At 41.5% G+C, this 286979-nt stretch overlaps 1 protein-coding gene and 61 non-coding genes across 62 annotated transcripts; 61 read left to right on the top strand and 1 right to left on the bottom strand.

Moving 5' to 3' along the window:
- The first annotated feature begins 12926 nt into the window (after positions 1–12926).
- Positions 12927–13140, top strand: LOC143729929 (small nucleolar RNA U3). Its single transcript, XR_013200179.1, has one exon. It is a non-coding gene; the product is annotated as a small nucleolar RNA U3 (small nucleolar RNA).
- Positions 13141–13294: 154 nt separating this feature from the next.
- On the top strand, positions 13295–13506 carry LOC143730020 (small nucleolar RNA U3). The gene has a single exon (XR_013200259.1). It is a non-coding gene; the product is annotated as a small nucleolar RNA U3 (small nucleolar RNA).
- A 7355-nt stretch (positions 13507–20861) lies between these two features.
- On the top strand, positions 20862–21073 carry LOC143729906 (small nucleolar RNA U3). Its single transcript, XR_013200158.1, has one exon. It is a non-coding gene; the product is annotated as a small nucleolar RNA U3 (small nucleolar RNA).
- Positions 21074–26800: 5727 nt separating this feature from the next.
- On the top strand, positions 26801–27014 carry LOC143729911 (small nucleolar RNA U3). The gene has a single exon (XR_013200163.1). It is a non-coding gene; the product is annotated as a small nucleolar RNA U3 (small nucleolar RNA).
- Positions 27015–28470: 1456 nt separating this feature from the next.
- Positions 28471–28684, top strand: LOC143730326 (small nucleolar RNA U3). Its single transcript, XR_013200533.1, has one exon. It is a non-coding gene; the product is annotated as a small nucleolar RNA U3 (small nucleolar RNA).
- Positions 28685–30150: 1466 nt separating this feature from the next.
- LOC143729914 (small nucleolar RNA U3) lies at positions 30151–30364 on the top strand. The gene has a single exon (XR_013200165.1). It is a non-coding gene; the product is annotated as a small nucleolar RNA U3 (small nucleolar RNA).
- Positions 30365–31834: 1470 nt separating this feature from the next.
- Positions 31835–32048, top strand: LOC143729964 (small nucleolar RNA U3). Its single transcript, XR_013200210.1, has one exon. It is a non-coding gene; the product is annotated as a small nucleolar RNA U3 (small nucleolar RNA).
- A 978-nt stretch (positions 32049–33026) lies between these two features.
- On the top strand, positions 33027–33239 carry LOC143729995 (small nucleolar RNA U3). Its single transcript, XR_013200238.1, has one exon. It is a non-coding gene; the product is annotated as a small nucleolar RNA U3 (small nucleolar RNA).
- A 24845-nt stretch (positions 33240–58084) lies between these two features.
- On the top strand, positions 58085–58292 carry LOC143730039 (small nucleolar RNA U3). The gene has a single exon (XR_013200274.1). It is a non-coding gene; the product is annotated as a small nucleolar RNA U3 (small nucleolar RNA).
- A 12314-nt stretch (positions 58293–70606) lies between these two features.
- Positions 70607–70820, top strand: LOC143729886 (small nucleolar RNA U3). The gene has a single exon (XR_013200140.1). It is a non-coding gene; the product is annotated as a small nucleolar RNA U3 (small nucleolar RNA).
- Positions 70821–72286: 1466 nt separating this feature from the next.
- Positions 72287–72500, top strand: LOC143729885 (small nucleolar RNA U3). The gene has a single exon (XR_013200139.1). It is a non-coding gene; the product is annotated as a small nucleolar RNA U3 (small nucleolar RNA).
- Positions 72501–73967: 1467 nt separating this feature from the next.
- On the top strand, positions 73968–74181 carry LOC143729884 (small nucleolar RNA U3). Its single transcript, XR_013200138.1, has one exon. It is a non-coding gene; the product is annotated as a small nucleolar RNA U3 (small nucleolar RNA).
- A 1467-nt stretch (positions 74182–75648) lies between these two features.
- LOC143729883 (small nucleolar RNA U3) lies at positions 75649–75862 on the top strand. Its single transcript, XR_013200137.1, has one exon. It is a non-coding gene; the product is annotated as a small nucleolar RNA U3 (small nucleolar RNA).
- Positions 75863–77329: 1467 nt separating this feature from the next.
- On the top strand, positions 77330–77543 carry LOC143729882 (small nucleolar RNA U3). The gene has a single exon (XR_013200136.1). It is a non-coding gene; the product is annotated as a small nucleolar RNA U3 (small nucleolar RNA).
- A 1467-nt stretch (positions 77544–79010) lies between these two features.
- On the top strand, positions 79011–79224 carry LOC143729881 (small nucleolar RNA U3). Its single transcript, XR_013200135.1, has one exon. It is a non-coding gene; the product is annotated as a small nucleolar RNA U3 (small nucleolar RNA).
- A 1470-nt stretch (positions 79225–80694) lies between these two features.
- On the top strand, positions 80695–80908 carry LOC143729902 (small nucleolar RNA U3). Its single transcript, XR_013200154.1, has one exon. It is a non-coding gene; the product is annotated as a small nucleolar RNA U3 (small nucleolar RNA).
- Positions 80909–93459: 12551 nt separating this feature from the next.
- LOC143730144 (small nucleolar RNA U3) lies at positions 93460–93673 on the top strand. Its single transcript, XR_013200368.1, has one exon. It is a non-coding gene; the product is annotated as a small nucleolar RNA U3 (small nucleolar RNA).
- A 156-nt stretch (positions 93674–93829) lies between these two features.
- On the top strand, positions 93830–94039 carry LOC143730029 (small nucleolar RNA U3). The gene has a single exon (XR_013200267.1). It is a non-coding gene; the product is annotated as a small nucleolar RNA U3 (small nucleolar RNA).
- A 3853-nt stretch (positions 94040–97892) lies between these two features.
- Positions 97893–98104, top strand: LOC143729928 (small nucleolar RNA U3). The gene has a single exon (XR_013200178.1). It is a non-coding gene; the product is annotated as a small nucleolar RNA U3 (small nucleolar RNA).
- Positions 98105–106389: 8285 nt separating this feature from the next.
- On the top strand, positions 106390–106603 carry LOC143729932 (small nucleolar RNA U3). Its single transcript, XR_013200182.1, has one exon. It is a non-coding gene; the product is annotated as a small nucleolar RNA U3 (small nucleolar RNA).
- A 1464-nt stretch (positions 106604–108067) lies between these two features.
- Positions 108068–108281, top strand: LOC143729910 (small nucleolar RNA U3). The gene has a single exon (XR_013200162.1). It is a non-coding gene; the product is annotated as a small nucleolar RNA U3 (small nucleolar RNA).
- A 1471-nt stretch (positions 108282–109752) lies between these two features.
- Positions 109753–109966, top strand: LOC143729931 (small nucleolar RNA U3). The gene has a single exon (XR_013200181.1). It is a non-coding gene; the product is annotated as a small nucleolar RNA U3 (small nucleolar RNA).
- A 1470-nt stretch (positions 109967–111436) lies between these two features.
- LOC143729860 (small nucleolar RNA U3) lies at positions 111437–111650 on the top strand. The gene has a single exon (XR_013200116.1). It is a non-coding gene; the product is annotated as a small nucleolar RNA U3 (small nucleolar RNA).
- A 1465-nt stretch (positions 111651–113115) lies between these two features.
- On the top strand, positions 113116–113329 carry LOC143730059 (small nucleolar RNA U3). Its single transcript, XR_013200291.1, has one exon. It is a non-coding gene; the product is annotated as a small nucleolar RNA U3 (small nucleolar RNA).
- A 1474-nt stretch (positions 113330–114803) lies between these two features.
- On the top strand, positions 114804–115017 carry LOC143730314 (small nucleolar RNA U3). The gene has a single exon (XR_013200522.1). It is a non-coding gene; the product is annotated as a small nucleolar RNA U3 (small nucleolar RNA).
- A 1470-nt stretch (positions 115018–116487) lies between these two features.
- On the top strand, positions 116488–116701 carry LOC143730228 (small nucleolar RNA U3). The gene has a single exon (XR_013200445.1). It is a non-coding gene; the product is annotated as a small nucleolar RNA U3 (small nucleolar RNA).
- A 1469-nt stretch (positions 116702–118170) lies between these two features.
- On the top strand, positions 118171–118384 carry LOC143729937 (small nucleolar RNA U3). Its single transcript, XR_013200186.1, has one exon. It is a non-coding gene; the product is annotated as a small nucleolar RNA U3 (small nucleolar RNA).
- Positions 118385–126145: 7761 nt separating this feature from the next.
- Positions 126146–126359, top strand: LOC143730302 (small nucleolar RNA U3). The gene has a single exon (XR_013200511.1). It is a non-coding gene; the product is annotated as a small nucleolar RNA U3 (small nucleolar RNA).
- Positions 126360–127829: 1470 nt separating this feature from the next.
- On the top strand, positions 127830–128043 carry LOC143729848 (small nucleolar RNA U3). Its single transcript, XR_013200107.1, has one exon. It is a non-coding gene; the product is annotated as a small nucleolar RNA U3 (small nucleolar RNA).
- Positions 128044–129512: 1469 nt separating this feature from the next.
- LOC143729936 (small nucleolar RNA U3) lies at positions 129513–129726 on the top strand. Its single transcript, XR_013200185.1, has one exon. It is a non-coding gene; the product is annotated as a small nucleolar RNA U3 (small nucleolar RNA).
- Positions 129727–137487: 7761 nt separating this feature from the next.
- LOC143730290 (small nucleolar RNA U3) lies at positions 137488–137701 on the top strand. Its single transcript, XR_013200500.1, has one exon. It is a non-coding gene; the product is annotated as a small nucleolar RNA U3 (small nucleolar RNA).
- A 1470-nt stretch (positions 137702–139171) lies between these two features.
- LOC143729836 (small nucleolar RNA U3) lies at positions 139172–139385 on the top strand. Its single transcript, XR_013200096.1, has one exon. It is a non-coding gene; the product is annotated as a small nucleolar RNA U3 (small nucleolar RNA).
- Positions 139386–140850: 1465 nt separating this feature from the next.
- Positions 140851–141064, top strand: LOC143729899 (small nucleolar RNA U3). The gene has a single exon (XR_013200152.1). It is a non-coding gene; the product is annotated as a small nucleolar RNA U3 (small nucleolar RNA).
- Positions 141065–142538: 1474 nt separating this feature from the next.
- Positions 142539–142752, top strand: LOC143729918 (small nucleolar RNA U3). The gene has a single exon (XR_013200169.1). It is a non-coding gene; the product is annotated as a small nucleolar RNA U3 (small nucleolar RNA).
- A 1469-nt stretch (positions 142753–144221) lies between these two features.
- LOC143729935 (small nucleolar RNA U3) lies at positions 144222–144435 on the top strand. The gene has a single exon (XR_013200184.1). It is a non-coding gene; the product is annotated as a small nucleolar RNA U3 (small nucleolar RNA).
- Positions 144436–151998: 7563 nt separating this feature from the next.
- On the top strand, positions 151999–152212 carry LOC143730107 (small nucleolar RNA U3). The gene has a single exon (XR_013200335.1). It is a non-coding gene; the product is annotated as a small nucleolar RNA U3 (small nucleolar RNA).
- A 1465-nt stretch (positions 152213–153677) lies between these two features.
- On the top strand, positions 153678–153891 carry LOC143729870 (small nucleolar RNA U3). Its single transcript, XR_013200125.1, has one exon. It is a non-coding gene; the product is annotated as a small nucleolar RNA U3 (small nucleolar RNA).
- A 1824-nt stretch (positions 153892–155715) lies between these two features.
- On the bottom strand, positions 155716–158774 carry LOC143729376 (uncharacterized). The gene is made up of 6 exons (XM_077220607.1): positions 158293–158774; positions 157248–157531; positions 156807–157141; positions 156193–156612; positions 155924–156078; positions 155716–155800 (listed from the first exon to the last, which is right to left on the bottom strand). Exons 1-6 carry the CDS (start codon positions 158751–158753, stop codon positions 155716–155718), a joined length of 1740 nt encoding a protein of 579 aa, XP_077076722.1. The 5' UTR covers positions 158754–158774.
- Positions 158775–160386: 1612 nt separating this feature from the next.
- Positions 160387–160600, top strand: LOC143729895 (small nucleolar RNA U3). Its single transcript, XR_013200148.1, has one exon. It is a non-coding gene; the product is annotated as a small nucleolar RNA U3 (small nucleolar RNA).
- Positions 160601–162070: 1470 nt separating this feature from the next.
- On the top strand, positions 162071–162284 carry LOC143729953 (small nucleolar RNA U3). Its single transcript, XR_013200200.1, has one exon. It is a non-coding gene; the product is annotated as a small nucleolar RNA U3 (small nucleolar RNA).
- Positions 162285–163262: 978 nt separating this feature from the next.
- Positions 163263–163476, top strand: LOC143729917 (small nucleolar RNA U3). The gene has a single exon (XR_013200168.1). It is a non-coding gene; the product is annotated as a small nucleolar RNA U3 (small nucleolar RNA).
- A 1470-nt stretch (positions 163477–164946) lies between these two features.
- LOC143730278 (small nucleolar RNA U3) lies at positions 164947–165160 on the top strand. The gene has a single exon (XR_013200489.1). It is a non-coding gene; the product is annotated as a small nucleolar RNA U3 (small nucleolar RNA).
- Positions 165161–166630: 1470 nt separating this feature from the next.
- On the top strand, positions 166631–166844 carry LOC143729951 (small nucleolar RNA U3). The gene has a single exon (XR_013200198.1). It is a non-coding gene; the product is annotated as a small nucleolar RNA U3 (small nucleolar RNA).
- A 978-nt stretch (positions 166845–167822) lies between these two features.
- LOC143729990 (small nucleolar RNA U3) lies at positions 167823–168035 on the top strand. The gene has a single exon (XR_013200233.1). It is a non-coding gene; the product is annotated as a small nucleolar RNA U3 (small nucleolar RNA).
- A 23748-nt stretch (positions 168036–191783) lies between these two features.
- Positions 191784–191994, top strand: LOC143730002 (small nucleolar RNA U3). Its single transcript, XR_013200244.1, has one exon. It is a non-coding gene; the product is annotated as a small nucleolar RNA U3 (small nucleolar RNA).
- A 14113-nt stretch (positions 191995–206107) lies between these two features.
- Positions 206108–206321, top strand: LOC143730192 (small nucleolar RNA U3). The gene has a single exon (XR_013200412.1). It is a non-coding gene; the product is annotated as a small nucleolar RNA U3 (small nucleolar RNA).
- A 1465-nt stretch (positions 206322–207786) lies between these two features.
- Positions 207787–208000, top strand: LOC143729904 (small nucleolar RNA U3). Its single transcript, XR_013200156.1, has one exon. It is a non-coding gene; the product is annotated as a small nucleolar RNA U3 (small nucleolar RNA).
- Positions 208001–209471: 1471 nt separating this feature from the next.
- On the top strand, positions 209472–209685 carry LOC143730266 (small nucleolar RNA U3). Its single transcript, XR_013200478.1, has one exon. It is a non-coding gene; the product is annotated as a small nucleolar RNA U3 (small nucleolar RNA).
- Positions 209686–211763: 2078 nt separating this feature from the next.
- LOC143729973 (small nucleolar RNA U3) lies at positions 211764–211976 on the top strand. The gene has a single exon (XR_013200218.1). It is a non-coding gene; the product is annotated as a small nucleolar RNA U3 (small nucleolar RNA).
- Positions 211977–221469: 9493 nt separating this feature from the next.
- LOC143729983 (small nucleolar RNA U3) lies at positions 221470–221680 on the top strand. The gene has a single exon (XR_013200227.1). It is a non-coding gene; the product is annotated as a small nucleolar RNA U3 (small nucleolar RNA).
- Positions 221681–231995: 10315 nt separating this feature from the next.
- LOC143729947 (small nucleolar RNA U3) lies at positions 231996–232208 on the top strand. The gene has a single exon (XR_013200194.1). It is a non-coding gene; the product is annotated as a small nucleolar RNA U3 (small nucleolar RNA).
- A 959-nt stretch (positions 232209–233167) lies between these two features.
- Positions 233168–233379, top strand: LOC143729986 (small nucleolar RNA U3). The gene has a single exon (XR_013200230.1). It is a non-coding gene; the product is annotated as a small nucleolar RNA U3 (small nucleolar RNA).
- Positions 233380–234849: 1470 nt separating this feature from the next.
- On the top strand, positions 234850–235065 carry LOC143730032 (small nucleolar RNA U3). Its single transcript, XR_013200270.1, has one exon. It is a non-coding gene; the product is annotated as a small nucleolar RNA U3 (small nucleolar RNA).
- A 1320-nt stretch (positions 235066–236385) lies between these two features.
- On the top strand, positions 236386–236599 carry LOC143729874 (small nucleolar RNA U3). Its single transcript, XR_013200129.1, has one exon. It is a non-coding gene; the product is annotated as a small nucleolar RNA U3 (small nucleolar RNA).
- A 1469-nt stretch (positions 236600–238068) lies between these two features.
- On the top strand, positions 238069–238282 carry LOC143729926 (small nucleolar RNA U3). Its single transcript, XR_013200176.1, has one exon. It is a non-coding gene; the product is annotated as a small nucleolar RNA U3 (small nucleolar RNA).
- Positions 238283–239266: 984 nt separating this feature from the next.
- LOC143730004 (small nucleolar RNA U3) lies at positions 239267–239478 on the top strand. The gene has a single exon (XR_013200246.1). It is a non-coding gene; the product is annotated as a small nucleolar RNA U3 (small nucleolar RNA).
- Positions 239479–258875: 19397 nt separating this feature from the next.
- Positions 258876–259089, top strand: LOC143730131 (small nucleolar RNA U3). Its single transcript, XR_013200357.1, has one exon. It is a non-coding gene; the product is annotated as a small nucleolar RNA U3 (small nucleolar RNA).
- Positions 259090–259243: 154 nt separating this feature from the next.
- LOC143730015 (small nucleolar RNA U3) lies at positions 259244–259455 on the top strand. Its single transcript, XR_013200254.1, has one exon. It is a non-coding gene; the product is annotated as a small nucleolar RNA U3 (small nucleolar RNA).
- A 1486-nt stretch (positions 259456–260941) lies between these two features.
- LOC143729922 (small nucleolar RNA U3) lies at positions 260942–261155 on the top strand. The gene has a single exon (XR_013200173.1). It is a non-coding gene; the product is annotated as a small nucleolar RNA U3 (small nucleolar RNA).
- A 1470-nt stretch (positions 261156–262625) lies between these two features.
- LOC143730252 (small nucleolar RNA U3) lies at positions 262626–262839 on the top strand. The gene has a single exon (XR_013200467.1). It is a non-coding gene; the product is annotated as a small nucleolar RNA U3 (small nucleolar RNA).
- Positions 262840–264309: 1470 nt separating this feature from the next.
- On the top strand, positions 264310–264523 carry LOC143729924 (small nucleolar RNA U3). Its single transcript, XR_013200174.1, has one exon. It is a non-coding gene; the product is annotated as a small nucleolar RNA U3 (small nucleolar RNA).
- A 978-nt stretch (positions 264524–265501) lies between these two features.
- On the top strand, positions 265502–265714 carry LOC143729972 (small nucleolar RNA U3). Its single transcript, XR_013200217.1, has one exon. It is a non-coding gene; the product is annotated as a small nucleolar RNA U3 (small nucleolar RNA).
- The last annotated feature ends 21265 nt before the right edge of the window (positions 265715–286979 follow it).

Below are 286979 nucleotides of genomic sequence, written 5' to 3'. Positions count from 1 at the left end.
TGCAGCAAACTTTGTTGAAATGCGGAACTGTGTGTTGTCTATGACAGCAGTTGCAAAAAGTGGGTTTTAGAGTAAAGAGTGCTTTGGATACGTGCCCAGTTTGAGGTCAGCCATTGCAAGTTTTCTAAAAATGTAATCAACGTCAAGTTTCTGAAATGCCTAATTTAGCTTTTGTTGGTAGGTTTTTGACTTTTTCGTTGGACGTCAGCTCTGTGTCGTTGATGAAGTTTCTGTGTTGCTGTTGTCGATGTGGAAGAAAGGGGTATGATCTGAGCGTTGTTTGACATTTGTGCCTTTTGAGAAAGTGGATTGTTTTAGAAGCTTTTCTGGAACGCTTTGTGGCAGTCCAATATTGGAAAGAGGAGCCCAGGACCAATGGAGAAGCTCACGGCTAGGAAAAGACATCAATCATGAACATTTCCACCTACTCACACTCCAAACTTGGAACCACCCACAGCTGTAGGCAATGATGGCCTAATGGAGGTCACCATAAAATTGAGAACTCTGCTACACTCAAGGTTAGATGGTTTGAAGGACAGAATCCTTCAGTATGAGGTGCTGAAGCACACGTTGGCCAAGAGAGAAACCAGCTGAAGAGTAAGAAGACAGAGTTAGACTTGCTAAATCTTCTTTAATGATGTTGCCTTTCTTCAGTTCTGTCTTCCCCTTTTAAGGTGGCCTAGTGTTGTAACAGATGTGTGGAACAAAGCCCGGTTTGTTGATACAACAGCCCGGGAGGAACCTAAGTACCAGTTTAAATTCCTAAGTTCTTGGCTAAATAAAAGATAATTTCTGTTAACCCGGCTCCCGTCTCTCTTGTGGTTGTGTTTTGTGGCAGCTTAAACCTCTCCTCGTCTTGGGGCCCGTGTCACAGCATCCTTTGTATAAAGAAAACATTGTCTCATCCAAGATACAATACCACATCACTGCAAAAACTTGAAATGTTTCCAGCGATGTGGTATTGCATCTCGGATAAGACCGCAGATATGAAAATCAGGTGTTATTGAAAAAACGGGCCTGACACGGGTTCATTTCACATTTCGATGTCAGTCATAGCATGTTTTCTAAGTGCTCAAATGACGTCAGGTTTCTGAAATGTCTACATAAATAATTGTTAATGTTTGTGTTATTGAAATGGACTTTTTCTTTTTCTGCGCATGCGCGTGCGGTCTGTGTTTGTGTTTGGAGCTCCGTTGAATTGATTAATTAATCTCTGATTTTCTTCTTTACCACTCATTTATAAACAAGCACTTTCTATTTTTATATCATGTGAACTTATCCTCGACACTATTCCTTATAAAAAACAATCGGATTGCTTTGATATCGCTACTTAGATCCAACTTTCCGAATCTCGGCTACTAGCCTTTAGCCCGCTAGCATTTCACGCGTGGCCTTGCGCCTATCGACCCTCTCATTTTACACCCGTTTCACTGAAAGGATACGGGTTATATCCATCATTTCAGTCCTAAATTAGTAGTGATATTGGTACTATCACTACTAATTTACTGTTCATCTGTTATAATGGCGAACATATCGGATGTGTGTCTAACGTTACCTCTGAGTGCAGGTGAGGACACATTCGAGCTGTTTTCGGTACGATTGGAGCTGGAGCCGGTGGAGAAGCAGATCCGTGTTCTGCTGGTGAAGCAAGCCGAGCTGCGAGATCGGCGATCAGCGCTTGAAACATCACGCGCCGATGCTCACAAGTCAGTGGTTAGTAACTTTTGGACTCCGACTTCGTCTACTCCGTGCGTTTCTCTGCCCAGGAGGACGCGATCATCTCTGCCTTCACTCACTCCGGCACCGAGGCAACACCATGGACCCTGGGTGATCCCACAGCGGAAGACACGAGCCAGGACCAGACCAAGGACCTCCCCGCCCCTCCCGGTCTTCGAGATCTCCACCCGGAACCGCTTCTCCCCTCTTCGCGAGTCGGAACGTGACGCCGCCGTGATCATTGGCACTTCCATGGTAAGTCATGTCCGTGCTACCTCAGGTAAGCGTAAGGTGCGCACTCACTGCTTTCCTGGTGCTCGTGTTCTTGATGTCGCTGCACAGATTCCCGAGATCCTGAACGGTGACGAGCGCGTCGGTGCTGTGGTGCTACACGCGGGAACGAACGACATCAGGCTGCGGCAGACAGGAGTTTCTGAAGAAGGACTACAGAAGCCTGATCGAGACGGTACGCAGCACATCGCCTGAAGCAACGATCATCGTGTCTGGACCGCTTCCCACGTACCGACTAGGACAAGAAAGGTTCAGTAGATTATTTGCTCTAAATGAATGGTTAATGTCATGGTGTGATGAACAGAAACTGCTCTTTGTAAATAATTGGAATCTGTTCTGGGAGCGACCTAGGCTCTACCGTGCTGATGGCCTGCACCCCAGCAGAATCGGAGCGGCTGTTCTGTCAGACAACATCTCCAAGACGTTACACACCATATGACTAGTAAGTCAAAGTCCAAATCACAGTCTTTGCTGTCCCAACTTAATTGATATAAGTAGTGTTGAACATTATATAGAAACTGTGTCTATTCCTTGCTTAGTGAGGCCAAACAATAAATCTAGTGTAGGATCTAGCAAAAATCTTATTGTAATTAAACCAGAAAATCTAAATATCAGTGAACAAAAACAATTTCTAAAGCTAGGTCTTCTAAACATTAGATCGCTCACACCTAAGGCGGTCATTGTAAATGAAATGGTCACAGATAATAGTTTCGATGTACTTTGCCTTACTGAAACCTGGCTTAAACCAAATGACTATATTACAAGAACAGCCTTTGTCCACCTTAGAAACATTGCTAAGCTACGTAACATGCTATCTGTTTCTGATGCAGAAAAGTTAGTTCATGCATTCATGACCTCGAGACTAGATTACTGTAATGCTTTATTAGCTGGTTGTCCTGCATCCTCAATAAACACGCTACAGTTAGTGCAAAATGCAGCCGCTAGAGTTCTTACTAGATCAAGAAAATATGATCATATAACACCTATTTTATCATCTCTACACTGGTTACCTATTAAGTTACGTATCAATTACAAAGTATTCCTACTGACCCATAAAGCCCTAAATGGTTTAGCTCCTGTGTATTTAACAGACCTTCTATCGCCATACAATCCATCGCGCTCTTTAAGATCACTAAATTCGAGGCTTCTGGTCATTCCTAGGATATCTAAGTCCACTAAAGGAGGGAGGGCGTTCTCACATTTAGCTCCTAAACTCTGGAATAGCCTTCCTGATATTGTTCGAGACTCAGACTCGCTGTCCCAGTTTAAAACTAGATTAAAGACGCATCTCTTTAACCAAGCATTCACTTAATGCTTAACCTTTAATACTACTGCTGAATCAGTTCGAATGCATTAACATTATGAACATCAGCTATGCTAATTATTTCCCATCTGCCTTTCTGCTGTTATCTCGGGACGCTAGTCCCGAGGTAAATAGCGTTCGTCAGCTCCAGTTTGTATCCAGCCTCTCACGGAGACTTCAGATGCCCCAACGCCTGTGAAGAGACGACTCGACGCCTGTGAAGAGACGACTCAAAGCCGGCAATATGTTATGCCATAAATTACTACTTGATTAACTAACTGTATTTTCTATGTACATTTCCGAAATGCACTTTCTGTAAAGCTGCTTTGAGACAATGTGTATTGTGAAAAGCGCTATACAAATAAATTTGAATTGAATTGTGTGACTTCTGTAGCGACTGACCGAATCCTGTTTTCCTTTCACTACTGAACAAATATGAACACATATGTGACCTGATCCAGCAAAATGAGTCACAGTGACCAAGAACTCAAAATTGAGATATTGCTATCTTTGGAAAGATGAGAACATAAGCTTTAAAATGATGTATTGGTCAAAGTCCTATCTTAAATGGTTATGAAGTTACATTCATTTGAATTATGGCGTGGCAGCACCTTTTTCCAACTGAAAACCCGAGATAATCGCATTTAAAGTTTTCCGTCCGTTTTTTGATGACCTCTTCAGTAATCCTTGGCATCCAGAGCTGCATCCAGTCTTTTTACAACATGATTTTACTAAAGGCATTTAGATACTTAAAAAAAAACTATTAAATCAGACTGAAACATCAATTATTTAAAAATATTTATTACATATTATTCAATATTTATCAAATAATTCAATAATAATTTAAGGCGCTTTTTACAGAGATTCAATTCATTTAAATTCAATACAATTCAATTCAGCTGATTTGACAGACTCATGTCCAAAACCACAAAAGACAGAACAGATATATATATTAAAAAGGACAATAAAAACATAAGCAGATCAAATATCACATACAAACATACAGACATTTTAGCTACAGTAGTGTAGCTAAAATACACTAAAATACAGTATTCTGGATGTGTAACAGGAACATTGATGAATACCTCCAAAGATTTTACAAACATACAATATTTTCGCTTTCAAGCCTTTGAGACAGTGCCAAAATGTCAGTGTGTGTGTGTGTGTGTGTGTGTGTGTGTGTGTGTGTGTGTGTGTGTGTGTGTGTGTGTGTGCGTGCGTGTGTGTGTGTGTGTGTGTGTGTGTGTGTGTGTGAGAGAGAGAGAGAGAAAGGGAGACTGAGAGAAAGAGTGACTGAGAGAGAGTCCGTACAGACATACTAAATTTTTGCTTTAATGCCTTTGAGACAGTGGCAAAATGTCAGTGTGTGTGTGTGTGTGTGTGTGTGTGTGGCAGAGAGACGTTGACTATATATACATGTATCTACATAGAGAGAGAGAGAGAGGGAGACTGAGAGAGAGTCAGTACAGACATACTACATTTTTTCGCTTTAAAGCCTTTGAGAGAGTGGCAAAACGTCAGTGAGTGACTGTTCAGTGTGTGTGTGTGTGTGTGTGTGGCAGAGAGACATTGACTATATACATGTATCTACATAGAGAGAGAGAGAGAGAGAGAGGGAGACTGAGAGAGAGTCAGTGAGTTAGTGAGAGAGTGTGTGTGGCATAAACACAGACATCATATTTCTTTCTCAGTGAAACAGCTCACCTCCCGAGCTGGTTTTGGGCATGTAATGTCCTTTGTATTGTCAGTGCAAAACTCACGAATGTGTTGGTAAAGATAGTCCTGACGTTTCAAATCCAAACCAGGAGGCTTGACAGCAGGGGGTCTCTGCATTGGTGGTGCATCCTCTTTGAGCAGACATATTCCACGTTCCTCAGAATTGGCAAATTCCTTGTAGAACACCCAGCCAGGATAGTCTTTGCTCATTCTGAAAATACAGAAGATTGAGAAAAAAAAAGAGTAAATCCTCCATTCTTACAAACACACACACACACACACACACACACACACACACACACACGCACACACTTTAACAATTACCTACATATATCAGCACGTTATTGATGTAATCTACATACCTGTAATGCTGGTGTTTGGTTATACCAGGGAGAGGTCGGAAGAATGGCTTGAGGAATGACTTCCAGTCACGCTGATTCACAACGACTTTCCCATCTTCTCCCCCGGCAAGTTGTGCGATGTTGACTCCAGTCTGTGTGCTACTTCTAACAGCATCTACAATGTCATTCAGACAGGAAACCATCTTCCTGCGATACGTTTGTTTTACCAGCCCGAATGCCCAATCTGGTGCAAACTTTGTATGTCCTGCTATGAGAAAATTTAATGTGATTGTTTCATGCAAACCATGAAGCACTCTCCACAGCAGGTATTGCAGCACAGTGTTGTTCTTGTTTTGTCCTGTACAGTTGTCACAATGCAGCTCCACATCCTTTTCACCCATGCCATAATGCTTGAAAAAGTGGTCAATGAATGACACCACAGCATTCGCTCCTTTTGTGGTGCATACACATTCATCAATAAGGTAATTCACTTGTCTGGGAATGGCCTCACAGTTGATGCCAAACAAGCCACACTTGCGGGGTGTCAAAAAATACATGGGACCAGGCTGAAGAGGGTCAGAGGGATAATGCACCTGCTGTGCATAATCGAAGGAATAATGCATCGTGATGTCTTGGGAGCATGGATCACATGGGCAGAGTTCATGAATGGCATTGTTTTTCACGGTATCCCTAGCTTTCTGGACCATCTCTTGATAGAGTGAACGTTCTAGGGTGACTTTCACAAGGTGATCCTCCTGTTTTCTGCAGCGACTGGATTTCTCTGCCTCAGTCAGGTTAGCGGACTTGTAAATGATGGAGTTGTTCTTTTGGCATTGCCAACACAAGTCAGTCATTGGGTTTGTACGCACAATGTAGGGCACAAGGGTCTTCCACAGGCGTCGAAAGGTCACAAGACTCACCACACGATGTTCTGATAAAACAAAGTAGGGAAAGGCTTGCTTAATTTCTGTATCAATGCACTGTTTTCAACATCTCAGTTTTTTTTAATGCTGTTGTAATCAGTAAAGGTAGATCTACTTATGTTTTTTCAGCATAGGCTTATTTGCAGTGTAGGCTTATTTACATAATTTCAAATGCAACTATTAACATTGCCAAATCCCACTTGGATCCTGATTTAAGATTGAACCCGCTAAGTCCTGGAAACCATCAGACTATGATTAAGAGTAAGTTTACAAGTATACAGGCCTTACAGGATTAATATCACAGCAATAAGCTTCCATCATCAAACATGTTCTGCATGTCTTTTTAAACATCTGATTCTGCATAGCCTACTACATTTACCCCCCTCTTATTGTACCACTACGACATTGGACAACACCTACCTCTTGCCTTAATTGCGCTTTCATAAGCACGGAAAACTGTCGCCTTGGTGTGATGAGATGGCAGCAACTTCACATCGAAACGTTTATACCCTGGAATGCGACCAGGGAGAACCAATGCGTGAAGCTCTGCGAAGTTCACGATGAACGAAACAACACGGCAGATGTCGTCATGTGTGAGCAGTCTCTGATCTCTTCTCTGGCGACCTCCAGACATTTTAACTCGTGGGCTCAAGCCGTGTTCCTTGTAGTGTTTCAGCAGAGCTGTCAGTTTATTCTGGCTGATGCTGAAATTTAACGGGAACATCACGTAAGCTACTGTCAGTAAAATCAAGAACATACTTCTGGTCAGTCGCATAAGTGTAATGGTTGTAAAGCTAGGCCTACTTACCAATGTAGGAACTTGAATGTTTCACGGCAAATTCTTTTTCCATCCAAGTAATATTCCGACCTTTGATGTTGACGCTCTCGCTGGATTTTCTTCGTCGAACACGTGAATTTATCATTCTGGAAGTGACAGCTGATCTTCCCCAGAAGAATTAGGTCTTTCTCGTATTCAGAAAGAGACGCCATGGATAATCGAAGGTCGAAAACGAAGTCCTCCTCGAAAGATTTAAAACACTCTTGCCCATTGTTTAGTTTACAACCTTTGCAAGAAAACACACAAATTTTTGTGATCTCATCTTCTCGGTTTTCATTCACCGTACCCACACACACTGCTTCACAGGTGGACATAGCCCTCTCCACCTCGCCTATGTCAGTGACAGGCTGCTCGCTCGAGAAGTCCTCAATGTTGTCGTCGACGTCGTTGTCATCGCCAGTATGCTGCCGTGCAAAGGCAAAACACCGTAACTTCGTTTTAGGTCGAAAATGAGTTATTGATATTTTTGGCAAATTCAAGACCCCCTTTATCATGTGGATAAGTATCTTGCGTCAATTCTGTTGTTTTTTCTAAAAATGATGGGTTGTCTTAACAGTAACTTCCAAAAAGCAAAGGAGAAACCAAGGCAGAAGACCGTAACACCAGTTACCGCTGTTTGGCTTTGTTTTGGAATGCTCAAATTGAGTTACGGCACTCTGCCTTTGTATCGCCGCGCGTTAATATGAAGTTACTGTGCCGGCCAGGAGTTACGGTATTCTGCCTTTGTTTTACTGTCCATTAAAGTTTGCCGCGTTTATGTTACGGTGTAGCCTGTGTTACTGTCATACTGTCATTGAAGCACTTCTGACACACACAATACCTGAATAAAAGAGTGGGTAAAACAATATTGTTGAGTGGTTGTTTTATTATAGCGTAAGGATGGCCCATTACTCTCGAGGGAAAATGATGGTTGAGATGGCTTTGAAACGCAGACATCATTGTGAAGGTAAGAAATTGTGAAACACAAAATGTGCATTAGACAAACTTAAGATCGCGATTTACTTAATTTAACTAGCTAACAGCAGCCTAGCATAAGGCTAAAGTTAGTCAGTTATGAATAGGCTACCAAACTGCTCCATATAAGCACTGTAAACAAGCAGAGACTAAATAACTTACCAGCAATAAGTAATTTAACCGTATATAATCTCAAATAAATGTTTTTTTTTTCATAATGGTAATTCACTCAGAGCCAGCTAGCCTGTCAGTGACACGTACTGTCACGTTAGACAACAGACTAGTTGCACGACACGAGTGCGAGTCGAATGCAGTTAACGTTAGTGTATGATCACACATAAAACAGTATAGAAACAGATCCATATCCTACCTTTTCTTGTAACATGATAAAATCCATGGCAATGAACGTCATCAGAGATGTTTAATCCACAAGCATTCTGAGCATTATTCCATAGCTGGCGTTCACATCAATCCACAAGTCAGGCGATTAACATTCAATTAGATGTAAAGGCAATTCCTTTTACGTTGCAATAAATAATAATTGGTTGCAAAACTGTATCCACCCGCATGTACGGGCTATAGCTTTTTTGTCTGGTAGTCAGTTACGTCAGAAAAACAATATTCAAATCACTTCACGCATTTGAGATTAATCCACCAGTCAGCGAGCCAAACTTAACCCTTGATTAACCAGTTGCACTAACTTGTAGGCCTATGCCTGATACTTTGTTAAAGTAGACATTGATTAATCAAATAGCCTATTGGTAAAAACAAATGTTTGCTGGACCTACGTGTATTGAATATAAAATATTATTTCCTATTCAAATTTCCCTCCATGCCTTATTATTATTTTATTATTATCATTATTGTTATTATTATTTTTAGTATTATTAAATTTGCTCTATTCCTTTCAGTTCCTTGTGTTGATATTCCTTGTGGTCCGGATGCACCACAAACAAAAAAAATGATCGTTCTGGACAGTGGTAGGCATTTTCATAACATTGACATTAATTAATCAAATATTCTTCAAATATTTCATGTTCATGTTCCATATTTTTCCATGCATGTCTCCATTGTAAAATTGTTCTGTTCATTTCAGTTACTTATGGCGATATTGATTGTGATCCAGCACCCAAATCAAAAACATGGACAGTTCTTGGTAGTTGTTTGGATATTAGTTTCCCAGAGTTTGGTTCTGATGAGCTGTTCTGCAGCACACCTGACACCACGCTTGATGCTCTTATGGAGTTTCCCCTAGTCATGTCTAATTAATTAATAATGCCATCAGGATGCAACCAAATCAGATGATAGCAATAATGGCTAAGAGTAATTGTAAATCATCCAACATTATCAATCAATCAATCGTTTTATTTCTAAAGCACATTTTAAAACAAAAAAAGTTGATCAAAGTGCTTTACAGAACCAACCTTACATAACATATACACAAACAAACCATAAAACACAATACTGGTGTTACTATAAAGATTTTGTTAATGGTGATCAGCAACCAAATATTGATAATGTGTAAGTTACTGCCCTTTGCCTTGGCATGACTTCTCACGTTTTGCAGACAATACAAAGGCAGAGTACAGTAACTTCAAAATTGGGGTCAAAGGTCAAGTTTGAGATAAATAATTTTTTATGTAGATAATTTTCATTACTAAAACATTAAATTGCCAGATTTTCAGATTCCTACCTATAATTCATTTGGCTGGACAACTAAAAAACTTTAAAGTCATTTTTCTCAGTTCCACACTCTAGCGACTTAAGGTCTTTTGCCTTTGTAGGGCAGTATGGGTAGCAGGCTCCAAAGTCGGTTGTGAGTCAAAGTCACTGTCTTCACTCTCTTCATCGCTGTCAGTGTCATCAGATGGCACATCACTACATCCAAAGTAGTCATTCACCAGCTTTATCCAGTCTTTCTGGCCAGCAGCAGAGCGCAAATTGGAGGCGTCAACGGAGTTTAATGCTTTAGCTATTTCACTTTCTTTAGACGACATGACCCTAAACATTAAACACACGGTATGGCACACTACACTATAAAAATGACAAGGTTGAATACAAAGTATTAAGTGAAACGCAAACTTTTTAAGGAGATATTTTGGAGAAAATCTGACAGGATGGTAGGTGGACCAATCGCGTTGCACAAGGCTGTAAACAGGGCTTCCTATTGGCAACTGAGGAGACTCTGAACATTTTGATAGGTTAAGGGACTGACGTTTTCACATAATATTTGGATAACTGAGATCATGACGTTTCAGGGAATACCAAAACATAGGAAAATCCTTGTGCGAAATCCTCGGTTGAGGCGGCTGTTAAAACAGCGTTATTCGAGATATTCTTTGTGAGATTAAGAGTTGCAAGTCAACTTAAACAGCCATTTAAGTGCATTTTCGCAATTACTGTGGTGATGAAACTTTGGGAGATTCATTTTGAAGACCTTTTCTTTCATATAAGGTAAAAAAAAAAAAAATCTATATTTTCAATGTTAATAACTGTAAGCGGCCATATCTCAAAATAGAACGTAGCGACTTCCGACTCATTTCGCCAGAGCGGGTCACATATATGTTTAATTCACAAAACCTTGAATCATGTGAAATGGTGCCCCAATGTCTGCCAGCAGGTCATTGATTAACCATTAATGACGCATTGCGCAATCAAGAAACAGGTCCCCGTTGTTCTCGAAACCCTCACGTGGTGCACACCACGGATGGACAGTATACCTAAGGATACACACACACACACACACCACACATACCCGCACACAAACGTCCTTTGTGTGCAACTTAGGATAGGAATGTCCTTAATGTATATAACACAGTATTGTATCTGACCTTCCTGTATGCATGCATATCTAATTAGTTTTGTCTTATTCTATAGATGTAATTGGAGACTGGTCTGTAACTTCAAATCTTAAGTGTATTTCTAAAGAAAGATTACCTAACAGGATCATCTTCTGTAACTCTCCCTCTTGCTAGGTCATAAAACTTTATGACCCCCAAAAGGAATTCCAAGGGAATCACAGCTCCCACTTGAATTCTGATAAAGAAAGAGGAATAGACTCTGCAATTATATATTTTCTATAAGTATAACCACTTAAGAAATGTATAAACATGAATTTGATCTTTCCTAGGTCATGGTAGCCGGTATTATGGCTTTATAGTCATGTGAGTGAACATTAAATGTGTGTAATTCTGCATATGAATGTAACTTCATGTTTCTTCTACTCTTTCCGGCCATTCTTGGTACCTGTTTGACCGTCTTGTTCTGACTAAACAAGTCATACATAGGATATTACAGTAAAATGTATTGTTCTGTGTGTACAATCTTTCTGGCTAGAAATGACAAAATGTTATACCATCATAAATTATCCTGACAAGACAAAGAAGAACTTTTCCCGCTCGAGATGCTCTAAGATGATTGGTTCACATACGCGAAGCAGGCGTGAACCCCTCCTCTCTATAAGAGACTGACACAGAAGTTTCTCAGAGAGCACTTTCCCTGTGAGAGGTTTCCGGTCCCATGGCTCCTTAGGGAGCTTTACAACGCGTTTCTTTTCTTTTTCTTTCTTTACTAAGTTTTATTTTCATTTTTCGCCTCTCCCTCCCGAGGGAGATGAACTCTGAACTATTTCCTTGGTAACTTCACGTTCGGTGAACCTTTAAAACTTCCCGCAAGTCTGCTCGCCCCGGAAGACACGAGAGAACAAGCCTATAGCGCCGAAGGACAAACACGCATACGACTCTGCGTTCTTCAGCTCACACAAAGAGAACCATACGCAAGTATAGGTTATTGATTTGATTGCAGTGATTTCTTGTTGCCTCTCTAAGGGTTACGTTGTCTGTGATTTTTGCCATGCTGCGATCACCTGACCGTTAGTTTCACTTTCTCATCCTCTATCTCTCTCTCTCTATATATATATATATCTCTCTCTCTCTCTCTCTCGTTTTCTCTCCCTCTCTCATCGTATTGTAAATTCGTGTTTGTAATGTCTTCCGTTCTGTCTGCCCTGGTTGTATATACATATATATTATGTGTGAATTGTAGTTCAATGTATTATTATTCCAATTATTAAAACCATTATATTCTTGATTGCTTTCTGTCTAAAATGCTCATTTTTACAAAGTCAATGAAATGTTCGACCCTTTAGCTACAAAAGCTTTATTATTTACTACGTTGAGTAGGCTAGTTTAATTTTATAAACACAGGAAATTTAATGTTCACGGCCAGAAAATTAATATTTCTTGGAGTTTATAAGAAGTGATAACTTTTATTGGGAAGTTGATGAGTGAATCTTACGGCCGTTTGCTGGACAAACAGATTGTTCGATAACTAAATTAATTCCATTTAAGGTTATCTCATATAATCGATCTGTAATACGACTATTGATATATTAATGACGAACCATAACCCATTATGGTGATCATTCATATATACAATCGATCTATTTTCAGCTTCGATAATTTAACTGTAATGTGCAATATATTAATCATTCATGATTAATTATTAAATTCCCTATATATAATTTGAGCTAATTTAATGTAAGACTCATTGTCGCTACCCTTCTATTAAAAGATTTTCTAAATTTAGCTTCAACGAATGAACTACAAAGCATGAAACGGATAGCTATGCTGCAAAAAAGTATGACATTATGGATTGTTGTTTGTATTCCACATATCTTAACAGTCGGCTTCAAAGAGATTGTGGAAGTCCTTTCTGCTTTTGGCTCCGATGTGTGCGCTAAAATGTCACGTAAACTTTAGCGCCTACAAAATTCAACTACGCAAAACCATTTTAGAGGAGAAGCGCAGCAGAATGGAATGCCGATTGAGTTTTTATAAACCGATAAGACTATATTTTCAGGGATCATTTTTATAGTTCTTTGCTTGGAAATGTGTTTTGAAAGTGCTTGTCTCCCAACCCACGATGAAGAGTCATAATGCTCCTTTCTGAGCATGAATTGGGTACAGAGCAGTGACTTTGGTTGTGAGCTCTGTGTCGTTGATGAGCGTTTTTTATTGCTTTTTGCAATATTGAAGAAAGGAGTATGTTCTGAGTGGTGTTTGGTATTTAAGTCTCATTTTGGAATTGTTTTGTTTTTGCATCTGTATGTCCTATGCAGCAAACTTTGTTTCAACAAAATTCAACTACACAAAACCATTTTAGAGGAGAAGCGCAGCAGAATGGAATGCCAATTGATTTTCTATAAACTGTTAAGAGTATATTTTCAGGGATCATTTTTATTGTTCCTTGCTTGGAAATGTGTTCCGAAAGTGCTTGTCTCCCAACCTGTGAAGAAGAGTCATGATGCTCGTTTCTGAGCATGAATTGGGCGCAGAGCAGTGGCTTTGGTTGTGAGCTCTGTCGTTGATGAGTGTTCTGTATTGCTTTTTGCAATATTGAAGAAAGGAGTATGTTCCGAGTGGTGTTTGGTATTTAAGGTTCATTTTGGAATTGTTTTGTTTTTGCATCTGTAGGTCCTACACTCTCAGAAAAAAAGGTACGGAAGCTGTCACTGGGGCTGTACCTTTTCAAAAGGTACATTTTAGTACCTAAAGGTTGCATATTGGTACCTTAATGATACATATTAGCACCTGAAATCAGAGGTGGGTAATCTAGGGGTCAGAAAGTAAAAGTCCTGCCATATGTTTATTCCACCCATCAGCTGATTTCACTAATTAGTTCCATCTCCTGTATGAATTAGCAAATCCAGGTGATTGGAATAAAATTATAATACTACTTTACTTTCTAAACCTGGACTTTACACCTCTGCATAGCAATGCCACATGTCAGCCAAGAGCAAAGAAATAAACCAGAACTGGACCTTATCGTAGCCAAAACATATGTGTATATTAAATATGGAGTAATTTCAGCTACAGCCTCAGATGAAATCAACTGGAAGAGAAAAGAAGACATTAAATCTGTGAAGATCTCAGCAGAGGAGGATTAAACAACTACACAAACAGCATTACCAGCTTCCCTTATTACTAACCAGATTGACTTTATTTCTGTCAGACTTCTACAGAAGTTTTATTGAGAATTAACAGAGGTTTAACTCTGTTTCATTTGAAGTCACCATAACAGTGATTAGTGTTTCCATTAGTTGGGCTCTTAACTCTTATTATATATTTTGTCTTTTTTGGCTGCTGTGATAGTGTGTTTGTTAAACACATCTGCAACAGCTAAGGAAGCTAAAGTGAAATAAGATCAGGTGATGATGGTTACCTAGTGATGGTTTAATAATCATCATGAAGTAGACTGATTTACTGAGATTTTTATAATCTATCAATTATCTTGTTCCACTAATATAATCACATCACAAACCCTGTATTACTGCAGCAAGAGGTCCAGCAATGTAACAGTCAGTTTAGACATTTTACCAAAAATGAATTAAAAAAAATTTGGCTTACGCTGACACACACAGATATCAACAACCAGCACATGAATCTCAACAATGGTGACAGTCACAAATATTTAGATAAACAGATTAATTCAGAACATCACTGAAAAGCTACTAATTCACAACAAAAACAACAGAAAAAAATAATAGCAAATATTTAGAATCAAACAAAATTATAGGACAATTCAGCATTATTCATGTTGCAATGCATGCTGGGAGTTTTGTACTATGGTGGTATCCAGCACGCATTGCAGCATAGTACTTTTGATTGTCACCATTGTTGAGATTTATACGCTGATTGTTTATGTCTGTGTGTGTCATTATAAACTGACTTTTTTGTGCTCATGTTCGTTAAGGTCTTCTAACTTATTGTTATATTATTCATTGATCTCATGCTGCAGTAACACAAGGTATGTGATGTGAAAAAAATAATTGTTAGATTAAAATATCTCAGTGAATCAGTCTGTTTCATGAAGATTATAAAACCATCAACAGGTAACCATCATCACCTGATCTCATTTCACTTTTGCTTTCTTTGCTGCTCCAAATGTGTTTGACAAACACACTGTCACAGCAGCCAAAAAAAAACAAAATATACAATAAGAATTATGAGGCCAACTAATGGAAACACGAATCACTGTTATGGTGACTTCAAATGAAAAACAGAGTTAAACCTCTGTTAATTCTCAACAAAAAACTTGTGTAGACATCTGACAGAAATAAAGTCAGTCTGGTTAGTAATAAGTGAAGCTGGTAATGCTGTTTGTGGAGTTGTTTATTATTGGCTACGATAAGGTCCAGTTCTGGTTTATTTCTTTGCTCTTGGCTGACATGTGGCATTGCTATGCAGAGGTGTAAAGTCCAGGTTCAGAAAGTAAAAGTCCTCCTTAGTATTTTGTTCCAATCACTTGACCTGGATTTGCTAATTCAGACAGGAGATATAACTAATTAGTGAAATCAGCTGACTGAGTTCATGGGTGGAATAAACTATGGCAGGACTTTTACTTTCTGACCCCTGGATTACCCACCCCTGATTTCAGGTGCTAATATGTACCATTAAGATACCAATATGCACCCTTTAGGTACTAAAGTGTACCTTTTGAAAAGGTACAGCCCCAGTGACAGCTTTCGTACCTTTTTTTCTGAGAGTGTATGCAGTAAACTTTGTTGAAATGCAGAACTGTGTGTTGTCTAAGACAGCAGTTGCAAAAAGTGGGTTTTAGAGTAAAGAGAGCTTTGGATATGTCCCCAGTTCGAGGTCAGCCATCGCAAGTTTTTTAAGAATAAAATCAACGTCAAGTTTCTGAAATGCCTAAGTTAGAAATTGTTGGTAAGTTTTTGACTTTTTCGTTGGACGTCATCTCTGTGTCGTTGATGAAGTTTCTATGTTGCTGTTGTCGATGTTGAAGAAAGGGGTATGATCTGAGCGTTGTTTGACATTTGTGCCTTTTGAGAAAGTGGATTGTTTTAGAAGCTTTTCTGGAACGCTTTGTGGCAGTTCAAAATTGGAAAGAGGAGCCCAGGACCAATGGAAAAGCTCACGGCTAGGAAAAGACATCAATCATGAACATTTCCACCTACTCGCACTCCAAACTTGGAACCACCCACAGCTGTAGGCAATGATGGCCTAATGGAGGTCACCATAAAATTGAGAACTCTGCTACACTCAAGGTTAGATGGTTTGAAGGACAGAATCCTTCAGTATGAGGTGCTGAAGCACACGTTGGCCAAGAGAGAAACCAGCTGAAGAGTAAGAAGACAGAGTTAGACTTGCTAAATCTTCTTTAATGATGTTGCCTTTCTTCAGTTCTGTCTTCACCTTTTAAGGTGGCCTAGCGTTGTAACAGATATGTGGAACAAAGCCCGGTTTGTTGATACCACAGCCCGGGAGGAACCTAAGTACCAGTTTAAATTCCTAAGTTCTTGGCTAAATAAAATATCATTTCTGTTAACCCGGCTCCAGTCTCTCTTGTGGTTGTGTTTTGTGGCAGCTTAAACCTCTCCTCGTCTTGGGGCCCGTGTCACAGCGTCCTTTGTATAAAGCAAACGTTGTCTCATCCAAGATACAATACCAGATCACTGCAAAAACTTGAAATGTTTCCAGCGATGTGGTATTGCATCTCGGATAAGACAGCAGATATGAAAATCAGGTGTTATTGAAAAAACGGGCCTGACACGGGTTCATTTCACATTTCGATGTCAGCCATAGCATGTTTTCTAAGGCCGTGTGTCCACCAAAGCGTTTTTTCACGCTCCTGGCGTAAAATTCTAATTGTTTTCAATGGGAGCGCCGCGTTTTTTAAACGCCATGAGCGTAGCGAGGCGCTGAGCGAGTATTTAACGCTCAAGCGCTGAGCGTTCGGCGTTTTTTTCACGCTGAAGCGCTGAGCGCCCGGCGTTTTTACTGGTCGCCGAGAGTTGAAAAATGTTCAACTTTTGGATAAAACGCAGTGCTCATCACTGTCACTTTTAACCAACCGTCCAATCACAGTGGAGGAGGGGCGGGACTATTATCACACCGACCAACTGTCATTCAACATTCTTTGTGTACAAGGACATCAAACAGCAGAGCTGACCAAAATGGATGAAAAATTAATATTGCTGGTCTCCGAACATACGTCTTTATACCAGATGACATCCCCGGATTACCACAATGTGAATTTAAAAAACAATGCTTGGAGGAACATTTCATCGGCGATCGGTCTATCAGGTAAGCAGTCAGACAGCTGATCGGTGTTTACATTAGCGTAACGTTAGCTTGCAAACCGTCAAAGCTATTTTTTTTTTAGATACATTTCTATAAATAACGCCCGGTAATCGGAATATTCTAATTGTTTTAAGTTTCACAAAATCTCAAATCTTTTTGTTCATACAAATTTCAGTAGAACAATGTCGTAAAAAGTGGAAATACCTGAGGGACACTTTCAAAAGAGAGAAAAATGAAGAGAAAGAGAGAAAGAAGTCAGGTTCAGGGACAGCAGGAGGCAATCGGAGGTGGAAATAATATGTCCATCCTCAACTTCCTGGAACCATACATCACAAACAGGGACACCTCTAGCAATTTGAATACATCTTGTGATGAGGATATCAGTGTAGTGGCTCTCCTTGAGTCTATTGTAACACCAGTGGAGGTAGTGTAGCATACTACGTGAACCTCAATGTTATGTGCTGCTACATCTGTTTTAATTGTGTAGTAAGTGCTGCAATATCTGTATAAAGAATTATAGGATTTGTTATAAATGATGTTAAATGAAAGGCTCTTATTATTTATTTTAAAGGAAGGAATTATTATTTATGTCAAAGGAAGGAATTACTATTATTATTAGTAGTTGGCTATACACTTTATCTGTGTGTGTGTGTATATATATATATTTTTTAAATACATTTTCTGATTTGTCCCCCACAGACATCAGATGAGAGCACACAGTCCCTGACCCAAACCCAGGCCAATACCACACAGCCCGGATCTCCTGACTCCCCTAATGTGCCACCACTCTGCACACCTGAACTTTCTCGCCGTACTCTTGCTCCAAAGAGAAGGGCTGAGCAAGATATAACTGACTATCAGCGCTGTGTGCTGAACGCCATCAGTAACAAACCAGATGAGGAAGAGCATTTTCTTTTAAGTTTAGTTGGTGCTTTGAGACGCCTTCCTCTACGCAGTCGATCTGAAGTTAAAATCAAATTTCAACAAATATTACATGAAGCAGAATTTAACAATCAATAAAACACTACCATGCACACATAAACAAACATACAGACAAGACACACACAAACATGGCCTAATAGACTCACCAAATTACTACATGTAACAATCAATAATTTTATTTTTTATTTGGCAGTTTTATGCATTTATGAATCTGTACTACAAAGTGATCATTAAAATAATTATTAAAAGCATTCATCTTTTCCAGTCATTTATTTTCCTCTTTTGATTTTTAGACTACTATTTTATTTTATTCGTAATGTGTAGCTTGTTAGTGAAAGGAAATATGCTCATTTTCAAAGGTTATGGGTGGCTCTTAAAAGAGCCTTTTTTTTATTTTAAATTGGTGGTGGTCCTGGATGGTACTGATGGCAGTGGTCCTGATGGTGATGGGAGTAATTATGAGGCCTTAGATGACAGATTGCTGCCATGCAACTTCACCTGCTGGAGAGGAAAAGTAGGTGGTGTACCTTTGCCTTATTTCCAGTGCTTCCCTAGAGGCATTGTTGCTACCTGCTCGCTGGATGGGCTGCATGGCAAACTGTGGCTCTGATGGCAGGGGGACACAACTTCCTTCCTCTTCATCAGCATCCTCATAACGTAGGAAATTGTGAAGGATGCAAGTGGCCTTCACCACTGCATCTGCCACTTTTGGTGAGACACCAAGCACTCTGTGGTAGAGTCTCCATTGGGCAGCAAGTATCCCAAATGTACACTCCACCATCCGCCTTGCACGGGAAAGACGGTAATTAAACACACGCTTCTCTCTGTCGAGGTGTTTTCCTGGGTAGGGACGGAGAAGGTGCCTCTTCAGAGGAAAAGCCTCGTCACCCACAAACACATGTGGCACAGGCTGGAGGTCTTCTGCTCCTGGTAAAGGTGCATCCTCTGGCAGGTCGAGGGTTCCCTGGTGGAGGGCCTTGCCAAAGTTGGAGGCACAGAGGGTCCCACCGTCACTGCTTTTCCCGTATGCCCCCACATCCACCATCCGGAAAAGGTACCGGGCATCAACCACTGCTAGGAGGACGATGGAGAAGCTCCCTTTGTAGTTAAAATACATGGACCCTGTTGAAGATGGGGCCTGTATTGTAACATGCTTCCCATCGATTGCTCCTAGACAGTTGGGGAAGTTCCACAGCCTATGGAAGTCTTCAGCGATCCTCGTCCAGTGGTGTTGTTTAGGGAAGGGCATGTATTCCTGGACCATGAGAGACCATATTGCCTCACACACTTCTTTTACCACCCTTGCCACTGTGCAGTAACCCACCCTGTAGCTAAAAGCTATTGACCTGAACGAGTCTCCTGTTGACAGATACCTGAAATAAATACAGAAAAAGTTGCAAAGGGCCATTAGTTATAAGTTAAATAAAACATCTATTTAAATCATACTTTCATCAGGTATAAATGCAATAAGACATCTAGCCTATTTATATTATGCTTTAATTATATAAAAGTATATTAAATTATAAATGTGTTTAGATGTGTAAAATATCTTCAGTAGCTATCACTGAATCATAAATACCTTAAAATAAGGTAACAAAAAGTAAAATAAGCTACGTTGTACCTCATATGCAGTGATGAATGTAACTAAGTAGGCTACATGTAGCCTACTAGAATACAATTTTGAGGCACTTGTAACGTTGCTTTATTTGAGCTTTTTTTATTTTCTGACAACTTTATTTCTAATTCACTAAATGAAAGAGACATATACTGATTTTTTTTACTTCACTGCATTTACTTACAAAATACTTTGCATTTTCAACTTAATAACACAAAATATCACTTAAATAAATTCGGAATAGCCTACATTTACCAATGCACTATACCTCAGACAAATGCAGAGACGTTCTTCCGAGCTGATGGCCTCCCGGTAGTTTGTGTCTCTCTTCGAAATAGACGGTCCAATTCTACGGAACAACATTTCAAACTGTGTCCTGCTCATCCGAAAATACTCATTGAACCGACTACCGTCCAACTTTAGTTCTTGAACCAAACGATGGTACTCGCCGAGATGTTTTCTCGCTCTCAAAATCTCATGAACCCACATAGACCGGCGTGTCCGTCCTCTCCTTCTACGTGGTTCATCCAAAGCAAGGGCCAGAGCAAGTACTCTACTTTGTGTCGACATTTTAAGTGTGAAACAAATTATCCGTGAAATCAGTTACAAGTTAACTGTGCCGCGGATATTCTGTATCATAGCAACGAAGCGTCTCAACTGAAAAAAACGCTGCGCTGCCAAAACGCTCTCAAGCGCCCACAGCTGGGCGTTTTCAGCAGAGCGCCTAGCGTTTTTAGACGGCTGAAAACGCTTTGGTGGACACACGGCCTAAGTGCTCAAATGATGTCAGGTTTCTGAAATGTCTACATAAAGAATTTTTAATGTGTGTGTGACTTCTATTAAAAGATTTTCTAAATTTGGCTTCAACGAATGAACTACAAAGCATGAAACGGGTAGGTATGCTGCAAAAAAGTAAGACATAATGGATTGTTGTTTGGATTCCACATATCCTAACAGTAGGCTTCAAAGAGATTGTGGAAGTCCTTTCTGCTTTTGGCCTCGATGTGTCCGCTAAAATGTCACGTAAACTTTAGCGCCTACAAAATTCAACTACGCAAAACCATTTTAGAGGAGAAGCGCAGCAGAATGGAATGCCGATTGAGTTTCTATAAACTGTTAAGACTATATTTGCAGGGATCATTTCTATAGTTCTTTGCTTGGAAATGTGTTTCGAAAGTGCTTGTCTCCCAAACCACGATGAAGAGTCATGATGCTCCTTTCTGAGCATGAATTGGGCGCAGAGCAGTGGCTTTGGTTGTGAGCTCTGTCGTTGATGAGTGTTCTGTATTGCTTTTTGCAATATTGAAGAAAGGAGTATGTTCTGAGTGGTGTTTGGTATTTAAGTCTCATTTTGGTATTGTTTTGTTTTTGCATCTGTAGGTCCTATGCAGCAAACTTTGTCTAAGACAGCAGTTGCAAAAAGTGGGTTTTAGAGTAAAGAGAGCTTTGGATATGTCCCCAGTTCGAGGTCAGACATCGCAAGTTTTTTAAGAATGCAATCAACGTCAAGTTTCTGAAATGCCTAAGTTAGCAATTGTTGGTAGGTTTTTGACTTTTTTGTTGGACGTCAGCTCTGTGTCGTTGATGAAGTTTCTGTGTTGCTGTTGTCGATGTTGAAGAAAGGGGTATGATCTGAGCGTTGTTTGACATTTGTGCCTTTTGAGAAAGTGGATTGTTTTAGAAGCTTTTCTGGAACGCTTTGTGGCAGTCCAATATTGGAAAGAGGAGCCCAGAAGAATTGTAATACATAAAGAATTGTTAATGTGTGTGTGACTTATATTAACACTAGAACTACCAAGGCGGTCATTTTGACCGTTTTTGAATTGTACAGTGTAATAACTTTGTTAAAATAAAATACATGTGGCTGTATGACTCTGACTTTTCCTAAATATATGTATATTTTATTCTGACACTGTTATTTTATTAAAATCAGAAAACACAAAACAGTTCTGAGTATTTCTACCTAGAATGGCCATGGCGGTCACTTTGACCGCACGCATTAGATATCATAAACTTCCGCTACATTTCCCGCCTCTGTAATGAGTGTCCCCGTTGCATAGCAACGATTTGGCTTTTTTTGTTCACGCTATTCCGACGCTAATAAATATTATACAATTGAGCTAACAAAATGTCATCAAAAAGAACAATGACAGCCACAGAGGTTTAAGCCATGCTTAAAATGCTTGACGATGAGGAGTCGGATGGAGGAGCAGATACGGATAGGGACAGCGATGTCTCTTCAACGCATTCTCATCCTTTGGCGGCATATGTGACGCCATATGACAAAACGGCGAAATACTACGCACATGGCACCCTTTATCGTCAATATAACACGCACTGTGATGGGTAGGTTTAGGTGTGGGGTAGGGTCTGCGTCTCATATTCACGCTAAAGGATGCCAGTCAACTTTATGACGCCTTGGGTTCGCGTGTTATATTCACGCTAAAGGGTGCCATGTGCGTAGTATTTCGCCGTTTTGTCATATGGCGTCACATATGCCGCCAAAGGATGAGAACGGGCTCGTCTCTTGGTCCCTGGACAGTTCATCCAGCGCTGAGAGTGATTCAGATAATGAATTCATTCTCCGTCGAAAAAAGAGCCGGCTGGACATCTCTGATCCTGGAACTGACCTTGTTCCATCGGATAATATTCCAGGTATATTTCTCTTCGCTATCTTTTTATACTTTGCGAGGCAGACTAGCTCAATAATCGTTGTAACGTAACTTCAAAGTAAAGTTATCCATCTCTAACTACCTAATGTAGGCTATAGCTTTACCGATCGGATCGGTTATCATATTCATTTTCCCCTCACACACCCACCACTGTTACCAACGCAAACACGAAACTTTCCTGATGACCGATCCAGTCCAGCACACACCTCCACCAGCACACACACCTTTTCATTATTATTATTCTATTGCTATTATTATTTGTCAAGCTATTAGAAATCATATGGGCTAATTAGTCCTATCAAGATTATGATTTCATGAACTAAAAAATAATTAGTCTGTTCTGTTCTTTTTTTTTTTCTTTATCTTTTTTTTTTTGGCAATAGTGCAAAATCCTGATCCATCAAATGTGCCTTCTGTGCCAAGACAATGCAGTCCGCCACAAGATGACGAGCCTGGCCCAATAAACCCATTTTCAGCCCAAAGGCATGAAACGGCGAAAGACGGCACAGTGTGGACCTATGTAAAGTTGGGTGAAGACAGAGGAAGGCGACAATGCCAAAATGTAATAACAGAAGCGGCAGGCCCAACAGCGCACGCCAAGCGCAATATTGAAGGTGCCCTTACAGCCTTTTTGTGTTTGGTGGATGATGGCATGCTGAAACACATCAGGGACTGCACTGTGGCTAAGGCCCATCGAGTCAAGGAGGACAACCTATGGGACATGACAGTTGAAGAGCTAAAAGCCTTCATTAGTTTAATTTAGTTTTGTGGTGCGCAAGGTGAAAAAGGAATGGATTTGGCGACTTTTTGGTCAGCCGAGTGGGGCTGCGCTTTTTTCAAGGAGACCATGTCCTGAAACAGGTTTCAGGAAATAATGCAAATCCTTCGTTTCGACAGAAGGGAAACCCGACGCACACGCCTGCGAGACAACAAGTTTGCCCTTATGAGTGATGTTTGGGATAAATTTGTCCAAAACGGCATCGCCTGCTACAAGCCTGGTGCCGACATCACTGTGGATGAGCAGCTATTCCCTACAAAATCAAGGTGCAGTTTCAAACAGTATATTGCAAACAAACCGGACAAATTCGGAATCAAATTCTGGCTTGCTGCCGATGTCGACACCAAATATATGGTAAACGGTGCGCCTTATCTGGGCAAAGACAAGACGAGGAGGCCAGGTCAACGACTTGCAGACAGTGTGGTGCTGAAAATGGTCGAGCCATACCTGGAGAAGGGAAGAAACGTCACCACCGACAATTTTTTACTTCTTTTGAATTGGCAAAGGCACTTCAGGCCAAGAAAACCAGCTTGGTTGGCACGGTAAACAAGAGCAGACGAGAGCTCCCCCCGTGCATAAAGGCGCAAATGCCGCTGTTCAGCACAGAGGTGCTGAAAAGTGGCGATGCAACACTAACCGTGTATCAGGGCAAAAAAAAAGAATGTCTGCATCCTCAGCACTGTCCACACAGCTGTTGGCATCACAAGTGGCCAGAAAAGAAAGCCAGAGACGGTAACATACTACAACAAGACCAAGGTAGGAGTAGACATTGTAGATCAAATGGCTAGAAAATATTCAGTAAAAGCTCCCTCCCGTAGATGACCAGTAGCTGTTTTCTACAACATCCTCGACCTGGCTGCAATCAACGCACACATATTGTTCAAGTAGTGCACAAATGAGCAAGTTTCACGGAGGGACTTCATCATGCGACTGGCGAGCGAACTTCGCTCCGACCACATGGGATCAAAAACCTCACAACTGGTAGTGCGAGAGCCAGGACCCGGGCAGGAGCAGCAGCAGATGGAGAAAAGGCTGCAGTGCCAAGTAAGGAGGTACTGCAAACAAAATAAAACCAAAGAGACATGTGCCAAATGTCGCAAAGTGGTGTGTGGGAGCTGCACACGAAAGGCGGTGTTTACCTGTGTGGACTGTGCATAAGCGTCAGTGAATGATGCGGGGTGTTTGCGCCGTTCAAATGAGCTTTGGGGAAAACTTTTCAACCTGATTTTGTTCGTTAAGTTTTTTATTTATTTTTTTTGTTTACTGAAACTAATAGTTCTAAAGCAGTTTTCTTTTTTAGCGAATGTTCATTTTTTCTTAACCTGTTTTTGTGCACTGTATTGTGCTGCATACTGTCCATGAAAGTTTTTTACAGTGTTTTCAAATGTAGGTAGTGTTTTTGTTATTGTATATATGTTATAAGTTATTGTATCATAAGATTTGTTTTTATTGTACTAAGAAAATAAGAAAATATTTATCAATTAGGCTGGAAATTAAATGTTCACATTCATTTGAATTTAAATGTTGTGTCCTGATCTTTATTATTACCTATCGTAACATTGTAAATCCATTTAGTTTTAGATTTATTATTGATTATTGAACTTATTTACAAACAGGGCTGTACTAAACAGCTTTGACGTTTCCTAAATTTTTGCATGTCTACTCATGTGGTAAGTGCGGTGAAAAAAACATTTTTTGACGCAAAACATTCCTCACATAGAGAGGCAGCACGTGTCGGGACAATCTTTCTTTCGTGTTTGTTTTAAGCGGTTTTAATGGCGATGACGTCATAACATGATGACAGGAATTAAATGTTTCATCGTGTTGCAGAGTGGTGTGGGAGCGGCAGCTCTGTTCTATATGACATTGGGCGTAACAACAATTTATACCCACGCTCAATTCAGTTTATTATTTCCGACTACGCCACTTGGGGAATTTCGCCCCAAGAATTTAATATGACATCTAAGCTAAGGCACGCACGGATCCTAACCACAGTTGGAGTCAGAGACATAGGTGATTGAAAACATATATATTTTATTAATTGTTAAAAGACAGTTCTTTTCCTATAAAAGGCGTTGACCAGCAATCACTCTCTTCAATTCACTAGGTTCTAGAGTGGGCGACAGGGAAACCTGGGCATACCCTAGGGCAGTCTCGAGGTATCACATCTATGAAGAATATTCTATTCAGTGCACACACACCAGCACAGCACACACTCCACGACTCAGGTCAGAAAAGACCACGACACACAGTGAGGACCCTACCACCTAATTGCCCCCTCATCTGCCCCCGGATGCCCATGCCCTGACAACAAACAACAGAAAAAAAAGGACATTAAAGAGCAGTGTTATACAAAAAAATAACAAAAAATCACATACATTCAGCAATACAATTCAACCCCCAAAAAAATATAAAAATTCACTGATACAATCATTTTCAAAAATACTCGGTCTCGACTAGTTAATGAAATAAACCAAAAAAAAGAAACAAACTCAAAACATATCACAAATACAGAGTCATCCCTCGCTGAAAACCGTTCACTTGAAATGGCTCATTGATTGGCTCACTTAGAACGATTCACTTGAAATGGCTCACTTGAATGGCCCGCTTAGGACGGTTCACTTGAAATGGTTCACCTGAATGGTTCACTTGATCGGCCACTCGAGACGACTCACTCGCAACAAAACAACACACACAAAACAGAACCCAAACAGAACAGCAGTTGATGAGGCACAGCGCAAACAAAGTCGTATAGCGAAACACAGGGCAGATAATACTCATACAGAAAGTAGGTATCGTCCTTGTCGCATGCAACCAAGCACGCTGTCCCAGAATCACCATCCCCAGACTATGTGATAGATGGAGGCGAATGTCTCCGACATGCTCGTTGGCATGAAGCACCGATAAATCGTACACTGTCTCAAATGTCCACATTCAACCCTCCAACCAAGCCCATAGACCTGCCAACAGCACCGACAGTGGATAAACAGCTTTGGCAAATTTTACGAGCAGCACGTTACGCTGAACCCAGCAGAAAGCAGCAGGGCGCATAGATGATGTCACGACCCCGGATAATGACGCATGCCAAGGAACTAGTAGCTCATGCTCTTATACGCACCGGAACCCTGGCCATTGGTCAAACCTAAAACAAGTGGGAGGGGTGCTAACCCATCCTGCCACAAACGGAAAACTTAAAGAGAAGGTTCAAATGTAGTTGTGGCATGACGAAAATGACGTTTAGTACGGCAATATGAACGTCAAAGTATGAGCGGTCAGATTGACCGCAATGGTCGTTCTAGTAGTTATGGAATTCCGGTAGTTCTAGTGTTAAAAGATTTTCTAAATTTGGCTTCAACGAATGAATTACAAAGCATGAAACGGGTAGCTATGCTGCAAAAAAGTATGACATTATGGATTGTTGTTTGTATTCCACATATCTTAACAATATGGCTTCAAAGAGATTGTGGAAGCCCTTTCTGCTTTTGGCTCCGATGTGTGCGCTAAAATGTCACGTAAACTTTAGCGCCTACAAAATTAAACTACGCAAAACCATTATAGAGGAGAAGCGCAGCAGAATGGAATGGCGATTGAGTTTCTATAAACCCTTAAGACTATATTTTCAGGGATCATTTCTATAGTTCTTTGCTTGGAAATGTGCTTTGAAAGTGCTTGTCTCCCAACCCACGATGAAGAGACATGATGCTCCTTTCTGAGTATGAATTTGGTGCAGAGCAGTGACTTTGGTTGTGAGCTCTGTGTCGTTGATGAGCGTTCTGTATTGCTTTTCGCAATATGGAAGAAAGGAGTATGTTCTGAGTGGTGTTTGGTATTTAAGTCTCATTTTGGAATTGTTTTGTTTTTGCATCTGTAGGTCATATGCAGCAAATGTTATTGAAATGTGGAACTGTGTGTTGTCTAAGACAGAGGTTGTAAAAAGTGGATTTTAGAGTAAAGAGTGTTTCGGATATGTGCCCAGTTCGAGGTCAGCCTTTGCAAATTTTCTTTAAATACTATCAATGTCAAGTTTCTGAAATGCCCAAGTTAGCAATTGTTGGTAGGTTTGTGACTTTTTCGTTGGACGTCAGCTCTCTGCAGTTGAAGAAGTTTCTGTGTTGCTGTTGAAGAAAGGGGTATGATCTGAGCGTTGTTTGACATTTGTGCCTTTTGAGAAAGTGGATTGTTTTAGAAGCTTTTCTGGAATGCTTTCTGGCAATCCAATATTGGAAAGAGGAGCCCAGACCAATGGAGCAGCTCACGGCTAGGAAAAGACATCAATCATGAAAATTTCCACCTACTCACACTCCAAACATGGAACCACCCACAGCTGTAGGCAATGATGGCCTAATGGAGGTCACCATAAAATTGAGAACTCTGCTACACTCAAGGTTAGATGGTTCGAAGGACAGAATCCTTCAGAGGTGCTGAAGCACACGTTGGCCAAGAGAGAAACCAGCTGAAGAGTAAGAAGACAGAGTTAGGCTTGCAAAATCTTCTTTAATGATGTTGCCTTTCTTCAGTTCTGTCTTCCCCTTTTAAGGTGGCCTAGCGTTGTAAAAGATGTGTGGAACAAAGCCCGGTTTGTTGATACCGCAGCCCGGGAGGAACCTAAGTACCAGTTTAAATTCCTAAGTTCTTGGCTAAATAAAAGATCATTTCTGTTAACCCGGCTCCCGTCTCTCTTGTGGTTGTGTTTTGTTGCAGCTTAAACCTCTCCTCGTCTTGGGGCCCGTGTCACAGCATCCTTTGTATAAAGCAAACGTTGTCTCATCCAAGATACAATACAATATCACTGCAAAAACTTGAAATGTTTCCAGCGATGTGGTATTGCATCTCGGATAAGACAGCAGATATGAAAATCAGATGTTATTGAAAAAACGGGCCTGACACGGGTTCATTTCACATTTCGATGTCAGTCATAGCATGTTTTCTAAGTGCTCAAATGACGTCAGGTTTCTGAAATGTCTACATAAAGAATTGTTAATGTGTGTGTGACTTCTATTAAAAGATTTTCTAAATTTAGCTTCAACGAATGAACTACAAAGCATGAAACGGGTAGCTATGCTGCAAAGAAGTATGACATTATGGATTGTTGTTTGTATTCCACATATCTTAACAGTCGGCTTCAAAGAGATTTCGGAAGTCCTTTCTGCTTTTGGCTCCGATGTGTGCGCTAAAATGTCACATAAACTTTAGCGCCTACAAAATTCAACTACGCAAAACCATTTTAGAGGAGAAGCGCAGAAGAATGAAATGCCAATTGAGTTTCTATAAACCAACAAGACTATATTTTCAGGGATCATTTCTATAGTTCTTTGCTTGGAAATGTGTTTTGAAAGTGCTTGTCTCCCAACCCACGATGAAGAGTCATGATGCTCCTTTCTGAGCATGAATTGGGCACAGAGCAGTGACTTTGGTTGTGAGCTCTGTGTCGTTGATGAGCGTTCTTTATTGCTTTTTGCAATATTGAAGAAAGGAGTATGTTCTGAGTGGTGTTTGGTATTTAAGTCTAATTTTGTAATTGTTTTGTTTTGGCATCTGTAGGTCATATGCAGCAAACTTTGTTGAAATGCGGAACTGTGTGTTGTCTATGACAGCAGTTGCAAAAAGTGGGTTTTAGAGTAAAGAGTGCTTTGGATACGTGCCCAATTCAAGGTCAGCCATTGCAAGTTTTCTAAGAATGCAATCAATGTCAAGTTTCTGAAGTGCATAAGTTAGCAATTGTTGGTAGGTTTATGACTTTTTCGTTGGACGTCAGCTCTGTGTCGTTGATGAAGTTTCTGTGTTGCTGTTGTCGAAGTTGAAGAAAGGGGTATGATCTGATCGTTGTTTGACATTTGTGCCTTTTGAGAAAGTGGATTGTTTTAGAAGCTTTTCTGGAATGCTTTGTGGCAGTCCAATATTGGAAAGAGGAGCCCAGGACCAATGGAGAAGTTCACGGCTAGGAAAAGAAATCAATCATGAACATTTCCACCTACTCACACTCCAAACATGGAACCACCCACAGCTGTAGGCAATGATGGCCTAATGGAGGTCACCATAAAATTGAGAACTCTGCTACACTCAAGGTTAGATGGTTCGAAGGACAGAATCCTTCAGAGGTGCTGAAGCACACGTTGGCCAAGAGAGAAACCAGCTGAAGAGTAAGAAGACAGAGTTAGACTTGCAAAATCTTCTTTAATGATGTTGCCTTTCTTCAATTCTGTCTTCCCCTTTTAAGGTGGCCTAGCGTTGTAACAGATGTGTGGAACAAAGCCCGGTTTGTTGATACCGCAGCCCGTGAGGAACCTAAGTACCAGTTTAAATTCCTAAGTTCTTGGCTAAATAAAAGATCATTTCTGTTACCCCGGCTCCCGTCTCTCTTGTGGTTGTGTTTTGTTGCAGCTTAAACCTCTCCTCGTCTTGGGGCCCGTGTCACAGCATCCTTTGTATAAAGCAAACGTTGTCTCATCCAAGATACAATACAATATCACTGCAAAAACTTGAAATGTTTCCAGCGATGTGGTATTGCATCTCGGATAAGACAGCAGATATGAACATCAGATGTTATTGAAAAAACGGGCCTGACACGGGTTCATTTCACATTTCGATGTCAGTCATAGCATGTTTTCTAAGTGCTCAAATGACGTCAGGTTTCTGAAATGTCTACATAAAGAATTGTTAATGTGTGTGTGACTTCTATTAAAAGATTTTCTAAATGTAGCTTCAACGAATGAACTACAAAGCATGAAACGGGTAGCTATGCTGCAAAAAAGTATGACATTATGGATTGTTGTTTGTATTCCACATATCTTAACAGTCGGCTTCAAAGAGATTTCGGAAGTCCTTTCTGCTTTTGGCTCCGATGTGTGCGCTAAAATGTCACATAAACTTTAGCGCCTACAAAATTCAACTACGCAAAACCATTTGAGAGGAGAAGCGCAGCAGAATGGAATGCCAATTGAGTTTCTATAAACCAACAAGACTATATTTTCAGGGATCATTTCTATAGTTCTTTGCTTGGAAATGTGTTTTGAAAGTGCTTTTCTCCCAACCCACGATGAAGAGTCATGATGCTCCTTTCTGAGCATGAATTGGGCACAGAGCAGTGACTTTGGTTGTGAGCTCTGTGTCGTTGATGAGCGTTCTTTATTGCTTTTTGCAATATTGAAGAAAGGAGTATGTTCTGAGGGGTGTTTGGTATTTAAGTCTCATTTTGTAATTGTTTTGTTTTTGCATCTGTAGGTCCTATGCAGCAAACTTTGTTGAAATGCGGAACTGTGTGTTGTCTATGACAGCAGTTGCAAAAAGTGGGTTTTAGAGTAAAGAGTGCTTTGGATACGTGCCCAATTCAAGGTCAGCCATTGCAAGTTTTCTAAGAATGCAATCAATGTCAAGTTTCTGAAATGCTTAAGTTAGCAATTGTTGGTAGGTTTTTGACTTTTTCGTTGGACGTCAGCTCTGTGTCGTTGATGAAGTTTCTGTGTTGCTGTTGTCGATGTTGAAGAAATGGGTATGATCTGAGCGCTGTTTGACATTTGTGCCTTTTGAGAAAGTGGATTGTTTTAGAAGCTTTTCTGGAACGCTTTGTGGCAGTCCAATATTGGAAAGAGGAGCCCAGGACCAATGGAGAAGCTCACGGCTAGGAAAAGACATCAATCATGAACATTTCCACCTACTCACACTCCAAACTTGGAACCACCCACAGCTGTAGGCAATGATGGCCTAATGGAGGTCACCATAAAATTGAGAACTCTGCTACACTCAAGGTTAGATGGTTTGAAGGACAGAATTCTTCAGTATGAGGTGCTGAAGCACACGTTGGCCAAGAGAGAAACCAGCTGAAGAGTAAGAAGACAGAGTTAGACTTGCAAAATCTTCTTAAATGATGTTGCCTTTCTTCAGTTCTGTCTTCCCCTTTTAAAGTGGCCTAGCGTTGTAACAGATGTGTGGAACAAAGCCCGGTTTGTTCATACCACAGCCCGGGAGGAACCTAAGTACCAGTTTAAATTCCTAAGTTCTTGGCTAAATGAAAGATCATTTCTGTTAACCCGGCTCCCATCTCTCTTGTGGTTGTGTTTTGCGGCAGTTTAAACCTCTCCTCGTCTTGGGGCCCGAATCACATTATCCTTTGTATAAGGCATACGTTGTCTCATCCAAGATACAATACAATATCACTGCAAAAACTAGAAATGTTTCCAGCGATGTGGTATTGCATCTCGGATAAGACAGCAGATATGAAAATCAGGTGTTATTGAAAAAACGGGCCTGACACGGGTTCATTTCACATTTCGATGTCAGTCATAGCATGTTTTCTAAGTGCTCAAATTACGTCAGGTTTCTGAAATGTCTACATAAAGAATTGTTAATGTGTGTGTGACTTCTATTAAAAGATTTTCTAAATTTAGCTTCAACGAATGAACTACAAAGCATGAAACGGGTAGCTATGCTGCAAAAAAGTATGACATTATGGATTGTTGTTTGTATTCCACTTATCTTAACAGTCGGCTTCAAAGATATTGTGGAAGTCCTTTCTACTTTTGGCTCCGATGTGTGCGCTAAAATGTCACGTAAACTTTAGCGCCTACAAAATTCAACTACGCAAAACCATTTTAGAGGAGAAGCGCAGCAGAATGGAATACCAATTGAGTTTCTATAAACCGATAACATTATATTTTCAGGGATCATTTCTATAGTTCTTTGCATGGAAATGTGTTTCGAAAGTGTTTGTCTCCCAACCCACGATGAAGAGTCATGATGCTCCTTTCTGAACATGAATTGGGTGCAGAGCAGTGACTTTGGCTGTGAGCTCTGTGTCGTTGATGAGCGTTCGTTATTGCTTTTTGCAATATTGAAGAAAGGAGTATGTTCTGAGTGGTGTTTGGTATTTAAGTCTCATTTTGTAATTGTTTTGTTTTTGCATCTGTAGGTCCTATGTAGCAAACTTTGTTGAAATGCGGAACTGTGTGTTGTCTATGACAGCAGTTGCAAAAAGTGGGTTTTAGAGTAAAGAGTGCTTTGGATACGTGCCCAATTCAAGGTCAGCCATTGCAAGTTTTCTAAGAATGCAATCAATGTCAAGTTTCTGAAATGCATAAGTTAGCAATTGTTGGTAGGTTTTTGACTTTTTCGTTGGACGTCAGCTCTGTGTCGTTGATGAAGTTTCTGTGTTGCTGTTGTCGAAGTTGAAGAAAGGGGTATGATCTGAGCGTTGTTTGACATTTGTGCCTTTTGAGAAAGTGGATTGTTTTAGAAGCTTTTCTGGAATGCTTTGTGGCAGTCCAATATTGGAAAGAGGAGCCCAGGACCAATGGAGAAGCTCACGGCTAGGAAAAGAAATCAATCATGAACATTTCCACCTACTCACACTCCGAACCTGGAACCACCCACAGCTGTAGGCAATGATGGCCTAATGGAGGTCACCATAAAATTGAGAACTCTGCTACACTCAAGGTTAGATGGTTTGAAGGACAGAATTCTTCAGTATGAGGTGCTGAAGCACACGTTGGCCAAGAGAGAAACCAGCTGAAGAGTTAAATGTCTACATAAAGAATTGTTAATGTGTGTGTGTGACTTCTATTAAAGGTTTTCTAAATTTGGCTTCAACGAATGAACTACAAAGCATGAAACGGGTAGCTATGCTGCAAAAAAGTAAGACATTATGGATTGTTGTTTGTATTTCACATATCTTAACAGTCGGCTTCAAAGAGATTGTGGAAGTCCTTTCTGCTTTTGGCCTCGATGTGTCTGCTAAAATGTCATGTAAACTTTAGCGCCTACAAAATTCAACTATGCAAAACCATTTTAGAGGAGAAGCGCAGCAGAATGGAATGCCAATTGAGTTTCTATAAACTGTTAAGAGTATATTTTCAGGGATCATTTCTATAGTTCCTTGTTTGGAAATGTGTTCCGAAATGCTTGTCTCCCAACCTCTTAAGAAGAGTCATGATGCTCGTTTCTGAGCATGAATTGGGCACAAAGCAGTGACTTTGGTTGTGAGCTCTGTGTCGTTGATGAGTGTTCTGTATTGCTTTTTGCAATATTGAAGAAAGGAGTATGTTCTGAGTGGTGTTTGTGTAGCCGGTTCGGGCTTGCGTGTCTCTGCTATTACGACTCGGCTACCCCTCTGCGTTGTGTTGTGTTGTGTTGTGTGATGAATAAAGACTGAAGTCGAAACGCTGGTTCAGAGGTTCTTTATCTGCATGAATTGATAAATGCAGTAATTATTTGTTGCATTCAATGTAGTGTGGTTTTAATCAGCCTTCTCCTCGCTCCGCTCAGACCTCCCGCGGACTGAAGCGAGCTCACAATGTACAATCTCATTTACAGTAATAAAAAATATAAAGAAAATAGTAATAATTAATATAACATCAGGTGTATCAACAATATACTATATATATATATATATATATATATATATTTACATATATATATATATATATATATATATATATATATATATATATTTCTCTGAATATACATTGACACCAATCAAACTCATAAAATATACATCTTTAAATCACCCACATTCCAGCATTTTATATAACAATACGGTTGAACACAAAGAAATCACAAAAACAATTTATAACCATACCTGCATGAATTGAAAAATGCAGTAATTATTTGTTGCATTCAATGTAGTGTGGTTTTAATCAGCCTTCTCCTCTCAAACATTTGAACATAGAAAAGATATCAACAGACACGCTTCACAGGCCTACTTTCACACTAACATACTAACAACGTGATACTGCATTCACTGGGTTAAACTTTCACTCATGCAGGGAAAACAGCTTCAAAAGGGAAAATCACATACTTGTACATACTCCTTTACATTTTAAGAAAATCAAATCACTTAATTAGGGATTATTTTCACTTATAACACTCTTTTGAACAGGAGTGCACACATTACATACCTCGCTCCGCTCAGACATCCCGCGGACTGAAGCGAGAGCGCGCGCAACGCGACAATGACGTCACAACTGCGACGAACGCAAAACTCAGATATATATAGAAAATTAATTATTTTCTTCTCTTACATACATATGTAACAGGACAATTAGGATTTTGTGTGAATTTAAATTTAAAACACAAGTTATAATTAATACCTTGTAAAGACTCTGGGGCGGATCTAATCCGTGGGGAATTTGCATATCATAATTAATAATTGGTTAATTAATAATTATTCATACATGTTTGGATTAGATCAGTCTTACATGTTAATAAAACTCCCGATAAGGGATGATATGTCGTTTTACCTGCATGCATGTCTGTGTATCCTTGCACTTAACCACAAGTTGATTGCAATTAACTACACGGACCACGTCTTACAAAACAGGCTAAATTAATTAGCTTAATTGTCAGACTAATATTTGTGAGACTCCACAATATCATCTTACTTTATAGGATTTCAGGAAAAGCAATTCTGTGGCCACAAGAATTGGGTTTCCTGCCCTATAAACACATACTCTTTAAAGTATCTTTAATTTGTAAGCTTGTTGCTATAAGATCTTTTGGCACTTAAGGGACTTGAAAATGAGCAAAAAGGCAGTACATCAATCAGATGAATTTAATGAATTTAATAAGGCAGAACTACTTATGTATTTACTACGGTTACATGGGATATATGTATTTACAAACATAATAAACAACAATACACGATAAGGCATCGATGAACGAGAAATGCATAGAGTGTGGACAATGGAAACACGTGTGAGAGCGGAAGAGGAAGAGAGAGAGAGAGAGAGAGAGCATTGGCAACATTCCCCCTGACAGTCCCCTGTCTGTAACAACACGAAAACATCATCTTAATGCTTCTTAGAAGCTCTATAAAGAGATATACTTAAGTTTCTGGGTCTCTCTGTGTCGCGGCATTCCTGCGCGTGCGTGAGCGGAGTCCTTTAGGAAGCGTCACTGGGTGCTGAGTTTCCAAGTCTTTGGGGTGACATTACCAAAGGAAAATAGTTCGGCTAAGTTCGTTTCACTTTGTGGAAGTGAACAGAGTCAACTACGGAAAACAAAACTTTGACTAACAAAGAAAAGAAATAAAGATCTCTACGGGGAAATCACGCGGAGTTAACGTCACATCTTCGCATGGCTGGTGAAGAAGCGTGTGTGCGTCTCTCGCCACGTGGTCACGTGCGCGTGTTTCTCCTTCAAAACGAGCGCGCGCTCGTTTAAAGGTCCCTTGTAGATGGATTTGCTGAAGAGATATGTCATGCGGTGTTCTTTTCACTCGTCGATTGGAATTAAACACAGAGACTTATCTAAGACTGAAAAACACAAACTAAACTAGAAACAAATAAAAGAAAGGCGAAGAGCTCGCCCGGAGGCGAGACCTTACATTATGACACAAAGACAGGCGAAGTAACAGAGCGAGCGGAGGGGGGAAGCGTCATTTATCACCTTGGAGAAATCCGGCCTCTTCCTGTTGACTTGGCCAATTAGAGGGTTGGAATTTCACAGGCGGGACTTTGGTTTTTATTGCTCTTTGTCTAAGAGAGAGACATTTGAAACCGACGAAATTAGGGTGTTTAAGAGCAGAATCTTCACAATTCTTATAATACTAATGTGTCACAAGTTTAGCAAAATGTAATGTCAATTAACAAATGGGGAATGAAGATTGGAGTTTATCGAGACCAAACTTGCCACAAATGGATTTGGTTAAACATTAGTTGGCAAAGTTTAAAACATTATCGCATTAGAGTTGTCGAGAAACATAGACCAAACCACAAAAAGGCAACTCATGAAATAGGGAACTTAGATACATTGTTCATAAAATTCTCAAGTGGATATATAATAGCATATATATATATATGAATACAGGATTCATTTCTCCTCCTTGGTTAGAATTCAGAGAGGGCCACAGTTCTGTGAACATTCCTTTGGGTCGTAAACGCCGTTATCTAAGAACACCAGTGATGTTAGTTTTGGTCTCTTTTCCCTTCAAAGATGGAAAACATAGTAAACTATATTTTACTGGATATTACTGTACGTATTCTGATTGATCACACCGAAAGCATTCTGGAGGTGTCCAGAACTATGTGTACAAGTTATGGGAATAGACAGTTATATTTAAAATGATTAATGAAGGTATTTATAATTCACTTTAAGCTGCGATAAAATCATAGTCATTCCAATGTGACATGGGCAAATGGACACACATAAAAACACATTGAATATATCTGGTTAAATGTCTTTTAAAGAAAAGAAGTTTCTTTTCGCTTTGGAATCCACTTCCTTTGGGACATTCCGATCAGTCATAAAATGTCTTGTAATCGGACACCACGCTCTGTCCTGAGTGTGGTCTTCACTGGTGGGGGAATGTGTGTGTGTTTGTGTGTGTGTGCTTGGGTTAATTTACATTCAGAGATTTTTGGTCTTTAGCCGGATGTATTTAGTTATTCAGATTCACCCACTTAGCCCAGTCCTTACAGTCCCCCTTTTTGTCTGATGAAGTCCCTGTGTGGACTTAATCGGACAACAATCATCACAATGGACGGATGACAGGTGAATCATGATGATCGGGTAGCAGGTGCTCTCAGGCTGAGGCTGAGGGCTCAGCTTGATCAAGTTCGACGCAGCCTCCAGCGTGGTACCCTCTTCCTGAGGGTCCCGTGGGCTTGGCTGTAGATGTTCGCACCTCGTTGAGCCTCTTGCGCAGGATGACTGTCGAGCGTCTGGGTGTGGTTGATAGAGGTACCCAGCGTAGGGTCGGCCGCAATCCAGGATTGGACAGCAGGTGTGGTGGTTAAGTAGGGCAGTTGAGACCAAGCTTGGAGGGCTGTGTCGATAGGATACATGTCAATTCGCTGACATTGACAATGTTCTTGAGCCGGTAGATTCGGCTTGGCTCTATGATGGGTAAGTTCCGGAGCAAAACCCACTTCTCTCTGCTTGGGGTCGACGCAGAGTGGGCTGGCACTACCCAGCGAGTAGGCAAGGTGTATTTGTAGAGAGACAGCTGGCGTGGTGATGGCGGAAGCCAGCACGGTTTGCACAAGGCTTAAGGGTATCCGGTGCGGTGGAATTCTACCCATGGCTAGGCTGTCAGTGGAGGAGTTCACCTCCAGCAGCGTGTCTATTATCAGGGCTGTTACCAGCTGAGTTTGAGCAAAGTCATTCTGGAAGACAGTAAACAGCTGTTTCATGGAGTTCACTCTCTGGGTCAGCAGAACGCTGTGAGTGTTGAAAATTACCACAATCCCCTTTAGTGTCTTGTCGATGGTCTGCAGGGATGCACTCTGTGTTGCGAGTTGCTTTTTTATCTGTGGAATCTCTGTCTGGATTTCGGCTGCATGCCACCTCACGGTGGCTAGGTTCACTGTATTCACACTGGACATACAAGTGTTAAACAGAGTGGCGGCGGCTCCGGGCAAAGCTCCCCGGAACTGTTTGGAGCGGTGGTTGTGTCCACCTAACTCCGCTTGTGTGATAGTCATTTTCTCAAGTTCGTTGAGCATGTGCTCGACATCGGCCTCAGCGTGAGTGAGGGTGTCTTCTGTCCATCGGCCCCTACCCAGCTGTATTGTGTTCTGTAGGCGTTGCGAGGATCAGGTGGCACATACACTTTCTGAGTGCGGGTCCGGCAGAAAAGGAGTCCTGGTTGTTCCGTTAGGACGATGCCTGATGCCGGACCTGGTGAGATGTCTGATTGCGGCTGCCCTCTGGTTGGCTTGAGGCACAGCAGCATCCTGGTAAAAGTGAAAGGGAGAGAGAAAGAGAGGAAAAATTTCAGCGAGTGTCGTCCTTGGTTGGCTAGGACAGTCTTTCCGCTTTTGAGGACGCCGGTATGCCACTTGGTTCGGTGTCTTGCAAGTGTCTCTGGTGCTGCGGTGTGCAGCACATGGTGCGTCATGGTCATACATTGGCATGACCCCCCTTTTGCACTGTGGCACCACAAGCTGTGGCGCAGAGATGGCATCAGGTGCAGAACGCTGAATGTTGTCTTGTGCACGCAGCATGTGCCGGTTGACGTCGGTTGTCTGGGGCATTGGTTGTCGGTGGGTGCAGACGGCGTTCGTGGGTGGTTGGAGGGTTATGAGAGGTGGTTTCTCATAGTGTCCATTGTTTGTCATAGTCTTTGGTAAGCTGGAACGTTAAGGTCAGGTTAAGCAGAGGCTCTGTGACATTTTGTCGCACTTGTGGTGAGACTAATGCATGACCCTAAAAGTTCAGAACCAAGGTTTAATGGGTTCGCTAGGAATGTAGCATAAAGCTATGCGTTTCACGTGTATCTAGCTAGTGAAGTGTGTCTTGTATCCTTATCTTAGCTGTGGATGTTAGGAGGCTAAGACTTATGTTGGTTCCGATAGTATTTCCTGGAAAGGGCCTATCCGAGATTAAATAAATGACTTAAGATGGTTCTTATGACTAAATTATTTCTCTGGACTTTTGTAGTGGTTCACTACGGCTTGACGAAGTGAATGATAGGGGGAAAAAGGACAGCTTTCCTATTCAAATTATGCTTATTATCAATCCTCAGGACTATAGTTATGCCCTAGTAATCGTTGAAATTACTTGTGTTGCAGGGTCATAAAAATGAGTGCACTTGTTGAAAATAAACAAAATCACAAATAAAGGTGTCTCTGTTTCCTTTCTGGGCCCTATGGGAAATGGAACCACATTCCAACAAGAGAGGAAATGGAATTGGATCATATAGATGACCGAAAAGACAAGGTAATAGCTGACTGCTATTATTATTAAAGTAAAAATAAAAATAAAACGTAGGTGAGTGGTCAAAACAGCGGGAATGATCTGAATGTGAGAATAGTCAGTAGCACTAGTGACTAAACTTTGAATTCGCTTGGACCAACACTCCATGGTGGGTTACAGCGGTTGCGTGTTCACGACCACTCTGTGTGTCCCTTCAAAGGTTTAGTCAACATGCTGATGAAAATTCTCATTACTATACAGATTCTTCTTTAGCTACACATTTTACATGTACTTAAGCTTAAGTTTAATTGGCGATTTAGCCTACAGTGCTCAGCAAGGACTATGCCTAAACTAGTGAAGGTGAACTTTAACTGAGCAGAATTGAAAGTACGGAAAGTGAAGAATTACAAACCCTAACTGGGGTTAAAGAAAGTATTCTAGAATACTTTGGGCTGTATAAACAGCAGCTGTAATTAAGGCTTCAAGTAAATAATGCTAACTGCTAACTGTAGAAGTTATTATTTAGCTTAGCCTAAGCTGGATGGATGTTAGGTTAGGTTAGCCTAGCCTAAGCTAGATGGATCCTAGGTTAGGTTAGCTTAGCCTAAGCTGGATGGATGGATGCTAGGTTAGGTTAGCTTAGCCTAAGCTGGATGGACGCTAGGTTAGGTTAGCTTAGCCACCTAGGCTGGATTGTTTACAAAGTGACATCACGAGTTAGCACTTCCTGTGACAAGTCGTTGTCATGGGAACCAGAGCATGTCAGAACAATTCGACAGTACCTGAAGAATGTCTGCACCTTTTTAATGAGTTATGCATGTTTAAACGGGTTAAAAGGGGGCGCCTATACTTTAAGTCTTTCAAGAACTTGATGTTACATTTAGTAAAATGCAAATGTGTTTTGACATTTGCTAATTTTACTCATGGAACTCTTCTCTTTACTTTACACAACTTATTCTATTTGTTTACAGAGTAAGGAAATAGATTTGCTGTAAGTCAAAGCTTGTCTAAGCCTATGTAGTTACGTCCCTCATGCATAAACGCTGGCTCTTCAGCGAGTGAACAGTTTTGATCGCTAGGTAGCTCTCTGATTGTAGATGCAGCTAAAATTTTTAGGTGAATTACATCAATCTAACAATAATTTGTAAGGCCTTTACATTGTAGAAAGGGGAGCATCACCCAGGTCTACGTATATATAACACTGTCCTGAGCTTTCTTTGTCAGAAACAGGTTTAGCAATACTGCAATTTGGATTTCTTTAACCAAAGCAGGATAGATATCGGTACAGTTTACAAGCTGCTGAGATGAGAATTTTTTTTTTTGTCAAACAGACTTACGCTTTACTGCTGAACTTACTTATATTAGTTGGAAATCTAAGACTCTTTCACTTATAGTAGAGATGTCAATTCCAGCTATTGTTTTATCTGCATTTAGACAAGCCAGCAACCAGTGATCAAAATGCTTATCGCATGTTGTGTTCCGTTTGGATCGCAATGATCAAATGCACACCTGTAGGTTTACAGTAGTTTAAACTCAGGTGGTTTTCCTACACTATGGCGTCAAGGTGACGTATGCCTTATTTGGAGCTAGTGTTTCCTGTAACCTTTCATTGTCATGGAAATGTTTAGCAGTGCCAATTCAACCAGCATCTAGAAACTGTTTGTTTCAAAAGAGTCGTTCATAGTCTGTTGGCCGTTGAGATTTACACGTCCATTTAAGATTTTTAAATCAGTAAAATTCTAATTTTACGAATGCAGAGTTTTGCAACTCTTTGAGCACACATTTTCATCAACTTTTACAAGTTCTATGTTCTATGCTGATCAGGGACCCTTTTACAGAGTCTTGCATTGTGTTCATTCTGTGTGCCTTCTGGTTTTGCAGTTCGGAATCAATGGGATCTTAGGGACCCTTTCTGAGGAGGCCTTCTGTGTTAGAGGCCTTCTGTATTCAGTTCACGCATCGTTGAGCAGCATTTCTTGGTCTTTGGCGAGCTGGAAGGTGCAGGGTAGCGAACTTGAATCTTGACTTGGTGCTGAGGCTGTGTACCCATGGATGGCTGCTGGAGTTCCTGGGAACTCTGTGACCTTGGAGTCTGGCTGTACGACTGCACGTTCAGCTGTCACGTTTGGGGTATAAGAGTTCGATCTTTGCTCTTAGCTTTAGTGCCGAGTCTTTCAAAGGGCTGAGCTGACATTAAAGTGAGGTCTGAGCCGGTGTCTACCAGGGCTTCCAGGCTCACCTCATTTTCCAAAGTGATGGCTAGGTAGAGTTTCCGGGCCACCCCCCTTTTCGATCAGGTTCCCCAGGAGTCTTAGCGTAGGGGCTGGTGTGGTGATCGATGGGCGGTTAGGGCCGGTCTCATGTGGTTTGCTGCGGAGGCAGGTAGCCAAAACATGGGAACTTGTGCCGTCCTGCTCAGGCTGGGCAGCTGTCAGCTGTGGTGACTGGCTGATGGTGTCATTTTGTGATGTGACAGTTAGCTCTGTGCTCTGAGGCTGACGAGCAGTGTTCTGGTTGCCTGGTTCAGGTCTTACGCTTAGACATAGGATGTCCGTCTCGTCCCTCTTGTCTCCTTTGGAAAGTCTTTTGTGAAGAAGCTCTTTCAGCGACTTCAGGGTCTCAGCTGTCTCAGATGTGGCGGCACTTTTTTTTTCTGATGTGGGTTCAGACTTGTGCTTACCAGTGGCATGTCAAGAGGGGTTCCGCTCTGGGCTGTCTGGGCTTGATGGTCTGGTCGATGGGGCTCGGCTCTTTCTGGGCCATTGGTCGGTTTCCCATGTGGCTCCACCTTTTGGGTGGTCGGGTGGTTGTTGCAGGTCCCAGAATCTGTCAAAGCCCTCGCTCTGGTGTCTTGGACGAGCACCATCGCAGTAGTGCTGCCCTCTGTTGGCCTGGAACGGTCTTGACTCTCTGTAAACAGGGCTATGGTGTTGTGGGGCGCCCTCTAGAGGCAGCTCTGAGTAGGGCTCAGAGACAGAGTAGATTGTGGGGTTTTTCAAAGTCTTTTCGGACACAGTCTTTTGCTTTGTGTAAGCTTCTTTTAGCTGTTGAGTAGTCATGCTATGTGGTCAGGCCAGGATGTCTAGATGATGACTCACTGTGGGTTGCAGATTTCGGAGAGACAAAGTTCTGAAGTTGAAATCATCCTCCATGCCAGACTGATTGAGGTCCATGGCTGTGATAAGTCTTTGGTCTGATTCTGGATCAGAGAATTCTTTAGTGAAGGCCTGCCGCAGCGGCTGGTAGTCCGACTTGACTGTCTCTGGTTGACGGTCGAGGAAGCTGCGCGCATCACGACTGGACGTGATTCTGAGCAGGTACAATCTGTCCCACGCGGTGACGTTGGTAACAGTTTGTAAGTGAAAGTCAATGTCCTGCGGGTGCCGTGCACGTTGTTGCCTCCTGCATGGTTCGGAGTGGACATAGGGATGTTTCTGGCCAGCTTGTTAAGTCTTTTGGGAGCCATGCCGTGGTTAGTGGCCGGGGCTCTCCTGGAAATGCTCTTCCCCCCTCGCTGCTGACGGGGGTTCTTGTGGGCTGGCTGGTGATGTTTTGAACAGTGGGCTTTCACCCCCTTGTACAGCTCTGGGTTCTTGGCTGAAAGGTGCGGACTGGCTGGTCAGGGAAACTTTGTGGTGTGCGTTTCCCCTTCCCGGTCCTTCTGCAGTCTATAAGAGGGCTTCAACTCTGTGTGAACGGTGTCAAGTTCGTGTTCGAGATCTTGTCTCTGCTGAACGAGCTTGTGGATGGTAGCACGGGCCTCTTGCGAGTTTCTTTCGCAGGCCGTGGCTTTCGAGTCTCTTTAAGTTCAGTCTCTGCTCTTTGCAAGGGGCTTCACTTTTGTCGGAGTTTCTCGTTGAGTTCCTCTCTGGTTCTTTTCTCTGACTGCACTCTTTGGTCTATGTGCAGATGAAGATCAGATAGGGCAGTTTGAAGTCTTTCCACTTCCTTCTGTAGCTCGGGGTCGTTGTCATCCTCGGCTTGCATCCTTAGCGTTGCAACTTCGTGCTCCAGGGCGATGCGGCTCCTTTCGTGGAGACGTGCTTGTGCGATGAGCTGGCAAGTGAGGTTGACGTGTCTGACCGGTCTTTGTTGTGGGAGCTTTGGCTTGGTTTGTGCGCCATCAGCCTGTCCACGTCTGCGATGCTCTTGGCTCGGCGGCTCTGAGTCACTGGCGACCTTGGTCAGGAATGGAGGTGTCATGAATCTCAGCCATGTCTCCAGGTTGTCCCAGCGGGTTGTGGGACTGTAGGACCGGAACATACTGGCTTCACTGTGGGCGAGAGGAACACAACACACACACAGAGAGACAAATCCCAGTTCGTTCTACGTTTAACAAGCTATAATACGGGCTATGCCGCGTATGAAAATTTGGTTAACTGATGCCGACAGTTAAATCATTTGGTGGGACAATTTGGGTAGGTCAGCATGGGCCTGAATAAAGATTTTTAACGGGGCGGTAACTTAGGGGTCACCTGTTGATGCTAACGGCTTGGTTGTCAAACTATTATTCAGCGTTCCTTGTTGTCTCAGATAGGTTCTGTCTCTAGGTGAACTGAAAGGAACAGAGCACAACAGAAAACAGCAATGGCAAGATAGCAAAGTTTGAAGTAACATGCAACCATCCAAGATGGAAAGGTCTGTAATGAAATGGCGTTAATAGTACACAGGAAGTGTTACAGGGGAAGAGGAGGCCTAAGCCTGCGCTTTGTGGCTCGGAGAGTAGGAGGGAGCCAACACTTCAATGACCGGGGGAATCTCTAGATTCTGTGGCCAATACTAAGTGATGGATTTAATACCTTTTCTAGTTTCCCTGGGGTGAACTGAGGTCATTCGGGTTGGAGTCAGCATTGTGGTTGGTCTTTCTGTCGTCCCCAAACACTTGACAGCAGTGTCCCGGGCCCTTCCGCATATCTGTACTGATGTGTGCCCTCACGCAACCCAACCTTGAACGCAACCGGCAGTGCCAAATTGGTGATGTCGTGTTGCGGGCTGCACCAACGGAGAAATACAGGAAAGTCCGAGACTCGTGCTCAGTCAGCGCTGGTGACGCAGGTCAGACGAACCATTTTGCTGGACCCCAAGCAGAGATGACTGTCAAATCACCACAGCCCGAGAGAAATTTCTACCTACAAACACAAAACAGGATGAAGGACAAGTGAACCTCAACGTGAATTAAAGCTCTCTCTATCTAAATCAAATTGAGTGTCTATTTTTTGTCGAAAAATCAAAGGCAACGGCTTTACTAAAATTATGGTACAAACAAAAAGGGAATTATGACAATGTTAATTATCAGAACAACCTAGCCTCCATTCAGAGAAGAGATTAAGTGCAGCAGGAAGCCACTTCCCCTTAGTGGTCTTGGGCCACTTCCTCTTAGTGGTCAACCTGGCTGACAGAGAACTTGATTTAAATTGCATTCAAACTGGTTTAAATACAATTCAAATCAAGTGTATGCATAGATGTTAAGTAACTTCTAGAATAGTAAGGATACAGTTGTCATAACATATCAAATACAGTACGTAACGTATCAAATCAAAATTATTAAAAATAATTTGAAAAAGGAAATATAGAAATAAAGCCATAAAACCATTCCCAACAGGAAAGGAGACTTAATTCAAATTGATCTTGACATTTGTTTGTTTCAAACCAAATTTGAATAAGTGTAGGAAATTAAAGGTTGGCATTATGATGATGATCACGACTACAGTGAGGTATCAATGATAATAACCAAAATAAAACCAACTGGGAGAAAGCCACTTCAGAAAAGAATGATGTTAGGAACTAAGTGATGAGCTGACGTAGAGGGGGGAGGCCACAAGGGGCGCATTCCTCCTAAGTGGTCATCAGAAACTGCTACTGCTTACTTTTAAATTTTAAATTCAACTGTGGTTTGAACCAAATTCAAAATAAGTGTACACAGTCGGGAGTGAAATCATGTTAGTAAAACTGGAACCTACACATGCATTGAAAGTTAGAAACACAATTTCAGAAATTCACTGGAAAAATCTGAAATTTCGATGAGAGAGATTGTTTAGGAAAAGACGACCTCGTTACTAGTGTCCACGAGATGGCGCTATTTCGCTCATGGAGGGTAAAGTCAGGGGGCGGTGCGTAATTCGAGAACTGTCAAGCACTTAGGCCTAAGTGCTGCCCTCTAGTGTTTGTCAGCGGAATAACAACCAGCCTGCTTCCATGTGTGATTCAAATTTGAGCGTGCAGACGCTTTGTTTTTTGTAAGATCACACTTATCCAAAATAAAATCTCAGCGTTTTTTTTTTTTTTCGGCTATATTTCACAAAACGGCGTGGCAGGATTTTTTTTCTACACACACACATAGGGACAACAGGAATTAGGCATCGGTTTTTCGATTCCCACATACAACAATTAGCGCTATGATTCACACGTGTTCGCTTATGAATTTTAAACCTCGGCGGGTTTTTTCTATTCGACACACGTGTGCACGGAAGGATTTCTTCGCGTCCACACACTAATATGGACAACAGGAATTATACGTCTGTCGTTCGGATCCAAATAACATTTATCAAATAGCACTTATGATTAAAAATGTTTTTAGGTTTTGGATTTTTTTGGTGCTATATTTTAACAAGCACGTCTGTCGGGATTGCTTCGCTGCGTCGTGCAAAATAAAACAGGAAATATTCGTCTGTTTTTTCGACTCCCATGACATATTATCAAATAGCACTTATGATTAAATATGCTTTAGGTTTTTTATAATTGAGTAGCTACGTCAATGTTTAACCAGGAGTTTATCGTTAATCTAACGATTATAATATCAGGCCTTTCTTAAGAATAGTGAAAGAGCATCGTTTCACTAAATCTAGTCTTCACCCTGACAGAAGAATCTCGTTCGGACAGGGGAGTTTAACATTAAAATGTCACAATTCAAAAGAGGTTTCTTCGTCTTTTGTTGGACAAATTTAATACTATGAAACTGTAGTTTTACTTTTAGCTATTAACAATGGCAAAAGGAATGTTAGACATTATTTTGCAGCTGTTAATGTGCTGAAATGGACCTGGCTTTGTGCCTTTAATCAGTCAGCCAGTGAGTTCGCGTTGCGTTCTGAATTGCTCAAAAACAAGTTTAAAATGTGCCCGCATTATTCTCCACCAATTATGTAAAGACTCCGGGGCGGATCTAATCCGTGGGGAATTTGCATATCATAATTAATAATTGGTAATTAATAATTATTCATACATGTTTGGATTAGATCAGTCTTACATGTTAATAAAACTCCCGATAAGGGATGATATGTCATTTTACCTGCATGCATGTCTGTGTATCCTTGCACTTAACCACAAGTTGATTGCAATTAACTACACGGACCACGTCTTACAAAACAGGCTAAATTAATTAGCTCAATTGTCAGACTAATATTTGTGGGACTCCACAATATCATCTTACTTTATAGGATTTCAGGAAAAGCAATTCTGTGGCCGCAAGAATTGGGTTTCCTGCCCTATAAACACATACTCTTTAAAGTATCTTTAATTTGCAAGCTTGTTGCTATAAGATCTTTTGGCACTTAAGGGACTTGAAAATTAGCAAAAAAGCAGTACATCAATCAGATGAATATAATGAATTTAATAAGGCAGAACTACTTATGTATTTACTACGGTTACATGGGATATATGTATTTACAAACATAATAAACAACAATACACGATAAAGCATTGATGAACGAGAAATGCATAGAGTGTGGACAATGGAAACAAGTGTGAGAGGGGAAGAGGAAGAGAGAGAGAGAGAGAGAGAGAGAGAGAGAGCATTGGCAACATTGGCATTGGCAACATTCCCCCTGACAGTCCCCTGTCTGTAACAACACGAAAACATCATCTTAATGCTTCTTAGAAGCTCTATAAAGAGATATACTTAAGTTTCTGGGTCTCTCTGTGTAGCGGCATTCCTGCGCGTGCGTGAGCGGAGTCATTTAGGAAGCGTCACTGGGTGCTGCTTGGCGCGCGTGTTGAACGGAGTTTCCGAGTGTTTGGGGTAACATTACCAAAGGAAAATAGTTTGGCTAAGTTCGTTTCACTTTGTGGAAGTGAACAGAGTCGACTACGGAAAACAAACTTTGACTAACAAAGAAAAGAAATAAAGATCTCTACGGGGAAATCACGCGGAGTTAACGTCACATCTTCGCATGGCTGGTGAAGAAGCGTGTGTGCGTCTCTCGCCACGTGGTCACGTGCGCGTTTCTCCTTCAAAACGAGCGCGCGCTCGTTTAAAGGTCCCTTGTAGATGGATTTGCTGAAGAGATATGTCATGCGGTGTTCTTTTCACTCGTCGATTGGAATTAAACACGGAGACTTATCTAAGACTGAAAAATACAAACTAAACTAGAAACAAATAAAAGAAAGGCGAAGAGCTCGCCCGGAGGCGAGACCTTACATTATGACACAAAGACAGGCGAAGTAACAGAGCGAGCGGAGGGGGGAAGCGTCATTTATCACCTTGGAGAAATCCGGCCTCTTCCTGTTGACTTGGCCAATTAGAGGGTTGGAATTTCACAGGCGGGACTTTGGTTTTTATTGCTCTTTGTCTAATACCCCTTTTCCACCAAAGCGTTTTGAGAGCCGGTTCGGAGCCGGTGCCTGCGCGCAAACCAGTTCTTTGTGTTTCGACAGCCAAAGAACCGGTTCTCGACCAGGAAAACTGGTTCCAAAGCGGCACCAACTCTTTGCTGGACTAGAACCAGAGAACCGTTCTTTTAGCACGTCATGCTTACGTCGGGGGCTGGGGGCGGGTTTAGATGTGTCCTAAACATCTTTTCTGACCGCAAAGCCAGGAGAAATATTTGCAGAAACACGATGTAGTCCGCCATTGTAATTGTTATGCTTGAAGTTGGCGCAAGCGTTTCTAGCTTTTTTTAAAAAAAAATTATTGAAAACATTATGTAAGCAAAGAAGAAAACAGTCACAAAATAGAACAAATAAACGGAGAGAAAAAAAAGACAAGACAGTGTACATAACTATTCAGAAAAGATTACATATCAAAGGAAAAGATTAAAAGACTTACATATTTCAATTGTTTTTAAAGCCTTCTTGGTTCACGAGTTAGAGATAATCCCAAAGTAATGTTGTACTTGCAAGCGTTTCTAGCTGAGACGTAAAGTGACGTACACAGTGACGTAACGACGTCGTTCGCTGGGCGCTCTAGAAGTGGAAAAACAAACAGGTTCTGAGGAGGTTCGCAAGTTGAACCAACTCCGAACCAACTTTGAACCAGCACCAGTTCCGAACCCGTTCTTTTTTGGTGGAAAAGGGGTATAAGAGAGAGACATTTGAAACCGACGAAATTAGGGTGTTTAAGAGCAGAATCTTCACAATTCTTATAATACTTATGTGTCACAAGTTTAGCAAAATGTAATGTCAATTAACAAATGGGGAATGAAGATTGGAGTTTATCGAGACCAAACTTGCCACAAATGGATTTGGTTAAACATTAGTTGGCAAAGTTTAAAACATTATCGCATTAGAGTTGTCGAGAAACATAGACCAAAACACAAAAAGGCAACTCATGAAATAGGGAACTTAGATACATTGTTCATACAATTCTCAAGTGGATATATAATAGCATATATATATATATATATATGAATACAGGATTAATTTCTCCTCCTTGGTTAGAATTCAGAGAGGGCCACAGTTCTGTGAACATTCCTTTGGGTCGTAAACGCCGTTATCTAAGAACACCAGTGATGTTAGTTTTGGTCTCTTTTCACTCCAAAGATGGAAAACATAGTACACTATATTTTACTGGATATTACTGTACGTATTCTGATTGATCACACCGAAAGCATTCTGGAGGTGTCCAGAACTATGTGTACAAGTTATGGGAATAGACAGTTATATTTAAAATGCATAATGAAGGTATTTATAATTCACTTTAAGCTACGATAAAATCATAGTCATTCCAATGTGACATGGGCAAATGGACACACATAAAAACACATTGAATATATCTGGTTAAATGTCTTTTAAAGAAAAGAAGTTTCTTTTCGCTTTGGAATCCACTTCCTTTGGGACATTCCGATCAGTCATAAAATGTCTTGTAATCGGACACCACGCTCTGTCCTGAGTGTGGTCTTCACTGGTGGGGGAATGTGTGTGTGTTTGTGTGTGTGTGTGTTTGGGTTAATTTACATTCAGAGATTTTTGGTCTTTAGCCGGATGTATTTAGTTATTCAGATTCACCCACTTAGCCCAGTCCTTACAACCCATTACATTCTCCCCCTTCTGAATTCACCAAAATCCCAAAGACTCAACCAACTTCACTCATACACTTGACTGGGGTCTCCAAAATGTCTCTACCCATTTCAGCCTGAAAATGCTACCTTCTTAAAAGGTTGAGAGAAATTCAAGGGTGATCAGGCCTTAAAAAACTCCCAGAATAAAATGATGCCTTTTACACCATACCGGGTTTTAACAAACAAATCTTCAAGTCAAATGTATAACATCTATGTTACATCAATTTAATTGCTTTACAGCCACAAGGATAATGCTCAAGTGCATCAGAAAATATGAACTTAGACTATGGAATAACTCTTAAAACAAGGTAAGTAGTGACTGGGATTTTCTACCCAATGTGCTTGTAAGTGATTTAATCTTCAACTGTTTTTGTGCCATAGATTCAATAAGACGATTGACCTTCTTAACCACTCTTCCAGCACGTGTAACTCGTTCTTGAGGATTCTCTACACCCTGACTGTCTCGGTCTCTAGTCTCTGAACTAGGCTGTTCTGTATTGGGCATGTCCCTTTCCTCCACTATGGGATTGTCCCTTTCCTCCACTATGGGATTGTCTCTTTCCTCCACTATGAGATTGACTCCTTCCTCCACTACGGGATTGACTCTTTCCTCCACTGTGGGATTGACTCTTTCACAATCAAGACTAAAACAGTCCGTCTGATCATTAAAAGGCTCTGTAATATGATTGTCCGCATCACAGGACTTCTTAGAACAATAACCATCTTCACTCTGCTGTGCTCCCGCAGCATGGAACTGCACAGATCCAGTTTCGCTTTGTGAGCTTTGACCCAGGGAATGTTCTGTTTCGTCTAACACCCAGAGACTTGTTCGTCTCTCTGAACTTTCACTTTCCAACCAATCTGCAAAATCCTGGGGCTGCTGATGAAAACCTGACCCTCCATCATCACAGTCATCGAGAAATGGATTACTGACTCCTCCAAGTTCTGTCTGAACAGGTAAGAAACTGATGTTCAACAAGAGATTGCGATGTACAACCCTTTTAGATCCTTTTTCATCCTGCACTACATAGGTATGTGTCTGGGGATTCCGATTGATGACAACATAAACCGTTGACTCCCACTTGTCAGAAAGTTTTCTCTTCCCTCGCTCTCCCTTATTAGCAATCAGCACACGATCTCCAACGCTTAGGTGAGTGCCTTTAACTCTTTTGTTATATCCCCAAGCTTGTTTTTTCTGTTCTTTGACAGCATGCTGCTGCGCGATAGTTGCTGCTTCATGGAGATGAGAGAGTAGCATCTTGGCGTGACTACCATAATCAACCACCACAGGATCTCGGAGTACCTGTTTGAACATCACGTCTACTGGAAGTCGTGGTACACGGCCGAACATGAGATAAAACGGTGGGAAACCTGTTGTTTCATGCACAGTGGCATTATAAGCAAATGTAAGAGTCTGAATTTGTTGAGGCCACTGATGTTTAGCTTTGAGGGACAAGGAACGCAACATACCTCCTAAAGTCCTGTTAAATCGTTCAGTTCCTCCATTGCCCATTGGATGATAAGCTGTGGTATGTGACTTAGCAACTCCTGCCAATTTAAGTAGCTCTGCGATTAAACTACTCTCAAAATTAGCGCCCTGATCGGTGTGTATACGCTCAGGAAAGCCATAGACACAGAAAACGTGATCCCACAGCTTTCTGGCCACTTGCTTAGCCGTCTGATTTGCACATGGGAATGCATGAGCTAATTTTGTAAAATGGTCCGTGACCACCAGCACGTCAACAGAGTTCTGCCTAGAGTCTTCTGCACTCCAGAAATCCAAACATACCAATTCCATGGGCGCTGAAGTTCTGATACTCTCCAACGGGGCTCTAGCGGATGGCTCAGGCGTTTTAGCGAGGATGCATCTTTGACAACATTTAACATAAGACTTGATGTCTTGCTCCATCTTAGGCCAGTAAAATCGTTGCCTCGCTAAATGAAGCGTTCTTGCCTGCCCTTGATGTCCAGCAAGGTCATGAATACCACTCAACGATTTGGCTCTAAGACTCTGAGGGAGCACAAATTGATGTCTTCTGTGCTTACTCAACGGGTCTTTGCTCACTCGATAGAGTATGCCATCCAGGAAGGTAAGTCTCTCCCATTGTTTGCTGAGAGAAAGTGCACTTGGGTTGAGGTTTGCTTTGTCACGTCTGGAAGGTCTTCTCCCGCGAGTCACAAAAGGAACAACCACAGATATGTTAGGATCCTGTTCCTGTCTTTGTTGAAGTTCTAGTAGCGAGAGTTCAGGTAATGTGTCCAGACTTGATGGTACAAACTGCTGAACAGACTGGATCAACTGCACTGCCCTAGACTCCACTGCCAGCTCCCAGTTGTCATGAGCTTCACAAATGGCATGAATGTCGCCAACACAGCAAGTACCCGAGCTAGCCACTGGAAAGATCTCTCCTGTGTCAGTCTTCGACCCCTGCTGCTGACATTGAACTTTCAGTCGGAAAGTATCCTGGATCCCTTCCTCACTAAATCCCTCAGCTTCAGACAACAACCTCTCATACTGTTCATTTAGTAGCCTATGACCGATTGTCTTTGAAAAAGGGTCTCGACTAAGAGCATCAGCCACAATGTTCTTGTTGCCCGCTATGTGACTTATCTCAAAGGTATAAGGGGCTAACTTCGCGACCCAGCGTTGTTCGCAGGCATCAAGCTTCGGTTTAGTCATTATATAGGTTAAAGGATTATTATCCATCCAGACGGAGAATGTGTGTCCTTTAAGCCAATGACTAAACTTCTCGCAGACACTCCACTTTAGGGGACAGGAATTCTAGACGGTGAGCTGGATATCGCCTCTGTGAAGCACTAAGCGTTTTACTCGCAAAAGCGATGGGCCTTGCTTTGTCCTCTCCCAGAGGTATTTGAGACAATACCGCCCCTAAACCATCTAGAGAATCATCTATGGACAGAATCAAGGTTCTTGAAAAATCAGGATGCGCCAGGACTGCGCAGTTCAACAGCTTCTCCTTTAAAGCACTGAAACTTGCATCACACTCCACTGTCCAGTCAGAGGGCTTTAGTTTTCTGAAAGTACCAGCTTTCCTTGTGACATTTCCTCTTCCCTTCCTCTTCTGACCAGCAGTGAGGGCAAACAATGGTCTGGCAATGGCGGAACAACACGATATAAAATTTTGATAATAAAAGACCATCCCCAGAAAAGATTTAACTCTTTTTACTGAAGGAGTTACTCCGTCTTCCTCCATAAGATCATCTTTGGTCATGCGAGAAATCACACCCACCTTTTCTGGGTCTACAGCAACCCCACCCCCTTCGATGATATGGCCCAAAAATCTCACAGAGGTGCGCATAAGGTGACACTTTTTCGGACTCAGCTTCAAATTATGTTGGCGGAGTCTCTGGAATACCACGTCAAGCCTACTCATCGTCATTCGCATACATGAAGCCGGACTATTGCACAGACCTTGTGGCATAAGATTGTACTCATGTAATCCAAGTGGGGTGGTGAATGCTGTGTATTTTTTATCCTCCTCATGCATGGGAATGTTATAGAAGCCGGCGGTCAAGTCCATAGTGCTAAAATAGACATTTCTGCCCAGAGCTGCAAGACAATCTGATTGATGCGGGAGTGGGTGTGTGTCTTTTAGAGTCCTGGCATTAAGCAACCTAAAGTCAGTGCAAATTCTCAGACTGCCATCCTTTTTCCATACCATGACCAATGGTGATGCAAATTTACTGATGGATTTCCTTATTATGCCTTGATTCTCCATCTCCGTCAAGACCTGCCTCAGGTTTTGGTAATGAGCTGGTGGAACTCTCCGGTAAGGAAGGCGGAATGGTCGTTCATCCATCAGACGGATATGATGAGAGAAGCCCTTCGCCTCACCACAATCTAATGCATGTTTTGAAAAAACGTCATTATAGCTAACTAAAAGCTGAACTAACTCTCTTTTGGTAGAATGACTGATTGGGCACGAACTGAGGTCTATATCTTTCAAGCCAACTTCTGCAAGTTGCTTCCCAAAATCTCCACTGTCTGCTTCTAGATAACTGATTACTTGTTCACTAGCCTCAACATGACTGGAGTTCTGGAAAACTCTAAAATCCTCAGCAGCGATACAGGGCGACACATCAGCTAACTTGCAATTCCTCTTCAAAGTCACAGGGCGATCAGAAAGATTCACTATCTTCATGGGGACGTATCTGTCACCCCACATGGGTGTAACCACCCGACCAACCAGAATATTTCGCGGCACGGATCTTGAAGATGTAGGTTCAACAACCACTGTACTTCCGGGGGACATAGGGGTGTTGATCGGCAGTCTGCCCCATACAAGATGTTCATGTCTAGCCAAGAGTGTTACAGCTTGTGTCAACTTCACAGTCCCGATCTTGTTAGGAGTATCGACACCCTGCCATCTTGTCAACCCTGCCATCATATCAAGAAATTGAGAAGCATCAGGAGACAACGACATATCACAGGCCTGAGTGGTCACCTTCCAATAGTCGTCACTGCTCTTCATTTCATGCATGAGATACTTTATGACGTTAGATCCGAAAATGAGGTCATCTTTCTGCCCTGGGACCACAAGAATAGGAACGAAACACTGTACACCGTACACTTCTATCTCCACCTCATACACACATTTAGGGTGAGTCTGATGACCCCCACAGCCAATCAGAATGACTTGCTCCTTTAACTGCTTGCCTGTAGTGATTACATTTTCTTCAATAACCTTAGATACTGTTGCTTCGTTTACTGTACAAGCCATGGAGCCGGAGTCTAACATTCCCTTGACTCTGAATGTCTTATTCACGATTACTGGAGCATAGAATAATTCACTAAATAGTTAAATTCTTTGTGAATTCTGCAGAACTACTTGAATCCCTTCTGATTGAGATGTGTGCTCATACCATTGCTCCCAATCATCATCATATTTTTTGTTGAGGGTTTGATTTTGTTCACCCGCACATTCCCTCTTCCATATGCAGGCTTGTTAGTTTAACGGTGGTTGTTCCTGGCTTGAATGCATACCGGGACCACTGGCTCCAGATCCTGCCTTACGACACTCTCTCTTCCAATGTCCTGCTTTGAAGCAATACAAACACAACCCATCTCGCCTGCAATGCATGGTAGTAGAGTGGTCAGTCGCTTTGCAAACTTTGCATGGCTTTTGAAAGACTGGAATCCGCTTGACATGTATGGTGCCTTAAGTGCTGCTTGATGGTTCTGCTTTAACACACGATCAAGTTGAGCTATGAGACTCTGAATGCTGACATCATCAGACGATATGCCAACATCACTCACAGCGTCCATTTGGCTTTGTGGTCTCATTGAATCTCCCACCAGAGTTGATTCATCAATTGCAGCAGCCTGGACGTTTGCAGAAACATATCTCTCAGCACCTGAACGTTTCGGTCTGGCTCGCTGCTGCTGAATCTTCAGTTGTGTCTGGTGATCATCGAGGTGTTCCTGAATTTCACTAGCTTTCCACTTGTCAGCAGTTTTGAACTTGAGCACTGCAGAAACAGCTGGGTCAGGGCAGTGCTTAACGAACATCATGGTTACCTCTTTACTTGGATCTTCAAGGTTGCGTCCCTGCCTCTTCAAACACTCCTCTGCCACGTCAACAGCTTTATTCAAGCGAATCCAGTAATCCATCGCGTTTTCTCCCACTGTGGGTAGGGTGCTGTAGAAATCAGCGAGTGGCATTGAAGAATACGTCAGTTCACTAAAGTGTTGCTTTAGTATATCAATAATAAATCTTGGGTCTTCACCAGATTTTAATGATGGGTTACTGCGTAATGTGATTTTGATTATGTCTCTCGCTCTCGCTCCAAGTCTTGACATAATCTCCTGAGCATGTTCTCCTGTCGGCACACCTCTCTTTCTTAAATAGAGGTCAATCTGCTCTTCCCACTCGTGGATAGAAAGTTTATCTGTGCTATCGCCACGAAAGCTTGGTGGCTCTCTCACATCAGATTGCTTCACCAATTTTACACCAGTCATAGTTAGTGAATGAGGATCAGTAGAAAGTGGTTCTAAACCTACATTTTGGCTGCTAGTCATTCTCTCCTCATTCTCACTTCCCTTCTTTAACTGTGCTGAAATGGACTGTCCTATTTCATGTGCTAACTGTGTAATGAGGTTGCTTAAATCAGCGGAAGTTGTTTCTGGCTATGGAGCCTGTCTATCAGTTTGTATGCGTGTGGAGCAAAACACTGGAGAGTCAGCGATACCTGCAGCTCCAGGAGTGTGAGCCATATCCCTAAATAACTGCCCTCTCCCCCCACCAATGTATACTTCATCTTGCATATCTTCCACAACATAAGTATAAGACATTGTCACAAAAAAAAAAGAATTACAACAATATGACAGAAGTTTTTTTTTTTTTTTTTTTTCGGTGTATTATAATACTCAGTCTTTGTACCTCTCTCTCCAGCAGATTAGACCGGAAAAGAATTCAAACCAGTCCATAGAACAAAGTATGCGGTACTCATAAAACATCCGGCGGTCAATCTGACCTCGATCCTCCTGGATATCCGGGTCACGGCACCAATGTAGCCGGTTCGGGCTCGCGTGTCTCTGCTATTACGACTCGGCTACCCCTATGCGTTGTGTTGTGTTGTGTGATGAATAAAGACTGAAGTTGAAACGCTGGTTCAGAGGTTCTTTATCGGCATGAATTGAAAAATGCAGTAATTATTTGTTGCATTCAATATAGTGTGGTTTTAATCAGCCTTCTCCTCGCTCCGCTCAGACCTCCCGCGGACTGAAGCGAGCTCACAATGTACAATCTCATTTACAGTAATAAACAATATAAAGAAAATAGTAATAATTAATATAACATCAGGTGTATCAACAATATACAATATATATATATATATAAATATATATATATATATTTCTCTGAATATACATTGACACTAATCAAACTCATAAAATATACATCTTTAAATCACCCACATTCCAGCATTTTATATAACCAATACGGTTGAACACAAAGAAATCACAAAAACAATTTATAACCATACCTGCATGAATTGAAAAATGCAGTAATTATTTGTTGCATTCAATGTAGTGTGGTTTTAATCAGCCTTCTCCTGTCAAACATTTGAACATAGAAAAGATATCAACAGACACGCTTCACAGGCCTACTTTCACACTAACATACTAACAACGTGATACTGCATTCACTCGGTTAAACTTTCACTTATGCAGGGAAAACAGCTTCAAAAGGGAAAATCACATACTTGTACATACTCCTTTACATTTTAACAAAATCAAATCACTTAATTAGGGATTATTTTCACTTATAACACTCTTTTGAACAGGAGTGCACACATTACATACCTCGCTCCGCTCAGACCTCCCGCGGACTGAAGCGAGAGCGCGCGCAACGCGACAATGACGTCACAACTGCGACGAACGCAAAACTCAGATATGTATAGAAAATTAATTATTTTCTTCTCTTACATACATATGAAACAGGAAAATTAGGATTTTGTGTGAATTTAAATTTAAAACACAAGTTATAATTAATACCCGTTACATTTGGTATTTAAGTTTCATTTTGGAATTGTTTTGTTTTTGCATCTGTAGGTCCTATGCAGTAAACTTTGTTGAAATGCGGAACTGTGTGTTGTCTAAGACAGCAGTTGCAAATAGTGGGTTTTAGAGTAAAGAGAGCTTTCGATATGTCCCCAGTTTGAGGTCAGCCATCGCAAGTTTTCTAAGAATGCAATCAACGTCAAGTTTCTGAAATGCCTAAGTTAGCAATTGTTGGTAGGTTTTTGACTTTTTCGTTGGACGACAGCTCTGTGTCGTTGATGAAGTTTCTGTGTTGCTGTTGTCGATGTTGAAGAAAGGGGTATGATCTGAGCGTTGTTTGACATTTGTGCCTTTTGAGAAAGTGGATTGTTTTAGAAGCTTTTCTGGAACGCTTTGTGGCAGTCAAATATTGGAAAGAGGAGCCCAGGACCAATGGAGAAGCTCACGGCTAGGAAAAGACATCAATCATGAACATTTCCACCTACTCACACTCCAAACTTGGAACCACCCACAGCTGTAGGCAATGATGGCCTAATGGAGGTCACCATAAAATTGAGAACTCTGCTACACTCAAGGTTAGATGGTTTGAAGGACAGAATCCTTCAGTATGAGGTGCTGACGCACATGTTGGCCAAGAGAGAAACCAGCTGAAGAGTAAGAAAACAGAGTTAGACTTGCAAAATCTTCTTTAATGATGTTGGCTTGCTTCAGTTCTGTCTTCCCCTTTTAAGGTGGTCTAGCGTTGTAACAGATGTGTGGAAAAAACCCCGGTTTGTTGATACCACAGCCCGGGAGGAACCTAAGTACCAGTTTAAATTCTTAAGTTCTTGGCTAAATAAAAGATAATTTCTGTTAACCCGGCTCCCGTCTCTCTTGTGGTTGTGTTTTGTGGCAGCTTAAACCTCTCCTCGTCTTGGGGCCCGAGTCACAGCATCCTTTGTATAAAGCAAACGTTGTCTCATCCAAGATACAATACCACATCACTGCAAAAACTTGAAATGTTTCCAGCGATGTGGTATTGCATCTCGGATAAGACCGCAGATATGAAAATCAGGTGTTATTGAAAAAATGGGCCTGACACGGGTTCATTTCACATTTCGATGTCAGTCATAGCATGTTTTCTAAGTGCTCAAATGACGTCAGGTTTCTGAAATGTCTAGATAAATAATTGTTAATGTGTGTGTGACTTCTATTAAAAGATTTTCTAAATGTAGCTTCAACGAATGAACTACAAAGCATGAAACGGGTAGCTATGCTGCAAAAAAGTATGACATTATGGATTGTTGTTTGTATTCCACATATCTTAACAGTCGGCTTCAAAGAGATTGTTTAAGTCCTTTATGCTTTTGGCTCCGATGTGTGCGCTAAAATGTCACATAAACTTTAGCGCATACAAAATTCAACTATGCAAAACCATTTTAGAGGAGAAACGCAGCAGAATGGAATGCCGATTGAGTTTCTATTAACCGATAAGAATATATTTTCAGGGATCATTTCTATAGTTCTTTGCTTAGAAATGTGTTTCGAAAGTGCTTGTTTCCCAACCCATGATGAAGAGTTATGATGCTCCTTTCTGAGCATGAATTGGGCACAGAGCAGTGAGTGAGACCTGTGTCGTTGATGAGCGTTCTTTATTGCTTTTTGCAATATTGGAGTCAAGTCATCCTCATTTATATAGCGCTTTTAACAATGTAGATTGTTTCAAAGCAGCTTTACAGAGATAAACATATAATTTAACGTAACAGAGATTGGTTTGGTTTTATAGTGGCTCTTGAAAAATGTTTTTTCCAGCTAAAGTTAGTTTTGATTGATTCACTTCCGTCTAAATGATCATTTGTTATTAAATTAGGGGCCGCTAAGACGACACTGTTCTCTCTAAACAGACTTTAAACGTGAACCTGTGATAGACGCTGATGGCGTTCACATGCGCATTAAGAATTGATTCTATAGTTATGTGCGTTTGAATATATGTGCGCAGGTTTGTAATTCCTTACAAACCATGCCTAAACAAACTACTTGTCTATAAATTTTGATGCAGAATTTTTATTTTATCTTATCACTTTGGGTAGGTACGCGAACCGAAAAATTCCACAACGCTTTATCTGTAGAGTGGTATAGGGATCCTACATAGGGAGAGGCTAGTTGGCACTTCAGCAATGCATTGTCATCGGGTCCAGGCGAAAGTCCTTTGTCAGATCTGGATACGGCCTGGATCCAGCAGGCTGCGGGAAAACCTCGGGATAAACAAAGACACTAAAATTAGCGTAGATGCCATTCTTCTTATGATGTAACGAGTACATCAGGATATGAGGGAAGTGTTCCCAGTTCCGGCTGACTTAATCTAAGCAGCCTAATATTGAATTATGGAAGGCTATAGAGTGTTATGTGAATGCTAGGTCAAAGAGATGTGTTTTTAGTCTAGCTTTGAACTGACAGACTGTGTCTGCTTCCCGGACAATGTTAGGAAGATTGTTCCAAAGTTTTGGTGATAAATAGGAAAAGGATCTACCACCAGCAGTCGATTTATATATTCTAGGTATTATCAACTGGCCGGAGTTTTGAGATCGCAATAGACGTGAAGGACTATAATGCGTTAAGAGCTCGCTCAAGAACTGGGGAGCTAAACCATTTAGTGCTTTGTAAGTAATCAGCAATATTTTAAAATTTATACGATGTTTAATAGGGAGCCAATTCAGTGTTGACAGAACCGGGCTAATATGGTCGTACTTCCTGGTTCTGGTAAGAAATCTAGCGGCTGCGTTTTGAACTAGCTGTAGTTTGTTTATTAAGCGTGCAGGGCAACCACCCAGTAGAGCATTACAATAATCTAGCCTTGATGTCATGAACGCATGAACTAGTTGTTCCGCATTTGTCAATGAGAGCATATGACGTAATTTAGATATATTTTTAAGATGGAAAAATGCGGTTTTACAGACACTAGACACATGACTTTCAAATGAAAGATTGGTATCAAAGAGCACACCCAGGTTCCTAACTGACGACGAAGACTTAACAGAGCAGCCATCAAGTGTTAGACGGTATTCTAGGTTATTACGTGTGGAAGTTTTTTGTCCAATAATTAGAATCTCTGTTTTTTTCAGAATTTAGTAGTAGGAAATTACTAGTCATCCAATTTTTGATATCAACTATGCAGTCCGATAATTTTGTGAATTGGTGAGTTTCGTTAGGTTTGGAAGAAATATAGAGCTGAGTATCATCAGCATAACAGTGAAAGCTAATTCCATGTTTCCTAATGATATCTCCTAAAGGTAGCATGTACAGAGTGAACAGCAGCGGTCCTAGTACTGAGCCTTGTGGTACGCCATACTGAACTTGTGATCGATAAGACATCTCTTCATTTACTGCTACAAACTGATAGCGGTCAGATAAATATGATTTAAACCATGCTAATGCAATTCCACTAAGGACAACATAGTTTTCTAGTCTATTTAAGAGAATGTTGTGGTCAATGGTGTCAAATGCAGCACTAAGATCAAGTAACACTAATAGAGAGATACAACCACGATCGGATGATAAGAGCAAATCATTTGTGACTCTAATGAGAGCTGTCTCAGTTCTATGGTACTGTCTAAATCCGGACTGGAAATCCTCGCAGATACCATTTCTTTTAAGAAAGGAACACAGTTGTGAGGATACTGCCTTTTCTAGTATCTTTGACAGAAAAGGTAGATTTGAGATCGGCCTGTAATTTACTAATTCTGTAGGATCAAGTTGCGTTTTTTTAACAAGCGGTTTAATCATAGCCAGCTTAAAGGTTTTTGGTACGTATCCTAGAGACAAAGATGAATTAATGATGTTAAGAAGAGGATCTATGACTTCTGGAAGCATCTCTTTCAGTAGTTTAGTCGGTATAGGGTCTAACACATATGTTGTCGATTTAGATGAATTAACGAGTTTGCAAAATTCTTCCTCTCCTATGGCAGAAAATGAATCAAATTTTACCTCGGGGAGACTATAATGCACTCCCTGATGCGATACTGTAGTAGACGGTTGCATAGTTATAATTTTGTCCCTAATATTATCAATCTTATAAGTGAAGAAGTTGATAAAGTCATTACTGCTGTGTTTCTTGGAAACTTCTGGGCTTGAAGCTTTCTTTTACGTAAGTGTAGCCACTTTTTCAAATAAATACCTTGGATTATGTTTATTTTCTTTTAATAGGGTTGAAAAATAAGCAGATCTAGCAGCTTTTAAATCCTCTCTGTAAGCAATCGAGCTCTCCTTCCATGAAATCCGAAATACCTCTAGTTTTGTTTTCTTCCAGTTGCGCTCCATTTTTCTGGCTGCTCTCTTAAGGGCCCGGGTGTGCTCATTGTACCACGGTGTTGGACTATTTTCTTTAATCTTCTTTAAGCGCAACGGAGCAACTGTATCTAAAGTGCTGGAAAGGAGAGAGTTAAAAGTTTCTGTTGCAATATCAAGTTCTTCTAAGCTATCTGGGATGCTGAGACGATGAAACTGATTAGGAAGATTATTGATAAAGCAATCTTTAGTGGCAGAAGTGATAGGTCTATCATACTTGTAACACGGAGTTGGCTTTGCAGCCTTGGCTAAATGTAATTTACATGAGACTAGATAATGATCTGAGATGTCGTCGCTCTGCTGCAGAATTTCAACAGCATCAACATTGATTCCAAGTGATAATATTAGATCTAGAGTATGATTACGACAATGAATAGGTCCTGACACGTGTTGTCTAACTCCAATAGAGTTAAGAATGTCTTTAAAAGCCAATCCCAATCCATCTTTTCCATTATCTACATGTATATTAAAATCACCAATAATTAGGACTTTATCTGCAGGCAATACTAATTCTGATAGAAAGTCAGCAAATTCTTTGATAAAATCTTTATGGTGCCCTGGTGGCCTGTATACAGTTGCCAGCAGAATTCTCAAACTTGATTTATCGTTTACATTATATATTTTTACATTAAGCACCAAAACTTCAAAAGAAATATATTTTAAACTAGATTTTTAAGTGGTTTTGAAAATATTACTATAAATTACAGCAACACCTCCCCCTTTTCCTTTCAGGCGAGGTTCATGTTTATAACAGTAATCATGAGGGGTAAACTCATTTAAAGTAATGTAATTGTCTGGTTTTAGCCAGGTTTCTGTAATACACAGCACATCTAGGTTATAATCTGAAATCATATCATTAACTATGAGCGCTTTTGAAGTAAGGGATCGAATATTCAGCAACCAAAGCTTTATCGTTTGCTCATCTGTATTATATCTATTTTTTATTTGTTGAATATCAATTACATTTTTAACCTTAGATCGGTTTGGACGTTTTTTGGATTTCCAAATTCGGGGAACAGACACAGTCTCTATAATATAGAGACTGTGTCTGTTCCCCGAATTTGGAAATCTTATTAGAAATGATATCTAGGTGAAAGAGCCGCTATGTGATGGGATTTATCTGACCTTGGTGACACGAGGCCGCGAGGAAGAAAGGAGTATGTTCTGAGTGGTGTTTGGTATTTAAGTCTCATTTTGGAATTGTTTTGTTTTTGCATCTGTACGTCCTATGCAGCAAACTTTGTTGAAATGCGGAACTGTGTGTTGTCTATGACAGCAGTTGCAAAAAGTGGGTTTTAGAGTAAAGAATACTTTGGATACGTGCCCAGTTCGAGGTCAGCCATTGCAAGTTTTCTAAAAATGCAATCAACGTCAAGTTTCTGAAATGCCTAATTCAGCAATTGTTGGTAGGTTTTTGACTTTTCCGTTGGACGTCAGCTCTGTGTCGTTGATGAAGTTTCTGTGTTGCTGTTGTTGATGTTGAAGAAAGGGGTATGATCTGAGTGTTGTTTGACATTTGTGCCTTTTGAGAAAGTGGATTGTTTTAGAAGCTTTTCTGGAACGCTTTCTGGCAATCCAATATTGGAAAGAGGAGCCCAGGACCAATGGAGCAGCTCAAGGCTAGGAAAAGACATCAATCGTGAACATTTCCACCTACTCACAGTCCAAACTTGGAACCACCCACAGCTGTAGGCAATGTGGGTGCATATCCATATCCATATCCTTTTGGATATGGATATGTTAAGACAACAGTTGCAAAAAGTGAGTTTTATAGTAAAGAGAGCTTTGGATATGTTTAGGGCTGGGTATTGTTAGGAATTTCACAATTCGATTTGATTTCGATTCTTGAGGCTTCGATTCGATTTCGATTAGATATTGATTTATTAGCTTCGATATCGATTCAATAATCAGTAAATACACAAATAAATTAAGTACCTGAGTAGCCTATATTTTTAAAAAATGTGTGTAGTATTACCAATGTTTAATAACAAATTGACCCCAGCATGTTTCCTGTCGTGGTTTATTTAGCAGAACAAACTGTACAATATAGTACATGTGTTGAATACAAACCACAACTCTAACAAACAGGTGCTTTATTAACACCTCTAAAGTGCATGTAACTGTAATAGAAAGTATATTTCTTTCTTCCTATACATTCAAGTTATAAAAGAAATGTAAACAGAAGCACAAAATGTGCATACTCATAGAAAGAGTGGGGGTTCAATCTTCACCTGGCTGGCAGGAGCCGCCACTGGCATGTCACGTGACCTGTCATTGGCTGGCTGGCAGCTGCCAGTCTGATTCTAGCATGTCACATGACCTGTCAGTGGCTGGCTAGTTGCCTGGCAGTCTGCTGTAGCGACTGACCGAATCCTGTTTTCCTTTCACTACTGAACAAATATGAACACATATATGTTTAATTCACAAAACCTTGAATCATGTGAAATGGTGCCCCAATGTCTGCCAGCAGGTCATTGATTAACTCCATTTATGACGCATTGCGCAATCAAGAAACAGGTCCCCGTTGTTCTCTAAACCCTCACGTGGTGCACACCACGGATGGACAATATGCCCTAAGGATACACACACACACACCACACATACCCGCACACAAACGTCCTTTGTGTGCAACTTAGGATAGGAATGTCCTTAATGTATATAACACAGAATTGTATCTAACCTTCCTGTATGCATGCATATCTAATTAGTTTTGTCTTATTCTATAGATGTAATTGGAGACTGGTCTGTAACTTAAAATCTTAAGTGTATTTCTAAAGAAAGATTACCTAACAGTATCATCTTCTGTAAACTCTCCCTCTTGCTAGGTCATAAAACTTTATGACCCCCAAAAGAAATTCCAAGGGAATCACAGCTCCCACTTGAATTCTGATAAAGAAAGAGGAATAGACTCTGCAATTATATATTTTCTATAAGTATAACCACTTAAGAAATGTATAAACATGAATTTGATCTTTCCTAGGTCATGGTAGCCGGTATTATGGCTTTATAGTCGTGTGAGTGAACATTAAATGTGTGTAATTCTGCATATGAATGTAACTTCATGTTTCTTCTACTCTTTCCGGCCATTCTTGGTACCTGTTTGACCGTCTTGTTTTGACTAAACCAGTCATACATAGGATATTACAGTAAAATGTATTGTTCTGTGTGTACAATCTTTCTGGCTAGAAATGACAAAATTTTATAGCATCATCAATTATCCTGACAAGACAAAGAAGAACTTTTCCCGCTCGAGATGCTCTAAGATGATTGGTTCACATACGCGAAGCAGGCATGAACCCCTCCTCTCTATAAGAAACTGACACAGGAGTTTCTCAAAAAAAAAAGGAGAGCACTTTCCCTGTGAGAGGTGTCCGGTCCCATGGCTCCTTAGGGAGCATTACACCGCGTTTCTTTTCCTTTCTTTACTAAGTTTTATTTTCATTCTTCGCCTCTCCCTCCCGAGGGAGATGAACTCTGAACTATTTCCTTGGTAACTTCACGTTTGGTGAACCTTTAAAACTTCCCGCGAGTCTGCTCGCCCCGGAAGACACGAGAGAACAAGCCTATAGCGCCGAAGGACAAACACGCACACGACTCTGCGTTCTTCAGCTCACACAAAGAGAACCATATACGCAAGTATAGGTTATTGATTTGATTTGATTTGATTGATGTGATTTCTTGTTGCCTCTCTAAGGGTTATTGTCTGTGATTTTTGCCATGCTGCGATCACCCCGGTGATCTCTCTCATCCTGACCGTTAGTTTCACTTTCTCATCCTCTATCTCTCTCTCTCTCTCTCTCTCTCTCTCTATATATATATATATATATATATATATTTCACTCTCTCTCTCTCTCAATCAATCTCTCTCTCTCTCACTCCCGTTGTTATTCGTTTGTCTCGTTAGTTTTACTGTTTATTGTACATACATGTATCCCGGGTTTAAATGTAGAATTCTGTATCCGTAGTTTCATTTTATTAAAACCATTATATTCTTGATTGCTAATTGTCTAAAGTTCTCATTTTTACAAAGTCAATGAAGTGTTCGACCCTTTTGCTACAAAGCTTTACAATTTGTTACTATTTCAGTAACCTAAATTTTATAATAACAAGAAGGTGATTTTTCATGGCCAGAAAATAGCTTTTTGGAATTATAAGAAAGAGATAATTTTTGTTGAAAATTGATAAGTTAATCTTACGGCCGTTTGCTGGACAAACAGATTGTTCGATTACTAAATTAATTCCATTTAAGGTTATCTCATATAATCGATCTGTAATAAGACTATAGATATATTAATGACGAACCATAACCCATTATGGTGATCATTCATATATACAATCGATCTATTTTCAGCTTCGATAATTTAACTGTAATATGCAATATATTAACCTGTTAACCGTTTCCAGAGCGTCGGCGCACTGAAGCAGTTTTTTTTTTATTTATTTCAAATTTACTATCAGATTTAATGTTATACCTTGACAAACTATACATCATTAAAAAGATATAATACTCAAGATTCAGTATTTGACCACTATTGTATTCTGAGAAACTTATAGTGACAGTTATGTCTTAATTTGTGTCAGGAGTTATGAAATGAAAAAATGACTCGATACCTTTAATATGAATTATGAGCGTCAGCTGGTCCATTCATAAAAATACACTCCGTGCTGTCGTCATGACAGCGATTCACAAAACAACGTCCCTCAGGGCTTTAGCTCAAAAATGTGCAGACTTGGAGAAATATTGATATATTCTCATAGATTCACATCATATTTCTATAGACAGGAATAATATTTATTGAATTTATACCCAAATGCGTCGATGTAATCATTATGATCGCTTCTTACTGAGATGTGCTGTGTTTTCAATTCATACCAATAGCCTGAAGGCGCTATATGCACAATAACAGTCCATATATGGACCACGAAGAAGACCCATAGTCATGTGACATTCCAGGACGTCACTGATACAGAAAGTAGCTGACAGAGATCGCTGTAACATGCAGATAAAAGGCTTGTTCGACTTGAACCGGCGCTGCGCAGACCGATCGGTTGATGACATCAAAGTACCGCGAGAGCGATTCAAAAGCATAAGGAGCCGTCTGCTCTCTAATCGCTCTCGCGGTACTTTGATGTCATCAACCGATCGGTCTGTGCAGCGCCGGTTCAAGTCGAACAAGCCTAAAGATGTTTTGAAGACAATAAACATGATTGCAATGATATTTGAGTTACCTGTGTTCTTCAAGCCATGCCAGGTATTTCATAATAATAGATTATATTTATAATGTAATGCTAATCGATATAGATTTCATCATCGTGCAGAACACTATAAATAATAAATTTTCCGTCGGATTTTTTTTTTATCTGAAGCCAAATTAGATCACAGAAGATTATTTAAAACACTCGACTTGCGTTATAAAGTAAGTTTGGAGCACAAACATGGTTTTAATCTCATAAATGGTCGTGTATTGATGGTGTGCTAAGCTAACATGCTAGCTAGCCCAGGTGCACCTGCCACCAGCAGTTATTGTTTTATGATTTTTTTCTAAATAGGAATGCTTACTGAAATGTTTCAGTGCATTTGATACCAGTTTCAAATATTTAGTGAGAACTTTGATAAAAAAAAATTAGGGTTTGAAACCCTATGAATAGCCTGTGAATAGCCAGTCGTTAGTAGCTATAATGCAGACAAAAGAAATGCATATTTAGAGCCATAACCAGTCTGGAGAGGTGTAAATGTGTGCAGGGGGAGACTGACTCTGAATGGGGCTCGTTTACACCACAAAATAATAGAGACAATAGACTGAAAAGATGACTCAGAAGTTGACTAAACATCAGTTTGCATTTTAGAGTCTAATCAAAATAAAGTAATTTGACATGATCTTGAAAAACATTTAACTAAATACAGAGTTTTAGACTTATCATTTGCAGATTTTAAATATAAAATGGTCACACATATGGCTTTAGCTGCAGTGTATTTCTAGATTGCTCCAGGGCCAACTTCAATTTTATTTTTATGAAGATGTTTCATAAAAATAAATTTCTAATAACTTTACAAAACTTTGAAGCTATTTAAACATTTTTTTTTCATTATGACAATAATTATTTCTACATTTACAGTAAACTACTAGGTGTCAGCTTTCAAATGAGATCATACTTGTGCTTTTAGTGCAAAGGGTTCATGAACTGTATCTGTTTAAGTTTGGGTATGCCATTTCTGGGGATTTTTCAAAAGTGGCCTTGAAGGTTAACAGGTTAATCATTCATGATTAATTATTAAATTCCCTATATATAATTTGAGCTAATTTAATGTAAGACTCATTGTCCCTACACTGCCTTTGCCAAGTTTCAAATCCATTGGTTTTTAGCAGTTTTTGTTTTTTGTGTTCCTCCCTTTCTAGCTTATTTATTATGCAACTGTTAATATGATTATGTTCTTAAGTATGATTTATGTTTTGGGGACTGTTATCCCAATTAAACCAGTCAAATGGCCATGATCAGACTGGCAGCTTACTGACGCTTTGCTCGACGCTCATGAGTCAGTGTGGCTGATCAGCGAGTATAACGCGTTGCCTGACACTCTGGCTGCACGGAAATTAATTGTTTTCTTATTAAGCATATAATGTCATGCATCTATTCTTTAGTATAATTGATGTTTCGGGGACTGTTATCCCTATTAAAGCAGTCAAATGTGCCATGATCAGACTGGCAGCTACTGACGCTTTGCTCGAGTCGCTCGAGGCTCATGAGTCAGCCGCGGCTGATCAGTGAGTGTAACGCGTTGCCTGACACTCTTGCTGCACGGAAATTAATTGTTTTTTTATTAAGCATATAATGTCATGCATCTATTCTTTAGTATAATTGATGTTTTGGGGACTGTTATCCCTATTAAACCAGTCAAATGTGCCATGATCATACTGGCAGCTACTGACGCTTTGCATGAGTCGCTCGAGGCTCATGAGTCAGCCGCGGCTGATCAGCAAGTATAGCGCGTTGCCTGACACTCTCGCTGCACGGAAATTAATAGTTTTCTTATCAAGCATATAATGTCATGCATCTATTCTTTTGTATAATTGATGTTTTGGGGATTGTTATCCCTATTAAACCAGTCAAATGTGCCATGATCAGACTGGCAGCTACTGACGCTTTGCTCGAGTCGCCCGAGGCTCAGGGTACTGATCCGCTTTTGCGACATGACTGAAGCGTGGTGTCGCACGCCTCTCCACATTTGTAAGTTGATGGGCGTTCCTCAAGTTTACCGCTATGGGCGTGGTTTTGACCCAGCGGCCAGTCTAGAACAAAGGCCCCTCGAGAGACTACTTCTATTGGATAGACGCGTCGCGTTTGACGGATTAATTTGCATAATGGTGGGCATCGGCCAGCTTTTTGACGTGCAGCATTTTTCCAAATGAAGCGCCGCCTTCCCGGAATGCTTTGCAGGCGGTTTAAAGTCGTGTGACGTCACCCATAGGAATGACGGTACTGATCCACTTTTGAGACACGACTGAAGCGTGGTGTCGCACGTCTCTCCACATTTGTAAGTTGATGGGCGTTCCTCAAGTTTACCGCCATGGGCGTGGTTTTGACCCAGCGGCCAGTCTAGAACAAAGGCCCCTCGAGAGACTACTTCTATTAGATAGACGCGTCGCGTTTGACGCATTCATTTGCATAAAGATGGGCATCAGCCAGCTTTTTGACGCGCAGCATTTTTCCAAATGAAGCGCCGCCTGCCCGGAATGCTTTGCGGGTGCGTTAGAGTCGCGTGACGTCACCCATAGGAATAAAGCGGAGTGCGGCGCGACTGAAGTGTCGCACGGACAATTGGATCAGTACCGTAAAGCAGAGTGCGGCACGACTGGAGTGTCGCACGGACAAGTGGATCAGTACCGTCATGGGTCAGCCGCGGCTGACCAGTGAGTATAACGCATTGGCTGACACTCTTGCTGCACGTAAATTAACTGTTTTCTTATTAAGCATATAATGGCATGCATCTATTCTTTAGTATAATTGATGTTTTGGGGACTGTTATCCCTGTTAAATCAGTCAAATGTGCCATGATCAGACTGGCAGCTACTGACGCATTGCTCGAGTGCTCGAGGCTCATGAGTCAGCCGCGGCTGATCAGCGAGTATAATGCGTTGCCTGACACTATCGCTGCACGGAAATTAATTGTTTTCTTATTAAGAATAATCTCATGCATCTATTATTAGAATTTATGTTTTGGGGACTGTTATCCCAATTAAGCTGCGGCTGACTCCATGCGTCCAACAAAGCGTCAGTAAGCTGCCAGTCTGATCATGGCACATTTTACTGGTTTAATAGGGATAACAGTTCCCAAAACACCAATCATACAAAATAATAAATGCTTGAGATTATATTCATAATAAGAAAACAAATTATTTCCTTGCAGCAATTGTCAGGCAACGCGTTATACTCGCTGATCAGCCGCGGCTGACTCATGAGCCTCGAGCGACTCGAGCAAAGCGTCAGTAAGCTGCCAGTCTGATCATGGCACATTTTACTGGTTTAATAGGGATAACAGTCCCGAAAACATCAATCATACACAAGAATAAAGGCATGACATTATATTCATAATAAGAAAACAATTTATTTCCTTGTAGCGAGAGTGTCAGGCAACGCGTTATACTCGCAGTATCAGCCGCGGCTGACTGGATGAGCGTCCAGCAAGCTCTGTAAGATTCCAGTCTGATCACGGCCATTTGACTGGTTATATTGGGATAACAACAGTCCCCAAAACATCAATCATACTAAAGAACATAATCATATCAACAGATGCATAATAAATGAGCTAGAAAGGGAGGAACAGAAAACAAAAAAAAACTGTCAAAAATCAATGATTTCTGAAACTTGCCAAAGGCAGACTGCAAGGCAACTAGCCAGCCACTGACGGGTCACGTGACATGCTAGAATCAGACTTGCAGCTGCCAGCCAGCCACTGACAGGTCACGTGACATTCCAGACTCAGAATGGCAGCTGCCAGCCAGCCACTGACAGGTCGTGTGACATGCCAGTGGCGGCTCCTGCCAGCCAGCTGAAGATTGAACCCCTACTGTAAAAAAATGCACTTTGTGAGGCACACGCGCACACATTCGCACACACACGCCCGTGTCACAGCATCCTTTGTATACAGCAAACGTTGTCTCATCCTAGATACCATACCACATCACTGCAAAAACTTGAAATGTTTCCAGCGATGTGGTATTGCATCTCGGATAAGACAGCAGATATGAAAATCAGGTGTTATTGAAAAAACGGGCCTGACACAGGTTCATTTCACATTTCAATGTTAGTCATAGTATGTTTTCTAAGTGCTCAAATGACGTCAGGTTTCTTAAATGTCTACATAAAGAATTGTTAATGTGTGTGTGACTTCTATTAAAAGATTTTCTAAATTTAGCTTCAACGAATGAACTACAAAGCATGAAACGGGTAGCTATGCTGCAAAAAAGTATGACATTATGGATTGTTGTTTGTATTCCACATATCTTAACAGTCGGCTTCAAAGAGATTGTGGAAGTCCTTTCTGCTTTTGGCTCCGATGTGTACTAAAATGTCACGTAAAGTTTAGCGCCTACAAAATTCAACTACGCAAAACCATTTTAGAGGAGAAGCGCAGCAGAATGGAATGCCGATTGAGTTTCTATAAACCGATAAGACTATATTTTCAGGAATCATTTCTATAGTTCTTTGCTTGGAAATGTGTTTCGAAAGTGCTTGTCTCCCAACCCATGATGAAGAGTCATGATACTCCTTTCTGAGCATGAATTGGGCACAGAGCAGTGACTTTGGTTGTGAGCTCTGTGTTGTTGATGAGCGTTCTTTATTGCTTTTTGCAATATTGAAGAAAGGAGTATGTTCTGAGTGGTGTTTGGTATTTAAGTCTCATTTTGGAATTGTTTTGTTTTTGCATCTGTAGGTACTATGCAGCAAACTTTGTTGAAATGCAGAACTGTGTGTTGTCTATGACAGCAGTTGCAAAAATTGGGTTTTAGAGTAAAGAGTGCTTTGGATACGTGCCCAGTTTGAGGTCAGCCATTGCAAGTTTTCTAAAAATGAAATCAACGTCAAGTTTCTGAAATGCCTAATTTAGCTATTGTTGGTAGGTTTTTGACTTTTTCGTTAGACGTCAGCTCTGTGTCGTTGATGAAGTTTCTGTGTTGCTGTTGTCGATGTGGAAGAAAGGGGTATGATCTGAGCGTTGTTTGACATTTGTGCCTTTTGAGAAAGTGGATTGTTTTAGAAGCTTTTCTGGAACGCTTTGTGGCAGTCCAATATTGGAAAGAGGAGCCCAGGACCAATGGAGAAGCTCACGGCTAGGAAAAGACATCAATCATGAACATTTCCACCTACTCACACTCCAAACTTGGAACCACCCACAGCTGTAGGCAATGATGGCCTAATGGAGGTCACCATAAATTTGAGAACTCTGCTACACTCAAGGTTAGATGGTTTGAAGGACAGTATCCTTCAGTATGAGGTGCTGAAGCACACGTTGGCCAAGAGAGAAACCAGCTGAAGAGTAAGAAGACAGAGTCACACTTGCAAAATCTTCTTTAATGATGTTGCCTTTCTTCAGTTCTGTCTTCCCCTTTTAAGGTGGCCTAGCGTTGTAACAGATGTGTGGAACAAAGCCCGGTTTGTTGATACCACAGCCCGGAAGGAACCTAAGTGCCAGTTTAAATTCCTAGGTTCTTGGCTAAATAGAAGATCATTTCTGTTAACCCGGCTCGCGTCTCTCTTGTGGTTGTGTTTTGTGGCAGCTTAAACCTCTCCTCCTCTTGGGGCCCGAGTCAAATTATCCTTTGTATAAAGCAAACGTTGTCTCATCCAAGATACCATACCACATCACTGCAAAAACTTGAAATGTTTCCAGCGATGTGGTATTGCATCTCGGATAAGACAGCAGATATGAAAATCAGGTGTTATTGAAAAAACGGGCCTGACACAGGTTCATTTCACATTTCAATGTCAGTCATAGCATGTTTTCTAAGTGCTCAAATGACGTCAGGTTTCTGAATTGTCTACATAAAGAATTGTTAATGTGTGTGACTTCTATTAAAAGATTTTATAAATTTAGCTTCAACGAATGAACTACAAAGCATGAAACGGGTAGCTATGCTGCAAAAAAGTATGACATTATGGATTGTTGTTTGTATTCCACATATCTTAACAGTCGGCTTCAAAGAGATTGTGGAAGTCCTTTCTGCTTTTGGCTCCGATGTGTACTAAAATGTCACGTAAAGTTTAGCGCCTACAAAATTCAACTACGCAAAACCATTTTAGAGGAGAAGCGCAGCAGAATGGAATGCCGATTGAGTTTCTATAAACCGATAAGACTATATTTTCAGGAATCATTTCTATAGTTCTTTGCTTGGAAATGTGTTTCGAAAGTGCTTGTCTCCCAACCCATGATGAAGAGTCATGATACTCCTTTCTGAGCATGAATTGGGCACAGAGCAGTGACTTTGGTTGTGAGCTCTGTGTTGTTGATGAGCGTTCTTTATTGCTTTTTGCAATATTGAAGAAAGGAGTATGTTCTGAGTGGTGTTTGGTATTTAAGTCTCATTTTGGAATTGTTTTGTTTTTGCATCTGTAGGTACTATGCAGCAAACTTTGTTGAAATGCAGAACTGTGTGTTGTCTATGACAGCAGTTGCAAAAATTGGGTTTTAGAGTAAAGGGTGCTTTGGATACGTGCCCAGTTTGAGGTCAGCCATTGCAAGTTTTCTAAAAATGAAATCAACGTCAAGTTTCTGAAATGCCTAATTTAGCTATTGTTGGTAGGTTTTTGACTTTTTCGTTAGACGTCAGCTCTGTGTCGTTGATGAAGTTTCTGTGTTGCTGTTGTCAATGTGGAAGAAAGGGGTATGATCTGAGCGTTGTTTGACATTTGTGCCTTTTGAGAAAGTGGATTGTTTTAGAAGCTTTTCTGGAACGCTTTGTGGCAGTCCAATATTGGAAAGAGGAGCCCAGGACCAATGGAGAAGCTCACGGCTAGGAAAAGACATCAATCATGAACATTTCCACCTACTCACACTCCAAACTTGGAACCACCCACAGCTGTAGGCAATGATGGCCTAATGGAGGTCACCATAAATTTGAGAACTCTGCTACACTCAAGGTTAGATGGTTTGAAGGACAGTATCCTTCAGTATGAGGTGCTGAAGCACACGTTGGCCAAGAGAGAAACCAGCTGAAGAGTAAGAAGACAGAGTCACACTTGCAAAATCTTCTTTAATGATGTTGCCTTTCTTCAGTTCTGTCTTCCCCTTTTAAGGTGGCCTAGCGTTGTAACAGATGTGTGGAACAAAGCCCGGTTTGTTGATACCACAGCCCGGAAGGAACCTAAGTGCCAGTTTAAATTCCTAGGTTCTTGGCTAAATAGAAGATCATTTCTGTTAACCCGGCTCGCGTCTCTCTTGTGGTTGTGTTTTGTGGCAGCTTAAACCTCTCCTCCTCTTGGGGCCCGAGTCAAATTATCCTTTGTATAAAGCAAACGTTGTCTCATCCAAGATACCATACCACATCACTGCAAAAACTTGAAATGTTTCCAGCGATGTGGTATCGATCTCGGATAAGACAGCAGATATGAAAATCAGGTGTTATTGAAAAAACGGGCCTGACACAGGTTCATTTCACATTTCAATGTCAGTCATAGCATGTTTTCTAAGTGCTCAAATGACGTCAGGTTTCTGAATTGTCTACATAAAGAATTGTTAATGTGTGTGTGACTTCTATTAAAAGATTTTATAAATTTAGCTTCAACGAATGAACTACAAAGCATGAAACGGGTAGCTATGCTGCAAAAAAGTATGACATTATGGATTGTTGTTTGTATTCCACATATCTTAACAGTCGGCTTCAAAGAGATTGTGGAAGTCCTTTCTGCTTTTGGCTCCGATGTGTACTAAAATGTCACGTAAAGTTTAGCGCCTACAAAATTCAACTACGCAAAACCATTTTAGAGGAGAAGCGCAGCAGAATGGAATGCCGATTGAGTTTCTATAAACCGATAAGACTATATTTTCAGGAATCATTTCTATAGTTCTTTGCTTGGAAATGTGTTTCGAAAGTGCTTGTCTCCCAACCCATGATGAAGAGTCATGATACTCCTTTCTGAGCATGAATTGGGCACAGAGCAGTGACTTTGGTTGTGAGCTCTGTGTTGTTGATGAGCGTTCTTTATTGCTTTTTGCAATATTGAAGAAAGGAGTATGTTCTGAGTGGTGTTTGGTATTTAAGTCTCATTTTGGAATTGTTTTGTTTTTGCATCTGTAGGTACTATGCAGCAAACTTTGTTGAAATGCAGAACTGTGTGTTGTCTATGACAGCAGTTGCAAAAATTGGGTTTTAGAGTAAAGGGTGCTTTGGATACGTGCCCAGTTTGAGGTCAGCCATTGCAAGTTTTCTAAAAATGAAATCAACGTCAAGTTTCTGAAATGCCTAATTTAGCTATTGTTGGTAGGTTTTTGACTTTTTCGTTAGACGTCAGCTCTGTGTCGTTGATGAAGTTTCTGTGTTGCTGTTGTCAATGTGGAAGAAAGGGGTATGATCTGAGCGTTGTTTGACATTTGTGCCTTTTGAGAAAGTGGATTGTTTTAGAAGCTTTTCTGGAACGCTTTGTGGCAGTCCAATATTGGAAAGAGGAGCCCAGGACCAATGGAGAAGCTCACGGCTAGGAAAAGACATCAATCATGAACATTTCCACCTACTCACACTCCAAACTTGGAACCACCCACAGCTGTAGGCAATGATGGCCTAATGGAGGTCACCATAAATTTGAGAACTCTGCTACACTCAAGGTTAGATGGTTTGAAGGACAGTATCCTTCAGTATGAGGTGCTGAAGCACACGTTGGCCAAGAGAGAAACCAGCTGAAGAGTAAGAAGACAGAGTCACACTTGCAAAATCTTCTTTAATGATGTTGCCTTTCTTCAGTTCTGTCTTCCCCTTTTAAGGTGGCCTAGCGTTGTAACAGATGTGTGGAACAAAGCCCGGTTTGTTGATACCACAGCCCGGAAGGAACCTAAGTGCCAGTTTAAATTCCTAGGTTCTTGGCTAAATAGAAGATCATTTCTGTTAACCCGGCTCGCGTCTCTCTTGTGGTTGTGTTTTGTGGCAGCTTAAACCTCTCCTCCTCTTGGGGCCCGAGTCAAATTATCCTTTGTATAAAGCAAACGTTGTCTCATCCAAGATACCATACCACATCACTGCAAAAACTTGAAATGTTTCCAGCGATGTGGTATCGATCTCGGATAAGACAGCAGATATGAAAATCAGGTGTTATTGAAAAAACGGGCCTGACACAGGTTCATTTCACATTTCAATGTCAGTCATAGCATGTTTTCTAAGTGCTCAAATGACGTCAGGTTTCTGAATTGTCTACATAAAGAATTGTTAATGTGTGTGTGACTTCTATTAAAAGATTTTATAAATTTAGCTTCAACGAATGAACTACAAAGCATGAAACGGGTAGCTATGCTGCAAAAAAGTATGACATTATGGATTGTTGTTTGTATTCCACATATCTTAACAGTCGGCTTCAAAGAGATTGTGGAAGTCCTTTCTGCTTTTGGCTCCGATGTGTACTAAAATGTCACGTAAAGTTTAGCGCCTACAAAATTCAACTACGCAAAACCATTTTAGAGGAGAAGCGCAGCAGAATGGAATGCCGATTGAGTTTCTATAAACCGATAAGACTATATTTTCAGGAATCATTTCTATAGTTCTTTGCTTGGAAATGTGTTTCGAAAGTGCTTGTCTCCCAACCCATGATGAAGAGTCATGATACTCCTTTCTGAGCATGAATTGGGCACAGAGCAGTGACTTTGGTTGTGAGCTCTGTGTTGTTGATGAGCGTTCTTTATTGCTTTTTGCAATATTGAAGAAAGGAGTATGTTCTGAGTGGTGTTTGGTATTTAAGTCTCATTTTGGAATTGTTTTGTTTTTGCATCTGTAGGTACTATGCAGCAAACTTTGTTGAAATGCAGAACTGTGTGTTGTCTATGACAGCAGTTGCAAAAATTGGGTTTTAGAGTAAAGGGTGCTTTGGATACGTGCCCAGTTTGAGGTCAGCCATTGCAAGTTTTCTAAAAATGAAATCAACGTCAAGTTTCTGAAATGCCTAATTTAGCTATTGTTGGTAGGTTTTTGACTTTTTCGTTAGACGTCAGCTCTGTGTCGTTGATGAAGTTTCTGTGTTGCTGTTGTCAATGTGGAAGAAAGGGGTATGATCTGAGCGTTGTTTGACATTTGTGCCTTTTGAGAAAGTGGATTGTTTTAGAAGCTTTTCTGGAACGCTTTGTGGCAGTCCAATATTGGAAAGAGGAGCCCAGGACCAATGGAGAAGCTCACGGCTAGGAAAAGACATCAATCATGAACATTTCCACCTACTCACACTCCAAACTTGGAACCACCCACAGCTGTAGGCAATGATGGCCTAATGGAGGTCACCATAAATTTGAGAACTCTGCTACACTCAAGGTTAGATGGTTTGAAGGACAGTATCCTTCAGTATGAGGTGCTGAAGCACACGTTGGCCAAGAGAGAAACCAGCTGAAGAGTAAGAAGACAGAGTCACACTTGCAAAATCTTCTTTAATGATGTTGCCTTTCTTCAGTTCTGTCTTCCCCTTTTAAGGTGGCCTAGCGTTGTAACAGATGTGTGGAACAAAGCCCGGTTTGTTGATACCACAGCCCGGAAGGAACCTAAGTGCCAGTTTAAATTCCTAGGTTCTTGGCTAAATAGAAGATCATTTCTGTTAACCCGGCTCGCGTCTCTCTTGTGGTTGTGTTTTGTGGCAGCTTAAACCTCTCCTCCTCTTGGGGCCCGAGTCAAATTATCCTTTGTATAAAGCAAACGTTGTCTCATCCAAGATACCATACCACATCACTGCAAAAACTTGAAATGTTTCCAGCGATGTGGTATCGATCTCGGATAAGACAGCAGATATGAAAATCAGGTGTTATTGAAAAAACGGGCCTGACACAGGTTCATTTCACATTTCAATGTCAGTCATAGCATGTTTTCTAAGTGCTCAAATGACGTCAGGTTTCTGAATTGTCTACATAAAGAATTGTTAATGTGTGTGTGACTTCTATTAAAAGATTTTATAAATTTAGCTTCAACGAATGAACTACAAAGCATGAAACGGGTAGCTATGCTGCAAAAAAGTATGACATTATGGATTGTTGTTTGTATTCCACATATCTTAACAGTCGGCTTCAAAGAGATTGTGGAAGTCCTTTCTGCTTTTGGCTCCGATGTGTACTAAAATGTCACGTAAAGTTTAGCGCCTACAAAATTCAACTACGCAAAACCATTTTAGAGGAGAAGCGCAGCAGAATGGAATGCCGATTGAGTTTCTATAAACCGATAAGACTATATTTTCAGGAATCATTTCTATAGTTCTTTGCTTGGAAATGTGTTTCGAAAGTGCTTGTCTCCCAACCCATGATGAAGAGTCATGATACTCCTTTCTGAGCATGAATTGGGCACAGAGCAGTGACTTTGGTTGTGAGCTCTGTGTTGTTGATGAGCGTTCTTTATTGCTTTTTGCAATATTGAAGAAAGGAGTATGTTCTGAGTGGTGTTTGGTATTTAAGTCTCATTTTGGAATTGTTTTGTTTTTGCATCTGTAGGTACTATGCAGCAAACTTTGTTGAAATGCAGAACTGTGTGTTGTCTATGACAGCAGTTGCAAAAATTGGGTTTTAGAGTAAAGGGTGCTTTGGATACGTGCCCAGTTTGAGGTCAGCCATTGCAAGTTTTCTAAAAATGAAATCAACGTCAAGTTTCTGAAATGCCTAATTTAGCTATTGTTGGTAGGTTTTTGACTTTTTCGTTAGACGTCAGCTCTGTGTCGTTGATGAAGTTTCTGTGTTGCTGTTGTCAATGTGGAAGAAAGGGGTATGATCTGAGCGTTGTTTGACATTTGTGCCTTTTGAGAAAGTGGATTGTTTTAGAAGCTTTTCTGGAACGCTTTGTGGCAGTCCAATATTGGAAAGAGGAGCCCAGGACCAATGGAGAAGCTCACGGCTAGGAAAAGACATCAATCATGAACATTTCCACCTACTCACACTCCAAACTTGGAACCACCCACAGCTGTAGGCAATGATGGCCTAATGGAGGTCACCATAAATTTGAGAACTCTGCTACACTCAAGGTTAGATGGTTTGAAGGACAGTATCCTTCAGTATGAGGTGCTGAAGCACACGTTGGCCAAGAGAGAAACCAGCTGAAGAGTAAGAAGACAGAGTCACACTTGCAAAATCTTCTTTAATGATGTTGCCTTTCTTCAGTTCTGTCTTCCCCTTTTAAGGTGGCCTAGCGTTGTAACAGATGTGTGGAACAAAGCCCGGTTTGTTGATACCACAGCCCGGAAGGAACCTAAGTGCCAGTTTAAATTCCTAGGTTCTTGGCTAAATAGAAGATCATTTCTGTTAACCCGGCTCGCGTCTCTCTTGTGGTTGTGTTTTGTGGCAGCTTAAACCTCTCCTCCTCTTGGGGCCCGAGTCAAATTATCCTTTGTATAAAGCAAACGTTGTCTCATCCAAGATACCATACCACATCACTGCAAAAACTTGAAATGTTTCCAGCGATGTGGTATCGATCTCGGATAAGACAGCAGATATGAAAATCAGGTGTTATTGAAAAAACGGGCCTGACACAGGTTCATTTCACATTTCAATGTCAGTCATAGCATGTTTTCTAAGTGCTCAAATGACGTCAGGTTTCTGAATTGTCTACATAAAGAATTGTTAATGTGTGTGTGACTTCTATTAAAAGATTTTATAAATTTAGCTTCAACGAATGAACTACAAAGCATGAAACGGGTAGCTATGCTGCAAAAAAGTATGACATTATGGATTGTTGTTTGTATTCCACATATCTTAACAGTCGGCTTCAAAGAGATTGTGGAAGTCCTTTCTGCTTTTGGCTCCGATGTGTACTAAAATGTCACGTAAAGTTTAGCGCCTACAAAATTCAACTACGCAAAACCATTTTAGAGGAGAAGCGCAGCAGAATGGAATGCCGATTGAGTTTCTATAAACCGATAAGACTATATTTTCAGGAATCATTTCTATAGTTCTTTGCTTGGAAATGTGTTTCGAAAGTGCTTGTCTCCCAACCCATGATGAAGAGTCATGATACTCCTTTCTGAGCATGAATTGGGCACAGAGCAGTGACTTTGGTTGTGAGCTCTGTGTTGTTGATGAGCGTTCTTTATTGCTTTTTGCAATATTGAAGAAAGGAGTATGTTCTGAGTGGTGTTTGGTATTTAAGTCTCATTTTGGAATTGTTTTGTTTTTGCATCTGTAGGTACTATGCAGCAAACTTTGTTGAAATGCAGAACTGTGTGTTGTCTATGACAGCAGTTGCAAAAATTGGGTTTTAGAGTAAAGAGTGCTTTGGATACGTGCCCAGTTTGAGGTCAGCCATTGCAAGTTTTCTAAAAATGAAATCAACGTCAAGTTTCTGAAATGCCTAATTTAGCTATTGTTGGTAGGTTTTTGACTTTTTCGTTAGACGTCAGCTCTGTGTCGTTGATGAAGTTTCTGTGTTGCTGTTGTCGATGTGGAAGAAAGGGGTATGATCTGAGCGTTGTTTGACATTTGTGCCTTTTGAGAAAGTGGATTGTTTTAGAAGCTTGTCTGGAACGCTTTGTGGCAGTCCAATATTGGAAAGAGGAGCCCAGGACCAATGGAGAAGCTCACGGCTAGGAAAAGACATCAATCATGAACATTTCCACCTACTCACACTCCAAACTTGGAACCACCCACAGCTGTAGACAATGATGGCCTAATGGAGGTCACCATAAATTTGAGAACTCTGCTACACTCAAGGTTAGATGGTTTGAAGGACAGTATCCTTCAGTATGAGGTGCTGAAGCACACGTTGGCCAAGAGAGAAACCAGCTGAAGAGTAAGAAGACAGAGTCAGACTAGCAAAATCTTCTTTAATGATGTTGCCTTTCTTCAGTTCTGTCTTCCCCTTTTAAGGTGGCCTAGCGTTGTAACAGATGTGTGGAACAAAGCCCGGTTTGTTGATACCACAGCCCGGAAGGAACCTAAGTGCCAGTTTAAATTCCTAGGTTCTTGGCTAAATAGAAGATCATTTCTGTTAACCCGGCTCGCGTCTCTCTTGTGGTTGTGTTTTGTGGCAGCTTAAACCTCTCCTCCTCTTGGGGCCCGAGTCAAATTATCCTTTGTATAAAGCAAACGTTGTCTCATCCAAGATACCATACCACATCACTGCAAAAACTTGAAATGTTTCCAGCGATGTGGTATTGCATCTCAATTAAGACAGCAGATATGAAAATCAGATGTTATTGAAAAAACGGGCCTGACACGGGTTCATTTCACATTTCGATGTCAGTCATAGCATGTTTTCTAAGTGTTCAAATGACTTCAGGTTTCTGAATTGTCTACATAAAGAATTGTTAATGTGTGTGTGACTTCTATTAAAAGATTTTATAAATTTAGCTTCAACGAATGAACTACAAAGCATGAAACGGGTAGCTATGCTGCAAAAAAGTATGACATTATGGATTGTTGTTTGTATTCCACATATCTTAACAGTCGGCTTCAAAGAGATTGTGGAAGTCCTTTCTGCTTTTGGCTCCGATGTGTGCGCTAAAATGTCACGTAAACTTTAGCGCCTACAAAATTCAACTACGCAAAACCATTTTAGAGGAGAAGCGCAGCAGAATGGAATGCCGATTGAGTTTCTATAAACCGATAAGACTATATTTTCAGGAATCATTTCTATAGTGCTTTGCTTGGAAATGTGTTTTGAAATTGCTTGTCTCCCAACCCATGATGAAGAGTCATGATACTCCTTTCTGAGCATGAATTGGGCACAGAGCAGTGACGTTGGTTGTGAGCTCTGTGTTGTTGATGAGTGTTCTTTATTGCTTTTTGCAATACTGAAGAAAGGAGTATGTTCTGAGTGGTGTTTGGTATTCAAGTCTCATTTTGTAATTATTTGTTTTTGCATCTGTAGGTACTATGCAGCAAACTTTGTTGAAATGCGGAACTGTGTGTAGTCTATGACAGCAGTTGCAAAAAGTGGGTTTTAGAGTAAAGAGTGCTTTGGATACGTGCCCAGTTTGAGGTCAGCCATTGCAAGTTTTCTAAAAATGTAATCAACGTCAAGTTTCTGAAATGCCTAATTTAGCTTTTGTTGGTAGGTTTTTGACTTTTTCGTTGGACGTCAGCTCTGTGTCGTTGATGAAGTTTCTGTGTTGCTGTTGTCGATGTGGAAGAAAGGGGTATGATCTGAGCGTTGTTTGACATTTGTGCCTTTTGAGAAAGTGGATTGTTTTAGAAGCTTTTCTGGAACGCTTTGTGGCAGTCCAATATTGGAAAGAGGAGCCCAGGACCAATGGAGAAGCTCACGGCTAGGAAAAGACATCAATCATGAACATTTCCACCTACTCAAACTCCAAACTTGGAACCACCCACAGCTGTAGGCAATGATGGCCTAATGGAGGTCACCATAAAATTGAGAACTCTGCTACACTCAAGGTTAGATGGTTTGAAGGACAGAATCCTTCAGTATGAGGTGCTGAAGCATACGTTGGCCAAGAGAGAAACCAGCTGAAGAGTAAGAAGACAGAGTTAGACTTGCAAAATCTTCTTTAATGATGTTGCCTTTCTTCAGTTCTGTCTTCCCCTTTTAAGGTGGCCTAGCGTTGTAACAGATGTGTGGAACAAAGCCCGGTTTGTTGATACCACAGCCCGGAAGGAACCTAAGTGCCAGTTTAAATTCCTAGGTTCTTGGCTAAATAGAAGATCATTTCTGTTAACCCGGCTCCCGTCTCTCTTGTGGTTGTGTTTTGTGGCAGCTTAAACCTCTCCTCCTCTTGGGGCCCGAGTCAAATTATCCTTTGTATAAAGCAAACGTTGTCTCATCCAAGATACCATACAATATCACTGCAAAAACTTGAAATGTTTCCAGCGATGTGGTATTGCATCTTGGATAAGACAGCAGATATGAAAATCAGGTGTTATTGAAAAAACGGGCCTGACACGGGTTCATTTCACATTTCGATGTCAGTCACAGCATGTTTTCTAAGTGCTCAAATGACGTCAGGTTTCTGAAATGTCTACATAAATAATTGTTAATGTTTGTGTTACTGAAATGGACTTTTTCTTTTTCTGCGCATGCGCGTGCGGTCTGTGTTTGTGTTTGGAGCTCCGTTGAATTGATTCATTAATCTCTGATTTTCTTCTTTACCACTCATTTATAAACAAGCACTTTCTATTTTTATATCATGTGAACTTATCCTCGACACTATTCCTTATAAAAAACAATCGGATTGCTTTGATATCGCTACTTAGATCCAACTTTCCGAATCTCGGCTACTAGCCTTTAGCCCGCTAGCATTTCACGCGTGGCCTTGCGCCTATCGACCCTCTCATTTTACACCCGTTTCACTGAAAGGATACGGGTTATATCCATCATTTCAGTCCTAAATTAGTAGTGATATTGGTACTATCACTACTAATTTACTGTTCATCTGTTATAATGGCGAACATATCGGATGTGTGTCTAACGTTACCTCTGAGTGCAGGTGAGGACACATTCGAGCTGTTTTCGGTACGATTGGAGCTGGAGCCGGTGGAGAAGCAGATTCGTGTTCTGCTGGTGAAGCAAGCCGAGCTGCGAGATCGGCGATCAGCGCTTGAAACATCACGCGCCGATGCTCACAAGTCAGTGGTTAGTAACTTTTGGACTCCGATTTCGTCTACTCCGTGCGTTTCTCTGCCCAGGAGGACGCGATCATCTCTGCCTTCACTCACTCCGGCACGGAGGCAACACCATGGACCCTGGGTGATCCCACAGCGGAAGACACGAGCCAGGACCAGACCAAGGACCTCCCCGCCCCTCCCGGTCTTCGAGATCTCCACCCGGAACCGCTTCTCCCCTCTTCGCGAGTCGGAACGTGATGCCGCCGTGATCATTGGCACTTCCATGGTCAGTCATGTCCGTGCTACCTCAGGTAAGCGTAAGGTGCGCACTCACTGCTTTCCTGGTGCTCGTGTTCTTGATGTCGCTGCACAGATTCCCGAGATCCTGAACGGTGACGAGCGCGTCGGTGCTGTGGTGCTACACGCGGGAACGAACGACATCAGGCTGCGGCAGACAGGAGGTTCTGAAGAAGGACTACAGAAGCCTGATCGAGACGGTTCGCAGCACATCGCCTGAAGCAACGATCATCGTGTCTGGACCGCTTCCCACGTACCGACTAGGACAAGAAAGGTTCAGTAGATTATTTGCTCTAAATGAATGGTTAATGTCATGGTGTGATGAACAGAAACTGCTCTTTGTAAATAATTGGAATCTTTTCTGGGAGCGACCTAGGCTCTACCGTGCTGATGGCCTGCACCCCAGCAGAATCGGAGCGGCTGTTCTGTCGGACAACATCTCCAAGACGTTACACACCATATGACTAGTAAGTCAAAGTCCAAATCACAGTCTTTGCTGTCCCAACTTAATTGATATAAGTAGTGTTGAACATTATATAGAAACTGTGTCTATTCCTTGCTTAGTGAGGCCAAACAATAAATCTAGTGTAGGATCTAGCAAAAATCTTATTGTAATTAAACCAGAAACAAAACCACTAAACCAGTGAACAAAAACAATTTCTAAAGCTAGGTCTTCTAAACATTAGATCGCTCACACCTAAGGCGGTCATTGTAAATGAAATGGTCACAGATAATAGTTTCGATGTACTTTGCCTTACTGAAACCTGGCTTAAACCAAATGATTATTTCGGTCTAAATGAGTCTACTCCACCAGGATACTGTTACAAGCATGAGCCCCGTCTGATCGGTCGTGGCGGCGGTGTTGCAACAATCTATAGAGATATTCTTAATCTTACTCAGAAAACAGGTCACAGGTTTAATTCATTTGAAGTACTTGTGCTAAATGTTACGCTCTTAGATGTAAGAAACAAATCCATATTATCTCTAGCCTTGGCTACCCTATATAGACCTCCAGGGCCCTATGCTGACTTCCTAAAAGAGTTTGCATACTTTCTCTCAGATCTATTGGTCAATGTCGATAAAGCAATAATTGTTGGAGACTTTAACATACACGTAGATAATACAAATGATGCGTTAGGGGCTGCGGTTACAGATTTATTAAACTCCTTTGGGGTCACGCAAAACGTCAGTGGTCCCACTCATCGTCTGAATCATACACTAGATTTAATTATATCATATGGAACCAATCCAACTGATATAAATATTATACCGCAAAGTGACGATCTCACTGATCATTACATGGTATCTTGCGTAATACGTACTGCTGAAATTTGTAATGTTGCGCCACGTTATCGACCAGGCAGAACAATCCTTCCAACCACTATAGATAGATTCTCAAATAGCTTACCTGATCTATCTCAGCTGCTCAGTGCACCCAAACAAACAGATGAACTAGAGGAAATGACTAGCAGTTTGAGCACCATGTTCTCTAGTACACTAGATATTGTTGCACCAATTAGATTAAAAAAGGTTAGAGAGAAAACTAAAGCACCATGGTACAACAATGCTACGCATGCAATCAAGAGAGAAACTCGTAACTTAGAGCGTAAATGGAAACAAACTAATTTAGAGGTCTTTAGAATCGCGTGGAAAGACAGTATGTCACGTTATAAAAAGGCTCTAAAAGCAGCCAGGGCTGAGCATCTCCGCAAACTAATAGAAAATAACCAAAATAATCCAAGGTTTTTATTCAACACCGTGGCTAGACTAACAAATAAACAAACATCACCAGAGCAAAATATTCCGTTACAATATAGTAGTAATGATTTTATGAATTACTTCAATGAGAAAATAGAAAGCATCCGAAACACAATTGTAAATATACAATCCTCTATGATGTCTTATGATTCAGCCTCAAATATGGCCCCTCTAGAACAACTACACCGCTTTACAAATATAGGACAGGAAGAGCTTAATAAACTTATCATTGCATCTAAACCAACAACATGTTTATTAGATCCAATACCCACTAAACTACTGAAAGAAGTGTTACCTGTAGTGGAAGAGCCTCTTCTTAATATTATTAACTCATCTTTATTTTTAGGTCATGTTCCAAAAATATTCAAGCTGGCGGTAATAAAACCTCTCATTAAGAAACCGCAATTAGATCCAAATAACTTAGCAAATTACAGACCCATCTCAAATCATCAATTTATGTCTAAAATACTAGAAAAAGTTGTGTCCGCTCAATTGTGTTCTTTCTTGCAAGAAAATGATATCTATGAAAAATTCCAGTCGGGATTCAGACCGCATCATAGCACAGAAACTGCGCTAGTTAAAATTACAAATGATTTACTTTTAGCTTCTGACCAAGGCTGTATCTCAATACTAGTTCTACTCGATCTTAGCGCTGCGTTCGACACTATAGATCATAAAATACTCTTGGGTCGACTACAAAACTACACTGGTGTTCAGGGACAGGCATTAAGCTGGTTTAGATCGTACTTATCAGACCGTTACCATTTTGTCTGTTTAAATGGGGAAAAATCAAAGATAACGTCAGTAGACTATGGAGTGCCGCAAGGATCGGTGTTAGGCCCTCTGGTATTCTCAATATACATGCTGCCACTTGGTAATATTATAAGAAAACATGGAATTAATTTCCGCTGTTATGCTGATGACACTCAATTATATATCTCATCACGACCAGATGAAAACACTAACTTATCTAAATTGACAGAGTGTCTAAATGATATAAAATGCTGGATGACGTGTAATGTCCTGCTATTAAATTCAGATAAAACGGAGGTACTACTTATTGGTCCAAAAAACTACCCACAAAATCCCTTACAATACAACTTTAATTTAGAAGGATGTCCTGTTACTTTATCCACTACAGTAAAAGACCTGGGTGTTATACTAGAGCGGAACTTGACTTTCTAAAATCATATTTCATATATTACAAGAACAGCCTTTGTCCACCTTAGAAACATTGCTAAGCTACGTAACATGCTATCTGTTTCTGATGCAGAAAAGTTAGTTCATGCATTCATGACCTCGAGACTAGATTACTGTAATGCTTTATTAGCTGGTTGTCCTGCATCCTCAATAAACACGCTACAGTTATGCAAAATGCAGCCGCTAGAGTTCTTACTAGATCAAGAAAATATGATCATATAACACCTATTTTATCATCTCTACACTGGTTACCTATTAAGTTACGTATCAATTACAAAGTATTCCTACTGACCCATAAAGCCCTAAATGGTTTAGCTCCTGTGTATTTAACAGACCTTCTATCGCCATACAATCCATCGCGCTCTTTAAGATCACTAAATTCGAGGCTTCTGGTCATTCCTAGGATATCTAAGTCCACTAAAGGAGGGAGGGCGTTCTCACATTTAGCTCCTAAACTCTGGAATAGCCTTCCTGATATTGTTCGAGACTCAGACTCGCTGTCCCAGTTTAAAACTAGATTAAAGACGCATCTCTTTAACCAAGCATTCACTTAATGCTTAACCTTTAATACTACTGCTGAATCAGTTCGAATGCATTAACATTATGAACATCAGCTATGCTAATTATTTCCCATCTGCCTTTCTGCTGTTATCTCGGGACGCTAGTCCCGAGGTAAATAGCGTTCGTCAGCTCCAGTTTGTATCCAGCCTCTCACGGAGACTTCAGATGCCCCAACGCCTGTGAAGAGACGACTCGACGCCTGTGAAGAGACGACTCAAAGCCGGCAATATGTTATGCCATAAATTACTACTTGATTAACTAACTGTATTTTCTATGTACATTTCCGAAATGCACTTTCTGTAAAGCTGCTTTGAGACAATGTGTATTGTGAAAAGCGCTATACAAATAAATTTGAATTGAATTGAATTGAATTGTGTGACTTCTGTAGCGACTGACCAAATCCTGTTTTCCTTTCACTACTGAACAAATATGAACACATATGTGACCTGATCCAGCAAAATGAGTCACAGTGACCAAGAACTCAAAATTGAGATATTGCTATCTTTGGAAAGATGAGAACATAAGCTTTAAAATGATGTATTGGTCAAAGTCCTATCTTAAATGGTTATGAAGTTACATTCATTTGAATTATGGCGTGGCAGCACCTTTTTCCAACTGAAAACCCGAGATAATCGCATTTAAAGTTTTCCGTCCGTTTTTTGATGACCTCTTCAGTAATCCTTGGCATCCAGAGCTGCATCCAGTCTTTTTACAACATGATTTTACTAAAGGCATTTAGATACTTAAAAAAAACTATTAAATCAGACTGAAACATCAATTATTTAAAAATATTTATTACATATTATTCAATATTTATCAAATAATTCAATAATAATTTAAGGCGCTTTTTACAGAGATTCAATTCATTTAAATTCAATACAATTCAATTCAGCTGATTTGACAGACTCATGTCCGAAACCACAAAAGACAGAACAGATATATATATTAAAAAGGACAATAAAAACATAAGCAGATCAAATATCACATACAGACATTTTAGCTACAGTAGTGTAGCTAAAATACACTAAAATACAGTATTCTGGATGTGTAACAGGAACATTGATGAATACCTCCAAAGATTTTACAAACATACAATATTTTCGCTTTCAAGCCTTTGAGACAGTGCCAAAATGTCAGTGTGTGTGTGTGTGTGTGTGTGTGTGTGTGTGCGTGTGTGTGTGTGTGTGTGTGTGTGTGTGTGTGTGTGTGTGTGTGTGTGTGTGTGTGTGTGTGTGTGTGTGTGTGAGAGAGAGAGAGAAAGGGAGACTGAGAGAAAGAGTGACTGAGAGAGAGTCCGTACAGACATACTAAATTTTTGCTTTAAAGCCTTTGAGACAGTGGCAAAATGTCAGTGTGTGTGTGTGTGTGTGTGTGTGTGTGTGTGTGTGGCAGAGAGACGTTGACTATATATACATGTATCTACATAGAGAGAGAGAGAGAGGGAGACTGAGAGAGAGTCAGTACAGACATACTACATTTTTTCGCTTTAAAGCCTTTGAGAGAGTGGCAAAACGTCAGTGAATGACTGTTCAGTGTGTGTGTGTGTGTGTGTGTGTGTGTGTCTGTGTGTGTGTGTGTGGCAGAGAGACATTGACTATATACATGTATCTACATAGAGAGAGAAAGAGAGAGAGAGGGAGACTGAGAGAGAGTCAGTGAGTTAGTGAGAGAGTGTGTGTGGCATAAACACAGAAATCATATTTCTTTCTCAGTGAAACAGCTCACCTCCCGAGCTGGTTTTGGGCATGTAATGTCCTTTGTATTGTCAGTGCAAAACTCACGAATGTGTTGGTAAAGATAGTCCTGACGTTTCAAATCCAAACCAGGAGGCTTGACAGCAGGGGGTCTCTGCATTGGTGGTGCATCCTCTTTGAGCAGACATATTCCACGTTCCTCAGAATTGGCAAATTCCTTGTAGAACACCCAGCCAGGATAGTCTTTGCTCATTCTGAAAATACAGAAGATTGAGAAAAAAAAAAGAGTAAATCCTCCATTCTTACAAACACACACACGCACACACTTTAACAATTACCTACATATATCAGCACGTTATTGATGTAATCTACATACCTGTAATCTGGTGTTTGGTTATACCAGGGAGAGGTCGGAAGAATGGCTTGAGGAATGACTTCCAGTCACGCTGATTCACAACGACTTTCCCATCTTCTCCCCCGGCAAGTTGTGCGATGTTGACTCCAGTCTGTGTGCTACTTCTAACAGCATCTACAATGTCATTCAGACAGGAAACCATCTTCCTGCGATACGTTTGTTTTACCAGCCCGAATGCCCAATCTGGTGCAAACTTTGTATGTCCTGCTATGAGAAAATTTAATGTGATTGTTTCATGCAAACCATGAAGCACTCTCCACAGCAGGTATTGCAGCACAGTGTTGTTCTTGTTTTGTCCTGTACAGTTGTCACAATGCAGCTCCACATCCTTTTCACCCATGCCATAATGCTTGAAAAAGTGGTCAATGAATGACACCACAGCATTCGCTCCTTTTGTGGTGCATACACATTCATCAATAAGGTAATTCACTTGTCTGGGAATGGCCTCACAGTTGATGCCAAACAAGCCACACTTGCGGGGTGTCAAAAAATACATGGGACCAGGCTGAAGAGGGTCAGAGGGATAATGCACCTGCTGTGCATAATCGAAGGAATAATGCATCGTGATGTCTTGGGAGCATGGATCACATGGGCAGAGTTCATGAATGGCATTGTTTTTCACGGTATCCCTAGCTTTCTGGACCATCTCTTGATAGAGTGAACGTTCTAGGGTGACTTTCACAAGGTGATCCTCCTGTTTTCTGCAGCGACTGGATTTCTCTGCCTCAGTCAGGTTAGCGGACTTGTAAATGATGGAGTTGTTCTTTTGGCATTGCCAACACAAGTCAGTCATTGGCTTTGTACGCACAATGTAGGGCACAAGGGTCTTCCACAGGCGTCGAAAGGTCACAAGACTCACCACACGATGTTCTGATGAAACAAAGTAGGGAAAGGCTTGCTTAATTTCTGTATCAATGCACTGTTTTCAACATCTCAGTTTTTTTTAATGCTGTTGTAATCAGGAAAGGTAGATCTACTTATGTTTTTTCAGCATAGGCTTATTTGCAGTGTAGGCTTATTTACATAATTTCAAATGCAACTATTAACATTGCCAAATCCCACTTGGATCCTGATTTAAGATTGAACCCGCTAAGTCCTGGAAACCATCAGACTATGATTAAGAGTAAGTTTACAAGTATACAGGCCTTACAGGATTAATATCACAGCAATAAGCTTCCATCATCAAACATGTTCTGCATGTCTTTTTAAACATCTGATTCTGCATAGCCTACTACATTTACCCCCCTCTTATTGTACCACTACGACATTGGACAACACCTACCTCTTGCCTTAATTGCGCTTTCATAAGCACGGAAAACTGTCGCCTTGGTGTGATGAGATGGCAGCAACTTCACATCGAAACGTTTATACCCGGGAATGCGACCAGGGAGAACCAATGCGTGAAGCTCTGCGAAGTTCACGATGAACGAAACAACACGGCAGATGTCGTCATGTGTGAGCAGTCTCTGATCTCTTCTCTGGCGACCTCCAGACATTTTAACTCGTGGGCTCAAGCCGTGTTCCTTGTAGTGTTTCAGCAGAGCTGTCAGTTTATTCTGGCTGATGCTGAAATTTAACGGGAACATCACGTAAGCTACTGTCAGTAAAATCAAGAACATACTTCTGGTCAGTCGCATAAGTGTAATGGTTGTAAAGCTAGGCCTACTTACCAATGTAGGAACTTGAATGTTTCACGGCAAATTCTTTTTCCATCCAAGTAATATTCCGACCTTTGATGTTGACGCTCTCGCTGGATTTTCTTCGTCGAACACGTGAATTTATCATTCTGGAAGTGACAGCTGATCTTCCCCAGAAGAATTAGGTCTTTCTCGTTTTCAGAAAGAGACGCCATGGATAATCGAAGGTCGAAAACGAAGTCCTCCTCGAAAGATTTAAAACACTCTTGCCCATTGTTTAGTTTACAACCTTTGCAAGAAAACGCACAAATTTTTGTGATCTCATCTTCTCGGTTTTCATTCACCGTACCCACACACACTGCTTCACAGGTGGACATAGCCCTCTCCACCTCGCCTATGTCAGTGACAGGCTGCTCGCTCGAGAAGTCCTCAATGTTGTCGTCGACGTCGTTGTCATCGCCAGTATGGGTAGCAGGCTCCAAAGTTGGTTGTGAGTCAAAGTCACTGTCTTCACTGTCTTCATCGCTGTCAGTGTCATCAGATGGCACATCACTACATCCAAAGTAGTCATTCACCAGCTTTATCCAGTCTTTCTGGCCAGCAGCAGAGCGCAAATTGGAGGCGTCAACGGAGTTTAATGCTTTAGCTATTTCACTTTCTTTAGACGACATTACCCTAAACATTAAACACACGGTATGGCACACTACACTATAAAAATGACAAGGTTGAATACAAAGTATTAAGTGAAACGCAAACTTTTTAAGGAGATATTTTGGAGAAAATCTGACAGGATGGTAGATGGACCAATCGCGTTGCACAAGGCTGTAAACAGGGCTTCCTATTGGCAACTGAGGAGACTCTGAAAATTTTGATAGGTTAAGGGACTGACGTTTTCACATAATATTTGGATAACTGAGATCATGACGTCTCAGGGAATACCAAAACATAGGAAAATCCTTGTGCGAAATCCTCGGTTGAGCCGGCTGTTAAAACAGCGTTATTCGAGATATTCTTTGTGAGATTAAGAGTTGCAAGTCAACTTAAACAGCCATTTAAGTGCATTTTTGCAATTACTGTGGTGATGAAACTTTGGGAGATTCATTTTGAAGACCTTTTCTTTCATATAAGGTAAAAAAAAAAAAAATCTATATTTTCAATGTTAATAACTGTAAGTGGCCATATCTCAAAATAGAACGTAGCGACTTCCGACTCATTTCGCCAGAGCGGGTCACATATATGTTTAATTCACAAAACCTTGAATCATGTGAAATGGTGCCCCAATGTCTGCCAGCAGGTCATTGATTAACCATTAATGACGCATTGCGCAATCAAGAAACAGGTCCCCGTTGTTCTCGAAACCCTCACGTGGTGCACACCACGGATGGACAGTATACCTAAGGATACACACACACACACACACCACACATACCCGCACACAAACGTCCTTTGTGTGCAACTTAGGATAGGAATGTCCTTAATGTATATAACACAGTATTGTATCTGACCTTCCTGTATGCATGCATATCTAATTAGTTTTGTCTTATTCTATAGATGTAATTGGAGACTGGTCTGTAACTTCAAATCTTAAGTGTATTTCTAAAGAAAGATTACCTAACAGGATCATCTTCTGTAACTCTCCCTCTTGCTAGGTCATAAAACTTTATGACCCCCAAAAGGAATTCCAAGGGAATCACAGCTCCCACTTGAATTCTGATAAAGAAAGAGGAATATACTCTGCAATTATATATTTTCTATAAGTATAACCACTTAAGAAATGTATAAACATGAATTTGATCTTTCCTAGGTCATGGTAGCCGGTATTATGGCTTTATAGTCATGTGAGTGAACATTAAATGTGTGTAATTCTGCATATGAATGTAACTTCATGTTTCTTCTACTCTTTCCGGCCATTCTTGGTACCTGTTTGACCGTCTTGTTTTGACTAAACAAGTCATACATAGGATATTACAGTAAAATGTATTGTTCTGTGTGTACAATCTTTCTGGCTAGAAATGACAAAATGTTATACCATCATAAATTATCCTGACAAGACAAAGAAGAACTTTTCCCGCTCGAGCTGCTCTAAGATGATTGGTTCACATACGCGAAGCAGGCGTGAACCCCTCCTCTCAATAAGAGACTGACACAGAAGTTTCTCAGAGAGCACTTTCCCTGTGAGAGGTTTCCGGTCCCATGGCTCCTTAGGGAGCTTTACAACGCGTTTCTTTTCTTTTTCTTTCTTTACTAAGTTTTATTTTCATTTTTCGCCTCTCCCTCCCGAGGGAGATGAACTCTGAACTATTTCCTTGGTAACTTCACGTTCGGTATCTCTCTCTCTCTCTCTCTCGTTTTCTCTCCCTCTCTCATCCTATTGTAAATTCGTGTTTGTAATGTCTTCCGTTCTGTCTGCCCTGGTTGTATATACATATATATTATGTGTGAATTGTAGTTCAATGTATTATTATTCCAATTATTAAAACCATTATATTCTTGATTGCTTTCGGTCTAAAATGCTCATTTTTACAAAGTCAATGAAATGTTCGACCCTTTAGCTACAAAAGCTTTATTATTTACTACGTTGAGTAGGCTAGTTTAATTTTATAAACACAGGAAATTTAATGTTCACGGCCAGAAAATTAATATTTCTTGGAGTTTATAAGAAGTGATAACTTTTATTGGGAAGTTGATGAGTGAATCTTACGGCCGTTTGCTGGACAAACAGATTGTTCGATAACTAAATTAATTCCATTTAAGGTTATCTCATATAATCGATCTGTAATACGACTATTGATATATTAATGACGAACCATAACCCATTATGGTGATCATTCATATATACAATCGATCTATTTTCAGCTTCGATAATTTAACTGTAATGTGCAATATATTAATCATTCATGATTAATTATTAAATTCCCTATATATAATTTGAGCTAATTTAATGTAAGACTCATTGTCGCTACCCTTCTATTAAAAGATTTTCTAAATTTAGCTTCAACGAATGAACTACAAAGCATGAAACGGATAGCTATGCTGCAAAAAAGTATGACATTATGGATTGTTGTTTGTATTCCACATATCTTAACAGTCGGCTTCAAAGAGATTGTGGAAGTCCTTTCTGCTTTTGGCTCCGATGTGTGCGCTAAAATGTCACGTAAACTTTAGCGCCTACAAAATTCAACTACGCAAAACCATTTTAGAGGAGAAGCGCAGCAGAATGGAATGCCGATTGAGTTTCTATAAACCGATAAGACTATATTTTCAGGGATCATTTCTATAGTTCTTTGCTTGGAAATGTGTTTTGAAAGTGCTTGTCTCCCAACCCACGATGAAGAGTCATGATGCTCCTTTCTGAGCATGAATTGGGCACAGAGCAGTGACTTTGGTTGTGAGCTCTGTGTCGTTGATGAGCGTTTTTTATTGCTTTTTGCAATATTGAAGAAAGGAGTATGTTCTGAGTGGTGTTTGGTATTTAAGTCTCATTTTGGAATTGTTTTGTTTTTGCATCTCTATGTCCTATGCAGCAAACTTTGTTTCAACAAAATTCAACTACACAAAACCATTTTAGAGGAGAAGCGCAGCAGAATGGAATGCCAATTGATTTTCTATAAACTGTTAATAGTATATTTTCAGGGATCATTTTTATTGTTCCTTGCTTGGAAATGTGTTCCGAAAGTGCTTGTCTCCCAACCTGTGAAGAAGAGTCATGATGCTCGTTTCTGAGCATGAATTGGGCGCAGAGCAGTGGCTTTGGTTGTGAGCTCTGTCGTTGATGAGTGTTCTGTATTGCTTTCTGCAATATTGAAGAAAGGAGTATGTTCCGAGTGGTGTTTGGTATTTAAGTCTCATTTTGGAATTGTTTTGTTTTTGCATCTGTAGGTCCTACACTCTCAGAAAAAAAGGTACGGAAGCTGTCACTGGGGCTGTACCTTTTCAAAAGGTACATTTTAGTACCTAAAGGGTGCATATTGGTACCTTAATGGTACATATTAGCACCTGAAATCAGAGGTGGGTAATCCCGGGGTCAGAAAGTAAAAGTCCTGCCATATGTTTATTCCACCCATCAGCTGATTTCACTAATTAGTTCCATCTCCTGTATGAATTAGCAAATCCAGGTGATTGGAATAAAATTATAATACTACTTTACTTTCTAAACCTGGACTTTACACCTCTGCATAGCAATGCCACATGTCAGCCAAGAGCAAAGAAATAAACCAGAACTGGACCTTATCGTAGCCAAAACATATGTGTATATTAAATATGGAGTAATTTCAGCTACAGCCTCAGATGAAATCAACTGGAAGAGAAAAGAAGACATTAAATCTGTGAAGATCTCAGCAGAGGAGGATTAAACAACTACACAAACAGCATTACCAGCTTCCCTTATTACTAACCAGATTGACTTTATTTCTGTCAGACTTCTACAGAAGTTTTATTGAGAATTAACAGAGGTTTAACTCTGTTTCATTTGAAGTCACCATAACAGTGATTAGTGTTTCCATTAGTTGGGCTCTTAACTCTTATTATATATTTTGTCTTTTTTGGCTGCTATGATAGTGTGTTTGTTATAGGGGCAGTCATGGCCTAATGGTAACAGAGTTGGACTGGTGACTCAAAGGTTGCTGGTTCGATTCCAGTACCGGCAGGAATATGACTGAGGTGTCCTTGAGCAAGGCATCTAACCCCCAATCGCTCCCCGGGCGCCACTCAAGGCTGCCCGCTGCTCCGGGTGTGTGTATCCACGTTTGCAGTGTGTGTGTGTTCACTACTCACTACTCTGCTCCTAATGTGTGTGCACTTACTTGGATGGGTTAAATGCAGAGGTCAAATTCCAAGTATGGGTTACTATACTTGGCCATCACGTGTCACTTTCACTTTCACTTAAAAATACACATCTGCAACAGCTAAGGAAGCTAAAGTGAAATAAGATCAGGTTATGATGGTTACCTAGTGATGGTTTAATAATCATCATGCAGTAGACTGATTTACTGAGATTTTTATAATCTATCAATTATCTTGTTCCACTAATATAATCACATCACAAACCCTGTATTACTGCAGCAAGAGGTCCAGCAATGTAACAGTCAGTTTAGACATTTTACCAAAAATGAATTAAAAAAAATTTGGCTTACGCTGACACACACAGATATCAACAACCAGCACATGAATCTCAACAATGGTGACAGTCACAAATATTTAGATAAACAGATTAATTCAGAACATCACTGAAAAGCTACTAATTCACAACAAAAACAACAGAAAAAAATAATAGCAAATATTTAGAATCAAACAAAATTCATGCATTATTCATGTTGCAATGCATGCTGGGAATTTTGTACTATGGTGGTATCCAGCACGCATTGCAGCATAGTACTTTTGATTGTCACCATTGTTGAGATTTATATGCTGATTTTTTATGTCTGTGTGTTTCATTATAAACTGACTTTTTTGTGCTCATGTTCGTTAAGGTCTTCTAACTTATTGTTATATTATTCATTGATCTCATGCTGCAGTAACACAAGGTATGTGATGTGAAAAAAATAATTGTTAGATTAAAATATCTCAGTGAATCAGTCTGTTTCATGAAGATTATAAAACCATCAACAGGTAACCATCATCACCTGATCTCATTTCACTTTTGCTTTCTTTGCTGCTCCAAATGTGTTTGACAAACGCACTGTCACAGCAGCCAAAAAAAAACAAAATATACAATAAGAATTATGAGGCCAACTAATGGAAACACGAATCACTGTTATGGTGACTTCAAATGAAAAACAGTGTTAAACCTCTGTTAATTCTCAACAAAAAACTTGTGTAGACATCTGACAGAAATAAAGTCAGTCTGGTTAGTAATAAGTGAAGCTGGTAATGCTGTTTGTGGAGTTGTTTATTATTGGCTACGATAAGGTCCAGTTCTGGTTTATTTCTTTGCTCTTGGCTGACATGTGGCATTGCTATGCAGAGGTGTAAAGTCCAGGTTCAGAAAGTAAAAGTCCTCCTTAGTATTTTGTTCCAATCACTTGACCTGGATTTGCTAATTCAGACAGGAGATATAACTAATTAGTGAAATCAGCTGACTGAGTTCATGGGTGGAATAAACTATGGCAGGACTTTTACTTTCTGACCCCTGGATTACCCACCTCTGATTTCAGGTGCTAATATGTACCATTAAGGTACCAATATGCACCCTTTAGGTACTAAAGTGTACCTTTTGAAAAGGTACAGCCCCAGTGACAGCTTTCGTACCTTTTTTTCTGAGAGTGTATGCAGCAAACTTTGTTGAAATGCAGAACTGTGTGTTGTCTAAGACAGCAGTTGCAAAAAGTGGGTTTTAGAGTAAAGAGAGCTTTGGATATGTCCCCAGTTCGAGGTCAGCCATCGCAAGTTTTTTAAGAATAAAATCAACGTCAAGTTTCTGAAATGCCTAAGTTAGAAATTGTTGGTAAGTTTTTGACTTTTTCGTTGGACGTCATCTCTGTGTCGTTGATGAAGTTTCTGTGTTGCTGTTGTCGATGTTGAAGAAAGGGGTATGATCTGAGCGTTGTTTGACATTTGTGCCTTTTGAGAAAGTGGATTGTTTTAGAAGCTTTTCTGGAACGCTTTGTGGCAGTTCAAAATTGGAAAGAGGAGCCCAGGACCAATGGAAAAGTTCACGGCTAGGAAAAGACATCAATCATGAACATTTCCACCTACTCGCACTCCAAACTTGGAACCACCCACAGCTGTAGGCAATGATGGCCTAATGGAGGTCACCATAAAATTGAGAACTCTGCTACACTCAAGGTTAGATGGTTTGAAGGACAGAATCCTTCAGTATGAGGTGCTGAAGAAGCACATGTTGGCCAAGAGAGAAATTGGCTGACGAGTAAGAAGACAGAGTTAGACTTGCAAAATCTTTTTTAATGATGTTGCCTTTCTTCAGTTCTGTCTTCACCTTTTAAGGTGGCCTAGCGTTGTAACAGATATGTGGAACAAAGCACGGTTTGTTGATACCACAGCCCGGGAGGAACCTAAGTACCAGTTTAAATTCCTAAGTTCTTGGCTAAATAAAATATCATTTATGTTAACCCGGCTCCAGTCTCTCTTGTGGTTGTGTTTTGTGGCAGCTTAAACCTCTCCTCGTCTTGGGGCCCGTGTCACAGCGTCCTTTGTATAAAGCAAACGTTGTCTCATCCAAGATACAATACCAGATCACTGCAAAAACTTGAAATGTTTCCAGCGATGTGGTATTGCATCTCGGATAAGACAGCAGATATGAAAATCAGGTGTTATTGAAAAAACGGGCCTGACACGGGTTCATTTCACATTTCGATGTCAGCCATAGCATGTTTTCTAAGTGCTCAAATGATGTCAGGTTTCTGAAATGTCTACATAAAGAATTTTTAATGTGTGTGTGACTTCTATTAAAAGATTTTCTAAATTTGGCTTCAACGAATGAACTACAAAGCATGAAACGGGTAGGTATGCTGCAAAAAAGTAAGACATAATGGATTGTTGTTTGTATTCCACATATCCTAACAGTAGGCTTCAAAGAGATTGTGGAAGTCCTTTCTGCTTTTGGCCTCGATGTGTCCGCTAAAATGTCACGTAAACTTTAGCGCCTACAAAATTCAACTACGCAAAACCATTTTAGAGGAGAAGCACAGCAGAATGGAATGCCGATTGAGTTTCTATAAACTGTTAAGACTATATTTTCAGGGATCATTTCTATAGTTCTTTGCTTGGAAATGTGTTTTGAAAGTGCTTGTCTCCCAAACCACGATGAAGAGTCATGATGCTCCTTTCTGAACATGAATTGGGCGCAGAGCAGTGGCTTTGGTTGTGAGCTCTGTCGTTGATGAGTGTTCTGTATTGCTTTTTGCAATTTTGAAGAAAGGAGTATGTTCTGAGTGGTGTTTGGTATTTAAGTCTCATTTTGGTATTGTTTTGTTTTTGCATCTGTATGTCCTATGCAGCAAACTTTGTCTAAGACAGCAGTTGCAAAAAGTGGGTTTTAGAGTAAAGAGAGCTTTGGATATGTCCCCAGTTTGAGGTCAGACATTGCAAGTTTTTTAAGAATGCAATCAACGTCAAGTTTCTGAAATGCCTAAGTTAGCAATTGTTGGTAGGTTTTTGACTTTTTTGTTGGACGTCAGCTCTGTGTCGTTGATGAAGTTTCTGTGTTGCTGTTGTCGATGTTGAAGAAAGGGGTATGATCTGAGCGTTGTTTGACATTTGTGCCTTTTGAGAAAGTGGATTGTTTTAGAAGCTTTTCTGGAACGCTTTGTGGCAGTCCAATATTGGAAAGAGGAGCCCAGAAGAATTGTAATACATAAAGAATTGTTAATGTGTGTGTGACTTATATTAACACTAGAACTACCAAGGCGGTCATTTTGACCGTTTTTGAATTGTACAGTGTAATAACTTTGTTAAAATAAAATACATGTGGCTGTATGACTCTGACTTTTCCTAAATATATGTATATTTTATTCTGACACTGTTATTTTATTAAAATCAGAAAACACAAAACAGTTCTGAGTATTTCTACCTAGAATGGACATGGCGGTCACTTTGACCGCACGCATTAGATATCATAAAACTTCCGCTACATTTCCCGCCTCTGTAATGAGTGTCCCCGTTGCATAGCAACGATTTGGCTTTTTTTGTTCACGCTATTCCGACGCTAATAAATATTATACAATTGAGCTAACAAAATGTCATCAAAAAGAACAATGACAGCCACAGTGGTTTAAGCCATGCTTAAAATGCTTGACGATGAGGAGTCGGATGGAGGAGCAGATACAGATAGGGACAGCGATGTCTCTTCAACGCATTCTCATCCTTTGGCGGCATATGTGACGCCATATGACAAAACGGCGAAATACTACGCACATGGCACCCTTTATCGTCAATATAACACGCACTGTGATGGGTAGGTTTAGGTGTGGGGTAGGGTCTGCGTCTCATATTCACGCTAAAGGATGCCAGTCAACTTTATGACGCCTTGGGTTCGCGTGTTATATTCACGCTAAAGGGTGCCATGTGCGTAGTATTTCGCCGTTTTGTCATATGGCGTCACATATGCCGCCAAAGGATGAGAACGGGCTCGTCTCTTGGTCCCTGGACAGTTCATCCAGCGCTGAGAGTGATTCAGATAATGAATTCATTCTCCGTCGAAAAAAGAGCCGGCTGGACATCTCTGATCCTGGAACTGACCTTGTTCCATCGGATAATATTCCAGGTATATTTCTCTTCGCTATCTTTTTATACTTTGCGAGGCAGACTAGCTCAATAATCGTTGTAACGTAACTTCAAAGTAAAGTTATCCATCTCTAACTACCTAATGTAGGCTATAGCTTTACCGATCGGATCGGTTATCATATTCATTTTCCCCTCACACACCCACCACTGTTACCAACGCAAACACGAAACTTTCCTGATGACCGATCCAGTCATTCACATTTTTACGTCAGCCACACACCTCCACCAGCACACACACCTTTTCATTATTATTATTCTATTGCTATTATTATTTGTCAAGCTATTAGAAATCATATGGGCTAATTAGTCCTATCAAGATTATGATTTCATGAACTAAAAAATAATTAGTCTGTTCTGTTCTTTTTTTTTTTCTTTATCTTTTTTTTTTTGGCAATAGTGCAAAATCCTGATCCATCAAATGTGCCTTCTGTGCCAAGACAATGCAGTCCGCCACAAGATGACGAGCCTGGCCCAATAAACCCATTTTCAGCCCAAAGGCATGAAACGGCGAAAGACGGCACAGTGTGGACCTATGTAAAGTTGGGTGAAGACAGAGGAAGGCGACAATGCCAAAATGTAATAACAGAAGCGGCAGGCCCCACAGCGCACGCCAAGCGCAATATTGAAGATGCCCTTACAGCCTTTTTGTGTTTGGTGGATGATGGCATGCTGAAACACATCAGGGACTGCACTGTGGCTGAGGCCCATCGAGTCAAGGAGGACAACCTATGGGACATGACAGTTGAAGAGCTAAAAGCCTTCATTAGTTTAATTTAGTTTTGTGGTGCGCAAGGTGAAAAAGGAATGGATCTGGCGACTTTTTGGTCAGCCGAGTGGGGCTGCGCTTTTTTCAAGGAGACCATGTCCTGAAACAGGTTTCAGGAAATAATGCAAATCCTTCGTTTCGACAGAAGGGAAACCCGACGCACACGCCTGCGAGACAACAAGTTTGCCCTTATGAGTGATGTTTGGGATAAATTTGTCCAAAACGGCATCGCCTGCTACAAGCCTGGTGCCGACATCACTGTGGATGAGCAGCTATTCCCTACAAAATCAAGGTGCAGTTTCATACAGTATATTGCAAACAAACCGGACAAATTCGGAATCAAATTCTGGCTTGCTGCCGATGTCGACACCAAATATATGGTAAACGGTGCGCCTTATCTGGGCAAAGACGAGACGAGGAGGCCAGGTCAACGACTTGCAGACAGTGTGGTGCTGAAAATGGTCGAGCCATACCTGGGGAAGGGAAGAAACGTCACCACCGACAATTTTTTACTTCTTTTGAATTGGCAAAGGCACTTCAGGCCAAGAAAACCAGCTTGGTTGGCACGGTAAACAAGAGCAGACGAGAGCTCCCCCCGTGCATAAAGGCGCAAATGCCGCTGTTCAGCACAGAGGTGCTGAAAAGTGGCGATGCAACACTAACCGTGTATCAGGGAAAAAAAAAAAGAATGTTTGCATCCTCAGCACTGTCCACACAGCTGTTGGCATCACAAGTGGCCAGAAAAGAAAGCCAGAGACGGTAACATACTACAACAAGACCAAGGTAGGAGTAGACATTGTAGATCAAATGGCTAGAAAATATTCAGTAAAAGCTCCCTCCCGTAGATGACCAGTAGCTGTTTTCTACAACATCCTCGACCTGGCTGCAATCAACGCACACATATTGTTCAAGTAGTGCACAAATGAGCAAGTTTCACGGAGGGACTTCATCATGCGACTGGCGAGCGAACTTCGCTCCGACCACATGGGATCAAAAACCTCACAACTGGTAGTGCGAGAGCCAGGACCCGGGCAGGAGCAGCAGCAGATGGAGAAAAGGCGTCAGTGCCAAGTAAGGAGGTACTGCAAACAAAATAAAACCAAAGAGACATGTGCCAAATGTCGTAAAGTGGTGTGTGGGAGCTGCACACGAAAGGCGGTGTTTACCTGTGTGGACTGTGCATAAGCGTCAGTGAATGATGCGGGGTGTTTGCGCCGTTCAAATGAGCTTTGGGGAAAACTTTTCAACCTGATTTTGTTCGTTAAGTTTTTTTTTTTTTTTTTTTTTTACTGAAACTAATAGTTCTAAAGCAGTTTTCTTTTTTAGCTAATGTTCATTTTTTCTTAACCTGTTTTTGTGTACTGTATTGTGCTGCATACTGTCCATGAAAGTTTTTTACAGTGTTTTCAAATGTAGGTAGTGTTTTTGTTATTGTATATATGTTATAAGTTATTGTATCATAAGATTTGTTTTTATTGTACTAAGAAAATAAGAAAATATTTATCAATTAGGCTAGAAATTAAATGTTCACAATCATTTGAATTTAAATGTTGTGTCCTGATCTTTATTATTACCAATCGTAACATTGTAAATCCATTTATTTTTAGATTTATTATTGATTATTGAACTTATTTACAAACAGGGCTGTACTAAACAGCTTTGACGTTTCCTAAATTTTTGCATGTCTACTCATGTGGTAAGTGCGGTGAAAAAAACTTTTTTTGACGCAAAACATTCCTCACATAGAGAGGCAGCACGTGTCGGGACAATCTTTCTTTCGTGTTTGTTTTAAGCGGTTTTAATGGCGATGACGTCATAACATGATGACAGGAATTAAATGTTTCATCGTGTTGCAGAGTGGTGTGGGAGCGGCAGCTCTGTTCTATATGACATTGGGCGTAACAACAATTTATACCCACGCTCAATTCAGTTTATTATTTCCGACTACGCCACTTGGGGAATTTCGCCCCAAGAATTTAATATGACATCTAAGCTAAGGCACGCACGGATCCTAACCACAGTTGGAGTCAGAGACATAGGTGATTGAAAACATATATATTTTATTAATTGTTAAAAGACAGTTCTTTTCCTATAAAAGGCGTTGACCAGCAATCACTCTCTTCAATTCACTAGGTTCTAGAGTGGGCGACAGGGAAACCTGGGCATACCCTAGGGCAGTCTCGAGGTATCACATCTATGAAGAATATTCTATTCAGTGCACACACACCAGCACAGCACACACTCCACGACTCAGGTCAGAAAAGACCACGACACACAGTGAGGACCCTACCACCTAATTGCCCCCTCATCTGCCCCCGGATGCCCATGCCCTGCCAACAAACAACAGAAAAAAAAGGACATTAAAGAGCAGTGTTATACAAAAAAATAACAAAAAATCACATAAATTCAGCAATACAATTCAACCCCAAAAAAATATATAAAAATTCACTGATACAATAATTTTAAAAAATACTCGGTCTCGACTAGTTAAAGAAATAAACCAAAAAAAAGAAACAAACTCAAAACATATCACAAATACAGAGTCATCCCTCGCTGAAAACCGTTCACTTGAAATGGCTCATTGATTGGCTCACTTAGAACGATTCACTTGAAATGGCTCACTTGAATGGCCCGCTTAGGACGGTTCACTTGAAATGGTTCACCTGTATGGTTCACTTGATCGGCCACTCGAGACGACTCACTCGCAACAAAACAACACACACAAAACAGAACCCAAACAGAACAGCAGTTGATGAGGCACAGCGCAAACAAAGTCGTATAGCAAAACACAGGGCAGATAATACTCATTCAGAAGGTAGGTATCGTCTTTGTCGCATGCAACCAAGCACGCTGTCCCAGAATCACCATCCCCAGACTATGCGATAGATGGAGGCGAATGTCTCCGACATGCTCGTTGGTGTGAAGCACCGATAAATCGTACACTGTCTCAAATGTCCACATTCAACCCTCCAACCAAGCCCATAGACCCGCCAACAGCACCGCCAGTGGATAAACAGCTTCGGCAAATTTTACGAGCAACACGTTACGCTGAACCCAGCAGAAAGCAGCAGGGCACATAGATGACATCACGACCCCGGATAATGACGCATGCCAAGGAACTGGTAGCTCATGCTCTTATACGCACCGGAACCCTGGCTATTGGTCAAACCTAAAACAAGTGGGAGGGGTGCTAACCCATCCTGCCACAATCTTCCCCTCCCTTTTTGTATCGGCGCCCCGACGATGGACTCAAGCCGGAGCCACCAACATCACTCATGACCAAGGCCTAAACAAGATATCACACAGTGGTTAACTCAGAGCCGACTGCGAACCTACTTCCCATCTCTCCTACAGTCCGGGGAGGATGGTGCACGTTTGGATGCCGACCAGCTCCAACTCGGCCTATTCGCCGAGGGCGACAATCCTACTACCCTGGGAGCTAGAAGGCACCGCAGATTTCCTCGCCACGGGTCCCCTGCCATGACGGCTACACGAGAAACACATGAGAATCTGTTACCAGTCCTCTGCCATGATGGCTATACAAGAAACACACGAGAACCTATTACCAGTCCTCTGCCATAACGGCTATACGAGAAACACACAAGAACCTATTACCAGTCCTCTGCCATGATGGCTATACAAGAAACACACGAGAACCTATTACCAGTCCTCTGCCATGATGGCTATACAAGAAACACACGAGAACCTATTACTAGTCCTCTGCCATAACGGCTACACGAGAAACACATGAGAACCTATTACCAGTCCTCTGCCATAACGGCTGCACGAGAAACACACGAGAACATATTACCAGTCCTCTGCCATAACGGCTACACGAGAAACACGCGAGGACCTATAGCCAGTCCCCTGCCTCAGGACGATATCGAATCTCCTCTCGGGCCTCCCCCTGCAGGTGGTCAAATACAATGAAAGCTTGTTCAGTGATCCCCATATGTCGTGCCTCTTGCAAGCCCGCGTCTCTTCGACCCATACATCGATACTCATACCGGATTTACCGCTAAATTTTGGGCATCGACGCTCTCGAGGCACAAAAACCAATCATTCCGATGCACTAGCACCAGAAGATTGGGGCCCTACAGGTGGAACAGTCGAAGTACCAGCCCCAGGCACCTGTAGCTGCTGCATCCTAACCTTATCAGCCTTTAACTGGGCTACTAACTCCCGCCACTCCTGTAATTCTTCCTCCATTTCGGATGACAATTAAGTAAACTTACCACCCCGGAGAGGCGCCACCTGTTCCTTACACCAAGCTGCTGTTCTGTTTCCAAAAAAATATTAAAAAAAACATAAAGACAATACAAACACAACCAAAACCTATTATCTCTGACCCAATCCGGTGATAATCCTGCCGACTACACGCCAAAATTTGGCAGGGTGGTGCGGGAGCGGCAGCTCTATTCTATACGACATTGGGCGTAACAACAATTTATACCCACGCTCAATTCAGTTTATTATTTCCGACTACGCCACTTGGGGAATTTCGCCCCAAGAATTTAATATGACATCTAAGCTAAGGCACGCACAGATCCTAACCACAGTTGGAGTCAGAGACATAGGTGATTGAAAACATATATATATTTTATTAATTGTTAAAAGACAGTTATTTTTCTATAAAAGGCGTTGACCAGCAATCACTCTCTTCAATTCACTAGGTTCTAGAGTGGGCGCCAGGGAAACCTGGGCATACCCAAGGGCAGTCTCGAGGTATCACATCTATGAAGAATACTCTATTCAGTGCACACACACCAGCACAGCACACACTCCACGACTCAGGTCAGAAAAGACCACGACACACAGTGAGGACCCTACCACCTAATTGCCCCCTCATCTGCCCCCGGATGCCCAGGCCCTTCCAACAAACAACAGAAAAAAAGGACATTAAAGAGCAGTGTTATACAAAAAAATAACAACAAATCACATAAATTCAGCAATACAATTCAACCACAAAAAAAAATATATAAATTCACTAATACAATAATTTTCAAAAATACTCGGTCTCGACTAGTTAAAGAAATAAACAAAAAAAAAGAAACAAACTCAAAACATATCACAAATACAGAGTCATCCCTCGCTGAAAACCGTTCACTTGAAATGGCTCATTGATTGGCTCACTTAGAACGATTCACTTGAAATGGCTCACTTGAATGGCCCGCTTAGGACGGTTCACTTGAAATGGTTCACCTGAACGGTTCACTTGAACGGGCACTCGAGACGACTCACTCGCAACAAAACAACACACACAAAACAGAACCCAAACAGAACAGCAGTTGATGAGGCACAGCGCAAACAAAGTCGTATAGCGAAACACAGGGCAGATAATACTCATACAGAAAGTACGTATCATCCTTGTCGCATGCAACCAAGCACGCTGTCCCAAAATCACCATCCCCAGACTATGTGATAGATGGAGGCGAATGTCTCCGACATGCTCGTTGGCATGAAGCACCGATAAATCGTACACTGTCTCAAATGTCCACATTCAACCCTCCAAACAAGCCCATAGACCCGCCAACAGCACCGACAGTGGATAAACAGCTTTGGCAAATTTTACGAGCAGCATGTTACGCTGAACCCAGCAGAAAGCAGCAGGGCGCATAGATGATGTCACGACCCCGGATAATGACGCATGCCAAGGAACTAGTAGCTCATGCTCTTATACGCACCGGAACCCTGGCCATTGGTCAAACCTAAAACAAGTGGGAGGGGTGCTAACCCATCCTGCCACAAACGGAAAACTTAAAGAGAAGGTTCAAATGTAGTTGTGGCATGACGAAAATGACGTTTAGTACGGCAATATGAACGTCAAAGTATGAGCGGCCAGAATGACCGCAATGGTCGTTCTAGTAGTTATGGAATTCCGGTAGTTCTAGTGTTAAAAGATTTTCTAAATTTGGCTTCAACGAATGAATTACAAAGCATGAAACGGGTAGCTATGCTGCAAAAAAGTATGACATTATGGATTGTTGTTTGTATTCCACATATCTTAACAATATGGCTTCAAAGAGATTGTGGAAGTCCTTTCTGCTTTTGGCTCCGATGTGTGCGCTAAAATGTCACGTAAACTTTAGCGCCTACAAAATTAAACTACGCAAAACCATTTTAGAGGAGAAGCGCAGCAGAATGGAATGGCGATTGAGTTTCTATAAACCCTTAAGACTATATTTTCAGGGATCATTTCTATAGTTCTTTGCTTGGAAATGTGTTTTGAAAGTGCTTGTCTCCCAACCCACGATGAAGAGTCATGATGCTCCTATCTGAGCATGAAATGGGCACAGAGCAGTGACTTTGTTTGTGAGCTCTGTGTCGTTGATGAGCGTTCTGTATTGCTTTTCACAATATGGAAGAAAGGAGTATGTTCTGAGTGGTGTTTGGTATTTAAGTCTCATTTTGGAATTGTTTTGTTTTTGCATCTGTAGGTCATATGCAGCAAACGTTATTGAAATGTGGAACTGTGTGTTGTCTAAGACAGAGGTTGCAAAAAGTGGATTTTAGAGTAAAGAGTGCTTTGGATATGTGCCCAGTTCGAGGTCAGCCTTTGCAAATTTTCTTTAAATACTATCAATGTCAAGTTTCTGAAATGCCTAAGTTAGCAATTGTTGGTAGGTTTGTGACTTTTTCGTTGGACGTCAGCTCTCTGCAGTTGAAGAAGTTTCTGTGTTGCTGTTGTCGATGTTGAAGAAAGGGGTATGATCTGAGTGTTGTTTGACATTTGTGCCTTTTGAGAAAGTGGATTGTTTTAGAAGCTTTTCTGGAACGCTTTCTGGCAATCCAATATTGGAAAGAGGAGCCCAGACCAATGGAGCAGCTCACGGCTAGGAAAAGACATCAATCATGAAAATTTCCACCTACTCACACTCCAAACATGGAACCACCCACAGCTGTAGGCAATGATGGCCTAATGGAGGTCACCATAAAATTGAGAACTCTGCTACACTCAAGGTTAGATGGTTCGAAGGACAGAATCCTTCAGAGGTGCTGAAGCACACGTTGGACAAGAGAGAAACCAGCTGAAGAGTAAGAAGACAGAGTTAGACTTGCAAAATCTTCTTTAATGATGTTGCCTTTCTTCAGTTCTGTCTTCCCCTTTAAGGTGGCCTAGCGTTGTAACAGATGTGTGGAACAAAGCCCGGTTTGTTGATACCGCAGCCCGGGATGAACCTAAGTACCAGTTTAAATTCCTAAGTTCTTGGTTAAATAAAAGATCATTTCTGTTAACCCGGCTCCCGTCTCTCTTGTGGTTGTGTTTTGTTGCAGCTTAAACCTCTCCTCGTCTTGGGGCCCGTGTTACAGCATCCTTTGTATAAAGCAAACGTTGTCTCATCCAAGATACAATACAATATCACTGCAAAAACTTGAAATGTTTCCAGCGATGTGGTATTGCATCTCGGATAAGACAGCAGATATGAAAATCAGATGTTATTGAAAAAACGGGCCTGACACGGGTTCATTTCACATTTCGATGTCAGTCATAGCATGTTTTCTAAGTGCTCAAATGACGTCAGGTTTCTGAAATGTCTACATAAAGAATTGTTAATGTGTGTGTGACTTCTATTAAAAGATTTTCTAAATTTAGCTTCAACGAATGAACTACAAAGCATGAAGCGGGTAGCTATGCTGCAAAAAAGTATGACATTATGGATTGTTGTTTGTATTCCACATATCTTAACAGTCGGCTTCAAAGAGATTTCGGAAGTCCTTTCTGCTTTTGGCTCCGATGTGTGCGCTAAAATGTCACATAAACTTTAGCGCCTACAAAATTCAACTACGCAAAACCATTTTAGAGGAGAAGCGCAGCAGAATGGAATGCCAATTGAGTTTCTATAAACCAACAAGACTATATTTTCAGGGATCATTTCTATAGTTCTTTGCTTGGAAATGTGTTTTGAAAGTGCTTGTCTCCCAACCCACGATGAAGAGTCATGATGCTCCTTTCTGAGCATGAATTGGGCACAGAGCAGTGACTTTGGTTGTGAGCTCTGTGTCATTGATGTGCGTTCTTTATTGCTTTTTTCAATATTGAAGAAAGGAGTATGTTCTGAGTGGTGTTTGGTATTTAAGTCTCATTTTGTAATTGTTTTGTTTTTGCATCTGTAGGTCCTATGCAGCAAACTTTGTTGAAATGCGGAACTGTGTGTTGTCTATGACAGCAGTTGCAAAAAGTGGGTTTTAGAGTAAAGAGTGCTTTGGATACGTGCCCAATTCAAGGTCAGCCATTGCAAGTTTTTTAAGAATGCAATCAATGTCAAGTTTCTGAAATGCTTTAAGTTAGCAATTGTTGGTAGGTTTTTGACTTTTTCGTTGGACGTCAGCTCTGTGTCGTTGATGAAGTTTCTGTGTTGCTGTTGTCGAAGTTGAAGAAAGGGGTATGATCTGAGCGTAGTTTGACATTTGTGCCTTTTGAGAAAGTGGATTGTTTTAGAAGCTTTTCTGGAATGCTTTGTGGCAGTCCAATATTGGAAAGAGGAGCCCAGGACCAATGGAGAAGCTCACGGCTAGGAAAAGAAATCAATCATGAACATTTCCACCTACTCACACTCCAAACCTGGAACCACCCACAGCTGTAGGCAATGATGGCCTAATGGAGGTCACCATAAAATTGAGAACTCTGCTACACTCAAGGTTAGATGGTTTGAAGGACAGAATTCTTCAGTATGAGGTGCTGAAGCACACGTTGGCCAAGAGAGAAACCAGCTGAAGAGTAAGAAGACAGAGTTAGACTTGCAAAATCTTCTTTAATGATGTTGCCTTTCTTCAGTTCTGTCTTCCCCTTTTAAAGTGGCCTAGCATTGTAACAGATGTGTGGAACAAAGCCCGGTTTGTTCATACCACAGCCCGGGAGGAACCTAAGTACCAGTTTAAATTCCTAAGTTCTTGGCTAAATAAAAGATCATTTCTGTTAACCCGGCTCCCATCTCTCTTGTGGTTGTGTTTTGCGGCAGTTTAAACCTCTCCTCGTCTTGGGGCCCGAATCACATTATCCTTTGTATAAAGCATACGTTGTCTCATCCAAGATACAATACAATATCACTGCAAAAACTTGAAATGTTTCCAGCGATGTGGTATTGCATCTCGAATAAGACAGCAGATATGAAAATCAGGTGTTATTGAAAAAACGGGCCTGACACGGGTTCATTTCACATTTCGATGTCAGTCATAGCATGTTTTCTAAGTGCTCAAATGACGTCAGGTTTCTGAAATGTCTACATAAAGAATTGTTAATGTGTGTGTGACTTCTATTAAAAGATTTTCTAAATTTAGCTTCAACGAATGAACTACAAAGCATGAAACGGGTAGCTATGCTGCAAAAAAGTATGACATTATGGATTGTTGTTTGTATTCCACATATCTTAACAGTTGGCTTCAAAGAGATTTCGGAAGTCCTTTCTGCTTTTGGCTCCGATGTGTGCGCTAAAATGTCACATAAACTTTAGCGCCTACAAAATTCAACTACGCAAAACCATTTTAGAGGAGAAGCGCAGCAGAATGGAATGCCAATTGAGTTTCTATAAACCAACAAGACTATATTTTCAGGGATCATTTCTATAGTTCTTTGCTTGGAAATGTGTTTCGAAAGTGCTTGTCTCCCAACCGACGATGAAGAGTCATGATGCTCCTTTCTGAGCATGAATTGGGCACAGAGCAGTGACTTTGGTTGTGAGCTCTGTGTCGTTGATGAGCGTTCTTTATTGCTTTTTGCAATATTGAAGAAAGGAGTATGTTCTGAGTGGTGTTTGGTATTTAAGTCTCATTTTGTAATTGTTTTGTTTTTGCATCTGAAGGTCCTATGCAGCAAACTTTGTTGAAATGCGGAACTGTGTGTTGTCTATGACAGCAGTTGCAAAAAGTGGGTTTTAGAGTAAAGAGTGCTTTGGATACGTGCCCAATTCAAGGTCAGCCATTGCAAGTTTTCTAAGAATGCAATCAATGTCAAGTTTCTGAAGTGCATAAGTTAGCAATTGTTGGTAGGTTTTTGACTTTTTCGTTGGACGTCAGCTCTGTGTCGTTGATGAAGTTTCTGTGTTGCTGTTGTCGAAGTTGAAGAAAGGGGTATGATCTGAGCGTTGTTTGACATTTGTGCCTTTTGAGAAAGTGTATTGTTTTAGAAGCTTTTCTGGAATGCTTTGTGGCAGTCCAATATTGGAAAGAGGAGCCCAGGACCAATGGAGAAGCTCACGGCTAGGAAAAGAAATCAATCATGAACATTTCCACCTACTCACACTCCAAACCTGGAACCACCCACAGCTGTAGGCAATGATGGCCTAATGGAGGTCACCATAAAATTGAGAACTCTGCTACACTCAAGGTTAGATGGTTTGAAGGACAGAATTCTTCAGTATGAGGTGCTGAAGCACACGTTGGCCAAGAGAGAAACCAGCTGAAGAGTAAGAAGACAGAGTTAGACTTGCAAAATCTTCTTTAATGATGTTGCCTTTCTTCAGTTCTGTCTTCCCCTTTTAAAGTGGCCTAGCATTGTAACAGATGTGTGGAACAAAGCCCGGTTTGTTCATACCACAGCCCGGGAGGAACCTAAGTACCAGTTTAAATTCCTAAGTTCTTGGCTAAATAAAAGATCATTTCTGTTAACCCGGCTCCCATCTCTCTTGTGGTTGTGTTTTGCGGCAGTTTAAACCTCTCCCCGTCTTGGGGCCCGAATCACATTATCCTTTGTATAAAGCATACGTTGTCTCATCCAAGATACAATACAATATCACTGCAAAAACTTGAAATGTTTCCAGCGATGTGGTATTGCATCTCGAATAAGACAGCAGATATGAAAATCAGGTGTTATTGAAAAAACGGGCCTGACACGGGTTCATTTCACATTTCGATGTCAGTCATAGCATGTTTTCTAAGTGCTCAAATTACGTCAGGTTTCTGAAATGTCTACATAAAGAATTGTTAATGTGTGTGTGACTTCTATTAAAAGATTTTCTAAATTTAGCTTCAACGAATGAACTACAAAGCATGAAACGGGTAGCTATGCTGCAAAAAAGTATGACATTATGGATTGTTGTTTGTATTCCACATATCTTAACAGTCGGCTTCAAAGAGATTGTGGAAGTCCTTTCTACTTTTGGCTCCGATGTGTGCGCTAAAATTTCACGTAAACTTTAGCGCCTACAAAATTAAACTACGCAAAACCATTTTAGAGGAGAAGCGCAGCAGAATGGAATGGCGATTGAGTTTCTATAAACCCTTAAGACTATATTTTCAGGGATCATTTCTATAGTTCTTTGCTTGGAAATGTGTTTTGAAAGTGCTTGTCTCCCAACCCACGATGAAGAGTCATGATGCTCCTTTCTGAGCATGAATTGGGCACAGAGCAGTGACTTTGGTTGTGAGCTCTGTGTCGTTGATGAGCGTTCTGTATTGCTTTTCACAATATGGAAGAAAGGAGTATGTTCTGAGTGGTGTTTGGTATTTAAGTCTCATTTTGGAATTGTTTTGTTTTTGCATCTGTAGGTCATATGCAGCAAACGTTATTGAAATGTGGAACTGTGTGTTGTCTAAGACAGAGGTTGCAAAAAGTGGATTTTAGAGTAAAGAGTGCTTTGGATATGTGCCCAGTTCGAGGTCAGCCTTTGCAAATTTTCTTTAAATACTATCAATGTCAAGTTTCTGAAATGCCTAAGTTAGCAATTGTTGGTAGGTTTGTGACTTTTTCGTTGGACGTCAGCTCTCTGCAGTTGAAGAAGTTTCTGTGTTGCTGTTGTCGATGTTGAAGAAAGGGGTATGATCTGAGCGTTGTTTGACATTTGTGCCTTTTGAGAAAGTGGATTGTTTTAGAAGCTTTTCTGGAACGCTTTCTGGCAATCCAATATTGGAAAGAGGAGCCCAGACCAATGGAGCAGCTCACGGCTAGGAAAAGACATCAATCATGACAATTTCCACCTACTCACACTCCAAACATGGAACCACCCACAGCTGTAGGCAATGATGGCCTAATGGAGGTCACCATAAAATTGAGAACTCTGCTACACTCAAGGTTAGATGGTTCGAAGGACAGAATCCTTCAGAGGTGCTGAAGCACACGTTGGCCAAGAGAGAAACCAGCTGAAGAGTAAGAAGACAGAGTTAGACTTGCAAAATCTTCTTTAATGATGTTGCCTTTCTTCAGTTCTGTCTTCCCCTTTTAAGGTGGCCTAGCGTTGTAACAGATGTGTGGAACAAAGCCCGGTTTGTTGATACCGCAGCCCGGGAGGAACCTAAGTACCAGTTTAAATTCCTAAGTTCTTGGTTAAATAAAAGATCATTTCTGTTAACCCGGCTCCCGTCTCTCTTGTGGTTGTGTTTTGTTGCAGCTTAAACCTCTCCTCGTCTTGGGGCCCGTGTCACAGCATCCTTTGTATAAAGCAAACGTTGTCTCATCCAAGATACAATACAATATCACTGCAAAAACTTGAAATGTTTCCAGTGATGTGGTATTGCATCTCGGATAAGACAGCAGATATGAAAATCAGATGTTATTGAAAAAACGGGCCTGACACGGGTTCATTTCACATTTCGATGTCAGTCATAGCATGTTTTCTAAGTGCTCAAATGACGTCAGGTTTCTGAAATGTCTACATAAAGAATTGTTAATGTGTGTGTGACTTCTATTAAAAGATTTTCTAAATTTAGCTTCAACGAATGAACTACAAAGCATGAAACGGGTAGCTATGCTGCAAAAAAGTATGACATTATGGATTGTTGTTTGTATTCCACATATCTTAACAGTCGGCTTCAAAGACATTTCGGAAGTCCTTTCTGCTTTTGGCTCCGATGTGTGCGCTAAAATGTCACATAAACTTTAGCGCCTACAAAATTCAACTACGCAAAACCATTTTAGAGGAGAAGCGCAGCAGAATGGAATGCCAATTGAGTTTCTATAAACCAACAAGACTATATTTTCAGGGATCATTTCTATAGTTCTTTGCTTGGAAATGTGTTTTGAAAGTGCTTGTCTCCCAACCCACGATGAAGAGTCATGATGCTCCTTTCTGAGCATGAATTGGGCACAGAGCAGTGACTTTGGTTGTGAGCTCTGTGTCATTGATGAGCGTTCTTTATTGCTTTTTGCAATATTGAAGAAAGGAGTATGTTCTGAGTGGTGTTTGGTATTTAAGTCTCATTTTGGAATTGTTTTGTTTTTGCATCTGTAGGTCCTATGCAGCAAACTTTGTTGAAATGCGGAACTGTGTGTTTTCTATGACAGCAGTTGCAAAAAGTGGGTTTTAGAGTAAAGAGTGCTTTGGATACGTGCCCAATTCAAGGTCAGCCATTGCAAGTTTTTTAAGAATGCAATCAATGTCAAGTTTCTGAAATGCTTTAAGTTAGCAATTGTTGGTAGGTTTTTGACTTTTTCGTTGGACGTCAGCTCTGTGTCGTTGATGATGAAGTTTCTGTGTTGCTGTTGTCGATGTTGAAGAAATGGGTATGATCTGAGCGCTGTTTGACATTTATGCCTTTTGAGAAAGTGGATTGTTTTAGAAGCTTTTCTGGAATGCTTTGTGGCAGTCCAATATTGGAAAGAGGAGGCCAGGACCAATGGAGAAGCTCACGGCTAGGAAAATACATCAATCATGGACATTTCCACCTACTCACACTCCAAACTTGGAACCACCCACAGCTGTAGGCAATGATGGCCTAATGGAGGTCACCATAAAATTGAGAACTCTGCTACACTCAAGGTTAGATGGTTTGAAGGACAGAATTCTTCAGTATGAGGTGCTGAAGCACACGTTGGCCAAGAGAGAAACCAGCTGAAGAGTAAGAAGACAGAGTTAGACTTGCAAAATCTTCTTTAATGATGTTGCCTTTCTTCAGTTCTGTCTTCCCCTTTTAAAGTGGCCTAGCGTTGTAACAGATGTGTGGAACAAAGCCCGGTTTTTTCATACCACAGCCCGGGAAGAACCTAAGTACCAGTTTAAATTCCTAAGTTCTTGGCTAAATAAAAGATCATTTCTGTTAACCCGGCTTCCATCTCTCTTGTGGTTGTGTTTTGCGGCAGTTTAAACCTCTCCTCGTCTTGGGGCCCGAATCACATTATCCTTTGTATAAAGCATACGTTGTCTCATCCAAGATACAATACAATATCACTGCAAAAACTTGAAATGTTTCCAGCGATGTGGTATTGCATCTCGAATAAGACAGCAGATATGAAAATCAGGTGTTATTGAAAAAACGGGCCTGACACGGGTTCATTTCACATTTCGATGTCAGTCATAGCATGTTTTCTAAGTGCTCAAATGACGTCAGGTTTCTGAAATGTCTACATAAAGAATTGTTAATGTGTGTGTGACTTCTATTAAAAGATTTTCTAAATTTAGCTTCAACGAATGAACTACAAAGCATGAAACGGGTAGCTATGCTGCAAAAAAGTATGACATTATGGATTGTTGTTTGTATTCCACATATCTTAACAGTCGGCTTCAAAGAGATTTCGGAAGTCCTTTCTGCTTTTGGCTCCGATGTGTGCGCTAAAATGTCACATAAACTTTAGCGCCTACAAAATTCAACTACGCAAAACCATTTTAGAGGAGAAGCGCAGCAGAATGGAATGCCAATTGAGTTTCTATAAACCAACAAGACTATATTTTCAGGGATCATTTCTATAGTTCTTTGCTTGGAAATGTGTTTTGAAAGTGCTTGTCTCCCAACCCACGATGAAGAGTCATGATGCTCCTTTCTGAGCATGAATTGGGCACAGAGCAGTGACTTTGGTTGTGAGCTCTGTGTCGTTGATGAGCGTTCTTTATTGCTTTTTGCAATATTGAAGAAAGGAGTATGTTCTGAGTGGTGTTTGGTATTTAAGTCTCATTTTGTAATTGTTTTGTTTTTGCATCTGAAGGTCCTATGCAGCAAACTTTGTTGAAATGCGGAACTGTGTGTTGTCTATGACAGCAGTTGCAAAAAGTGGGTTTTAGAGTAAAGAGTGCTTTGGATACGTGCCCAATTCAAGGTCAGCCATTGCAAGTTTTCTAAGAATGCAATCAATGTCAAGTTTCTGAAGTGCATAAGTTAGCAATTGTTGGTAGGTTTTTGACTTTTTCGTTGGACGTCAGCTCTGTGTCGTTGATGAAGTTTCTGTGTTGCTGTTGTCGAAGTTGAAGAAAGGGGTATGATCTGAGCGTTGTTTGACATTTGTGCCTTTTGAGAAAGTGTATTGTTTTAGAAGCTTTTCTGGAATGCTTTGTGGCAGTCCAATATTGGAAAGAGGAGCCCAGGACCAATGGAGAAGCTCACGGCTAGGAAAAGAAATCAATCGTGAACATTTCCACCTACTCACACTCCAAACCTGGAACCACCCACAGCTGTAGGCAATGATGGCCTAATGGAGGTCACCATAAAATTGAGAACTCTGCTACACTCAAGGTTAGATGGTTTGAAGGACAGAATTCTTCAGTATGAGGTGCTGAAGCACACGTTGGCCAAGAGAGAAACCAGCTGAAGAGTAAGAAGACAGAGTTAGACTTGCAAAATCTTCTTTAATGATGTTGCCTTTCTTCAGTTCTGTCTTCCCCTTTTAAAGTGGCCTAGCATTGTAACAGATGTGTGGAACAAAGCCCGGTTTGTTCATACCACAGCCCGGGAGGAACCTAAGTACCAGTTTAAATTCCTAAGTTCTTGGCTAAATAAAAGATCATTTCTGTTAACCCGGCTCCCATCTCTCTTGTGGTTGTGTTTTGCGGCAGTTTAAACCTCTCCCCGTCTTGGGGCCCGAATCACATTATCCTTTGTATAAAGCATACGTTGTCTCATCCAAGATACAATACAATATCACTGCAAAAACTTGAAATGTTTCCAGCGATGTGGTATTGCATCTCGAATAAGACAGCAGATATGAAAATCAGGTGTTATTGAAAAAACGGGCCTGACACGGGTTCATTTCACATTTCGATGTCAGTCATAGCATGTTTTCTAAGTGCTCAAATTACGTCAGGTTTCTGAAATGTCTACATAAAGAATTGTTAATGTGTGTGTGACTTCTATTAAAAGATTTTCTAAATTTAGCTTCAACGAATGAACTACAAAGCATGAAACGGGTAGCTATGCTGCAAAAAAGTATGACATTATGGATTGTTGTTTGTATTCCACATATCTTAACAGTCGGCTTCAAAGAGATTGTGGAAGTCCTTTCTACTTTTGGCTCCGATGTGTGCGCTAAAATTTCACGTAAACTTTAGCGCCTACAAAATTAAACTACGCAAAACCATTTTAGAGGAGAAGCGCAGCAGAATGGAATGGCGATTGAGTTTCTATAAACCCTTAAGACTATATTTTCAGGGATCATTTCTATAGTTCTTTGCTTGGAAATGTGTTTTGAAAGTGCTTGTCTCCCAACCCACGATGAAGAGTCATGATGCTCCTTTCTGAGCATGAATTGGGCACAGAGCAGTGACTTTGGTTGTGAGCTCTGTGTCGTTGATGAGCGTTCTGTATTGTTTTTCACAATATGGAAGAAAGGAGTATGTTCTGAGTGGTGTTTGGTATTAAAGTCTCATTTTGGAATTGTTTTGTTTTTGCATCTGTAGGTCATATGCAGCAAACGTTATTGAAATGTGGAACTGTGTGTTGTCTAAGACAGAGGTTGCAAAAAGTGGATTTTAGAGTAAAGAGTGCTTTGGATATGTGCCCAGTTCGAGGTCAGCCTTTGCAAATTTTCTTTAAATACTATCAATGTCAAGTTTCTGAAATGCCTAAGTTAGCAATTGTTGGTAGGTTTGTGACTTTTTCGTTGGACGTCAGCTCTCTGCAGTTGAAGAAGTTTCTGTGTTGCTGTTGTCGATGTTGAAGAAAGGGGTATGATCTGAGCGTTGTTTGACATTTGTGCCTTTTGAGAAAGTGGATTGTTTTAGAAGCTTTTCTGGAACGCTTTCTGGCAATCCAATATTGGAAAGAGGAGCCCAGACCAATGGAGCAGCTCACGGCTAGGAAAAGACATCAATCATGAAAATTTCCACCTACTCACACTCCAAACATGGAACCACCCACAGCTGTAGGCAATGATGGCCTAATGGAGGTCACCATAAAATTGAGAACTCTGCTACACTCAAGGTTAGATGGTTTGAAGGACAGAATTCTTCAGTATGAGGTGCTGAAGCACACGTTGGCCAAGAGAGAAACCAGCTGAAGAGTAAGAAGACAGAGTTAGACTTGCAAAATCTTCTTTAATGATGTTGCCTTTCTTCAGTTCTGTCTTCCCCTTTTAAAGTGGCCTAGCGTTGTAACAGATGTGTGGAACAAAGCCCGGTTTGTTCATACCACAGCCCGGGAGGAACCTAAGTACCAGTTTAAATTCCTAAGTTCTTGGCTAAATAAAAGATCATTTCTGTTAACCCGGCTCCCATCTCTCTTGTGGTTGTGTTTTGCGGCAGTTTAAACCTCTCCTCGTCTTGGGGCCCGAATCACATTATCCTTTGTATAAAGCATACGTTGTCTCATCCAAGATACAATACAATATCACTGCAAAAACTTGAAATGTTTCCAGCGATGTGGTATTGCATCTCGGATAAGACAGCAGATATGAAAATCAGGTGTTATTGAAAAAACGGGCCTGACACGGGTTCATTTCACATTTCGATGTCAGTCATAGCATGTTTTCTAAGTGCTCAAATTACGTCAGGTTTCTGAAATGTCTACATAAAGAATTGTTAATGTGTGTGTGACTTCTATTAAAAGATTTTCTAAATTTAGCTTCAACGAATGAACTACAAAGCATGAAACGGGTAGCTATGCTGCAAAAAAGTATGACATTATGGATTGTTGTTTGTATTCCACATATCTTAACAGTCGGCTTCAAAGAGATTGTGGAAGTCCTTTCTACTTTTGGCTCCGATGTGTGCGCTAAAATTTCACGTAAACTTTAGCGCCTACAAAATTAAACTACGCAAAACCATTTTAGAGGAGAAGCGCAGCAGAATGGAATGCCAATTGAGTTTCTATAAACCAATAAGACTATATTTTCAGGGATCATTTCTATAGTTCTTTGCATGGAAATGTGTTTCGAAAGTGCTTGTCTCCCAACCCACGATGAAGAGTCATGATGCGCCTTTCTGAACATGAATTGGGCACAGAGCAGTGACTTTGGTTGTGAGCTCTGTGTCGTTGATGAGCGTTCTTTATTGCTTTTTGCAATATTGAAGAAAGGAGTATGTTCTGAGTGGTGTTTGGTATTTAAGTCTCATTTTGTATTTGTTTTGTTTTTGCATCTGTAGGTCCTATGCAGCAAACTTTGTTGAAATGTGGAACTGGGTGTTGTCTATGACAGCAGTTGCAAAAAGTGGGTTTTAGAGTAAAGAGTGCTTTGGATACGTGCCCCATTCAAGGTCAGCCATTGCAAGTTTTCTAAGAATACAATCAATGTCAAGTTTCTGAAGTGCATAAGTTAGCAATTGTTGGTAGGTTTTTGACTTTTTCGTTGGACGTCAGCTCTGTGTCGTTGATGAAGTTTCTGTGTTGCTGTTGTCGATGTTGAAGAAAGGGGTATGATCTGAGCGTTGTTTGACATTTGTGCCTTTTGAGAAAGTGGATTGTTTTAGAAGCTTTTCTGGAACGCTTTGTGGCAGTCCAATATTGGAAAGAGGAGCCCAGAAGAATTGTTATACATAAAGAATTGTTAATGTGTGTGTGACTTATATTAACACTAGAACTACCAAGGCGGTCATTTTGACCGTTTTTGAATTGTACAGTGTAATAACTTTGTTCAAATAAAATACATGTGGCTGTATGACTCTGACTTTTCCTAAATATATGTATATTTTATTCTGACACTGTTATTTTATTAAAATCAGAAAACACAAAACAGTTCTGAGTATTTCTACCTAGAATGGCCATGGCGGTCACTTTGACCGCACGCATTAGATATCATAAAACTTCCGCTACATTTCCCGCCTCTGTAATGAGTGTCCCCGTTGCATAGCAACGATTTGGCTTTTTTTGTTCACGCTATTCCGACGCTAATAAATATTATACAATTGAGCTAACAAAATGTCATCAAAAAGAACAATGACAGCCACAGAGGTTTAAGCCATGCTTAAAATGCTTGACCATGAGGAGTCGGATGGAGGAGCAGATACAGATAGGGACAGCGATGTCTCTTCAACGCATTCTCATCCTTTGGCGGCATATGTGAAGCCATATGACAAAACGGCGAAATACTACGCACATGGCACCCTTTATCGTCAATATAACACGCACTGTGATGGGTAGGTTTAGGTGTGGGGTAGGGTCTGCGTCTCATATTCACGCTAAAGGATGCCAGTCAACTTTATGACGCCTTGGGTTCGCGTGTTATATTCACGCTAAAGGGTGCCATGTGCGTAGTATTTCGCCGTTTTGTCATATGGCGTCACATATGCCGCCAAAGGATGAGAACGGGCTCGTCTCTTGGTCCCTGGACAGTTCATCCAGCGCTGAGAGTGATTCAGATAATGAATTCATTCTCCGTCGAAAAAAGAGCCGGCTGGACATCTCTGATCCTGGAACTGACCTTGTTCCATCGGATAATATTCCAGGTATATTTCTCTTCGCTATCTTTTTATACTTTGCGAGGCAGACTAGCTCAATAATCGTTGTAACGTAACTTCAAAGTAAAGTTATCCATCTCTAACTACCTAATGTAGGCTATAGCTTTACCGATCGGATCGGTTATCATATTCATTTTCCCCTCACACACCCACCACTGTTACCAACGCAAACACGAAACTTTCCTGATGACCGATCCAGTCATTCACATTTTTACGTCAGGCACACACCTCCACCAGCACACACACCTTTTCATTATTATTATTCTATTGCTATTATTATTTGTGAAGCTATTAGAAATAATATGGGCTAATTAGTCCTATCAAGATTATGATTTCATGAACTAAAAAATAATTAGTCTGTTCTGTTCTTTTTTTTTTTTCTTTATCTTTTTTTTTTTTGGCAATAGTGCAAAATCCTGATCCATCAAATGTGCCTTCTGTGCCAAGACAATGCAGTCCGCCACAAGATGACGAGCCTGGCCCAATAAACCCATTTTCAGCCCAAAGGCATGAAACGGCGAAAGACGGCACAGTGTGGACCTATGTAAAGTTGGGTGAAGACAGAGGAAGGCGACAATGCCAAAATGTAATAACAGAAGCGGCAGGCCCCACAGCGCACGCCAAGCGCAATATTGAAGATGCCCTTACAGCCTTTTTGTGTTTGGTGGATGATGGCATGCTGAAACACATCAGGGACTGCACTGTGGCTGAGGCCCATCGAGTCAAGGAGGACAACCTATGGGACAAGACAGTTGAAGAGCTAAAAGCCTTCATTAGTTTAATTTAGTTTTGTGGTGCGCAAGGTGAAAAAGGAATGGATCTGGCGACTTTTTGGTCAGCCGAGTGGGGCTGCGCTTTTTTCAAGGAGACCATGTCCTGAAACAGGTTTCAGGAAATAATGCAAATCCTTCGTTTCGACAGAAGGGAAACCCGACGCACACGCCTGCGAGACAACAAGTTTGCCCTTATGAGTGATGTTTGGGATAAATTTGTCCAAAACGGCATCGCCTGCTACAAGCCTGGTGCCGACATCACTGTGGATGAGCAGCTATTCCCTACAAAATCAAGGTGCAGTTTCATACAGTATATTGCAAACAAACCGGACAAATTCGGAATCAAATTCTGGCTTGCTGCCGATGTCGACACCAAATATATGGTAAACGGTGCGCCTTATCTGGGCAAAGACGAGGAGGCCAGGTCAACGACTTGCAGACAGTGTGGTGCTGAAAATGGTCGAGCCATACCTGGGGAAGGGAAGAAACGTCACCACCGACAATTTTTTACTTCTTTTGAATTGGCAAAGGCACTTCAGGCCAAGAAAACCAGCTTGGTTGGCACGGTAAACAAGAGCAGACGAGAGCTCCCCCCGTGCATAAAGGCGCAAATGCCGCTGTTCAGCACAGAGGTGCTGAAAAGTGGCGATGCAACACTAACCGTGTATCAGGGAAAAAAAAAGAATGTTTGCATCCTCAGCACTGTCCACACAGGTGTTGGCATCACAAGTGGCCAGAAAAGAAAGCCAGAGACGGTAACATACTACAACAAGACCAAGGTAGGAGTAGACATTGTAGATCAAATGGCTAGAAAATATTCAGTAAAAGCTCCCTCCCGTAGATGACCAGTAGCTGTTTTCTACAACATCCTCGACCTGGCTGCAATCAACGCACACATATTGTTCAAGTAGTGCACAAATGAGCAAGTTTCACGGAGGGACTTCATCATGCGACTGGCGAGCGAACTTCGCTCCGACCACATGGGATCAAAAACCTCACAACTGGTACTGCGAGAGCCAGGACCCGGGCAGGAGCAGCAGCAGATGGAGAAAAGGCGTCAGTGCCAAGTAAGGAGGTACTGCAAACAAAATAAAACCAAAGAGACATGTGCCAAATGTCGTAAAGTGGTGTGTGGGAGCTGCACACGAAAGGCGGTGTTTACCTGTGTGGACTGTGCATAAGCGTCAGTGAATGATGCGGGGTGTTTGCGCCGTTCAAATGAGCTTTGGGGAAAACTTTTCAACCTGATTTTGTTCGTTAAGTTTTTTTTTTTTTTTTTTTTTTTACTGAAACTAATAGTTCTAAAGCAGTTTTCTTTTTTAGCTAATGTTCATTTTTTCTTAACCTGTTTTTGTGTACTGTATTGTGCTGCATACTGTCCATGAAAGTTTTTTACAGTGTTTTCAAATGTAGGTAGTGTTTTTGTTATTGTATATATGTTATTTTCCTATAAAAGGCGTTGACCAGCAATCACTCTCTTCAATTCACTAGGTTCTAGAGTGGGCGACAGGGAAACCTGGGCATACCCTAGGGCAGTCTCGAGGTATCACATCTATGAAGAATATTCTATTCAGTGCACACACACCAGCACAGCACACACTCCACGACTCAGGTCAGAAAAGACCACGACACACAGTGAGGACCCTACCACCTAATTGCCCCCTCATCTGCCCCCGGATGCCCATGCCCTGCCAACAAACAACAGAAAAAAAAGGACATTAAAGAGCAGTGTTATACAAAAAAATAACAAAAAATCACATAAATTCAGCAATACAATTCAACCCCAAAAAAATATATAAAAATTCACTGATACAATAATTTTAAAAAATACTCGGTCTCGACTAGTTAAAGAAATAAACCAAAAAAAAGAAACAAACTCAAAACATATCACAAATACAGAGTCATCCCTCGCTGAAAACCGTTCACTTGAAATGGCTCATTGATTGGCTCACTTAGAACGATTCACTTGAAATGGCTCACTTGAATGGCCCGCTTAGGACGGTTCACTTGAAATGGTTCACCTGAATGGTTCACTTGATCGGCCACTCGAGACGACTCACTCGCAACAAAACAACACACACAAAACAGAACCCAAACAGAACAGCAGTTGATGAGGCACAGCGCAAACAAAGTCGTATAGCAAAACACAGGGCAGATAATACTCATTCAGAAGGTAGGTATCGTCTTTGTCGCATGCAACCAAGCACGCTGTCCCAGAATCACCATCCCCAGACTATGCGATAGATGGAGGCGAATGTCTCCGACATGCTCGTTGGCATGAAGCACCGATAAATCGTACACTGTCTCAAATGTCCACATTCAACCCTCCAACCAAGCCCATAGACCCGCCAACAGCACCGCCAGTGGATAAACAGCTTCGGCAAATTTTACGAGCAACACGTTACGCTGAACCCAGCAGAAAGCAGCAGGGCACATAGATGACATCACAACCCCGGATAATGACGCATGCCAAGGAACTGGTAGCTCATGCTCTTATACGCACCGGAACCCTGGCTATTGGTCAAACCTAAAACAAGTGGGAGGGGTGCTAACCCATCCTGCCACAATCTTCCCCTCCCTTTTTGTATCGGCGCCCCGACGATGGACTCAAGCCGGAGCCACCAACATCACTCATGACCAAGGCCTAAACAAGATATCACACAGTGGTTAACTCAGAGCCGACTGCGAACCTACTTCCCATCTCTCCTACAGTCCGGGGAGGATGGTGCACATTTGGATGCCGACCAGCTCCAACTCGGCCTATTCGCCGAGGGCGACAATCCTACTACCCTGGGAGCTAGAAGGCACCGCAGATTTCCTCGCCACGGGTCCCCTGCCATGACGGCTACACGAGAAACACATGAGAATCTGTTACCAGTCCTCTGCCATGATGGCTATACAAGAAACACACGAGAACCTATTACCAGTCCTCTGCCATAACGGCTATACGAAAAACACACAAGAACCTATTACCAGTCCTCTGCCATGATGGCTATACAAGAAACACACGAGAACCTATTACCAGTCCTCTGCCATGATGGCTATACAAGAAACACACGAGAACCTATTACTAGTCCTCTGCCATAACGGCTACACGAGAAACACATGAGAACCTATTACCAGTCCTCTGCCATAACGGCTGCACGAGAAACACACGAGAACCTATTACCAGTCCTCTGCCATAACGGCTGCACGAGAAACACACGAGAACCTATTACCAGTCCTCTGCCATAACTGCTACACGAGAAACACGCGAGGACCTATTACCAGTCCTCTGCCATAACGGCTACACGAGAAACACGCGAGGACCTATAACCAGTCCCCTGCCTCAGGACGATATCGAATCTCCTCTCGGGCCTCCCCCTGCAGGTGGTCAAATACAATGAAAGCTTGTTCAGTGATCCCCATATGTCGTGCCTCTTGCAAGCCCGCGTCTCTTCGACCCATACATCGATACTCATACCGGATTTACCGCTAAATTTTGGGCATCGACGCTCTCGAGGCACAAAAACCAATCATTCCGATGCACTAGCACCAGAAGATTGGGGCCCTACAGGTGGAACAGTCGAAGTACCAGCCCCAGGCACCTGTAGCTGCTGCATCCTAACCTTATCAGCCTTTAACTGGGCTACTAACTCCCGCCACTCCTGTAATTCTTCCTCCATTTCGGATGACAATTAAGTAAACTTACCACCCCGGAGAGGCGCCACCTGTTCCTTACACCAAGCTGCTGTTCTGTTTCCAAAAAAATATAAAAAAAAACATAAAGACAATACAAACACAACAAAAACCTATTATCTCTGACCCAATCCGGTGATAATCCTGCCGACTACACGCCAAAATTTGGCAGGGTGGTGCGGGAGCGGCAGCTCTATTCTATACGACATTGGGTGTAACAACAATTTATACCCACGCTCAAATCAGTTTATTATTTCCGACTACGCCACTTGGGGAATTTCGCCCCAAGAATTTAATATGACATCTAAGCTAAGGCACGCACAGATCCTAACCACAGTTGGAGTCAGAGACATAGGTGATTGAAAACATATATATTTTATTAATTGTTAAAAGACAGTTCTTTTTCTATAAAAGGCGTTGACCAGCAATCACTCTCTTCAATTCACTAGGTTCTAGAGTGGGCGACAGGGAAACCTGGGCATACCCAAGGGCAGTCTCGAGGTATCACATCTATGAAGAATACTCTATTCAGTGCACACACACCAGCACAGCACACACTCCACGACTCAGGTCAGAAAAGACCACGACACACAGTGAGGACCCTACCACCTAATTGCCCCCTCATCTGCCCCCGGATGCCCAGGCCCTTCCAACAAACAACAGAAAAAAAGGACATTAAAGAGCAGTGTTATACAAAAAAATAACAAAAAATCACATAAATTCAGCAATACAATTCAACCACAAAAAAAAAAATATAAATTCACTAATACAATAATTTTCAAAAATACTCGGTCTCGACTAGTTAAAGAAATAAACCAAAAAAAAGAAACAAACTCAAAACATATCACAAATACAGAGTCATCCCTCGCTGAAAACCGTTCACTTGAAATGACTCATTGATTGGCTCACTTAGAACGATTCACTTGAAATGGCTCACTTGAATGGCCCGCTTAGGACGGTTCACTTGAAATGGTTCACCTGAACGGTTCACTTGAACGGGCACTCGAGACGACTCACTCGCAACAAAACAACACACACAAAACAGAACCCAAACAGAACAGCAGTTGATGAGGCACAGCGCAAACAAAGTCGTATAGCGAAACACAGGGCAGATAATACTCATACAGAAAGTAGGTATCGTCCTTGTCGCATGCAACCAAGCACGCTGTCCCAAAATCACCATCCCCAGACTATGTGATAGATGGAGGCGAATGTCTCCGACATGCTCGTTGGCATGAAGCACCGATAAATCGTACACTGTCTCAAATGTCCACATTCAACCCTCCAACCAAGCCCATAGACCCGCCAACAGCACCGACAGTGGATAAACAGCTTTGGCAAATTTTACGAGCAGCATGTTACGCTGAACCCAGCAGAAAGCAGCAGGGCGCATAGATGATGTCACGACCCCGGATAATGACGCATGCCAAGGAACTAGTAGCTCATGCTCTTATACGCACCGGAACCCTGGCCATTGGTCAAACCTAAAACAAGTGGGAGGGGTGCTAACCCATCCTGCCACAAACGGAAAACTTAAAGAGAAGGTTCAAATGTAGTTGTGGCATGACGAAAATGACGTTTAGTACGGCAATATGAACGTCAAAGTATGAGCGGTCAGAATGACCGCAATGGTCGTTCTAGTAGTTATGGAATTCCGGTAGTTCTAGTGTTAAAAGATTTTCTAAATTTGGCTTCAACGAATGAATTACAAAGCATGAAACGGGTAGCTATGCTGCAAAAAAGTATGACATTATGGATTGTTGTTTGTATTCCACATATCTTAACAATATGGCTTCAAAGAGATTGTGGAAGTCCTTTCTGCTTTTGGCTCCGATGTGTGCGCTAAAATGTCACGTAAACTTTAGCGCCTACAAAATTAAACTACGCAAAACCATTTTAGAGGAGAAGCGCAGCAGAATGGAATGGCGATTGAGTTTCTATAAACCCTTAAGACTATATTTTCAGGGATCATTTCTATAGTTCTTTGCTTGGAAATGTGTTTTGAAAGTGCTTGTCTCCCAACCCACGATGAAGAGTCATGATGCTCCTTTCTGAGCATGAATTGGGCACAGAGCAGTGACTTTGGTTGTGAGCTCTGTGTCGTTGATGAGCGTTCTTTATTGCTTTTTGCAATATTGAAGAAAGGAGTATGTTCTGAGTGGTGTTTGGTATTTAAGTCTCATTTTGTAATTGTTTTGTTTTTGCATCTGAAGGTCCTATGCAGCAAACTTTGTTGAAATGCGGAACTGTGTGTTGTCTATGACAGCAGTTGCAAAAAGTGGGTTTTAGAGTAAAGAGTGCTTTGGATACGTGCCCAATTTAAGGTCAGCCATTGCAAGTTTTCTAAGAATGCAATCAATGTCAAGTTTCTGAAGTGCATAAGTTAGCAATTGTTGGTAGGTTTTTGACTTTTTCGTTGGACGTCAGCTCTGTGTCGTTGATGAAGTTTCTGTGTTGCTGTTGTCGAAGTTGAAGAAAGGGGTATGATCTGAGCGTTGTTTGACATTTGTGCCTTTTGAGAAAGTGTATTGTTTTAGAAGCTTTTCTGGAATGCTTTGTGGCAGTCCAATATTGGAAAGAGGAGCCCAGGACCAATGGAGAAGCTCACGGCTAGGAAAAGAAATCAATCGTGAACATTTCCACCTACTCACACTCCAAACCTGGAACCACCCACAGCTGTAGGCAATGATGGCCTAATGGAGGTCACCATAAAATTGAGAACTCTGCTACACTCAAGGTTAGATGGTTTGAAGGACAGAATTCTTCAGTATGAGGTGCTGAAGCACACGTTGGCCAAGAGAGAAACCAGCTGAAGAGTAAGAAGACAGAGTTAGACTTGCAAAATCTTCTTTAATGATGTTGCCTTTCTTCAGTTCTGTCTTCCCCTTTTAAAGTGGCCTAGCATTGTAACAGATGTGTGGAACAAAGCCCGGTTTGTTCATACCACAGCCCGGGAGGAACCTAAGTACCAGTTTAAATTCCTAAGTTCTTGGCTAAATAAAAGATCATTTCTGTTAACCCGGCTCCCATCTCTCTTGTGGTTGTGTTTTGCGGCAGTTTAAACCTCTCCCCGTCTTTGGGCCCGAATCACATTATCCTTTGTATAAAGCATACGTTGTCTCATCCAAGATACAATACAATATCACTGCAAAAACTTGAAATGTTTCCAGCGATGTGGTATTGCATCTCGAATAAGACAGCAGATATGAAAATCAGGTGTTATTGAAAAAACGGGCCTGACACGGGTTCATTTCACATTTCGATGTCAGTCATAGCATGTTTTCTAAGTGCTCAAATTACGTCAGGTTTCTGAAATGTCTACATAAAGAATTGTTAATGTGTGTGTGACTTCTATTAAAAGATTTTCTAAATTTAACTTCAACGAATGAACTACAAAGCATGAAACGGGTAGCTATGCTGCAAAAAAGTATGACATTATGGATTGTTGTTTGTATTCCACATATCTTAACAGTCGGCTTCAAAGAGATTGTGGAAGTCCTTTCTACTTTTGGCTCCGATGTGTGCGCTAAAATTTCACGTAAACTTTAGCGCCTACAAAATTAAACTACGCAAAACCATTTTAGAGGAGAAGCGCAGCAGAATGGAATGGCGATTGAGTTTCTATAAACCCTTAAGACTATATTTTCAGGGATCATTTCTATAGTTCTTTGCTTGGAAATGTGTTTTGAAAGTGCTTGTCTCCCAACCCACGATGAAGAGTCATGATGCTCCTTTCTGAGCATGAATTGGGCACAGAGCAGTGACTTTGGTTGTGAGCTCTGTGTCGTTGATGAGCGTTCTGTATTGCTTTTCACAATATGGAAGAAAGGAGTATGTTCTGAGTGGTGTTTGGTATTAAAGTCTCATTTTGGAATTGTTTTGTTTTTGCATCTGTAGGTCATATGCAGCAAACGTTATTGAAATGTGGAACTGTGTGTTGTCTAAGACAGAGGTTGCAAAAAGTGGATTTTAGAGTAAAGAGTGCTTTGGATATGTGCCCAGTTCGAGGTCAGCCTTTGCAAATTTTCTTTAAATACTATCAATGTCAAGTTTCTGAAATGCCTAAGTTAGCAATTGTTGGTAGGTTTGTGACTTTTTCGTTGGACGTCAGCTCTCTGCAGTTGAAGAAGTTTCTGTGTTGCTGTTGTCGATGTTGAAGAAAGGGGTATGATCTGAGCGTTGTTTGACATTTGTGCCTTTTGAGAAAGTGGATTGTTTTAGAAGCTTTTCTGGAACGCTTTCTGGCAATCCAATATTGGAAAGAGGAGCCCAGACCAATGGAGCAGCTCACGGCTAGGAAAAGACATCAATCATGAAAATTTCCACCTACTCACACTCCAAACATGGAACCACCCACAGCTGTAGGCAATGATGGCCTAATGGAGGTCACCATAAAATTGAGAACTCTGCTACACTCAAGGTTAGATGGTTTGAAGGACAGAATTCTTCAGTATGAGGTGCTGAAGCACACGTTGGCCAAGAGAGAAACCAGCTGAAGAGTAAGAAGACAGAGTTAGACTTGCAAAATCTTCTTTAATGATGTTGCCTTTCTTCAGTTCTGTCTTCCCCTTTTAAAGTGGCCTAGCGTTGTAACAGATGTGTGGAACAAAGCCCGGTTTGTTCATACCACAGCCCGGGAGGAACCTAAGTACCAGTTTAAATTCCTAAGTTCTTGGCTAAATAAAAGATCATTTCTGTTAACCCGGCTCCCATCTCTCTTGTGGTTGTGTTTTGCGGCAGTTTAAACCTCTCCTCGTCTTGGGGCCCGAATCACATTATCCTTTGTATAAAGCATACGTTGTCTCATCCAAGATACAATACAATATCACTGCAAAAACTTGAAATGTTTCCAGCGATGTGGTATTGCATCTCGGATAAGACAGCAGATATGAAAATCAGGTGTTATTGAAAAAACGGGCCTGACACGGGTTCATTTCACATTTCGATGTCAGTCATAGCATGTTTTCTAAGTGCTCAAATTACGTCAGGTTTCTGAAATGTCTACATAAAGAATTGTTAATGTGTGTGTGACTTCTATTAAAAGATTTTCTAAATTTAGCTTCAACGAATGAACTACAAAGCATGAAACGGGTAGCTATGCTGCAAAAAAGTATGACATTATGGATTGTTGTTTGTATTCCACATATCTTAACAGTCGGCTTCAAAGAGATTGTGGAAGTCCTTTCTACTTTTGGCTCCGATGTGTGCGCTAAAATTTCACGTAAACTTTAGCGCCTACAAAATTAAACTACGCAAAACCATTTTAGAGGAGAAGCGCAGCAGAATGGAATGCCAATTGAGTTTCTATAAACCAATAAGACTATATTTTCAGGGATCATTTCTATAGTTCTTTGCATGGAAATGTGTTTCGAAAGTGCTTGTCTCCCAACCCACGATGAAGAGTCATGATGCGCCTTTCTGAACATGAATTGGGCACAGAGCAGTGACTTTGGTTGTGAGCTCTGTGTCGTTGATGAGCGTTCTTTATTGCTTTTTGCAATATTGAAGAAAGGAGTATGTTCTGAGTGGTGTTTGGTATTTAAGTCTCATTTTGTATTTGTTTTGTTTTTGCATCTGTAGGTCCTATGCAGCAAACTTTGTTGAAATGTGGAACTGGGTGTTGTCTATGACAGCAGTTGCAAAAAGTGGGTTTTAGAGTAAAGAGTGCTTTGGATACGTGCCCCATTCAAGGTCAGCCATTGCAAGTTTTCTAAGAATACAATCAATGTCAAGTTTCTGAAGTGCATAAGTTAGCAATTGTTGGTAGGTTTTTGACTTTTTCGTTGGACGTCAGCTCTGTGTCGTTGATGAAGTTTCTGTGTTGCTGTTGTCGATGTTGAAGAAAGGGGTATGATCTGAGCGTTGTTTGACATTTGTGCCTTTTGAGAAAGTGGATTGTTTTAGAAGCTTTTCTGGAACGCTTTGTGGCAGTCCAATATTGGAAAGAGGAGCCCAGAAGAATTGTTATACATAAAGAATTGTTAATGTGTGTGTGACTTATATTAACACTAGAACTACCAAGGCGGTCATTTTGACCGTTTTTGAATTGTACAGTGTAATAACTTTGTTCAAATAAAATACATGTGGCTGTATGACTCTGACTTTTCCTAAATATATGTATATTTTATTCTGACACTGTTATTTTATTAAAATCAGAAAACACAAAACAGTTCTGAGTATTTCTACCTAGAATGGCCATGGCGGTCACTTTGACCGCACGCATTAGATATCATAAAACTTCCGCTACATTTCCCGCCTCTGTAATGAGTGTCCCCGTTGCATAGCAACGATTTGGCTTTTTTTGTTCACGCTATTCCGACGCTAATAAATATTATACAATTGAGCTAACAAAATGTCATCAAAAAGAACAATGACAGCCACAGAGGTTTAAGCCATGCTTAAAATGCTTGACCATGAGGAGTCGGATGGAGGAGCAGATACAGATAGGGACAGCGATGTCTCTTCAACGCATTCTCATCCTTTGGCGGCATATGTGAAGCCATATGACAAAACGGCGAAATACTACGCACATGGCACCCTTTATCGTCAATATAACACGCACTGTGATGGGTAGGTTTAGGTGTGGGGTAGGGTCTGCGTCTCATATTCACGCTAAAGGATGCCAGTCAACTTTATGACGCCTTGGGTTCGCGTGTTATATTCACGCTAAAGGGTGCCATGTGCGTAGTATTTCGCCGTTTTGTCATATGGCGTCACATATGCCGCCAAAGGATGAGAACGGGCTCGTCTCTTGGTCCCTGGACAGTTCATCCAGCGCTGAGAGTGATTCAGATAATGAATTCATTCTCCGTCGAAAAAAGAGCCGGCTGGACATCTCTGATCCTGGAACTGACCTTGTTCCATCGGATAATATTCCAGGTATATTTCTCTTCGCTATCTTTTTATACTTTGCGAGGCAGACTAGCTCAATAATCGTTGTAACGTAACTTCAAAGTAAAGTTATCCATCTCTAACTACCTAATGTAGGCTATAGCTTTACCGATCGGATCGGTTATCATATTCATTTTCCCCTCACACACCCACCACTGTTACCAACGCAAACACGAAACTTTCCTGATGACCGATCCAGTCATTCACATTTTTACGTCAGGCACACACCTCCACCAGCACACACACCTTTTCATTATTATTATTCTATTGCTATTATTATTTGTGAAGCTATTAGAAATAATATGGGCTAATTAGTCCTATCAAGATTATGATTTCATGAACTAAAAAATAATTAGTCTGTTCTGTTCTTTTTTTTTTTCTTTATCTTTTTTTTTTTTGGCAATAGTGCAAAATCCTGATCCATCAAATGTGCCTTCTGTGCCAAGACAATGCAGTCCGCCACAAGATGACGAGCCTGGCCCAATAAACCCATTTTCAGCCCAAAGGCATGAAACGGCGAAAGACGGCACAGTGTGGACCTATGTAAAGTTGGGTGAAGACAGAGGAAGGCGACAATGCCAAAATGTAATAACAGAAGCGGCAGGCCCCACAGCGCACGCCAAGCGCAATATTGAAGATGCCCTTACAGCCTTTTTGTGTTTGGTGGATGATGGCATGCTGAAACACATCAGGGACTGCACTGTGGCTGAGGCCCATCGAGTCAAGGAGGACAACCTATGGGACAAGACAGTTGAAGAGCTAAAAGCCTTCATTAGTTTAATTTAGTTTTGTGGTGCGCAAGGTGAAAAAGGAATGGATCTGGCGACTTTTTGGTCAGCCGAGTGGGGCTGCGCTTTTTTCAAGGAGACCATGTCCTGAAACAGGTTTCAGGAAATAATGCAAATCCTTCGTTTCGACAGAAGGGAAACCCGACGCACACGCCTGCGAGACAACAAGTTTGCCCTTATGAGTGATGTTTGGGATAAATTTGTCCAAAACGGCATCGCCTGCTACAAGCCTGGTGCCGACATCACTGTGGATGAGCAGCTATTCCCTACAAAATCAAGGTGCAGTTTCATACAGTATATTGCAAACAAACCGGACAAATTCGGAATCAAATTCTGGCTTGCTGCCGATGTCGACACCAAATATATGGTAAACGGTGCGCCTTATCTGGGCAAAGACGAGGAGGCCAGGTCAACGACTTGCAGACAGTGTGGTGCTGAAAATGGTCGAGCCATACCTGGGGAAGGGAAGAAACGTCACCACCGACAATTTTTTACTTCTTTTGAATTGGCAAAGGCACTTCAGGCCAAGAAAACCAGCTTGGTTGGCACGGTAAACAAGAGCAGACGAGAGCTCCCCCCGTGCATAAAGGCGCAAATGCCGCTGTTCAGCACAGAGGTGCTGAAAAGTGGCGATGCAACACTAACCGTGTATCAGGGAAAAAAAAAGAATGTTTGCATCCTCAGCACTGTCCACACAGGTGTTGGCATCACAAGTGGCCAGAAAAGAAAGCCAGAGACGGTAACATACTACAACAAGACCAAGGTAGGAGTAGACATTGTAGATCAAATGGCTAGAAAATATTCAGTAAAAGCTCCCTCCCGTAGATGACCAGTAGCTGTTTTCTACAACATCCTCGACCTGGCTGCAATCAACGCACACATATTGTTCAAGTAGTGCACAAATGAGCAAGTTTCACGGAGGGACTTCATCATGCGACTGGCGAGCGAACTTCGCTCCGACCACATGGGATCAAAAACCTCACAACTGGTACTGCGAGAGCCAGGACCCGGGCAGGAGCAGCAGCAGATGGAGAAAAGGCGTCAGTGCCAAGTAAGGAGGTACTGCAAACAAAATAAAACCAAAGAGACATGTGCCAAATGTCGTAAAGTGGTGTGTGGGAGCTGCACACGAAAGGCGGTGTTTACCTGTGTGGACTGTGCATAAGCGTCAGTGAATGATGCGGGGTGTTTGCGCCGTTCAAATGAGCTTTGGGGAAAACTTTTCAACCTGATTTTGTTCGTTAAGTTTTTTTTTTTTTTTTTTTTTTTACTGAAACTAATAGTTCTAAAGCAGTTTTCTTTTTTAGCTAATGTTCATTTTTTCTTAACCTGTTTTTGTGTACTGTATTGTGCTGCATACTGTCCATGAAAGTTTTTTACAGTGTTTTCAAATGTAGGTAGTGTTTTTGTTATTGTATATATGTTATTTTCCTATAAAAGGCGTTGACCAGCAATCACTCTCTTCAATTCACTAGGTTCTAGAGTGGGCGACAGGGAAACCTGGGCATACCCTAGGGCAGTCTCGAGGTATCACATCTATGAAGAATATTCTATTCAGTGCACACACACCAGCACAGCACACACTCCACGACTCAGGTCAGAAAAGACCACGACACACAGTGAGGACCCTACCACCTAATTGCCCCCTCATCTGCCCCCGGATGCCCATGCCCTGCCAACAAACAACAGAAAAAAAAGGACATTAAAGAGCAGTGTTATACAAAAAAATAACAAAAAATCACATAAATTCAGCAATACAATTCAACCCCAAAAAAATATATAAAAATTCACTGATACAATAATTTTAAAAAATACTCGGTCTCGACTAGTTAAAGAAATAAACCAAAAAAAAGAAACAAACTCAAAACATATCACAAATACAGAGTCATCCCTCGCTGAAAACCGTTCACTTGAAATGGCTCATTGATTGGCTCACTTAGAACGATTCACTTGAAATGGCTCACTTGAATGGCCCGCTTAGGACGGTTCACTTGAAATGGTTCACCTGAATGGTTCACTTGATCGGCCACTCGAGACGACTCACTCGCAACAAAACAACACACACAAAACAGAACCCAAACAGAACAGCAGTTGATGAGGCACAGCGCAAACAAAGTCGTATAGCAAAACACAGGGCAGATAATACTCATTCAGAAGGTAGGTATCGTCTTTGTCGCATGCAACCAAGCACGCTGTCCCAGAATCACCATCCCCAGACTATGCGATAGATGGAGGCGAATGTCTCCGACATGCTCGTTGGCATGAAGCACCGATAAATCGTACACTGTCTCAAATGTCCACATTCAACCCTCCAACCAAGCCCATAGACCCGCCAACAGCACCGCCAGTGGATAAACAGCTTCGGCAAATTTTACGAGCAACACGTTACGCTGAACCCAGCAGAAAGCAGCAGGGCACATAGATGACATCACAACCCCGGATAATGACGCATGCCAAGGAACTGGTAGCTCATGCTCTTATACGCACCGGAACCCTGGCTATTGGTCAAACCTAAAACAAGTGGGAGGGGTGCTAACCCATCCTGCCACAATCTTCCCCTCCCTTTTTGTATCGGCGCCCCGACGATGGACTCAAGCCGGAGCCACCAACATCACTCATGACCAAGGCCTAAACAAGATATCACACAGTGGTTAACTCAGAGCCGACTGCGAACCTACTTCCCATCTCTCCTACAGTCCGGGGAGGATGGTGCACATTTGGATGCCGACCAGCTCCAACTCGGCCTATTCGCCGAGGGCGACAATCCTACTACCCTGGGAGCTAGAAGGCACCGCAGATTTCCTCGCCACGGGTCCCCTGCCATGACGGCTACACGAGAAACACATGAGAATCTGTTACCAGTCCTCTGCCATGATGGCTATACAAGAAACACACGAGAACCTATTACCAGTCCTCTGCCATAACGGCTATACGAAAAACACACAAGAACCTATTACCAGTCCTCTGCCATGATGGCTATACAAGAAACACACGAGAACCTATTACCAGTCCTCTGCCATGATGGCTATACAAGAAACACACGAGAACCTATTACTAGTCCTCTGCCATAACGGCTACACGAGAAACACATGAGAACCTATTACCAGTCCTCTGCCATAACGGCTGCACGAGAAACACACGAGAACCTATTACCAGTCCTCTGCCATAACGGCTGCACGAGAAACACACGAGAACCTATTACCAGTCCTCTGCCATAACTGCTACACGAGAAACACGCGAGGACCTATTACCAGTCCTCTGCCATAACGGCTACACGAGAAACACGCGAGGACCTATAACCAGTCCCCTGCCTCAGGACGATATCGAATCTCCTCTCGGGCCTCCCCCTGCAGGTGGTCAAATACAATGAAAGCTTGTTCAGTGATCCCCATATGTCGTGCCTCTTGCAAGCCCGCGTCTCTTCGACCCATACATCGATACTCATACCGGATTTACCGCTAAATTTTGGGCATCGACGCTCTCGAGGCACAAAAACCAATCATTCCGATGCACTAGCACCAGAAGATTGGGGCCCTACAGGTGGAACAGTCGAAGTACCAGCCCCAGGCACCTGTAGCTGCTGCATCCTAACCTTATCAGCCTTTAACTGGGCTACTAACTCCCGCCACTCCTGTAATTCTTCCTCCATTTCGGATGACAATTAAGTAAACTTACCACCCCGGAGAGGCGCCACCTGTTCCTTACACCAAGCTGCTGTTCTGTTTCCAAAAAAATATAAAAAAAAACATAAAGACAATACAAACACAACAAAAACCTATTATCTCTGACCCAATCCGGTGATAATCCTGCCGACTACACGCCAAAATTTGGCAGGGTGGTGCGGGAGCGGCAGCTCTATTCTATACGACATTGGGTGTAACAACAATTTATACCCACGCTCAAATCAGTTTATTATTTCCGACTACGCCACTTGGGGAATTTCGCCCCAAGAATTTAATATGACATCTAAGCTAAGGCACGCACAGATCCTAACCACAGTTGGAGTCAGAGACATAGGTGATTGAAAACATATATATTTTATTAATTGTTAAAAGACAGTTCTTTTTCTATAAAAGGCGTTGACCAGCAATCACTCTCTTCAATTCACTAGGTTCTAGAGTGGGCGACAGGGAAACCTGGGCATACCCAAGGGCAGTCTCGAGGTATCACATCTATGAAGAATACTCTATTCAGTGCACACACACCAGCACAGCACACACTCCACGACTCAGGTCAGAAAAGACCACGACACACAGTGAGGACCCTACCACCTAATTGCCCCCTCATCTGCCCCCGGATGCCCAGGCCCTTCCAACAAACAACAGAAAAAAAGGACATTAAAGAGCAGTGTTATACAAAAAAAATAACAAAAAATCACATAAATTCAGCAATACAATTCAACCACAAAAAAAAAAATATAAATTCACTAATACAATAATTTTCAAAAATACTCGGTCTCGACTAGTTAAAGAAATAAACCAAAAAAAAGAAACAAACTCAAAACATATCACAAATACAGAGTCATCCCTCGCTGAAAACCGTTCACTTGAAATGACTCATTGATTGGCTCACTTAGAACGATTCACTTGAAATGGCTCACTTGAATGGCCCGCTTAGGACGGTTCACTTGAAATGGTTCACCTGAACGGTTCACTTGAACGGGCACTCGAGACGACTCACTCGCAACAAAACAACACACACAAAACAGAACCCAAACAGAACAGCAGTTGATGAGGCACAGCGCAAACAAAGTCGTATAGCGAAACACAGGGCAGATAATACTCATACAGAAAGTAGGTATCGTCCTTGTCGCATGCAACCAAGCACGCTGTCCCAAAATCACCATCCCCAGACTATGTGATAGATGGAGGCGAATGTCTCCGACATGCTCGTTGGCATGAAGCACCGATAAATCGTACACTGTCTCAAATGTCCACATTCAACCCTCCAACCAAGCCCATAGACCCGCCAACAGCACCGACAGTGGATAAACAGCTTTGGCAAATTTTACGAGCAGCATGTTACGCTGAACCCAGCAGAAAGCAGCAGGGCGCATAGATGATGTCACGACCCCGGATAATGACGCATGCCAAGGAACTAGTAGCTCATGCTCTTATACGCACCGGAACCCTGGCCATTGGTCAAACCTAAAACAAGTGGGAGGGGTGCTAACCCATCCTGCCACAAACGGAAAACTTAAAGAGAAGGTTCAAATGTAGTTGTGGCATGACGAAAATGACGTTTAGTACGGCAATATGAACGTCAAAGTATGAGCGGTCAGAATGACCGCAATGGTCGTTCTAGTAGTTATGGAATTCCGGTAGTTCTAGTGTTAAAAGATTTTCTAAATTTGGCTTCAACGAATGAATTACAAAGCATGAAACGGGTAGCTATGCTGCAAAAAAGTATGACATTATGGATTGTTGTTTGTATTCCACATATCTTAACAATATGGCTTCAAAGAGATTGTGGAAGTCCTTTCTGCTTTTGGCTCCGATGTGTGCGCTAAAATGTCACGTAAACTTTAGCGCCTACAAAATTAAACTACGCAAAACCATTTTAGAGGAGAAGCGCAGCAGAATGGAATGGCGATTGAGTTTCTATAAACCCTTAAGACTATATTTTCAGGGATCATTTCTATAGTTCTTTGCTTGGAAATGTGTTTTGAAAGTGCTTGTCTCCCAACCCACGATGAAGAGTCATGATGCTCCTTTCTGAGCATGAATTGGGCACAGAGCAGTGACTTTGGTTGTGAGCTCTGTGTCGTTGATGAGCGTTCTTTATTGCTTTTTGCAATATTGAAGAAAGGAGTATGTTCTGAGTGGTGTTTGGTATTTAAGTCTCATTTTGTAATTGTTTTGTTTTTGCATCTGAAGGTCCTATGCAGCAAACTTTGTTGAAATGCGGAACTGTGTGTTGTCTATGACAGCAGTTGCAAAAAGTGGGTTTTAGAGTAAAGAGTGCTTTGGATACGTGCCCAATTTAAGGTCAGCCATTGCAAGTTTTCTAAGAATGCAATCAATGTCAAGTTTCTGAAGTGCATAAGTTAGCAATTGTTGGTAGGTTTTTGACTTTTTCGTTGGACGTCAGCTCTGTGTCGTTGATGAAGTTTCTGTGTTGCTGTTGTCGAAGTTGAAGAAAGGGGTATGATCTGAGCGTTGTTTGACATTTGTGCCTTTTGAGAAAGTGGATTGTTTTAGAAGCTTTTCTGGAATGCTTTGTGGCAGTCCAATATTGGAAAGAGGAGCCCAGGACCAATGGAGAAGCTCACGTTTAGGAAAAGAAATCAATCATGAACATTTCCACCTACTCACACTCCAAACCTGGAACCACCCACAGCTGTAGGCAATGATGGCCTAATGGAGGTCACCATAAAATTGAGAACTCTGCTACACTCAAGGTTAGATGGTTTGAAGGACAGAATTCTTCAGTATGAGGTGCTGAAGCACACGTTGGCCAAGAGAGAAACCAGCTGAAGAGTAAGAAGACAGAGTTAGACTTGCAAAATCTTCTTTAATGATGTTGCCTTTCTTCAGTTCTGTCTTCCCCTTTTAAAGTGGCCTAGCATTGTAACAGATGTGTGGAACAAAGCCCGGTTTGTTCATACCACAGCCCGGGAGGAACCTAAGTACCAGTTTAAATTCCTAAGTTCTTGGCTAAATAAAAGATCATTTCTGTTAACCCGGCTCCCATCTCTCTTGTGGTTGTGTTTTGCGGCAGTTTAAACCTCTCCCCGTCTTGGGGCCCGAATCACATTATCCTTTGTATAAAGCATACGTTGTCTCATCCAAGATACAATACAATATCACTGCAAAAACTTGAAATGTTTCCAGCGATGTGGTATTGCATCTCGAATAAGACAGCAGATATGAAAATCAGGTGTTATTGAAAAAACGGGCCTGACACGGGTTCATTTCACATTTCGATGTCAGTCATAGCATGTTTTCTAAGTGCTCAAATTACGTCAGGTTTCTGAAATGTCTACATAAAGAATTGTTAATGTGTGTGTGACTTCTATTAAAAGATTTTCTAAATTTAGCTTCAACGAATGAACTACAAAGCATGAAACGGGTAGCTATGCTGCAAAAAAGTATGACATTATGGATTGTTGTTTGTATTCCACATATCTTAACAGTCGGCTTCAAAGAGATTGTGGAAGTCCTTTCTACTTTTGGCTCCGATGTGTGCGCTAAAATTTCACGTAAACTTTAGCGCCTACAAAATTAAACTACGCAAAACCATTTTAGAGGAGAAGCGCAGCAGAATGGAATGGCGATTGAGTTTCTATAAACCCTTAAGACTATATTTTCAGGGATCATTTCTATAGTTCTTTGCTTGGAAATGTGTTTTGAAAGTGCTTGTCTCCCAACCCACGATGAAGAGTCATGATGCTCCTTTCTGAGCATGAATTGGGCACAGAGCAGTGACTTTGGTTGTGAGCTCTGTGTCGTTGATGAGCGTTCTGTATTGCTTTTCACAATATGGAAGAAAGGAGTATGTTCTGAGTGGTGTTTGGTATTTAAGTCTCATTTTGGAATTGTTTTGTTTTTGCATCTGTAGGTCATATGCAGCAAACGTTATTGAAATGTGGAACTGTGTGTTGTCTAAGACAGAGGTTGCAAAAAGTGGATTTTAGAGTAAAGAGTGCTTTGGATATGTGCCCAGTTCGAGGTCAGCCTTTGCAAATTTTCTTTAAATACTATCAATGTCAAGTTTCTGAAATGCCTAAGTTAGCAATTGTTGGTAGGTTTGTGACTTTTTCGTTGGACGTCAGCTCTCTGCAGTTGAAGAAGTTTCTGTGTTGCTGTTGTCGATGTTGAAGAAAGGGGTATGATCTGAGCGTTGTTTGACATTTGTGCCTTTTGAGAAAGTGGATTGTTTTAGAAGCTTTTCTGGAATGCTTTCTGGCAATCCAATATTGGAAAGAGGAGCCCAGACCAATGGAGCAGCTCACGGCTAGGAAAAGACATCAATCATGAAAATTTCCACCTACTCACACTCCAAACATGGAACCACCCACAGCTGTAGGCAATGATGGCCTAATGGAGGTCACCATAAAATTGAGAACTCTGCTACACTCAAGGTTAGATGGTTCGAAGGACAGAATCCTTCAGAGGTGCTGAAGCACACGTTGGCCAAGAGAGAAACCAGCTGAAGAGTAAGAAGACAGAGTTAGACTTGCAAAATCTTCTTTAATGATGTTGCCTTTCTTCAGTTCTGTCTTCCCCTTTTAAGGTGGCCTGGCGTTGTAACAGATGTGTGGAACAAAGCCCGGTTTGTTGATACCGCAGCCCGTGAGGAACCTAAGTACCAGTTTAAATTCCTAAGTTCTTGGTTAAATAAAAGATCATTTCTGTTAACCCGGCTCCCGTCTCTCTTGTGGTTGTGTTTTGTTGCAGCTTAAACCTCTCCTCGTCTTGGGGCCCGTGTCACAGCATCCTTTGTATAAAGCAAACGTTGTCTCATCCAAGATACAATACAATATCACTGCAAAAACTTGAAATGTTTCCAGCGATGTGGTATTGCATCTCGGATAAGACAGCAGATATGAAAATCAGATGTTATTGAAAAAACGGGCCTGACACGGGTTCATTTCACATTTCGATGTCAGTCATAGCATGTTTTCTAAGTGCTCAAATGACGTCAGGTTTCTGAAATGTCTACATAAAGAATTGTTAATGTGTGTGTGACTTCTATTAAAAGATTTTCTAAATGTAGCTTCAACGAATGAACTACAAAGCATGAAACGGGTAGCTATGCTGCAAAAAAGTATGACATTATGGATTGTTGTTTGTATTCCACATATCTTAACAGTCGGCTTCAAAGAGATTTCGGAAGTCCTTTCTGCTTTTGGCTCCGATGTGTGCGCTAAAATGTCACATAAACTTTAGCGCCTACAAAATTCAACTACGCAAAACCATTTTAGAGGAGAAGCGCAGCAGAATGGAATGCCAATTGAGTTTCTATAAACCAACAAGACTATATTTTCAGGGATCATTTTTATAGTTCTTTGCTTGGAAATGTGTTTTGAAAGTGCTTGTCTCCCAACCCACGATGAAGAGTCATGATGCTCCTTTCTGAGCATGAATTGGGCACAGAGCAGTGACTTTGGTTGTGAGCTCTGTGTCATTGATGAGCGTTCTTTATTGCTTTTTGCAATATTGAAGAAAGGAGTATGTTCTGAGTGGTGTTTGGTATTTAAGTCTCATTTTGTAATTGTTTTGTTTTTGCATCTGTAGGTCCTATGCAGCAAACTTTGTTGAAATGCGGAACTGTGTGTTGTCTATGACAGCAGTTGCAAAAAGTGGGTTTTAGAGTAAAGAGTGCTTTGGATACGTGCCCAATTCAAGGTCAGCCATTGCAAGTTTTTTAAGAATGCAATCAATGTCAAGTTTCTGAAATGCTTTAAGTTAGCAATTGTTGGTAGGTTTTTGACTTTTTCGTTGGACGTCAGCTCTGTGTCGTTGATGATGAAGTTTCTGTGTTGCTGTTGTCGATGTTGAAGAAATGGGTATGATCTGAGCGCTGTTTGACATTTATGCCTTTTGAGAAAGTGGATTGTTTTAGAAGCTTTTCTGGAACGCTTTGTGGCAGTCCAATATTGGAAAGAGGAGGCCAGGACCAATGGAGAAGCTCAAGGCTAGGAAAAGACATCAATCATGGACATTTCCACCTACTCACACTCCAAACTTGGAACCACCCACAGCTGTAGGCAATGATGGCCTAATGGAGGTCACCATAAAATTGAGAACTCTGCTACACTCAAGGTTAGATGGTTTGAAGGACAGAATTCTTCAGTATGAGGTGCTGAACCACACGTTGGCCAAGAGAGAAACCAGCTGAAGAGTAAGAAGACAGAGTTAGACTTGCAAAATCTTCTTTAATGATGTTGCCTTTCTTCAGTTCTGTCTTCCCCTTTTAAAGTGGCCTAGCGTTGTAACAGATGTGTGGAACAAAGCCCGGTTTGTTCATACCACAGCCCGGGAGGAACCTAAGTACCAGTTTAAATTCCTAAGTTCTTGGCTAAATAAAAGATCATTTCTGTTAACCCGGCTCCCATCTCTCTTGTGGTTGTGTTTTGCGGCAGTTTAAACCTCTCCTCGTCTTGGGGCCCGAATCACATTATCCTTTGTATAAAGCATACGTTGTCTCATCCAAGATACAATACAATATCACTGCAAAAACTTGAAATGTTTCCAGCGATGTGGTATTGCATCTCGGATAAGACAGCAGATATGAAAATCAGGTGTTATTGAAAAAACGGGCCTGACACGGGTTCATTTCACATTTCGATGTCAGTCATAGCATGTTTTCTAAGTGCTCAAATTACGTCAGGTTTCTGAAATGTCTACATAAAGAATTGTTAATGTGTGTGTGACTTCTATTAAAAGATTTTCTAAATTTAGCTTCAACGAATGAACTACAAAGCATGAAACGGGTAGCTATGCTGCAAAAAAGTATGACATTATGGATTGTTGTTTGTATTCCACTTATCTTAACAGTCGGCTTCAAAGATATTGTGGAAGTCCTTTCTACTTTTGGCTCCGATGTGTGCGCTAAAATGTCACGTAAACTTTAGCGCCTACAAAATTCAACTACGCAAAACCATTTTAGAGGAGAAGCGCAGCAGAATGGAATACCAATTGAGTTTCTATAAACCGATAAGACTATATTTTCAGGGATCATTTCTATAGTTCTTTGCATGGAAATGTGTTTCGAAAGTGCTTGTCTCCCAACCCACGATGAAGAGTCATGATGCTCCTTTCTGAACATGAATTGGGCGCAGAGCAGTGACTTTGGTTGTGAGCTCTGTGTCGTTGATGAGCGTTCTTTATTGCTTTTTGCAATATTGAAGAAAGGAGTATGTTCTGAGTGGTGTTTGGTATTTAAGTCTCATTTTGTAATTGTTTTGTTTTTGCATCTGTAGGTCCTATGCAGCAAACTTTGTTGAAATGCGGAACTGTGTGTTGTCTATGACAGCAGTTGCAAAAAGTGGGTTTTAGAGTAAAGAGTGCTTTGGATACGTGCCCAATTCAAGGTCAGCCATTGCAAGTTTTCTAAGAATGCAATCAATGTCAAGTTTCTGAAGTGCATAAGTTAGCAATTGTTGGTAGGTTTTTGACTTTTTCGTTGGACGTCAGCTCTGTGTCGTTGATGAAGTTTCTGTGTTGCTGTTGTCGAAGTTGAAGAAAGGGGTATGATCTGAGCGTCGTTTGACATTTGTGCCTTTTGAGAAAGTGGATTGTTTTAGAAGCTTTTCTGGAATGCTTTGTGGCAGTCCAATATTGGAAAGAGGAGCCCAGGACCAATGGAGAAGCTCACGGCTAGGAAAAGAAATCAATCATGAACATTTCCACCTACTCACACTCCAAACCTGGAACCACCCACAGCTGTAGGCAATGATGGCCTAATGGAGGTCACCATAAAATTGAGAACTCTGCTACACTCAAGGTTAGATGGTTTGAAGGACAGAATTCTTCAGTATGAGGTGCTGAAGCACACGTTGGCCAAGAGAGAAACCAGCTGAAGAGTAAGAAGACAGAGTTAGACTTGCAAAATCTTCTTTAATGATGTTGCCTTTCTTCAGTTCTGTCTTCCCCTTTTAAAGTGGCCTAGCATTGTACCAGATGTGTGGAACAAAGCCCGGTTTGTTCATACCACAGCCCGGGAGGAACCTAAGTACCAGTTTAAATTCCTAAGTTCTTGGCTAAATAAAAGATCATTTCTGTTAACCCGGCTCCCATCTCTCTTGTGGTTGTGTTTTGCGGCAGTTTAAACCTCTCCTCGTCTTGGGGCCCGAATCACATTATCCTTTGTATAAAGCATACGTTGTCTCATCCAAGATACAATACAATATCACTGCAAAAACTTGAAATGTTTCCAGCGATGTGGTATTGCATCTCGAATAAGACAGCAGATATGAAAATCAGGTGTTATTGAAAAAACGGGCCTGACACGGGTTCATTTCACATTTCGATGTCAGTCATAGCATGTTTTCTAAGTGCTCAAATGACGTCAGGTTTCTGAAATGTCTACATAAAGAATTGTTAATGTGTGTGTGACTTCTATTAAAAGATTTTCTAAATTTAGCTTCAACTATGAACTACAAAGCATGAAACGGGTAGCTATGCTGCAAAAAAGTATGACATTATGGATTGTTGTTTGTATTCCACATATCTTAACAGTCGGCTTCAAAGAGATTGTGGAAGTCCTTTCTACTTTTGGCTCCGATGTGTGCGCTAAAATTTCACGTAAACTTTAGCGCCTACAAAATTAAACTACGCAAAACCATTTTAGAGGAGAAGCGCAGCAGAATGGAATGCCAATTGAGTTTCTATAAACCAATAAGACTATATTTTCAGGGATCATTTCTATAGTTCTTTGCATGGAAATGTGTTTCGAAAGTGCTTGTCTCCCAACCCACGATGAAGAGTCATGATGCGCCTTTCTGAACATGAATTGGGCACAGAGCAGTGACTTTGGTTGTGAGCTCTGTGTCGTTGATGAGCGTTCTTTATTGCTTTTTGCAATATTGAAGAAAGGAGTATGTTCTGAGTGGTGTTTGGTATTTAAGTCTCATTTTGTATTTGTTTTGTTTTTGCATCTGTAGGTCCTATGCAGCAAACTTTGTTGAAATGTGGAACTGGGTGTTGTCTATGACAGCAGTTGCAAAAAGTGGGTTTTAGAGTAAAGAGTGCTTTGGATACGTGCCCCATTCAAGGTCAGCCATTGCAAGTTTTCTAAGAATACAATCAATGTCAAGTTTCTGAAGTGCATAAGTTAGCAATTGTTGGTAGGTTTTTGACTTTTTCGTTGGACGTCAGCTCTGTGTCGTTGATGAAGTTTCTGTGTTGCTGTTGTCGATGTTGAAGAAAGGGGTATGATCTGAGCGTTGTTTGACATTTGTGCCTTTTGAGAAAGTGGATTGTTTTAGAAGCTTTTCTGGAACGCTTTGTGGCAGTCCAATATTGGAAAGAGGAGCCCAGAAGAATTGTTATACATAAAGAATTGTTAATGTGTGTGTGACTTATATTAACACTAGAACTACCAAGGCGGTCATTTTGACCGTTTTTGAATTGTACAGTGTAATAACTTTGTTCAAATAAAATACATGTGGCTGTATGACTCTGACTTTTCCTAAATATATGTATATTTTATTCTGACACTGTTATTTTATTAAAATCAGAAAACACAAAACAGTTCTGAGTATTTCTACCTAGAATGGCCATGGCGGTCACTTTGACCGCACGCATTAGATATCATAAAACTTCCGCTACATTTCCCGCCTCTGTAATGAGTGTCCCCGTTGCATAGCAACGATTTGGCTTTTTTTGTTCACGCTATTCCGACGCTAATAAATATTATACAATTGAGCTAACAAAATGTCATCAAAAAGAACAATGACAGCCACAGAGGTTTAAGCCATGCTTAAAATGCTTGACGATGAGGAGTCGGATGGAGGAGCAGATACAGATAGGGACAGCGATGTCTCTTCAACGCATTCTCATCCTTTGGCGGCATATGTGAAGCCATATGACAAAACGGCGAAATACTACGCACATGGCACCCTTTATCGTCAATATAACACGCACTGTGATGGGTAGGTTTAGGTGTGGGGTAGGGTCTGCGTCTCATATTCACGCTAAAGGATGCCAGTCAACTTTATGACGCCTTGGGTTCGCGTGTTATATTCACGCTAAAGGGTGCCATGTGCGTAGTATTTCGCCATTTTGTCATATGGCGTCACATATGCCGCCAAAGGATGAGAACGGGCTCGTCTCTTGGTCCCTGGACAGTTCATCCAGCGCTGAGAGTGATTCAGATAATGAATTCATTCTCCGTCGAAAAAAGAGCCGGCTGGACATCTCTGATCCTGGAACTGACCTTGTTCCATCGGATAATATTCCAGGTATATTTCTCTTCGCTTATACTTTGCGAGGCAGACTAGCTCAATAATCGTTGTAACGTAACTTCAAAGTAAAGTTATCCATCTCTAACTACCTAATGTAGGCTATAGCTTTACCGATCGGATCGGTTATCATATTCATTTTCCCCTCACACACCCACCACTGTTACCAACGCAAACACGAAACTTTCCTGATGACCGATCCAGTCATTCACATTTTTACGTCAGGCACACACCTCCACCAGCACACACACCTTTTCATTATTATTATTCTATTGCTATTATTATTTGTCAAGCTATTAGAAATCATATGGGCTAATTAGTCCTATCAAGATTATGATTTCATGAACTAAAAAATAATTAGTCTGTTCTGTTCTTTTTTTTTTTCTTTATCTTTTTTTTTTTTTGGCAATAGTGCAAAATCCTGATCCATCAAATGTGCCTTCTGTGCCAAGACAATGCAGTCCGCCACAAGATGACGAGCCTGGCCCAATAAACCCATTTTCAGCCCAAAGGCATGAAACGGCGAAAGACGGCACAGTGTGGACCTATGTAAAGTTGGGTGAAGACAGAGGAAGGCGACAATGCCAAAATGTAATAACAGAAGCGGCAGGCCCCACAGCGCACGCCAAGCGCAATATTGAAGATGCCCTTACAGCCTTTTTGTGTTTGGTGGATGATGGCATGCTGAAACACATCAGGGACTGCACTGTGGCTGAGGCCCATCGAGTCAAGGAGGACAACCTATGGGACATGACAGTTGAAGAGCTAAAAGCCTTCATTAGTTTAATTTAGTTTTGTGGTGCGCAAGGTGAAAAAGGAATGGATCTGGCGACTTTTTGGTCAACCGAGTGGGGCTGCGCTTTTTTCAGGGAGACCATGTCCTGAAACAGGTTTCAGGAAATAATGCAAATCCTTCGTTTCGACAGAAGGGAAACCCGACGCACACGCCTGCGAGACAACAAGTTTGCCCTTATGAGTGATGTTTGGGATAAATTTGTCCAAAACGGCATCGCCTGCTACAAGCCTGGTGCCGACATCACTGTGGATGAGCAGCTATTCCCTACAAAATCAAGGTGCAGTTTCATACAGTATATTGCAAACAAACCGGACAAATTCGGAATCAAATTCTGGCTTGCTGCCGATGTCGACACCAAATATATGGTAAACGGTGCGCCTTATCTGGGCAAAGACGAGGAGGCCAGGTCAACGACTTGCAGACAGTGTGGTGCTGAAAATGGTCGAGCCATACCTGGGGAAGGGAAGAAACGTCACCACCGACAATTTTTTACTTCTTTTGAATTGGCAAAGGCACTTCAGGCCAAGAAAACCAGCTTGGTTGGCACGGTAAACAAGAGCAGACGAGAGCTCCCCCCGTGCATAAAGGCGCAAATGCCGCTGTTCAGCACAGAGGTGCTGAAAAGTGGCGATGCAACACTAACCGTGTATCAGGGAAAAAAAAAAGAATGTTTGCATCCTCAGCACTGTCCACACAGGTGTTGGCATCACAAGTGGCCAGAAAAGAAAGCCAGAGACGGTAACATACTACAACAAGACCAAGGTAGGAGTAGACATTGTAGATCAAATGGCTAGAAAATATTCAGTAAAAGCTCCCTCCCGTAGATGACCAGTAGCTGTTTTCTACAACATCCTCGACCTGGCTGCAATCAACGCACACATATTGTTCAAGTAGTGCACAAATGAGCAAGTTTCACGGAGGGACTTCATCATGCGACTGGCGAGCGAACTTCGCTCCGACCACATGGGATCAAAAACCTCACAACTGGTAGTGCGAGAGCCAGGACCCGGGCAGGAGCAGCAGCAGATGGAGAAAAGGCGTCAGTGCCAAGTAAGGAGGTACTGCAAACAAAATAAAACCAAAGAGACATGTGCCAAATGTCGTAAAGTGGTGTGTGGGAGCTGCACACGAAAGGCGGTGTTTACCTGTGTGGACTGTGCATAAGCGTCAGTGAATGATGCGGGGTGTTTGCGCCGTTCAAATGAGCTTTGGGGAAAACTTTTCAACCTGATTTTGTTCGTTAAGTTTTTTTTTTTTTTTTTTTTTTTACTGAAACTAATAGTTCTAAAGCAGTTTTCTTTTTTAGCTAATGTTCATTTTTTCTTAACCTGTTTTTGTGTACTGTATTGTGCTGCATACTGTCCATGAAAGTTTTTTACAGTGTTTTCAAATGTAGGTAGTGTTTTTGTTATTGTATATATGTTATAAGTTATTGTATCATAAGATTTGTTTTTATTGTACTAAGAAAATAAGAAAATATTTATCAATTAGGCTGGAAATTAAATGTTCACATTCATTTGAATTTAAATGTTGTGTCCTGATCTTTATTATTACCAATCGTAACATTGTAAATCCATTTATTTTTAGATTTATTATTGATTATTGAACTTATTTACAAACAGGGCTGTACTAAACAGCTTTGACGTTTCCTAAATTTTTGCATGTCTACTCATGTGGTAAGTGCGGTGAAAAAAACTTTTTTTGACGCAAAACATTCCTCACATAGAGAGGCAGCACGTGTCGGGACAATCTTTCTTTTGTGTTTGTTTTAAGCGGTTTTAATGGCGATGACGTCATAACATGATGACAGGAATTAAATGTTTCATCGTGTTGCAGAGTGGTGTGGGAGCGGCAGCTCTGTTCTATATGACATTGGGCGTAACAACAATTTATACCCACGCTCAATTCAGTTTATTATTTCCGACTACGCCACTTGGGGAATTTCGCCCCAAGAATTTAATATGACATCTAAGCTAAGGCACGCACGGATCCTAACCACAGTTGGAGTCAGAGACATAGGTGATTGAAAACATATATATTTTATTAATTGTTAAAAGACAGTTCTTTTCCTATAAAAGGCGTTGACCAGCAATCACTCTCTTCAATTCACTAGGTTCTAGAGTGGGCGACAGGGAAACCTGGGCATACCCTAGGGCAGTCTCGAGGTATCACATCTATGAAGAATATTCTATTCAGTGCACACACACCAGCACAGCACACACTCCACGACTCAGGTCAGAAAAGACCACGACACACAGTGAGGACCCTACCACCTAATTGCCCCCTCATCTGCCCCCGGATGCCCATGCCCTGCCAACAAACAACAGAAAAAAAAGGACATTAAAGAGCAGTGTTATACAAAAAAATAACAAAAAATCACATAAATTCAGCAATACAATTCAACCCCAAAAAAATATATAAAAATTCACTGATACAATAATTTTAAAAAATACTCGGTCTCGACTAGTTAAAGAAATAAACCAAAAAAAAGAAACAAACTCAAAACATATCACAAATACAGAGTCATCCCTCGCTGAAAACCGTTCACTTGAAATGGCTCATTGATTGGCTCACTTAGAACGATTCACTTGAAATGGCTCACTTGAATGGCCCGCTTAGGACGGTTCACTTGAAATGGTTCACCTGAATGGTTCACTTGATCGGCCACTCGAGACGACTCACTCGCAACAAAACAACACACACAAAACAGAACCCAAACAGAACAGCAGTTGATGAGGCACAGCGCAAACAAAGTCGTATAGCAAAACACAGGGCAGATAATACTCATTCAGAAGGTAGGTATCGTCTTTGTCGCATGCAACCAAGCACGCTGTCCCAGAATCACCATCCCCAGACTATGCGATAGATGGAGGCGAATGTCTCCGACATGCTCGTTGGCATGAAGCACCGATAAATCGTACACTGTCTCAAATGTCCACATTCAACCCTCCAACCAAGCCCATAGACCCGCCAACAGCACCGCCAGTGGATAAACAGCTTCGGCAAATTTTACGAGCAACACGTTACGCTGAACCCAGCAGAAAGCAGCAGGGCACATAGATGACATCACGACCCCGGATAATGACGCATGCCAAGGAACTGGTAGCTCATGCTCTTATACGCACCGGAACCCTGGCTATTGGTCAAACCTAAAACAAGTGGGAGGGGTGCTAACCCATCCTGCCACAATCTTCCCCTCCCTTTTTGTATCGGCGCCCCGACGATGGACTCAAGCCGGAGCCACCAACATCACTCATGACCAAGGCCTAAACAAGATATCACACAGTGGTTAACTCAGAGCCGACTGCGAACCTACTTCCCATCTCTCCTACAGTCCGGGGAGGATGGTGCACGTTTGGATGCCGACCAGCTCCAACTCGGCCTATTCGCCGAGGGCGACAATCCTACTACCCTGGGAGCTAGAAGGCACCGCAGATTTCCTCGCCACGGGTCCCCTGCCATGACGGCTACACGAAAAACACATGAGAATCTGTTACCAGTCCTCTGCCATGATGGCTATACAAGAAACACACGAGAACCTATTACCAGTCCTCTGCCATAACGGCTATATGAAAAACACACAAGAACCTATTACCAGTCCTCTGCCATGATGGCTATACAAGAAACACACGAGAACCTATTACCAGTCCTCTGCCATGATGGCTATACAAGAAACACACGAGAACCTATTACTAGTCCTCTGCCATAACGGCTACACGAGAAACACATGAGAACCTATTACCAGTCCTCTGCCATAACGGCTGCACGAGAAACACACGAGAACCTATTACCAGTCCTCTGCCATAACGGCTGCACGAGAAACACACGAGAACCTATTACCAGTCCTCTGCCATAACGGCTACACGAGAAACACGCGAGGACCTATTACCAGTCCTCTGCCATAACGGCTACACGAGAAACACGCGAGGACCTATAACCAGTCCCCTGCCTCAGGACGATATCGAATCTCCTCTCGGGCCTCCCCCTGCAGGTGGTCAAATACAATGAAAGCTTGTTCAGTGATCCCCATATGTCGTGCCTCTTGCAAGCCCGCGTCTCTTCGACCCATACATCGATACTCATACCGGATTTACCGCTAAATTTTGGGCATCGACGCTCTCGAGGCACAAAAACCAATCATTCCGATGCACTAGCACCAGAAGATTGGGGCCCTACAGGTGGAACAGTCGAAGTACCAGCCCCAGGCACCTGTAGCTGCTGCATCCTAACCTTATCAGCCTTTAACTGGGCTACTAACTCCCGCCACTCCTGTAATTCTTCCTCCATTTCGGATGACAATTAAGTAAACTTACCACCCCGGAGAGGCGCCACCTGTTCCTTACACCAAGCTGCTGTTCTGTTTCCAAAAAAATATTTAAAAAAACATAAAGACAATACAAACACAACCAAAACCTATTATCTCTGACCCAATCCGGTGATAATCCTGCCGACTACACGCCAAAATTTGGCAGGGTGGTGCGGGAGCGGCACCTCTATTCTATACGACATTGGGCGTAACAACAATTTATACCCACGCTCAAATCAGTTTATTATTTCCGACTACGCCACTTGGGGAATTTCGCCCCAAGAATTTAATATGACATCTAAGCTAAGGCACGCACAGATCCTAACCACAGTTGGAGTCAGAGACATAGGTGATTGAAAACATATATATTTTATTAATTGTTAAAAGACAGTTATTTTTCTATAAAAGGCGTTGACCAGCAATCACTCTCTTCAATTCACTAGGTTCTAGAGCAAGCCCATAGACCCGCCAACAGCACCGACAGTGGATAAACAGCTTTGGCAAATTTTACGAGCAGCATGTTACGCTGAACCCAGCAGAAAGCAGCAGGGCGCATAGATGATGTCACGACCCCGGATAATGACGCATGCCAAGGAACTAGTAGCTCATGCTCTTATACGCACCGGAACCCTGGCCATTGGTCAAACCTAAAACAAGTGGGAGGGGTGCTAACCCATCCTGCCACAAACGGAAAACTTAAAGAGAAGGTTCAAATGTAGTTGTGGCATGACGAAAATGACGTTTAGTACGGCAATATGAACGTCAAAGTATGAGCGGTCAGAATGACCGCAATGGTCGTTCTAGTAGTTATGGAATTCCGGTAGTTCTAGTGTTAAAAGATTTTCTTAATTTGGCTTCAACGAATGAATTACAAAGCATGAAACGGGTAGCTATGCTGCAAAAAAGTATGACATTATGGATTGTTGTTTGTATTCCACATATCTTAACAATATGGCTTCAAAGAGATTGTGGAAGTCCTTTCTGCTTTTGGCTCCGATGTGTGCGCTAAAATGTCACGTAAACTTTAGCGCCTACAAAATTAAACTACGCAAAACCATTTTAGAGGAGAAGCGCAGCAGAATGGAATGGCGATTGAGTTTCTATAAACCCTTAAGACTATATTTTCAGGGATCATTTCTATAGTTCTTTGCTTGGAAATGTGTTTTGAAAGTGCTTGTCTCCCAACCCACGATGAAGAGTCATGATGCTCCTTTCTGAGCATGAATTGGGCACAGAGCAGTGACTTTGGTTGTGAGCTCTGTGTCGTTGATGAGCGTTCTGTATTGCTTTTTGCAATATGGAAGAAAGGAGTATGTTCTGAGTGGTGTTTGGTATTTAAGTCTCATTTTGGAATTGTTTTGATTTTGCATCTGTAGGTCATATGCAGCAAACGTTATTGAAATGTGGAACTGTGTGTTGTCTAAGACAGAGGTTGCAAAAAGTGGATTTTAGAGTAAAGAGTGCTTTGGATATGTGCCCAGTTCGAGGTCAGCCTTTGCAAATTTTCTTTAAATACTATCAATGTCAAGTTTCTGAAATGCCTAAGTTAGCAATTGTTGGTAGGTTTGTGACTTTTTCGTTGGACGTCAGCTCTCTGCAGTTGAAGAAGTTTCTGTGTTGCTGTTGTCGATGTTGAAGAAAGGGGTATGATCTGAGTGTTGTTTGACATTTGTGCCTTTTGAGAAAGTGGATTGTTTTAGAAGCTTTTCTGGAACGCTTTCTGGCAATCCAATATTGGAGAGAGGAGCCCAGACCAATGGAGCAGCTCACGGCTAGGAAAAGACATCAATCATGAAAATTTCCACCTACTCACACTCCAAACATGGAACCACCCACAGCTATAGGCAATGATGGCCTAATGGAGGTCACCATAAAATTGAGAACTCTGCTACACTCAAGGTTAGATGGTTCGAAGGACAGAATCCTTCAGAGGTGCTGAAGCACACGTTGGCCAAGAGAGAAACCAGCTGAAGAGTAAGAAGACAGAGTTAGACTTGCAAAATCTTCTTTAATGATGTTGCCTTTCTTCAGTTCTGTCTTCCCCTTTTAAGGTGGCCTAGCGTTTTAACAGATGTGTGGAACAAAGCCCGGTTTGTTGATACCGCAGCCCGGGAGGAACCTAAGTACCAGTTTAAATTCCTAAGTTCTTGGCTAAATAAAAGATCATTTCTGTTAACCCGGCTCCCGTCTCTCTTGTGGTTGTGTTTTGTTGCAGCTTAAACCTCTCCTCGTCTTGGGGCCCGTGTCACAGCATCCTTTGTATAAAGCAAACGTTGTCTCATCCAAGATACAATACAATATCACTGCAAAAACTTGAAATGTTTCCAGCGATGTGGTATTGCATCTCGGATAAGACAGCAGATATGAAAATCAGATGTTATTGAAAAAACGGGCCTGACACGGGTTCATTTCACATTTCGATGTCAGTCATAGCATGTTTTCTTAGTGCTCAAATGACGTCAGGTTTCTGAAATGTCTACATAAAGAATTGTTAATGTGTGTGTGACTTCTATTAAAAGATTTTCTAAATTTAGCTTCAACGAATGAACTACAAAGCATGAAACGGGTAGCTATGCTGCAAAAAAGTATGACATTATGGATTGTTGTTTGTATTCCACATATCTTAACAGTCGGCTTCAAAGAGATTTCGGAAGTCCTTTCTGCTTTTGGCTCCGATGTGTGCGCTAAAATGTCACATAAACTTTAGCGCCTACAAAATTCAACTACGCAAAACCATTTTAGAGGAGAAGCGCAGCGAAATGGAATGCCAATTGAGTTTCTATAAACCAACACGACTATATTTTCAGGGATCATTTCTATAGTTCTTTGCTTGGAAATGTGTTTTGAAAGTGCTTGTCTCCCAACCCACGATGAAGAGTCATGATGCTCCTTTCTGAGCATGAATTGGGCACAGAGCAGTGACTTTGGTTGTGAGCTCTGTGTCATTGATGAGCGTTCTTTATTGCTTTTTGCAATATTGAAGAAAGGAGTATGTTCTGAGTGGTGTTTGGTATTTAAGTCTCATTTTGTAATTGTTTTGTTTTTGCATCTGTAGGTCCTATGCAGCAAACTTTGTTGAAATGCGGAACTGTGTGTTGTCTATGACAGCAGTTGCAAAAAGTGGGTTTTAGAGTAAAGAGTGCTTTGGATACGTGCCCAATTCAAGGTCAGCCATTGCAAGTTTTTTAAGAATGCAATCAATGTCAAGTTTCTGAAATGCTTTAAGTTAGCAATTGTTGGTAGGTTTTTGACTTTTTCGTTGGACGTCAGCTCTGTGTCGTTGATGAAGTTTCTGTGTTGCTGTTGTCGATGTTGAAGAAATGGGTATGATCTGAGCGCTGTTTGACATTTGTGACCGATCACGGAAAGTAGGGACACAAGTCGGTTTTGGGGCATTTTGAGTTATTCACAGATTCTGAAAGTGTAGTCTCAAAGCTTTCCAACGATGTTTAACACATGGAAATCTGATAATATTTGGAGATGTTGTGGCCATTTGAAGGTAGGCACACAAAAAAGCTAAAAGGGGAGAAAACAGCCTCAAAAGATTGTGCAGTTCTCACCTCTCTCTGCTGCTGGGAGTGACAATAGGGCTCATTTACATCTCATTTAGATAAGCCATACCCCCTGTAAAGCTCCCCCCTGTAAAGCTGTAAAGCACAGGGGGGAGCAAAAAGGTCAGGAAAATGTGCCATCAAAGAAAAAAAAAAGTTTGCAAACAGGTAATAAATAAATGTCTCTTAGCATCTACCGATAAAACTGTATAGGCAACTCTTATGTACACTGAATAAAAAATAAGATAAACTCTAGAGAATGTTAAAATCAGAAACAGGATGAGCTATGTGATTTTATATATATATATATATATATATATATATATATATATATATATATATATATATATATATATATATATATATATATATATATGCTGGGCAGTAGCTAATATTAAGAAATATGTTGTGCTTTTACTTTTAAAAATGTTGGTAACGTTACAGTTAATGCTTACAAACATTGAAGATTTTGAATACAGAAGTTACATTTGTAATGGTGTATTTTCATTTAGATGTGGTATTATTATTTGTGCAGTAGCTAAGATTAATTACTGCATAAATTAATTAAGATTATTAAGTAATAAATTCATTTTAAGACAGCATGGAATAGATTGTAGAATATGCTGTTAGCTATAATTTGGATGGTATAGTACCATGAGCCACAATTAAAGTCTTGTGACACTCATGGCAGGCGTTATTGTTGTTGTTGTCGAGTTTCTGCGCGCCGATTGCTTTGGGCCGGGCCTAGTCAAAGTCCAGGGCTGTTTTTTAGTCCCCGTCCGTCCCTACATACAGTATAGGAGTATGCATCAGAATAGATTTTATTGCCATTGTCAATGAAAGGTTTTACAGACTAGGAATTTTCTTCGGTGTACTCATGCAACATGAAACACAAACTTTTGCTAATGATAAAAAATAAGCAATAAACTGGTTGATTGATATATTCTTTTTTTATTTTCCATAAGCAAATCAATCAAACATTGTTTAGAGTGCTTTTCATACAAGAATGTAAAACTAAATTCAGGTGGTTGGTTGATAAAGTGACATTGCAGGTGTTGTAAACAAGAAAAAAGGTCTTTGTGACACAGTCCAAAGAAATTACATTTGCATCCTCTTCTGTGGACTCTTCTGTGTTGTGACCCTTGGCGCTGGGCATGTGATGTCTCTTGCCTCGTCAGCACAGAATGGCCTGATTTTTTCATATAGATAGTTCTGCCTGTCAATTTTCAGTCCAGGTGGGGCCAGGACAGGAAGACCGTCGACAGGGGGCAGATCTGCTCAGTCGCGCAGTAGCTGATATTCGACAGGTTGTGCATCACGGTGACTTTTTGCAAGCACCACACCTGGTCTCTTGGCTTCAAAGCTGTGACAGAAAAAGCACATAAGACATTTTAAACATGGCAAAGTATTTTCTTATAAAAAAACTGTCATGTGTATGTTGTTGCTATGTTATATTGTATGTACACAATGTGAAAGTTTCAATTACCTGAAGTGCTGATAACTCTTGATCTGTGGGAGTCTACGGAAGTGGCGAGTCAGATGCTGCTGCCAGTCGAAGGTCTGGACTAAAACTTTGCCCTCTGCCGTTCCAACAAGCTGTGGGATATTGAGGCGACTCACAGGAGAGCTGTTTTCCACAACCTGATGACAAAAAAGAGAAGAGAGGAAGAAAAAAAAAATCTTCAGTTAAATGTTTCATTGAAGCAGAACAGAAAACAGCACTGAAGTCATTAAAGCAAAGTAAAGTTAAAGTACCTCAGCGATGTCTGCCAAAGTGTTGACTCTTGTCTTCATGTAGGCTTGCTTGATGAGTCCAAAGCCACAGTCAGGGGAAAACTTGGTGTGGCCAGCAATAAGGAAGTGGATTTCAATTTTATCGTGAAGCTTGTGTCCAACCCGCCAGGCAAGGTACCAGAGCATGAAGTTGTTCTTGTTCTGCCCACTGCAGTTGTCACAATGAAGATCCACCTCTGTTTCTCCAACTCCAAAGTTGCAGAAGAAATGATGCATGTAGCTGATGACTTCATTGCTTCCCTTAGTAGATGACATGCCTTCATCAATCAGGTAATTCACCTGTTTCTGCAGCCCTTCACATGAAACACCAAATAGGCCACATTTCCGTGGGGTCAGGAAGTACATTGGTCCTGGCTGGAGAGGGTTTGAGGGAAAGTGTAACTGTAGGAGACAGAGGGAGAGAGGGAACTTGGATTAGATTAAATTAAATTTGCATCTATTCATAATTGTCTAATAAAGATAAACCTTACTATATTGATGCTATTCTGCATTTGCACTATTTATTCTCATGCACCAAATCGCCCTTTAAGGGACATTAATGAAGTAAAGTGAAGTAAATGTGTGTGAAATATTACCTGCTGAGCAAAATCAAAACTGTAATGCATCCTAATCTTCTTGCTTGCTGGTAGGGATGGTCCAAAAGACAGGTTAGAGCCAGAGCAAATCTTTCTGCAGGCAGCAGTCATGTCGTTGTACACAGCCCTCTCTTTCTGCACAAGGGAAAGATGATCTTGTTGCTTCTTTACTGCTTCAGACTTTCTATCATCTGGGAGGTTTGCACTTCGTATCAGCTGCTCGTTATTGCTTTGGCACTGCCAGCAGAGATCTGTGCGTGGCCGGCAACTTTTGATGTGTGGGAGAAGTCGGTTCCACAGTGCTTTGAAGCTGGTTTTACAAACTGCACGCTCACCTGAAAAACAGATATTGCTTATGGTTAATTGTATTGTAATTGCTAATAGTGCTCCGCATTATTTCACTTTATAAGCACTCAATTTTAAATCAATGTTTACACATACCAAGCTCCTTAGCAGACTTCACGTAGAGACGCCACACTGAGGCCTTGGACACATGAGTTGGCAGCAACTTCACATGCCAATCCTTATGCCCAGGCTGTCGGCCAGGCAGCATGATGGCATTGTCTTCTGCATAGTTTTTTATGAAGTCCACAACTCTGTTGATATCCTCAGGGCTGATGAACCTGGCTGGTGGACGTGGCAGTGAGTGCTTCTTCCTCAAACGTGGTCTTGCCCCATTCTCCTCATAGTGTTTGACTATATCAGCCAGGGTGTCTCTGCCAATGCTGAAAAAAGGGGGGAAAAAAGAAAAAACGTTTAACATCATGGTCTTGCTAACAGGCATCTTGTCACCTATATCAAAATGTATTGTACAAATTATAGGTACTTTTACTTTACTGAAGTAAATTTTATGATGAATACTTTTTACTTTTACTTACTTTAGAGCTTGTATCTGTACTTCCTGGTTTAGTCTTGTTTTAGTCCTGGTTTAGACCTCACAGTTAGTGGTTAGACCTGGTTCGAGTCAAAGGATTAAAAAAATCCTGTACATTAAACTCTTCATAAATACTTTTACTTTTGACTTATAATGCACATTTTACGGCTACGTATACTTTATACTTTTACTTAAGTAGGAATTTAATCTGATACATTTACGATTACGTTAGTAAATCCTTGGTAAGAATATTAAGTAGTACTTCCTCCACCACTGGCTAAAATTATTAGCATCACAATCAATTCAAGAATGCTAACAGGCAGGTTTACCTCGGATAAGTTAAGTCATTAACACCAGTCAATTCAAGCAATTGAAGCATTATTCAAATTAATAGCAGAAGCTCACATTACCATCTTAAAGCTCATTATAGTAATGGGGGTTTTGGCAAGTGATATGGTGCTAACGATTAGCAGCTAACGTTACAACTAAAACGACAGTCGTGAGCTAGCTAAAAACAATAGGTAGGTATTGGAAGGTCTAAACATGGACTAAACATGAGCTGAACTTAGAATGAACTTAAAACGACAAACTTTGATGTTTATGGAAACTCACCCCATAAGAAACAGAAAAGTATTCTTGCAGATCTCGTTGCCTCCAATGAAATAAGTCGTTCGGGCACACTTTCTCTTTGTCGGGGTCTTCTTTGTGGATGTAACCATCTCCGAAGTTTGCACTGTGCGTCTGTTTGCCTCTAAATGTCCAATAATTCGCATGTCCTGCCACTCTTTTTCCGCAGCTAAAGAATCCAGCCGTATGTTGTACATAATGTCTGGAGAAAGCTTCTGGCTACAAGACTGTCTCCCATGCAGAGAGTTCTCTTTTCTCCTCGTGTAACATTTACAGTCAAAGTTACGGATTTTCCCCATTTCTCTATCTATATCCCCATCAAATGTTACTATCGATATAGCCTCTGATATCTTACGGTCCAACTCGTCTGACGCCAGTCCGATACATTCTTCCTCGTCTTCATCTTCGCTCAGTTGTAGATTAGGGATATTATTCAGTCTTATCATGCCACTTTCATCGTCGCTCAGATCGTCTTCAGAATCAGTGAACGCTTGTTCATAAGCATCCGGCTTGTCGAAGAAGTACTTCAAAACATTTTCATTGTAACGGCCACGGTTCAGCTCGTCTGTGACATTCTTTGCGGCGTCCATCTTCATTGAATTTTGATATCAGATAGAGCCGGCTAGAGCGCTGCATAATTAAGTAGCCACGCTGTTGGGGGGCGGGGGCAAAAGCGCCGGCGGCTATTCAGTATGGAAATACACACAGACAATGACACGCCCCTACTGCATGCTAGAATCTCCGAAAAACAAGCCGATTTCAACCTCAAAATGTACGCTTTTGAATATACCAATACTGTTATCTCAAACATGGAGAGGCTTCTTCATGATCTCAACTAACAGATTCTGCAAAAAAGCGGAAATCACCAATTTTGGAAAAAAACGCTTGTTTCTCATTTTGCTCGCAAGTTGTGCTGCCGACTTGTGTCACTGCTTTCCGTGACGGGTCACATTTATGCCTTTTGAGAAAGTGGATTGTTTTAGAAGCTTTTCTGGAACGCTTTGTGGCAGTCCAATATTGGAAAGAGGAGGCCAGGACCAATGGAGAAGCTCACGGCTAGGAAAAGACATCAATCATGGACATTTCCACCTACTCACACTCCAAACTTGGAACCACCCACAGCTGTAGGCAATGATGGCCTAATGGAGGTCACCATAAAATTGAGAACTCTGCTACACTCAAGGTTAGATGGTTTGAAGGACAGAATTCTTCAGTATGAGGTGCTGAAGCACACGTTGGCCAAGAGAGAAACCAGCTGAAGAGTAAGAAGACAGAGTTAGACTTGCAAAATCTTCTTTAATGATGTTGCCTTTCTTCAGTTCTGTCTTCCCCTTTTAAAGTGGCCTAGCATTGTAACAGATGTGTGGAACAAAGCCCGGTTTGTTCATACCACAGCCCGGGAGGAACCTAAGTACCAGTTTAAATTCCTAAGTTCTTGGCTAAATAAAAGATCATTTCTGTTAACCCGGCTCCCATCTCTCTTGTGGTTGTGTTTTGCGGCAGTTTAAACCTCTCCTCGTCTTGGGGCCCGAATCACATTATCCTTTGTATAAAGCATACGTTGTCTCATCCAAGATACAATACAATATCACTGCAAAAACTTGAAATGTTTCCAGCGATGTGGTATTGCATCTCGAATAAGACAGCAGATATGAAAATCAGGTGTTATTGAAAAAACGGGCCTGACACGGGTTCATTTCACATTTCGATGTCAGTCATAGCATGTTTTCTAAGTGCTCAAATGACGTCAGGTTTCTGAAATGTCTACATAAAGAATTGTTAATGTGTGTGTGACTTCTATTAAAAGATTTTCTAAATTTAGCTTCAACGAATGAACTACAAAGCATGAAACGGGTAGCTATGCTGCAAAAAAGTATGACATTATGGATTGTTGTTTGTATTCCACATATCTTAACAGTCGGCTTCAAAGAGATTTCGGAAGTCCTTTCTGCTTTTGGCTCCGATGTGTGCGCTAAAATGTCACATAAACTTTAGCGCCTACAAAATTAAACTACGCAAAACCATTTTAGAGGAGAAGCGCAGCAGAATGGAATGCCAATTGAGTTTCTATAAACCAACAAGACTATATTTTCAGGGATCATTTCTATAGTTCTTTGCTTGGAAATGTGTTTTGAAAGTGCTTGTCTCCCAACCCACGATGAAGAGTCATGATGCCCCTTTCTGAGCATGAATTGGGCACAGAGCAGTGACTTTGGTTGTGAGCTCTGTGTCGTTGATGAGCGTTCTTTATTGCTTTTTGCAATATTGAAGAAAGGAGTATGTTCTGAGTGGTGTTTGGTATTTAAGTCTCATTTTGTAATTGTTTTGTTTTTGCATCTGTAGGTCCTATGCAGCAAACTTTGTTGAAATGCTGAACTGTGTGTTGTCTATTACAGCAGTTGCAAAAAGTGGGTTTTAGAGTAAAGAGTGCTTTGGATACGTGCCCAATTCAAGGTCAACCATTGCAAGTTTTCTAAGAATGCAATCAATGTCAAGTTTCTGAAGTGCATAAGTTAGCAATTGTTGGTAGGTTTTTGACTTTTTCGTTGGACGTCAGCTCTGTGTCGTTGATGAAGTTTCTGTGTTGCTGTTGTCGAAGTTGAAGAAAGGGGTATGATCTGAGCGTTGTTTGACATTTGTGCCTTTTGAGAAAGTGGATTGTTTTAGAAGCTTTTCTGGAATGCTTTGTGGCAGTCCAATATTGGAAAGAGGAGCCCAGGACCAATGGAGAAGCTCACGGCTAGGAAAAGAAATCAATCATGAACATTTCCACCTACTCACACTCCAAACCTGGAACCACCCACAGCTGTAGGCAATGATGGCCTAATGGAGGTCACCATAAAATTGAGAACTCTGCTACACTCAAGGTTAGATGGTTTGAAGGACAGAATTCTTCAGTATGAGGTGCTGAAGCACACGTTGGCCAAGAGAGAAACCAGCTGAAGAGTAAGAAGACAGAGTTAGACTTGCAAAATCTTCTTTAATGATGTTGCCTTTCTTCAGTTCTGTCTTCCCCTTTTAAAGTGGCCTAGCATTGTAACAGATGTGTGGAACAAAGCCCGGTTTGTTCATACCACAGCCCGGGAGGAACCTAAGTACCAGTTTAAATTCCTAAGTTCTTGGCTAAATAAAAGATCATTTCTGTTAACCCGGCTCCCATCTCTCTTGTGGTTGTGTTTTGCGGCAGTTTAAACCTCTCCTCGTCTTGGGGCCCGAATCACATTATCCTTTGTATAAAGCATACGTTGTCTCATCCAAGATACAATACAATATCACTGCAAAAACTTGAAATGTTTCCAGCGATGTGGTATTGCATCTCGAATAAGACAGCAGATATGAAAATCAGGTGTTATTGAAAAAACGGGCCTGACACGGGTTCATTTCACATTTCGATGTCAGTCATAGCATGTTTTCTAAGTGCTCAAATTACGTCAGGTTTCTGAAATGTCTACATAAAGAATTGTTAATGTGTGTGTGACTTCTATTAAAAGATTTTCTAAATTTAGCTTCAACGAATGAACTACAAAGCATGAAACGGGTAGCTATGCTGCAAAAAAGTATGACATTATGGATTGTTGTTTGTATTCCACATATCTTAACAGTCGGCTTCAAAGAGATTGTGGAAGTCCTTTCTACTTTTGGCTCCGATGTGTGCGCTAAAATTTCACGTAAACTTTAGCGCCTACAAAATTAAACTACGCAAAACCATTTTAGAGGAGAAGCACAGCAGAATGGAATGCCAATTGAGTTTCTATAAACCGATAAGACTATATTTTCATGGATCATTTCTATAGTTTTTTGCATGGAAATGTGTTTCGAAAGTGCTTGTCTCCCAACCCACGATGAAGAGTCATGATGCGCCTTTCTGAACATGAATTGGGCGCAGAGCAGTGACTTTGGTTGTGAGCTCTGTGTTGTTGATGAGTGTTCTTTATTGCTTTTTGCAATATTGAAGAAAGGAGTATGTTCTGAGTGGTGTTTGGTATTTAAGTCTCATTTTGTAATTGTTTTGTTTTTGCATCTGTAGGTCCTATGCAGCAAACTTTGTTGAAATGTGGAACTGGGTGTTGTCTATGACAGCAGTTGCAAAAAGTGGGTTTTAGAGTAAAGAGTGCTTTGGATACGTGCCCCATTCAAGGTCAGCCATTGCAAGTTTTCTAAGAATACAATCAATGTCAAGTTTCTGAAGTGCATAAGTTAGCAATTGTTGGTAGGTTTTTTACTTTTTCGTTGGACGTCAGCTCTGTGTCGTTGATGAAGTTTCTGTGTTGCTGTTGTCGATGTTGAAGAAAGGGGTATGATCTGAGCGTTGTTTGACATTTGTGCCTTTTGAGAAAGTGGATTGTTTTAGAAGCTTTTCTGGAACGCTTTGTGGCAGTCCAATATTGGAAAGAGGAGCCCAGGACCAATGGAGAAGCTCACGGCTAGGAAAAGAAATCAATCATGAACATTTCCACCTACTCACACTCCAAACCTGGAACCACCCACAGCTGTAGGCAATGATGGCCTAATGGAGGTCACCATAAAATTGAGAACTCTGCTACACTCAAGGTTAGATGGTTTGAAGGACAGAATTCTTCAGTATGAGGTGCTGAAGCATACGTTGGCCAAGAGAGAAACCAGCTGAAGAGTTAAATGTCTACATAAAGAATTGTTAATGTGTGTGTGTGACTTCTATTAAAGGTTTTCTAAATTTGGCTTCAACGAATGAACTACAAAGCATGAAACGGGTAGCTATGCTGCAAAAAAGTAAGACATTATGGATTGTTGTTTGTATTTCACATATCTTAACAGTCGGCTTCAAAGAGATTGTGGAAGTCCTTTCTACTTTTGGCTCCGATGTGTGCGCTAAAATGTCACGTAAACTTTAGCGCCTAAAAAATTCAACTACGCAAAACCATTTTAGAGGAGAAGCGCAGCAGAATGGAATACCAATTGAGTTTCTATAAACCGATAAGACTATATTTTCAGGGATCATTTCTATAGTTCTTTGCATGGAAATGTGTTTCGAAAGTGCTTGTCTCCCAACCCACGATGAAGAGTCATGATGCTCCTTTCTGAACATGAATTGGGCGCAGAGCAGTGACTTTGGTTGTGAGCTCTGTGTCGTTGATGAGCGTTCTTTATTGCTTTTTGCAATATTGAAGAAAGGAGTATGTTCTGAGTGGTGTTTGGTATTTAAGTCTCATTTTGTAATTGTTTTGTTTTTGCATCTGTAGGTCCTATGCAGCAAACTTTGTTGAAATGCGGAACTGTGTGTTGTCTATGACAGCAGTTGCAAAAAGTGGGTTTTAGAGTAGAGAGTGCTTTGGATACGTGCCCAATTCAAGGTCAGCCATTGCAAGTTTTCTAAGAATGCAATCAATGTCAAGTTTCTGAAGTGCATAAGTTAGCAATTGTTGGTAGGTTTTTGACTTTTTCGTTGGACGTCAGCTCTGTGTCGTTGATGAAGTTTCTGTGTTGCTGTTGTCGAAGTTGAAGAAAGGGGTATGATCTGAGCGTCGTTTGACATTTGTGCCTTTTGAGAAAGTGGATTGTTTTAGAAGCTTTTCTGGAATGCTTTGTGGCAGTCCAATATTGGAAAGAGGAGCCCAGGACCAATGGAGAAGCTCACGGCTAGGAAAAGAAATCAATCATGAACATTTCCACCTACTCACACTCCAAACCTGGAACCACCCACAGCTGTAGGCAATGATGGCCTAATGGAGGTCACCATAAAATTGAGAACTCTGCTACACTCAAGGTTAGATGGTTTGAAGGACAGAATTCTTCAGTATGAGGTGCTGAAGCACACGTTGGCCAAGAGAGAAACCAGCTGAAGAGTAAGAAGACAGAGTTAGACTTGCAAAATCTTCTTTAATGATGTTGCCTTTCTTCAGTTCTGTCTTCCCCTTTTAAAGTGGCCTAGCATTGTAACAGATGTGTGGAACAAAGCCCGGTTTGTTCATACCACAGCCCGGGAGGAACCTAAGTACCAGTTTAAATTCCTAAGTTCTTGGCTAAATAAAAGATCATTTCTGTTAACCCGGCTCCCATCTCTCTTGTGGTTGTGTTTTGCGGCAGTTTAAACCTCTCCTCGTCTTGGGGCCCGAATCACATTATCCTTTGTATAAAGCATACGTTGTCTCATCCAAGATACAATACAATATCACTGCAAAAACTTGAAATGTTTCCAGCGATGTGGTATTGCATCTCGAATAAGACAGCAGATATGAAAATCAGGTGTTATTGAAAAAACGGGCCTGACACGGGTTCATTTCACATTTCGATGTCAGTCATAGCATGTTTTCTAAGTGCTCAAATGACGTCAGGTTTCTGAAATGTCTACATAAAGAATTGTTAATGTGTGTGTGACTTCTATTAAAAGATTTTCTAAATTTAGCTTCAACGAATGAACTACAAAGCATGAAACGGGTAGCTATGCTGCAAAAAAGTATGACATTATGGATTGTTGTTTGTATTCCACATATCTTAACAGTCGGCTTCAAAGAGATTTCGGAAGTCCTTTCTGCTTTTGGCTCCGATGTGTGCGCTAAAATGTCACATAAACTTTAGCGCCTACAAAATTCAACTACGCAAAACCATTTTAGAGGAGAAGCGCAGCAGAATGGAATGCCAATTGAGTTTCTATAAACCAACAAGACTATATTTTCAGGGATCATTTCTATAGTTCTTTGCTTGGAAATGTGTTTTGAAAGTGCTTGTCTCCCAACCCACGATGAAGAGTCATGATGCTCCTTTCTGAGCATGAATTGGGCACAGAGCAGTGACTTTGGTTGTGAGCTCTGTGTCGTTGATGAGCGTTCTTTATTGCTTTTTGCAATATTGAAGAAAGGAGTATGTTCTGAGTGGTGTTTGGTATTTAAGTCTCATTTTGTAATTGTTTTGTTTTTGCATCTGTAGGTCCTATGCAGCAAACTTTGTTGAAATGCTGAACTGTGTGTTGTCTATTACAGCAGTTGCAAAAAGTGGGTTTTAGAGTAAAGAGTGCTTTGGATACGTGCCCAATTCAAGGTCAACCATTGCAAGTTTTCTAAGAATGCAATCAATGTCAAGTTTCTGAAGTGCATAAGTTAGCAATTGTTGGTAGGTTTTTGACTTTTTCGTTGGACGTCAGCTCTGTGTCGTTGATGAAGTTTCTGTGTTGCTGTTGTCGAAGTTGAAGAAAGGGGTATGATCTGAGCGTTGTTTGACATTTGTGCCTTTTGAGAAAGTGGATTGTTTTAGAAGCTTTTCTGGAATGCTTTGTGGCAGTCCAATATTGGAAAGAGGAGCCCAGGACCAATGGAGAAGCTCACGGCTAGGAAAAGAAATCAATCATGAACATTTCCACCTACTCACACTCCAAACCTGGAACCACCCACAGCTGTAGGCAATGATGGCCTAATGGAGGTCACCATAAAATTGAGAACTCTGCTACACTCAAGGTTAGATGGTTTGAAGGACAGAATTCTTCAGTATGAGGTGCTGAAGCACACGTTGGCCAAGAGAGAAACCAGCTGAAGAGTAAGAAGACAGAGTTAGACTTGCAAAATCTTCTTTAATGATGTTGCCTTTCTTCAGTTCTGTCTTCCCCTTTTAAAGTGGCCTAGCATTGTAACAGATGTGTGGAACAAAGCCCGGTTTGTTCATACCACAGCCCGGGAGGAACCTAAGTACCAGTTTAAATTCCTAAGTTCTTGGCTAAATAAAAGATCATTTCTGTTAACCCGGCTCCCATCTCTCTTGTGGTTGTGTTTTGCGGCAGTTTAAACCTCTCCTCGTCTTGTGGCCCGAATCACATTATCCTTTGTATAAAGCATACGTTGTCTCATCCAAGATACAATACAATATCACTGCAAAAACTTGAAATGTTTCCAGCGATGTGGTATTGCATCTCGAATAAGACAGCAGATATGAAAATCAGGTGTTATTGAAAAAACGGGCCTGACACGGGTTCATTTCACATTTCGATGTCAGTCATAGCATGTTTTCTAAGTGCTCAAATTACGTCAGGTTTCTGAAATGTCTACATAAAGAATTGTTAATGTGTGTGTGACTTCTATTAAAAGATTTTCTAAATTTAGCTTCAACGAATGAACTACAAAGCATGAAACGGGTAGCTATGCTGCAAAAAAGTATGACAATATGGATTGTTGTTTGTATTCCACATATCTTAACAGTCGGCTTCAAAGAGATTGTGGAAGTCCTTTCTACTTTTGGCTCCGATGTGTGCGCTAAAATTTCACGTAAACTTTAGCGCCTACAAAATTAAACTACGCAAAACTATTTTAGAGGAGAACCGCAGCAGAATGGAATGCCAATTGAGTTTCTATAAACCGATAAGACTATATTTTCAGGGATCATTTCTATAGTTCTTTGCATGGAAATGTGTTTCGAAAGTGCTTGTCTCCCAACCCACGATGAAGAGTCATGATGCGCCTTTCTGAACATGAATTGGGCGCAGAGCAGTGACTTTGGTTGTGAGCTCTGTGTTGTTGATGAGCGTTCTTTATTGCTTTTTGCAATATTGAAGAAAGGAGTATGTTCTGAGTGGTGTTTGGTATTTAAGTCTCATTTTGTAATTGTTTTGTTTTTGCATCTGTAGGTCCTATGCAGCAAACTTTGTTGAAATGTGGAACTGGGTGTTGTCTATGACAGCAGTTGCAAAAAGTGGGTTTTAGAGTAAAGAGTGCTTTGGATACGTGCCCCATTCAAGGTCAGCCATTGCAAGTTTTCTAAGAATACAATCAATGTCAAGTTTCTGAAGTGCATAAGTTAGCAATTGTTGGTAGGTTTTTTACTTTTTCGTTGGACGTCAGCTCTGTGTCGTTGATGAAGTTTCTGTGTTGCTGTTGTCGATGTTGAAGAAAGGGGTATGATCTGAGCGTTGTTTGACATTTGTGCCTTTTGAGAAAGTGGATTGTTTTAGAAGCTTTTCTGGAACGCTTTGTGGCAGTCCAATATTGGAAAGAGGAGCCCAGGACCAATGGAGAAGCTCACGGCTAGGAAAAGAAATCAATCATGAACATTTCCACCTACTCACACTCCAAACCTGGAACCACCCACAGCTGTAGGCAATGATGGCCTAATGGAGGTCACCATAAAATTGAGAACTCTGCTACACTCAAGGTTAGATGGTTTGAAGGACAGAATTCTTCAGTATGAGGTGCTGAAGCATACGTTGGCCAAGAGAGAAACCAGCTGAAGAGTTAAATGTCTACATAAAGAATTGTTAATGTGTGTGTGTGACTTCTATTAAAGGTTTTCTAAATTTGGCTTCAACGAATGAACTACAAAGCATGAAACGGGTAGCTATGCTGCAAAAAAGTAAGACATTATGGATTGTTGTTTGTATTTCACATATCTTAACAGTCGGCTTCAAAGAGATTGTGGAAGTCCTTTCTGCTTTTGGCCTCGATGTGTCTGCTAAAATGTCATGTAAACTTTAGCGCCTACAAAATTCAACTACGCAAAACCATTTTAGAGGAGAAGCGCAGCAGAATGGAATGCCAATTGAGTTTCTATAAACTGTTAAGAGTATATTTTCAGGGATCATTTCTATAGTTCCTTGTTTGGAAATGTGTTCCGAAATGCTTGTCTCCCAACCTCTGAAGAAGAGTCATGATGCTCGTTTCTTAGCATGAATTGGGCACAAAGCAGTGACTTTGGTTGTGAGCTCTGTGTCGTTGATGAGTGTTCTGTATTGCTTTTTGCAATATTGAAGAAAGGAGTATGTTCTGAGTGGTGTTTGTGTAGCCGGTTCGGGCTTGCGTGTCTCTGCTATTACGACTCGGCTACCCCTCTGCGTTGTGTTGTGTTGTGTGATGAATAAAGACTGAAGTCGAAACGCTGGTTCAGAGGTTCTTTATCTGCATGAATTGAAAAATGCAGTAATTATTTGTTGCATTCAATGTAGTGTGGTTTTAATCAGCCTTCTCCTCGCTCCGCTCAGACCTCCCGCGGACTGAAGCGAGCTCACAATGTACAATCTCATTTACAGTAATAAAAAATATAAAGAAAATAGTAATAATTAATATAACATCAGGTGTATCAACAATATACTATATATATATATATATATATATATATATATATATATATATATATATATATATTTACATATATATTTATATATATATATATTTCTCTGAATATACATTGACACCTATCAAACTCATAAAATATACATCTTTAAATCACCCACATTCCAGCATTTTATATAACAATACGGTTGAACACAAAGAAATCACAAAAACAATTTATAACCATACCTGCATGAATTGAAAAATGCAGTAATTATTTGTTGCATTCAATGTAGTGTGGTTTTAATCAGCCTTCTCCTCTCAAACATTTGAACATAGAAAAGATATCAACAGACACGCTTCACAGGCCTACTTTCACACTAACATACTAACAACGTGATACTGCATTCACTCGGTTAAACTTTCACTCATTCAGGGAAAACAGCTTCAAAAGGGAAAATCACATACTTGTACATACTCCTTTACATTTTAACAAAATCAGATCACTTAATTAAGGATTATTTTCACTTATAACACTCTTTAGAACAGGAGTGCACACATTACATATTTCGCTCCGCTCAGACATCCCGCGGACTGAAGCGAGAGCGCGCACAACGCGACAATGACGTCACAACTGCGACGAACGCAAAACTCAGATATATATAGAAAATTAATTATTTTCTTCTCTTACATACATATGTAACAGGACAATTAGGATTTTGTGTGAATTTAAATTTAAAACACAAGTTATAATTAATACCCTGTAAAGACTCTGGGGCGGATCTAATCCGTGGGGAATTTGCATATCATAATTAATAATTGGTAATTAATAATTATTCATAAATTTTTGGATTAGATCAGTCTTACATGTTAATAAAACTCCCGATAAGGGATGATATGTCATTTTACCTGCATGCATGTCTGTGTATCCTTGCACTTAACCACAAGTTGATTGCAATTAACTACACGGACCACGTCTTACAAAACAGGCTAAATTAATTAGCTCAATTGTCAGACTAATATTTGTGAGACTCCACAATATCATCTTACTTTATAGGATTTCAGGAAAAGCAATTCTGTGGCCACAAGAATTGGGTTTCCTGCCCTATAAACACATACTCTTTAAAGTATCTTTAATTTGTAAGCTTGTTGCTATAAGATCTTTTGGCACTTAAGGGACTTGAAAATGAGCAAAAAGGCAGTACATCAATCAGATGAATATAATGAATTTAATAAGGCAGAACTACTTATGTATTTACTACGGTTACATGGGATATATGTATTTACAAACATAATAAACAACAATACACGATAAGGCATCGATGAACGAGAAATGCATAGAGTGTGGACAATGGAAACACGTGTGAGAGGGGAAGAGGAAGAGAGAGAGAGAGAGAGAGAGCATTGGCAACATTCCCCCTGACAGTCCCCTGTCTGTAACAACACGAAAACATCATCTTAATGCTTCTTAAAAGCTCTATAAAGAGATATACTTAAGTTTCTGGGTCTCTCTGTGTCGCGGCATTCCTGCGCGTGCGTGAGCGGAGTCCTTTAGGAAGCGTCACTGGGTGCTGAGTTTCCAAGTCTTTGGGGTAACATTACCAAAGGAAAATAGTTCGGCTAAGTTCGTTTCACTTTGTGGAAGTGAACAGAGTCGACTACGGAAAACAAAACTTTGACTAACAAAGAAAAGAAATAAAGATCTCTACGGGGAAATCACGCTGAGTTAACGTCACATCTTCGCATGGCTGGTGAAGAAGCGTGTGTGCGTCTCTCGCCACGTGGTCACGTGCGCGTGTTTCTCCTTCAAAACGAGCGCGCGCTCGTTTAAAGGTCCCTTGTAGATGGATTTGCTGAAGAGATATGTCACGCGGTGTTCTTTTCACTCGTCGATTGGAATTAAACACGGAGACTTATCTAAGACTGAAAAACACAAACTAAACTAGAAACAAATAAAAGAAAGGCGAAGAGCTCGCCCGGAGGCGAGACCTTACATTATGACACAAAGACAGGCGAAGTAACAGAGCGAGCGGAGGGGGGAAGCGTCATTTATCACCTTAGAGAAATCCGGCCTCTTCCTGTTGACTTGGCCAATTAGAGGGTTGGAATTTCACAGGCGGGACTTTGGTTTTTATTGCTCTTTGTCTAAGAGAGAGACATTTGAAACCGACGAAATTAGGGTGTTTAAGAGCAGAATCTTCACAATTCTTATAATACTAATGTGTCACAAGTTTAGCAAAATGTAATGTCAATTAACAAATGGGGAATGAAGATTGGAGTTTATCGAGACCAAACTTGCCACAAATGGATTTGGTTAAACATTAGTTGGCAAAGTTTAAAACATTATCGCATTAGAGTTGTCGAGAAACATAGACCAAACCACAAAAAGGCAACTCATGAAATAGGGAACTTAGATACATTGTTCATACAATTCTCAAGTGGATATATAATAGCATATATATATATATATATATATATATATATATATATATATATATATATATATGAATACAGGATTCATTTCTCCTCCTTGGTTAGAATTCAGAGAGGGCCACAGTTCTGTGAACATTCCTTTGGGTCGTAAATGCCGTTATCTTAGAACACCAGTGATGTTAGTTTTGGTCTCTTTTCCCTTCAAAGATGGAAAACATAGTAAACTATATTTTACTGGATATTACTGTACGTATTCTGATTGATCACACCGAAAGCATTCTGGAGGTGTCCAGAACTATGTGTACAAGTTATGGGAATAGACAGTTATATTTAAAATGATTAATGAAGGTATTTATAATTCACTTTAAGCTACGATAAAATCATAGTCATTCCAATGTGACATGGGCAAATGGACACACATAAAAACACATTGAATATATCTGGTTAAATGTCTTTTAAAGAAAAGAAGTTTCTTTTCGCTTTGGAATCCACTTCCTTTGGGACATTCCGATCAGTCATAAAATGTCTTGTAATCGGACACCACGCTCTGTCCTGAGTGTGGTCTTCACTGGTGGGGGAATGTGTGTGTGTTTGTGTGTGTGTGTTTGGGTTAATTTACATTCAGAGATTTTTGGTCTTTAGCCGGATGTATTTAGTTATTCAGATTCACCCACTTAACCCAGTCCTTACAGTCCCCCTTTTTGTCTGATGAAGTCCCTGTGTGGACTTAATCGGACAACAATCATCACAATGGACGGATGACAGGTGAATCATGATGATCGGGTAGCAGGTGCTCTCAGGCTGAGGCTGAGGGCTCAGCTTGATCAAGTTCGACGCAGCCTCCAGCGTGGTACCCTCTTCCTGAGGGTCCCGTGGGCTTGGCTGTAGATGTTCGCACCTCGTTGAGCCTCTTGCGCAGGATGACTGTCGAGCGTCTGGGTGTGGTTGATGGAGGTACCCAGCGTAGGGTCGGCCGCAATCCAAGATTGGACAGCAGGTGTGGTGGTTAAGTAGGGCAGTTGAGACAAAGCTTGGAGGGCTGTGTCGATAGGATACATGTCAATTCGCTGACATTGACAATGTTCTTGAGCCGGTAGATTCGGCTTGGCTCTATGATGGGTAAGTTCCGGAGCAAAACCCACTTCTCTCTGCTTGGGGTCGACGCAGAGTGGGCTGGCACTACCCAGCGAGTAGGCAAGGTGTATTTGTAGAGAGACAGCTGGCGTGGTGATGGCGGAAGCCAGCACGGTTTGCACAAGGCTTAAGGGTATCCGGTGCGGTGGAATTCTACCCATGGCTAGGCTGTCAATGGAGGAGTTCACCTCCAGCAGCGTGTCTATTATCAGGGCTGTTACCAGCTGAGTTTGAGCAAAGTCATTCTGGAAGACAGTAAACAGCTGTTTCATGGAGTTCACTCTCTGGGTCAGCAGAACGCTGTGAGTGTTGAAAATGACCACAATCCCCTTTAGTGTCTTGTCGATGGTCTGCAGGGATGCACTCTGTGTTGCGAGTTGCTCTTTTATCTGTGGAATCTCTGTCTGGATTTCGGCTGCATGCCGCCTCACGGTGGCTAGGTTCACTGTATTCACACTGGACATACAAGTGTTAAACAGAGTGGCGGCGGCTCCGGGCAAAGCTCCCCGGAACTGTTTGGAGCGGTGGTTGTGTCCACCTAACTCCGCTTGTGTGATAGTCATTTTCTCAAGTTCGTTGAGCATGTGCTCGACATCGGCCTCAGCGTGAGTGAGGGTGTCTTCTGTCCATCGGCCCCTACCCAGCTGTATTGTGTTCTGTAGGCGTTGCGAGGATCAGGTGGCACATACACTTTCTGAGTGCGGGTCCGGCAGAAAAGGAGTCCTGGTTGTTCCGCTAGGACGATGCCTGATGCCGGACCTGGTGAGATGTCCGATTGCGGCTGCCCTCTGGTTGGCTGGAGGCACAGCAGCATCCTGGTAAAAGTGAAAGGGAGAGAGAAAGAGAGGAAAAATTTCAGCGAGTGTCGTCCTTGCTTGGCTAGGACAGTCTTTCCGCTTTTGAGGACGCCGGTATGCCACTTGGTTCTGTGTCTTGCAAGTGTCTCTGGTGCTGCGGTGTGCAGCACATGGTGCGTCATGGTCATACATTGGCATGACCCCCCTTTTGCACTGTGGCACCACAAGCTGTGGCGCAGAGATGGCATCAGGTGCAGAACGCTGAATGTTGTCTTGTGCACGCAGCATGTGCCGGTTGACGTCGGTTGTCTGGGGCATTGGTTGTCGGTGGGTGCAGACGGCGTTCGTGGGTGGTTGGAGGGGTATGAGAGGTGGTTTCTCATAGTGTCCATTGTTTGTCATAGTCTTTGGTAAGCTGGAACGTTAAGGTCAGGTTAAGCAGAGGCTCTGTGACATTTTGTCGCACTTGTGGTGAGACTAATGCATGACCCTAAAAGTTCAGAACCAAGGTTTAATGGGTTCGCTAGGAATGTAGCATAAAGCTATGCGTTTCACGTGTATCTAGCTAGTGAAGTGTGTCTTGTATCCTTATCTTAGCTGTGGATGTTAGGAGGCTAAGACTTATGTTGGTTCCGATAGTATTTCCTGGAAAGGGCCTATCCGAGATTAAATAAATGACTTAAGATGGTTCTTATGACTAAATTATTTCTCTGGACTTTTGTAGTGGTTCACTACGGCTTGACGAAGTGAATGATAGGGGGAAAAAGGACAGCTTTCCTATTCAAATTATGCTTATTATCAATCCTCAGGACTATAGTTATGCCCTAGTAATCGTTGAAATTACTTGTGTTGCAGGGTCATAAAAATGAGTGCACTTGTTGAAAATAAACAAAATCACAAATAAAGGTGTCTCTGTTTCCTTTCTGGGCCCTATGGGAAATGGAACCACATTCCAACAAGAGAGGAAATGGAATTGGATCATATAGATGACCGAAAAGACAAGGTAATAGCTGACTGCTATTATTATTAAAGTAAAAATAAAAATAAAACGTAGGTGAGTGGTCAAAACAGCGGGAATGATCTGAATGTGAGAATAGTCAGTAGCACTAGTGACTAAACTTTGAATTCGCTTGGACCAACACTCCATGGTGGGTTACAGCGGTTGCATGTTCACGACCACTCTGTGTGTCCCTTCAAAGGTTTAGTCAACATGCTGATGAAAATTCTCATTACTATACAGATTCTTCTTTAGCTACACATTTTACATGTACTTAAGCTTAAGTTTAATTGGCGATTTAGCCTACAGTGCTCAGCAAGGACTATGCCTAAACAAGTGAAGGTGAACTTTAGCTGAGCAGAATTGAAAGTACGGAAAGTGAAGAATTACAAACCCTAACTGGGGTTAAAGAAAGTATTCTAGAATACTTTGGGCTGTATAAACAGCAGCTGTAATTAAGGCTTCAAGTAAATTATGCTAACTGCTAACTGTAGAAGTTATTATTTAGCTTAGCCTAAGCTGGATGGATGTTAGGTTAGGTTAGCCTAGCCTAAGCTAGATGGATCCTAGGTTAGGTTAGCTTAGCCTAAGCTGGATGGATGGATGCTAGGTTAGGTTAGCTTAGCCTAAGCTGGATGGACGCTAGGTTAGGTTAGCTTAGCCACCTAGGCTGGATTGTTTACAAAGTGACATCACGAGTTAGCACTTCCTGTGACAAGTCGTTGTCATGGGAACCAGAGCATGTCAGAACAATTCGACAGTACCTGAAGAATGTCTGCACCTTTTTAATGAGTTATGCATGTTTAAACGGGTTAAAAGGGGGCGCCTATACTTTAAGTCTTTCAAGAACTTGATGTTACATTTAGTAAAATGCAAATGTGTTTTGGCATTTGCTAATTTTACTCATGGAACTCTTCTCTTTACTTTACACAACTTATTCTATTTGTTTACAGAGTAAGGAAATAGATTTGCTGTAAGTCAAAGCTTGTCTAAGCCTATGTAGTTACGTCCCTCATGCATAAACGCTGGCTCTTCAGCGAGTGAACAGTTTTGATCGCTAGGTAGCTCTCTGATTGTAGATGCAGCTAAAATTTTTAGGTGAATTACATCAATCTAACAATAATTTGTAAGGCCTTTACATTGTAGAAAGGGGAGCATCACCCAGGTCTACGTATATATAACACTGTCCTGAGCTTTCTTTGTCAGAAACAGGTTTAGCAATACTGCAATTTGGATTTCTTTAACCAAAGCAGGATAGATATCGGTACAGTTTACAAGCTGCTGAGATGAGATTTTTTTTTTTTGTCAAACAGACTTACGCTTTACTGCTGAACTTACTTATATTAGTTGGAAATCTAAGACTCTTTCACTTACAGTAGAGATGTCAATTCCAGCTATTGTTTTATCTGCATTTAGACAAGCCAGCAACCAGTGATCAAAATGCTTATCGCATGTTGTGTTCCGTTTGGATCGCAATGATCAAATGCACACCTGTAGGTTTACAGTAGTTTAAACTCAGGTGGTTTTCCTACACTATGGCGTCAAGGTGACGTATGCCTTATTTGGAGCTAGTGTTTCCTGTAACCTTTCATTGTCATGGAAATGTTTAGCAGTGCCAATTCAACCAGCATCTAGAAACTGTTTGTTTCAAAAGAGTCGTTCATAGTCTGTTGGCCGTTGAGATTTACACGTCCATTTAAGATTTTTAAATCAGTAAAATTCTAATTTTACGAATGCAGAGTTTTGCAACTCTTTGAGCACACATTTTCATCAACTTTTACAAGTTCTATGTTCTATGCTGATCAGGGACCCTTTTACAGAGTCTTGCATTGTGTTCATTCTGTGTGCCTTCTGGTTTTGCAGTTCGGAATCAATGGGATCTTAGGGACCCTTTCTGAGGAGGCCTTCTGTGTTAGAGGCCTTCTGTATTCAGTTCACGCATCGTTGAGCAGCATTTCTTGGTCTTTGGCGAGCTGGAAGGTGCAGGGTAGCGAACTTGAATCTTGACTTGGTGCTGAGGCTGTGTACCCATGGATGGCTGCTGGAGTTCCTGGGAACTCTGTGACCTTGGAGTCTGGCTGTACGACTGCACGTTCAGCTGTCACGTTTGGGGTATAAGAGTTCGATCTTTGCTCTTAGCTTTAGTGCCGAGTCTTTCAAAGGGCTGAGCTGACATTAAAGTGAGGTCTGAGCCGGTGTCTACCAGGGCTTCCAGGCTCACCTCATTTTCCAAAGTGATGGCTAGGTAGAGTTTCCGGGCCACCCCCCTTTTCGATCAGGTTCCCCAGGAGTCTTAGCGTAGGGGCTGGTGTGGTGATCGATGGGCGGTTAGGGCCGGTCTCATGTGGTTTGCTGCGGAGGCAGGTAGCCAAAACATGGGAACTTGTGCCGTCCTGCTCAGGCTGGGCAGCTGTCAGCTGTGGTGACTGGCTGATGGTGTCATTTTGTGATGTGACAGTTAGCTCTGTGCTCTGAGGCTGACGAGCAGTGTTCTGGTTGCCTGGTTCAGGTCTTACGCTTAGACATAGGATGTCCGTCTCGTCCCTCTTGTCTCCTTTGGAAAGTCTTTTGTGAAGAAGCTCTTTCAGCGACTTCAGGGTCTCAGCTGTCTCAGATGTGGCGGCACTTTTTTTTTTCTGATGTGGGTTCAGACTTGTGCTTACCAGTGGCATGTCAAGAGGGGTTCCGCTCTGGGCTGTCTGGGCTTGATGGTCTGGTCGATGGGGCTCGGCTCTTTCTGGGCCATTGGTCGGTTTCCCATGTGGCTCCACCTTTTGGGTGGTCGGGTGGTTGTTGCAGGTCCCAGAATCTGTCAAAGCCCTCGCTCTGGTGTCTTGGACGAGCACCATCGCAGTAGTGCTGCCCTCTGTTGGCCTGGAACGGTCTTGACTCTCTGTAAACTGGGCTATGGTGTTGTGGGGCACCCTCTAGAGGCAGCTCTGAGTAGGGCTCAGAGACAGAGTAGATTGTGGGGTTTTTCAAAGTCTTTTCGGACACAGTCTTTTGCTTTGTGTAAGCTTCTTTTAACTGTTGAGTAGTCATGCTATGTGGTCAGGCCAGGATGTCTAGATGATGACTCACTGTGGGGTGCAGATTTCGGAGAGACAAAGTTCTGAAGTTGAAATCATCCTCCATGCCAGACTGATTGAGGTCCATGGCTGTGATTAGTCTTTGGTCTGATTCTGGATCAGAGAATTCTTTAGTGAAGGCCTGCCGCAGCGGCTGGTAGTCCGACTTGACTGTCTCTGGTTGACGGTCGAGGAAGCTGCGCGCATCACGACTGGACGTGATTCTGAGCAGGTACAATCTGTCCCACGCGGTGACGTTGGTAACAGTTTGTAAGTGAAAGTCAATGTCCTGCGGGTGCCGTGCACGTTGTTGCCTCCTGCATGGTTCGGAGTGGACATAGGGATGTTTCTGGCCAGCTTGTTAAGTCTTTTGGGAGCCATGCCGTGGTTAGTGGCCGGGGCTCTCCTGGAAATGCTCTTCCCCCCTCGCTGCTGACGGGGGTTCTTGTGGGCTGGCTGGTGATGTTTTGAACAGTGGGCTTTCACCCCCTTGTACAGCTCTGGGTTCTTGGCTGAAAGGTGCGGACTGGCTGGTCAGGGAAACTTTGTGGTGTGCGTTTCCCCATCCCGGTCCTTCTGTAGTCTATAAGAGGGCTTCAACTCTGTGTGAACACTGTCAAGTTCGTGTTCGAGATCTTGTCTCTGCTGAACGAGCTTGTGGATGGTAGCACGGGCCTCTTGCGAGTTTCTTTCGCAGGCCGTGGCTTTCGAGTCTCTTTAAGTTCAGTCTCTGCTCTTTGCAAGGGGCTTCACTTTTGTCGGAGTTTCTCGTTGAGTTCCTCTCTGGTTCTTTTCTCTGACTGCACTCTTTGGTCTATGTGCAGATGAAGATCAGATAGGGCAGTTTGAAGTCTTTCCACTTCCTTCTGTAGCTCGGGGTCGTTGTCATCCTCGGCTTGCTTCCTTAGCGTTGCAACTTCGTGCTCCAGGGCGATGCGGCTCCTTTCGTGGAGACGTGCTTGTGCGATGAGCTGGCAAGTGAGGTTGACGTGTCTGACCGGTCTTTGTTGTGGGAGCTTTGGCTTGGTTTGTGCGCCATCAGCCTGTCCACGTCTGCGATGCTCTTGGCTCGGGGGCTCTGAGTCACTGGCGACCTTGGTCAGGAATGGAGGTGTCATGAATCTCAGCCATGTCTCCAGGTTGTCCCAGCGGGTTGTGGGACTGTAGGACCGGAACATTCTGGCTTCACTGTGGGCGAGAGGAACACAACACACACACAGAGAGACAAATCCCAGTTCGTTCTACGTTTAACAAGCTATAATACGGGCTATGCCGCGTATGAAAATTTGGTTAACTGATGCCGACAGTTAAATCATTTGGTGGGACAATTTGGGTAGGTCAGCATGGGCCTGAATAAAGATTTTTAACGGGGCGGTAACTTAGGGGTCACCTGTTGATGCTAACGGCTTGGTTGTCAAACTATTATTCAGCGTTCCTTGTTGTCTCAGATAGGTTCTGTCTCTAGGTGAACTGAAAGGAACAGAGCACAACAGAAAACAGCAATGGCAAGATAGCAAAGTTTGAAGTAACATGCAACCATCCAAGATGGAAAGGTCTGTAATGAAATGGCGTTAATAGTACACAGGAAGTGTTACAGGGGAAGAGGAGGCCTAAGCCTGCGCTTTGTGGCTCGGAGAGTAGGAGGGAGCCAACACTTCAATGACCGGGGGAATCTCTAGATTCTGTGGCCAATACTAAGTGATGGATTTAATACCTTTTCTAGTTTCCCTGGGGTGAACTGAGGTCATTCGGGTTGGAGTCAGCATTGTGGTTGGTCTTTCTGTCGTCCCCAAACACTTGACAGCAGTGTCCCGGGCCCTTCCGCATATCTGTACTGATGTGTGCCCTCACGCAACCCAACCTTGAACGCAACCGGCAGTGCCAAATTGGTGATGTCGTGTTGCGGGCTGCACCAACGGAGAAATACAGGAAAGTCCGAGACTCGTGCTCAGTCAGCGCTGGTGACGCAGGTCAGACGAACCATCTTGCTGGACCCCAAGCAGAGATGACTGTCAAATCACCACAGCCCGAGAGAAATTTCTACCTACAAACACAAAACAGGATGAAGGACAAGTGAACCTCAACGTGAATTAAAGCTCTCTCTATCTAAATCAAATTGAGTGTCTATTTTTTGTCGAAAAATCAAAGGCAACGGCTTTACTAAAATTATGGTACAAACAAAAAGGGAATTATGACAATGTTAATTATCAGAACAACCTAGCCTCCATTCAGAGAAGAGATTAAGTGCAGCAGGAAGCCACTTCCCCTTAGTGGTCTTGGGCCACTTCCTCTTAGTGGTCAACCTGGCTGACAGAGAACTTGATTTAAATTGCATTCAAACTGGTTTAAATACAATTCAAATCAAGTGTATGCATAGATGTTAAGTAACTTCTAGAATAGTAAGGATACAGTTGTCATAACATATCAAATACAGTACGTAACGTATCAAATCAAAATTATTAAAAATAATTTGAAAAAGGAAATATAGAAATAAAGCCATAAAACCATTCCCAACAGGAAAGGAGACTTAATTCAAATTGATCTTGACATTTGTTTGTTTCAAACCAAATTTGAATAAGTGTAGGAAATTAAAGGTTGGCATTATATTTGATGATGATCACGACTACAGTGAGGTATCAATGATAATAACCAAAATAAAACCAACTGGGAGAAAGCCACTTCAGAAAAGAATGATGTTAGGAACTAAGTGATGAGCTGACGTAGAGGGGGGAGGCCACAAGGGGCGCATAACTCCTAAGTGGTCATCAGAAACTGCTACTGCTTACTTTTAAATTTTAAATTCAACTGTGGTTTGAACCAAATTCAAAATAAGTGTACACAGTCGGGAGTGAAATCATGTTAGTAAAACTGGAACTTGCACATGCATTGAAAGTTAGAAACACAATTTCAGAAATTCACTGGAAAAATCTGAAATTTCGATGAGAGAGATTGTTTAGGAAAAGACGACCTCGTTACTAGTGTCCACGAGATGGCGCTATTTCGCTCATGGAGGGTAAAGTCAGGGGGCGGTGCGTAATTCGAGAACTGTCAAGCACTTAGGCCTAAGTGCTGCCCTCTAGTGTTTGTCAGCGGAATAACAACCAGCCTGCTTCCATGTGTGATTCAAATTTGAGCGTGCAGACGCTTTGTTTTTTGTAAGATCACACTTATCCAAAATAAAATCTCAGCGGGTTTTTTTTTTTCCGGCTATATTTCACAAAACGGCGTGGCAGGATTTTTTTTCTACACACACACATAGGGACAACAGGAATTAGGCATCGGTTTTTCGATTCCCACATACAACAATTAGCGCTATGATTCACACGTGTTCGCTTATGAATTTTAAACCTCGGCGGGTTTTTTCTATTCGACACACGTGTGCACGGAAGGATTTCTTCGCGTCCACACACTAATATGGACAACAGGAATTATACGTCTGTCGTTCGGATCCAAATAACATTTATCAAATAGCACTTGTGATTAAAAATGTTTTTAGGTTTTGGATTTTTTTGGTGCTATATTTTAACAAGCACATCTGTCGGGATTGCTTCGCTGCGTCGTGCAAAATAAAACAGGAAATATTCGTCTGTTTTTTCGACTCCCATGACATATTATCAAATAGCACTTATGATTAAATATGCTTTAGGTTTTTTATAATTGAGTAGCTACGTCAATGTTTAACCAGGAGTTTATCGTTAATCTAACGATTATAATATCAGGTCTTTCTTAAGAATAGTGAAAGAGCATCGTTTCACTAAATCTAGTCTTCACCCTGACAGAAGAATCTCGTTCGGACAGGGGAGTTTAACATTAAAATGTCACAATTCAAAAGAGGTTTCTTCGTCTTTTGTTGGACAAATTTAATACTATGAAACTGTAGTTTTACTTTTAGCTATTAACAATGGCAAAAGGAATGTTAGACATTATTTTGCAGCTGTTAATGTGCTGAAATGGACCTGGCTTTGTGCCTTTAATCAGTCAGCCAGTGAGTTCGCGTTGCGTTCGCTCACTCGAGGCGCGCGTACAATATTAAATCACAATATAGACATCGATTGAAACTGAATTGCTCAAAAACAAGTTTAAAATGTGCCCGCATTATTCTCCACCAATTATGTAAAGACTCTGGGGCGGATCTAATCAGTGGGGAATTTGCATATCATAATTAATAATTGGTAATTAATAATTATTCATACATGTTTGGATTAGATCAGTCTTACATGTTAATAAAACTCCCGATAAGGGATGATATGTCATTTTACCTGCATGCATGTCTGTGTATCCTTGCACTTAACCACAAGTTGATTGCAATTAACTACACGGACCACGTCTTACAAAACAGGCTAAATTAATTAGCTCAATTGTCAGACTAATATTTGTGGGACTCCACAATATCATCTTACTTTATAGGATTTCAGGAAAAGCAATTCTGTGGCCACAAGAATTGGGTTTCCTGCCCTATAAACACATACTCTTTAAAGTATCTTTAATTTGTAAGCTTGTTGCTATAAGATCTTTTGGCACTTAAGGGACTTGAAAATGAGCAAAAAGGCAGTACATCAATCAGATGAATATAATGAATTTAATAAGGCAGAACTACTTATGTATTTACTACGGTTACATGGGATATATGTATTTACAAACATAATAAACAACAATACACGATGAGGCATCGATGAACGAGAAATGCATAGAGTGTGGACAATGGAAACACGTGTGAGAGGGGAAGAGGAAGAGAGAGAGAGAGAGAGAGAGCATTGGCAACATTCCCCCTGACAGTCCCCTGTCTGTAACAACACGAAAACATCATCTTAATGCTTCTTAGAAGCTCTATAAAGAGATATACTTAAGTTTCTGGGTCTCTCTGTGTAGCGGCATTCCTGCGCGTGCGTGAGCGGAGTCCTTTAGGAAGCGTCACTGGGTGCTGCTTGGCGCGCGTGTTGAACGGAGTTTCCGAGTCTTTGGGGTAACATTACCAAAGGAAAATAGTTTGGCTAAGTTCGTTTCACTTTGTGGAAGTGAACAGAGTCGACTACGGAAAACAAAACTTTGACTAACAAAGAAAAGAAATAAAGATCTCTACGGGGAAATCACGCGGAGTTAACGTCACATCTTCGCATGGCTGGTGAAGAAGCGTGTGTGCGTCTCTCGCCACGTGGTCACGTGCGCGTTTCTCCTTCAAAACGAGCACGCGCTCGTTTAAAGGTCCCTTGTAGATGGATTTGCTGAAGAGATATGTCACGCGGTGTTCTTTTCACTCGTCGATTGGAATTAAACACGGAGACTTATCTAAGACTGAAAAATACAAACTAAACTAGAAACAAATAAAAGAAAGGCGAAGAGCTCGCCCGGAGGCGAGACCTTACATTATGACACAAAGACAGGCGAAGTAACAGAGCGAGCGGAGGGGGGAAGCGTCATTTATCACCTTGGAGAAATCCGGCCTCTTCCTGTTGACTTGGCCAATTAGAGGGTTGGAATTTCACAGGCGGGACTTTGGTTTTTATTGCTCTTTGTCTAAGAGAGAGACATTTGAAACCGACGAAATTAGGGTGTTTAAGAGCAGAATCTTCACAATTCTTATAATACTAATGTGTCACAAGTTTAGCAAAATGTAATGTCAATTAACAAATGGGGAATGAAGATTGGAGTTATCGAGACCAAACTTGCCACAAATGGATTTGGTTAAACATTAGTTGGCAAAGTTTAAAACATTATCGCATTAGAGTTGTCGAGAAACATAGACCAAACCACAAAAAGGCAACTCATGAAATAGGGAACTTAGATACATTGTTCATACAATTCTCAAGTGGATATATAATAGCATATATATATATATATATATATATATATATATATATATATGAATACAGGATTCATTTCTCCTCCTTGGTTAGAATTCAGAGAGGGCCACAGTTCTGTGAACATTCCTTTGGGTCGTAAACGCCGTTATCTAAGAACACCAGTGATGTTAGTTTTGGTCTCTTTTCACTCCAAAGATGGAAAACATAGTAAACTATATTTTACTGGATATTACTGTACGTATTCTGATTGATCACACCGAAAGCATTCTGGAGGTGTCCAGAACTATGTGTACAAGTTATGGGAATAGACAGTTATATTTAAAATGCATAATGAAGGTATTTATAATTCACTTTAAGCTACGATAAAATCATAGTCATTCCAATGTGACATGGGCAAATGGACACACATAAAAACACATTGAATATATCTGGTTAAATGTCTTTTAAAGAAAAGAAGTTTCTTTTCGCTTTGGAATCCACTTCCTTTGGGACATTCCGATCAGTCATAAAATGTCTTGTAATCGGACACCACGCTCTGTCCTGAGTGTGGTCTTCACTGGTGGGGGAATGTGTGTGTGTTTGTGTGTGTTTGGGTTAATTTACATTCAGAGATTTTTGGTCTTTAGCCGGATGTATTTAGTTATTCAGATTCACCCACTTAGCCCAGTCCTTACAACCCATTACATTCTCCCCCTTCTGAATTCACCAAAATCCCAAAGACTCAACCAACTTCACTCATACACTTGACTGGGGTCTCCAAAATGTCTCTACCCATTTCAGCCTGAAAATGCTACCTTCTTAAAAGGTTGAGAGAAATTCAAGGGTGATCAGGCCTTAAAAAACTCCCAGAATAAAATGATGCCTTTTACACCATACCGGGTTTTAACAAACAAATCTTCAAGTCAAATGTATAACATCTATGTTACATCAAATTAATTGATTTACAGCCACAAGGATAATGCTCAAGTGCATCAGAAAATATGAACTTAGACTATGGAATAACTCTTAAAACAAGGTAAGTAGTGACTGGGATTTTCTACCCAATGTGCTTGTAAGTGATTTAATCTTCAACTGTTTTTGTGCCATAGATTCAATAAGACGATTGACCTTCTTAACCACTCTTCCAGCACGTGTAACTCGTTCTTGAGGATTCTCTACACCCTGACTGTCTCGGTCTCTAGTCTCTGAACTAGGCTGTTCTGTATTGGGCAAGTCCCTTTCCTCCACTATGGGATTGTCCCTTTCCTCCACTATGGGATTGTCTCTTTCCTCCACTATGAGATTGACTCCTTCCTCCACTACGGGATTGACTCTTTCCTCCACTATGGGATTGACTCTTTCACAATCAAGACTAAAACAGTCCGTCTGATCATTAAAAGGCTCTGTAATATGATTGTCCGCATCACAGGACTTCTTAGAACAATCACCATCTTCACTCTGCTGTTCTCCCGCAGCATGGAACTGCACAGATCCAGTTTCGCTTTGTGAGCTTTGACCCAGGGAATGTTCTGTTTCGTCTAACACCCAGAGACTTGTTCGTCTCTCTGAACTTTCACTTTCCAACCAATCTGCAAAATCCTGGGGCTGCTGATGAAAACCTGACCCTCCATCATCACAGTCATCGAGAAATGGATTACTGACTCCTCCAAGTTCTGTCTGAACAGGTAAGAAACTGATGTTCAACAAGAGATTGCGATGTACAACCCTTTTAGATCCTTTTTCATCCTGCACTACATAGGTATGTGTCGGGGGATTCCGATTGATGACAACATAAACCGTTGACTCCCACTTGTCAGAAAGTTTTCTCTTCCCTCGCTCTCCCTTATTAGCAATCAGCACACGATCTCCAACGCTTAGGTGAGTGCCTTTAACTCTTTTGTTATATCCCCAAGCTTTTTTTTTTTCTGTTCTTTGACAGCATGCTGCTGCGCGATAGTTGCTGCTTCATGGAGATGAGAGAGTAGCATCTTGGCGTGACTACCATAATCAACCACCACAGGATCTCGGAGTAACTGTTTGAACATCACGTCTACCTGAAGTCGTGGTACACGGCCGAACATGAGATAAAACGGTGGGAAACCTGTTGTTTCATGCACAGTGGCATTATAAGCAAATGTAAGAGTCTGAATTTGTTGAGGCCACTGATGTTTAGCTTTGAGGGGCAAGGAACGCAACATACCTCCTAAAGTCCTGTTAAATCGTTCAGTTCCTCCATTGCCCATTGGATGATAAGCTGTGGTATGTGACTTAGCAACTCCTGCCAATTTAAGTAGCTCTGCGATTAAACCACTCTCAAAATTAGCGCCCTGATCGGTGTGTATACGCTCAGGAAAGCCATAGACACAGAAAACGTGATCCCACAGCTTTCTGGCCACTTGCTTAGCCGTCTGATTTGCACATGGGAATGCATGAGCTAATTTTGTAAAATGGTCCGTGACCACCAGCACGTCAACAGAGTTCTGCCTAGAGTCTTCTGCACTCCAGAAATCCAAACATACCAATTCCATGGGCGCTGAAGTTCTGATACTCTCCAACGGGGCTCTAGCGGATGGCTCAGGCGTTTTAGCGAGGATGCATCTTTGACAACATTTAACATAAGACTTGATGTCTTGCTCCATCTTAGGCCAGTAAAATCGTTGCCTCGCTAAATGAAGCGTTCTTGCCTGCCCTTGATGTCCAGCAAGGTCATGAATACCACTCAACGATTTGGCTCTAAGACTCTGAGGGAGCACAAATTGATGTCTTCTGTGCTTACTCAACGGGTCTTTGCTCACTCGATAGAGTATGCCATCCAGGAAGGTAAGTCTCTCCCATTGTTTGCTGAGAGAAAGTGCACTTGGGTTGAGGTTTGCTTTCTCACGTCTGGAAGGTCTTCTCCCGCGAGTCACAAAAGGAACAACCACAGATATGTTAGGATCCTGTTCCTGTCTTTGTTGAAGTTCTAGTAGCGAGAGTTCAGGTAATGTGTCCAGACTTGATGGTACAAACTGCTGAACAGACTGGATCAACTGCACTGCCCTAGACTCCACTGCCAGCTCCCAGTTGTCATGAGCTTCACAAATGGCATGAATGTCGCCAACACAGCAAGTACCCGAGCTAGCCACTGGAAAGATCTCTCCTGTGTCAGTCTTCGACCCCTGCTGCTGACATTGAACTTTCAGTCGGAAAGTATCCTGGATCCCTTCCTGACTAAATCCCTCAGCTTCAGACAGCAACCTCTCATACTGTTCATTTAGTAGCCTATGACCGATTGTCTTTGAAAAAGGGTCTCGACTAAGAGCATCAGCCACAATGTTCTTGTTGCCCGCTATGTGACGTATCTCAAAGGTATAAGGGGCTAACTTCGCGACCCAGCGTTGTTCGCAGGCATCAAGCTTCGGTTTAGTCATTATATAGGTTAAAGGATTATTATCCATCCAGACGGAGAATGTGTGTCCTTTAAGCCAATGACTAAACTTCTCGCAGACACTCCACTTTAGGGGACAGGAATTCTAGACGGTGAGCTGGATATCGCCTCTGTGAAGCACTAAGCGTTTTACTCGCAAAAGCGATGGGCCTTGCTTTGTCCTCGCCCAGAGGTATTTGAGACAATACCGCCCCTAAACCATCTAGAGAATCATCTATGGACAGAATCAAGGGTCTTGAAAAATCAGGATGCGCCAGGACTGCGCAGTTCAACAGCTTCTCCTTTAAAGCACTGAAACTTGCATCACACTCCACTGTCCAGTCAGAGGGCTTTAGTTTTCTGAAAGTACCAGCTTTCCTTGTGACATTTCCTCTTCCCTTCCTCTTCTGACCAGCAGTGAGGGCAAACAATGGTCTGGCAATGGCGGAACAACACGATATAAAATTTTGATAATAAAAGACCATCCCCAGAAAAGATTTAACTCTTTTTACTGAAGGAGTTACTCCGTCTTCCTCCATAAGATCATCTTTGGTCATGCGAGAAATCACACCCACCTTTTCTGGGTCTACAGCAACCCCACCCCCTTCGATGATATGGCCCAAAAATCTCACAGAGGTGCGCATTAGGTGACACTTTTTCGGACTCAGCTTCAAATTATGTTGGCGGAGTCTCTGGAATACCACGTCAAGCCTACTCATCGTCATTCGCATAAATGAAGCCGGACTATTGCACAGACCTTGTGGCATAAGATTGTACTAGTGTAATCCAAGTGGGGTGGTGAATGCTGTGTATTTTTTATCCTCCTCATGCATGGGAATGTTATAGAAGCCGGAGGTCAAGTCCATAGTGCTAAAATAGACATTTCCGCCCAGAGCTGCAAGACAATCTGATTGATGCGGGAGTGGGTGTGCGTCTTTTAGAGTCCTGGCATTAAGCAACCTAAAGTCAGTACAAATTCTCAGACTGCCATCCTTTTTCCATACCATGACCAATGGTGATGCAAATTTACTGATGGATTTCCTTATTATGCCTTGATTCTCCATCTCCGTCAAGACCTGCCTCAGGTTTGGTAATGAGCTGGTGGAACTCTCCGGTAAGGAAGGCGGAATGGTCGTTCATCCATCAGACGGATATGATGAGAGAAGCCCTTCGCCTCACCACAATCTAATGCATGTTTTGAAAAAACGTCATTATAGCTAACTAAAAGCTGAACTAACTCTCTTTTGGTAGAATGACTGATTGGGCACGAACTGAGGTCTATATCTTTCAAGCCAACTTCTGCAAGTTGCTTCCCAAAATCTTCACTGTCTGCTTCTAGATAACTGATTACTTGTTCACTAGCCTCAACATGACTGGAGTTCTGGAAAACTCTAAAATCCTCAGCAGCGATACAGGGCGACACATCAGCTAACTTGCAATTCCTCTTCAAAGTCACAGGGCGATCAGAAAGATTCACTATCTTCATGGGGACGTATCTGTCACCCCACATGGGTGTAACCACCCGACCAACCAGAATATTTCGCGGCACGGATCTTGAAGATGTAGGTTCAACAACCACTGTACTTCCGGGGGACATAGGGGTGTTGATCGGCAGTCTGCCCCATACAAGATGTTCATGTCTAGCCAAGAGTGTTACAGCTTGTGTCAACTTCACAGTCCCGATCTTGTTAGGAGTATCGACACCCTGCCATCTTGTCAACCCTGCCATCATATCAAGAAATTGAGAAGCGTCAGGAGACAACGACATATCACAGGCCTGAGTGGTCACCTTCCAATAGTCATCACTGCTCTTCATTTCATGCATGAGATACTTTATGACGTTAGATCCGAGAATGAGGTCATCTTTCTGCCCTGGGACCACAAGAATAGGAACGAAACACTGTACACCGTACACTTCTATCTCCACCTCATACACACATTTAGGGTGAGTCTGATGACCCCCACAGCCAATCAGAATGACTTGCTCCTTTAACTGCTTGCCTGTAGTGATTACATTTTCTTCAATAACCTTAGATACTGTTGCTTCGTTTACTGTACAAGCCATGGAGCCGGAGTCTAACATTCCCTTGACTCTGAATGTCTTATTCACGATTACTGGAGCATAGAATAATTCACTAAATAGTTAAATTCTTTGTGAATTCTGCAGAACTACTTGAATCCCTTCTGATTGAGATGTGTGCTCATACCATTGCTCCCAATCATCATCATATTTTTTGTTGAGGGTTTGATTTTGTTCACCCGCACATTCCCTCTTCCATATGCAGGCTTGTTAGTTTAACGGTGGTTGTTCCTGGCTTGAATGCATACCGGGACCACTGGCTCCAGATCCTGCCTTACGACACTCTCTCTTCCAATGTCCTGCTTTGAAGCAATACAAACACAACCCATCTCGCCTGCAATGCATGGTAGTAGAGTGGTCAGTCGCTTTGCAAACTTTGCATGGCTTTCGAAAGACTGGAATCCGCTTGACATGTATGGTGCCTTAAGTGCTGCTTGATGGTTCTGCTTTAACACACGATCAAGTTGAGCTATGAGACTCTGAATGCTGACATCATCAGACGATATGCCAACATCACTCACAGCGTCCATTTGGCTTTGTGGTCTCATTGAATCTCCCACCAGAGTTGATTCATCAATTGCAGCAGCCTGGACGTTTGCAGAAACATATCTCTCAGCACCTGAACGTTTCGATCTGGCTCGCTGCTGCTGAATCTTCAGTTGTGTCTGGTGATCATCGAGGCGTTCCTGAATTTCACTAGCTTTCCACTTGTCAGCAGTTTTGAACTTGAGCACTGCAGAAAGAGCTGGGTCAGGGCAGTGCTTAACGAACATCATGGTTACCTCTTTACTTGGATCTTCAAGGTTGCGTCCCTGCCTCTTCAAACACTCCTCTGCCACGTCAACAGCTTTATTCAAGCGAATTCAGTAATCCATCGCGTTTTCTCCCACTGTGGGTAGGGTGCTGTAGAAATCAGCGAGTGGCATTGAAGAATACGTCAGTTCACTAAAGTGTTGCTTTAGTATATCAATAATAAATCTTGGGTCTTCACCAGATTTTAATGATGGGTTACTGCGTAATGTGATTTTGATTATGTCTCTCGCTCTCGCTCCAAGTCTTGACATAATCTCCTGAGCCTGTTCTCCTGTCGGCACACCTCTCTTTCTTAAATAGAGGTCAATCTGCTCTTCCCACTCGTGGATAGAAAGTTTATCTGTGCTATCGCCACGAAAGCTTGGTGGCTCTCTCACATCAGATTGCTTCACCAATTTTACACCAGTCATAGTTAGTGAATGAGGATCAGTAGAAAGTGGTTCTAAACCTACATTTTGGCTGCTAGTCATTCTCTCCTCATTCTCACTTCCCTTCTTTAACTGTGCTGAAATGGACTGTCCTATTTCATGTGCTAACTCTGTAATGAGGTTGCTTAAATCAGCGGAAGTTGTTTCTGGCTATGGAGCCTGTCTATCAGTTTGTATGCGTGTGGAGCAAAACACTGGAGAGTCAGCGATACCTGCAGCTCCAGGAGTGTGAGCCATATCCCTAAAGAACTGCCCTCTCCCCCCACCAATGTATACTTCATCTTGCATATCTTCCACAACATAAGTATAAGACATTGTCACAAAAAAAAAAGAATTACAACAATATGACAGAAGTTTTTTTTTTTTTTTTTTTTTCGGTGTATTATAATACTCAGTCTTTGTACCTCTCTCTCCAGCAGATTAGACCGGAAAAGAATTCAAACCAGTCCATAGAACAAAGTATGCGGTACTCATAAAACATCCGGCTGTCAATCTGACCTCGATCCTCCTGGATATCCGGGTCACGGCACCAATGTAGCCGGTTCGGGCTCGCGTGTCTCTGCTATTACGACTCGGCTACCCCTATGCGTTGTGTTGTGTTGTGTGATGAATAAAGACTGAAGTCGAATCGCTGGTTCAGAGGTTCTTTATCGGCATGAATTGAAAAATGCAGTAATTATTTGTTGCATTCAATATAGTGTGGTTTTAATCAGCCTTCTCCTCGCTCCGCTCAGACCTCCCGCGGACTGAAGCGAGCTCACAATGTACAATCTCATTTACAGTAATAAAAAATATAAAGAAAATAGTAATAATTAATATATCATCAGGTGTATCAACAATATACAATATATATATATATATATATATATATATATATATATATATATACATATATATATTTATATATATATATATATATATATATACATTTCTCTGAATATACATTGACACTAATCAAACTCATAAAATATACATCTTTAAATCACCCACATTCCAGCATTTTATATAACCAATACGGTTGAACACAAAGAAATCACAAAAACAATTTATAACCATACCTGCATGAATTGAAAAATGCAGTAATTATTTGTTACATTCAATGTAGTGTGGTTTTAATCAGCCTTCTCCTGTCAAACATTTGAACATAGAAAAGATATCAACAGACACGCTTCACAGGCCTACTTTCACACTAACATACTAACAACGTGATACTGCATTCACTCGGTTAAACTTTCACTTATGCAGGGAAAACAGCTTCAAAAGGTAAAATCACATACTTGTACATACTCCTTTACATTTGAACAAAATCAAATCACTTAATTAGGGATTATTTTCACTTATAACACTCTTTTGAACAGGAGTGCACACATTACATACCTCGCTCCGCTCAGACCTCCCGCGGACTGAAGCGAGAGCGCGCGCAACGCGACAATGACGTCACAACTGCGACGAACGCAAAACTCAGATATATATAGAAAATTAATTATTTTCTTCTCTTACATACATATGAAACAGGAAAATTAGGATTTTGTGTGAATTTAAATTTAAAACACAAGTTATAATTAATACCCGTTACATTTGGTATTTAAGTTTCATTTTGGAATTGTTTTGTTTTTGCATCTGTAGGTCCTATGCAGTAAACTTTGTTGAAATGCGGAACTGTGTGTTGTCTAAGACAGCAGTTGCAAATAGTGGGTTTTAGAGTAAAGAGAGCTTTCGATATGTCCCCAGTTTGAGGTCAGCCATCGCAAGTTTTCTAAGAATGCAATCAACGTCAAGTTTCTGAAATGCCTAAGTTAGCAATTGTTGGTAGGTTTTTGACTTTTTCGTTGGACGACAGCTCTGTGTCGTTGATGAAGTTTCTGTGTTGCTGTTGTCGATGTTGAAGAAAGGGGTATGATCTGAGCGTTGTTTGACATTTGTGCCTTTTGAGAAAGTGGATTGTTTTAGAAGCTTTTCTGGAACGCTTTGTGGCAGTCAAATATTGGAAAGAGGAGCCCAGGACCAATGGAGAAGCTCACGGCTAGGAAAAGACATCAATCATGAACATTTCCACCTACTCACACTCCAAACTTGGAACCACCCACAGGTCACCATAAAATTGAGAACTCTGCTACACTCAAGGTTAGATGGTTCAAAGGACAGAATTCTTCAGTATGAGGTGCTGAAGCACACGTTGGCCAAGAGAGTAACCAGCTGAAGAGTAAGAAGAGTTAAATGTCTACATAAAGAATTGTTAATGTGTGTGTGACTTCTATTAAAAGATTTTCTAAATTTAGCTTCAACGAATGAACTACAAAGCATGAAACGGGTAGCTATGCTGCAAAAAAGTATGACATTATGGATTGTTGTTTGTATTTCACATATCTTAATAGTAGGCTTCAAAGAGATTGTGGAAGTCCTTTCTGCTTTTGGCCTCGATGTGTCCGCTAAAATGCCACGTAAACTTTAGCGCCTACAAAATTCAACTACGCAAAACCATTTTAGAGGAGAAGCGCAGCAGAATGGAATGCCAATTGAGTTTCTATAAACTGTTAAGAGTATATTTTCAGGGATCATTTCTATAGTTCCTTGCTTGGAAATGTGTTCCGAATTGCTTGTCTCCCAACCTGTGAAGAAGAGTCATGATGCTCGTTTCTGAGCATGAATTGGGCGCAGAGCAGTGGCTTTGGTTGTGAGCTCTGTCGTTGATGAGTGTTCTATATTGCTTTTTGCAATATTGAATAAAGGAGTATGTTCTGAGTTGTGTTTGGTATTTAACTCTCATATTGGAATTGTTTTGTTTTTGCATCTGTAGGTAGTGATGGGCAGATCGAGGCTTCGTGAAGCAATGAAACAGTTGAACCAAATGGTCCACATTGTTTCGAGGCTTCGAATCAATCTGACACCCGTCTCAACGGTGACACCTAGTGGTCACTTGTAGGTGTTGATCTGAAACAACCTTGACGAGCCATGAAAATGTGTTTTTTTTTTATTATTGTACTTTTCTAATATGTGAATCTTGTAACCTATAGGCTCCTCCCTGTGCATAATGTTATTTTGGTCCTGCAAAATTAATATTAATAAAATAAATCAAGCCACAATGTCTCACTTTTTTACATATTTTTATTCAAAAATATTAAATTTTCTACTGTGGAAGGACTTCGCCTACTTCTTTTTTTACAGATAATTTCTCCAGCCTTTGAAAAAATCCTCTCACAAGGGACACTTGTTGCTGGCATGCAAAGATATTTTTTAGCTAGGACATACAAATGAGGAAAGATTACTGCTCTCTCTTTCAAGTAAATTAGTGGATCATGAGTTCTGGGCAAATACGCATCGTTGATGTATTTTTTTACTTCCACTTTGGCATCAGCTGTAGCATTGTGCATCATCTGGGTTTGATGGATACGAGTATCAAAAAGTTCCCATAAAATGCCCTGTGTTTCTACTGGTGTTGATGGTGATGGTGATGCTGATGATGTTGATGGTGATGGATACATCTATGCATACCTTGCTTAGATGGCCCAGCAGTGTCAGTAGCAGGCCTAGGTACAGGGGGAATGCCATCCTCTGCACCCTGCAAAATGGCAGGATGAGTGCTGCTCAAATGGCGCATCATGGATGATGTATTGTTGCAGTAGGCGAGCTGCCGATCACAATACACACATCTCACTTTATTTGGGGTTTCTAAATGGAAATGCTCCCACACCACAGATGTACGGCATCTCTTCTGGGGAGCCTCCATTTTATTTATCTATCCAAATCTATCTAGATATGTATCTCTAATCTATCTATGTAATTAGATATATGTATCTACAATCTATCATTTAGATGTGTATATATATAATATGTATCTATAATATATGTATTTAGACATGTATCTATAAATGTATCTATAATATATGTATTTATATATGTAGGCTATCTTTAATCTATCTATATATCTATCTATCTATCTATCTATCTATCTATCTATCTATCTATCTATCTATCTATCTATCTATCTATTAATCTAGCTGTCTATATATATTTATATCTATGTATCTATTAATGTGTCACTATATGTATACTCTGTGTCTCTAGCCTATCAGTCAATCTGTTGTGTAAATTTAAATGTAAGCCTAAATATAACTAAACAAATCGCACTATAAATGTCACTATATCACCAAAAATCCACTATCTCAAAATCAAACTCCTCTCACAAAACCCCACGAGGTCAATATGCGTTGATTTCACTTTTATACAGATGTGCGATTGTGTGGTCTGTTTCCGACCGTGTCAATCAAACGCTGATTCGGCGGATCACACCTGATGAAACATTTAGTGAAACACTTCGAGGCTTCGATTGGCCATAGTCACGTGACATGGGTGTTTTGAATCACGCTTCGAATCAGTGTTTCGAAACATCTGCGCTTCGGGATCTCGCAAAGCTTCGGAACGACTGTTTCGCGTCAGCCATCCCTATCTGTAGGTCCTATGCAGCAAACTTTGTTGAAATGCAGAACTGTATGTTGTCTAAGACAGCAGTTGCAAAAAGTGGGTTTTAGAGTGTAGGGTATGGACCAATCAGACACATACTAATTATTCATTATATACAAAGGTTTATGAAACTCCTCACACAGCCCAAATGAACAAACACAAGGGCAGAAACAGTGTCATGTTACAGGGCATGATAAGGAGATTTTACGACCTCCGAGGAATGTGGCCACATACTCAAGAGAGAGACTATGAAACAGAAACCCTCTTTAAAACAGACTTTGCTGCATTAATCATAGACTAACTGATCTATAAATGAACAAGCATAAAACTGTGAAAGAAACAAAGTGTACACAAAGTGTAAATGGTTTACTGTCTCGTGTACTATTAGGTATATATTATGGTATGTATCCTGGTATACAACCAACTAACGATCAATGTAACCTCACCTGTATCATGCCTCCTACCTAATTAATCCTCATTTAATGACTCACACTTTGATGTACATCACCTTCTTCTAGAATGCAGTGTGGATGTGTTATAGCTATCTGAGCATTAATGAAGGTATAATCATGCTAGGGACAAAGATCCGTAAATCAACTAAGAGCCACTTTCCCTCTCAGACATGTCACCTTTCTGATTGGTCGAGTTCAACCCTTAGGGGAGGATCTTTTCCAGGCCTTATTAGAGACAGTCCACATGTGACCTCTCTCTCTTAGTTCTTTCATCCAGCCGCAACACTGCTCTGATGATCCTGGGGAACCCCCTCCCCCTCCACGGGGGCCCCAGGGCCCGGCAGGCCTCGATCCAACCAGATATGGGCTCAGACAGGAGAGAGAAGACTCTCTCACAAAGAACCAAGGACAATCTCAGGAGTTTTGGAACAAAGACTCCAACCAACAACGACTCCAATCACCCACTCTTCCGACTTCCTCACTTCTCATGGGTGCTCGCCATGGCCTCAACAGGGCCCCAGGCCCTGACCAAACCAGTCGTGCGTTCCTGGAGAAAGAGAACTGCCGGAACCATCAACGACTTAAATTTTCAACAACTTCAAGAATTGTTCCCACTACAAATCTAAGTATTCAATTCAATGAAATGTGAAAATGAAATTCTGATGGTTCTTCTCATAGACCCTCTTCCGGTTTCCAATTTCATCCTATCACTAACCTATTTATGTATTCATGTGTGTATGTTGTTTAGTTTATTTATATTCATATAAATATCTATATTTAGTTAATAAAACTTGTACATAATATGTATTTGGTTCTGTTTTGTTTGCAATACAAGTCACTTTACGATCACGGTTTTTGCTACTGGCTCAAAGTACTGTACAGGCGAAGAAATAATTATTCTTCTGTGTACAGGCGAAGAAATAATTATTCTTCTGTGGCCATGGAAGATACCCTTTTCACTCAAGGTTAGATGGTTTGAAGGACAGAATCCTTCAGTATGAGGTGCTGAAGCACACGTTGGCCAAGAGAGAAACCAGCTGAAGAGTAAGCAGACAAAGTTAGACTTGCAAAATCTTCTTTGATGTTGCCTTTCTTCAGTTCTGTCTTCCCCCTTTAAGGTGGCCTAGCGTTGTAACAGATGTGGTGAACAAAGCCCGGTTTGTTGATACCACAGCCCGGGAGGAACCTAAGTACTAGTTTAAATTCCTAAGTTCTTGGCTAAATAAAAGATCATTTCTGTTAACCCGGCTCCCGTCTCTCTTGTGGTTGTGTTTTGTGGCAGCTTAAACCTCTCCTCGTCTTGGGGCCCGTGTCACAGCGTCCTTTGTATAAAGCAAACGTTGTCTCATCCAAGATACAATACCACATCACTGGTACTTTGAACTTTCAGCATATTTGTTTTACATTGATGTCACCTGAATGTAAAATAAGTTATGGGACCATAAAGACAAATGAAAAAATAAATCGGAAATTGAATCACTCAAATATTTATTGAAATCACACACAAATAAATAAAAGCTAATCAAATTTCCTCTGGAAAACAGTTTGTTCGTGTCTTTGGAGTCCTGGAGCACAGGAATAAACATTATAACTTGTACAGAACCAAAACTATTTACATTTTTCCAAAAGAAGTCCAGGCGTTTTGGGCCTCATGAAATTCACTGGTCCCAAGCCTCAAAACAGTTCCTATCAGCAATCACAAAGAGGGCCACATCACAGGCTTTGCATTTCTATTTTATTTATTATATTCTTTTTATACTTTTATACTACAATTATACTACTATAATACTTTTTTACAGTAAATAAATAAATGGCACTTCAGCTGGGTCTATCCTGGTAATCTAGTTTCTCATCTGTCAAAAAGCTCTGTTCTCCTGAAAATCTATCATCCTGCATGGCATCAAAAAAGGCCAGCGCTCGATTTACATCCATTTCTCTGTGTTTCTCTGTGAAACGCGCGTCTCCGTGCGTCTCTCTCTCTCCACTATATCAGAGCTTGGTTCGTGCGTAATGACGCACACCAATGTTTAAGACGGATCAGCCTGTAATTGGTCAAAAACCATCACGTGTTATCCAAAATGGCAGCTCGCATCGAGTTAGCGGCAAAAATGACGGAATATTTATAAATTATGGACTTCAAGTGTATCAAAGTTGGAAATAAACGTTTGGATTTATTGCTGAAAAACTCCGAAAGGATGCACAAGTTCCAGGCTGGATAGAAAACCTTCTGTAAAGGCTAGAAAGACACCAAAGACAATATCCAAGACGTTATGGCTAGCTCGTTAGCTTTCTGCTGGAAAAAACGGTAAGAAAATTGATAAATCTGTCATCGAATAATATAAATATTTATCGGAGGTGACATGTGGCGTCGTCTACGATGCCGTCGGTCTCTGAGGGTTAAAATAAAATCCATGTGGCTGTATGACTCTGACTTTTCCTAAATATGTGTATATTTTATTCTGACACTGTTATTTTATTAAAATCAGAAAACACAAAACAGTTCTGAGTATTTCTACCTAGAATGGCCATGGCGGTCATTTTGACCGCACGCATTAGATATCATAAAACTTCCGCTACATTTCCCGCCTCTGTAATGAGTGTCCCCGTTGCATAGCAACGATTTGGCTTTTTTTGTTCACGCTATTCCGACGCTAATAAATATTATACATTTGAGCTAACAAAATGTCATCAAAACGAACAATGACAGCCACAGAGGTTTTAGCCATGCTTAGAATGCTTGACGATGAGGAGTCTGATGGAGGAGCAGATACGGATAGGGACAGCGATGTCTCTTGGTCCCTGGACAGTTGATCCAGCGCTGAGAGTGATTCAGATAATGAATTCATTCCCTGTCGAAAAAAGAGCCGGCTGGACATCTCCGATCCTGGAACTGACCTTGTTCCATCGGATAATATTCCAGGTATATTTCTCTTCGCTATCTTTTTATACTTTGCGAGGCAGACTAGCTCAATAATCGTTGTAACGTAACTTCAAAGTAAAGTTATCCATCTCTAACTACCTAATGTAGACTATAGCTTTACCGAACGGATCGGTTATCATATTAATTTTCCCCTCACACACCCACCACTGTTACCAACGCAAACACGCAACTTTCCTGATGACCGATCCAGTCATTCACATTTTTACGTCAGGCACACACCTCCACCGGCACACACACCTTTTCATTATTATTATTCTATTGCTATTATTATTTGTCAGGCTATTAGAAATCATATGGGATAATTAGTCCTATCAAGATTATGATTTCATGAACTAAAAAATAATTAGTCTGTTCTGTTCTTTTTATTTTCTATATCTTTTTTTTTGGGCAATAGTGCAAAATCCTGATCCATCAAATGTGCCTTCTGTGCCAAGACAACGCAGTCCGCCACGAGATGACGAGCCTGGCCCAATAAACCCATTTTCAGCCCAAAGGCATGAAACGGCGAGAGACGGCACAGTGTGGACCTATGTAAAGTTGGGTGAAGACAGAGGAAGGCGACAATGCCAAAATGTAATAACAGAAGCGGCAGGCCCCACAGCGCACGCCAAGCGCAATATTGAAGATGCCCTTACAGCTTTTTTGTGTTTGGTGGATGATGGCATGCTGAAACACATCAGGGACTGCACTGTGGCTGAGGCCCATCGAGTCAAGGAGGACAACCTATGGGACATGACAGTTGAAGAGCCAAAAGCCTTCATTAGTTTAATTTACATTCGTGGTGCGCAAGGTGTAAAAGGGATGGATTTGGCGACTTTTTGGTCAGCCGAGTGGGGCTGCGCTTTTTTCAAGGAGACCATGTCCCGAAACAGGTTTCAGGAAATAATGCGATTCCTTCGTTTCGACAGAAGGGAAACCCGACGCACACGCCTGCGAGACAAGTTTGCCCTTATGAGTGATGTTTGGGATAAATTTGTCCAAAACTGCATCGCCTGCTACAAGCCTGGTGCCGACATCACTGTGGATGAGCAGCTATTCCCTACAAAATCAAGGTGCAGTTTCACACAGTATATTGCAAACAAACCGGACAAATTCGGAATCAAATTCTGGCTTGGTGCCGATGTCGACACCAAATATATGGTAAACGGTGCGCCTTATCTGGGCAAAGACGAGACGAGAAGGCCAGGTCAACGACTTGCAGACAGTGTGGTGCTGAAAATGGTCGAGCCATACCTGGGGAAGGGAAGAAACGTCACCACCGACAATTTTTTACTTCTTTTGAATGGGCAAAGGCACTTCAGGCCAAGAAAACCAGCTTGGTTGAAACGGTAAACAAGAGCAGACGAGAGCTCCCCCCGTGCATAAAGGCGCAAATGCCGCTGTTCAGCACAGAGGTGCTGAAATGTGGCGATGCAACACTGTACGTGTATCAGGGCAAAAAAAAAAAGAATGTCTGCATCCTCAGCACTGTCCACACAGCTGTTGGCATCACAAGTGGCCAGAAAAGAAAGCCAGAGACGTTAACATACTACAACAAGACCAAGGTAGGAGTAGACGTTGTAGATCAAATGGCTAGAAAATATTCAGTAAAAGCACCCTCCCGTAGATGGCCAGTAGCTGTTTTCTATAACATCCTCGACCTGGCTGCAATCAACGCACACATATTGTTCAAGAAGTGCACAAATGAGCAAGTTTCACGGAGGGACTTCATCATGCGACTGGCGAGCGAACTTCGCTCCGACCACATGGGATCAAAAACCTCACAGCTGGTAGTGCGAGAGCCAGGACCCGGGCAGGAGCAGCAGCATATGGAGAAAAGGCGGCAGTGCCAAGTAAGGAGGTACTGCAAACAAAATAAAACCAAAGAGACATGTGCCAAATGTCGTAAAGTGATGTGTGGGAGATGCACAAGAAAGGCGGTGTTTACCTGTGTGGACTGTGCATAAACGTCAGTGAATATTGCGGGGTGTTTGCACCGTTCAAATGAGCTTTGGGGAAAACTTTTCAACCTGATTTTGTTCGTTAAGTTTTTTATTTATTTTTTTTGTTTACTGAAACTAATAGGTCTAAAGCAGTTTTCTTTTTTAGCTAATGTTCATTTTTTCTAAACCTGTTTTTGTGTACTGTACACTCTCAGAAAAAAAGGTACGAAAGCTGTCACTGGGGCTGTACCTTTTCAAAAGGTACACTTTAGTACCTAAAGGGTGCATATTGGTACCTTAATGGTACATATTAGCACCTGAAATCAGAGGTGGGTAATCCAGGGGTCAGAAAGTAAAAGTCCTGCCATAGTTTATTCCACCCATGAACTCAGTCAGCTGATTTCACTAATTAGTTATATCTCCCGTCTGAATTAGCAAATCCAGGTCAAGTGATTGGAACAAAATACTAAGGAGGACTTTTACTTTCTGAACCTGGACTTTACACCTCTGCATAGCAATGCCACATGTCAGCCAAGAGCAAAGAAATAAACCAGAACTGGACCTTATCGTAGCCAATAATAAACAACTCCACAAACAGCATTACCAGCTTCACTTATTATTAACCAGACTGACTTTATTTCTGTCAGATGTCTACACAAGTTTTTTGTTGAGAATTAACAGAGGTTTAACTCTGTTTTTCATTTGAAGTCACCATAACAGTGATTCGTGTTTCCATTAGTTGGCCTCATAATTCTTATTGTATGTTTTTTTTTTTTTTTTTGGCTGCTGTGACAGTGTGTTTGTCAAACACATTTGGAGCAGCAAAGAAAGCAAAAGTGAAATGAGATCAGGTGATGATGGTTACCTGTTGATGGTTTTATAATCTTCATGAAACAGACTGATTCACTGAGATATTTTAATCTAACAATTATTTTTTTCACATCACATACCTTGTGTTACTGCAGCATGAGATCAATGAATAATATAACAATAAGTTAGAAGACCTTAACGAACATGAGCACAAAAAAGTCCGTTTATAATGACACACACAGACATAAACAATCAGCGTATAAATCTCAACAATGGTGACAATCAAAAGTACTATGCTGCAATGCGTGCTGGATACCACCATAGTACAAAACTCCCAGCATGCATTGCAACATGAATAATGCTGAATTGTCCTATAATTTTGTTTGATTCTAAATATTTGCTATTATTTTTTTCTGTTGTTTTTGTTGTGAATTAGTAGCTTTTCAGTGATGTTCTGAATTAATCTGTTTATCTAAATATTTGTGACTGTCACCATTGTTGAGATTCATGTGCTGGTTGTTGATATGTGTGTGTCAGCGTAAGCCAAATTTTTTTTAATTCATTTTTGGTAATATGTCTAAACTGACTGTTACATTGCTGGACCTCTTGCTGCAGTAATACAGGGTTTGTGATGTGATTATATTAGTGGAACAAGATAATTGATAGATTATAAAAATCTCAGTAAATCAGTCTACTTCATGATGATTATTAAACCATCACTAGGTAACCATCATCACCTGATCTTATTTCACTTTAGCTTCCTTAGCTGTTGCAGATGTGTTTAACAAACACACTATCACAGCAGCCAAAAAAGACAAAATATATAATAAGAGTTAAGAGCCCAACTAATGGAAACACTAATCACTGTTATGGTGACTTCAAATGAAACAGAGTTAAACCTCTGTTAATTCTCAATAAAACTTCTGTAGAAGTCTGACAGAAATAAAGTCAATCTGGTTAGTAATAAGGGAAGCTGGTAATGCTGTTTGTGTAGTTGTTTAATCCTCCTCTGCTGAGATCTTCACAGATTTAAAGTCTTCTTTTCTCTTCCAGTTGATTTCATCTGAGGCTGTAGCTGAAATTACTCCATATTTAATATACACATATGTTTTGGCTACGATAAGGTCCAGTTCTGGTTTATTTCTTTGCTCTTGGCTGACATGTGGCATTGCTATGCAGAGGTGTAAAGTCCAGGTTTAGAAAGTAAAGTAGTATTATAATTTTATTCCAATCACCTGGATTTGCTAATTCATACAGGAGATGGAACTAATTAGTGAAATCAGCTGATGGGTGGAATAAACATATGGCAGGACTTTTACTTTCTGACCCCTGGATTACCCACCTCTGATTTCAGGTGCTAATATGTACCATTAAGGTACCAATATGCACCCTTTAGGTACTAAAATGTACCTTTTGAAAAGGTACAGCCCCAGTGACAGCTTCCGTACCTTTTTTTCTGAGAGTGTATTGTGCTGCATACTGTCCATGAAAGTTTTTTACAGTGTTTTCAAATGTAGGTAGTGTTTTTGTTATTGTATATATGTTATAAGTTATTGTATCATAAGATTTGTTTTTATTGTACAAAGAAAATAAGAAAATATTTATCAATTAGGCTGGAAAATAAATGTTCACATTCATTTGAATTTAAATGTTGTGTCCTGATCTTTATTATTACCTATCGTAACATTGTAAATCCATTTAGTTTTAGATTTATTATTGATTATTGAACTTATTTACAAACAGGGCTATACTAAACAGCTTTGACGTTTCCTATCTTTTTGCATGTCTATTCATGTGGTAAGTGCGGTGAAAAAAACATTTTTTGACGCAAAACTTTCCTCACATAGAGAGGCAGCACGTGTCGGGACAATCTTTCTTTCGTGTTTGTTTTAAGCGGTTTTAATGGCGATGACGTCATAACATGACGACAGGAATTAAATGTTTCATCGTGTGGCAGAGTGGTGCGGGAGCGGCAGCTCTATTCTATATGACATTGGGCGTTACAACTATTTATACCCACGCTCAATTCAGTTTATTATTTCCGACTACGCCACTTGGGGAATTTCGCCCCAAGAATTTAATATCACATCTAAGCAAAGGCACACACAGATCCTAACCACAGTTGGAGTGAGAGACATAGGTGATTGAAAACATATATATTTTATTAATTGTTAAAAGACAGTTCTTTTTCTATAAAAGGCGTTGACCAGCAATCACTCTCTTCAATTCACTAGGTTCTAGAGTGGGCGACAGGGAAACCTGGGCATACCCAAGGGCAGTCTCGAGGTATCACATCTATGAAGAATACTCTATTCAGTGCGCACACACACCAGCACAGCACACACTCCACGACTCAGGTCAGAAAAGACCACGACACACAGTTAGGACCCCTACCACCTAATTGCCCCCTCATCTGCCCCCGGATGCCCATGCCCTGCCAACAAACAACAGAAAAAAAAGACATTAAAGAGCAGTGTTATACAAAAAAATAACAACAAATCACATAAATTCAGCAATACAATTCAACCCCAAAAAAATATATAAAAATTCACTGATACAATAATTTTCAAAAATACTCGGTCTCGACTAGTTAAAGAAATAAACCAAAAAAAAGAAACAAACTCAAAACATATCACAAATACAGAGTCATCCCTCGCTGAAAACCGTTCACTTGAAATGGCTCATTGATTGGCTCACTTAGAACGATTCACTTGAAATGGCTCACTTGAATGGCCCGCTTAGGACGGTTCACTTGAAATGGTTCACCTGAATGGTTCACTTGATCGGCCACTTGAGACGACTCACTCGCAACAAAACAACACACACAAAACAGAACCCAAACAGAACAGCAGTTGATGAGGCACAGTGCAAACAAAGTCGTATAGCAAAACACAGGGCAGATAATACTCATTCAGAAGGTAGGTATCGTCTTTGTCGCATGCAACCAAGCACGCTGTCCCAGAATCACCATCCCCAGACTATGCGATAGATGGAGGCGAATGTCTCCGACATGCTCGTTGGCATGAAGCACCGATAAATCGTACACTGTCTCAAATGTCCACATTCAACCCTCCAACCAAGCCCATAGACCCGCCAACAGCACCGCCAGTGGATAAACAGCTTCGGCAAATTTTACGAGCAACACGTTACGCTGAACCCAGCAGAAAGCAGCAGGGCACATAGATGACATCACGACCCCGGATAATGACGCATGCCAAGGAACTGGTAGCTCATGCTCTTATACGCACCGGAACCCTGGCTATTGGTCAAACCTAAAACAAGTGGGAGGGGTGCTAACCCATCCTGCCACAATCTTCCCCTCCCTTTTTGTATCGGCGCCCCGACGATGGACTCAAGCCGGAGCCACCAACATCACTCATGACCAAGGCCTAAACAAGATATCACACAGTGGTTAACTCAGAGCCGACTGCGAACCTACTTCCCATCTCTCCTACAGTCCGGGGAGGATGGTGCACGTTTGGATGCCGACCAGCTCCAACTCGGCCTATTCGCCGAGGGCGACAATCCTACTACCCTGGGAGCTAGAAGGCACCGCAGATTTCCTCGCCACGGGTCCCCTGCCATGACGGCTACACGAGAAACACATGAGAATCTGTTACCAGTCCTCTGCCATGATGGCTATACAAGAAACACACGAGAACCTATTACCAGTCCTCTGCCATAACGGCTATACGAGAAACACACAAGAACCTATTACCAGTCCTCTGCCATGATGGCTATACAAGAAACACACGAGAACCTATTACCAGTCCTCTGCCATGATGGCTATACAAGAAACACACGAGAACCTATTACTAGTCCTCTGCCATAACGGCTACACGAGAAACACATGAGAACCTATTACCAGTCCTCTGCCATAACGGCTGCACGAGAAACACACGAGAACCTATTACCAGTCCTCTGCCATAACGGCTACACGAGAAACACGCGAGGACCTATAACCAGTCCCCTGCCTCAGGACGATATCGAATCTCCTCTCGGGCCTCCCCCTGCAGGTGGTCAAATACAATGAAAGCTTGTTCAGTGATCCCCATATGTCGTGCCTCTTGCAAGCCCGCGTCTCTTCGACCCATACATCGATACTCATACCGGATTTACCGCTAAATTTTGGGCATCGACGCTCTCGAGGCACAAAAACCAATCATTCCGATGCACTAGCACCAGAAGATTGGGGCCCTACAGGTGGAACAGTCGAAGTACCAGCCCCAGGCACCTGTAGCTGCTGCATCCTAACCTTATCAGCCTTTAACTGGGCTACTAACTCCCGCCACTCCTGTAATTCTTCCTCCATTTCGGATGACAATTAAGTAAACTTACCACCCCGGAGAGGCGCCACCTGTTCCTTACACCAAGCTGCTGTTCTGTTTCCAAAACAATATTAAAAAAAACATAAAGACAATACAAACACAACAAAAACCTATTATCTCTGACCCAATCCGGTGATAATCCTGCCGACTACACGCCAAAATTTGGCAGGGTGGTGCGGGAGCGGCAGCCCTATTCTATACGACATTGGGCGTAACAACAATTTATACCCACGCTCAATTCAGTTTATCATTTCCGACTACGCCACTTGGGGAATTTCGCCCCAAGAATTTAATATGACATCTAAGCTAAGGCACGCACAGATCCTAACCACAGTTGGAGTCAGAGACATAGGTGATTGAAAACATATATATTTTATTAATTGTTAAAAGACAGTTATTTTTCTATAAAAGGCGTTGACCAGCAATCACTCTCTTCAATTCACTAGGTTCTAGAGTGGGAGACAGGGAAACCTGGGCATACCCAAGGGCAGTCTCGAGGTATCACATCTATGAAGAATACTCTATTCAGTGCACACACACCAGCACAGCACACACTCCACGACTCAGGTCAGAAAAGACCACGACACACAGTGAGGACCCTACCACCTAATTGCCCCCTCATCTGCCCCTGGATGCCCAGGCCCTTCCAACAAACAACAGAAAAAAAGGACATTAAAGAGCAGTGTTATACAAAAAAATAACAACAAATCACATAAATTCAGCAATACAATTCAACCACAAAAAAAAATATATAAATTCACTAATACAATAATTTTCAAAAATACTCGGTCTCGACTAGTTAAAGAAATAAACCAAAAAAAAGAAACAAACTCAAAACATATCACAAATACAGAGTCATCCCTCGCTGAAAACCGTTCACTTGAAATGGCTCATTGATTGGCTCACTTAGAACGATTCACTTGAAATGGCTCACTTGAATGGCCCGCTTAGGACGGTTCACTTGAAATGGTTCACCTGAACGGTTCACTTGAACGGGCACTCGAGACGACTCACTCGCAAAAAAACAACACACACAAAACAGAACCCAAACAGAACAGCAGTTGATGAGGCACAGCACAAACAAAGTCGTATAGCGAAACACAGGGCAGATAATACTCATACAGAAAGTAGGTATCATCCTTGTCGCATGCAACCAAGCACGCTGTCCCAAAATCACCATCCCCAGACTATGTGATGGATGGAGGCGAATGTCTCCGACATGCTCGTTGGCATGAAGCACCGATAAATCGTACACTGTCTCAAATGTCCACATTCAACCCTCCAACCAAGCCCATAGACCCGCCAACAGCACCGACAGTGGATAAACAGCTTTGGCAAATTTTACGAGCAGCATGTTACGCTGAACCCAGCAGAAAGCAGCAGGGCGCATAGATGATGTCACGACCCCGGATAATGACGCATGCCAAGGAACTAGTAGCTCATGCTCTTATACGCACCGGAACCCTGGCCATTGGTCAAACCTAAAACAAGTGGGAGGGGTGCTAACCCATCCTGCCACAAACGGAAAACTTAAAGAGAAGGTTCAAATGTAGTTGTGGCATGACGAAAATGACGTTTAGTACGGCAATATGAACGTCAAAGTATGAGCGGTCAGAATGACCGCAATGGTCGTTCTAGTAGTTATGGAATTCCGGTAGTTCTAGTGTTAAAAGATTTTCTAAATTTGGCTTCAACGAATGAATTACAAAGCATGAAACGGGTAGCTATGCTGCAAAAAAGTATGACATTATGGATTGTTGTTTGTATTCCACATATCTTAACAATATGGCTTCAAAGATATTGTGGAAGTCCTTTCTGCTTTTGGCTCCGATGTGTGCGCTAAAATGTCACGTAAACTTTAGCGCCTACAAAATTAAACTACGCAAAACCATTTTAGAGGAGAAGCGCAGCAGAATGGAATGGCGATTGAGTTTCTATAAACCCTTAAGACTATATTTTCAGGGATCATTTCTATAGTTCTTTGCTTGGAAATGTGTTTTGAAAGTGCTTGTCTCCCAACCCACGATGAAGAGTCATGATGCTCCTTTCTGAGCATGAATTGGGCACAGAGCAGTGACTTTGGTTGTGAGCTCTGTGTCGTTGATGAGCGTTCTGTATTGCTTTTCGCAATATGGAAGAAAGGAGTATGTTCTGAGTGGTGTTTGGTATTTAAGTCTCATTTTGGAATTGTTTTGTTTTTGCATCTGTAGGTCATATGCAGCAAACGTTATTGAAATGTGGAACTGTGTGTTGTCTAAGACAGAGGTTGCAAAAAGTGGATTTTAGAGTAAAGAGTGCTTTGGATATGTGCCCAGTTCGAGGTCAGCCTTTGCAAATTTTCTTTAAATACTATCAATGTCAAGTTTCTGAAATGCCTAAGTTAGCAATTGTTGGTAGGTTTGTGACTTTTTCGTTGGACGTCAGCTCTCTGCAGTTGAAGAAGTTTCTGTGTTGCTGTTGTCGATGTTCAAGAAAGGGGTATGATCTGAGCGTTGTTTGACATTTGTGCCTTTTGAGAAAGTGGATTGTTTTAGAAGCTTTTCTGGAACGCTTTCTGGCAATCCAATATTGGAAAGAGGAGCCCAGACCAATGGAGCAGCTCACGGCTAGGAAAAGACATCAATCATGAAAATTTCCACCTACTCACACTCCAAACATGGAACCACCCACAGCTGTAGGCAATGATGGCCTAATGGAGGTCACCATAAAATTGAGAACTCTGCTACACTCAAGGTTAGATGGTTCGAAGGACAGAATCCTTCAGAGGTGCTGAAGCACACGTTGGCCAAGAGAGAAACCAGCTGAAGAGTAAGAAGACAGAGTTAGACTTGCAAAATCTTCTTTAATGATGTTGCCTTTCTTCAGTTCTGTCTTCCCCTTTTAAAGTGGCCTAGCATTGTAACAGATGTGTGGAACAAAGCCCGGTTTGTTGATACCGCAGCCCGGGAGCAACCTAAGTACCAGTTTAAATTCCTAAGTTCTTGGTTAAATAAAAGATCATTTCTGTTAACCCGGCTCCCGTCTCTCTTGTGGTTGTGTTTTGTTGCAGCTTAAACCTCTCCTCGTCTTGGGGCCCGTGTCACAGCATCCTTTGTATAAAGCAAACGTTGTCTCATCCAAGATACAATACAATATCACTGCAAAAACTTGAAATGTTTCCAGCGATGTGGTATTGCATCTCGGATAAGACAGCAGATATGAAAATCAGATGTTATTGAAAAAACCGGCCTGACACGGGTTCATTTCACATTTCGATGTCAGTCATAGCATGTTTTCTAAGTGCTCAAATGACGTCAGGTTTCTGAAATGTCTACATAAAGAATTGTTAATGTGTGTGTGACTTCTATTAAAAGATTTTCTAAATTTAGCTTCAACGAATGAACTACAAAGCATGAAACGGGTAGCTATGCTGCAAAAAAGTATGACATTATGGATTGTTGTTTGTATTCCACATATCTTAACAGTCGTCTTCAAAGAGATTTCGGAAGTCCTTTCTGCTTTTGGCTCCGATGTGTGCGCTAAAATGTCACATAAACTTTAGCGCCTACAAAATTCAACTACGCAAAACCATTTTAGAGGAGAAGCGCAGCAGAATGGAATGCCAATTGAGTTTCTATAAACCAACAAGACTATATTTTCAGGGATCATTTCTATAGTTCTTTGCTTGGAGATGTGTTTTGAAAGTGCTTGTCTCCCAACCCACGATGAAGAGTCATGATGCTCCTTTCTGAGCATGAATTGGGCACAGAGCAGTGACTTTGGTTGTGAGCTCTGTGTCATTGATGAGCGTTCTTTATTGCTTTTTGCAATATTGAAGAAAGGAGTAAGTTCTGAGTGGTGTTTGGTATTTAAGTCTCATTTTGTAATTGTTTTGTTTTTGCATCTGTAGGTCCTATGCAGCAAACTTTGTTGAAATGCGGAACTGTGTGTTGTCTATGACAGCAGTTGCAAAAAGTGGGTTTTAGAGTAAAGAGTGCTTTGGATACGTGCCCAATTCAAGGTCAGCCATTGCAAGTTTTTTAAGAATGCAATCAATGTCAAGTTTCTGAAATGCTTTAAGTTAGCAATTGTTGGTAGGTTTTTGACTTTTTCGTTGGACGTCAGCTCTGTGTCGTTGATGAAGTTTCTGTGTTGCTGTTGTCGATGTTGAAGAAATGGGTATGATCTGAGCGCTGTTTGACATTTATGCCTTTTGAGAAAGTGGATTGTTTTAGAAGCTTTTCTGGAACGCTTTGTGGCAGTCCAATATTGGAAAGAGGAGGCCAGGACCAATGGAGAAGCTCACGGCTAGGAAAAGACATCAATCATGGACATTTCCACCTACTCACACTCCAAACTTGGAACCACCCACAGCTGTAGGCAATGATGGCCTAATGGAGGTCACCATAAAATTGAGAACTCTGCTACACTCAAGGTTAGATGGTTTGAAGGACAGAATTCTTCAGTATGAGGTGCTGAAGCACACGTTGGCCAAGAGAGAAACCAGCTGAAGAGTAAGAAGACAGAGTTAGACTTGCAAAATCTTCTTTAATGATGTTGCCTTTCTTCAGTTCTGTCTTCCCCTTTTAAAGTGGCCTAGCATTGTAACAGATGTGTGGAACAAAGCCCGGTTTGTTCATACCACAGCCCGGGAGGAACCTAAGTACCAGTTTAAATTCCTAAGTTCTTGGCTAAATAAAAGATCATTTCTGTTAACCCGGCTCCCATCTCTCTTGTGGTTGTGTTTTGCGGCAGTTTAAACCTCTCCTCGTCTTGGGGCCCGAATCACATTATCCTTTGTATAAAGCATACGTTGTCTCATCCAAGATACAATACAATATCACTGCAAAAACTTGAAATGTTTCCAGCGATGTGGTATTGCATCTCGAATAAGACAGCAGATATGAAAATCAGGTGTTATTGAAAAAACGGGCCTGACACGGGTTCATTTCACATTTCGATGTCAGTCATAGCATGTTTTCTAAGTGCTCAAATGACGTCAGGTTTCTGAAATGTCTACATAAAGAATTGTTAATGTGTGTGTGACTTCTATTAAAAGATTTTCTAAATTTAGCTTCAACGAATGAACTACAAAGCATGAAACGGGTAGCTATGCTGCAAAAAAGTATGACATTATGGATTGTTGTTTGTATTCCACATATCTTAACAGTCGGCTTCAAAGAGATTTCGGAAGTCCTTTCTGCTTTTGGCTCCGATGTGTGCGCTAAAATGTCACATAAACTTTAGCGCTTACAAAATTCAACTACGCAAAACCATTTTAGAGGAGAAGCGCAGCAGAATGGAATGCCAATTGAGTTTCTATAAACCAACAAGACTATATTTTCAGGGATCATTTCTATAGTTCTTTGCTTGGAAATGTGTTTTGAAAGTGCTTGTCTCCCAACCCACGATGAAGAGTCATGATGCTCCTTTCTGAGCATGAATTGGGCACAGAGCAGTGACTTTGGTTGTGAGCTCTGTGTCGTTGATGAGCGTTCTTTATTGCTTTTTGCAATATTGAAGAAAGGAGTATGTTCTGAGTGGTGTTTGGTATTTAAGTCTCATTTTGTAATTGTTTTGTTTTTGCATCTGTAGGTCCTATGCAGCAAACTTTGTTGAAATGCGGAACTGTGTGTTGTCTATGACAGCAGTTGCAAAAAGTGGGTTTTAGAGTAAAGAGTGCTTTGGATACGTGCCCAATTCAAGGTCAGCCATTGCAAGTTTTCTAAGAATGCAATCAATGTCAAGTTTCTGAAGTGCGTAAGTTAGCAATTGTTGGTAGGTTTTTGACTTTTTCGTTGGACGTCAGCTCTGTGTCGTTGATGAAGTTTCTGTGTTGCTGTTGTCGAAGTTGAAGAAAGGGGTATGATCTGAGCGTTGTTTGACATTTGTGCCTTTTGAGAAAGTGGATTGTTTTAGAAGCTTTTCTGGAATGCTTTGTGGCAGTCCAATATTGGAAAGAGGAGCCCAGGACCAATGGAGAAGCTCACGGCTAGGAAAAGAAATCAATCATGAACATTTCCACCTACTCACACTCCAAACCTGGAACCACCCACAGCTGTAGGCAATGATGGCCTAATGGAGGTCACCATAAAATTGAGAACTCTGCTACACTCAAGGTTAGATGGTTTGAAGGACAGAATTCTTCAGTATGAGGTGCTGAAGCACACGTTGGCCAAGAGAGAAACCAGCTGAAGAGTAAGAAGACAGAGTTAGAGCCTTTCTTCAGTTCTGTCTTTTAAGGTGGCCTAGCGTTGTAACAGATGTGTGGAACAAAGCCCGGTTTGTTGATACCACTGCCCGGAAGGAACCTAAGTACCAGTTTAAATTCCTAAGTTCTTGGCTAAATAAAAGATCATTTCTGTTAACACAGCTCCCGTCTCTCTTGTGGTTGTGTTTTGTGGCAGCTTAAACCTCTCCTCGTCTTGGGGCCCGAGTCACATTATCCTTTGTATAAAGCAAACGTTGTCTCATCCAAGATACAATACAATATCACTGCAAAAACTTGAAATGTTTCCAGCGATGTGGTATTGCATCTCGGATAAGACAGCAGATATGAAAATCAGGTGTTATTGAAAAAACGGGCTATTGTATTGCTTTTTGCAATATTGAAGAAAGGAGTATGTTCTGAGTGGTGTTTGGTATTTAAGTTTCATTTTGGAATTGTTTTGTTTTTGCATCAGTAGGTCCTATGCAGTAAACTTTGTTGAAATGCGGAACTGTGTGTTGTCTAAGACAGCAGTTGCAAAAAGTGGGTTTTAGAGTAAAGAGAGCTTTGGATATGTCCCCAGTTCGAAGTCAGCCATCGCAAGTTTTCTAAGAAAGCAATCAATGTCAAGTTTCTGAAATGCTTAAGTTAGCAATTGTTGGTAGGTTTTTGACTTTTTCGTTGGATGTCAGCTCTGTGTCGTTGATGAAGTTTCTGTTTTGCTGTTGTCGATGTTGAAGAAAGTGGTATGATCTGAGCGTAGTTTGACATTTGTGCCTTTTGAGAAAGTGGATTGTTTTAGAAGTTTTTCTGGAACGCTTTGTGGCAGTCCAATATTGTAAAGAGGAGCCCAGGACCAATGGAGAAGCTCACGGCTAGGAAAAGACATCAATCATGAACATTTCCACCTACTCACACTCCAAACTTGGAACCACCCACAGCTGTAGGCAATGATGGCCTAATGGAGGTCACCATAAAATTGAGAACTCTGCTACACTCAAGGTTAGATGGTTCAAAGGACAGAATTCTTCAGTATGAGGTGCTGAAGCACACGTCGGCCAAGAGAGAAACCAGCTGAAGAGTAAGAAGAGTTAAATGTCTACATAAAGAATTGTTAATGTGTGTGTGTGACTTCTATTAAAGGTTTTCTAAATTTGGCTTCAACGAATGAACTACAAAGCATGAAACGGGTAGCTATTCTGCAAAAAAGTAAGAAATTATGGATTGTTGTTTGTATTTCACATATCTTAACAGTCGGCTTCAAAGAGATTGTGGAAGTCCTTTCTGCTTTTGGCCTCGATGTGTCTGCTAAAATGTCATGTAAACTTTAGCGCCTACAAAATTCAACTACGCAAAACCATTTTAGAGGAGAAGCGCAGCAGATTGGAAAGCCAACTGAGTGTCTATAAACTGTTAAGAGTATATTTTCAGGGATCATTTCTATAGTTCCTTGCTTGGAAATGTGTTCCGAAATGCTTGTCTCCCAACCTCTGAAGAAGAGTCATGATGCTCGTTTCTGAGCATGAATTGGGCACAGAGCAGTGATTTTGGTTGTGAGCTCTGTGTCGTTGGTGAGTGTTCTGTATTGCTTTTTGCAATATTGAAGAAAGGAGTATGTTCTGAGTGGTGTTTGTGTAGCCGGTTCGGGCTTGCGTGTCTCTGCTATTACGACTCGGCTACCCCTCTGCGTTGTGTTGTGTTGTGTGATGAATAAAGACTGAAGTCGAATCGCTGGTTCAGAGGTTCTTTATCTGCATGAATTGAAAAATGCAGTAATTATTTGTTGCATTCAATGTAGTGTGGTTTTAATCAGCCTTCTCCTCGCTCCGCTCAGACCACCCGCGGACTGAAGCGAGCTCACAATGTACAATCTCATTTACAGTAATAAAAAATATAAAGAAAATAGTAATAATTAATATAACATCAGGTGTATCAACAATATACTATATATATATATATATATATATATATATATATATATATATATATATATATATATATTTACATATATATATATATATATATATATATATATATTTCTCTGAATATACATTGACACCAATCAAACTCATAAAATATACATCTTTAAATCACCCACATTCCAGCATTTTATATAACAATACGGTTGAACACAAAGAAATCACAAAAACAATTTATAACCATACCTGCATGAATTGAAAAATGCAGTAATTATTTGTTGCATTCAATGTAGTGTGGTTTTAATCAGCCTTCTCCTCTCAAACATTTGAACATAGAAAAGATATCAACAGACACGCTTCACAGGCCTACTTTCACACTAACATACTAACAACGTGATACTGCATTCACTCGGTTAAACTTTCACTCATGCAGGGAAAACAGCTTCAAAAGGGAAAATCACATACTTGTACATACTCCTTTACATTTTAACAAAATCAAATCACTTAATTAGGGATTATTTTCACTTATAACACTCTTTTGAACAGGAGTGCACACATTACATACCTCGCTCCGCTCAGACCTCCCGCGGACTGAAGCGAGAGCGCGCGCAACGCGACAATGACGTCACAACTGCGACGAACGCAAAACTCAGATATATATAGAAAATTAATTATTTTCTTCTCTTACATACATATGTAACAGGACAATTAGGATTTTGTGTGAATTTAAATTTAAAACACAAGTTATAATTAATACCCATTACATTCTCCCCCTTCTGAATTCACCAAAATCCCAAAGACTCAACCAACTTCACTCATACACTTGACTGGGGTCTCCAAAATTTCTCTACCCATTTCAGCCTGAAAATGCTACCTTCTTAAAAGGTTGAGAGAAATTCAAGGGTGATCAGGCCTTAAAAAACTCCCAGAATAAAATGATGCCTTTTACACCATACCGGGTTTTAACCCACAAATCTTCAAGTCAAATGTATAACATCTATGTTACATCAAATTAATTGCTTTACAGCCACAAGGATAATGCTCAAGTGCATCAGAAAATATGAACTTAGACTATGGAATAACTCTTAAAACAAGGTAAGTAGTGACTGGGATTTTCTACCCAATGTGCTTGTAAGTGATTTAATCTTCAACTGTTTTTGTGCCATAGATTCAATAAGACGATTGACCTTCTTAACCACTCTTCCAGCACGTGTAACTCGTTCTTGAGGATTCTCTACACCCTGAGTGTCTCGGTCTGTAGTCTCTGAACTAGGCTGTTCTGTATTGGGCATGTCCCTTTCCTCCACTATGGGATTGTCCCTTTCCTCCACTATGGGATTGTCTCTTTCCTCCACTATGAGATTGACTCCTTCCTCCACTATGGGATTGACTCTTTCCTCCACTATATTCTTTCACAATCAAGACTAAAACAGTCCTTCTGATCATTAAAAGGCTCTGTAATATGATTGTACGCATCACAGGATTTCTTAGAACAATCACCATCTTCACTGTGCTGTTCTCCCGCAGCATGGAACTGCACAGATCCAGTTTCGCTTTGTGAGCTTTGACCCAGGGAATGTTCTGTTTCGTCTAACACCCAGAGACTTGTTCGTCTCTCTGAACTTTCACTTTCCAACCAATCTGCAAAATCCTGGGGCTGCTGATGAAAACCTGACCCTCCATCATCACAGTCATCGAGAAATGGATTACTGACTCCTCCAAGTTCTGTCTGAACAGGTAAGAAACTGATGTTCAACAAGAGATTGCGATGTACAACCCTTTTAGATCCTTTTTCATCCTGCACTACATAGGTATGTGTCTGGGGATTCCGATTGATGACAACATAAACCGTTGACTCCCACTTGTCAGAAAGTTTTCTCTTCCCTCGCTCTCCCTTATTAGCAATCAGCACACGATCTCCAACGCTTAGGTGAGTGCCTTTAACTCTTTTGTTATATCCCCAAGCTTGTTTTTTCTGTTCTTTGACAGCATGCTGCTGCGCGATAGTTGCTGCTTCATGGAGATGAGAGAGTAGCATCTTGGCGTGACTACCATAATCAACCACCACTGGATCTCGGAGTACCTGTTTGAACATCACGTCTACTGGAAGTCGTGGTACACGGCCGAACATGAGATAAAACGGTGGGAAACCTGTTGTTTCATGCACAGTGGCATTATAAGCAAATGTAAGAGTCTGAATTTGTTGAGGCCACTGATGTTTAGCTTTGAGGGGCAAGGAACGCAACATACCTCCTAAAGTCCTGTTAAATCGTTCAGTTCCTCCATTGCCCATTGGATGATAAGCTGTGGTATGTGACTTAGCAACTCCTGCCAATTTAAGTAGCTCTGCGATTAAACCACTCTCAAAATTAGCGCCCTGATCGGTGTGTATACGCTCAGGAAAGCCATAGACACAGAAAACGTGATCCCACAGCTTTCTGGCCACTTGCTTAGCCGTCTGATTTGCACATGGGAATGCATGAGCTAATTTTGTAAAATGGTCCGTGACCACCAGCACGTCAACAGAGTTCTGCCTAGAGTCTTCTGCACTCCAGAAATCCAAACATACCAATTCCATGGGCGCTGAAGTTCTGATACTCTCCAACGGGGCTCTAGCGGATGGCTCAGGCGTTTTAGCGAGGATGCATCTTTGACAACATTTAACATAAGACTTGATGTCTTGCTCCATCTTAGGCCAGTAAAATCATTGCCTCGCTAAATGAAGCGTTCTTGCCTGCCCTTGATGTCCAGCAAGGTCATGAATACCACTCAACGATTTGGCTCTAAGACTCTGAGGGAGCACAAATTGATGTCTTCTGTGCTTACTCAACGGGTCTTTGCTCACTCGATAGAGTATGCCATCCAGGAAGGTAAGTCTCTCCCATTGTTTGCTGAGAGAAAGTGCACTTGGGTTGAGGTTTGCTTTCTCACGTCTGGAAGGTCTTCTCCCGCGAGTCACAAAAGGAACAACCACAGATATGTTAGGATCCTGTTCCTGTCTTTGTTGAAGTTCTAGTAGCGAGAGTTCAGGTAATGTGTCCAGACTTGATGGTACAAACTGCTGAACAGACTGGATCAACTGCACTGCCCTAGACTCCACTGCCAGCTCCCAGTTGTCATGAGCTTCACAAATGGCATGAATGTCGCCAACACAGCAAGTACCCGAGCTAGCCACTGGAAAGATCTCTCCTGTGTCAGTCTTCGACCCCTGCTGCTGACATTGAACTTTCAGTCGGAAAGTTTCCTGGATCCCTTCCTCACTAAATCCCTCAGCTTCAGACAGCAACCTCTCATACTGTTCATTTAGTAGCCTATGACCGATTGTCTTTGAAAAAGGGTCACGACTAAGAGCATCAGCCACAATGTTCTTGTTGCCCGCTATGTGACGTATCTCAAAGGTATAAGGGGCTAACTTCGCGACCCAGCGTTGTTCGCAGGCATCAAGCTTCGGTTTAGTCATTATATAGGTTAGAGGATTATTATCCATCCAGACGGAGAATGTGTGTCCTTTAAGCCAATGACTAAACTTCTCGCAGACACTCCACTTTAGGGGACAGGAATTCTAGACGGTGAGCTGGATATCGCCTCTGTGAAGCACTAAGCGTTTTACTCGCAAAAGCGATGGGCCTTGCTTTGTCCTCGCCCAGAGGTATTTGAGACAATATCGCCCCTAAACCATCTAGAGAATCATCTATGGACAGAATCAAGGGTCTTGAAAAATCAGGATGCGCCAGGACTGCGCAGTTCAACAGCTTCTCCTTTAAAGCACTGAAACTTGCATCACACTCCACTGTCCAGTCAGAGTGCTTTTAGTTTTCTGAAAGTACCAGCTTTCCTTGTGACATTTCCTCTTCCCTTCCTCTTCTGACCAGCAGTGAGGGCAAACAATGGTCTGGCAATGGTGGAACAACACGATATAAAATGTTGATAATAAAAGACCATCCCCAGAAAAGATTTAACTCTTTTTACTGAAGGAGTTACTCCGTCTTCCTCCATAAGATCATCTTTGGTCATGCGAGAAATCACACCCACCTTTTCTGGGTCTACAGCAACCCCACCCCCTTCGATGATATGGCCCAAAAATCTCACAGAGGTGCGCATAAGGTGACACTTTTTCGGACTCAGCTTCAAATTATGTTGGCGGAGTCTCTGGAATACCACGTCAAGCCTACTCATCGTCATTCGCATAAATGAAGCCGGACTATTGCACAGACCTTGTGGCATACGATTGTACTCATGTAATCCAAGTGGGGTGGTGAATGCTGTGTATTTTTTATCCTCCTCATGCATGGGAATGTTATAGAAGCCGGAGGTCAAGTCCATAGTGCTAAAATAGACATTTCCGCCCAGAGCTGCAAGACAATCTGATTGATGCGGGAGTGGGTGTGCGTCTTTTAGAGTCCTGGCATTAAGCAACCTAAAGTCAGTGCAAATTCTCAGACTGCCATCCTTTTTCCATACCATGACCAATGGTGATGCAAATTCACTGATGGATTTCCTTATTATGCCTTGATTCTCCATCTCCGTCAAGACCTGCCTCAGGTTTTGGTAATGAGCTGGTGGAACTCTCCGGTAAGGAAGGCGGAATGGTCGTTCATCCATCAGACGGATATGATGAGAGAAGCCCTTCGCCTCACCACAATCTAATGCATGTTTTGAAAAAACGTCATTATAGCTAACTAAAAGCTGAACTAACTCTCTTTTGGTAGAATGACTGATTGGGCACGAACTGAGGTCTATATCTTTCAAGCCAACTTCTGCAAGTTGCTTCCCAAAATCTTCACTGTCTGCTTCTAGATAACTGATTACTTGTTCACTAGCCTCAACATGACTGGAGTTTTGGAAAACTCTAAAATCCTCAGCAGCGATACAGGGCGACACATCAGCTAACTTGCAATTCCTCTTCAAAGTCACAGGGCGATCAGAAAGATTCACTATCTTCATGGGGACGTATCTGTCACCCCACATGGGTGTAACCACCCGACCAAACAGAATATTTCGCGGCACGGATCTTGAAGATGTAGGTTCAACAACCACTGTACTTCCGGGGGACATAGGGGTGTTGATCGGCAGTCTGCCACATACAAGATGTTCATGTCTAGCCAAGAGTGTTACAGCTTGTGTCAACTTCACAGTCCCGATCTTGTTAGGAGTATCGACACCCTGCCATCTTGTCAACCCTGCCATCATATCAAGAAATTGAGAAGCGTCAGGAGACAACGACATATCACAGGCCTGAGTGGTCACCTTCCAATAGTCGTCACTGCTCTTCATTTCATGCATGAGATACTTTATGATGTTAGATCCGAGAATGAGGTCATCTTTCTGCCCTGGGACCACAAGAATAGGAACGAAACACTGTACACCGTACACTTCTATCTCCACCTCATACACACATTTAGGGTGAGTCTGATGACCCCCACAGCCAATCAGAATGACTTGCTCCTTTAACTGCTTGCCTGTAGTGATTACATTTTCTTCAATAACCTTAGATACTGTTGCTTCATTTACTGTACAAGCCATGGAGCCGGAGTTTAATATTCCCTTGACTCTGAATGTCTTATTCACGATTACTGGAGCATAGAATAATTCACTAAATAGTTAAATTCTTTGTGAATTCTGCAGAACTACTTGAATCCCTTCTGATTGAGATGTGTGCTCATACCATTGCTCCCAATCATCATCATATTTTTTGTTGAGGGTTTGATTTTGTTCACCCGCACATTCCCTCTTCCATATGCAGGCTTGTTAGTTTAACGGTGGTTGTTCCTGGCTTGAATGCATACCGGGACCACTGGTTCCAGATCCTGCCTTACGACACTCTCTCTTCCAATGTCCTGCTTTGAAGCAATACAAACACAACCCATCTCGCCTGCAATGCATGGTAGTAGAGTGGTCAGTCGCTTTGCAAACTTTGCATGGCTTTCGAAAGACTGGAATCCGCTTGACATGTATGGTGCCTTAAGTGCTGCTTGATGGTTCTGCTTTAACACACGATCAAGTTGAGCTATGAGACTCTGAATGCTGACATCATCAGACGATATGCCAACATCACTCACAGCGTCCATTTGGCTTTGTGGTCTCATTGAATCTCCCACCAGAGTTGATTCATCAATTGCAGCAGCCTGGACGTTTGCAGAAACATATCTCTCAGCACCTGAACGTTTCGATCTGGCTCGCTGCTGCTGAATCTTCAGTTGTGTCTGGTGATCATCGAGGCGTTCCTGAATTTCACTAGCTTTCCACTTGTCAGCAGTTTTGAACTTGAGCACTGCAGAAAGAGCTGGGTCAGGGCAGTGCTTAACGAACATCATGGTTACCTCTTTACTTGGATCTTCAAGGTTGCGTCCCTGCCTCTTCAAACACTCCTCTGCCACGTCAACAGCTTTATTCAAGCGAATCCAGTAATCCATCGCGTTTTCTCCCACTGTGGGTAGGGTGCTGTAGAAATCAGCGAGTGGCATTGAAGAATACGTCAGTTCACTAAAGTGTTGCTTTAGTATATCAATAATAACTCTTGGGTCTTCACCAGATTTTAATGATGGGTTACTGCGTAATGTGATTTTGATTATGTCTTGACATAATCTCCTGAGCCTGTTCTCCTGTCGGCACACCTCTCTTTCTTAAATAGAGGTCAATCTGCTCTTCCCACTCGTGGATAGAAAGTTTATCTGTGCTATCGCCACGAAAGCTTGGTGGCTCTCTCACATCAGGTTGCTTCACCAATTTTACACCAGTCATAGTTAGTGAATGAGGATCAGTAGAAAGTGGTTCTAAACCTACATTTTGGCTGCTAGTCATTCTCTCCTCATTCTCACTTCCCATCTTTAACTGTGCTGAAATGGACTGTCCTATTTCATGTGCTAACTGTGTAATGAGGTTGCATAAATCAGCAGAAGTTGTTTCTGGCTATGGAGCCTGTCTATCAGTTTGTATGCGTGTGGAGCAAAACACTGGAGAGTCAGCGATACCTGCAGCTCCAGGAGTGTGAGCCATATCCCCAAAGAACTGCCCTCTCGCCCTCTTTTTTTTTTTTTTTTTTTTTTTTTCGGTGTATTATAATACTCAGTCTTTGTACCTCTCTCTCCAGCAGATTAGACCGGAAAAGAATTCAAACCAGTCCATAGAACAAAGTATGCGGTACTCATAAAACATCCGGCGGTCAATCTGACCTCGATTCTCCTGGATATCCGGGTCACGGCACCAATGTAGCCGGTTCGGGCTCGCGTGTCTCTGCTATTACGACTCGGCTACCCCTCTGCGTTGTGTTGTGTTGTGTGATGAATAAAGACTGAAGTCGAATCGCTGGTTCAGAGGTTCTTTATCGGCATGAATTGAAAAATGCAGTAATTATTTGTTGCATTCAATATAGTGTGGTTTTAATCAGCCTTCTCCTCGCTCCGCTCAGACCTCCGGCGGACTGAAGCGAGCTCACAATGTACAATCTCATTTACAGTAATAAAAAATACAAAGAAAATAGTAATAATTAATATAACATCAGGTGTATCAACAATATACAATATATATATATATATATATATATATATATATATATATATATATATATATTTCTCTGAATATACATTGACACTAATCAAACTCATAAAATATACATCTTTAAATCACCCACATTCCAGCATTTTATATAACCAATACGGTTGAACACAAAGAAATCACAAAAACAATTTATAACCATACCTGCATGAATTGAAAAATGCAGTAATTATTTGTTGCATTCAATGTAGTGTGGTTTTAATCAGCCTTCTCCTGTCAAACATTTGAACATAGAAAAGATATCAACAGACACGCTTCACAGGCCTACTTTCACACTAACATACTAACAACGTGATACTGCATTCACTCGGTTAAACTTTCACTTATGCAGGGAAAACAGCTTCAAAAGGGAAAATCACATACTTGTACATACTCCTTTACATTTTAACAAAATCAAATCACTTAATTAGGGATTATTTTCACTTATAACACTCTTTTGAACAGGAGTGCACACATTACATACCTCGCTCCGCTCAGACCTCCCGCGGACTGAAGCGAGAGTGCGCGCAACGCGACAATGACGTAACAACTGCGACGAACGCAAAACTCAGATATATATAGAAAATTAATTATTTTCTTCTCTTACATACATATGTAACAGGAAAATTAGGATTTTGTGTGAATTTAAATTTAAAACACAAGTTATAATTAATACCCGTTACATTTGGTATTTAAGTTTCATTTTGGAATTGTTTTGTTTTTGCATCTGTAGGTCCTATGCAGTAAACTTTGTTGAAATGCGGAACTGTGTGTTGTCTAAGACAGCAGTTGCAAATAGTGGGTTTTAGAGTAAAGAGAGCTTTGGATATGTCCCCAGTTTGAGGTCAGCCATCGCAAGTTTTCTAAGAATGCAATCAACGTCAAGTTTCTGAAATGCCTAAGTTAGCAATTGTTGGTAGGTTTTTTACTTTTTCGTTGGACGACAGCTTTGTGTCGTTGATGAAGTTTCTGTGTTGCTGTTGTCGATGTTGAAGAAAGGGGTATGATCTGAGCGTTGTTTGACATTTGTGCCTTTTGAGAAAGTGGATTGTTTTAGAAGCTTTTCTGGAACGCTTTGTGGCAGTCAAATATTGGAAAGAGGAGCCCAGGACCAATGGAGAAGCTCACAGCTAGGAAAAGACATCAATCATGAACATTTCCACCTACTCACACTCGAAACTTGGAACCACCCACAGCTGTAGGCAATGATGGCCTAATGGAGGTCACCATAAAATTGAGAACTCTGCTACACTCAAGGTTAGATGGTTCGAAGGACAGAATTCTTCAGTATGAGGTGCTGAAGCACACGTTGGCCAAGAGAGAAACCAGCTGAAGAGTAAGAAGAGTTAAATGTCTACATAAAGAATTGTTAATGTGTGTGTGACTTCTATTAAAAGATTTTCTAAATATGGCTTCAACGAATGAACTACAAAGCATGAAACGGGTAGCTATGCTGCAAAAAAGTATGACATTATGGATTGTTGTTTGTATTTCACATATCTTAATAGCAGGCTTCAAAGAGATTGTGGAAGTCCTTTCTGCTTTTGGCCTCGATGTGTCCGCTAAAATGCCACGTAAACCTTAGGCCCTACAAAATTCAACTACGCAAAACTGTTTAAGAGGAGAAGCGCAGCAGAATGGAATGCCAATTGAGTTTCTATAAACTGTTAAGAGTATATTTTCAGGGATCATTTCTATAGTTCCTTGCTTGGAAATGTGTTCCGAATTGCTTGTCTCCCAACCTGTGAAGAAGAGTCATGATGCTCGTTTCTGAGCATGAATTGGGCGCAGAGCAGTGGCTTTGGTTGTGAGCTCTGTCGTTGATGAGTGTTCTATATTGCTTTTTGCAATATTGAAGAAAGGAGTATGTTCTGAGTTGTGTTTGGTATTTAACTCTCATATTGGAATTGTTTTGTTTTTGCATCTGTAGGTAGTGATGGGCAGATCGAGGCTTCGTGAAGCAATGAAACAGTTGAACCAAATGGTCCACATTGTTTCGAGGCTTCGAATCAATCTGACACCCGTCTCAACGGTGACACCTAGTGGTCACTTGCAGGTGTTGATCTGAAACAACCTTGACGAGCCATGAAAATGTGTTGTTTTTTTATTATTGTACATTTCTAATATGTGAATCTTGTAACCTATAGGCTCCTCCCTGTGCATAATGTTATTTTGGTCCTGCAAAATGAATATTAATAAAATAAATCAAGCCACAATGTCTCACTTTTTTACATATTTTTATTCAAAAATATTAAATTTTCTGCTGTGGAAGGACTTCGCCTACTTCTTTTTTTACAGATAATTTCTCCAGCCTTTGAAAAAATCCTCTCACAAGAGACACTTGTTGCTGGCATGCAAAGATATTTTTTAGCTAGGACATACAAATGAGGAAAGATTACTGCTCTCTCTTTCAAGTAAATTAGTGGATCATGAGTTCTGGGCAAATACGCATCGTTGATGTATTTTTTTACTTCCACTGTGGCATCAGCTGTAGCATTGTGCATCATCTGGGTTTGATGGATACGAGTATCAAAAAAGTTCCCATAAAATGCCCTGTGTTTCTACTGGTGTTGATGGTGATGGTGATGGTGATGATGTTGATGGTGATGGATACATCTATGCATACCTTGCTTAGATGGCCCAGCAGTGTCAGTAGCAGGCCTAGGTACAGGGGGAATGCCATCCTCTGCACCCTGCAAAATGGCAGGATGAGTGCTCCTCAAATGGCGCATCATGGATGATGTATTGTTGCAGTAGGTGAGCTGCCGATCACAATACACACATCTCACTTTATTTGGGGTTTCTAAATGGAAATGCTCCCACACCACAGATGTACGGCATCTCTTCTGGGGAGCCTCCATTTTATTTATCTATCCAAATCTATCTAGATATGTATCTCTAATCTATCTATGTAATTAGATATATGTATCTACAATCTATCATTTAGATATGTATATATATATAATATGTATCTATAATATATGTATTTAGACATGTATCTATAAATGTATCTATAATATATGTATTTATATATGTAGGCTATCTTTAATCAATCTATCTATCTATCTATCTATCTATCTATCTATCTATCTATCTATCTATCTATCTATCTATCTATCTATCTATCTATCTATCTATCTATCTATCTATCTATTAATCTAGCTGTCTATATATATTTATATCTATGTATCTATTAATGTGTCACTATATGTATACTCTGTGTCTCTAGCCTATCAGTCAATGTGTTGTGTAAATTTAAATGTAAGCCTAAATATAACTAAACAAATCGCACTATAAATGTCACTATATCACCAAAAATCCACTATCTCAAAATCAAACTCCTCTCACAAAACCCCACGAGGTCAATATGCGTTGATTTCACTTTTATACAGATGTGCGATTGTGTGGTCTGTTTCCGACCATGTCAATCAAACGCTGATTCGGCGGATCACACCTGATGAAACATTTAGTGAAACACTTCGAGGCTTCGATTGGCCATAGTCACGTGACATGGGTGTTTTGAATCACGCTTCGAATCAGTATTTCGAAACATCTGCGCTTCGGGATCTCGCAAAGCTTCGGAACGACTGTTTCGGGTCAGCCATCCCTATCTGTAGGTCCTATGCAGCAAACTTTGTTGAAATGCAGAACTGTATGTTGTGTAAGACAGCAGTTGCAAAAAGTGGGTTTTAGAGTGTAGGGTATGGACCAATCAGACACATACTAAGTATTCATTATATACAAAGGTTTATGAAACTCCTCACACAGCCCAAATGAACAAACACAAGGGCAGAAACAGTGTCATGTTACAGGGCATGATAAGGAGATTTTACGACCTCCGAGGAATGTGGCCACATACTCAAGAGAGAGACTATGAAACAGAAACCCTCTTTAAAACAGACTTTGCTGCATTAATCATAGACTAACTGATCTATAAATGAACATGCATAAAACTGTGAAAGAAACAAAGTGTACACAAAGTGTAAATGGTTTACTGTCTCGTGTACTGTTAGGTATATATTATGGTATGTATCCTGGTATACAACCAACTAACGATCAATGTAACCTCACCTGTATCATGCCTCCTACCTAATTAATCCTCATTTAATGACTCACACTTTGATGTACATCACCTTCTTCTAGAATGCAGTGTGGATGCGTTATAGCTATCTGAGCATTAATGAAGGTATAATCATGCTAGGGACAAAGATCCGTAAATCAACTAAGAGCCACTTTCCCTCTCAGACATGTCACCTTTCTGATTGGTCGAGTTCAACCCTTAGGGGAGGATCTTTTCCAGGCCTTATTAGAGACAGTCCACATGTGACCTCTCTCTCTTAGTTCTTTCATCCAGCCGCAACACTGCTCTGGTGATCCTGGGGAACCCCCTCCCCCTCCACGGGGGCCCCAGGGCCCGGCAGGCCTCGATCCAACTAGATATGGGCTCAGACAGGAGAGAGAAGACTCTCTCACAAAGAACCAAGGACAATCTCAGGAGTTTTGGAACAAAGACTCCAACCAACAACGACTCCAATCACTCACTCTTCCGACTTCCTCACTTCTCCTGGGTGCTCGCCATGGCCTCAACAGGGCCCAGGCCCTGACCAAACCAGTCGTGTGTTCCTGGAGAAAGAGAACTCTCAACCAACTTCCACTTGACACTGCCGGAACCATCAACGACTTAAATTTTCAACAACTTCAAGAATTGTTCCCACTACAAATCTAAGTATTCAATTCAATGAAATGTGAAAATGAAATTCTGATGGTTCTTCTCATAGACCCTCTCCCTCTTAATAAAACTTGTAAATAATATGTATTTGGTTCTGTTTTGTTTGCAATACAAGTCACTTTACGATCACGGTTTTTGCTACTGGCTCAAAGTACTGTACAGGCGAAGAAATAATTATTCTTCTGTGTACAGGCGAAGAAATAATTATACTTCTGTGGCCATGGAAGATACCCTTTTCACTCAAGGTTAGATGGTTTGAAGGACAGTATCCTTCAGTATGAGGTGCTGAAGCACACGTTGGCCAAGAGAGAAACCAGCTGAAGAGTAAGCAGACAAAGTTAGACTTGCAAAATCTTCTTTAATGATGTTGCCTTTCTTCAGTTCTGTCTTCCCCCTTTAAGGTGGCCTAGCGTTGTAACAGATGTGGTGAACAAAGCCCGGTTTGTTGATACCACAGCCCGGGAGGAACCTAAGTACTAGTTTAAATTCCTAAGTTCTTGGCTAAATAAAAGATCATTTCTGTTAACCCGGCTCCCGTCTCTCTTGTGGTTGTGTTTTGTGGCAGCTTAAACCTCTCCTCGTCTTGGGGCCCGTGTCACAGCGTCCTTTGTATAAAGCAAACGTTGTCTCATCCAAGATACAATACCACATCACTGGTACTTTGAACTTTCAGCATATTTGTTTTACATTGATGTCACCTGAATGTAAAATAAGTTATGGGACCATAAAGACAAATGAAAAAATAAATCGGAAATTGAATCACTCAAATATTTATTGAAATCACACACAAATAAATAAAAGCTAATCAAATTTCCTCTCGAAAACAGTTTGTTCATGTCTTTGGAGTCCTGGAGCACAGGAATAAACATTATAACTTGTACAGAACCAAAACTATTTACTTTTTTCCAAAAGAAGTCCAGGCGTTTTGGGCCTCATGAAATTCACTGGTCCCAAGCCTCAAAACAGTTCCTATCAGCAATCACAAAGAGGGCCACATCACAGGCTTTGCATTTCTATTTTATTTATTATATTCTTTTTATACTTTTATACTACATTTATACTACTATAATACTTTTTTACAGTAAATAAATAAATGGCACTTCAGCTGGGTCTGTCCTGGTAATCTAGTTTCTCATCTGTCAAAAAGCTCTGTTCTCCTGAAAATCCATCATCCTGCATGGCATCAAAAAAGGCCAGCGCTCGATTTACATCCATTTCTCTGTGTTTCTCTGTGAAACGCACGTCTCCGTGCGTCTCTCTCTCTCCACTATATCAGAACTTGGTTCGTGCGTAATGACGCACACCAATGTTTAAGACGGATCAGCCTGTAATTGGTCAAAAACCATCACGTGTTATCCAAAACGGCAGCTCGCATCGAGTTAGCGGCAAAAATGACGGAATATTTATAAATTATGGACTTCAAGTGTATCAAAGTTGGAAATAAACGTTTGGATTTATTGCTGAAAAACTCCGAAAGGATGCACAAGTTCCAGGCTGGATAGAAAACCTTCTGTAAAGGCTAGAAAGACACCAAAGACAATATCCAAGACGTGATGGCTAGCTTGTTAGCTTTCTGCTGGAAAAAAACGGTAAGAAAATTGATAAATCTGTCATCGAATAATATAAATATTTATCGGAGGTGACATGTGGCGTCGTCTACGATGCCGTCGGTCTCTGAGGGTTAAAATAAAATCCATGTGGCTGTATGACTCTGACTTTTCCTAAATATGTGTATATTATATTCTGACACTGTTATTTTATTAAAATCAGAAAACACAAAACAGTTCTGAGTATTTCTACCTAGAATGGCCATGGCGGTCATTTTGACCGGACGCATTAGATATCATAAAACTTCCGCTACATTTCCCGCCTCTGTAATGAGTGTCCCCGTTGCATAGCAACGATTTGGCTTTTTTTGTTCACGCTATTCCGACGCTAATAAATATTATACATTTGAGCTAACAAAATGTCATCAAAAAGAACAATGACAGCCACAGAGGTTTTAGCCATGCTTAGAATGCTTGACGATGAGGAGTCTGATGGAGGAGCAGATACGGATAGGGACAGCGATGTCTCTTGGTCCCTGGACAGTTCATCCAGCGCTGAGAGTGATTCAGATAATGAATTCATTCCCCGTCGAAAAGAGCCGGCTGGACATCTCCGATCCTGGAACTGACCTTGTTCCATCGGATAATATTCCAGGTATATTTCTCTTCGCTATCTTTTTATACTTTGCGAGGCAGACTAGCTCAATAATCGTTGTAACGTAACTTCAAAGTAAAGTTATCCATCTCTAACTACCTAATGTAGGCTATAGCTTTACCGATCGGATCGGTTATCATATTAATTTTCCCCTCACACACCCACCACTGTTACCAAGGCAAACACGCAACTTTCCTGATGACCGATCCAGTCATTCACATTTTTACGTCAGGCACACACCTCCACCGGCACACACACCTTTTCATTATTATTATTATTCTATTGCTATTATTATTTGTCAGGCTATTAGAAATCATATGGGCTTATTAGTCCTATCAAGATTATGATTTCATGAACTAAAAAATAATTAGTCTGTTCTGTTCTTTTTTTTTTCTTTATCTTTTTTTTTGGGAAATAAGGCAAAATCCTGATCCATCAAATGTGCCTTCTGTGCCAAGACAACGCAGTCCGCAACGAGATGACGAGCCTGGCCCAATAAACCCACTTTCAGCCCAAAGGCATGAAACGGCGAGAGACGGCACAGTGTGGACCTATGTAAAGTTGGGTGAAGACAGAGGAAGGCGACAATGCCAAAATGTAATAACAGAAGCGGCAGGCCCCACAGCGCACGCCAAGCGCAATATTGAAGATGCCCTTACAGCTTTTTTGTGTTTGGTGGATGATGGCATGCTGAAACACATCAGGGACTGCACTGTGGCTGAGGCCCATCGAGTCAAGGAGGACAACCTATGGGACATGACAGTTGAAGAGCTAAAAGCCTTCATTAGTTTAATTTACATTCGTGGTGCGCAAGGTGTAAAAGGGATGGATTTGGCGACTTTTTGGTCAGCCGAGTGGCGCTGCGCTTTTTTCAAGGAGACCATGTCCCGAAACAGGTTTCAGGAAATAATGCGATTCCTTCGTTTCGACAGAAGGGAAACCCGACGCACACGCCTGCGAGACAAGTTTGCCCTTATGAGTGATGTTTGGGATAAATTTGTCCAAAACTGCATCACCTGCTACAAGCCTGGTGCCGACATCACTGTGGATGAGCAGCTATTCCCTACAAAATCAAGGTGCAGTTTCACACAGTATATTGCAAACAAACCGGACAAATTCGGAATCAAATTCTGGCTTGGTGCCGATGTCGACACCAAATATATGGTAAACGGTGCGCCTTATCTGGGCAAAGACGAGACGAGAAGGCCAGGTCAACGACTTGCAGACAGTGTGGTGCTGAAAATGGTCGAGCCATACCTGGGGAAGGGAAGAAACGTCACCACCGACAATTTTTTACTTCTTTTGAATGGGCAAAGGCACTTCAGGCCAAGAAAACCAGCTTGGTTGACACGGTAAACAAGAGCAGACGAGAGCTCCCCCCGTGCATAAAGGCGCAAATGCCGCTGTTCAGCACAGAGGTGCTGAAATGTGGCGATGCAACACTGTACGTGTATCAGGGCAAAAAAAAAAAGAATGTCTGCATCCTCAGCACTGTCCACACAGCTGTTGGCATCACAAGTGGCCAGAAAAGAAAGCCAGAGACGTTAACATACTACAACAAGACCAAGGTAGGAGTAGACGTTGTAGATCAAATGGCTAGAAAATATTCAGTAAAAGCACCCTCCCGTAGATGGCCAGTAGCTGTTTTCTATAACATCCTCGACCTGGCTGCAATCAACGCACACATATTGTTCAAGAAGTGCACAAATGAGCAAGTTTCACGGAGGGACTTCATCATGCGACTGGCGAGCGAACTTCGCTCCGACCACATGGGATCAAAAACCTCACAGCTGGTAGTGCGAGAGCCAGCACCCGGGCAGGAGCAGCAGCAGATGGAGAAAAGGCGGCAGTGCCAAGTAAGGAGGTACTGCAAACAAAATAAAACCAAAGAGACATGTGCCAAATGTCGTAAAGTGGTGTGTGGGAGCTGCACACGAAAGGCGGTGTTTACCTGTGTGGACTGTGCATAAACGTCAGTGAATATTGCGGGGTGTTTGCACCGTTCAAATGAGCTTTGGGGAAAACTTTTCAACCTGATTTTGTTCGTTACGTTTTTTATTTATTTTTTTTGTTTACTGAAACTAATAGTTCTAAAGCAGTTTTCTTTTTTAGCTAATGTTCATTTTTTCTTAACCTGTTTTTGTGTACTGTATTGTGCTGCATACTGTCCATGAAAGTTTTTTACAGTGTTTTCAAATGTAGGTAGTGTTTTTGTTATTGTATATATGTTATAAGTTATTGTATCATAAGATTTGTTTTTATTGTACTAAGAAAATAAGAAAATATTTATCAATTAGGCTGGAAATTAAATGTTCACATTCATTTGAATTTAAATGTTGTGTCCTGATCTTTATTATTACCTATCGTAACATTGTAAATCCATTTAGTTTTAGATTTATTATTGATTATTGAACTTATTTACAAACAGGGCTGTACTAAACAGCTTTGACGTTTCCTAACTTTTTTCATGTCTATTCATGTGGTAAGTGCGGTGAAAAAAACATTTTTTGACGCAAAACTTTCCTCACATAGAGAGGCAGCACGTGTCGGGACAATCTTTCTTTCGTGTTTGTTTTAAGCGGTTTTAATGGCGATGACGTCATAACATGACGACAGGAATTAAATGTTTCATCGTGTGGCAGAGTGGTGCGGGAGCGGCAGCTCTATTCTATATGACATTGGGCGTAACAACAATTTATACCCACGCTCAATTCAGTTTCTTATTTCCGACTACGCCACTTGGGGAATTTCGCCCCAAGAATTTAATATCACATCTAAGCAAAGGCACGCACAGATCCTAACCACAGTTGGAGTGAGAGACATAGGTGATTGAAAACATATATATTTTATTAATTGTTAAAAGACAGTTCTTTTTCTATAAAAGGCGTTGACCAGCAATCACTCTCTTCAATTCACTAGGTTCTAGAGTGGGCGACAGGGAAACCTGGGCATACCCAAGGGCAGTCTCGAGGTATCACATCTATGAAGAATACTCTATTCAGTGCACACACACCAGCACAGCACACACTCCACGACTCAGGTCAGAAAAGACCACGACACACAGTTAGGACCCCTACCACCTAATTGCCCCCTCATCTGCCCCCGGATGCCCATGCCCTGCCAACAAACAACAGAAAAAAAAGGACATTAAAGAGCAGTGTTATACAAAAAAAATAACAACAAATCACATAAATTCAGCAATACAATTCAACCACAAAAAAATATATATAAATTCACTAATACAATAATTTTCAAAAATACTCGGTCTCGACTAGTTAAAGAAATAAACCAAAAAAAATAAACAAACTCAAAACATATCACAAATACAGAGTCATCCCTCGCTGAAAACCGTTCACTTGAAATGGCTCATTGAATGGCTCACTTAGAACGATTCACTTGAAATGGCTCACTTGAATGGCCCGCTTAGGACGGTTCACTTGAAATGGTTCACCTGAACGGTTCACTTGAACGGCCAATCGAGACGACTCACTCGCAACAAAACAACACACACAAAACAGAACCCAAACAGAACAGCAGTTGATGAGGCACAGCGCAAACAAAGTCGTATAGCGAAACACAGGGCAGATAATACTCATTCAGAAGTAGGTATCGTCCTTGTCGCATGCAACCAAGCACGCTGTCCCAGAATACCATCCCCAGACTATGCGATAGATGGAGGCAAATGTCTCCGACATGCTCGTTGGCATGAAGCACCGATAAATAGTACACTGTCTCAAATGTCCACATTCAACCCTCCAACCAAGCCCATAGACCCGCCAACAGCACCGACAGTGGATAAACAGCTTCGGCAAATTTTACGAGCAACACGTTACGCACCGGAACCCTGGCCATTGGTCAAACCTAAAACAAGTGGGAGGGGTGCTAACCCATCCTGCCACAATCGGAAAACTTAAAGAGAAGGTTCAAATGTAGTTGTGGCATGACGAAAATGACGTTTAGTACGGCAATATGAACGTCAAAGTATGAGCAGTCAGAATGACCGCAATTGTCGTTCTAGTAGTTATGGAATTCCGGTAGTTCTAGTGTTAAAAGATTTTCTAAATTTGGCTTCGACGAATGAACTACAAAGCATGAAACGGGTAGCTATGCTGCAAAAAAGTATGACATTATGGATTGTTTTTTGTATTCCACATATCTTAACAGTAGGCTTCAAAAAGATTGTGGAAGTCCTTTCTGCTTTTGCCTCCGATGTGTATGCTAAAATGTCACGTAAACTTTAGCGCCTACAAAATTCAACTACGCAAAACCATTTTAGAGGAGAAGCGCAGCAGAATGGTGAAGGGGGTGGATTGGAATCCACTGCTGCTTCAATGTATATGTAATGATTGATTATAATTAAGGTATTAAGCAATATTTTTCCTTCTAAATATCAAATGAGTTGAATGACTTCTCTGGAGATTTTACTTTATTTATATAAGTTAGCAGTGTGATTACTGAAATGTTCTTTTCATGTATTCTTTAATGTCTGTATTTGATATCTGAATGCAGGGCTTGCTTGTTTAACCCAGCTTCCAGAAATGAAATAGAGACTTGTTTTGTATTTGAGAAAGGTCTTCAATGTGTTAAAACATATAGGGGTCATTGAAGCCAATAGTTTAAGGGGCCATTTCTTTGTTAAAGCCTTTCTTTCCAGTTAGACTAAAGTTTAGCTATCCTTGAGAGAAAGAACGCATTATCTTGATGTTTTGAGAGGACTCTCCTGTTTATAGTGAGAGCCTGGCCAAATCCAACCTTGGAAAAGCTGTGTGTTGGTGTGTGTGTTAGTCTTCTTGGTTACAGGTTAAGGAACCACTGGCATTATTGGAGATTGACTGAGTTGTTGTTCTGGACATGCTGGCGCCCAGCAACCCAAATCTGCGACCTGGAAGGTCATGACGTGCCTAACTTCAGCTGCATAATCGATGGAGATATGCTTCAGTCTATCTGTATATCTGTGGAAAATTACTGTGTTTATCTATTTCATAGCCAATGAGAATCATTCATCCTGTAAGCAATGACGTAGCTTAGACCTTGGAAATCGTATAACTGCTGTGATCTTTGTAACTGTAAGCGGGGCGGCCTACGAACTCCTGTGCGAGTATTGAAGCTGACTTCTGCTGATGAAACTGCAAACTATCTTCAGTAAATATTTTCTTTAATTTTTTATAATTCTGACTCTGGGTCTTCATTCTTCATATCTGGTTCTGGGTCTTTAACTGTATACCCTTTACAATGGAATGCCGATTGAGTTTCTATAAACCCTTAAGACTATATTTTCAGGGATCATTTCTATAGTTCTTTGCTTGGAAATGTGCTTTGAAAGTGCTTGTCTCCCAACCCACGATGAAGAGTCATGATGCTCCTTTCTGAGTATGAATTGGGTGCAGAGCAGTGACTTTGGTTGTGAGCTCTGTGTCGTTGATGAGGTTCTGTATTGCTTTTCGCAATATTGAAGAAAGGAGTATGTTCTGAGTGGTGTTTGGTATTTAAGTCTCATTTTGGAATTGTTTGTTTTTGCATCTGTAGGTCCTATGCAGCAAACTTTGTTGAAATATGGAACTGTGTGTTGTCTAAGACAGAGGTTGCAAAAAGTGGATTTTAGAGTAAAGAGTGCTTCGGATATGTGCCCAGTTCGAGGTCAGCTATTGCAAATTTTCTTTAAATACTATCAATGTCAAGTTTCTGAAATGCCTAAGTTAGCAATTGTTGGTAGGTTTGTGACTTTTTCGTTGGACATCAGCTCTCTGCCGTTGATGAAGTTTCTGTGTTGCTGTTGTCGATGTTGAAGAAAGGGGTATGATCTGAGCGTTGTTTGACATTTGTGCCTTTTGAGAAAGTGGATTGTTTTAGAAGCTTTTCTGGAACGCTTTCTGGCAATCCAATATTGGAAAGAGGAGCCCCGGACCAATGGAGCAGCTCACGGCTTTCCACCTACTCACACTCCAAACTTGGAACCACCCACAGCTGTAGGCAATGATGGCCTAATGGAGGTCACCATAAAATTGAGAACTCTGCTACACTCAAGGTTAGATGGTTTGAAGGACAGAATCCTTCAGTATGAGGTGCTGAAGCACACGTTGGCCAAGAGAGAAACCAGCTGAAGAGTAAGAAGAGTTAAATGTCTACATAAAGAATTGTTAATGTGTGTGTGACTTCTATTAAAAGATTTTCTAAATTTGGCTTCAACGAATGAACTACAAAGAATGAAACGGGTAGCTATGCTGCAAAAAGTAAGACATTATGAATTGTTGTTTGTATTCCACATATCTTGACAGTCGGCTTCAAAGAGATTGTGGAAGTCCTTTCTGCTTTTGGCCTCGACGTGTCCGCTGAAATGTCACGTAAACTTTAGCGCCTACAAAATTCAACTACGCAAAACCATTTTATAGGAGAAGCGCAGCAGAATGGAATGCCAATTGAGTTTCTATAAACTGTTAAGAGTATATTATCAGGGATCATTTCTATAGTTCCTTGCTTGGAAATGTGTTCCGAAAGTGCTTGTCTCCCAAGCTGTGAAGAAGAGTCATGATGCTCGTTTCTGAGCATGAATTGGGCGCAGAGCAGTGGCTTTGGTTGTGAGCTCTGTCGTTGATGAGTGTTCTGTATTGCTTTTTGCAATATTGAAGAAAGGAGTATGTTCTGAGTGGTGTTTGGTATTTAAGTCTCATTTTGGAATTGTTTTGTTTTTGCATCTGTAGGTCCTATGCAGCAAACTTTGTTGAAATGCAGAACTGTGTGTTGTCTAAGACAGCAGTTGCAAAAAGTGGGTTTTAGAGTAAAGAGAGCTTTGGATATGTCCCCAGTTCGAGGTCAGCCATCGCAATTTTTTTAAGAATGCAATCAACGTCAAGTTTCTGAAATGCCTAAGTTAGCAATTGTTGGTAGGTTTTTGACTTTTTCGTTGGACGTCAGCTCTGTGTCGTTGATGAAGTTTCTGTGTTGCTGTTGTCGATGTTGAAGAAAGGGGTATGATCTGAGAGTTGTTTGACATTTGTGCCTTTTGAGAAAGTGGATTGTTTTAGAAGCTTTTCTGGAACGCTTTGTGGCAGTTCAATATTGGAAAGAGGAGCCCAGGACCAATGGAAAAGCTCACGGCTAGGAAAAGACATAAATCATGAACATTTCCACCTACTCACACTCCAAACTTGGAACCACCCACAGCTGTAGGCAATGATGGCCTAATGGAGGTCACCATAAAATTGAGAACTCTGCTACACTCAAGGTTAGATGGTTTGAAGGACAGAATCCTTCAGTATGAGGTGCTGACGCACATGTTGGCCAAGAGAGAAACCAGCTGAAGAGTAAGAAAACAGAGTTAGACTTGCAAAATCTTCTTTAATGATGTTGGCTTGCTTCAGTTCTGTCTTCCCCTTTTAAGGTGGCCTAGCGTTGTAACAGATGTGTGGGAAAAAACCCGGTTTGTTGATACCACAGCCCGGGAGGAACCTAAGTACCAGTTTAAATTCCTAAGTTCTTGGCTAAATAAAAGATAATTTCTGTTAACCCGGCTCCCGTCTCTCTTGTGGTTGTGTTTTGTGGCAGCTTAAACCTCTCCTCGTCTTGGGGCCCGAGTCACAGCATCCTTTGTATAAAGCAAACGTTGTCTCATCCAAGATACAATACCACATCACTGCAAAAACTTGAAATGTTTCCAGCGATGTGGTATTGCATCTCGGATAAGACCGCAGATATGAAAATCAGGTGTTATTGAAAAAACTGGCCTGACACGGGTTCATTTCACATTTCGATGTCAGTCATAGCATGTTTTCTAAGTGCTCAAATGACGTCAGGTTTCTGAAATGTCTAGATAAATAATTGTTAATGTGTGTGTGACTTCTATTAAAAGATTTTCTAAATGTAGCTTCAACGAATGAACTACAAAGCATGAAACGGGTAGCTATGCTGCAAAAAAGTATGACATTATGGATTGTTGTTTGTATTCCACATATCTTAACAGTCGGCTTCAAAGAGATTGTTGAAGTCCTTTCTGCTTTTGGCTCCGATGTGTGCGCTAAAATGTCACGTAAACTTTAGCGCCTACAAAATTCAACTATGCAAAACCATTTTAGAGGAGAAACGCAGCAGAATGGAATGCCGATTGTGTTTCTATTAACCGATAAGAATATATTTTCAGGGATCATTTCTATAGTTCTTTGCTTGGAAATGTGTTTCGAAAGTGCTTGTTTCCCAACCCATGATGAAGAGTCATGATGCTCCTTTCTGAGCATGAATTGGGCACAGAGCAGTGATTTTGGTTGTAAGCCCTGTGTCGTTGATGAGCGTTCTTTATTGCTTTTTGCAATATTGGAGTCAAGTCATCCTTATTTATATAGCGCTTTTAACAATGTAGATTGTTTCAAAGCAGCTTTACAGAGATAAACATATAATTTAACGTAACAGAGATTGGTTTGGTTTTATAGTGGCTCTTGAAAAATGTTTTTTCCAGCTAAAGTTAGTTTTGATTGATTCACTTCCGTCTAAATGATCATTTGTTATTAAATTAGGGGCCGCTAAGACGACACTGTTCTCTCTAAACAGACTTTAAACGTGAACCTGTGATAGACGCTGATGGCGTTCACATGCGCATTAAGAATTGATTCTATAGTTATGTGCGTTTGAATATATGTGCGCAGGTTTGTAATTCCTTACAAACCATGCCTAAACAAACTACTGTAAGATTCCAGTCTGATCACGGCCATTTGACTGGTTATATTGGGATAACAACAGTCCCCAAAACATCAATCATACTAAAGAACATAATCATATCAACAGATGCATAATAAATGAGCTAGAAAGGGAGGAACAGAAAACAAAAAAAAACTGTCAAAAATCAATTGTTTCTGAAACTTGCCAAAGGCAGACTGCAAGGCAACTAGCCAGCCACTGACAGGTCACGTGACATGCTAGAATCAGACTTGCAGCTGCCAGCCAGCCACTGACAGGTCACGTGACATTCCAGGCTCAGAATGGCAGCTGCCAGCCAGCCACTGACAGGTCGTGTGACATGCCAGTGGCGGCTCCTGCCAGCCAGCTGAAGATTGAACCCCTACTGTAAAAAAATGCGCTTTGTGAGGCACACGCGCACACATTCGCACAAACACGCCCGTGTCACAGCATCCTTTGTATAAAGCAAACGTTGTCTCATCCAAGATACCATACCACATCACTGCAAAAACTTGAAATGTTTCCAGCGATGTGGTATTGCATCTCGGATAAGACAGCAGATATGAAAATCAGGTGTTATTGAAAAAACGGGCCTGACACAGGTTCATTTCACATTTCAATGTCAGTCATAGTATGTTTTCTAAGTGCTCAAATGACGTCAGGTTTCTGAAATGTCTACATAAAGAATTGTTAATGTGTGTGTGACTTCTATTAAAAGATTTTCTAAATTTAGCTTCAACGAATGAACTACAAAGCATGAAACGGGTAGCTATGCTGCAAAAAAGTATGACATTATGGATTGTTGTTTGTATTCCACATATCTTAACAGTCGGCTTCAAAGAGATTGTGGAAGTCCTTTCTGCTTTTGGCTCCGATGTGTGCGCTAAAATGTCACGTAACCTTTAGCGCCTACAAAATTCAACTACGCAAAACCATTTTAGAGGAGAAGCGCAGCAGAATGGAATGCCGATTGAGTTTTTATTAACCGATAAGACTATATTTTCAGGAATCATTTCTATAGTTCTTTGCTTGGAAATGTGTTTCGAAATTGCTTGTCTCCCAACCCATGATGAAGAGTCATGATACTCCTTTCTGAGCATGAATTGGGCACAGAGCAGTGACTTTGGTTGTGAGCTCTGTGTTGTTGATGAGTGTTCTTTATTGCTTGTTGCAATATTGAAGAAAGGAGTATGTTCTGAGTGGTGTTTGGTATTTAAGTCTCATTTTGTAATTGTTTTGTTTTGCATCTGTAGGTACTATGCAGCAAACTTTGTTGAAATGCGGAACTGTGTGTTGTCTATGACAGCAGTTGCAAAAAGTGGGTTTTAGAGTAAAGAGTGCTTTGGATACGTGCCCAGTTTGAGGTCAGCCATTGCAAGTTTTCTAAAAATGAAATCAGCGTCAAGTTTCTGAAATGCCTAATTTAGCTATTGTTGGTAGGTTTTTGACTTTTTCGTTGGACGTCAGCTCTGTGTCGTTGATGAAGTTTCTGTGTTGCTGTTGTCGATGTGGAAGAAAGGGGTATGATCTGAGCGTTGTTTGACATTTGTGCCTTTTCAGAAAGTGGATTGTTTTAGAAGCTTTTCTGGAACGCTTTGTGGCAGTCCAATATTGGAAAGAGGAGCCCAGGACCAATGGAGAAGCTCACGGCTAGGAAAAGACATCAATCATGAACATTTCCACCTACTCACACTCCAAACTTGGAACCATCCACAGCTGTAGGCAATGATGGCCTAATGGAGGTCACCATAAAATTGAGAACTCTGCTACACTCAAGGTTAGATGGTTTGAAGGACAGAATCCTTCAGTATGAGGTGCTGAAGCACATGTTGGCCAAGAGAGAAACCAGCTGAAGAGTAAGAAGACAGAGTTAGACTTGCAAAATCTTCTTTAATGATGTTGCCTTTCTTCAGTTCTGTCTTCCCCTTTTAAGGTGGCCTAGCGTTGTAACAGATGTGTGGAACAAAGCCCGGTTTGTTGATACCACAGCCCGGAAGGAACCTAAGTGCCAGTTTAAATTCCTAGGTTCTTGGCTAAATAGAAGATCATTTCTGTTAACCCGGCCCCCGTCTCTCTTGTGGTTGTGTTTTGTGGCAGCTTAAACCTCTCCTCCTCTTGGGGCCCGAGTCAAATTATCCTTTGTATAAAGCAAACGTTGTCTCATCCAAGATACCATACAATATCACTGCAAAAACTTGAAATGTTTCCAGCGATGTGGTATTGCATCTCGGATAAGACAGCAGATATGAAAATCAGGTGTTATTGAAAAAACGGGCCTGACACGGGTTCATTTCACATTTCGATGTCAGTCATAGCATGTTTTCTAAGTGCTCAAATGACGTCAGGTTTCTGAAATGTCTACATAAAGAATTGTTAATGTGTGTGTGACTTCTATTAAAAGATATTCTAAATTTGGCTTCAACGAATGAACTACAAAGCATGAAACGGGTAGCTATGCTGCAAAAAAGTATGACATTATGGATTGTTGTTTGTATTCCACATATCTTAACAGTCGGCTTCAAAGAGATTGTGGAAGTCCTTTCTGCTTTTGGCTCCGATGTGTGCGCTAAAATGTCACGTAACGTTTAGCGCCTACAAAATTCAACTACGCAAAACCATTTTAGAGGAGCAGCGCAGCAGAATGGAATGCCGATTGAGTTTCTATAAACCGATAAGACTATATTTTCAGGAATCATTTCTATAGTTCTTTGCTTGGAAATGTGTTTCGAAAGTGCTTGTCTCCCAACCCATGATGAAGAGTCATGATACTCCTTTCTGAGCATGAATTGGGCACAGAGCAGTGACTTTGGTTGTGAGCTCTGCGTTGTTGATGAGCGTTCTTTATTGCTTTTTGCAATATTGAAGAAAGGAGTATGTTCTGAGTGGTGTTTGGTATTTAAGTCTCATTTTGGAATTGTTTTGTTTTTGCATCTGTAGATACTATGCAGCAAACTTTGTTGAAATGCGGAACTGTGTGTTGTCTATTAAGCAGTTGCAAAAAGTGGGTTTTAGAGTAAAGAGTGCTTTGGATACGTGCCCAGTTTGAGGTCAGCCATTGCAAGTTTTCTAAAAATGAAATCAACGTCAAGTTTCTGAAATGCCTAATTTAGCTATTGTTGGTAGGTTTTTGACTTTTTCGTTGGACGTAAGCTCTGTGTCGTTGATGAAGTTTCTGTGTTGCTGTTGTCGATGTGGAAGAAAGGGGTATGATCTGAGCGTTGTTTGAAATTTGTGCCTTTTGAGAAAGTGGATTGTTTTAGAAGCTTTTCTGGAACGCTTTGTGGCAGTCAAATATTGGAAAGAGGAGCCCAGGACCAATGGAGAAGCTCTAGGTTAGGAAAAGACATCAATCATGAACATTTCCACCTACTCACACTCCAAACTTGGAACCACCCACAGCTGTAGGCAATGATGGCCTAATGGAGGTCACCATAAAATTGAGAACTCTGCTACACTCAAGGTTAGATGGTTCGAAGGACATAATTCTTCAGTATGAGGTGCTGAAGCACACGTTGGCCAAGAGAGAAACCAGCTGAAGAGTAAGAAGAGTTAAATGTGTACATAAAGAATTGTTAATGTGTGTGTGACTTCTATTAAAGGTTTTCTAAATTTGGCTTCAACGAATGAACTACAAAGCATGAAACGGGTAGCTATGCTGCAAAAAAGTAAGACATTATGGATTGTTGTTTGTATTTCACATATCTTAACAGTAGGCTTCAAAGAGATTGTGGAAGTCCTTTTTGCTTTTGGCCTCGATGTGTCTGCTAAAATGTCACGTAAACTTTAGCGCCTACAAAATTCAACTACGCAAAACCATTTTAGAGGAGAAGCGTAGCAGAATGGAATGCCAATTGAGTTTCTATAAACTGTTAAGAGTATATTTTCAGGGATCATTTCTGTAGTTCCTTGTTTGGAAATGTGTTCCGAAAGTGCTTGTCTCCCAACCTGTGGAGAAGAGTCATGATGCTCGTTTCTGAGCATGAATTGAGCGCAGAGCAGTGGCTTTGGTTATGAGCTCTGTCGTTGATGAGTGTTCTGCATTGCTTTTTGCAATATTGAAGAAAGGAGTATGTTCTGAGTGGTGTTTGGTATTTAAGTCTCATTTTGGAATTGTTTTGTTTTTGCATCTGTAGGTCCTATGCAGCAAACTTTGTTGAAATGCAGAACTGTGTGTTGTCTAAGACAGCAGTTGCAAGAAGTGGGTTTTAGAGTAAAGAGAGCTTTGGATATGTCCCCGGTTCGAGGTCAGCCATCGCAAGTTTTTTAAGAATGCAATCAACGTCAAGTTTCTGAAATGCCTAAGTTAGCAATTGTTGGTAGGTTTTTGACTTTTTCGTTGGACATCAGCTCTGTGTCGTTGATGAAGTTTCTGTGTTGCTGTTGTCGATGTTGAAGAAAGGGGTATGATCTGAGCGTTGTTTGACATTTGTGCCTTTTGAGAAAGTGGATTGTTTTAGAAGCTTTTCTGGAACGCTTTGTGACAGTTCAATATTGGAAAGAGGAGCCCAGGACCAATGGAAAAGCTCACGGCTAGGAGAAGACATGAATCATGAACATTTCAACCTACTCACACTCCAAACTTGGAACCACCCACAGCTGTAGGCAATGATGGCCTAATGGAGGTCACCATAAAATTGAGAACTCTGCTACACTCAAGGTTAGATGGTTTGAAGGACAGAATCCTTCAGTATGAGGTGCTGAAGCACATGTTGGCCAAGAGAGAAACCAGCTGAAGAGTAAGAAGACAGAGTTAGACTTGCAAAATCTTCTTTAATGATGTTGCCCTTCTTCAGTTCTTTTTTGCCTTTTTATGGTGGCCTAGCGTTGTAACGGATGTGTGGAACAAAGCCCGGTTTGTTGATACAACAGCCCGGGAGGAACCTAAGTACCAGTTTAAATTCCTAAGTTCTTGGCTAAATAAAAGATAATTTCTGTTAACCCGGCTCCCGTCTCTCTTGTGGTTGTGTTTTGTGGCAGCTTAAACCTCTCCTCGTCTTGGGGCCCGTGTCACAGCATCCTTTGTATAAAGAAAACATTGTCTCATTCAAGATACAATACCACATCACTGCAAAAACTTGAAATGTTTCCAGCGATGTGGTATTGCATCTCGGATAAGACCGCAGATATGAAAATCAGGTGTTATTGAAAAAACGGGCCTGACACGGGTTCATTTCACATTTCGATGTCAGTCATAGCATGTTTTCTAAGTGCTCAAATGATGTCAGGTTTCTGAAATGTCTACATAAATAATTGTTAATGTTTGTGTTACTGAAATGGACTTTTTCTTTTTCTGCGCATGCGTGTGCGGTCTGTGTTTGTGTTTGGAGCTCCGTTGAATTGATTCATTAATCTCTGATTTTCTTCTTTACCACTCATTTATAAACAAGCACTTTCTATTTTTATATTATGTGAACTTCTCCTCGACACTATTCCTTATAAAAAACAATCGGATTGCTTTGATATCGCTACTTAGATCCAACTTTCCGAATCTCGGCTACTAGCCTTTAGCCCGCTAGCATTTCACGCGTGGCTTTGCGCCTATCGACCCTCTCATTTTACACTCGTTTCACTGAAAGGATACGGGTTAAATCCATCATTTCAGTCCTAAATTAGTAGTGATATTGGTACTATCACTACTAATTTACTGTTCATCTGTTATAATGGCGAACATAGCGGATGTGTGTCTAACGTTACCTCTGAGTGCAGGTGAGGACACATTCGAGCTGTTTTCGGTACGATTGGAGCTGGAGCCGGTGGAGAAGCAGATCCGTGTTCTGCTGGTGAAGCAAGCCGAGCTGCGAGATCGGCGATCAGCGCTTGAAACATCACGCGCCGATGCTCACAAGTCAGTGGTTAGTAACTTTTGGACTCCGACTTCGTCTACTCCGTGCGTTTCTCTGCCCAGGAGGACGCGATCATCTCTGCCTTCACTCACTCTGGTACCGAGGCAACACCATGGACCCTGGGTGATCCCACAGCGGAAGACACGAGCCAGGACCAGACCAAGGACCTCCCCGCCCCTCCCGGTCTTCGAGATCTCCACCCGGAACCGCTTCTCCCCTCTTCGCGAGTCGGAACGTGACGCCGCCGTGATCATCGGCACTTCCATGGTCCGTCATGTCCGTGCTACCTCAGGTAAGCGTAAGGTGCGCACTCACTGCTTTCCTGGTGCTCGTGTTCTTGATGTCGCTGCACAGATTCCCGAGATCCTGAACGGTGACGAGCGCGTCGGTGCTGTGGTGCTACACGCGGGAACGAACGACATCAGGCTGCGGCAGACGGAGGTTCTGAAGAAGGACTACAGAAGCCTGATCGAGACGGTTCGCAGCACATCGCCTGAAGCAACAATCATCGTGTCTGGACCGCTTCCCACGTACCGACTAGGACAAGAAAGGTTCAGTAGATTATTTGCTCTAAATGAATGGTTAATGTCATGGTGTGATGAACAGAAACTGCTCTTTGTAAATAATTGGAATCTGTTCTGGGAGCGACCTTGGCTCTACCGTGCTGATGGCCTGCACCCCAGCAGAATCGGAGCGGCTGTTCTGTCGGACAACATCTCCAAGACGTTACACACCATATGACTAGTAAGTCAAAATCCAAATCACAGTCTTTGCTGTCCCAACTTAATTGATATAAGTAGTGTTGAACATTATATAGAAACTGTGTCTATTCCTTGCTTAGTGAGGCCAAACAATAAATCTAGTGTAGGATCTAGCAAAAATCTTATTGTAATTAAACCAGAAAATCTAAATATCAGTGAACAAAAACAATTTCTAAAGCTAGGTCTTCTAAACATTAGATCGCTCACACCTAAGGCGGTCATTGTAAATGAAATGGTCACAGATAATAGTTTCGATGTACTTTGCCTTACTGAAACCTGGCTTAAACCAAATGATTATTTCGGTCTAAATGAGTCTACTCCACCAGGATACTGTTATAAGCATGAGCCCCGTCTGATCGGTCGTGGCGGCGGTGTTGCAACAATCTATAGAGATATTCTTAATCTTACTCAGAAAACAGGTCACAGGTTTAATTCGTTTGAAGTACTTGTGCTAAATGTTACGCTCTTAGATGTAAGAAACAAATCCATATTATCTCTAGCCTTGGCTACCCTATATAGACCTCCAGGGCCCTATGCTGACTTCCTAAAAGAGTTTGCATACTTTCTCTCAGATCTATTGGTCAATGTCGATAAAGCAATAATTGTTGGACCTTTAACATACACGTAGATAATACAAATGATGCGTTAGGGGCTGCGGTTACAGATTTATTAAACTCCTTTGGGGTCACGCAAAACGTCAGTGGTCCCACTCATCGTCTGAATCATACACTAGATTTAATTATATCATATGGAACCAATCCAACTGATATAAATATTATACCGCAAAGTGACGATCTCACTGATCATTACATGGTATCTTGCGTAATACGTACTGCTGAAATTTGTAATGTTGCGCCACGTTATCGACCAGGCAGAACAATCCTTCCAACCACTATAGATAGATTCTCAAATAGCTTACCTGATCTATCTCAGCTGCTCAGTGCACCCAAACAAACAGATGAACTAGAGGAAATGACTAGCAGTTTGAGCACCATGTTCTCTAGTACACTAGATATTGTTGCACCAATTAGATTAAAAAAGGTTAGAGAGAAAACTAAAGCACCATGGTACAACAATGCTACGCATGCAATCAAGAGAGAAACTCGTAACTTAGAGCGTAAATGGAAACAAACTAATTTAGAGGTCTTTAGAATCACGTGGAAAGACAGTATGTCACGTTATAAAAAGGCTCTAAAAGCAGCCAGGGCTGAGCATCTCCGCAAACTAATAGAAAATAACCAAAATAATCCAAGGTTTTTATTCAACACCGTGGCTAGACTAACAAATAAACAAACATCACCAGAGCAAAATATTCCGTTACAATATAGTAGTAATGATTTTATGAATTACTTCAATGAGAAAATAGAAAGCATCCGAAACACAATTGTAAATATACAATCCTCTATGATGTCTTATGATTCAGCCTCAATTATGGCCCCTCTAGAACAACTACACCGCTTTACAAATATAGGACAGGAAGAGCTTAATAAACTTATCATTGCATCTAAACCAACAACATGTTTATTAGATCCAATACCCACTAAACTACTGAAAGAAGTGTTACCTGTAGTGGAAGAGCCTCTTCTTAATATTATTAACTCATCTTTATTTTTAGGTCATGTTCCAAAAATATTTAAGCTGGCGGTAATAAAACCTCTCATTAAGAAACCGCAATTAGATCCAAATAACTTAGCAAATTACAGACCCATCTCAAATCATCAATTTATGTCTAAAATACTAGAAAAAGTTGTGTCCGCTCAATTGTGTTCTTTCTTGCAAGAAAATGATATCTATGAAAAATTCCAGTCGGGATTCAGACCCCATCATAGCACAGAAACTGCGCTAGTTAAAATTACAAATGATTTACTTCTAGCGTCTGACCAAGGCTGTATCTCAATACTAGTTCTACTCGATCTTAGCGCTGCGTTCGACACTATAGATCATAAAATACTCTTGGGTCGACTACAAAACTACACTGGTGTTCAGGGACAGGCATTAAGCTGGTTTAGATCGTACTTATCAGACCGTTACCATTTTGTCTGTTTAAATGGGGAAAAATCAAAGATAACGTCAGTAGACTATGGAGTGCCGCAAGGATCGGTGTTAGGCCCTCTGCTTTTCTCAATATACATGCTGCCACTTGGTAATATTATAAGAAAACATGGAATTAATTTCCACTGTTATGCTGATGACACTCAATTATATATCTCATCACGACCAGATGAAAACACTAACTTATCTAAATTGACAGATTGTCTAAATGATATAAAATGCTGGATGACGTGTAATGTCCTGCTATTAAATTCAGATAAAACGGAGGTACTACTTATTGGTCCAAAAAACTACCCACAAAATCCCTTACAATACAACTTTAATTTAGAAGGATGTCCTGTTACTTTATCCACTACAGTAAAAGACCTGGGTGTTATACTAGACCGGAACTTGACTTTCGAAAATCATATTTCATATATTACAAGAACAGCCTTTGTCCACCTTAGAAACATTGCTAAGCTACGTAACATGCTATCTGTTTCTGATGCAGAAAAGTTAGTTCATGCACTCATGACCTCTATACTAGATTACTGTAATGCTTTATTAGCTGGTTGTCCTGCATCCTCAAACACGCTACAGTTAGTGCAAAATGCAGCCGCTAGAGTTCTTACTAGATCAAGAAAATATGATCATATAACACCTATTTTATCATCTCTACACTGGTTACCTATTAAGTTACGTATCAATTACAAAGTATTCCTACTGACCCATAAAGCCCTAAATGGTTTAGCTCCTGTGTATTTAACAGACCTTCTATCGCCATACAATCCATCGCGCTCTTTAAGATCACTAAATTCGAGGCTTCTGGTCATTCCTAGGATATCTAAGTCCACTAAAGGAGGGAGGGCGTTCTCACATTTAGCTCCTAAACTCTGGAATAGCCTTCCTGATATTGTTCGAGACTCAGACTCGCTGTCCCAGTTTAAAAATAGATTAAAGACGCATCTCTTTAACCAAGCATTCACTTAATGCTTAACCTTTAATACTACTGCTGAATCAGTTCGAATGCATTAACATTATGAACATCAGCTATGCTAATTATTTCCCATCTGCCTTTCTTCTGTTATCTCGGGACGCTAGTCCCGAGGTAAATAGCGTTCGTCAGCTCCAGTTTGTATCCAGCCTCTCACGGAGACTTCAGATGCCCCAACGCCTGTGAAGAGATGACTCGACGCCTGTGAAGACACGACTCAAAGCCGGCAATATGTTATGCCATAAATTACTACTTGATTAACTAACTGTATTTTCTATGTACATTTCCGAAATGCACTTTCTGTAAAGCTGCTTTGAGACAATGTTTATTGTGAAAAGCGCTATACAAATAAATTTGAATTGAATTGAATTGAATTGTGTGACTTCTGTAGCGACTGACCGAATCCTGTTTTCCTTTCACTACTGAACAAATATGAACACATATGTGACCTGATCCAGCAAAATGAGTCACAGTGACCAAGAACTCAAAATTGAGATATTGCTATCTTTGGAAAGATGAGAACATAAGCTTTAAAATGATGTATTGGTCAAAGTCCTATCTTAAATGGTTATGAAGTTACATTCATTTGAATTATGGCGTGGCAGCACCTTTTTCCAACTGAAAACCCGAGATAATCGCATTTAAAGTTTTCCGTCCGTTTTTTGATGACCTCTTCAGTAATCCTTGGCATCCAGAGCTGCATCCAGTCTTTTTACAACATGATTTTACTAAAGGCATTTAGATACTTAAAAAAACTATTAAATCAGACTGAAACATCAATTATTTAAAAATATTTATTACATATTATTCAATATTTATCAAATAATTCAATAATAATTTAAGGCGCTTTTTACAGAGATTCGTTTAATTTAAATTCAATACAATTCAATTCAGCTGATTTGACAGACTCATGTCCAAAACCACAAAAGACAGAACAGATATATATATTAAAAAGGACAATAAAAACATAAGCAGATCAAATATCACATACAAACATACAGACATTTTAGCTACAGTAGTGTAGCTAAAATACACTAAAATACAGTATTCTGGATGTGTAACAGGAACATTGATGAATACCTCCAAAGATTTTACAAACATACAATATTTTCGCTTTCAAGCCTTTGAGACAGTGCCACAATGTCAGTGTGTGTGTGTGTGTGTGTGTGTGTGTGTGTGTGTGTGTGTGTGTGTGCGTGTGCGTGTGCGTGTGTGTGTGTGAGAGAGAGAGAGAGAGAGAGAGAAAGGGAGACTGAGAGAAAGAGTGACTGAGAGAGAGTCCGTACAGACATACTAAATTTTTGCTTTAAAGCCTTTGAGACAGTGGCAAAATGTCAGTGTGTGTGTGTGTGTGTGTGTGTGTGGCAGAGAGACGTTGACTATATATACATGTATCTACATAGAGAGAGAGAGAGAGGGAGACTGAGAGAGAGTCAGTACAGACATACTACATTTTTTCGCTTTAAAGCCTTTGAGAGAGTGGCAAAACGTCAGTGAGTGACTGTTCAGTGTGTGTGTGTGTGTGTGTGTGTGTCTGTGTGTGTGTGTGTGGCAGAGAGACATTGACTATATACATGTATCTACATAGAGAGAGAGAGAGAGAGAGAGAGAGAGAGAGAGAGAGGGAGACTGAGAGAGAGTCAGTGAGTTAGTGAGAGAGTGTGTGTGGCATAAACACAGAAATCATATTTCTTTCTCAGTGAAACAGCTCACCTCCCCAGCTGGTTTTGGGCATGTAATGTCCTTTCACGAGTTCACACTTACATATAATTTTGAGGGAGTAAGATTTAATGCGTATTTGGCGTGCTGTCCGGAGGGAGGGCTCCGAGCTCGGAATTCAGCCCGAACCCAGAGTACTCCCCCCGTATGTAAGTGATTTTTAGAACTAGGAGTGTGGAGAACTAGGAGTGTGGAGAAGGGGTGGAGGGGGGATGCTGCAAACTGTCAATGGATCAAGGTAAGACTGCTGAGTCTATATGTACCCTCTTATCATTGATTGCTGATTGCTGTCCACTCGTGTTAATTATCTGAACGTGCTCCTCCCGAACTTAGTTAATAAAACTTCATTTCACGAGTTCACACTTACATATAATTTTGAGGGAGTAAGATTTAATGCGTATTTGGCGTGCTGTCCGGAGGGAGGGCTCCGAGCTCGGAATTCAGCCCGAACCCAGAGTACTCCCCCCAATAGGCTAAAGAGCAGAGGACAGCCGCCGGACTAAAGACCCCCAAATGAGTGCCGAGATTGGCGGGCTGGCATCTCGAGAAGGGGCCTGGATGCTTAATCGGGGAGGCCCGTGATGGTGGTTCACTGCCTGGACTGACGGCCCCTGTTTGTCTGCGAACGAGGAGCGGTTGTAGTGTACTTGTCCAGGAGGTTTTCTCACTGCATCCGCCGTGAGACCAAATGCTCGCTGAAATGAAAGAGAAAACGTGAGTGCTCTACCGGGAACGTTCTCGTTCCGTCCGCTGTGAGACCAATGCTCGCTGGATGGAAAGAGGAAAACTAAAAAGAGAAAAATGAGTGCTTGCCCAGGAGATTTTCTCACACTGCATCCGCTGTGAGACCAAGTGCTCGCTGGATGAAAGAGAAAACGTAAGTGCTCTACTGGGAAAGTTCTCACTCCGTCCGCTGTGAGACCAATGCTCGCTGGACAGAAAGAGGAAATTGAAAGAGGAAAAATGAGTGCTTGCCCAGGAGATTTTTTCACACTGCATCCGCTGTGAGACCAAATGCTCGCTGGATGAAAGAGAAAACGTAAGTGCTCTACTGGGAAAGTTCTCACTCCGTCCGCTGTGAGACCAATGCTCGCTGGACGGGAGAGATTACGAGAAAAGTACATAGTACGTCCGCTGGGAGACCAGTGCTCGCTGGACGGGAGAGATTTAGAGAAAGTACATAGTATGTCCGCTGGGAGACTGATGCTCGCTGGACGGGAGAGTGATAGAGGTAAGTATGTAGTACGTCCGCTGGGAGACTGATGCTCGCTGGACTAGAGTTTTGGAGATAAGTACATAGTACGTCCGCTGGGAGACCAGTGCTCGCTGGACGGGAGATATTTTAGAGAAAAGTACATAGTACGTCTGCTGGGAGACCAGTGCTCGCTGGACGGGAGAGATTTAGAGAAAGTACATAGTATGTCCGCTGGGAGACTGATGCTCGCTGGACGGGAGAGTGATATAGGTAAGTATGTAGTACGTCCGCTGGGAGACTGATGCTCGCTGGACTAGAGTTTTGGAGATAAGTACATAGTACGTCCGCTGGGAGACCAGTGCTCGCTGGACGGGAGATATTTTAGAGAAAATTACATAGTACGTCCGCTGGGAGACCAGTGCTCGCTGGACGGGAGAGATTTAGAGAAAGTACATAGTATGTCCGCTGGGAGACTGATGCTCGCTGGACGGGAGAGTGATAGAGGTAAGTATGTAGTACGTCCGCTGGGAGACTGATGCTCGCTGGACTAGAGTTTTGGAGATAAGTACATAGTACGTCCGCTGGGAGACCAGTGCTCGCTGGACGGGAGATATTTTAGAGAAAAGTACATAGTACGTCCGCTGGGAGACCAGTGCTCGCTGGACGGGAGAGATTTAGAGAAAGTACATAGTATGTCCGCTGGGAGACTGATGCTCGCTGGACGGGAGAGTGATAGAGGTAAGTATGTAGTACGTCCGCTGGGAAACTGATGCTCGCTGGACTAGAGAGTTTGGAGATAAGTACATGGTACGTCCGCTGGGAGACCGATGCTCGCTGGACGGGAGAGTTTTTTTTTTTTTTTTTTTTTTTTTTTTTTTAATCAATGAGGGTTTGGTGTGCTTTTTTAATGTGGAACTGGTTGGTCCTTATGTAAGTTTGAAAGGCATCTGAGGACCATCTTCCGAGGGCTTGGATCTGCTGTTGAGAGAGACCTTTTTGAGCTGCGGAGGTTGCTGCCCCGATACGGAAGGAGTGGCTTGAGAAGTTTTTGGCTGCGATGCCTGACTGTTGGAGAACTAGTTTGAGGTGGCTCTGGAACCAGAAGCGTGTTACGGGTTTGTTGGAGTCATCTATGAACAGGGGTTCGAGATGGGATTTGACCTGAGAAGTTCTCCATTGAAGATATGCCAAAACAGACTGGTATGGTTGGATTGGTGATGCGAGGTTGAAAATGTAAATGAAATGACCTTTCCTAGTTTGATCTGTTTTGCTTTGTTTGATCAAAAATGAGATTGTTTCGCTATCTAGAACTGATAGATCTGAGATGGTGGGGTGGATTGATGGGTCGAATTTGGAAGTGATAGCGAGTTCGGAACATCTGAGAAAACCGAAAAAAGCTAAAATGAACATGGCGTCTAGTGTGCGGGCAGTATTGAGGGACTGAAAGCCTGTGCGGAGGGTGTAAATACATTTAGTGAGAATATCTAATGTTAAGGGTTGTCTGGTGTCGGGACGGGTTGGCTGGGATCGTTGAATCCCTTTGATCTGAAGGGAGGTTTGTGAATTGTTTATCTCTGCGGAAGGAGCGCCGTACATCAATTTATGGAAAAACTGGATGCCGCTCAAATAACCTTCGATGGACCCGACTTGTAGGCCCTTAATGATATTAAGGTAGGAGATAAAAGAGGCGATTGAAAGAAGAGAAAAATCAGGGAAAGGCAAGTTATAAGAGACATGGAATGTTTTAAAACATCTCCAAGCAGTAACGTAGGATTGAAGGGTCCTGGGAGATACTGCTTGGAGGATACTGTCGAGTGATGCGTCAAGCAGGGGTTTTAATGGGTGGGTTACGGGAATATTAGTTCTGAATAGCGAGGAACTAGAGTTGGGAATTGATCCGCCTCTGGAGCCAGCATCCTGAATTTCTGAAACAGAAAACGAGACAGAGAGTCAGCAATTTGGTTTTTTGACCCAGGGATGTGTTTAGCAATGATAATGAATTGGTCGCAAGCTGAAATCCAGGTGAGACGCCTTAAGAGTGGCATTAGAGCAGGTGAATGGGAACGGCCTTTGTTAATGCAATGCACTGTTGCGTTATTGTCGCAATGCACTAAAACGCTGCTAGTGGCCCATTCTTTTCCCCACAGGAAAGCTGCTACTACGAGAGGGTAAAGCTTGAATAGAGCTGAGGATTGTGTTTTGTCCTGGAGCTGTGGTGGCCACGGAGCCACGAACCAACGACCTTGATAAAATCCCCCGAACCCGATTGAGGGGGCGGCGTCTGTGAACAATTGGATGTCAGTGGGGGATGAAACAAGGTTGTTGTAGAAAAAGGATAGGCCGTTCCACTGTTTTAGAAATGTTAACCATAGCCTGAGTTCGTCGCGACATACTTGAGTTATAGAAATGCGGTCTTCTAGCGACTGAGGACGCGAGTAAGAGGAGATGTGAGATGAAGGGGCGGCCCTGCGGGATGATGCGTATTGCGAAGTTTAGATGTCCGAGCAGGGACAGGATTTCGCGTTTTGAAAAATTTGATTTTTCAAGGAAAGTAGAAGAGACGAGGATTATTCGGTTGATTTTTTCTTTGGGGAGGGATGCTTGGAATTTGTCTGAATCCAAATTAATTCCTAGGAATTCGATGGATGTTGCAGGGCCCATGGTTTTTTCCTGTGCTATAGGAATTCCTAGCTCAGAGAAGACGTTTTGTACCGTAAGGATGTGCGCAGCTGGAATAGCATCGGGAGGCGAGATTATTAGAAAATCGTCTAGCAGGTGAATGAGGTAAGGAATGGCGTAGTTGTTCGACAAGATCCAGCAAACGGCTTCTGATAGCATGTCAAATATTTTAGGGCTGCTTTTGCATCCGAATGTTAAACGTACTGCGAAGTAATATTTCCCGAGCCAGCGAAACCAAATAGGTGCCATGAACCTGGATGGATAGGCATTACTTTGAAAGCAGCTGTAACGTCGATTTTTGCAAGCCAAGCACCCCGACCTGCGATTTTGATCATGTCGATAGCCTGATCTATGTCGTGGTATTTGAGTGAAAATTCATCGAGAGGGATCAATCTGTTTATGCTTGGGAACGGAGAATTGTGCGGGGCTGACAGGTCGATTATTAGGCATTTTTTACCCGAGAACTTCCTTGTAGCCACTCCAATGGGGCTGATACGAAACAGATTAAATGGAGGATTGTCGAACGGACCGATCATAAAGCCTGACTCAACTTCTTTTTTTGATCAGTTTGTCTACAACTTCAGGTTCTATAAGGGCGGATTGGAGATTATTACATATGATGTTTTGGGAAAGCGGGCATTCTAAGCCGGGTTTAAAGCCGTTTTTTAGGCCTGACAGCAGATAATCGGTAAATTCGGCATCCGGGTGATGAGCTAGTTCGAAGTGCATGCGCGAAATATTCACAGGAGTCGCCAAATAATTTTTTTTTGATTTTTTATTCACAGACTTGAAGACTGGACATACAATGCGAGCATGGGCGCCGCCACAAAAGCTGCAGATGTGCATAAACCGGCAGCGCGCTCTTTGACATCTGCCCGCGTTGAAATGATTACAAGGCTGCCTGCTTTCATCAAAAGCAGAGTCCTGCATTGCGCTGGTGGTTGCTGCGCACGGCACATAGCTAGTGGATTTAGCATGGCTTGTTCCCACGTAGGGAAGAGAGGATGGGTTAACCTGTGGGCACGATGCGGTTGAGTGCGCCACTGACCTGCAAACTCCACAGGTAATGTATTTGCAACCTAAAAATACCCTGCTGTGGAGATCCGAGTCAAGTGCACCCCAGTATGTGCACTGATTCCATTGTGCGACTCGCACGGCACTTTTTGCAGAAAAAAGTTTGTGGTAGGTGTAGAAATGCCCGCCCCCATAGGACAGCGCGAGTTCGGCAATGATTGCTTGATAATCGTTCAGTTCGCGCCGCCTGTGGGGGAAGGCTGAACAGATGATTTCAGTGAAACGTGAAAAAGCGATCGTGGATTCGGGAAATGAAAGGACGCGAGATGAGTGCGTGTTTGTGTTTTTCAGGGTAACTGAAAAATCACCGCAATCCACTTGGCGGTCTGATTCAGCTGCAGCGAGGAGAGACAACAGAGAAGAGAGGTCTACATCCGTACCTGAGAGGATCTGAGCGCGGATGGATTGAGAAACTGGTGGGGGTTCCATAGCAACTGCGTTGGGCGGCACGGGCATCGGAGTGGCTGTGAAAAGAGAATATGGTGATTTAGTTTGTATGATAGAGCTGGGAAGGGTATAATCCGGAGCTGCGAATGTCAGCGGTGCCCTTGTGATTGGATGACCTGCTGTAAATTGAGAAGAAAAGTTAGTCGGAGGAAGTGAGGGATGATAGAAAGCAGTGTGAGCTTGGGCTGCGAGCGGAGGCGGGCCCGCACTTGTTTGAGTTACTTGTGCTGCAGGCCACTGGAAGTGGGCGGGGTTGTAACCTGTTGGGTAGAACTGTTGACATTGTTGGGTCTGTGATGCTAGCGGCGATAGCTTCGCGCTAGTGTCTGTAACTGGAGCTGGAGGCCACTGAAAAGGAAAAGGGTTATGTACAGCAGGAGAATATAACTGAGCGGCTGCGGGGAGGCCGCTGGGCCCGGCTGTACGTGGTGCTGTGGCGGCGGAAGCAGAGGTGGAGGGCTGGGCCTCGTCAAAAGGTGGTAGTGGACCTGCCGTAATGAAAACTGGAGCGCGGCCCTGGCTCGCTGAGGGCCTGTTGCTGCGGCGGCTCGATGGGCGAAGCGAGCCGCGTCCTGTGCAGGGAGACGAGGGTGGTGACTGGGCAGGCGAATTTTGAGCCCTGCGGGCTTTGCTGTGCCTGTGGGTCGTCTTAGGAGTTGACTTTAAGGAGACATACAAATCATACAGCTCCGCTTTATTCATTTTCCTTGAAGCTTGTAAATCGGAGTTACCCAGCGCTTGCCTCAATCCAGCTACAGTCCATTTCCCGATGGGTGGGATTGTCGGGACGGCCGAGCGGCAGGAGGAAGCTGGGGAAGAAGATGGAAGTCTTGCCGGGGGCGGCGAAGACTGGTCATGGCGTCTTGATGAGCGCCGGGCTGATCGGGCCGGTGTGCGGCCGCGAGGAGAGGCCGGGGCTCAAGTGCGCCGACCGGCGTAGGAGGGATGACCGTGGGATCGACGGAGTGAGAAGATGCACCCCTGGTGATTTCTTCGTCGGAAGAGGAGCTCGTAGGAGACATAGTTGCAAGTAGCTGAGCAAAGAAGCGAATACTAAATGCTGCAAACTGTCAATGGATCGAGGTAAGACTGCTGAGTCTATATGTACCCTCTTATCATTGATTGCTGATTGCTGTCCACTCGTGTTAATTATCTGAACGTGCTCCTCCCGAACTTAGTTAATAAAACTTCATTTGTATTGTCAGTGCAAAACTCACGAATGTGTTGGTAAAGATAGTCCTGACGTTTCAAATCCAAACCAGGAGGCTTGACAGCAGGGGGTCTCTGCATTGGTGGTGCATCCTCTTTGAGCAGACATATTCCACGTTCCTCAGAATTGGCAAATTCCTTGTAGAACACCCAGCCAGGATAGTCTTTGCTCATTCTGAAAATACAGAAGATTGAGGAAAAAAAAAGAGTAAATCCTCCATTCTTACAAACACACACACACACACACACGCACACACTTTAACAATTACCTACATATATCAGCACGTTATTGATGTAATCTACATACCTGTAATGCTGGTGTTTGGTTATACCAGGGAGAGGTCGGAAGAATGGCTTGAGGAATGACTTCCAGTCACGCTGATTCACAACGACTTTCCCATCTTCTCCCCCGACAAGTTGTGCGATGTTGACTCCAGTCTGTGTGCTACTTCTAACAGCATCTACAATGTCATTCAGACAGGAAACCATCTTCCTGCGATACGTTTGTTTTACCAGCCCGAATGCCCAATCTGGTGCAAACTTTGTATGTCCTGCTATGAGAAAATTTAATGTGATTGTTTCATGCAAACCATGAAGCACTCTCCACAGCAGGTATTGCAGCACAGTGTTGTTCTTGTTTTGTCCTGTACAGTTGTCACAATGCAGCTCCACATCCTTTTCACCCATGCCATAATGCTTGAAAAAGTGGTCAATGAATGACACCACAGCATTCGCTCCTTTTGTGGTGCATACACATTCATCAATAAGGTAATTCACTTGTCTGGGAATGGCCTAACAGTTGATGCCAAACAAGCCACACTTGCGGGGTGTCAAAAAATACATGGGACCAGGCTGAAGAGGGTCAGAGGGATAATGCACCTGCTGTGCATAATCGAAGGAATTATGCATCGTGATGTCTTGGGAGCATGGATCACATGGGCAGAGTTCATGAATGGCATTGTTTTTCACGGTATCCCTAGCTTTCTGGACCATCTCTTGATAGAGTGAACGTTCTAGGGTGACTTTCACAAGGTGATCCTCCTGTTTTCTGCAGCGACTGGATTTCTCTGCCTCAGTCAGGTTAGCTGACTTGTAAATGATGGAGTTGTTCTTTTGGCATTGCAAACACAAGTCAGTCATTGGCTTTGTACGCACAATGTAGGGCACAAGGGTCTTCCACAGGCGTCGAAAGGTCACAAGACTCACCACACGATGTTCTGATAAAACAAAGTAGGGAAAGGCTTGCTTAATTTCTGTATCAATGCACTGTTTTCAACATCTCAGTTTTTTTAATGCTGTTGTAATCAGTAAAGGTAGATCTACTTATGTTTTTTCAGCATAGGCTTATTTGCAGTGTAGGCTTATTTACATAATTTCAAATGCAACTATTAACATTGCCAAATCCCACTTGGATCCTGATTTAAGATTGAACCCGCTAAGTCCTGGAAACCATCAGACTATGATTAAGAGTAAGTTTACAAGTATACAGGCCTTACAGGATTAATATCACAGCAATAAGCTTCCATCATCAAACATGTTCTGCATGTCTTTTTAAACATCTGATTCTGCATAGCCTACTACATTTACCCCCCTCTTATTGTACCACTACGACATTGGATAACACCTACCTCTTGCCTTAATTGCGCTTTCATAAGCACGGAAAACTGTCGCCTTGGTGTGATGAGATGGCAGCAACTTCACATCGAAACGTTTATACCCGGGAATGCGACCAGGGAGAACCAATGCGTGAAGCTCTGCGAAGTACACGATGAACGAAACAACACGGCAGATGTCGTCATGTGTGAGCAGTCTCTGATCTCTTCTCTGGCGACCTCCAGACATTTTAACTCGTGGCCTCAAGCCGTGTTCCTTGTAGTGTTTCAGCAGAGCTGTCAGTTTATTCTGGCTGATGCTGAAATTTAACGGGAACATCACGTAAGCTACTGTCAGTAAAATCAAGAACATACTTCTGGTCAGTCGCATAAGTGTAATGGTTGTAAAGCTAGGCCTACTTACCAATGTAGGAACTTGAATGTTTCACGGCAAATTCTTTTTCCATCCAAGTAATATTCCGACCTTTGATGTTGACGCTCTCGCTGGATTTTCTTCGTCGAACACGTGAATTTATCATTCTGGAAGTGACAGCTGATCTTCCCCAGAAGAATTAGGTCTTTCTCGTATTCAGAAAGAGACGCCATGGATAATCGAAGGTCGAAAACGAAGTCCTCCTCGAAAGATTTAAAACACTCTTGCCCATTGTTTAGTTTACAACCTTTGCAAGAAAACGCACAAATTTTTGTGATCTCATCTTCTCGGTTTTCATTCACCGTACCCACACACACTGCTTCACAGGTGGACATAACCCTCTCCACCTCGCCTATGTCAGTGACAGGCTGCTCGCTCGAGAAGTCCTCAATGTTGTCGTCGACGTCGTTGTCATCGCCAGTATGGGTAGCAGGCTCCAAAGTCGGTTGTGAGTCAAAGTCACTGTCTTCACTGTCTTCATCGCTGTCAGTGTCATCAGATGGCACATCACTACATCCAAAGTAGTCATTCACCAGCTTTATCCAGTCTTTCTGGCCAGCAGCAGAGCGCAAATTGGAGGCGTCAACGGAGTTTAATGCTTTAGCTATTTCACTTTCTTTAGACGACATTACCCTAAACATTAAACACACGGTATGGCACACTACACTATAAAAATGACAAGGTTGAATACAAAGTATTAAGTGAAACACAAACTTTTTAAGGAGATATTTTGGAGAAAATCTGACAGGATGGTAGGTGGACCAATCGCGTTGCACAAGGCTGTAAACAGGGCTTCCTATTGGCAACTGAGGAGACTCTGAACATTTTGATAGGTTAAGGGACTGACGTTTTCACACCATATTTGGATAACTGAGATCATGACGTTTCAGGGAATACCAAAACATTGGAAAATCCTTGTGCGAAATCCTCGGTTGAGCCGGCTGTTAAAACAGCGTTATTCGAGATATTCTTTGTGGGATTAAGAGTTGCAAGTCAACTTAAACAGCCATTTAAGTGCATTTTCGCAATTACTGTGGTGATGAAACTTTGGGAGATTCATGTTGAAGACCTTTTCTTTCATATAAGGTAAAAAAAAAAATCTAATATATAAAATATAAAAAAATCTATATTTTCAATGTTAATAACTGTAAGCGGCCATATCTCAAAATAGAACGTAGCGACTTCCGACTCATTTCGCCAGAGCGGGTCACATATATGTTTAATTCACAAAACCTTGAATCATGTGAAATGGTGCCCCAATGTCTGCCAGCAGGTCATTGATTAACCATTAATGACGCATTGCGCAATCAAGAAACAGGTCCCCGTTGTTCTCGAAACCCTCACGTGGTGCACACCACGGATGGACAGTATACCTAAGGATACACACACACACACACACCACACATACCCGCACACAAACGTCCTTTGTGTGCAACTTAGGATAGGAATGTCCTTAATGTATATAACACAGTATTGTGTCTGACCTTCCTGTATGCATGCATATCTAATTAGTTTTGTCTTATTCTATAGATGTAATTGGAGACTGGTCTGTAACTTCAAATCTTAAGTGTATTTCTAAAGAAAGATTACCTAACAGGATCATCTTCTGTAACTCTCCCTCTTGCTAGGTCATAAAACTTTATGACCCCCAAAAGGAATTGCAAGGGAATCACAGCTCCCACTTGAATTCTGATAAAGAAAGAGGAATAGACTCTGCAATTATATATTTTCTATAAGTATAACCACTTAAGAAATGTATAAACATGAATTTGATCTTTCCTAGGTCATGGTAGCCGGTATTATGGCTTTATAGTCATGTGAGTGAACATTAAATGTGTGTAATTCTGCATATGAATGTAACTTCATGTTTCTTCTACTCTTTCCGGCCATTCTTGGTACCTGTTTGACCGTCTTGTTTTGACTAAACAAGTCATACATAGGATATTACAGTAAAATGTATTGTTCTGTGTGTACAATCTTTCTGGCTAGAAATGACAAAATGTTATACCATCATAAATTATCCTGACAAGACAAAGAAGAACTTTTCCCGCTCGAGATGCTCTAAGATGATTGGTTCACATACGCGAAGCAGGCGTGAACCCTTCCTCTCTATAAGAGACTGACACAGAAGTTTCTCAGAGAGCACTTTCCCTGTGAGAGGTTTCCGGTCCCATGGCTCCTTAGGGAGCTTTACACCGCGTTTCTTTTCTTTTTCTTTCTTTACTAAGTTTTATTTTCATTTTTCGCCTCTCCCTCCCGAGGGAGATGAACTCTGAACTATTTCCTTGGTAACTTCACGTTCGGTGAACCTTTAAAACTTCCCGCAAGTCTGCTCGCCCCGGAAGACACGAGAGAACAAGCCTATAGCGCCGAAGGACAAACACGCATACGACTCTGCGTTCTTCAGCTCACACAAAGAGAACCATACGCAAGTATAGGTTATTGATTTGATTTGATTGATGTGATTTCTTGTTGCCTCTCTAAGGGTTACGTTGTCTGTGATTTTTGCCATGCTGCGATCACCTGACCGTTAGTTTCACTTTCTCATCCTCTATCTCTCTCTCTCTATATATATATATTTCTCTCTCTCTCTCGTTTTCTCTCCCTCTCTCATCCTATTGTAAATTCGTGTTTGTAATGTCTTCCGTTCTGTCTGCCCTGGTTGTATATACATATATATTATGTGTGAATTGTAGTTCAATGTATTATTATTCCAATTATTAAAACCATTATATTCTTGATTTCTTTCTGTCTAAAATGCTCATTTTTACAAAGTCAATGAAATGTTCGACCCTTTAGCTACAAAAGCTTTATTATTTACTACGTTGAGTAGGCTAGTTTAATTTTATAAACACAGGAAATTTAATGTTCACGGCCAGAAAATTAATATTTCTTGGAGTTTATAAGAAGTGATAACTTTTATTGGGTGAGTGAATTTTGATGAGTGAATCTTATGGCCGTTTGCTGGACAAACAGATTGTTCGATAACTAAATTAATTCCATTTAAGGTTATCTCATATAATCGATCTGTAATACGACTATTGATATATTAATGACGAACCATAACCCATTATGGTGATCATTCATATATACAATCGATCTATTTTCAGCTTCGATAATTTAACTGTAATGTGCAATATATTAATCATTCATGATTAATTATTAAATTCCCTATATATAATTTGAGCTAATTTAATGTAAGACTCATTGTCGCTACACTTCTATTAAAAGATTTTCTAAATTTAGCTTCAACGAATGAACTACAAAGCATGAAACGGATAGCTATGCTGCAAAAAAGTATGACATTATGGATTGTTGTTTGTATTCCACATATCTCAACAGTCGGCTTCAAAGAGATTGTGGAAGTCCTTTCTGCTTTTGGCTCCGATGTGTGCGCTAAAATGTCACGTAAACTTTAGCGCCTACAAAATTCAACTACGCAAAAGCATTTTAGAGGAGAAGCGCAGCAGAATGGAATGCCGATTGAGTTTCTATAAACCGATAAGACTATATTTTCAGGGATCATTTCTATAGTTCTTTGCTTGGAAATGTGTTTTGAAAGTGCTTGTCTCCCAACCCACGATGAAGAGTCATGATGCTCCTTTCTGAGCATGAATTGGGCACAGAGCAGTGACTTTGGTTGTGAGCTCTGTGTCGTTGATGAGCGTTTTTTATTGCTTTTTGCAATATTGAAGAAAGGAGTATGTTCTGAGTGGTGTTTGGTATTTAAGTCTCATTTTGGAATTGTTTTGTTTTTGCATCTGTATGTCCTATGCAGCAAACTTTGTTTCAACAAAATTCAACTACACAAAACCATTTTAGAGGAGAAGCGCAGCAGAATGGAATGCCAATTGAGTTTCTATAAACTGTTAAGAGTATATTTTCAGGGATCATTTTTATTGTTCCTTGCTTGGAAATGTGTTCCGAAAGTGCTTGTCTCCCAACCTGTGAAGAAGAGTCATGATGCTCGTTTCTGAGCATGAATTGGGCGCAGAGCTGTGGCTTTGGTTGTGAGCTTTGTCGTTGATGAGTGTTCTGTATTGCTTTTTGCAATATTGAAGAAAGGAGTATGTTCCGAGTGGTGTTTGGTATTTAAGTCTCATTTTGGAATTGTTTTGTTTTTGCATCTGTAGGTCCTATGCAGCAAACTTTGTTGAAATGCAGAACTGTGTGTTGTCTAAGACAGCAGTTGCAAAAAGTGGGTTTTAGAGTAAAGAGAGCTTTGGATATGTCCCCAGTTCGAGGTCAGCCATCGCAAGTTTTTTAAGAATAAAATCAACGTCAAGTTTCTGAAATGCCTAAGTTAGAAATTGTTGGTAAGTTTTTGACTTTTTCGTTGGACGTCATCTCTGTGTCGTTGATGAAGTTTCTGTGTTGCTGTTGTCGATGTTGAAGAAAGGGGTATGATCTGAGCGTTGTTTGACATTTGTGCCTTTTGAGAAAGTGGATTGTTTTAGAAGCTTTTCTGGAACGCTTTGTGGCAGTTCAAAATTGGAAAGAGGAGCCCAGGACCAATGGAAAAGCTCACGGCTAGGAAAAGACATCAATCATGAACATTTCCACCTCCACTCCAAACCACTTCGCACTCCAAACTTGGAACCACCCACAGCTGTAGGCAATGATGGCCTAATGGAGGTCACCATAAAATTGAGAACTCTGCTACACTCAAGGTTAGATGGTTTTAAGGACAGAATCCTTCAGTATGAGGTGCTGAAGAAGCACATGTTGGCCAAGAGAGAAATTGGCTGAAGAGTAAGAAGACAGAGTTAGACTTGCAAAATCTTCTTTAATGATGTTGCCTTTCTTCAGTTCTGTCTTCACCTTTTAAGGTGGCCTAGCGTTGTAACAGATATGTGGAACAAAGCCCGGTTTGTTGATACCACAGCCCGGGAGGAACCTAAGTACCAGTTTAAATTCCTAAGTTCTTGGCTAAATAAAATATCATTTATGTTAACCCGGCTCCCGTCTCTCTTGTGGTTGTGTTTTGCGGCAGTTTAAACCTCTCCTCGTCTTGGGGCCCGAATCACATTATCCTTTGTATAAAGCATACGTTGTCTCATCCAAGATACAATACAATATCACTGCAAAAACTTGAAATGTTTCCAGCGATGTGGTATTGCATCTCGGATAAGACAGCAGATATGAAAATCAGGTGTTATTGAAAAAACGGGCCTGACACGGGTTCATTTCACATTTCGATGTCAGTCATAGCATGTTTTCTAAGTGCTCAAATTACGTCAGGTTTCTGAAATGTCTACATAAAGAATTGTTAATGTGTGTGTGACTTCTATTAAAAGATTTTCTAAATTTAGCTTCAACGAATGAACTACAAAGCATGAAACGGGTAGCTATGCTGCAAAAAAGTATGACATTATGGATTGTTGTTTGTATTACACTTATCTTAACAGTCGGCTTCAAAGATATTGTGGAAGTCCTTTCTACTTTTGGCTCCGATGTGTGCGCTAAAATGTCACGTAAACTTTAGCGCCTACAAAATTCAACTACGCAAAACCATTTTAGAGGAGAAGCGCAGCAGAATGGAATACCAATTGAGTTTCTATAAACCGATAAGACTATATTTTCAGGGATCATTTCTATAGTTCTTTGCATGGAAATGTGTTTTGAAAGTGCTTGTCTCCCAACCCACGATGAAGAGTCATGATGCTCCTTTCTGAACATGAATTGGGCGCAGAGCAGTGACTTTGGTTGTGAGCTCTGTGTCGTTGATGAGCGTTCTTTATTGCTTTTTGCAATATTGAAGAAAGGAGTATGTTCTGAGTGGTGTTTGGTATTTAAGTCTAATTTTGTAATTGTTTTGTTTTTGCATCTGTAGGTCATATGCAGCAAACTTTGTTGAAATGCGGCACTGTGTGTTGTCTATGACAGCAGTTGCAAAAAGTGGGTTTTAGAGTAAAGAGTGCTTTGGATACGTGCCCAATTCAAGGTCAGCCATTGCAAGTTTTCTAAGAATGCAATCAATGTCAAGTTTCTGAAGTGCATAAGTTAGCAATTGTTGGTAGGTTTATGACTTTTTCGTTGGACGTCAGCTCTGTGTCGTTGATGAAGTTTCTGTGTTGCTGTTGTCGAAGTTGAAGAAAGGGGTATGATCTGAGCGTTGTTTGACATTTGTGCCTTTTGAGAAAGTGGATTGTTTTAGAAGCTTTTCTGGAATGCTTTGTGGCAGTCCAATATTGGAAAGAGGAGCCCAGGACCAATGGAAAAGCTCACGGCTAGGAAAAGAAATCAATCATGAACATTTCCACCTACTCACACTCCAAACATGGAACCACCCACAGCTGTAGGCAATGATGGCCTAATGGAGGTCACCATAAAATTGAGAACTCTGCTACACTCAAGGTTAGATGGTTCGAAGGACAGAATCCTTCAGAGGTGCTGAAGCACACGTTGGCCAAGAGAGAAACCAGCTGAAGAGTAAGAAGACAGAGTTAGACTTGCAAAATCTTCTTTAATGATGTTGCCTTTCTTCAGTTCTGTCTTCCCCTTTTAAGGTGGCCTAGCGTTGTAACAGATGTGTGGAACAAAGCCCGGTTTGTTGATACCGCAGCCCGTGAGGAACCTAAGTACCAGTTTAAATTCCTAAGTTCTTGGCTAAATAAAAGATCATTTCTGTTAACCCGGCTCCCGTCTCTCTTGTGGTTGTGTTTTGTTGCAGCTTAAACCTCTCCTCGTCTTGGGGCCCGTGTCACAGCACCCTTTGTATAAAGCAAACGTTGTCTCATCCAAGATACAATACAATATCACTGCAAAAACTTGAAATGTTTCCAGCGATGTGGTATTGCATCTCGGATAAGACAGCAGATATGAAAATCAGATGTTATTGAAAAAACGGGCCTGACACGGGTTAATTTCACATTTCGATGTCAGTCATAGCATGTTTTCTAAGTGCTCAAATGACGTCAGGTTTCTGAAATGTCTACATAAAGAATTGTTAATGTGTGTGTGTGTGACTTCTATTAAAAGATTTTCTAAATTTAGCTTCAACGAATGAACTACAAAGCATGAAACGGGTAGCTATGCTGCAAAAAAGTATGACATTATGGATTGTTGTTTGTATTCCACATATCTTAACAGTCGGCTTCAAAGAGATTTCGGAAGTCCTTTCTGCTTTTGGCTCCGATGTGTGCGCTAAAATGTCACATAAACTTTAGCGCCTACAAAATTCAACTACGCAAAACCATTTGAGAGGAGAAGCGCAGCAGAATGGAATGCCAATTGAGTTTCTATAAACCAACAAGACTATATTTTCAGGGATCATTTCTATAGTTCTTTGCTTGGAAATGTGTTTTGAAAGTGCTTGTCTCCCAACCCACGATGAAGAGTCATGATGCTCCTTTCTGAGCATGAATTGGGCACAGAGCAGTGACTTTGGTTGTGAGCTCTGTGTCGTTGATGAGCGTTCTTTATTGCTTTTTGCAATATTGAAGAAAGGAGTATGTTCTGAGTGGTGTTTGGTATTTAAGTCTCATTTTGTAATTGTTTTGTTTTTGCATCTGTAGGTCCTATGCAGCAAACTTTGTTGAAATGCGGAACTGTGTGTTGTCTATGACAGCAGTTGCAAAAAGTGGGTTTTAGAGTAAAGAGTGCTTTGGATACGTGCCCAATTCAAGGTCAGCCATTGCAAGTTTTCTAAGAATGCAATCAATGTCAAGTTTCTGAAATGCTTAAGTTAGCAATTGTTGGTAGGTTTTTGACTTTTTCGTTGGACGTCAGTTCTGTGTCGTTGATGAAGTTTCTGTGTTGCTGTTGTCGATGTTGAAGAAATGGGTATGATCTGAGCGCTGTTTGACATTTGTGCCTTTTGAGAAAGTGGATTGTTTTAGAAGCTTTTCTGGAACGCTTTGTGGCAGTCCAATATTGGAAAGAGGAGCCCAGGACCAATGGAGAAGCTCTAGGCTAGGAAAAGACATCAATCATGAACATTTCCACCTACTCACACTCCAAACTTGGAACCACCCACAGCTGTAGGCAATGATGGCCTAATGGAGGTCACCATAAAATTGAGAACTCTGCTACACTCAAGGTTAGATGGTTCGAAGGACAGAATTCTTCAGTATGAGGTGCTGAAGCACACGTTGGCCAAGAGAGAAACCAGCTGAAGAGTAAGAAGACAGAGTTAGACTTGCAAAATCTTCTTAAATGATGTTGCCTTTCTTCAGTTCTGTCTTCCCCTTTTAAAGTGGCCTAGCGTTGTAACAGATGTGTGGAACAAAGCCCGGTTTGTTCATACCACAGCCCGGGAGGAACCTAAGTACCAGTTTAAATTCCTAAGTTCTTGGCTAAATAAAAGATCATTTCTGTTAACCCGGCTCCCATCTCTCTTGTGGTTGTGTTTTGCGGCAGTTTAAACCTCTCCTCGTCTTGGGGCCCGAATCATATTATCCTTTGTATAAAGCATACGTTGTCTCATCCAAGATACAATACAATATCACTGCAAAAACTTGAAATGTTTCCAGCGATGTGGTATTGCATCTCGGATAAGACAGCAGATATGAAAATCAGATGTTATTGAAAAAACGGGCCTGACACGGGTTCATTTCACATTTCGATGTCAGTCATAGCATGTTTTCTAAGTGCTCAAATGACGTCAGGTTTCTGAAATGTCTACATAAAGAATTGTTAATGTGTGTGTGACTTCTATTAAAAGATTTTATAAATTTAGCTTCAACGAATGAACTACAAAGCATGAAACGGGTAGCTATGCTGCAAAAAAGTATGACATTATGGATTGTTGTTTGTATTCCACTTATCTTAACAGTCGGCTTCAAAGATATTGTGGAAGTCCTTTCTACTTTTGGCTCCGATGTGTGCGCTAAAATGTCACGTAAACTTTAGCGCCTACAAAATTCAACTACGCAAAACCATTTTAGAGGAGAAGCGCAGCAGAATGGAATACCAATTGAGTTTCTATAAACCGATAAGACTATATTTTCAGGGATCATTTCTATAGTTCTTTGCATGGAAATGTGTTTCGAAAGTGTTTGTCTCCCAACCCACGATGAAGAGTCATGATGCTCCTTTCTGAACATGAATTGGGTGCAGAGCAGTGACTTTGGTTGTGAGCTCTGTGTCGTTGATGAGTGTTCTTTATTGCTTTTTGCAATATTGAAGAAAGGAGTATGTTCTGAGTGGTGTTTGGTATTTAAGTCTCATTTTGTAATTGTTTTGTTTTTGCATCTGTAGGTCCTATGCAGCAAACTTTGTTGAAATGCGGAACTGTGTGTTGTCTATGACAGCAGTTGCAAAAAGTGGGTTTTAGAGTAAAGAGTGCTTTGGATACGTGCCCAATTCAAGGTCAGCCATTGCAAGTTTTCTAAGAATGCAATCAATGTCAAGTTTCTGAAATGCATAAGTTAGCAATTGTTGGTAGGTTTTTGACTTTTTCGTTGGACGTCAGCTCTGTGTCGTTGATGAAGTTTCTGTGTTGCTGTTGTCGAAGTTGAAGAAAGGGGTATGATCTGAGCGTTGTTTGACATTTGTGCCTTTTGAGAAAGTGGATTGTTTTAGAAGCTTTTCTGGAATGCTTTGTGGCAGTCCAATATTGGAAAGAGGAGCCCAGGACCAATGGAGAAGCTCACGGCTAGGAAAAGAAATCAATCATGAACATTTCCACCTACTCACACTCCAAACCTGGAACCACCCACAGCTGTAGGCAATGATGGCCTAATGGAGGTCACCATAAAATTGAGAACTCTGCTACACTCAAGGTTAGATGGTTTGAAGGACAGAATTCTTCAGTATGAGGTGCTGAAGCACACGTTGGCCAAGAGAGAAACCAGCTGAAGAGTTAAATGTCTACATAAAGAATTGTTAATGTGTGTGTGTGACTTCTATTAAAGGTTTTCTAAATTTGGCTTCAACGAATGAACTACAAAGCATGAAACGGGTAGCTATGCTGCAAAAAAGTAAGACATTATGGATTGTTGTTTGTATTTCACATATCTTAACAGTCGGCTTCAAAGAGATTGTGGAAGTCCTTTCTGCTTTTGGCCTCGATGTGTCTGCTAAAATGTCATGTAAACTTTAGCGCCTACAAAATTCAACTACGCAAAACCATTTTAGAGGAGAAGCGCAGCAGAATGGAATGCCAATTGAGTTTCTATAAACTGTTAAGAGTATATTTTCAGGGATCATTTCTATAGTTCCTTGTTTGGAAATGTGTTCCGAAATGCTTGTCTCCCAACCTCTGAAGAAGAGTCATGATGCTCATTTCTGAGCATGAATTGGGCACAAAGCAGTGACTTTGGTTGTGAGCTCTGTGTCGTTGATGAGTGTTCTGTATTGCTTTTTGCAATATTGAAGAAAGGAGTATGTTCTGAGTGGTGTTTGTGTAGCCGGTTCGGGCTTGCGTGTCTCTGCTATTACGACTCGGCTACCCCTCTGCGTTGTGTTGTGTTGTGTGATGAATAAAGACTGAAGTCGAAATGCTGGTTCAGAGGTTCTTTATCTGCATGAATTGAAAAATGCAGTAGTTATTTGTTGCATTCAATGTAGTGTGGTTTTAATCAGCCTTCTCCTCGCTCCGCTCAGACCTCCCGCGGACTGAAGCGAGCTCACAATGTACAATCTCATTTACAGTAATAAAAAATATAAAGAAAATAGTAATAATTAATATAACATCAGGTGTATCAACAATATATATATATATATATATATATTTACATATATATATATATATATATATATATTTCTCTGAATATACATTGACACCAATCAAACTCATAAAATATACATCTTTAAATCACCCACATTCCAGCATTTTATATAACAATACGGTTGAACACAAAGAAATCACAAAAACAATTTATAACCATACCTGCATGAATTGAAAAATGCAGTAATTATTTGTTGCATTCAATGTAGTGTGGTTTTAATCAGCCTTCTCCTCTCAAACATTTGAACATAGAAAAGATATCAACAGACACGCTTCACAGGCCTACTTTCACACTAACATACTAACAACGTGATACTGCATTCACTCGGTTAAACTTTCACTCATGCAGGGAAAACAGCTTCAAAAGGGAAAATCACATACTTGTACATACTCCTTTACATTTTAACAAAATCAAATCACTTAATTAGGGATTATTTTCACTTATAACACTCTTTTGAACAGGAGTGCACACATTACATACCTCGCTCCGCTCAGACATCCCGCGGACTGAAGCGAGAGCGCGCGCAACGCGACAATGACGTCACAACTGCGACGAACGCAAAACTCAGATATATATAGAAAATTAATTATTTTCTTCTCTTACATACATATGTAACAGGACAATTAGGATTTTGTGTTTTAAATTTAAAACACAAGTTATAATTAATACCCTGTAAAGACTCTGGGGCGGATCTAATCCGTGGGGAATTTGCATATCATAATTAATAATTGGTAATTAATAATTATTCATACATGTTTGGATTAGATCAGTCTTACATGTTAATAAAACTCCTGATAAGGGATGATATGTCATTTTACCTGCATGCATGTCTGTGTATCCTTGCACTTAACCACAAGTTGATTGCAATTAACTACACGGACCACGTCTTACAAAACAGGCTAAATTAATTAGCTCAATTGTCAGACTAATATTTGTGAGACTCCACAATATCATCTTACTTTATAGGATTTCAGGAAAAGCAATTCTGTGGCCACAAGAATTGGGTTTCCTGCCCTATAAACACATACTCTTTAAAGTATCTTTAATTTGTAAGCTTGTTGCTATAAGATTTTTTGGCACTTAAGGGACTTGAAAATGAGCAAAAAGGCAGTACATCAATCAGATGAATATAATGAATTTAATAAGGCAGAACTACTTATGTATTTACTACGGTTACATGGGATATATGTATTTACAAACATAATAAACAACAATACACGATAAGGCATCGATGAACGAGAAATGCATAGAGTGTGGACAATGGAAACACGTGTGAGAGGGGAAGAGGAAGAGAGAGAGAGAGAGAGAGAGCATTGGCAACATTCCCCCTGACAGTCCCCTGTCTGTAACAACACGAAAACATCATCTTAATGCTTCTTAGAAGCTCTATAAAGAGATATACTTAAGTTTCTGGGTCTCTCTGTGTCGCGGCATTCCTGCGCGTGCGTGAGCGGAGTCCTTTAGGAAGCGTCACTGGGTGCTGAGTTTCCAAGTCTTTGGGGTAACATTACCAAAGGAAAATAGTTCGGCTAAGTTCGTCTCACTTTGTGGAAGTGAACAGAGTCGACTACGGAAAACAAAACTTTGACTAACAAAGAAAAGAAATAAAGATCTCTACGGGGAAATCACGCGGAGTTAACGTCACATCTTCGCATGGCTGGTGAAGAAGCGTGTGTGCGTCTCTCGCCACGTGGTCACGTGCGCGTGTTTCTCCTTCAAAACGAGCGCACGCTCGTTTAAAGGTCCCTTGTAGATAGATTTGCTGAAGAGATATGTCACGCGGTGTTCTTTTCACTCGTCGATTGGAATTAAACACAGAGACTTATCTAAGACTGAAAAACACAAACTAAACTAGAAACAAATAAAAGAAAGGCGAAGAGCTCGCCCGGAGGCGAGACCTTACATTATGACACAAAGACAGGCGAAGTAACAGAGCGAGCGGAGGGGGGAAGCGTCATTTATCACCTTGGAGAAATCCGGCCTCTTCCTGTTGACTTGGCCAATTAGAGGGTTGGAATTTCACAGGCGGGACTTTGGTTTTTATTGCTCTTTGTCTAAGAGAGAGACATTTGAAACCGACGAAATTAGGGTGTTTAAGAGCAGAATCTTCACAATTCTTATAATACTAATGTGTCACAAGTTTAGCAAAATGCAATGTCAATTAACAAATGGGGAATGAAGATTGGAGTTTATCGAGACCAAACTTGCCACAAATGGATTTGGTTAAACATTAGTTGGCAAAGTTTAAAACATTATCGCATTAGAGTTGTCGAGAAACATAGACCAAACCACAAAAAGGCAACTCATGAAATAGGGAACTTAGATACATTGTTCATACAATTCTCAAGTGGATATATAATAGCATATATATATATATGAATACAGGATTCATTTCTCCTCCTTGGTTAGAATTCAGAGAGGGCCAAAGTTCTGTGAACATTCCTTTGGGTCGTAAACGCCGTTATCTAAGAACACCAGTGATGTTAGTTTTGGTCTCTTTTCCCTTCAAAGATGGAAAACATAGTAAACTATATTTTACTGGATATTACTGTACGTATTCTGATTGATCACACCGAAAGCATTCTGGAGGTGTCCAGAACTATGTGTACAAGTTATGGGAATAGACAGTTATATTTAAAATGATTAATGAAGGTATTTATAATTCACTTTAAGCTACGATAAAATCATAGTCATTCCAATGTGACATGGGCAAATGGACACACATAAAAACACATTGAATATATCTGGTTAAATGTCTTTTAAAGAAAAGAAGTTTCTTTTCGCTTTGGAATCCACTTCCTTTGGGACATTCCGATCAGTCATAAAATGTCTTGTAATCGGACACCACGCTCTGTCCTGAGTGTGGTCTTCACTGGTGGGGGAATGTGTGTGTGTTTGTGTGTGTGTGCTTGGGTTAATTTACATTCAGAGATTTTTGGTCTTTAGCCGGATGTATTTAGTTATTCAGATTCACCCACTTAGCCCAGTCCTTACAGTCCCCCTTTTTGTCTGATGAAGTCCCTGTGTGGACTTAATCGGACAACAATCCAGGATTGGACAGCAGGTGTGGTGGTTAAGTAGGGCAGTTGAGACAAAGCTTGGAGGACTGTGTCGATAGGATACATGTCAATTCGCTGACATTGACAATGTTCTTGAGCCGGTAGATTCGGCTTGGCTCTATGATGGGTAAGTTCCGGAGCAAAACCCACTTCTCTCTGCTTGGGGTCGACGCAGAGTGGGCTGGCACTACCAGCGAGTAGGCAAGGTGTATTTGTAGAGAGACAGCTGGCGTGGTGATGGCGGAAGCCAGCACGGTTTGCACAAGGCTTAAGGGTATCCGGTGCGGTGGAATTCTACCCATGGCTAGGCTGTCAATGGAGGAGTTCACCTCCAGCAGCGTGTCTATTATCAGGGCTGTTACCAGCTGAGTTTGAGCAAAGTCATTCTGGAAGACAGTAAACAGCTGTTTCATGGAGTTCACTCTCTGGGTCAGCAGAACGCTGTGAGTGTTGAAAATTACCACAATCCCCTTTAGTGTCTTGTCGATGGTCTGCAGGGATGCACTCTGTGTTGCGAGTTGCTCTTTTATCTGTGGAATCTCTGTCTGGATTTCGGCTGCATGCCGCCTCACGGTGGCTAGGTTCACTGTATTCACACTGGACATACAAGTGTTAAACAGAGTGGCGGCGGCTCCGGGCAAAGCTCCCCGGAACTGTTTGGAGCGGTGGTTGTGTCCACCTAACTCCGCTTGTGTGATAGTCATTTTCTCAAGTTCGTTGAGCATGTGCTCGACATCGGCCTCAGCGTGAGTGAGGGTGTCTTCTGTCCATCGGCCCCTACCCAGCTGTATTGTGTTCTGTAGGCGTTGCGAGGATCAGGTGGCACATACACTTTCTGAGTGCGGGTCCGGCAGAAAAGGAGTCCTGGTTGTTCCGTTAGGACGATGCCTGATGCCGGACCTGGTGAGATGTCCGATTGCGGCTGCCCTCTGGTTGGCTTGAGGCACAGCAGCATCCTGGTAAAAGTGAAAGGGAGAGAGAAAGAGAGGAAAAATTTCAGCGAGTGTCGTCCTTGGTTGGCTAGGACAGTCTTTCCGCTTTTGAGGACGCCGGTATGCCACTTGGTTCGGTGTCTTGCAAGTGTCTCTGGTGCTGCGGTGTGCAGCACATGGTGCGTCATGGTCATACATTGGCATGACCCCCCTTTTGCACTGTGGCACCACAAGCTGTGGCGCAGAGATGGCATCAGGTGCAGAACGCTGAATGTTGTCTTGTGCACGCAGCATGTGCCGGTTGACGTCGGTTGTCTGGGGCATTGGTTGTCGGTGGGTGCAGACGGCGTTCGTGGGTGGTTGGAGGGGTATGAGAGGTGGTTTCTCATAGTGTCCATTGTTTGTCATAGTCTTTGGTAAGCTGGAACGTTAAGGTCAGGTTAAGCAGAGGCTCTGTGACATTTTGTCGCACTTGTGGTGAGACTAATGCATGACCCTAAAAGTTCAGAACCAAGGTTTAATGGGTTCGCTAGGAATGTAGCATAAAGCTATGCGTTTCACGTGTATCTAGCTAGTGAAGAGTGTCTTGTATCCTTATCTTAGCTGTGGATGTTAGGAGGCTAAGACTTATGTTGGTTCCGATAGTATTTCCTGGAAAGGGCCTATCCGAGATTAAATAAATGACTTAAGATGGTTCTTATGACTAAATTATTTCTCTGGACTTTTGTAGTGGTTCACTACGGCTTGACGAAGTGAATGATAGGGGGAAAAAGGACAGCTTTCCTATTCAAATTATGCTTATTATCAATCCTCAGGACTATAGTTATGCCCTAGTAATCGTTGAAATTACTTGTGTTGCAGGGTCATAAAAATGAGTGCACTTGTTGAAAATAAACAAAATCACAAATAAAGGTGTCTCTGTTTCCTTTCTGGGCCCTATGGGAAATGGAACCACATTCCAACAAGAGAGGAAATGGAATTGGATCATATAGATGACCGAAAAGACAAGGTAATAGCTGACTGCTATTATTATTAAAGTAAAAATAAAAATAAAACGTAGGTGAGTGGTCAAAACAGCGGGAATGATCTGAATGTGAGAATAGTCAGTAGCACTAGTGACTAAACTTTGAATTCGCTTGGACCAACACTCCATGGTGGGTTACAGCGGTTGCGTGTTCACGACCACTCTGTGTGTCCCTTCAAAGGTTTAGTCAACATGCTGATGAAAATTCTCATTACTATACAGATTCTTCTTTAGCTACACATTTTACATGTACTTAAGCTTAAGTTTAATTGGCGATTTAGCCTACAGTGCTCAGCAAGGACTATGCCTAAACTAGTGAAGGTGAACTTTCACTGAGCAGAATTGAAAGTACGGAAAGTGAAGAATTACAAACCCTAACTGGGGTTAAAGAAAGTATTCTAGAATACTTTGGGCTGTATAAACAGCAGCTGTAATTAAGGCTTCAAGTAAATTATGCTAACTGCTAACTGTAGAAGTTATTATTTAGCTTAGCCTAAGCTGGATGGATGTTAGGTTAGGTTAGCCTAGCCTAAGCTAGATGGATCCTAGGTTAGGTTAGCTTAGCCTAAGCTGGATGGATGGATGCTAGGTTAGGTTAGCTTAGCCTAAGCTGGATGGACGCTAGGTTAGGTTAGCTTAGCCACCTAGGCTGGATTGTTTACAAAGTGACATCACGAGTTAGCACTTCCTGTGACAAGTCGTTGTCATGGGAACCAGAGCATGTCAGAACAATTCGACAGTACCTGAAGAATGTCTGCACCTTTTTAATGAGTTATGCATGTTTAAACGGGTTAAAAGGGGGCGCCTATACTTTAAGTCTTTCAAGAACTTGATGTTACATTTAGTAAAATGCAAATGTGTTTTGACATTTGCTAATTTTACTCATGGAACTCTTCTCTTTACTTTACACAACTTATTCTATTTGTTTACAGAGTAAGGAAATAGATTTGCTGTAAGTCAAAGCTTGTCTAAGCCTATGTAGTTACGTCCCTCTCATGCATAAACGCTGGCTCTTCAGCGAGTGAACAGTTTTGATCGCTAGGTAGCTCTCTGCTTGTAGATGCAGCTAAAATTTTTAGGTGAATTACATCAATCTAACAATAATTTGTAAGGCCTTTACATTGTAGAAAGGGGAGCATCACCCAGGTCTACGTATATATAACACTGTCCTGAGCTTTCTTTGTCAGAAACAGGTTTAGCAATACTGCAATTTGGATTTCTTTAACCAAAGCAGGATAGATATCGGTACAGTTTACAAGCTGCTGAGATGAGATTTTTTTTTTTTTGTCAAACAGACTTCCGCTTTACTGCTGAACTTACTTATATTAGTTGGAAATCTAAGACTCTTTCACTTACAGTAGAGATGTCAATTCCAGCTATTGTTTTATCTGCATTTAGACAAGCCAGCAACCAGTGATCAAAATGCTTATCGCATGTTGTGTTCCGTTTGGATCGCAATGATCAAATGCACACCTGTAGGTTTACAGTAGTTTAAACTCAGGTGGTTTTCCTACACTATGGCGTCAAGGTGACGTATGCCTTATTTGGAGCTAGTGTTTCCTGTAACCTTTCATTGTCATGGAAATGTTTAGCAGTGCCAATTCAACCAGCATCTAGAAACTGTTTGTTTCAAAAGAGTCGTTCATAGTCTGTTGGCCGTTGAGATTTACACGTCCATTTAAGATTTTTAAATCAGTAAAATTCTAATTTTACGAATGCAGAGTTTTGCAACTCTTTGAGCACACATTTTCATCTACTTTTACAAGTTCTATGTCCTATGCTGATCAGGGACCCTTTTACAGAGTCTTGCATTGTGTTCATTCTGTGTGCCTTCTGGTTTTGCAGTTCGGAATCAATGGGATCTTAGGGACCCTTTCTGAGGAGGCCTTCTGTGTTAGAGGCCTTCTGTATTCAGTTCACGCATCGTTGAGCAGCATTTCTTGGTCTTTGGCGAGCTGAAAGGTGCAGGGTAGCGAACTTGAATCTTGACTTGGTGCTGAGGCTGTGTACCCATGGATGGCTGCTGGAGTTCCTGGGAACTCTGTGACCTTGGAGTCTGGCTGTACGACTGCACGTTCAGCTGTCACGTTTGGGGTATAAGAGTTCGATCTTTGCTCTTAGCTTTAGTGCCGAGTCTTTCAAAGGGCTGAGCTGACATTAAAGTGAGGTCTGAGCCGGTGTCTACCAGGGCTTCCAGGCTCACCTCATTTTCCAAAGTGATGGCTAGGTAGAGTTTCCGGGCCACCCCCCTTTTCGATCAGGTTCCCCAGGAGTCTTAGCGTAGGGGCTGGTGTGGTGATCGATGGGCGGTTAGGGCCGGTCTCATGTGGTTTGCTGCGGAGGCAGGTAGCCAAAACATGGGAACTTGTGCCGTCCTGCTCAGGCTGGGCAGCTGTCAGCTGTGGTGACTGGGTGATGCTGCCATTTTGTGATGTGACAGTTAGCTCTGTGCTCTGAGGCTGACGAGCAGTGTTCTGGTTGCCTGGTTCAGGTCTTACACTTAGACATAGGATGTCCGTCTCGTCCCTCTTGTCTCCTTTGGAAAGTCTTTTGTGAAGAAGCTCTTTCAGCGACTTCAGGGTCTCAGCTGTCTCAGATGTGGCGGCACTTTTTTTTTTCTGATGTGGGTTCAGACTTGTGCTTACCAGTGGCATGTCAAGAGGGGTTCCGCTCTGGGCTGTCTGGGCTTGATGGTCTGGTCGATGGGGCTCGGCTCTTTCTGGGCCATTGGTCGGTTTCCCATGTGGCTCCACCTTTTGGGTGGTCGGGTGGTTGTTGCAGGTCCCAGAATCTGTCAAAGCCCTCGCTCTGGTGTCTTGGACGATTACCATCGCAGTAGTGCTGCCCTCTGTTGGCCTGGAACGGTCTTGACTCTCTGTAAACAGGGCTATGGTGTTGTGGGGCGCCCTCTAGAGGCAGCTCTGAGTAGGGCTCAGAGACAGAGTAGATTGTGGGGTTTTTCAAAGTCTTTTCGGACACAGTCTTTTGCTTTGTGTAAGCTTCTTTTAGCTGTTGAGTAGTCATGCTATGTGGTCAGGCCAGGATGTCTAGATGATGACTCACTGTGGGTTGCAGATTTCGGAGAGACAAAGTTCTGAAGTTGAAATCATCCTCCATGCCGGACTGATTGAGGTCCATGGCTGTGATTAGTCTTTGGTCTGATTCTGGATCAGAGAATTCTTTAGTGAAGGCCTGCCGCAGCGGCTGGTAGTCCGACTTGACTGTCTCTGGTTGACGGTCGAGGAAGCTGCGCGCATCACGACTGGACGTGATTCTGAGCAGGTACAATCTGTCCCACGCGGTGACGTTGGTAACAGTTTGTAAGTGAAAGTCAATGTCCTGCGGGTGCCGTGCACGTTGTTGCCTCCTGCATGGTTCGGAGTGGACATAGGGATGTTTCTGGCCAGCTTGTTAAGTCTTTTGGGAGCCATGCCGTGGTTAGTGGCCGGGGCTCTCCTGGAAATGCTCTTCCCCCCTCGCTGCTGACGGGGGTTCTTGTGGGCTGGCTGGTGATGTTTTGAACAGTGGGCTTTCACCCCCTTGTACAGCTCTGGGTTCTTGGCTGAAAGGTGCGGACTGGCTGGTCAGGGAAACTTTGTGGTGTGCGTTTCCCCTTCCCGGTCCTTCTGCAGTCTATAAGAGGGCTTCAACTCTGTGTGAACGGTGTCAAGTTCGTGTTCGAGATCTTGTCTCTGCTGAACGAGCTTGTGGATGGTAGCACGGGCCTCTTGCGAGTTTCTTTCGCAGGCCGTGGCTTTCGAGTCTCTTTAAGTTCAGTCTCTGCTCTTTGCAAGGGTCTTCACTTTTGTCGGAGTTTCTCGTTGAGTTCCTCTCTGGTTCTTTTCTCTGACTGCACTCTTTGGTCTATGTGCAGATGAAGATCAGATAGGGCAGTTTGAAGTCTTTCCACTTCCTTCTGTAGCTTGGGGTCGTTGTCATCCTCGGCTTGCATCCTTAGCGTTGCAACTTCGTGCTCCAGGGCGATGCGGCTCCTTTCGTGGAGACGTGCTTGTGCGATGAGCTGGCAAGTGAGGTTGACGTGTCTGACCGGTCTTTGTTGTGGGAGCTTTGGCTTGGTTTGTGCGCCATCAGCCTGTCCACGTCTGCGATGCTCTTGGCTCGGGGGCTCTGAGTCACTGGCGACCTTGGTCAGGAATGGAGGTGTCATGAATCTCAGCCATGTCTCCAGGTTGTCCCAGCGGGTTGTGGGACTGTAGGACCGGAACATACTGGCTTCACTGTGGGCGAGAGGAACACAACACACACACAGAGAGACAAATCCCAGTTCGTTCTACGTTTAACAAGCTATAATACGGGCTATGCCGCGTATGAAAATTTGGTTAACTGATGCCGACAGTTAAATCATTTGGTGGGACAATTTGGGTAGGTCAGCATGGGCCTGAATAAAGATTTTTAACGGGGCGGTAACTTAGGGGTCACCTGTTGATGCTAACGGCTTGGTTGTCAAACTATTATTCAGCGTTCCTTGTTGTCTCAGATAGGTTCTGTCTCTAGGTGAACTGAAAGGAACAGAGCACAACAGAAAACAGCAATGGCAAGATAGCAAAGTTTGAAGTAACATGCAACCATCCAAGATGGAAAGGTCTGTAATGAAATGGCGTTAATAGTACACAGGAAGTGTTACAGGGGAAGAGGAGGCCTAAGCCTGCGATTTGTGGCTCGGAGAGTAGGAGGGAGCCAACACTTCAATGACCGGGGGAATCTCTAGATTCTGTGGCCAATACTAAGTGATGGATTTAATACCTTTTCTAGTTTCCCTGGGGTGAACTGAGGTCATTCGGGTTGGAGTCAGCATTGTGGTTGGTCTTTCTGTCGTCCCCAAACACTTGACAGCAGTGTCCCGGGCCCTTCCGCATATCTGTACCGATGTGTGCCCTCACGCAACCCAACCTTGAACGCAACCGGCAGTGCCAAATTGGTGATGTCGTGTTGCGGGCTGCACCAACGGAGAAATACAGGAAAGTCCGAGACTCGTGCTCAGTCAGCGCTGGTGACGCAGGTCAGACGAACCATCTTGCTGGACCCCAAGCAGAGATGACTGTCAAATCACCACAGCCCGAGAGAAATTTCTACCTACAAACACAAAACAGGATGAAGGACAAGTGAACCTCAACGTGAATTAAAGCTCTCTCTATCTAAATCAAATTGAGTGTCTATTTTTTGTCGAAAAATCAAAGGCAACGGCTTTACTAAATTATGGTACAAACAAAAAGGGAATTATGACAATGTTAATTATCAGAACAACCTAGCCTCCATTCAGAGAAGAGATTAAGTGCAGCAGGAAGCCACTTCCCCTTAGTGGTCTTGGGCCACTTCCTCTTAGTGGTCAACCTGGCTGACAGAGAACTTGATTTAAATTGCATTCAAACTGGTTTAAATACAATTCAAATCAAGTGTATGCATAGATGTTAAGTAACTTCTAGAATAGTAAGGATACAGTTGTCATAACATATCAAATACAGTACGTAACGTATCAAATCAAAATTATTAAAAATAATTTGAAAAAGGAAATATAGAAATAAAGCCATAAAACCATTCCCAACAGGAAAGGAGACTTAATTCAAATTGATCTTGACATTTGTTTGTTTCAAACCAAATTTGAATAAGTGTAGGAAATTAAAGGTTGGCATTATATTTGATGATGATCACGACTACAGTGAGGTATCAATGATAATAACCAAAATAAAACCAACTGGGAGAAAGCCACTTCAGAAAAGAATGATGTTAGGAACTAAGTGATGAGCTGACGTAGAGGGGGGAGGCCACAAGGGGCGCATTCCTCCTAAGTGGTCATCAGAAACTGCTACTGCTTACTTTTAAATTTTAAATTCAACTGTGGTTTGAACCAAATTCAAGATAAGTGTACACAGTCGGGAGTGAAATCATGTTAGTAAAACTGGAACCTACACATGCATTGAAAGTTAGAAACACAATTTCAGAAATTCACTGGAAAAATCTGAAATTTCGATGAGAGAGATTGTTTAGGAAAAGACGACCTCGTTACTAGTGTCCACGAGATGGCGCTATTTCGCTCATGGAGGGTAAAGTCAGGGGGCGGTGCGTAATTCGAGAACTGTCAAGCACTTAGGCCTAAGGGCTGCCCTCTAGTGTTTGTCAGCGGAATAACAACCAGCCTGCTTCCATGTGTGATTCAAATTTGAGCGTGCAGACGCTTTGTTTTTTGTAAGATCACACTTATCCAAAATAAAATCTCAGCGGGTTTTTTTTTTTTCGGCTATATTTCACAAAACGGCGTGGCAGGATTTTTTTTCTACACACACACATAGGGACAACAGGAATTAGGCATCGGTTTTTCGATTCCCACATACAACAATTAGCGCTATGATTCACACGTGTTCGCTTATGAATTTTAAACCTCGGCGGCTTTTTTCTATTCGACACACGTGTGCACGGAAGGATTTCTTCGCGTCCACACACTAATATGGACAACAGGAATTATACGTCTGTCGTTCGGATCCAAATAACATTTATCAAATAGCACTTATGATTAAAAATGTTTTTAGGTTTTGGATTTTTTTGGTGCTATATTTTAACAAGCACGTCTGTCGGGATTGCTTCGCTGCGTCGTGCAAAATAAAACAGGAAATATTCGTCTGTTTTTTCGACTCCCATGACATATTATCAAATAGCACTTATGATTAAATATGCTTTAGGTTTTTTATAATTGAGTAGCTACGTCAATTTTTAACCAGGAGTTTATCGTTAATCTAACGATTATAATATCAGGCCTTTCTTAAGAATAGTGAAAGAGCATCGTTTCACTAAATCTAGTCTTCACCCTGACAGAAGAATCTCGTTCGGACAGGGGAGTTTAACATTAAAATGTCACAATTCAAAAGAGGTTTCTTCATCTTTTGTTGGACAAATTTAATACTATGAAACTGTAGTTTTACTTTTAGCTATTAACAATGGCAAAAGGAATGTTAGACATTATTTTGCAGCTGTTAATGTGCTGAAATGGACCTGGTTTTGTGCCTTTAATCAGTCAGCCAGTGAGTTCGCGTTGCGTTCTGAATTGCTCAAAAACAAGTTTAAAATGTGCCCGCATTATTCTCCACCAATTATGTAAAGACTCTGGGGCGGATCTAATCCGTGGGGAATTTGCATATCATAATTAATAATTGGTAATTAATAATTATTCATACATGTTTGGATTAGATCAGTCTTACATGTTAATAAAACTCCCGATAAGGGATGATATGTCATTTTACCTGCATGCATGTCTGTGTATCCTTGCACTTAACCACAAGTTGATTGCAATTAACTACACGGACCACGTCTTACAAAACAGGCTAAATTAATTAGCTCAATTGTCAGACTAATATTTGTGGGACTCCACAATATCATCTTACTTTATAGGATTTCAGGAAAAGCAATTCTGTGGCCGCAAGAATTGGGTTTCCTGCCCTATAAACACATACTCTTTAAAGTATCTTTAATTTGCAAGCTTGTTGCTATAAGATCTTTTGGCACTTAAGGGACTTGAAAATGAGCAAAAAGGCAGTACATCAATCAGATGAATATAATGAATTTAATAAGGCAGAACTACTTATGTATTTACTACGGTTACATGGGATATATGTATTTACAAACATAATAAACAACAATACACGATAAGGCATTGATGAACGAGAAATGCATAGAGTGTGGACAATGGAAACACGTGTGAGAGGGGAAGAGGAAGAGAGAGAGAGAGAGAGAGAGAGAGAGCATTGGCAACATTGGCATTGGCAACATTCCCCCTGACAGTCCCCTGTCTGTAACAACACGAAAACATCATCTTAATGCTTCTTAGAAGCTCTATAAAGAGATATACTTAAGTTTCTGGGTCTCTCTGTGTAGCGGCATTCCTGCGCGTGCGTGAGCGGAGTCCTTTAGGAAGCGTCACTGGGTGCTGCTTGGCGCGCGTGTTGAACGGAGTTTCCGAGTGTTTGGGGTAACATTACCAAAGGAAAATAGTTTGGCTAAGTTCGTTTCACTTTGTGGAAGTGAACAGAGTCGACTACGGAAAACAAAACTTTGACTAACAAAGAAAAGAAATAAAGATCTCTACGGGGAAATCACGCGGAGTTAACGTCACATCTTCGCATGGCTGGTGAAGAAGCGTGTGTGCGTCTCTCGCCACGTGGTCACGTGCGCGTTTCTCCTTCAAAACGAGCGCGCGCTCGTTTAAAGGTCCCTTGTAGATGGATTTGCTGAAGAGATATGTCATGCGGTGTTCTTTTCACTCGTCGATTGGAATTAAACACGGAGACTTATCTAAGACTGAAAAATACAAACTAAACTAGAAACAAATAAAAGAAAGGCGAAGAGCTCGCCCGGAGGCGAGACCTTACATTATGACACAAAGACAGGCGAAGTAACAGAGCGAGCGGAGGGGGGAAGCGTCATTTATCACCTTGGAGAAATCCGGCCTCTTCCTGTTGACTTGGCCAATTAGAGGGTTGGAATTTCACAGGCGGGACTTTGGTTTTTATTGCTCTTTGTCTAATACCCCTTTTCCACCAAAGCGTTTTGAGAGCCGGTTCGGAGCCGGTGCCTGCGCGCGAACCAGTTCTTTGTGTTTCGACAGCCAAAGAACCGGTTCTCGACCAGGAAAACTGGTTCCAAAGCGGCACCAACTCTTTGCTGGACTAGAACCAGAGAACCAGAGTCTTTTAGCACGTCATGCTTACGTCGGGGGCTGGGGGCGGGTTTAGATGTGTCCTAAACATCTTTTCTGACCGCAAAGCCAGGAGAAACATTTGCAGAAACACGATGTAGTCCGCCATTGTAATTGTTATGCTTGAAGTTGGCGCAAGCGTTTCTAGCTTTTTTTTAAAAAAATTTATTGAAAACATTATGTAAGCAAAGAAGAAAACAGTCACAAAATAGAACAAATAAACGGAGAGAAAAAAAAGACAAGACAGTGTACATAACTATTCAGAAAAGATTACATATCAAAGGAAAAGATTAAAAGACTTACATATTTCAATTGTTTTTAAAGCCTTCTTGGTTCACGAGTTAGAGATAATCCCAAAGTAATGTTGTACTTGCAAGCGTTTCTAGCTGAGACGTAAAGCGACGTACACAGTGACGTAACGACGTCGTTCGCTGGGCGCTCTAGAAGTGGAAAAACAAACAGGTTCTGAGGAGGTTCGCAAGTTGAACCAACTCCGAACCAACTTTGAACCAGCACCAGTTCCGAACCCGTTCTTTTTTGGTGGAAAAGGGGTATAAGAGAGAGACATTTGAAACCGACGAAATTAGGGTGTTTAAGAGCAGAATCTTCACAATTCTTATAATACTAATGTGTCACAAGTTTAGCAAAATGTAATGTCAATTAACAAATGGGGAATGAAGATTGGAGTTTATCGAGACCAAACTTGCCACAAATGGATTTGGTTAAACATTAGTTGGCAAAGTTTAAAACATTATCGCATTAGAGTTGTCGAGAAACATAGACCAAAACACAAAAAGGCAACTCATGAAATAGGGAACTTAGATACATTGTTCATACAATTCTCAAGTGGATATATAATAGCATATATATATATATATGAATACAGGATTAATTTCTCCTCCTTGGTTAGAATTCAGAGAGGGCCACAGTTCTGTGAACATTCCTTTGGGTCGTAAACGCCGTTATCTAAGAACACCAGTGATGTTAGTTTTGGTCTCTTTTCACTCCAAAGATGGAAAACATAGTAAACTATATTTTACTGGATATTACTGTACGTATTCTGATTGATCACACCGAAAGCATTCTGGAGGTGTCCAGAACTATGTGTACAAGTTATGGGAATAGACAGTTATATTTAAAATGCATAATGAAGGTATTTATAATTCACTTTAAGCTACGATAAAATCATAGTCATTCCAATGTGACATGGGCAAATGGACACACATAAAAACACATTGAATATATCTGGTTAAATGTCTTTTAAAGAAAAGAAGTTTCTTTTCGCTTTGGAATCCACTTCCTTTGGGACATTCCGATCAGTCATAAAATGTCTTGTAATCGGACACCACGCTCTGTCCTGAGTGTGGTCTTCACTGGTGGGGGAATGTGTGTGTGTTTGTGTGTGTGTGTGTTTGGGTTAATTTACATTCAGAGATTTTTGGTCTTTAGCCGGATGTATTTAGTTATTCAGATTCACCCACTTAGCCCAGTCCTTACAACCCATTACATTCTCCCCCTTCTGAATTCACCAAAATCCCAAAGACTCAACCAACTTCACTCATACACTTGACTGGGGTCTCCAAAATGTCTCTACCCATTTCAGCCTGAAAATGCTACCTTCTTAAAAGGTTGATAGAAATTCAAGGGTGATCAGGCCTTAAAAAACTCCCAGAATAAAATGATGCCTTTTACACCATACCGGGTTTTAACAAACAAATCTTCAAGTCAAATGTATAACATCTATGTTACATCAAATTAATTGCTTTACAGCCACAAGGATAATGCTCAAGTGCATCAGAAAATATGAACTTAGACAATGGAATAACTCTTAAAACAAGGTAAGTAGTGACTGGGATTTTCTACCCAAAGTCCTTTTAAGTGATTTAATCTTCAACTGTTTTTGTGCCATAGATTCAATAAGACGATTGACCTTCTTAACCACTCTTCCAGCACGTGTAACTCGTTCTTGAGGATTCTCTACACCCTGACTGTCTCGGTCTCTAGTCTCTGAACTAGGCTGTTCTGTATTGGGCATGTCCCTTTCCTCCACTATGGGATTGTCCCTTTCCTCCACTATGGGATTGTCTCTTTCCTCCACTATGAGATTGACTCCTTCCTCCACTATGGGATTGACTCTTTCCTCCACTATGGGATTGACTCTTTCACAATCAAGACTAAAACAGTCCGTCTGATCATTAAAAGGCTCTGTAATATGATTGTCCGCATCACAGGACTTCTTAGAACAATAACCATCTTCACTCTGCTGTTCTCCCGCAGCATGGAACTGCACAGATCCAGTTTCGCTTTGTGAGCTTTGACCCAGGGAATGTTCTGTTTCGTCTAACACCCAGAGACTTGTTCGTCTCTCTGAACTTTCACTTTCCAACCAATCTGCAAAATCCTGGGGCTGCTGATGAAAACCTGACCCTCCATCATCACAGTCATCGAGAAATGGATTACTGACTCCTCCAAGTTCTGTCTGAACAGGTAAGAAACTGATGTTCAACAAGAGATTGCGATGTACAACCCTTTTAGATCCTTTTTCATCCTGCACTACATAGGTATGTGTCTGGGGATTCCGATTGATGACAACATAAACCGTTGACTCCCACTTGTCAGAAAGTTTTCTCTTCCCTCGCTCTCCCTTATTAGCAATCAGCACACGATCTCCAACGCTTAGGTGAGTGCCTTTAACTCTTTTGTTATATCCCCAAGCTTGTTTTTTCTGTTCTTTGACAGCATGCTGCTGCGCGATAGTTGCTGCTTCATGGAGATGAGAGAGTAGCATCTTGGCGTGACTACCATAATCAACCACCACAGGATCTCGGAGTACCTGTTTGAACATCACGTCTACTGGAAGTCGTGGTACACGGCCGAACATGAGATAAAACGGTGGGAAACCTGTTGTTTCATGCACAGTGGCATTATAAGCAAATGTAAGAGTCTGAATTTGTTGAGGCCACTGATGTTTAGCTTTGAGGGGCAAGGAACGCAACATACCTCCTAAAGTCCTGTTAAATCGTTCAGTTCCTCCATTGCCCATTGGATGATAAGCTGTGGTATGTGACTTAGCAACTCCTGCCAATTTAAGTAGCTCTGCGATTAAACTACTCTCAAAATTAGTGCCCTGATCGGTGTGTATACGCTCAGGAAAGCCATAGACACAGAAAACGTGATCCCACAGCTTTCTGGCCACTTGCTTAGCCGTCTGATTTGCACATGGGAATGCATGAGCTAATTTTGTAAAATGGTCCGTGACCACCAGCACGTCAACAGAGTTCTGCCTAGAGTCTTCTGGACTCCAGAAATCCAAACATACCAATTCCATGGGCGCTGAAGTTCTGATACTCTCCAACGGGGCTCTAGCGGATGGCTCAGGCGTTTTAGCGAGGATGCATCTTTGACAACATTTAACATAAGACTTGATGTCTTGCTCCATCTTAGGCCAGTAAAATCGTTGCCTCGCTAAATGAAGCGTTCTTGCCTGCCCTTGATGTCCAGCAAGGTCATGAATACCACTCAACGATTTGGCTCTAAGACTCTGAGGGAGCACAAATTGATGTCTTCTGTGCTTACTCAACGGGTCTTTGCTCACTCGATAGAGTATGCCATCCAGGAAGGTAAGTCTCTCCCATTGTTTGCTGAGAGAAAGTGCACTTGGGTTGAGGTTTGCTTTGTCACGTCTGGAAGGTCTTCTCCCGCGAGTCACAAAAGGAACAACCACAGATATGTTAGGATCCTGTTCCTGTCTTTGTTGAAGTTCTAGTAGCGAGAGTTCAGGTAATGTGTCCAGACTTGATGGTACAAACTGCTGAACAGACTGGATCAACTGCACTGCCCTAGACTCCACTGCCAGCTCCCAGTTGTCATGAGCTTCACAAATGGCATGAATGTCGCCAACACAGCAAGTACCCGAGCTAGCCACTGGAAAGATCTCTCCTGTGTCAGTCTTCGACCCCTGCTGCTGACATTGAACTTTCAGTCGGAAAGTATCCTGGATCCCTTCCTCACTAAATCCCTCAGCTTCAGACAACAACCTCTCATACTGTTCATTTAGTAGCCTATGACCGATTGTCTTTGAAAAAGGGTCTCGACTAAGAGCATCAGCCACAATGTTCTTGTTGCCCGCTATGTGACGTATCTCAAAGGTATAAGGGGCTAACTTCGCGACCCAGCGTTGTTCGCAGGCATCAAGCTTCGGTTTAGTTATTATATAGGTTAAAGGATTATTATCCATCCAGACGGAGAATGTGTGTCCTTTAAGCCAATGACTAAACTTCTCGCAGACACTCCACTTTAGGGGACAGGAATTCTAGACGGTGAGCTGGATATCGCCTCTGTGAAGCACTAAGCGTTTTACTCGCAAAAGCGATGGGCCTTGCTTTGTCCTCGCCCAGAGGTATTTGAGACAATACCGCCCCTAAACCATCTAGAGAATCATCTATGGACAGAATCAAGGGTCTTGAAAAATCAGGATGCGCCAGGACTGCGCAGTTCAACAGCTTCTCCTTTAAAGCACTGAAACTTGCATCACACTCCACTGTCCAGTCAGAGGGCTTTAGTTTTCTGAAAGTACCAGCTTTCCTTGTGACATTTCCTCTTCCCTTCCTCTTCTGACCAGCAGTGAGGGCAAACAATGGTCTGGCAATGGCGGAACAACACGATATAAAATTTTGATAATAAAAGACCATCCCCAGAAAAGATTTAACTCTTTTTACTGAAGGAGTTACTCCGTCTTCCTCCATAAGATCATCTTTGGTCATGCGAGAAATCACACCCACCTTTTCTGGGTCTACAGCAACCCCACCCCCTTCGATGATATGGCCCAAAAATCTCACAGAGGTGCGCATAAGGTGACACTTTTTCGGACTCAGCTTCAAAATTATGTTGGCGGAGTCTCTGGAATACCACGTCAAGCCTACTCATCGTCATTCGCATACATGAAGCCGGACTATTGCACAGAGCTTGTGGCATAAGATTGTACTCATGTAATCCAAGTGGGGTGGTGAATGCTGTGTATTTTTTATCCTCCTCATGCATGGGAATGTTATAGAAGCCGGAGGTCAAGTCCATAGTGCTAAAATAGACATTTCCGCCCAGAGCTGCAAGACAATCTGATTGATGCGGGAGTGGGTGTGTGTCTTTTAGAGCCCTGGCATTAAGCAACCTAAAGTCAGTGCAAATTCTCAGACTGCCATCCTTTTTCCATACCATGACCAATGGTGATGCAAATTTACTGATGGATTTCCTTATTATGCCTTGATTCTCCATCTCCGTCAAGACCTGCCTCAGGTTTTGGTAATGAGCTGGTGGAACTCTCCGGTAAGGAAGGCGGAATGGTCGTTCATCCATCAGACGGATATGATGAGAGAAGCCCTTCGCCTCAACACAATCTAATGCATGTTTTGAAAAAACGTCATTATAGCTAACTAAAAGCTGAACTAACTCTCTTTTTGTAGAATGACTGATTGGGCACGAACTGAGGTCTATATCTTTCAAGCCAACTTCTGCAAGTTGCTTCCCAAAATCTTCACTGTCTGCTTCTAGATAACTGATTACTTGTTCACTAGCCTCAACATGACTGGAGTTCTGGAAAACTCTAAAATCCTCAGCAGCGATACAGGGCGACACATCAGCTAACTTGCAATTCCTCTTCAAAGTCACAGGGCGATCAGAAAGATTCACTATCTTCATGGGGACGTATCTGTCACCCCACATGGGTGTAACCACCCGACCAACCAGAATATTTCGCGGCACGGATCTTGAAGATGTAGGTTCAACAACCACTGTACTTCCGGGGGACATAGGGGTGTTGATCGGCAGTCTGCCCCATACAAGATGTTCATGTCTAGCCAAGAGTGTTACAGCTTGTGTCAACTTCACAGTCCCGATCTTGTTAGGAGTATCGACACCCTGCCATCTTGTCAACCCTGCCATCATATCAAGAAATTGAGAAGCGTCAGGAGACAACGACATATCACAGGCCTGAGTGGTCACCTTCCAATAGTCGTCACTGCTCTTCATTTCATGCATGAGATACTTTATGACGTTAGATCCGAAAATGAGGTCATCTTTCTGCCCTGGGACCACAAGAATAGGAACGAAACACTGTACACCGTACACTTCTATCTCCACCTCATACACACATTTAGGGTGAGTCTGATGACCCCCACAGCCAATCAGAATGACTTGCTCCTTTAACTGCTTGCCTGTAGTGATTACATTTTCTTCAATAACCTTAGATACTGTTGCTTCGTTTACTGTACAAGCCATGGAGCCGGAGTCTAACATTCCCTTGACTCTGAATGTCTTATTCACGATTACTGGAGCATAGAATAATTCACTAAATAGTTAAATTCTTTGTGAATTCTGCAGAACTACTTGAATCCCTTCTGATTGAGATGTGTGCTCATACCATTGCTCCCAATCATCATCATATTTTTTGTTGAGGGTTTGATTTTGTTCACCCGCACATTCCCTCTTCCATATGCAGGCTTGTTAGTTTAACGGTGGTTGTTCCTGGCTTGAATGCATACCGGGACCACTGGCTCCAGATCCTGCCTTACGACACTCTCTCTTCCAATGTCCTGCTTTGAAGCAATACAAACACAACCCATCTCGCCTGCAATGCATGGTAGTAGAGTGGTCAGTCGCTTTGCAAACTTTGCATGGCTTTTGAAAGACTGGAATCCGCTTGACATGTATGGTGCCTTAAGTGCTGCTTGATGGTTCTGCTTTAACACACGATCAAGTTGAGCTATGAGACTCTGAATGCTGACATCATCAGACGATATGCCAACATCACTCACAGCGTCCATTTGGCTTTGTGGTCTCATTGAATCTCCCACCAGAGTTGATTCATCAATTGCAGCAGCCTGGACGTTTGCAGAAACATATCTCTCAGCACCTGAACGTTTCGGTCTGGCTCGCTGCTGCTGAATCTTCAGTTGTGTCTGGTGATCATCGAGGCGTTCCTGAATTTCACTAGCTTTCCACTTGTCAGCAGTTTTGAACTTGAGCACTGCAGAAACAGCTGGGTCAGGGCAGTGCTTAACGAACATCATGGTTACCTCTTTACTTGGATCTTCAAGGTTGCGTCCCTGCCTCTTCAAACACTCCTCTGCCACGTCAACAGCTTTATTCAAGCGAATCCAGTAATCCATCGCGTTTTCTCCCACTGTGGGTAGGGTGCTGTAGAAATCAGCGAGTGGCATT

The sequence above is a fragment of the Siphateles boraxobius genome, unplaced genomic scaffold (genome assembly GCF_051911475.1).
Source record: "Siphateles boraxobius isolate OS27281-9 unplaced genomic scaffold, OSU_SipBor_1 8, whole genome shotgun sequence".
Lineage (NCBI taxonomy): Eukaryota > Metazoa > Chordata > Actinopteri > Cypriniformes > Leuciscidae > Siphateles > Siphateles boraxobius.
Note: the sequence above shows the minus strand (reverse complement) of the source record. Positions and strands in the feature narration are given on the sequence as shown.

What these genes read in the sequence shown, in the direction of transcription:
- LOC143729376 (XM_077220607.1), bottom strand. Translation starts at nt 158,753, where the DNA reads ATGATAAGACTGAATAATATCCCTAATCTACAACTGAGCGAAGATGAA. An exon ending in GAAGTCTGCTAAGGAGCTTG is followed by an intron (nt 157,142 to 157,247) that starts GTATGTGTAAAC and finishes TCTGTTTTTCAG; the next exon opens with GTGAGCGTGCAGTTTGTAAA. An exon ending in AAGAGTTATCAGCACTTCAG is followed by an intron (nt 155,801 to 155,923) that starts GTAATTGAAACT and finishes TTTCTGTCACAG; the next exon opens with CTTTGAAGCCAAGAGACCAG.